At 37.6% G+C, this 254,855-nt stretch overlaps 7 protein-coding genes and 1 long non-coding RNA gene across 22 annotated transcripts; 3 read left to right on the forward strand and 5 right to left on the reverse strand.

Annotated features, from left to right (window-relative positions):
* Positions 1–11,646: 11,646 nt before the first annotated feature.
* LOC133520130 (uncharacterized) lies at positions 11,647–18,284 on the reverse strand. Of its 2 annotated transcripts, none has more exons than XR_009799705.1 (3): positions 18,036–18,284; positions 17,530–17,692; positions 11,647–14,450 (listed from the first exon to the last, which is right to left on the reverse strand). It is a non-coding gene; the product is annotated as an uncharacterized LOC133520130 (long non-coding RNA). The 2 variants fall into 2 exon arrangements; XR_009799706.1 differs by having other exon boundaries at positions 18,046–18,282.
* A 595-nt stretch (positions 18,285–18,879) lies between these two features.
* On the forward strand, positions 18,880–53,835 carry LOC133520129 (E3 ubiquitin-protein ligase MARCHF9-like). Its single transcript, XM_061854467.1, has 7 exons — positions 18,880–19,335; positions 22,461–22,582; positions 37,974–38,118; positions 41,644–41,764; positions 43,477–43,564; positions 46,018–46,253; positions 48,134–53,835. The coding sequence occupies exons 1-7, from the start codon at positions 19,134–19,136 to the stop codon at positions 48,324–48,326; spliced, it is 1,107 nt and encodes a 368-aa protein (XP_061710451.1). The 5' UTR covers positions 18,880–19,133; the 3' UTR covers positions 48,327–53,835.
* Positions 53,836–54,197: 362 nt separating this feature from the next.
* LOC133520126 (PDZ and LIM domain protein 3) lies at positions 54,198–93,119 on the reverse strand. Of its 9 annotated transcripts, none has more exons than XM_061854463.1 (13): positions 92,976–92,992; positions 92,769–92,881; positions 77,681–77,829; positions 76,036–76,134; positions 73,369–73,449; positions 71,758–71,959; positions 60,258–60,404; positions 58,217–58,264; positions 57,432–57,520; positions 56,375–56,413; positions 55,794–55,929; positions 55,291–55,365; positions 54,198–54,870 (listed from the first exon to the last, which is right to left on the reverse strand). In XM_061854463.1, the coding sequence occupies exons 2-13, from the start codon at positions 92,856–92,858 to the stop codon at positions 54,784–54,786; spliced, it is 1,242 nt and encodes a 413-aa protein (XP_061710447.1). In that variant the 5' UTR covers positions 92,859–92,881; positions 92,976–92,992; the 3' UTR covers positions 54,198–54,783. The 9 variants fall into 9 exon arrangements, 8 of the variants coding, with proteins under 8 accessions (XP_061710447.1, XP_061710440.1, XP_061710445.1 ...); XM_061854456.1 differs by lacking the exon at positions 92,976–92,992 and adding an exon at positions 87,482–87,712; XM_061854461.1 differs by lacking the exons at positions 76,036–76,134; positions 92,976–92,992 and adding an exon at positions 87,482–87,712.
* A 1,279-nt stretch (positions 93,120–94,398) lies between these two features.
* On the reverse strand, positions 94,399–120,836 carry LOC133520127 (calcium uptake protein 1 homolog, mitochondrial-like). Of its 2 annotated transcripts, none has more exons than XM_061854465.1 (10): positions 120,443–120,836; positions 119,350–119,473; positions 118,097–118,256; positions 116,506–116,543; positions 111,513–111,627; positions 101,767–101,927; positions 100,851–100,986; positions 100,112–100,217; positions 99,143–99,360; positions 94,399–98,431 (listed from the first exon to the last, which is right to left on the reverse strand). In XM_061854465.1, the coding sequence occupies exons 1-10, from the start codon at positions 120,679–120,681 to the stop codon at positions 98,277–98,279; spliced, it is 1,452 nt and encodes a 483-aa protein (XP_061710449.1). In that variant the 5' UTR covers positions 120,682–120,836; the 3' UTR covers positions 94,399–98,276. The 2 variants fall into 2 exon arrangements, with proteins under 2 accessions (XP_061710449.1, XP_061710448.1); XM_061854464.1 differs by lacking the exon at positions 118,097–118,256 and adding an exon at positions 118,823–118,982 and having other exon boundaries at positions 120,443–120,830.
* On the forward strand, positions 102,665–109,876 carry LOC133520128 (carbohydrate sulfotransferase 11). The gene is made up of 4 exons (XM_061854466.1): positions 102,665–103,435; positions 106,193–106,439; positions 108,272–108,591; positions 109,489–109,876. Exons 1-4 carry the CDS (start codon positions 103,241–103,243, stop codon positions 109,855–109,857), a joined length of 1,131 nt encoding a protein of 376 aa, XP_061710450.1. The 5' UTR covers positions 102,665–103,240; the 3' UTR covers positions 109,858–109,876.
* A 315-nt stretch (positions 120,837–121,151) lies between the features above and the next one.
* Positions 121,152–187,391, forward strand: LOC133520125 (2-oxoglutarate dehydrogenase complex component E1-like). The gene is given in 23 exon segments (XM_061854455.1): positions 121,152–121,301; positions 123,278–123,405; positions 134,617–134,751; positions 139,031–139,181; positions 139,517–139,584; positions 149,961–150,063; positions 156,978–157,056; positions 158,346–158,522; positions 159,143–159,291; positions 166,422–166,507; positions 167,114–167,293; positions 168,457–168,637; positions 168,915–169,133; positions 169,616–169,809; positions 169,882–170,135; positions 170,580–170,692; positions 171,360–171,547; positions 172,315–172,408; positions 172,655–172,847; positions 174,015–174,152; positions 175,474–175,638; positions 184,851–184,876; positions 184,879–187,391. Coding segments are annotated over 22 exon segments (3,051 nt in total). The 5' UTR covers positions 121,152–121,301; positions 123,278–123,318; the 3' UTR covers positions 184,950–187,391.
* Positions 187,392–219,621: 32,230 nt separating this feature from the next.
* Positions 219,622–220,973, reverse strand: LOC133519523 (uncharacterized). Its single transcript, XM_061853529.1, has 2 exons — positions 220,053–220,973; positions 219,622–219,702 (listed from the first exon to the last, which is right to left on the reverse strand). The coding sequence occupies exons 1-2, from the start codon at positions 220,971–220,973 to the stop codon at positions 219,622–219,624; spliced, it is 1,002 nt and encodes a 333-aa protein (XP_061709513.1).
* A 2,094-nt stretch (positions 220,974–223,067) lies between these two features.
* LOC133520131 (multiple epidermal growth factor-like domains protein 6) lies at positions 223,068–247,124 on the reverse strand. 5 transcript variants are annotated; one of them, XM_061854471.1, is made up of 19 exons: positions 247,000–247,124; positions 246,099–246,311; positions 245,708–245,779; positions 235,557–235,751; positions 233,710–233,898; positions 232,549–232,749; positions 232,029–232,226; positions 231,568–231,756; positions 230,968–231,165; positions 230,105–230,305; positions 229,876–229,994; positions 229,621–229,764; positions 228,976–229,179; positions 228,742–228,840; positions 228,516–228,659; positions 227,397–227,606; positions 227,002–227,146; positions 224,000–224,142; positions 223,068–223,157 (listed from the first exon to the last, which is right to left on the reverse strand). In XM_061854471.1, exons 1-18 carry the CDS (start codon positions 247,067–247,069, stop codon positions 224,009–224,011), a joined length of 2,925 nt encoding a protein of 974 aa, XP_061710455.1. In that variant the 5' UTR covers positions 247,070–247,124; the 3' UTR covers positions 223,068–223,157; positions 224,000–224,008. The 5 variants fall into 5 exon arrangements, with proteins under 5 accessions (XP_061710455.1, XP_061710454.1, XP_061710452.1 ...); XM_061854470.1 differs by lacking the exon at positions 224,000–224,142 and adding an exon at positions 226,205–226,362; XM_061854468.1 differs by lacking the exon at positions 224,000–224,142 and adding an exon at positions 225,032–225,185 and having other exon boundaries at positions 247,000–247,122.
* Between the last annotated feature and the right edge of the window lie 7,731 nt (positions 247,125–254,855).

Consider the following 254,855-nt stretch of genomic DNA (forward strand, 5'->3'; position numbering starts at 1 on the left):
AATTTTGTACGTATAGTGAATAAATATTTACTTACACATAACAAACATCTAAAAGTCGAAGTATAGGCGACACATTAAACAAAAACCCTTCACTTATGGATTTGGCAGCGTTCAATTAAAGGTATAGAAAATGGAGTGACCGAAACCGGTAAAACGTCCCACTTTGTCGCTTGCCATAAGGTCGACATTTGCTTGTATCTTTATACGAATAACCTGTCAAGGCGTCCTTATGGCAAGCGACAAAGTGGGACGTTTTGCCGGTTTCGATTAAATATTTTGACTTAATTTCTGTATTCCATACAAATACAGTTTTATTATATTCGTCACCTTCAGTAAGATAATATTTTTTTTTATTATTCCAAAAAGGTTGGTGATATCTGGTCCGTCATACTGACGTTGACAGATGTCATTGTGACAGTGACATTCCTTAGTAGATTTGATTGAATTTAATTATGAATTAGTGATTTTTAGGGTTCCGTAGCCAAATGGCAAAAAACGGAACCCTTATAGATTCGTCATGTCCGTCTGTCTGTCCGATTCTGTCACAGCCACTTTTTCCGAAACTATAAAAGCTATACTGTTCAAACTTGGTAAGTAGATGTATTCTATGAACCGCATTATGATGTTTACACAAAAATAGAAAAAAAACAATAAATTTTGGGGGTTCCCCATACTTAGAACTGAAACTCAAAAAATCTTTTTTCATCAAACCCATACGTGTGGGGTATCTATGGATAGGTCTTTAAAAATAATATTGAGGTTTCTAATATCATTTTTTTCTAAACTGAATAGTTTGCGCGAGAGACACTTCCAAAGTGGTAAAAAGTGTGTCCCCCCCCCGTAACTTCTAAAATAACAGAATGAAAAATCTAAAAAAAATATATGATACATTGCCATGCAAACTTCCACCGAAAATTGGTTCGAACGAGATCTAGTAAGTATTTTTTTTTTTTTACGTCATAAAAATTTAAAAAAAAAAATTTTTTCATCAAACCTATACGTGTGGGGTATCTAAGGATAGGTCTTCAAAAATGATATTTAGGTTTCTAATATCATTTTTTTCTAAACTGAATAGTTTGCGCGAGAGACACTTCCAAAGTGAAAAAAAGTGTGTCCCCCCTCCCTGTAACTTCTAAAATAACGGAATGAAAAATCTAAAAAAAATATATGATATACATTGCCATGCAAACTTCCACCGAAAATTGGTTCGAACGAGATCTAGTAAGTAGTTTTTTTTTAATACGTCATAAAAATTAAAAAAAAATTTTTTTTTCATCAAACCCATACGTGTGGGGTATCTAAGGATAGGTCTTCAAAAATGATATTTAGGTTTCTAATATCATTTTTTTCTAAACTGAATAGTTTGCGCGAGAGACACTTCCAAAGTGAAAAAAAGTGTGTCCCCCCCCTGTAACTTCTAAAATAACGGAATGAAAAATCTAAAAAAATATATGATATACATTACCATGCAAACTTCCAACGAAAATTGGTTTGAACCAGATCTAGTAAGTAGTTTTTTTAATACGTCATAAATGGTACGGAACCCTTCATGGGCGAGTCCGACTCGCACTTGGCCGCTTTTTTTTATGTGCGTTCACCGATTACTCACACACCCGTAGTCCGATTAGAGTACCTAATTCTTTTTGTTTGAAAGGAGTTACATGCAAGGTGGTTCCATTTTACTTTGGTCCCGATCTGATGATGGAATCCATGAGGAATTAAGGGAACTCCTCAATTTTTAACGGCACATATATGGTATATGGTGATTTAGGTGTTTTCGCAGCATTTTCTCTCGAAAATCACCAATTTGTAAGAGTGGACCTGATGAGTGATGATGATGATTGTTTTCATGATAATGATTTTTTAAATATATCTACATTACTCCAGCACCGGTGGTAAAAGTAACTCTTTTTCTGTTTGTAAGAAGTTACCTCCAAGTTGTTTCCGTAATATTTTTAGCTCTGATGGAAACCATGAGAAATTGAGGAAACTCCTCAATTTTTAAAGGCACGTGTATGGTGATTTCAGTGTTTTCTAAAGTACTTCAAGCATTTCCTCCCAAAAACCACCCATTTGTGCAACTGTAGCCTAACCACGAGTTTGACCTTACATATTCGCTAACGTCTTCGTAACCAAAGAGACTGAGAGGTGAGGGGTAGGTGTGAGAGATGAAGGTAGAGGGTTAGTGTTTTGGGGGTCTGAGATTCGGGGTTGAGGGGTTGGGGTTTGACGAGTCAGGGTTTGCGAGGTTAGGGGTTGAGGAGGCGGTGAGTTGATCGGTAGGGGACTGAGGGGTGGGAGTTGATGGATCGGGGGTTAGGTTAGGAATAACTAGAAATGTTTTTTTCTTTGTTGTTTGTTTCTTTGTTTTTGTTATATCAAGTAATATAATGTGTCTTGTTTGTGTTTACGAATAAAAATTATTTTGTTCTAAATGGAAAATAAAAAAATATAAATATCCTTTAAGCAGTTTTCGAAATATTAGTAAAGTTTTTTTACTTTATTAAGTACACTTAACCGATATCGTACAATATCATGGGAAACATGTATGCACATTATGGCTTAATGAAAACTTTTTACAATAAAAGAAAACCGACTTCAAAAGGATATAATCAAATATTCCGTACTGACCGCCACCGACCGACACCACTTCTAATCAAACATATCAGTTGGTATATTGCATGTTGTATATTATTTGCAGTTGGTTGCATTAGGATGCAAGATAATATTTTATTTTATCCTTTTTGAAGTCGGTTTTCTTGTTTTGTAAAAAGTTTTCATTAAGCCATAATGTGCATGCATGTTTCCCACAGCGTTTCCCATGATAGGTATTGTACGATATCCGTTTAGTGTACCTAATAAAGTAAAAAAAAAAACTTAACACACACATTTTACCACTTTGGAAGTGTCTCTCGCGCAAACTGTTCAGTTTAGAAAAAAATGATATTAGAAACCTCAATATCATTTTTGAAGACCTATCCATAAATACCCCACACGTATGGGTTCGATGAAAAAAAAAATTGAGTTTCAGTTCTAAATATGGGGAACCCCAAAAAAAATTTTTTTTTTATTTTTGTGTGAAAATCTTAATGCGGTTCACAAAATACATCTAATTACCAAGTTTCAACAGTATACTTTTTATAGTTTCGGAAGAAAGTCGCTGTGACACGGACGGACAGACAGACAGACATGACGAATCCATAAGGGTTCCGTTTTTTGCTTATTTTATGTCTTTCCCATCGCGGGATAATAGGGATCCAGACAATTGGGAGGCGTGCGTGGAGCTGAAGCCAACACGTAGAGTCCCTTTTGACACTTATGAAATGTAAGGGTTACACCGAGCGGGTGTTGCCCTTGCCCATGTCATCTTAAAATGCACGCAGAGGCAACACCAGCCAGGGTGTAAGGACTATTGAGAGTTCATGAGATCTAAAATGAGCTAGACTAATCGGCTAAATTCTGGGCTATGGGATATCCCATTCCCATTTTATATATGTGACAGTCAGACAGAAAAGGATTAAATATAAATGGAATTTCTCAGTAATCTCCGCTTTGCTGATGACATAATACTATTTTCTGAAACAGCATCGCAATTACAAAGAATGATTAATGACCTTAATGAGGCAAGCAGTAAGATCGGCTTAGAATTAAATATTAGCAAGACCAAAGTACTAACGAACCACCATAAAATACCAATAAGTGTTAACAACAACACACTAGAATACGTTCAAAGCTATGTTTACTTAGGCCAACAGGTGTCATTCTCTGCGACAAGAATCGAAGAGGAGGTCAAAAGAAGGGTTAACATAACATGGAATAAATTTTGGAGCAATAAAGAAACCCTAAAATCAAAGCTCCCTATGAAGCTCAAGAAAAAAGTTATCGATTCTTGTTTACTACCTTGTCTGACGTAACGGCTGCCAAAGGTGGATCTATAATAAAAAAATTAAAAATAAAATACAAGTAAGTCAGAGAGCAATGGAACGGAGTGTACTAAATATGATTAAAACACAGAAAAAGAAACACTGAAATAAGAAAAACCACTAAAATAATAGATGCTTTGGAACACTCTCAAAAACTAAAATGGAAATGGGCCGGTCATATAGCACGCATGGACAAAGAAAAATGGACAAAGCGAATAACTACTTGGCAAGGACCAGCAAATAAAAAGAAAAGAGGTAAACCGAGGGAAAAATGGATCGACGATATTATAAGAAAAGCCGGCAAAGACTGGATCACACAAGCACAGGATAGACAGGCGTGGAGCAAAATGGAGGAGGCCTTTACCCGTTGAGGGGTCCATATTGAAAAAAAAAAAAAAACAGTAAATAATTTTAATAATTCAATTTAGTAATTTCGAATTTTTGATCATATCTGCTTCGACATAATTATTATAGTGATAGAAAAAAAAATTTATATACATATATGTAGTTAATGAAACTTGATTTCTGCATGGAACTGATTTTTTTTAATTATTAATCATAATTAGACTATATTTTATTTAAATAATCAATGTTGAAATCTTAATAATTAATGCATGTTGAATATGTACTTAGATTAGTTATTCATTATGGAAATAAAAGGCTTATTATTATTATTATTTGTATCTCCGTTACAAACTCTCGGGTTTTTAAGCCCGGTCATTTATAAGGCGTGCGTGGGGATATAGATCCAACACGTAGAGGCCGTTTGGAGAGCTTTGATGTCATGTAGAACGCCTGCTGGAACCCATTCATGTGTACATAAATAGATACCCATAAACCGGTTTCACCAGGCATTGGAGGCTATTGCAGAAAAATAGAAAGAGTCCTGGTCTATGGTTTGAATTTGGGTGGAAAATAAGACTGGGCTATTGCTAGAGTTCCGGACACCTGCCATAACATTGTGATATACAGTGTTATCAAGGCAGGCGGTGACTCGCCACTCGCTAGATGGGCACCTGATGCGCCATCGTAAAGACGGCCAGGCGCAACACCGGCGTGAGCGGCAGTTACTCGCGGCGTTATGCCCTTTAACACTTCCACCCCTGGAGCGTATAGCTCTAACGTCTCCCCTCTGGACGGCCAATTAAGGCAAGCCAGAGCAGAGAGTCCTACGGGTCCCCTTGGGGTTCCACTCCGACCGACGAAGACACGCCGGAGACGGACTCTCTGGAGCACTCGGGTCCGTGGGGTCGTTACTCCCCAACAGCTCGCCACAAGCTGCCCTGCGGGCTTATTATTATTATGTCTGTCTTTACAAATTCTCGGGACCATGGGGTCCCGGGCATTTGAAGGCGTGCGTGGGGCCGAAGCCAACACGTAGAGGCCCTTGTAATAAGACAATTTACTCTAAAAGTAATGTGACACCAACCGACGATTATCCCTGTTCACACTATAGCAGTGCACCCAAGGACAAACCCCGGTTAGTGTAGGACTATTGTAAAAAAGGTACAAAAAAACCGGGCTATTGGGTTGAGTTGCTAGTGGACTGGTAACCAGACTATGGAGGTGACTATGGCACCTGCCCTGATCATATGTTAAAAAACGACAAAATGGGCAGGTGGTGACTCGCCAACTCACAATATGGGTCCCCGAAAACGGCCGCTCGCACGAGCGACAAGGGGACAACATTGCGTGAGCGGCTCAGGGTGTGGAGAGGTGTACGCCGCTTTCTACCCAGTGGCTGTCAGCAGCCACTGTGCCAACTCGCGTCTTATGCAATTTCACTTCCACCCTGCGAGCATATAGCTCTGACACCCCACTCTGGACGGCCGGTAAAGGCAAGCCAGAGGTGAGAGTCCTGCGGCCCCTGCTCAGTGTTCACTCCAGCCGGCCAATCAAGGCAAGCCGGAGAGAGGCCTGTCCGACTCTCGGGGGTATGGGACCCAAGGGACGTCACTTCCCATTCAGCTCGCCACAAGCTGCCCTGGGGGCTTATTATTATTATTATTATATGTGACAGTCCATATCAAAAGGGACCTTAAGGCGGTCGGCGCTTACGCCATTATTAGCGGCGCGCCAATACTAATGCAGAGGGCCTACCGCGAACCACGTTCGACGTGTTTCCTCTTTGTCGCTCTCGTAAATTCGTACGTAAGTGTGACAGGGAGGCAACACGTCGAACGTGGTTCGCGGTAGGCCCTCAGTACTATGCAGCAACGCGACGTAAGCGCCGACCGCGTTAAGGTGCCTTTTGATGTGGACCGTCACATATTTGAACAATTTTGATTTTGGGTGACAGCGTGACACCCACAATCTCCGCACCGGGTGCCACTCATGCTAGCTACGCCACTGGGTTCGACTGTGTGTTTTTATGTACCTACAGAAAATTATTATATTCATTGCCGCCGTGTAAGGCAATCCAACGTACGTACGTACTCGAACATTAAGTATATATATCACTACCAGGGATGTACATGTAAATACAAATACAAGATACTAATACTAGATAGTCAAGTATCTAAGATATCAGATATGGAAGGTGGAGGTAAAGAATGGAATCTCCATGTATCAAAAAGTGTCATAAAAAAACCTTAAATAGGTGGCGCGCTACAATACCTAGAATACTTGAAAAAAAAAAACAAATTATAGACAGCGCGCTTCACTGCGTCAATAACGCCTAGGTTCTTAGCTACTCTGGAGAGATTTGGAACAATTATTTATAGCTGACAGCTGGACACTTTTGCAACAGCTCTATATTCTGTTTTTTTATTCCGTAGACTAAAATGACATTTCATGTGGTACTGACTTTCATGTCATGTCTTACATATGAAACGTCATTTTAGTCTACGGAATAAAAAAACAGACCTTACCATAAGAGATTTCCCTCCTTTTAATTCCACACTCCATATACAAGACATTGACGTATTAAAAGAAGAGGACGCCCAATGGCCAATGCCAAAAAGAAATGTGTCAAAATATATAGAGCTGTTTGACATTATGCAATGCGCTCTGGTAGATGCTAATAACGCTTCTTTATAATTTTAGTCAAGAAAAGTATTTCATACAAAAGTAAACTTAATGAAATACAGTTTGTTCAAATTTCAAACGGACATTTTAAAACATTGAATACTTTATGGTTAAATGACGTTTTCGTAAGTTGATCATTGTATAAACGTCAAAATGAATAGCGAGTGAATGGGAATCGGGTTGTATGGAGCCGCCGCTACTGCAAAATACATTGTCTAAGTTATGATGACTGGATATATTTTCATGTTTCTAAATTAACTTCGGTGCTTTTAGTGTCCTTGTTGCTACCGAACTTTTATTAAGTACTGAGTTATTACATGGTCTTTTTAAATACCTGTTATTTAAAATTTCTTCATATTATTAAACGGCAAAATAACATGCTCAAAGATCTTTTGAAGGGCCGGCAGCCGCAGGTGTTCAGAAAAACCATAAAACATCAAAGTGTTTGCCAAAACACGGTGTCTTTATTTTGTTTACTTTAGGAGTTCCTTCGGGCTCCACCATCAGACCAGCTTCATAGCACCATAATATTGCACAGTCACCAAGTGCACCAGATACTACCAAATACCAGGCCAAATCGAACGTCGGAAGTGGTAGTAAATCGACTCGCAAGATTGACCTAACGACAACTTCAAACTTCATTCTAATTCTAAATAACATGTTATTCCACTAAAACCTTATTTAGAATAACTCCATTCATGGAATATTCCGTTCCGTCTTTTATTCTTCATTTAAAATAAAAATTGCATGATTTATTCCAGTTCATGTAATTTTAAAATAATAAGGAATGGATTTATTCTTATTCCATTGTGTTGGAATAAGAATAAAATTTCTGTTTTTATTCTTATTCTTATTCGAATTGATTTTTGCCCAACACTGCTCGCAACATGGTTTTTGCATCCGACTTAATGATTAAAGCTCGCCGTGACTTGAGGGACGATTGCCAAGAATTATGGGTTTCTTCTGGACGCCATGTTGGAAAACACTATGGAATCATATAACCAATTATACCTCATAAACCGTGGTTCTTCCGTTTTCATTCTGCTAGTAAATAGGCTACGTCTACACTCTGCCGTCTCCGATTGGGTCACGTCTGCACTCCTGTATTCCTCGCAAAAATTAGCTCTTTATGCGAGTGCTGTTTTGACGAAGGAACTTCGGATCACAATTTCTTTTTGCAACAGACTTAACCGCTAGTTATACGATGTATTACCGAATAATATCCAGCGGCCTATCAATTTTCAAACGCTTCTAGTTCTCATGGATCCTCCCATCACTGGAATTCTTCTTAAACAAGGTGAGGGGGTGAGTAAGGTTGCCAGAGCTTAACGAAGGAAGCATACGGGCCGCCTGATGGTAAGCAGTCTCTGTAGCCTATGTACGCCTGCAACTCCAGAGGAGTTACATGCGCGTTGCCGACCCTAACAACCCTCCCTCCCCTCTTTGAGCTCTGGCATGGCAACCTTACTCACCGGCAGGAACACAACACTATGAGTAGAGTCTAGTGTTATTTGGCTGCGGTTTTCTGTAAGGTGGAGGTACTTCCCCAGTTGGGCTCTGCTCTAGATCTGGAATGACATCCACTGTGCTGTGCCTTACCACACTAAGCGAGATGATATTCACAATACCCATACCTCTCTTGTGGATGTAGTTTAAGGACGTACCCGGGTCCATTGTCTTTTTGATCTACATTTATTTTTGGAGCTTTCTTTTTTCGCAGTGTAATGTAAACGTACAGTTAGTAACAGGTTAGACATCGACTTTATTACAACAATTCTGTGATTGTTGTTATGTTTTTTACGTGAATGAATGTTTTCAATACATTAGATGCTATTATAGAATTGTTATGGTTTATTCCCCTTCGCATGTTAATGTCTTTAAAAAGTTTCAGTTGTTTTGCAAATAGTAAATACATCTTCAGACGCATAAAAAAGCCCACCCATGTACAACAACAAAAAAACGTGTTAGCAACGCGTATGTGACACCCTGGTGTTTCAGGACCTCATTGGCTACGGTGAACGCTTGCCACCAGGTGAGCCGTATGCCTGTTTGCCACCAACATGGTATTAAAAAAAAATCTAATGTAGACTCCATAGATTTTTGTTCCGTGACAACCGTTAATTTGTATCAACAAAATGAATTATTAAATTTTTATTTCTGTTAAATTATCAATAGAACTCACTGAAAGAAATATATGCCATCCTTTTTTAGGGTTCCGTACCCAAAGGGTCAAACGGGACCCTATTACTGAGACTCCGCTGTCCGTCCGTCCGTCTGTCACCAGGCTGTATCTCATGAACCGTGATAGTTAGCGAGCTGAAATTCTACAGATTAAGTATGTATTTCTGTTGCCGCTATAACAACAAATATTAAAAACAGAATAAAATAAATATTTATTTCCAATCTCGAGGTTCTCATCCAATCACCGAAGTTAAGCACCGTCGGGCGTGGTCAGTACTTGGATGGGTGACCGTGTTTATAGATAATGGTACGGAACCCTTCCTGTGCGAGTCCGACTCGCACGTGGCCAGTTTTTTCTTGTTGTTTTGCTAATAAGCGCATTTTTAGGGTTCCGTAGTCAACTGGAACCCTTATAGTTTCGCCATGTCCGTCTGTCTGTCTGTCTGTCTGTCTGTCCGAGGCTTTGCTCCATGGTCGTTAGTGCTAGAAAGCTGAAATTCGGCATTGATATATAAATTAATAAAGCCTACAAAGTAGTACAATAAAATCTAAAAATTTAATTTTTTTGAGGGTACCTCCCCTACACGTAAAGTGGGGGTGATTTTTTTTTCTGCTTCAACCCTACAGTGTGGGGTATCGTTGGAAAGGGCTTCAAAACTAATAGGGGTCTTCAACAAACATTTTTTGATAAAGTGAATATATTCGGAGATAATCGCTCCGAAAAAAAAAAGTGTCCCCCCACCCCCTAACTTTTGAACCATAGGTCCAAAAAATATGAAAAAAATCGTGGAAGTAGAGCTTAAGAAAGACTTTAAATGAAAACTATAGCGGATATGATAAGTTTAGCTGTTTTTGAGTTATCGCAAAAAGTTTCCCCTTCATAGTAAAAAGACTTTAATTAGGTAGGTAATGATTATGCAAATTTGCCTATTTGTTTAACTCGCGTTTCATCCCTTGGTTAACAATTTACTATACTTTAAGCTCCAGTTAGCTTATTGTGACGGAAGAGTAACTACGGAACCTACACTGAGCATGGCCCGACATGCTCTTGGCCGGTTTTTTTTACAGAACATTTCGTCATGTTTGACAGTTGTCGTGTCGACCGCCGAAATGAGACTGGGAGCAAAACTCGTGCTCGAGCCGTTCGAGCATTACTTTTGTGGGGCCATTTTTTCCGGCTGATAGTGAATCCAGTTAATTATACTTACATCAATGATACAATTTAAGATACCTACCTCTGGAAATGGTATTTGAAATACTAGATAGGTATCTTCTAAATACTTTTTAAGATAAAATACTTTTTGAAACAAAACTCCGTTTTAAACCGACATATCACGCTTTACGCAGTCTATTATGGGTTAAAGCTGAGCAATGGCGTCCTACGTTGCGCTAGCCTAATCAGCACTGTCGCTGTCGCCACTGTCCATTCCATTCGTTACACATGCCCTAGCCACCGCAAGCGTTTTTGTTTGAGTAGCGTGGTCTCAGATCATAAGCGCGGTGATATTAGGAAGTTGAATGAGCTATCTCCAGTACACTTTCGGTGGTACCCAGTAACCCTGTCTTTCCACGTTATGTTTATGTTTAGTATACCATACGTACCTACTCACTACGTACCTAGGCAGCGCACGTGGCAGGTGTAAATTCCGTCTTTGTTCCTGGGGGCCTACCGCGAAAATCGAAATTCGCAAAATGCGGGGATCTTTCTCTTTTTATATAGCGTACGACGTCCAGTTTTCAGCCCCCTACAAGAGTATGCTCAAGACACAAGTTTGGTAGACAATCATTTTAGTCTTTTTCGTAAAGTGTTTGTTATTCCATACTCGTGCACATGGCTACGTCCAAGAGTATGGAAAGAGCAAGGGCTCTTCGACAGGCTTCTTATGATGATTTGATGAAGTATTCAGTATTCACCGCCATTATGGACAAAATTCAGCTGCGACCCAGTTACACTTGAGGGCCTACCGTGCGGGCGCTAGGGCGCGTTCGTGTTGCCTCCCTGTCACACTTAAGAAAGAACTAACAAGTGCGACAGAGTGGCAACACGTCGAACGTGGTTCGCGGTAGGCTCTCTGGTATACTAACTCTTAAGTTAGAAATAGGTCTTTTTTACCTTTTATTTTACATACGGTTTTTACGTAGTAGTCCCCTATTACGGTAGGTACGTGGAAGGTACCCTAAAAAGGGCAGCCAAATTAAGCCTACCAAAAATAAACGAAGTATTAACACGTTGGCTGCCCACCATACTTCACCGAAAGTGTTCCTCCCACGCCCCATACAATTTTCGTGTTCCCAGCATCGGACTATTACTGAGGTTAATAAAGATGTAAGTAACAAGCTTTCGATTCCACCGGTGATGGTCATAGCGACACAGCCAGAGAGCTGGCCAGAGAAGATTACGTGATCCCACCGGTGATGTTTATGGCAGCCAACGTGTTAAAGATTAGCCTTCCTGGCTTTGCAGTGGTAATCTACATTAGGCTATATTGGTGGGCATATAAGTGAAACATCGACATAGGTACAACGCCTTGTAATATATTTATAATAAATATGAAATACATAGTTATTAAGTAAATTTTATGTAATGACACATACCTTTATACAAATTTATAATAAAATCATTTCTCATTGGTTCCTCATTTTCTACATAATTAGGCGTAGGCCGCTGTCTTTTTAATTCCATTGTATGAAATCCAAAATCAACAATAATCTTTTCATCACACTTGCTCGAAAAAGATCTTATTTCATGCAGGTGTGCTGAAGGACAAAGGCCTACTTTGTTGCCGCGGGATTTATGGATTGTGAAAAAAAAGCTATAACTCCCTAGGGAGTTATAGCTTTTTCTTTAATTATGTCACTTATTCATACAAACCAAGTAGCATAAATGAGTTTTACTTTTAAAATACTGACGTTTATAATTTAATTTAATTTGATTATTTTAACATCCGATTAAATATTTTTACTTAATTTTCAATCGTGGCTGAATGCCGAATAGGTCTGTGCCTTCGATGCCTCACCTTCCAAGAAATCGAACGAATGTATGATATGTCACCGTATTTAAGAATTATTTCGCTTAAAATTTTGTTTTTTTTCTTCGCAAGTGTGATGAAAAACATTGTGTGTAACTCCGGGGGTAAGAATATTGCAAACTCGAAACATAAAAAAGACAGCGAACTACGCCTAATTATGTAGAAAAGGAGGTAAAATGATTTTTTTGTCACTGCACCGACCTTGACCCATTTCAGATTTGCCCTATGGTAGACTGGTAAGATGCCCGTAATTTGACTGTATTTATTATAAAATAAATTATTTCACACCATGCATGAATTAAAGCACCAGATAATTATTATAAAAACATAGGTAGCTTTCCGGTGCAGACAGACAGACGGACATGGCGATACTATAAGGGTTCCTAGTTGACTACGGAACCCTAAAAAGGTATATAACAGGTACAGATTGTAAAGTAAAATTTATATTTTTAAAAATCAGATAAAATTACATAAATTTTGTGGGTCACACTAGGCTAAGCCTGTCCCGTGACTCCACGTTTGCGTATTCTGTTAGAAGCGACTTTCACATATATTTCACCTAATGGACAACTTTACAGTAATACATTTAACACAAACTTAACATTAAGTACAATTAATTAACAAATTCGCTTATAAATGTGAAAATAAGATGTCAGACTTTCGTAGGTTCAAAATTAATTAGAGGTATAAATTTCTTATTGACAGAGTAAGAATGATTATGTTGCAAGTATCTCATACCTAGGTTAAAAGCACAAAAAATATGTTTTTAAGTATTTTTTTTTTCAGTTTTAAAGTTTTAGTAAATTAGTAACTCAAAAATTGGCAATTTTTGGACATGATTATTTTAATTTTTTCTGAGACGTTTTTGCTATTTTTTTTACCAAAATAAGAATGTAACTTAATGCCTTATATGTTCTAGAAACCTATAAAGCACTAAAAGTGTGTTTAAATGTTGATCTCTTTCTTAAATTTATTTTAAAATGTTGCATTTTTAGAAAATGATTATTTCTGGAGATGTTGATTAATATTTTTAGGCATCTCTTTTATTTGCCGGTGTAAAGTCGAACAGCGTAAAACCAGAATTATTAATCTTGGAATAATAATCATTCTAGGCCAAATCGAAAATCATACAATTTCCTTCCTACAAAAATCGCATTTGGCAGTTGACATAGAATAGAGTACGAGCTCCAAACGTCCTGCAGTGCCGTTCTATCAACTATTATTGGGCTCAAATCAAAAGTGTATTAAAAGAGAAGAATGAAACAGCCAAAAAACATTAACAATTCCAGCAGGTGACGGGGTGATGCAGGCAAATATGAAAAACGGGTCCGTAAAAAGCTGCCACTGAATGCGGTAGGAACAAGCTGCCTATCACTCCTACAGAACAAATAAAAAAAAGTGACAATTATCTAAATTAAAAGTCGCTTTTTATTGTAGTTATTCTAAAAACCTTAATTTGTTCTCAACTGCATCAGTTTTTTTTTTCATTTGAAGTTTACAGTTTTTTTTCGGTACACTCCTTATACGAGTATATCGTAATGTACTAATTTTGATATACGATTATATTATGACTTATACCAATTCCATTTGAGAACTATTGACATGCACAAAAGGTTTACATTTGCTATATGGGAAGCTGTTGGAGGAAAGAAAATTATGAAACTCATGAACGTTCCTTTTTCATATTTTACTGACAGGTGAATAGGTTTTAAAAATGTAGTGCAATTTCCTTTACCAACGTATTTTCACGAAAACGTACGAACGTGTCATGCTTTTTCGGTCATTCAGTACAATAAGTATTGAGGTTGACTGAAGTAGCATGACGAATAGCAACGTTTCCGAGAAAATACGAAAAATAAATAAACAAGTATTAAAGGGATATTCTTACACAAATTGAATAATTCCCACATAGAAAACTTCCATGACTCAGCTACAAATATCTGTACTCATCACTAAAATAAATTCCGTTACCGCGAGATTCGAACCCAGGATCATCGGCTTCATAAGCAGGATCGATCACTACCTTACCTACTAGGCCAGAGTGGTCGTCAAAATGGTAAAGGATTATGCACTACACCTGTAATCTACCCCGTGAACTTGAGGAATACCTCGGTCAACAAGATTAGTATTATATCTATCATTTTTTAGAGACGTCATGCACGCCTTTATAACTATTCGCATCTTCCCCTGCAACTGGCGAGAGACACGAAGACGTCAGACGCCCGAGGCGCGCGTCGCGCGTCCGGCGCCGGCGACCCAGCAGACTCATTCTGGCTGCCTGTATCAGCTCCTGAAATTTGAGATTTATTTTCATTAGAAACGTTGTTTAAAGTGATTTTATCTGTGCAACATGAACTTTAATTTACTTTCATAACTATACATTAAAATTGACTAATATGTATCACTATAGGTGAGCGTCAGGATGGCGGGTTGAGCTATGAAATCTTGTCATTGTACCTACCGCACTAAAAGTATGCAGTTATATTGCACATTCAGTGTACCTCTGTAAACCTTTAATAGAATAAATAAATATTATAGGGACATTCTTACACAAATTGACTAAGTCCCACGGTAAGCCAAGCAGGCTTGTGTTATGGGTACTCAGACAACGAAATCAGTACATCTATTCCTAAAACGACCTAGGCTTAAAAAAGGGTACGAAACCACATACAATGGATTTCGGATATAATATAACGACGATGAAGGGACCACCGAAATTTCGTCGTTATAATCGTAAGTAGTAATAGCCAAAGGTAAAGAGATACAAACATATATATATTATATATATATATATATATATATATATATATATATATATATATATATATATATATATATATATTTATATTTATATTTTCGTTCATGTCGTCTCAGATATGGGTGAATATGGTATCGATGCATTCAGTGTAATGCCCTGAACACATTGACATATATCTAAGGACGGGCCTTAATGGTAAGAATGGGGTCAGTAAAGCGGTGTCACGCACACGAATTCGAGCCCATCGTACAGTCTACCGCCAGAACGCCAATTGTTGATGAGTTCGCATCACATGCGCGATTGGTCGCGACTAGTTGCGTTAGACTGCAGGATTGGCTCGTGAGTGACACCACTAAACTAGCACCATTCTTAGTGCCCGTAAGGCCCGTCCTTAGATATATGTCAATGCCTGAACACAAATATACGAGATGACAAGCGCGAAGTGGTGGGGGTAGTTGCTGTGACGTCATAAAGTCGCCAGTACAAACTTTTATTTTATTTTCCTTTAAGCATACCATGTGAGGTACCAAATAACAGGGCTTTGTGATTAGATAACAAATACATAACATACTGTAACTTTTTCAATACTTGCTCTAACAAATTAGTTGAAAACTTTCAACAATTTTGGCCATTTGGCGTAGACATTAGCTGAGCCACTTTCCCTTTCAATTAGTTTGTAAGCATTATTGTGTACTTTTATTATGTACCTATGTTTAAACTTTTTGAATAAACGTCTTTATTATTTTTATTATTAGGGTGCCTTTCGACGAGAGATGTGCTATGCTATGTTTTCAATCATACATTTGAAACGTAGCTGCAGCTGGAGCTGCGTTTCAAATGTATGATAACATAGCATAGCAAGTATAGCACATCTCTGGTCGAAAGGCACCCTTAATCTCTTTATTTATTTTGGGTCTTAGGTTAGACATTTTATAATATGATTATACATAAAAGTAAAATACAAAAAACCATACAAAAAGAATACAAAAATACATATAAACACATTATAAAAAACTTAACCTAGGGTGCCGCCAGTAGCGGGGCAGGGCCCAAGCTGCCGGTGGTCATGGCCGCAGAGAGAGGAACCGCCGGACTATCCGCGCCGTGTCCAAGATCATCGCCTTCTGCATCTGACCCTTGATACAACCACCTAGCGAGAGTCTCTCAAGGTGTTGATCGAGACTCTTCGCTATGTGACTGTTAATATCCTCTTTATAATGATAAAAAATAATTAACCAGATTTATCAAAAAATATTAATATTAAACTGCAACACAAAAAACCCGACTGTTCACATATATTTTTGAAAGAACATTTCACTAGGTAACTTTCATTTGGTACCCATATTGCTATGGTAAGACCCCCCCCCCCCCCCGTTTTTTCATTAGCGGGCGCCATTTTGAAAATGTATATAGCCTGTCACTACCAAAATTCTGACGAATTCAACCAGAACTCATATGTCAAAAACCGTCCAGCCGTTTGAGCTGTAGGGCGTGCCAAATAAATAGACATAATTATAGACATAACCGCGCTCGAAAGACGTTACCCTCTTTCTGATGCAGTCGGGTAAAAATACTATTTTGTTACTGAAAACATATTTTTACCCAACTGTGTCAGGAGGAGGGTAATGTTTTACGAGCGTGGGTATGTATATAATAACCCCTACCACTTTCGCCGTTGTCATCTCATATATTTGTGTTCAGGGAATTACACGGAATGTATCAATACCATATTCACTCATATCCGAGACAACATGAGTGAAAATCGATTTCCAGAAGACTTTTTGTTTGCTGGCAGGCGTCCATAGGCTATGGTGACTGCTTACCATCAGGTGGGCCGTATGCTTGTTTGCCACCGATGTGGTATATAAAAAAAACCTGCATTTGTTTTGAGTCTATATCTCATTTCACGGAGAGGTACACAGGTTTCTATAAAATGTACACTGAAGTACAAAGAAGCTTTAACATGTTTATAAATATTTATAGTGGTAGGGGTTATTATATACATACCCACGCTCGTAAAACATTACCCTCCTCCTGACACAGTTGGGTAAAAATATGTTTAAATATTTATATATTATATATATCGTTGTCTAAGTACCCTCAACACAAGCCTTATTGAGCTTACTGTGGGACTTAGTCAATTTGTGTAATAATGTCCTATAATATTTATTTATTATTTATTTTATTGAAATTGCTGACATCTACCTGCCATTTGACACTCACCAGTGTTGACCTCAGCATTGTTTTTTAAGATTAGAATTTTTCGAACCTACAAATTATTTTAATTGAGGTAATCTAAAAAACCTCAAACTGAGGAAATCTGAAAAAAGCGGACTATAATTATTTAAATTAATTAAGGTACATGTGTGGAAGACTGCCTGTCAGGTAACAATGTTGTTACATGACCATTGTAAATTTATCATATCATGCATTATAATTAGAGAATATATATTTTCTGAAAGTGTTATGTTTCTTTGTATTAAGGGGATCCACCAACATATGCATCCTTTTGTAGTTTTGCTCTTAAGATTGAGTTTTTGATGGTGTATGACCCATTGACCAATGACCCAGTCCCTGTTTTTCAGATAAACAGCTGTCTTAATGGACTCACCCTAATATATTTTGCAGAAACCTGCACCTTGTAGCATACACCTTGCTTTCTCAGCCAATCTCCATATAACCAAGATATTCTATTGAACAAATGGCCCATGTCACTGCTGGATTCAATCTGTGCTCTTCATAATCTACATACTGCTGTATTTCCCTCATGTAGTCTGCAAAAAAATTAAGTGAGTGTGGGGTAAAACCAAAGCCTGCTAACTTTGACAGCAACAAGTCATTATCAACCAGATCTAGTGTCTTTAAAGTCAAAGTAACCATTATCAGTTTGACTCCTGCTACCCACTATACATATTATCTGCACTACGTGACTAAGAAGATTGCTGGCCGAACTTCTTGTCGTTCGAAAGTCGAAACCCTCTGCCTTATCTCCTGATCCACCTATCAGTACTGGTTATCACTCAAGTAATTTTATAAATTTCTAGGAATACTTTTAGCTTGAAACAAAGGTGCAATAGCGGCTCCGCCAGCACAATTCTACAGTCCTTAAATACGCACGAGGGAATACCATCCGGACCAGAAGATTTTTTTGGCTTGAAGTTGTTGAAGGGCTCGTCGCACGTCTTGTATATCTAGCCTGTCATAACCTGAACCCCTACAGCGCTCTTCTCGGTGCCCGCTGCGACTATTGCGGGCTGCGGCGCTTACCTCCAACTTTCCACACCTTCACACTGTATACAGAGTGAAAAAACCTAGCAAATTCACTACTTGTTTACCGGACAAAGGTTCCATTAAATAATATTTTTTCCGTACCTCTACTGTTTCTTTTAGAGTTCATATAGTTCCGAAACGATTTAGGTTCTCTTGCCATATGATTTGATGCATACATTACAAGTATTAGAGCTCTTGAAAACCATACATTAAAAATAAAAAGATGATAACAAAGCGTAATGTAAACCAACAAGTGTCAACACTGTCGATATCATTGAAAGATGTCACTAGAAAAAACCGATTATTTTTAAACTGTCAAGAGCTCATGTCAGAACGTCCCTACTAATTTTGACAGCTGTCTTAAAAAAAAAAATGTCTCTGGTTTTTGGCTTCCAATTATTGGGATGTACATTATTGGGTCGAGCATTCTCGACCCGTACCAATAATGCGCAGCCCGATAATTGAAAGCCAAGGGACTCAGATTAGTGGACGCGAATTATAGGGTCGTACATTATTGCCCTGTGAAAAGAGTGGCTTCGTATTATCGCCCCGGACCAAACTTGCACAGCCCGAGAATGCTCAACCCAGGAATGTACAGCCCAATAATTGGCGTCCATGATGGACGCCAATTATTGGGCTGTACATTCCTGGGTTGTGCATTATTTGGCTGTGCATTAGTGGCTCCCGGGTTTGACAGTAGACGAGTAACTAATAATTTTTATTGATATTTTCGTGTAGAGCAATGATAATTACATGAAATGTAATTCGTCTTTACTGTTAATATTTTAACTCTTCCCGAAAAGATTGATTTACTTAAAAGGGTAGTGTTATTAAAGCCAGCGTCATGTATCCGGATGGTTGCTTTGTCGATATCCGATGCGAGTGCGAGTTTAGTTTTTTGTAAATCTGTAATGTTATGAGTGCTCTTTTGAGCTGGTTAGCATAATGCCAGTACAGCAGATTAATGTTAAGAATTCGTCGGAAATCGAGAGTTGGGAATGGAACGGTGGTTGCGGGCGAGAGGTGATCCGGGGAGGGTCAGACAGCAGTCGAACCTCATGCAGCAACTCGAGCGGAGATATCTGTCGCATCTGCCACTGCGAGAGCGAGGTCCACAACCCGCTTCTGGCGCCCTGCTACTGCTCAGGTCAGTTTTCACCTATGTTCCTAATCACGGTGTCCTGGACAAAATAAAATCACGTCACCCGTTGGTATTCTCGTCGATTGCTCAATCGGTATATTTACATCCGAATGCACGTTTGTTTAAATTGTTGTTTAGGAACAATTCAATTCATGTGAGTAAGGGACATTCTATGAAATTCATTTGTTGTGTTATACATTGAGTGTACACTGTACATGATATACCTAGTGTTGGATGCATTGCATATGATGCATGAATTAATGGATTAGCATGTTTGATAAACAGATTACAACATCATGTGGAGTTGACATTGACTTGACTGGTGTTAGTGAAACAAGTACCTACAGTGTGCACACAATATCAGGGTCTTGCTCTAAGGTTTATCTTAACTTGACACATGTGTATAAAAAATAAATATTTTTTTAACTTGTTGCAAATAATATGAAAGGCCTTCTTTCCATTTTCGTTTGCTTGCATTATTTAAAGTCTTGGACTTCCCCCAACCCTTCAATAATCAGGGTTTTGGGTAAGATAAGATAGATTTACAGAATAGGACATTGGATTCATATATATATATATATATATATAATACTAATGCTTCTTTGCTAAATAAAATTTAACCTTTTATTACACTTCTAAAATATTTATAAGCATTTTTGATGCTATGGACACAACAATTCAGAACATCTTAAAAGGTTCATGGTATTCTATAAACCAGGAAACTCAGCTAGTATGAACCATCAAAACAATTTGTAACTACAAAGGAAGTATGGGAAACTAGGATAGTGATGTCACAATGAATCCAACTTGTTTTAACAAGTTTTGATGATTTCAAAACAAATGAAAGCATGAAAACAAATTGATCTGGAGGCCAATTCAAACTTACATTTTTACATCAAAATGATTTCGAAATGATGTCATTATGTTCTTATTTGCATGTGCATCTACAAGTACAAGAGAAATACATGCGAAAATCACAACTAAAAGACATCATTTAGATATAATTTTGTTGTCAAAGTGTTTGTTCAAATTGGCCTGCTTGTTTTATCTGCATATTTCCTTAAATTAGATTTCATAAACATTGTAATGCAATTATTCTAAAGGAAACAAACCCATTGAGCAATAAGTAGATGTATTCATCAGTTTTATCATTGTACTAAAGGGAAAATGAGTCAATATTATTTTCTTTAAATTATACATGACTGTTTGAACAACTGTATATGAATTTATTTATTCAAAATTATTCTAGGTATTTTTAATTAATACATTGTTATTAGAAGTTTAAAAGACATAACAGCCTTCTTCCAAATGTTTAGTTGCTCTATAATGTGGTCATTTGTAAATATTGTCATACAGAATGCAACAAACACTTATAGTACCCTAGCCCTTTATTCCTTGTATCTGGTGACCATTTATATAAGGCAAGGGTAGAGCAAATTCACCAAGGAGTACGCCAGGGATGCATTTTATTGCCCATTCTTTTCAATGCCTATGGAGAGCATATTATGAGACGTACCTATGAGAACTAGGAGGGAGGCATCACAGTTGGTGCTGTAATAAGCTGTTGGCAAAAATTTCATTTTTGGTACAAGCTTTTACCGTTGACTGTACTTTTTTTCCACAGGCAACTAATACTCATCAAGACAATTCTAAAAACCCCAAACACAGATGTGTTGTTTTATCACAGAGTTCCTATGGCTACCCCCTGTCTCCATCATCAGATCAGCTTGATGGTACCATAATATTGCATTGCAAATTTTCAGCTTCATTGGAAACCAGGAAGTGGGTCAAATTTAACATGCAAGATTTGTCTGTGATTTATTGTTGAACTTAAATGAAAGCTTGTAAAAATCATCAACTTGCGCTAGGTCGATGAAACTACTGTTCTAGCAGCAAATTAGTCTGAAATGGCTGCACCTCTAAACCAAATAGAGTGGCTTAGCAAGGAGATGGGACTTTTCGTAAATAGGTCCAAAACGAAGGTCATGGTGGTGGATAGAACTGAATCGTCTTTGGTCATATTGCAAGAAAAGACAGCACTCGAAAAGCTCATTGTGTGGCAAAGTAGACGGGATAAAGCCTGGACGCTCTAATGTATTATTATTAATGCTGTTTATTGCAGTTTCACTCCCAATGGCACCTGAGAATGTATTCCTGCTATGAAATATAAAAACGAATGTTTGTTTACAACATTATATTATTAACAATATGATATAAATATATACCCATGTTCGTAAAAAGTATAGTGCTCATTGGATCGTATGTGCATAGACATCCAATGAGTGATAAGAGGGCTATCCACCCTATCCGCAACCACCTTCAGGAGTGCCACCGCCCCACAGGGACGCCACCCTTTTTCGCAGCACTGCGTGGAAGCCATCAGGCGTAGGCGTACTGGGCACGACAGACCCCTTCATATGACTTGCATTGTCGCGCGACTTCAAGAATAGAGTCGCACGCGACAACGCAAGTCATGCTAAGCGGCCTGATAAATGAATACGCCGCGACTGCACACGCAGTTTAGCTGATTTCGCGCTTTATGGGAACCATGCATAAATAAGTTGCGCTAATTAAGCATGCAATCTGAAGCTAACATGCGTAAGCGTTCGCTACATGGACTATGGAGGCACCTTGCGTTCGTGGCGTCCAAGGTAAGAGCGTTTTCACAGTGTCCAATCCGATATCGGGTGTCAGCAAAAAGTAAAAAGTGTATTTTTATATATTATTAGACATTTAATTATTGTTTGTTTTTGAAAAGAAAGCGATTTATTTTAGATATATGTTAAAGAGTAGTCTAAAATAAGAAAAGCGCATTTTTAGCTGCCCAATCTCAACCTAATGGGAGAAAACCAGTAATTAACTAGCAATTTACTTGAACAAAACTACTTTAGTGGTTTAGTATTTAAGTTTTCAGTACTTTCGTGGACAATTTCTCTGAATAGGAAGAAATTGGGCAGCTAAAAAAACTACTCTCTAAAATTTATCAAATTAAATCAAAACAAATCCGGACAGTTGGGTATTGCCTTTCCTTGTTACTGCCTCAGGGCATTCTCTAGCAGCTGTTTCTCTCCACAGGTCATCCGATATGATATACCAAGAGCGCAGGTTTAATACTTGTCTTGTTGTTACAGGGAGCCTGAAGTACGTCCACCAGAGCTGCCTACAGCAGTGGCTGACGGCGTCCGAGACGCGCTCCTGCGAGCTGTGCAAGTTCAACTTCATAATGCACACCAAAATAAAGCCTTTCAATGAGGTATGTACTATCCTGTAGGGTTAAGATGGTCGGTTTTTTATCATTTGGCACCATGCCTGTCACGTTCTAACAAGTATGTAAGTGTGAAAGTGATGGGTATAGTGACAAGCGATAAAAATAGAACCATGCTGCTCTGCTGATATTAACATTATTGAAAATATTTTGACATTATTTAATGTATATGGGAGTTTCAGATAATAGTGTACCCAATTATCGTGAGTATATAAAAAGAGAATAAAGTTAATCGCTGTCAGCTTTGTGACGACAGTTAAGCATGAAATCTTTATGGAATCCAATTTTTGCATTATTTAAATTTTAAGTTTATTTTTTATTTCAAATTACAATTTGCACCTTACAGCTATTGGATATGGATGATGATGATGGATGGATGGATGGCATATTAAACAATTTCAAGACACAATTATGATATAGTACTTTCAGGCATCTCTCTTTCTAATACTCTCTTGCACTATATCATCAGTCGCCCCATCGCACTTACAAACAGATCACACGCCGGCTGTGCCTCGAGCACGGAGTAGAGCAACGCGTGCGCCCGCGTGCGCGCGGCGCCCTCCGCCAACAGGGGTGCCGCCGCGCGCGGGTGTACTGGTTAGGTACACAATCTTCTACGTGTTTTACGCTGTCGATTCTATTTCTCATAATCTCTGATCTCGTAAATTTGGCTAAAGAAAGCGACCTCCGCAACTACAGAGAGTCGTACCCGTTATATTGAAATACCGCTTATTGTTTATGAAATGAACACCAAACCCAAGTTTTTATTGAAATTGAATGCTTAATTATCGTCACCAAACTGACAACTCAATAATTGGGTACACTATTTTCTGAAAACTCCCGTATCAATCACAGCTTCCCTTCACTCTTCTTAGTTTTTCTTTTCTAATTCTTATAATACTTAATCAATATCGAGAGACAAAAATGGGGACTACATTTGTATGGAGAACTGGTCGTCCCATTTCCTCCTAACCCCTTACTGCATGTAATAAAAATATTTATTTAAAGGGTCTAGCAGGCTAAGCGAACAAGAAGTGCCCCCAACGACGGATTTTGTCGATATTTCTGGTAGTGTACTGTTAGGTCCTAAGGACCCTCCATGCTTAACATCAGACCTCGATTCTCTTTTGTTTGCGAGTTATTCAGGATAACGTAAAATAATTAGGGTATCATTGAAAGTGTCATATTTTATAAACGATTCAAGTTACGTGAACCAAACAAAATTATATTTGATAACAATAAAAAAACTACAAAATGCATATTTTTTACCAGCATCCTGTCCTTAAACTTCATTGCAAAAAATAAAAATATTTTTTCCTTCCAATTTTTTTTTTACTTTTCGCGGAGGTACACCTCCAAAAAAAATATGCATGAGCAGCCACTAATTCCCACTACATACACATATAAAAATATTTGCACAAATGTTCGTGCTTCATGTCAAAAAAAAAAACGATTCTCCAATAAGTAGTCACTGGCATTATATGTACAGATAGAAGTACATCAACGATGACGTGTCAGCTTTGATAACATCTGACACATAATATTATCTGCATTTGTTTTTTGCATTTTGTAGTGGAAAATGGAAAACATTAAGTGCAAGTCTTGTAAAAAAAACATTAAAAAATATCCGTGGGAAACAAAAATGCATAGAAACAGAGCAAGAGGCTGATTTATATAGCAAATGCACTAATATGTTAATTTGCATAAATGATTTATTGTGTGGTAAGTGTCGGCTTTTAGTGTATAAACATAAAGCAGTAGCATCAACTTCTGCGAGTACATGCACAACAATTGGCGATGCTGGCTCTGCGTCTGCAACCTACTGCTTTATGTTTATATACTAAAAGTCGACACTTACCACACAATAAATCATTTATGCAAATTAACATATTACTGCATTTGCTATATAAATCAGCCTCTTGCTCTGTTTCTATGCATTTTTGTTTCCCACGGATATTTTTTAATGTTTTTTTACAAGACTTGCATTTAATGTTTTCCATTTACCACTACAAAATGCAAAAAACAAATGCAGATAATATTATGTGTCAGATGTTATCAAAGCTGACACGTCATCGTTGATGTACTTCTATCTGTACATATAATGCCAGTGACTACTTATTGGAGAATCGTTTTTTTTTTTGACATGAAGCACGAACATTTGTGCAAATATTTTAATATGTGTATGTAGTGGGAATTAGTGGCTACTCATGCATATTTTTTTTGGAGGTGTACCTCCGCGAAAAGTAAAAAAAAAATTGGAAGGAAAAAAATATTTATATTTTTTGCAATGAAGTTTAAGGACAGGATGCTGGTAAAAAATATGCATTTTGTAGTTTTTTTTATTGTTATCAAATATAATTTTGTTTGGTTCACGTAACTTGAATCGTTTATAAAATATGACACTTTCAATGATACCCTAATTATTTTACGTTATCCTGAATAACTCGCAAACAAAAGAGAATCGAGGTCTGATGTTAATCATGGAGGGTCCTTAGGACCTAACAGTACACTACCAGAAATATGGACAAAATCCGTCGTTGGGGGCACTTCTTGTTCGCGTAGCCTGCTAGACCCTTTGAACTTTCATCGCTGTCAATAGTTGAATATCATAACCACCATGTATGGCTTCGGTATGCGTTAAAGGGTTAACTGATGATAACCGAGTATCCACAATTATTAATATGACTTTTGCCCTCCTACTCTACTTTTTTGTAACTCGATCCGAATGGAACCATTACTCAAATAAAAGTTTGTAAAAAAATCATCATTCATTCAAATGGGTCGTAAACGTAAAAGTTTTAGAATGAACTCAAGGAGACTGGCTGAACGAAGTGAACGTTTCAAATATATATGAGTGATCTTAACCATTAATGCTGCACAAAAGCTTATATATCTACTTACCTAGTTACCCACGCATGTGGAATCTTATATCGTATATATTTGGCGCTAAGCCATAGCGAGGCATTCAGCGAAGAGCAATTAAGACGCTAAAATAGAACGATATTTATCGTGTTTTATTTTATTTGTGAAGTCATAAATATCTAATCGGATATTATGGTCAATACTATGTGAAACCGTTAGGAGCGCTTAGATATTTTAATTTCTTTCCATTTCCTTTTGTTTGTTGAAAATGGTGACTGTATTAGATCTGAACGAAACGAACAATTCTCTTTTTTTCTTTTTCATCTTAGTGTTTCCGTTGGTTGCATCCTTAGCTGCTGCTTCTGAGCCCTCTCTCAGAGGTTCTCTCTCAGACTTTTACCCATTTCGCATGGTCTTACACACCCCCTTTTGTAAGTTTCAAGTCTCACGCAACTTCAAGCCAGTACCTCCAGGACTATTCCCCTTCTACCGGGCCCAGACATTGTTGCCCACGTAACTTGCCGGCTTTCGAAAGACTTGGCGAGGCCGATCCAGCGAAGGCACTCAGGCAGTTAATCTGCTGTCTCGAACATGATTGCTGTCACGAATGTGATCACTTCGCGTGGATCCAGCGCAGTACGTTCATTTGCGCGATCCTCAGAAGGCCTATCGCGAACATGGACAATCGAAATTTCGTTTTCTTTTTCTCTGTCACAGTTGAATTCTCGAACGTCGGAGAGTCCAAGGGCGGATCCAGTTTTATAGTCGGAAATGGGGGGGTCCACTTTTTGTCGCATGTTCAAATTCGAGGTGCATCCTAGGGCCCCCATGACGCAGAAAACGAAGTTTTGATTTTCGATGTTCCAAGTTAGAATATAACATCTATTCATAAGAAATATACTATATATTCATGGAACCACTGGGAATACCAATACCCAAATTAACCCACTGTATTTGTCTGATTGTAGCGCAGACGTTTAAATTACAATAGTTTTTGCAATAAATATAATTAGTCATTATTTACGTTACGCCATTTTCTTTACGAGTAAATTTAACGATTTCTACTAAAAATTTAATATCAGCCAAGCATTATACATATAGTGCGATAAATATGACTCATTGAAAGTATTATCGGCTAAGCTATATGTTTATTTTATATGCTTATGTTAACTTCACTTGTAAATAAATAACGCATAATGCAATACAATCTTGGAAGTCGGACCCGGGTATGTCCTTTTGGACTCGGGTATGTCCTTAAACTACGTCCACAAGAGAGGTATGGGCATTGTGAATGTCATCTCGCTCTGTGTTGTAGGGCACAGCACAGCGGATGTCATTCCAGATCTAGAGCAGAGCCCAACTGGGGAAGTACCTCCACCTTACAGAAAATCGCAGCCAAATAACACTAGACCCTACTCATAGTGTTGTGTTCCTGCCGGTGAGTAAGGTTGCCAGAGCTCAACGAGGGTGGGAGGGGGTTAGGGTCGGCAACGCGCATGTAACTCCTCTGGAGTTGCAGGCGTACAGTCAGCGTCAAATACTTCGTAGCAGTCAAAGTGGCCAAATAGTTCGGTACACCATACTAAATATATGGTGTACCGAACTATTTGGCTACTTTGACTGCTACGAAGTATTTGACGCTGACTGTACATAGGCTACGGATACTGCTTACCATCAGGCAGGCCGTATGCTTGTTTGCCACCGACGTAGTATAAAAAAAAAGTCGATTCTAAACCTCTGATCAATATGAAACTTTGCAAATATGCATATGGTATCCAAATCCATAAGTATGTCCATGTCGGTCGCCGATCGTAAGATCAGGCAGATCGTGAAATTCTTAGGCATATCGTGAAACGTGAATATCTTTGTATCGTTCCCTGAGACCTGGGAGGCTACCGCCAAAATCGAAATTCGCAAATTGCGGGGATCTTTCTCTTTCACTGTCACTAAGACGTAATTAGAGTGACAGAGAAAAATGCCCGCAATTGACGAACTTCGATTTTCGCGGTTATAGCAATGTTTCTGGACATTTTGCCCTTCGGGCATCTGAAGAAAGCTAATGTACCTATCCTGCCTATCCATTGGTTTAATGTGACTACCGTCAAAACATTACACAGGAACATTACGAGCTGCCTGATCTTACGATAGGCCGCCGACATCCATATGGCAATATATTAATTTGGTATCATCGATCTGAACTGATGGCAGTGATGATGGATTAGAATTAAGATAGATAATGGAACTCTTCGGTAGGTACTAGTAAACCCTCGGTTTGAGCTCGTCAGTTTCGTTTGTATGAGTTAAATATTTGAGGCAATAAATTACAATCGGCGACCCATTTCCTCCTGAGATCCCAGAAGTAGTAGTTTTGTTTTTGAATTTGAAACCCTTAGTTATTCCATGAAGGTTCAGAATAGATTGTTGAATATGTACAAAAATTTGTACGAGGGGTTTTAGGAGGTTGACAAAAATTTGTTAAAATGTATGCATGTTTAAATTCTGATTGTATCTATGATGTTTTTAGTGTTCCCTAGTCAACTAGGAACCCTTATAGTTTCGCCATGTCCGTCTGTCCGTCTGTCCGAGCTTTGTTCCGTTATTGTTAGTGCAAAAAATACATATATATATCATTTATGGCGATAGAACGGTAAAATGAAAAACTACAAAAAAAGTTTTTTTTATTGTACTTCCCATATAAAATGTTTATATTTGATAAAAAATCGTTATAACCCAAGTGTGGGGTATCGTTGGACAGGTCTTTCAAGACGAATAAGGGTCTACAGCATCCATTTTTTAATAAAGTGAATATATTCGGAAATAATCATTCCGAAAGAAAAATATATAGGTCCCGCGGTAACTTTTGAACCATGGATCCAAAAATATGAAAAAAAAACAAAAGCTCAATAAATACTTTCAATGAAAACTATAGCGAACATGGTCGCTCCGGCCGTTTGAGTTATTGCAAAAAGTCTTTTCTGCTTAGTAAAAAGACGTAGACTTAGTAAAAAGGTATCTACTCCCTTTTGTTATGTATGTACGGTACATGATACTTACTAAGTAATAGCCCACATTTAGCCTATTCTGACAGAATGGCAACTACGCTGAACATGGTCTGACATGCTATTGGCCGATTTTTTTAAAAATATGACATTTATTTTACTTGTTATAAAGTTGGAGTTTCCCGTAAAGGAAAACATCATGAGGAAACCGGACTAACCTACATAAGTGGGGGATCAATTATAAATGTGCTCTTTTAGTATGTAAATTATAGTATGTGAATTGTATCTTCTGTTGGTGATCCTAATAAACAAATAAATAAATAAATAAGGCCTAATTTCCTCTACGGGTTGGAAGGTCTGCCGGCAACGGCTTTTGTAAAACCTAGAGGCTAAGCCCATTCTGGGGATTAGGTTGCCAAAACGGACCCTGGGCTCTGTTAGGGTGCAAACGGGTAGAAACGTATTTCAATATAACTAATGGGTGTACCGAAAAGAAAAAAAACTGTAAACTTCAAATGAAAAAAAAACTGATGCGATTGAGAACAAACTAAGGTTTTTAGAATAACTGCAATAAAAAGCGACTTTTAATTTAGATGATTGTCAGTTTTTTTACTTATTATTTTTTCTGTACCAGTGATAGGCAGCTTCTTCCTAGCGCATTCAGTGGCAGCTTTTTACGGACCCGTTTTTCGGGTCTAGTTATTAAGGGTGCATTCGGATATAGTTATTAAGGGTGCATTCCTAAATTTTAACTCCATTTCGGAGATAATCAATGCTTTATTTTTATCTTACAAGGCCCCTACGAGCGTGTACCTTTGCTTTAGGGTCTGTTTACATATTGATTAGTGTTTAGTACGAGTTAATACATTTGCTACTAAACGTAAGTACTATCTCGGACGGTCGATGTTTGAAATGTCATTGATATGTTTTCAATTGTTTGGTTGAGTTAAATGTTACAACAACGCTATATGCAACATTTAATTACTTTTTATAAAAATATTTTTTTTTTCTTTTTACAAAATTACCTCTGCCATTTAGTTTCCATAAACAAACTTACTCATGCCCCGAAGTTTTTTTTATGGTAGAGAAGGCAAACGAGCAGACGGATCACCTGATGGTAAGCGATTACCGCCGCCCATGGACACCTGCAACACCGGAGTTGTAAGTGCGTTGCCGGCCTTTAAGATGGGAGTACGCTCTTTTCTTGAAAGTTTGAAGTTAACGGAATTCAATAAAAACACGGTGTATACCGCACACTACCAACATTTTGAGGTTTTCCCGAGGGTCTACAGTATAAAGTTCTTCAAAAAAGGAGTGTACAGGTTTTTAAAGGGTCGGCAACGCGCATGTAACACATACGGAGTTGCAGGCGTCCATAGGCTACGGTGACAGCTTACCATCAGACGGGCCGTATGTTGTTTGCCACCAACGTGGTATAAAAAAATTCAAATGTTTACTTCTACGGAGTTTTCTAATCCATATACAGAATAACTATTGCATGCGAGGTCATAATGAACAAGTACTAGGATATAGTTATTAAAATAATGCAAATTACTAGGAAAACCTTTTCTGTAAATTAAACCCTGGACTAGTGGACAATTACAACTGTAATTCTGTAATGCACTGTTGTTACAGGAAATCAACGGGTATTATATCGATTATATTATATTTGACGACCTGTCTGGTCTAGTGGGTTTAAAACTCGTAAGTTATTCGTACAAATTGATTATTATTTTTAATTAAAATTCTTCGTCATAGTGAGGTACGTCAAATTGACACACCAAAACAATATCACTACACTTTATAACTTTTTTGAAGTGAAGACTTCTTTAGCGGCGCTGTGCACTTTTTGTGATGGGGAAAAAATGTTAAACTCGCGACAGGTCACGTACCTAACCGACAGTTTCATCAGATAGAAAATTCGTAAGACGGACACGTGATCTGATCGAAAAATTGTTACAATGTCATGTCATTGAAGCCAGTAGACCGCCGGCGCGGCGTCGGAGAGGAAGTATACCTCTCTCTTTCTACCGCGCGGCGAAAACGTATGCATAAATGATAGTACTTTTATACTGATAATTAAAGCAATTCGTGCAAAATTATTCCCTAACCATTTCAAAATATCAAAAATACACAACGTTAATATTAAAGTTTTCACTTCTGCCGGCACTCCCGTAGTGCAACCCTTTGTTTTTTTTAAACAAACTATGTAGAGTTTATTGATAATCAAGTAACATAGTATATAACTTAAAAAACGAACAAAATAATCAATAAAATTAAAACTAAAGTGCATTATGGTACCCAGAAGGCTGGCAGCGTTACCTTTTTGGATGGCCAGGCGTATCCTCTGGCCGAGGTAACTGCCAGCCCTCCGGTCACCTGAGGTGTCTGTTAGGCGCTGGGAAGTTTCCTTGATAATTATTTTTGCGCTAGGCCCGCAACACAAAAACAACGGATTTTCTATGCGGTTGTCACCTATCAATAGAGTAATCAAGTTATACACCTAAACCTTCCTCAAGAATAGGAAGGTTAAGGTGTATAATTTGTTTCATTTGTTAAGGTTTTGTGTTACCCGTGCGAAGCCAGGGCTATAACCGCGAAAATCGAAGTTCGTCAATTGTCACTCTAATGACGCCTTAGTGAGAGTAAAAGAGAAAGATCCCCGCAAATTGCGAAGTTCGGTTTTCGCGGTAGGCCCCCAGGGCCGGTCGCTAGTGAAGTATAAATAAATTAATGATTTTGTCCTCCAATTTTGACCTGAAGGCGATATAGTTACGATGGGAAGATTATGTTGTAATTGACACAATAGACAATGCAATAATAGATACGAATTGTGTAGATAGAGGATAGATAATAGTAATTTACATCATAGCTAGATTATTAATTAGATGAGTTGCAATATCTACATTAATATACATTGATCACGAAGTCCTATAGTTTGTGTAATTTGTTTTAATAATATATATCTTTATGGCACACCTCAATAAATTATAATCGTTAACAATAAAACCGACTTTACAAAAAACATGTTATCTAAATTTTGTTTGATCTTTTTCTACTTCTATGCTCGCATTATTATCACCTGTCATGTCAGGCCTTACTTTCGCACTTGTATACTTGTTAGAGCGTGACAGGCATGGTGACAAATGATAAACAGCCGACCATATTAGCCCAGTAGCACTTTAATCTATCAATTAGATGACTGGCAGTGATCAATCAGCTTCATATTGGGAGCGTGCACGACTGTCACGCAACCTAGTGTCCGCAAGTCTAGGGGAAAACGTCAATTCACTACATCTTATAAAACTACTCCAAAACTAAAAACTACTGAACGGATTTTCATACGACTTTCATCTATCAATAGAGTGATTCTTGAGGAAGGCTTAAGTACACTCGGCGTCACGGAAATCGCACACCCACCGATTTTTGTTTCAAGCGAATATAGCTCTTATAATATGTATTATACTGTATCAATATTAATATCATTTAAAAGCACAATTAATAAGCTTTAAATCATGAATAAAGCATTTTCTGAAAAAAATATAATAATCACGAAATTATGGCGTTCTGAAAGAACACCTAGAATACGCGTTGTAAGGGTCGCTAGTTGGGTTACCTTGGGTAGGTATAAAAGGGGGGTAAAAGTGAAATATGGGTCATTCGGTATCCGAAGTTGACACAGGTCACACCGGAACAACTGGAGAAAGAAAACACCCCAAGAAATGGATACCACGGAAGCAGTAGCAGCTCAAACAGTAGCCCTGGTGGAATCAGGAATGACGAAGTCTGCGGTTGCTCGGCAGCTCAACATAAGCCGTTTCCGAGTTCTCCGAGCAGTTCATCGATTCCAGAGAACTGGAAACTTCACCAGGAAGCCCGGATCCGGAGGACAGCGCTGCACTTCCGAGAGAGACGACCGCTTTATTGTGTCGTCTTCTTTGCGGAACCGTTTCACCAACGCTGTTCAGCTGCAGCAGCAGCTACGAGCAGATCGGAGAACCGTTGTGAGCGTCTTCTACAGTAAGAAGAAGGTTGCGGGAGAAGAAGATCATGCCCCATAGAGCGGCTATGGGTCCCAAATTGACAGCAGAGCATCGGCGAATCAGACGTGAGTTTGCTCGCGAACACAAGGATTGGACGGTCGACCAGTGGAAGGCTGTCCTCTTCTCCGATGAGACCAGGGTGTGTCTTTTCTGCAACGATAGGTGCAGAAGAGTGTACAGGAGGCAAGGGGAACGTTATTCACGGGCATGTCTTGAAGAAACCGTCGGATACGGAGGAGGATCCTGCATGTTCTGGGGTGGCATTTCCCTCGCCGGCAAAACCGAGCTCGTCTGTGTCTCCCGCATCGGTACATCACGGAGATCCTGGAGGACCATGTGGTTCCATACGCCGAATTTGTCGGTCCCGGCTTCACATTCATGCAGGATAACGCCCGCTCCCACACAGCGTTGATTGTTCGGGACTACCTTGATCAGGTTGGGATCACCGTTATGCAGTGGCCAGCAAGGAGTCCGGACCTGAATCCCATCGAACACCTTTGGGATCAGCTAAAGCGGAAGGTGCGGTCACGTGATCCTGCACCGGCGACCCTGGAACAGCTTCGAGATGCCGTCATTGAGGAGTGGGAAGCTATTCCTCAAGAGCACATCGTAACGCTCGTGAAGTCCATGAGGGCTCGCATGGTGGCAGTAATTAAGGCCAAAGGAGGGAACACTAGGTTTTAAGTTTAGTTTTAGCCATTTGTGTTCCAATATTTGTTGATTTTATTGTGTTTTAATTTGTTGATTTTTTTGCATGATTATTGTTTCTGATTAAAAAGTTTTTTTTTTAACTCTTTAGTAACTTTTGATTTTTTTTTAAATGAAGGGTTAAATTATCTTTAAAATGAACCCACACACTCATACTTTACCTTCAACAACATAAGGTCTATAACGGCTTGAATCAAAAACCCGTGGGTGTGCGATTTCCGTGACGCCGAGTGTATATAACTTGTTAAGGTTTTGTGTAAATTGTTTGAAATATAACGATGTTGTCGGAAAAAATCACGCTGGCTAGGAGCTTTAATCGAAAACGCTGCCTAATCCGTTTGAGCTATAAAAACACAATGTATGGTGGGGTTGTTTCTCATTCATAGGTCTACAAAAAAGTCCGCGATGTTAAATGTCTATCTTTTAAGGATAACTTACTATATCTATTCTTAACTTCTAGAAAAAGATCACGTAATATGTGGCATTTGCAAAGCTATTTACATGGATACATTATTAACAATTATCAAAATAAATACGTTAGTTATATTAAGCATTTCATACAGATTACAATGGTCCCTTACACCATTCAATTTAAATGAATATTTCAGGAGTAATCGTAAATCAAAGTTTCATTTTGAGTCATATAATTGTACGAAATGTTAAAGACGCTATCCGCAGTTAGTTCAAATTTTTACCACCTTATGCGCTGGGATCGCTTTACTTACCCCCACCATGCACTTCGCACGGTCCCAATAGCCGCGGTGATTTTGAATAGATACACAATACGCTTGTCAAAAATTTAGCAATCTTGAGTTTCGCTTGATAGAAAAAAATATAGGTCTAAAACGCACCTTAAAAATCTGTAACACTTTTTGCACAAAAGCTAAAAATATGAAAATTGCTTCCAGAAATGTGTGATATAACTTTTGATCGCACGCATCGATTTTTTTTTTGTTAAACGTATTAGCAATAACAATTAACATGATATCCGCGATCCCGGGCACGCACAGCCGTCTCGCTCACGTTTACGTTTAGTGAGAGTGAGACAAGAACCTGAACCCACGGGCCGTAAAAGGCCGTCACAATAGATCACTGCTGACCGATGTGGCACTCCATACGGCCCATAATTCAATAATGACAATAAGGCTATGTCAAATATTTTTGCACGCTTCGTTGTGTGACATATTATTGTAGGTCATTGCACGTGATCACTTGATCAGTTTCACTTTACCTCAAGCACTTTTACGATCATAAGTTGCTGAATTTAAGGAAACGAATCGGCAAATGTACCTAATACGCGTCGTTGAGGAGTTCCGTTCTGTACCCCTAGTGTAACTTTGATCGACATCATAACGTGACGAACGCGTTTGCGTTAAGTGTCATTTTGTATAGGATTTTGAGTTTCCAAAACGTCCCGCTTGGCGCGCTCTTTCGAAATTCAATACAAAATGAGACTAAACGCAAACGCGTACGTCACGTTTGGAAATCGAATTTATTTACACTAGGGGTACTGGTTTTCACGAGCAGTCCCACTTCCCGGGTTTTTTGGATCCAAGCGCCTCATTTAAAATATTACAAGCTTTTATTTAGTTTCACCTGTCCCGTTGTCTGTCTGTAATCACTTGCTAGTTAAACTTGTCCCACTTCCCGGTTTCCGATGAAGCTGAAATTTGGTACCATCGAGTTGATCTGATGATGGAGCAGCAGGTGGCCACAGGAACTCTGACGTAAAACAACGCAACCTAATTGTGTGTGGGGCTGTTAGAATTGTGTCGATGAGTATTAGTTGCATGTGGAAAGAAAACTACAGTCAGCGATAAAAGCTTGTACCAAAAATGATTTATATAATATATTATTTATACAAAAAAAATTATTTCAAAATATGTACGGTCAAGGAATTTGTTTTCTTCGTAGCGTCGTATGTAAATAGTGACAATAATTATTAAATAGGTATCACATCACATTGATTGTCACTGTAAGAAGGCATGGAATTACGTTAATTATATATGGTTGTCTGGAAGAGATCGCGATAAGACCGCCTGTTGTTTACCTCTTGTTTATGTGTTGTATTATTTGTACTGTTTCTGTATTGAGGTGTGCAATAAAGAGTATTTGTATTGTATTGTATTATACTTAACCAATACATGGTGGACCCCGAACAACCCTGTCCATTTTACATACAAAAATTACGAGTAAAAATTGTTATATCCACATAGGTCCAATTTTTCCATTTTTAATCGTTATTTTCTGGAACAAAATAATCCAATTTAGTTCATTTGTTTTTTGTAAACAACTTTAGGTCGCGCTGCGGTATCATTCATTGAGATTAGTTTGAATTTGAACCGAGGCTAGTTAGATCTAGGAATTTATTTCAGTACCGCAAGGAAACCGGACTACATAATATCAATCAGGCATAATTTCCCTGACTTGGAAGGTCAGATGGCAACCGCTTTCGTAGAAAACCATACTGCGTTTCTTAGCATTACGAATAACTCTATAGAAGTAAGCGTGCAGTTTTAATTAGGCTCTTTAATTGTTTATAATAATGGTATTATCTAATACTTACTTCAAAATTTTACCGCATGAAGTGCCTGATTTCGAACCACAATCTTATTTCTGCGACAATGCCCGAGCCAATTATTAGAATTACTGAAGTTCCCGAATATATCCTAGACTACCCAAGTGAGCCGTGGCAAAATGCCGGGACACCGCTAGGAAGATGATGTTGAATACGTGGTATTAACTCGCGACGAAACCTATGATTAAAGTTAGTATTAGTATGGTTGAAGAAATATAATTTGTACCGGTCTCTCGAACAACTTTAATGTCGCATCGTTGCAAATTACTTCTTCAACTATAAGTACTGTATTTTAAAAGCGAAAGCGTACGCGAGGGTAACATTTTCCATTACTTACACAATGAAATTGTTCCACATTGTTGAGATAAATAGTTACCTATACCTACTCTTTATACCTAAGATGGACTACGTCCTTTAGACTTAAGAACTGCTGCAAAAAGCAATGAAATAAACGTAATAGTATTTTGTATTTTAAACGTTCCGCAGAAAATCTCGTTGAGTGAAATTCGCGTTTAGCGGGGTTTACGATATAAAACATACTAAGTAAGAAATGTAATACGTAATTTATACCTTCAGAACTAAATAAGAGATTAAGAGCTGCTAAAGGTTTTAATTAGATCGCGTGATCGTGTAATCGTCTAAATAGTCGATATTTCGTTATGGACGCACGTGACCAACTGCGCCTCAGTTAATTATATAAGTATGGAAACTATTACTAGCGATTATGATAATGCTCGATACGGGATGAACGTCACGTATTAATATTACTGTTCGATACTACTAGACTAGAGTACCTACCAGTGGCGGATCGGATCGTTCAAAGAACCCGATTCCCACCGGCTTGTCTAATTTCAGCCTGTTGAGTAATTTCACAATCGGTTCATGAAGAAAAGGATTTCAAAATTAGCTCCGGGTTCGCTACGATTATTTGTGACGCGTCGCCACTGGTACCTACTCTGTTTGAAACAGTTTCAAATTATTAAAGGGGCTGCATTTTGTTGTTATTCTGTACCGTACCCAGGGGACAATTAGCTGCACAGTTTTTTAGAAGATATTAGTGGCGTAATATGACTTAATCTAGCCGTGGGCGAAGTGGCATCAGCGAGGCCCTTTTCTTTAATAAAAAGGGCTGGCTTCCGCGGGGTCTTTAAGTGAGAGGCTTTGTGGGAGGAGCTGCTTCGCTCACGCATAGTTGTACCACTGGAAGAAATGATGTATTACGTTATTTTAACATGTTTGGGTCAAAATCCCTTTCGTTGTCTTGTTTTTAGTCCCCAAAAAATGTGACGAGCTTTTTGTATGAGTTGAAATATAGTTTTAAATTTGTCTCATGTAAAATATAATCAACAGCTAGAAAGTCATGCAATAAAACTCGACTTCATCATAAAATTGGGACTTTAAAAGCTGTCCATGTGAAATTCCGCCAGAACGATGTCATTTTCATGCACATAGTCAATGCGAATTGTAAATTCTGTTAAAGATATCGACAGAAATGAAGGTTTTCCAATACATATTATTCAAAAAAATAAAGAGTCCAAACGCGTTGTACGTGCCAGTATGCGAATCTGTATAGGTAATTATTTAGAAATGCTGACGTCCGAAAAATAGTTGACCTTGTAACACTAACGATGTCATAACGAAGATTTGTGTGCATGACGCATTAATAACTGTATGTTGTCCATGAGCTAAACACGGAAATAAAGGGATTTCTATGTTTTCTATGCGTTTACCTAGGTATTTATCTATTTTACATATATATTATCCGATTTAATTTTCTCTTCAACAAGTTATGTATGATTGGAATAGAATGAATATAATCGTAGAAAATAGATTTTTTTTTTCGTCGCGTGAATCCATTTAATTCTGTAACGGGTACCAGTGACTTAGATCAGGAGGTCTTAACATTTTTGACCTGGGCCACAACGATTTCCTTTACTTTTCTCAGGTCTAAATACGTAATTTAGATCTTCGTGCGCCGGATCCGGTCTATCATCATCATTTTTCTCACGTTGTCCCGGATTTTTGTCACGGCTCAAAGGAGCCTGGGTTCCGCTCGGTAACTAATCTAAAGCCGAATCCGGCCGTATACAGTTAACTAATTAATATGTTTTTGAATACCCTCGTCAATAATGATACTTTAAAGGTTAATGTGACAGACATTTTCATCTTATCGAATGTGTTTTTTACAGTGGCGGTTGCTGGAAATGTCAGGCGTGGAGCGTCGGCGTCTCTGCTGCGCTGTGTTATTCCACTGCGTTGCCGCGCTCTGCGTCATGTGGAGTCTATTCGTGCTCATAGAACGGGCTGTAGAAGAAGTGCACCGCGGGCTCATAGGTAACGTGCTCTTTGTAACAAAGACTGCTGGAAATGTCAGACGTGGGGTGCTGGCGCCTTTGCTGCGATGTCCTATTTCACTGCGTCCCCACTATCTGCGTCATGTGGAGTCTATTCGTGCTCATACAACGGGCTGTAGAAGAAATGCACCGCGGGCTCATAGGTAACATGCTCTTTGTAACAAAGATGGCTGCGTCATGTGGAGTCTATTCGTGCTCATAGAACGGGCTGTAGAAGAAATGCACCGCGGGCTCATAGGTAACATGCTCTTTGTAACAAAGTTTGCTGGAAATGTCAGGCGTGGGGCGTTGGCGTCTCTGCTGCGCTGTCCTATTCCACTGCGTTCCCGCTCTCTGCGTCATGTGGAGTCTATACGTGCTCATAGAACCAGCTGTAGAAGAGGTGCATCGTGGGCTCATACATACCCTTTTAATGATAGTGTAATTTACATGACAGTGTCTGAAAGGTCTCTGCGTCTTACGGAGTCTATCCGTGCTTATAGAACAAGCTATATACGTGCATCGCAGGCTCATAGGTAACATGGTACATTTAGTGCAGTAGTTAGAGTAGTGCCAGTGGCGGATATGCAGTCTTAGCCGCACTAGGCCCCAGGCCGTAAGTACTAGCCGTCCCTGCCTTTAGCACCCATCATATAGACTGCCGTCCGTAATATCTGCCCACCCCCTAAGCCCGGCTAAATGGGCCTTAGGGCAGATCTGCCACTGAGTAGTACAGGTTTTTTTTTATCTACCTCTCTAAACAAGCCTAAACGCGAGCTCCGAGAAATTTAAATGAATCGTAAAGTACTATTAAAACCTGAAGTCTTTTCAGACCTTTGTATCTTTAAAAATAGCCGATAAGTCGAAGTTTGAGTTCTTTAAGCTTCTTAACTTGACTTTTTTCAACAAAATTATAATACTACGTATTAGCTCTCTGTAACAGGGAAACAAGATGTTTCTCGATGATATTTATACCGTCCGGCAATTAATACGCAAATTAAATAAACAATAGTTAATGTAAACGATGTGCAATACTCGTAATGCGTTTACCCTGTGTCGTTAGCAATATTAAAATCATATTTACCTCTTATTAGAGGGGATTACCATCGTCCATACTACGCAAGTGTGTTCTGCTTAGCAAGTAAGATTTATAATAAATTACCTGTCCATTTAAGAATGTTGACCGTAAATCAATTTAAAAATAATCTCTTTAGATTTCCAATTGATATTTTTTTTCTTCATCATTTTAATAATTCCAGTATGACAAGTCCTTTTCGACGTCGTGTCAAACTCAAAAGCACTCAGATGCCACGTCACCGAAGTGCCAAAATTGAAATTGAACTTTATGCATATTCACGTAGGTCTATGTTGCTTTGTGTTCTGTGACGGATCCGTCTACGGCGTTGGACCTACGGTGCGGATATATCTGTCATTGGTGTCAAAAAGTTTAATGGTAGCGATCCTACGTACCCGAGTGCTCCGGGGCGTTTTGACACCCGACAGGTGGGTGGGTGGTACAGGATTCTGTCTCTGACAAGTGGACCCGCCATAGCTGCGTTCTCGAGGGTAGATGTTAAAACATTAGTGGTGATTTGGCTATATGCTTAAAGTCCAGTGACACCTTACCCTCAGCCCTCACATCGATATTGCCCTTGAATTAAATAAATAAATAAATATTATAGGACATTATTACACAAATTGACTAAGTCCCACAGTAAGCTCAATAAGGCTTGTGTTGAGGGTACTTAGACAACGATATATATAATTTATAAAAACTTAAATACATAGAAAACACCTATGACTCAGGAACAAATATCCATGCTCATCACACGAATAAATGCCCTTACCAGGATTTGAACCCGGGACCATCGGCTTCGTAGGCAGGGTCACTACCCACTAGGCCAGACCGGTCGTCAAATTGAATTATTTAAAGAGACCCATTGATTACCAGTTCGCCGGACGATATCGGCCTATTAGTTATTCGCGATTGACAGCTTCTGCGAATAACTGACAGACCGATGGGCCGACGGGCTTTCCAAATGTGCGATGGAAGATCAGACAGGGTTTTTACCTTTTATCTCAATTACTCTCAAGTCTCTTAAAGTGTCCTTCCGTTTAAAATTATGCTCGTCAGATCCCGTATATAGTGAAGTGAGTGATGTTCATTGTTAACTGTTCATTGTTTATAGTTCAGTGTGGAACACCACTGTGCCGAAGTGAACTCTTTATTCGCCGTTTATACAGCTGCTGTTCAGAAAAACTAAACCAAACAAACTAGTATCGGCAGACTAAGTATCGACGAACTTGTACAGAATAAAAAGAACGTTCTAGATGGCAAGTAAAATTTGAAAAAATATAGACCCAATTTTACTTTGGTATCTACCGTAAAGTTAGTTACCTACGTAACTTTGCCCACTCAAACTCTTTTAAAACAAAGTTGAAAAATATTTTAATGACACCCAGATGACCCGATTAACCAAAACAGTTTAGTCATTCATTTTGTTTTACAAAAACAGGAGTAACAAAACCGGTTCTTTTGTGCGGGCAAAGTTGACATTATTTGACATTTGTTTAAACATTAAAAAATACTTCAAAATTAAAAGTGTAGTTATATTGGTTCAGTGAAACGACATGACTATTTCTTCGAAATTTACCTTAACCTTTTTTAACCAACCCGACCTAGGTAGGTCACCTTCAAGTTTTTCATTACATTTTAAGAGCGACACTAAACTGGATGGGTAGACCTTATGTCTATGCATTAAGGTTGCTAATTGTCTTTGTGGCCGCGATGGTATTATAGGTACACACATGGTAGATCAGCGGTAGGTTAATGAACCTTGTGGTTTAGTTTATGCGCATGACTCCTATCTGCAGTATTACACATTATACTCGTATTATACATTTCAGTATTACTCACTTTTCATGTTCATAATGTTCGTTTTTATGGATTAGTGTATTGTAGACTGCATAAAATAATTATTTAAGCTTGCTATTGCCGATTTTTGCAAGTTTGTATTGTTTCATTTGTATTATTAATAAAAAAAAATCACATAGTATGTCATTATATTGTCATTTTGTTTTTGTTTCAAATGTATCGTTTATTATTTTTTAAGCGATTTTTATGATCTTACGGAAATGTCATATGAATCGAAACGACAGACTCGACCACAACACTGATTTTAAAAAAGGACGACGTAATAGCTAACTGTTCGCGTGGTAAATGATTCAATTCAAAATATTGTTCTTAAGTACTTGACAAACCAATTGTAAAAAAAAAATGTTTATTTTCCATTTAGTGTACAAGATTTTCTTAACCCATGACTGCCCCACTAGGTTATGCCTGTGTTGTGGAGTCATATTGAAAACAATATTAATTTGAATTACGTCCTACGCTGAAGTTTTAATTTTCTAATCGGTATCTAATACTAAATATTTTTTGTTCCTTTCTAATTTCCTGACTTTACGGGCCCTCTCAATAAGTTACTGTTTTGGATTGTTAATAAAACCCTATTTATTTGTGTTACAGCGTGGCCGTTCTGGACGAAGCTGGTGGTGGTCGCCGTGGGGTTCACGGGCGGAGCAGTGTTCATGTACATCCAGTGTCGCCAGTACCTGCACCTGTGTAATCGTTGGCGCGCTCACAATAGGTAATAATAATTTGGCGTATTCACAAACACCTGTTAAGCCTTACCAAGCTCTTGAAGGTGAAGTAGGAAAAGAATAGGATTGACCGGATCCGAAATACTACGTTGCGCACCAAAACAGGTATCGTCGACGTTGGGGTCAAAACCGCCAGGCTAAAGTGGGACTGGGCAGGCCATGTACGACGTATGCACCCACTGAGGTGGGCTAAACTAGCCACGGAGTGGGTGCCACAACATAAATGCCGGTATGGTGGGCCTAAGAGGAGATGGCGGGACGACCTGGACGCATTTCTCAGCAACTGGACGGATGCTGCAGTTAATCGGGAAGATTGGAAGGGGGGAGGATTTTGTCCAGCAGTGAGGTACTGTAGGCTCGTTAAAAAAAAAGAACATACATAACTTAACAAAGGTTTGCTAAATTTTATGAATTAAGGTGTTTAAATAAAAAAAAACACCTTTGAAACCCGGTGTCTACTGACCAACGATTCTTACATTTCGCACGGTGTTCGGTCATTGGTCAACCCCAAAAAGTTTGTTTATGTAGCACATTATTAAAAAAAATTGTATTAACCTTTTGAGCGCTTTGTGTCATAAACACAAACATCACTCAAACGCCAAGGTCCCGGGCGCAAGGCAACGAATGTAAATCTTACTGGAAAGTGTGAAGGTTACTTTGACATCGTCCGTCATAACACGTATAGGTATCCTTGGCGCTGTGGGCACGGCTAGTAACGACAACTTTAGGCGTTCTTGGCGTCCAAAAGGTTAATTAGTACTTAAAATACGCGTAAAAGATTCCAGAGTTCCTGACCAATTTCTTCCGCGTCTCTTTTTTAACTATTGTTTTTACTATGTAGGAGGCAAATGAGCATATGAATCGCCTGATGGTAAGCAATTACCGTTGCCAATGGACACCAGCAATACCAGAGGGGTTGTAAGTGCGTTGCCCGAATTTAAGATGGCAGTACGCTCTTTTTTTGAAGGTTTTAAAGTAGTAACGGTTCGGAAATACCGCAGGCGACAGTTTTACTAAGATTAGGAGGCTTGGTGTCTGATCCTGATTTTTTCATATAATCGACGTGGGCAAAGTTGACAATATTTTGAAATAACTTTGTCCGCCATCAACATTTTTCGAAACATTTTTTAAAATAAAATTTTCAATTCATTTCCAGATGAAAATTCGAAGCATGTTTTTGCGAAAACATAGTTTTCATGTGTATTTGAAGTACATATGTACTTTACTATAAGCGGGCAAAGTTGGCTAGTTCCATAGCAGTGTAATGTAAAAGTAAAACTAAGTGCGTTTGCAAGTAATAACACGTTTGAGTAAAGTAGAACGTCCGACCGCCGTATTATTACTAATTACTATTATTAACAAAACGTATTATTGTTATCCGAATCAGCTGTTACATGAATTTGAACCATATAAATAGGATGGTAAAATTGATTTTTAAAAGGGCTCGTTCTTTTCGCTCGGGACGGATCCGGTAGCTAACCGACCTGCATAAAAGAAACAATATCTCTTGTTTAACAGATTTAAGGTTTCAGTCGAAAAAATCAAGTCTATTTTTTTTTAACTATACGCACGTTTGCAAACTGCCACAGACGCTTAATAGTTATCGATGCTTGGGATCGGAAGCCGTTACGTTGTAATGTTAACTGTTTCGTCGTGATAATGGTGGTGATGAATAGTGGAGTGTCGTGATGTGTTGCAGGATACTGCTGATCCAGAACGCGCCGGAGAAGATGGCCGCCGCGCGCCCCTCGCCGCCGCGCGCGCGCCGCGCCGCCGCGCACGGACAGGTAGGCACTGCTCACTGGCCGATTGTATTCTAGTCGCTCGATTTGTAGCTGTCCGAACAGCTAATCCTTTGTCTATTGTAAAGTAAAACCGCATATAATTTTACATAAATATATGCAAATATAGTTACTATTCTTAATAATAATAATATAATAATAAATTCTTTATTTCAAGTTTAAAAACTCATACAATACAATTATATAAATAAAACAATAACATAAAATTAAACATAAATTGAAGCAGATGCTGTAGACAGATCCTTTGTTATATAAATTTATATATTATTTACCATTTTCGTCCAGGTGCACGGCTGTCCAGTGCTTTAGGATCTTATTGCTCGGGTTGACAGTAAACAGCGCCAGAATATCATTTTGCTGCGAATTTTGCCATACGTTTGCCCAGACCGAAGCTATGCGTGACCGCATGATTGCATAAAAATCAGGTACTCCCGCATCAGCAAACATGGTCTTAGCACTGCAGTAGCGAGGTTGTTTCATGAGTATTCTGAACGCATCGTTATACTGAACCCTGAGCGCGTTATATGAGCGTTTGGTGTAGTTACACCATAGTGAGCATGTATAAAAGCACTGGCAGAATGCCCTAAATAGAGTAGTTTTTACGTCCGTGGTGCACTTGGAGAATCTTCGCGACAGCATGTTACAGCGGACCGCGAGCGCACGGCGCTCTCGCTCCATGTCCATGTCGTCGCGAAGGTTCTCCGTTAGAAAATGGCCTAAGTACTTGAAAGATGTTACGACCCGAACCGGCGAACCATTCAAATAAACTGGCGGAACTACCTCCGGACCCTTGCCGTATCGGAAAACGAGCATTAATGTTTTTAAAATATTATATTTTAGATAATGCTGTTTCGAGAATGTTTCGCAAATAGTAAGCAATTGTTGGATACCCTGGCTTGAGGGGCTGAGAAGCACCATATCATCGGCATAGCTCAGGTTGTTAACGCATATATTAGCAACATGGCAACCCGTCCTGGTACCTCTCAGCTCCTCAATCAGACCATTGACGTAGAGGCAAAATAGGTCCGGAGAAGTTATGCCCCCTTGACGTACACCACACTCTAGCCTATAATCGTTAGAGAGGGTGTCGCCCCATTTCACGTTGTTTGTTTGGTTTTCGTACCAATACCTTAGGACATTGACCGTGTCTACCGGCACGTTTGATTCCAAGAGCTTAGTCCACAGTAGTTTGTAATTTACTAGGTCGAAGGCACGGCTCAAATCTAGAAAACATGCATACACAGATGTATGTTTACTGATATAATAGTTAACTATTGTTTTGAGACTAAGTATCGCGGACTCGGTCGATAGGCCGGTACGAAAACCAAACTGCGCGTCATTCAACCTTATGTTTTTCGTCAGTTCGGGCTGCAACAACCTCTCAAACACTTTACCAATAATTGTGCCCAGGGATATTGGCCTATAGTTTTTTAGGTCAGACAGATCACCGCTTTTATTTTTGACGATAGGGACAACTATAGTTTTCATTAATGCTTCAGGTAGGTAGCTAAACTGGATACATAGATTAAATAAAATAGCCAGTACTCTCGGCATCTCATCGCTAGCATATAGTATGTGCTCCACGCTTAACCCGTCGTGTCCCGGAGACTTGCCCCTCTTCATACGTTTTACAACATCCGCGACATCCTTTGGAGTAAACTGACTCATCTGGCTTGGAACAGGGGAGTTCCCCTGGACAGGGCGGGGGGGAGCGGGCGCATTGCCGACGTCGGCTGGCGGGTCTACTTTGAAATTATGCGCAAACTGGTTGGCTATTTCTTTAGGGTCAATGATTTTATTTATACTTAAAGGTAGTTTTGATCTATAATCTAAAGCTTTAGTATTTTTCCAAAATTTTGAAAAATTGTTACATTTTCTATTTAAAGCTAAAATATTCATTTTAATTGACTCTTCATTATCCTGGCACCATTTTAATTTATATTTGAAAACTTTCCTACTTTCTACCATGCTATTATAAACGCCACCCGAGCGCGGTTTCCCGCAATCTACCCATTGATTAAAATACATTCTAGCGATAAGATGGCTCTGTTTGACGTGGTAGTTCCAGCCAGCGACCTGTCTGCCCTTTTTTCGTGCACCTGGACTTAACTATAACTTAATATAGGTATTTTCCTTTTATATTCAAAATTTGCAAAGTTTTTTTTTTTTTTTAATGGTACTTGTAAATCTAGAATATATTATGCTGAAGCTATCTTCATCAAAATAGTGGAAAGCGTTTTCTCCCGAAATGGCATTTCATAGTTAGGATCGCAAAGCTACTCTTCCCTCTTAGTAATAGGTACTACAAGTTACTTACGCATACTTTAGTACCTCAAAATACAGGAATCAAAACGCCATGAAATTTGAAATTTCGATTCAATTTTTGACACGATATCGCGTCACTTAAGCGAAGCTAATATACGTTTTCCTATTTGAAGGTGGTAGCGAACATCGAGCCGGTCCCCGTGCCGGCCGCGTACCACGAGGAGGACGAGAGCGGGGGCTTCGAGTCGTACCGCGCCGACCCGCGTCGCAGGCTCGCCCCGCCCGGCGGGACCGCCCCGCCGCGCGGGACCGCCGCCGCCAGGGAGCCGGCCCCGCCCGCGAGGCGTTGCTCCGACACGCTAGTCAGTGTCGCGGTCGAAGCTCAAGCTCCCACAGTCTACCACATAAGGTATGTCAATTTTGAACTTTCTTCGTTTGCTATATGAACGTATATTTTGTTAGTCTTCAAACAATCCGCTGCGGGGTGAGGACATTCCATTTGGCGTGGGGTGAAACGTGGCCGTATGAAATACTAAGGTAGGTGAGGTGTATAAGGCCCGGCGGGTAGCAAGGCCCAGCATTCAAAACTAGCAGTTGCACTAGTATTATTTGTTCAACAAATCACGCACATATGGAAGTAGCAGATATAACGAGCTGGCAACAACGCTTGACTTCGCACGCGCCGCTATTTTGTCAGTAGCATCCATACAGTCAGAAGGGGAGGTTACAGCTGCGCTTGATTTTTATTACGAAATAAAGTTTGTTTTTGTCGAGTTCTTGATTTATTCGGTGTTTTAATGTATATGAGTGCAAACAAAAGTTGTCTAACTGTATGAGCAAGCTACAATTTATCTAACTCTATTATTCTTGAACTTGTACTAGGACTAAGAAGGCCCACTGTCAGTGCGAGTAACAAGGCTCGATCCCAGGCCTTATTGAACGTATGAAATTAAATAGAACATTTAAATATTTTATGATAATTATGACCTTCTTGATGTCTTAACAAGGCCGATTTGATAAATTATAAGTACCTACCGAGTTACATAAGTACAAGTGTAGTCAATGTTATAAGACGTTTTGATACTTAAAAAAAGTCTTAAATTAAATAAAGCCCGAAAAAATTACGTTCAGTAAAAAATAAATGTCTGGGAGACCGAGCGAGCTTTGCTCGGAAAACATAAAAACTCAAAAATGCGCGTTTTCCCGGCGATAAGACTTACCTAGGTCGATTTGTCGCCCCCGAAAACCTCCATATAGCAAATTTTATCGAAATCGTTAGAGCCGATGCCGAGACCCCGAAATATATAAATATAAATATATTGCTCGTTTAAAGGTATTAGATTAGCGTTTTATTTTTATTATTCGTTAAAAGTTTAATTTAACAAATTGAACACAATCAGTAAAAGGATCAAAGTCAAATGGCGTTCTAAATATTTAATCACGTGTCGAAAGATGGCAGTAAATTTACTGTCGCTACAAAGTTGTCTTTGACAATACACCTCTATTTAAAATTCTCTTTGTTTCTACTAATTTAAATATACCAAAGAAGTTGTGAAGATACCAAATATGGTTTTTTTATATAAGTTAAAAGTTAAAAACGATTAAAATCTGTTATCTACTGTTAATTACTGTCAAAATGTTTATTTTATGCGGGCCTTAATACCCTGCTAGTGTACAATTAGTCCAAAACAGTACTTTTGTAAAATTGTATTTTTAAAACTACTTTATTGTATATGAAGAAACTTTAACAAATAGGAAATATATATTGAGTGAGTTTTACATAATATATACATTTTTTTTAAATTTCATTTTAATGCAAGGTTATAATAATGCTTTATTTAACTTGTTACTTATTTTGGAAGGGTTTTCTGGTCAGGTATGTACCATATTAGGAATCTGCTATGATTTTCAAATATTACGATATAACGTTTATGAAGGAAGTTTTTATTTGAAAACCGTTTTATGCCTAGTAAACTGCGTAGAATGCCATTAAGTAGACAAAAATCGACCAACGGGTTTCAGAGATATCACAGTTTGAAGATTTCTGAATAGCTGGTTTTACACAGAGCGAGCATACGCGCGAGGCAATTTCCCTACGCACAAACATGCCAGTGTAGACGTGCCTCGGCCGAGGCGGCGCGTGCGTTTTCCTCGCCCGAGCGCGCCGCCGCGGCCGAGGCACCTCTACACTGGCCGGTTCGTGGTTGTTACGGTTCGATTTGTAATTGTTAATGGTCGTTCGGCCATCACTGGTAACAAGCGTAACGATGGGTGTATGTCGTGTTGCAGCGCGGACCCGCTGGAGGCGGACATCCGCTCGCTGCTGGCGCTGGACGCGCGCGCGGCGCGCTCGCTGCCCAACCTGCCCACCGTGCCCTCGCTGCCCTCGCTGTCCTCGCTGCCCTCCCCCCCCTCCCGCCCCTCCCACCCCTCGCTGCGCGCCTCGCGCGAGTCCCTGCTGCCCGCCGCGCCGCAGTCCTGAGGCGCGCTCACGCTCTACCCCGACCCCGCCGTGTACTAGCCCCAGAGGGGATGTACTACTTGTGTCAAGCCCGAGAACGCTTCCTGAAAACTACTGTCCGTGTGCTGACCCTCTTAATGGACCGTCAGATCTTGTCTTTGCTAACAATTGTCAGTTAATGTTGACGCTGGGTTGGCGAGGGACTGGAAACCTATGTGGTGACGAGGCGGGCGAAATACGAAGGGTGCCCGGTCACTGCGAAGCCATAAACGTAGACCCCCGTTGGGACGCATCCCACGAGAATGTCGCTTACAAATGTCATTTTTTCTAATACTTCGGACAATACGAGAAAGCGCTGTTCTTACACAATTCATTAAAGTTTCTGCCATATGAAAAAAAAATTGATAAACGACATACCCATGAAATGCCCCCATGAATTTGTCCCGAACCTCAATTAGTATACTACCACCACTAAATACACGCATACCAGGAACTTGCCTCCAAATAAATGTCACGAAAGTTTGATTCTCGCGCATTTGGGAGTTATTTTAGTTTTTGTATATACTTGCATTTCTGAATGCGTGAGTTTGCGCCGCTTACGAAGTTGAATCATTAGAGGTGGGTCATTTTCGGAGCATTATTGTGCGTCTAATTTCTTTAAATATTATTTTTTTAAATATTTTCATGGTGACTACCTGAAATGTCATCAAAATATAAAGACACTGTCGAAAATGTATCAAAAGAAATTAGACTTACAAAACACGGTATTTACTTGGATATAGTATGCATGCGTTCTCTGGTAAGTTCCTTTCAGTTTAGCGTCTGATTCGAGTGAAAGCAACTCGAAAATACAAATATCTAGATTAGATATCGCTAGTCGAGTATTTTACGATTTTACCTGCTGAATAAAAACCATGTATATAATAACTACGAGCGCGCCCGATCAATTATACGGCTAGACATAGAGAAATGCAATAATATGGTATGTCACGTGAAGTATAATTATATAACGTTAAAACTTTACAACTTTGCCCATTATTATATCTTTGCCCATTGAGATTAATTGAACTTTTTTACATAAATTCCCATATACAATAAATTAAATATATATATTTTTGTTTGGGCAAAATATAGAAGAAACGGCAAAGTTACAAAAGTTTAATGAAATCTCCACAATTTGTCCATTACAATAGTACCAATAAATCAATTTAGTTTGGTATTTTCGCCCTGAATCGGCTTGTTTTCGCATAACGTGCCTACTTTAGAAATATATAATGGTAAACTATTATAGACTTAACGTTTTCTGTTATGTAATCTTAACGCATCTATTCTAGTTATTTATACGACTGGTACAGACAGAGCAATATGTGTAATAAGAAAGAAGACTTGTAGCAGCTGGTGCGATGGACTAGGGTCATATTTATACGCCAATTTAGTGTTTACCAAAACTATACAAATACTATGAAGTCTATGAAGGTTTGTTGAACAAAATGAAATAAAACTGAAGTACTAAAGTAAAAAGAAATTGAACGAACATTGTAAGGTGTTAAGATTGAAATATCATTAATGGCATAATTCTATGGCCATTGGCTCAGTGTAAACATGACTTAGTCTTGCCGCATTCATTTTGAAAGAACCGTTAATAATCAAAATCTCTTCCAATATCCTAGTTTGGCCGTATTTTTTTAGTTTTAATTTTCATAATTGAATCAACGATAAAAATCACTGTACACATTAGTTACCATAGTATATTTTTGCTGTACTGTGTAACTTTGCCCACTAAAAACTTATCCGGAAAACCAGTTTTGAATGTTGTGCCTAAGGCTTCAATTATAATGGGTAATAGGACAAGAAATATGGCCGTTTCGCAATAAATCCATCGTGTAATGTAGCTTTACATTTACCTTGTACTTTCTGTAACCCTGAAAAGTTATTTGGGCCAAAGATATACCTATATCTTTATGTTAACAATTTGTCTACGCGTGGCTTAAATACGGAACATGTTAAAAACCTACACGTTGTAGATCCAAAGCTCCAGTAATATTTTCGCTGAACATCAATAACTTTTTAATATTTCATCCGTAAAACAATGTAAACATGATGTCGAGTTGTAAATAATGTGTTCTCTAATCAAGTACATTGTTACTTATCCAACACTACGAGAATTGTAAATAGGAATATAATATAATAATAAACGTACGATAGTGATCGGCATTTCATGAGCCAAATTTACTTTGTTTATAATTGGATAAAGTCAATCAGAGATTACCTATGATCGTTTTAATTACTTTGAATATTTGATTTAGTTGTCATTATTTTTACTTGACTACGCAAAGCCAAAAGGATGGGTAATTAATTATTTTAGCAGCCTCTATGCATACCCACATGCATGTGCAATGTGCATGCAATGCTTGTGTCGCATTTTTCACTAGATCCTCAAAAATTCAGAGGCGATTTTGATGAATCAATCGATTAGTTTTTAGCATCTGACCAAGCAAGATTGGCAGCGATTTGGATAGCCCAGACAGTGCAAGTGTTATTTTAAAATTATGACGTTTACTTAACACTTGCAACTTCTAGGCTATAAAAATCGCTGCCAATTTATCTTGGTCATACTCCATAAACCTTCCGAATGAATTTCCAGAATGGAAAAACCGTAGTTTGTCTTTTGGTTGTTCGAGTTCGGGTAATAGAATGTAAATTATGTTGATATGTTATAACTGGTTATCGATCGATATTTCTTACTTTCATTTATGCCATAATTGTCGACATCGATTAATATTGTGCGCCCGTTTATTGTCAGGTGTGTTATTCGAATTTGGTCTATTTCATTTTTGGGACGTCGTTACTTACAAGGATGAAAACCGAAATTATAATGGCACCTTGATAATAAATATGGTCACAATGTGTATGTTAGGTTATTTGAACGAACGTGTTTATTTTATTCATATTTTGTTACTAATTGCAGTTGTTAATAAATTTCTTAACATTGCTATAACATCGTGAATAATGTTGGTGAATCGATGCGAAACATTATGTCTTAGATTTTTCACTATTTTGATCTCTGTGCTACCACAAAAAAAATGATTGGTAGATAATCTTTGTCAATTCTATCACCGCCTAAAGCATGTTTGGAGATTTCATACTTAGATAAAATGTAGTTTAATATTTTAAATGTCGAATCTCCTTAACGTACCTACATCTCTTCTAGGGCTCTCTTTACTAACTAGAACTAAAATGAATCTAACAAACTGTCCGTTTATTTTTGTAATGGGAAATTATATTTATTTATTTCCATGTAAATTACGCCTGTAAAGAAATTTTATAAATATTAGGATTAAACAAACTGTATCTCTAGTTTTAGTGGTTTGACTGTTTCGATTAATGCAGTTTTCGTCTTTATTTACTGCCAGTACTTACAGCTTAAAATATGTTAAACTACTAAAACTAAAGACTAATTATTTCAGACAAAATAATTGGTGATAATCTCGATAGTCATGCATTTAGAAAGCATTTATACATTTGAGTCCATAATAGGCGCTTTACCTTTTAACCGTTTGACATAAGTACGTTTAAAATTAACTGTACATAATTGTGATGTTTTAAATATATTCTTAACTATGTTGTGTTAAGATCGTGAAACATTAATTGGTACTTATAGATAAGTGGTTTACCCAAGCGATTGTATAATGAAGTTTAACCAACCGATTCAATCAATATTTTTTTAAGTTGTGCCAAAATTTTATTGATTTTTTGTGTGGCAGCTATGGGCAAAGTCAAACGGTTAATCTCAGAAACTGTTTAAAAACAGTTTTTTTCCACGTTCGAATATGCTAAAAAATGTATTATCAATTTAGGGATACCATATCGCTTTTGTCATCGAAAAAAACTTTTAATGTTATGAGCCCGTTTATTTTTTTACTGCCATACTTATGCCAAAATCTTTACGATGTAAGGAAATTAAAGGTAATTAAGTTCGAACGGGTATCGAATTAGAAGTTTTCTGTAGGATATATGGTAGCCCTAATTCGCGTTTGGCCAGATATTCTTAAAAATTAAACAGTATAGATGTAAAAAGAATATTTCAATCACATTAGCTGTTCAAACTCTGAAATGATAACCTACATAACAATAACTAACTATTTTATTTCATAGATTTTCTTAATACCTTCACTGTCCCGTTATAAGTCCGTATCTACTTTATTTCACTTCTCATCAGCATCGTCATGAAGACTGTGAAGGTATTAAATAGCTATTCTATTTTACACGAATTCATTATATAAATATTGTACAAACTTGTCAATAACTCAATATTACCCTGCAAGTATGAAACATTCAAATGCGGCACTCATTTATGTTGAATGCACATCGCCACAACTTGTAAATGTATATATAATCCCTAAAAAAGCATGTTTAATATAAAGTCACAAATTATTCACGGCTCATATTATTATATTTGTAGTTAGGTAGTTAATTAATAGTTTGGACATTTGGTGCTAATGAATTAAACAAAAAAAAAACAGTCCAAAATTAGGTGTATTATGTACGGCTGTATTTTACTTATGAGTCGATTTGTTTGTAATCCTTAAATTAGTTCAAATTGTTTAACATATCTCTCTATAATCATGACGGTGTATCAGAATGCTATCTGTGGCCAGTTTACTAAACTAATTATATAATTATATGTGTTTATTTTAAAGGGCACTTAGTTATTTACATGTTTATTGTTTTAGCGAAGCAAACTGTATATTTTTGTAAAAAGATGGAGAGTTCGGGCGCTTGGCGGTATTTTGAGATACCATAAGTGCCGGCAAGGATCACTAACGATTGGTATAAGGTAAATGCAGTTATTTTAACACACTTAGATGTTGTCAGTTCTATAAATGTTTGACTGTTAACTTTCACTAACTCTTATCAAAGGCAATAATTTGATCTAGATGTAAATATTATATCACTCGGAATAAATTCTATTGTAATCAATGCATGCTGGAGTTTTAGAAAGTCACCAGTCGAATTGTACAAATATGGGACGTGGTTTTATGCATTATTACTAATCATTCATGATCCTTGAGGGCACTAGTAAACTGAGACACTCATCTGGTGTACCTTCTCGTATGCGTGTCACATATCACTCTATTATTGTGTATCTGTAAATGAAAGTTATGCGGCTGTGTGTAAATAATTATTTTCATGATATATTGATTAATGCGTTCATCCGATAGTTTCCTGGTTTTCGTCATGTTTCGAACGTAGTTAGTGCCTTATTTGAAAATACGTGAATAGCTTTGTATCACAATATTGTTACCTTAATCCATTTGCGATCCGAGGTCCCTACCGCGTGGGACATATTTGGCACACAAGGCACCTTGTCAGTATAATTGTGATATAGTTAAGTTTATTTTTGCTCAAAATTACTTTCTCTCTGACCTGTGTACTTATCATTCATGAAATTTGTAAGACTGTATTTTATTTTGTTGTGTAACATTGTTAGTTAGCTCCAGGTTATAAATATAGTTATTTTGAGATTGTAGTTGTTGTTTTCCTTACTACAACTAGGTACTCCTACAAAATTATCATTCATGAACCTTACTGTCATGACTATTTTGTTATGTTATGTCGGATTCTACTCAAAATGTCTCACCGTTTTCAATGGGCAAAGTTATCTCAATAATTGACGTAAAGGTCAGAGCACAACGGCTGCGTTAGCATAGACGTGCATGTGCGCTTTAAATTTGGAGCAGTACACGCACACATCACGCAAGCGATGTGCCGTATCTTATAAGGATATGTATGTTACAATTACAACGCGCACGTGCACTTGCTCGTCTGCGCACACGCATCCGGTGTGCACAGGCTTTAAAAGGGGTATATAAAATGAAATTAAACAAGTCATTAGATAAAAATAAATAATTTATTAAACCGGTCGAATTCGATACGCGCGCGTCGACCAGAGCTCGGGTCGGTGACTAGATTGTACACTCAACATCATTATGTATACATAAACAATTTAATTTCTGTTCAAACAGAAAATCAACACTTAGTAATACGTTACATCGCTACTTAATATAATCCATATCGCTAATACTCGAGTATTAGAAATTAAATCCACCGAAAAATATAACACACTGCTGAGTATTTATTACAATAGCATCCTAAAATAGTTTTGTTAGTCTTATCGTTACGTTACTAACTGAAGTCAGTTAGATCGGCGCCCTTCTAAATCAGTCAACTGGGACAATGCTTCGTAGATTCAACACATACTATGGCATGTGAGAAAGAAGCTGTATTTGTATTGGCTATGTGCACTGTTGCTACATTTCACGGCGATCAGATCTACATGCTGTGTTTGCATTTTTTGTTTTATCGATGTCGCTACAATGGCGAGATTTTGTTGCGATTCTTCAGAGATTTAGCTTGTATGATGTGCGTGTTTTTGCCATCGTCATTGCACATAGCCAAGGAAGTATTGGACGGTATTTTAAAACTCCGCGTCGCCGAGAACGTTGTACATGAGGCGCTTGAATGAGTTCGACTGCTGAATGTGCTCTTCGTGTAATGAGTTTACCTGAAGTTAAAAAAAAATCGTTAAAATGTTATACATAACTAGGTATTATATTTATCAATGTGCAGATACTTATAGATTGCAAGAAAGAAAATAAAGTTGAAGTGCACCTGTAGCTTTGCCCCTTTAATTTCAACTTTGCCCAGGATTTTTAAATACATTTTAAGTATCATGCGATTCATGTGGTAGAGGTCAGCTTTCCAGTTAATGATCGTGACATTCTACTATTGGTTGTTATTTAATTAACAGACAAACTTAGCACATACGGTTTTAAGTTTTGTAAAGCATGAACAAGCTCTAAACTGAGTAAAAATCACATCCCAGGGTTCTGAAGAAATATATCATAGGGAAAAGGTGCTGAACTTTTAAATACGACTGAGTAAACCCTACATTTTGTAAGAACTAGGTAAACGTGATACTTACGAAGGTCGTTTGTTTTCCGTGGCCGTTCACCTGCTGGCTTGGCTTTTTCGTTGGTTTCGGAGTGGGCGCGGGCCTCTGCCAATAAATATTATTTATTAATGCAGGTAGAATGTACCACTTTCATTTTAGAGTATTTAATGGTATATTGATGACATTTTTATTGTGTTCCGGATAAAGCGGCGTCAGTTGTCTGAGCGAGCATATATTATATATTATTAACCAGCGTCCTGGTGGCTTTGGAATAAATCAATGTATATCTTGAAAAAAGGGTGTGCCAGTTCCATTAAACTTTTAATGCCCTTGGTCGACATTCACTGAGGTCACCTTTATAGGGGTTTTGTTTGGCAAACACGGTCAATGGCTAATTTACCTCAGGGTTTGTTTTAGGGATGTGTCCACACATTCATGCTGCATATCTTTCCTTTGTGGCAAACGAAATTGACGTTACGTAAACCGAAACCATGAAATGAACTGCCGATACTAGATACAATTGAGTGTCTTACCTTATTGGGCGGCGCAGTGAAGACCTTGCACTCGACAGGCTGGGGCACCTCCTGCACGACGTCGCCGAGCCCGTCCTCCTGCAGCGCCTTGAAGGTCTCCGACTTGGCCGGGTCATACAGCAGCGTCGGCTTGTGGCTGCGGGCGGGCGGGGCGGCGGGCGGGGCGTTAGTGTTTAGTGGTTAGCGGGCGCAAAATAGACAGAAACATTAGAATTAGACCCGGGGACCGTTAGAAGGGCGCGGAAGCGGTTAGTGACGTACCGAGGTGTTTAGTCGTGTTTGTTTTTGAGGAAGGAGAGGTCGATAAAAATACTGACATCGATCATTTAGAAAACGACTGACAATGTTGACTTATAAGCTAAATAAATAATTATAGCTACACCCACACGATGGCACACAATGTTTGTCGCGTGAACGTGTGGATGAAAGGTCGCTAGGACCGGCGGTGGCGACAGGCGGTCGTCGCCAGAACGGAGATCGAAAAACGAGTTTCGCAAGACGAAAGATAGCAAAATAAAAATAAAATAAGCATTAATGCGTCATGAGAGATGGCGTCGAGCCGTGTCTAGTAAAACACTTGCCTCTTGACCATGTGTGGCCGTCCGTAATGGCCGTTAGCGCTATATAATCAGAGAAATAGCCCATTATTAAGCATAATAATTCAATATTTTTGAAGACAGCGACCTGTGGAGTTATTCATGAATTGAAACTTTTCCATTAGTTGAGGTTAAGAAGGGTTTCATGAACCGTTACAGTGCAGCCAATATTATATGAACTTTACATGAATTGAGTAGTTGTATTATATCTGTGGCCCTAGTGAAAAAGGGTACAAGTCTCTGGCAGCGCAGGTGTAAAGGGGTGTAAGTTCCACGTAACACTTATGCCCTTATACACCTAAACTGCCAGAGACTTGTACCCTTTTTCACTAGGGCCACAGATATTTTCTGTGTATAGCACACAAAGCGAGGGATCACTACTAGATTCACTAGTCTAATTTCGAAGTCTAATAAAAAGCCAATATACCTACAACATCACTAGTGATATCTAGCTAGTTAAAATATATATACAACATACAGACGGCACAGGTTAAACCCTCTAACAGGGAAAATAAAATATATCTCAAGAGAATGTCTTGTTTTGTGGCAAATTTTGGAATAATTGTATACAGACGGACGGTCAGGCATTCAATGTGTGAATATAACTAGCTTGGCATTCAGCCATGCTCCTGAAATTCAGTGCCAAGATATTCGTAGTCTCGAAATGATGACACTCAAAACATTTTCTACATATCTCTATACTCTAACATTGAAAGAGTAAACAAACTTATTAAAAATATAAATAACATGGAGGAGCTTACTCTTCGTCAGTTTTTATAAAAATAAATTTATAAAAATACCGATACTTATATAAACTCCATTGAGAATTTAAAGAAAAAACAAGTTATATAGATATATCTAGTGTCATATCTCAACGTATTACTATGAAACCATCCAACTTTGCCCACTATGGGAATTTGCCCATGATTTATCAATTGCAAAAATATACCCGAGCAAAAATGGATGGTTACAAATATTAAGCTCTAGACTATCGTTAAGTCGAGAGTTTATTTTTATTTTCTATAATGTTCTCTATACTCACGGCAAGGGCGAGGACTGTTGCCTAATGGAGTTAGCGATGTTTTGCTCTGAATATAGATTGATCGGCGAGTTGAATTGCTTGTGAACAACCTGAAAAGATAAAGTAACCTTATTAAGTACTAATAAACATGAAAAAAATACGACGATTATTTCAATAAGAAAATCACGTTGATTATTAAAACAGACTGTATATCTCCTGTCTAAAGTTGGTTTTCGATGGGAGTACGTTCGCCAATTTTCATAAAAAGTGACATAAATAAGAAGAAAAGCACTCAGGAGTGAAAAAATGCACGATGTTTTGTGAAAAAATAAACGATGAAAATGAGAAGCTTTAATGACGACAATCAAGATGGCGTATAGACAGATGAATAGATTAGCAGTCCATTGCAGCTATTTAAAAAATATATAAAATGAGAAAAGGACCGTGCTAAGCCGTGTATGTGTATAATTTAATGAATTATTTTTAATACTTCAGGGCAATAAATGTCGGCAACGACATAGCAAAACCTTAACTGAAAATAACAATAAACCTTGGAACCTTTATTGAATCTTTTTGACTAATTGTTTTTTTTTTTTGTCCGTTGTTGTACTATTTACTCATATAAAATTTAAAAAAATCTCTATACGAGAATTCGGTCAATACTCTTGATATCTTTACTGATAGAATGAAGAATGATATGTAAAACCTGTGTCTTGCTGTATAACGTTAAAATAGCTTGCAATGGAATGCCATAAGTTGCTGAAAATTTGCATGCTCGAAGCTCTAACACGCCACACTCTAACCACCTTATTGCCCTCTTCACCGATCACTCGCTGCACCACCGATTCAGCCACCTAAGTTATCAAAAATTCTAAATTTAGTACTCGCTAAGCCGTGCAAATTTTAAAAGTGTAGCATTTTTTGCCAAAATTATGACTAATAGAAATAAGTAAAATATATTTTGTTAGTAGTCATAATTTTGAGAAATCTACAACTAATGTGCAATTTAATTCAACTAAATACCTATTTAAAAGCTGCTCCTAATGCGTATTACAATATTTTTTCAGCATGTAAATAAAAATAAATGACCATGAGAGCTAAATATAACTGAGTTTTAAATAACTAGCATAAAAGTATGCCCACAGCAAAGGTCCTAATGCGACAAACGCTTCTAAAACACGTCATATAATGCGCATATCGCTTTAAGAGTTTCACTTTGAGCGACCATACAAAGCGTCCATTTGTTTAGTTGTGTGTATGTGCGTATTTGTGTGTGCATGCATAGTGCGTAGAAAAGTAAGTGCATATTGTATCTAGAGATTTTGATTGTCCCAGTACCTATACATAACTGTTTTACTTTAGACTGCATTTCGAAATTGGATCCTTCCAACTTTATTTCAGTCAGTTATGAAAGAAATTTAATTAGTTTTTTATAATAATTCTTGTTTTTTTATAAAATTTATTTTATATTCATCCGTATAACATGAGATTCTTTTTAATTCGGACAAAGTTATAATAAGGTGAGCAAAGTTGTACACTATGACTTATTCTCAGTAGTTACTACTATTACTTACTGAGAAAGTTTTGTCAGTGCATACCATCAACGAATTAGTTAAGGTGAGTTCAGGTAATTCAGCTACAGTATCAGACTCAACTGGCGGCAGTTTGAAAAAAAAAAAACGATTTCTGCCAAACTGAGATTAATGAAGTATTAGAATCATTAAATTCATATCCACAAACTTCAATTTACTCTTATTCTATGTAAATAACTCTTGTTACGTACAATAACTGTGTAACCAACTGCCTTCGCCTTGTTTACTATTTTGCCATGTGACTAATAAAATTTAAAATAGAACTCGTCCCTGGTTTTTAGTGCCCGCCTTGAATTAAACTTCCACTGGTGTTAGGTAATGCATAACTGGGCGCAATAAACTGAATGTGATTTGTATATTATTCAAACCAACTTCAATCTAATTTTCAGTTCTGAATCGTATCGTATTAGGATCTATCTACAGATGTGCAAGTTGCGGAAAGTTTCCAAAAAGTTGTAGAAGTTATCGAAAATTATAGGATAATTTCACAGGAACCAAAGGAAAATTAAATTTTATAAATGGAACATTTCGTTTCTATACAAAAACATGATAAGCTTCCGAAATTTTTCCAAGTGCAAATTTCGCAATATGGAAATATTATACCATATGGTTCCTTCTAAAAAATGATATCTATGGACAGGAAATTCGAAATACTTTTATCAAACAATCCGATAAGAACTTAGTCCGAGCCCGAGCCATATACATTCAGATCAGAATTCAGGTTTGTCTGCAGTGGCTCAAAGTCGTCACTCTTTTCTTCTGAGTGGGAACCAGTTCCGTGCTTTTTGTAGCTGTTACGTATTGTCAGTCATATTTATTACCACTCTTTCGTGTCTGTTTTATCCTCCGGTTGTCATAACTCACTTCACTTGCCTCATGAGTTTCTTCATTTTCACTTGAGTGTTTGCATATATATTGTTTTAACAACTGGATAAAATTTTCATCTTATTTTATTAACCTTTTGAACGCCACGCCTATCGTACGCGGCGCGTAATCGTGAACCTTGTCGGTACGCATGAAGGTTGATATTGGGCTGTAGCCGCGCGCGTCATATGACGTCTTTGGCGGTCAAAAGGTTAAACCTTGAGTTTACACCAATAGTGAGCCACTAACGATTATTGGTGGACGCGAAATGCAATCAGGTCGCACTTATTATTACGCGTGAGATGCTTTAAGAGTTCTTATCAAAACAAGATGAAAACCTTATCAAATTGTTCAAACAGATTCAGCCTCCTAGTATCTGCTCATAACATACCTTTTGCCTCATAAGCGTGTCGCGGTAATCGTGGCTCGGCGGCGCCCGCATGGCCGGGTTGGGGTGGTGGCGCAGGTAGGACTCCGTGGGGCCGGGCTCGCGGCGGACCTTGGCGCCGGGCAGGACTAGGGGTGTCGTGCGGTATGGCTGCAAGAGATAAATTTAATGAGAGAAGTTATATAGGGATAAAACACTCGAGTGAGGGAATGCCCATGTCGCCGTCAAGAATCTAGAGTGCACATTTCATGGCCCTCGGTAAACTATACGAAATCGGGCTGAATGAACATAAAAGGCGATCGACAGGTTCCTACACATCATCATCACGTCCTAGGACAAATTATGGCACACTCACACGTTCAACGGGCCGGTGTTCGAATGCTAAGTATGCGGTTACCAAGGCAAATGACCTTGCTTGCATGCGACGAATGACCCAGTGTCATTCAGTAATGATGCATCCCGAAGATTAAATTTCAAGGAATTAAAAAGTTCTGTGGTTCTTTCAATTAGCAGAACTAAACCAGGATGGGGCCAAATGCAACAGTGAAATAGTTTTTTTGCCTTTCAAGGTTAAGAAGTAGTATCTAAATATGACAAAACGCTTCGCAGAAGTTGATATTGTTTAATTGCATCGTTTCCCTTAAGAGTGCTTATTGTTCGACCCAGCTCCGTGATATATGTATATTTAAAAAATTCGCCAGGAATTTCGAAGACTTCAGATTCCGCTATTAATTAAAGGAATCGAGGTTATGCTAAACTCGCGTCGCGCTATATTTACCCCGAGGCTACTTCATGTGGGTTATGATTTCTCGAACACTATTTATATTAAATAATATTTAACACTTTAAGATCGCTCTAATCTCGGTCTTATATCAGTTGTTATAGAGTTGACAATTCTCCAAAACTAAACTAGCTGTTGAGACCTTTTTATTCCAACAAGATGCATAAGATGTGGGTCGTGGTCGGATATAAAATCAACCACTTCAAAGATTTAGGACGTAAAGAAAATATAGTAGGAGACAATTTTCAAAGCGATACGTTGTATAAAGTTTAAAGGCCATATTGGTTTCAAGAAGCAATGTCAATAAATATAACGCTAAATGTAAACCTTTTAAATATCATTACTGCGTCATACACAAATTTTGAAACAAACATTTTCACTCCTGCGGACAATAGGTTAACCGCTGTGCTTACAATTTTAACACACTGGTTAATAAAGGAATAGGTACCCCTCTATGTAGGTTTCCATCAGAGAATATCTTAGGCCTAATATCCCTGACACGTCCGCGGCAGAAACGTTTAGGTACCTAATAGTTGTACACTAACTTAATGTATTAAATAAATCTTATTAAAACGTCAACATGTTATCGTAAAACCTCGTGGGCAAAGTTGGATTTGTTCAGCGAAAAATAAAATAGCAAATAATGCAACTTTGCCCCGAAGTTTTAACGTCCTTGCTGTTGAATACCTAAAAAGAGAGAAGTTTATGTAGTCAAATTAACAAAGAGTCAATGAGAAAAGATCTATTTTGCGATTTCCTTTACGACTGAGCTATTAGTACCTACTAAGTCATCCCTTTATGTTATTCTGGTACCAAAAGAGAAGAGAAGTTAACCAGCACTTTTACATTTCATTAATTATTTTATTAGTTGAATTCTATCGTTAAAGAACTATGATCCAAAAAATACAAGTTACAAAGGCCTCTTTTATGTTCCGGGAAAAACTGTGTAATGTTTGTAAAATAAACTAGAAAGTATGCCACCAAATGGCTATCGCTAACAAAAGCGTCTATTTCCGAATGTTTACCTAGGCGCTGCGCTGACGCAACGCTTACTCAGAGCAAATATAAAGTGCGGAATCTTGCCATTTCGTGCTATTTATGGGTTTTGATATAATTTATTTAGCATTTCGGTATGTGCTGGCTTTTTTTATAACGGACATATTTTAAACTGCAAACCACAGTGAGGATCCCGAAGGAGGTTAGTACTGTTATAAGCTGTACTTTAGGTCCATGGTCCATATACGATAACGACTCTAAATATGCTATATGAATATCATCATATTGACTTAAGGGGACCACTGATTAATAGTTCGTCGGAAGATATCGGCCTGTCAGTTAGAACCAATACTTAAAGTTCCGAACAACTGACAGGCCGATACCCTCCAAACTTAACGAAGAAGGCATACTTATCTCCAAACGTGAAATGTCTCGTTGAGGTGTTCCCTTTTGGTCTTCATCTGCATTATCAGCAGTTCCACTTCATCAAATGTAACTTTTTTTAAAGATAAATGCTTGATTTGTTGATCAAAATATAAATATCACTATATGAATGCCTAAAAGATTTGAAGTGTTCCTTCGATTCCTCACGGATCCTACCATCAGAACTAGATTTTGACAAAAATGGGACCTATCTGTAAATAGATATACTCTTTAAAAAAAAAACTTATTTTCCAAATGGGTAGAATTTCTGACGTAACAAATATAAAATAATGAAAAAACATGTACAACCGAATTGATGTCCCAAACATTTGCCCTCTAGGACAATCATGGGCGATTTTAAGAGGAATTCCTAGTTGATATACCAACTATCTAAATATTACTTACATAGTATGATTCTGAATCAGGCGTTAGCATAATTGTTACAAATATTATATACCCATAAAAGTAATTAAATACGAGAATGTACTGATGTACAAGTTGCGGAAAGTTTAAAATGTTTAAGTTAATATGGAAAAGTTCTCAGAACTTTCAAGAAAATATCATAGGGAATTAGGAAACTTTCGTTTTGGAATCGGAGAATTTGGATAGATCAAAAATACATATGAGAAGTTTCCGGAAATTTTCAATGAGGAAATTTCGTAATTTCGGAAACTCTCTGACTAAACACTACTACGAGAATATGTTAGAAGCAAATTTTCCTCATATACTTAACAGCTACTTATATAATATAACGAACGAAAAAATGTTATCAATAAATTTAACATTAATCATTACCTAACTAAACCTCTACGAAGCAATATATTTCGCTACGTACCGAGAAAACCATGCTATAGGCCGCCGCCGTAACGTAGATATAGGAGTAATGGGTATGGGTACTTAAATGAATGAAGTGCAGATTCTATTTTTGTCTCCATCATTTTGATTGCATCGCGATTAATAAACTGCGATCTTGAATTCATTGAAAACCCGAGAACAAAACTCCTTTAAGAGCGGATATGGACCATCCTACAGGTCATCCTAACTATAGGGTTTTCCAACGAAAGTTCTTCTTTCGAGGAGGATTGCTAGTTGCTACAAAAGTATGCTCGAAGCGCACACTATCACTATCATCCTTCTCAGGTAAGATCAAGATCAAGAAGATTTTCTTTTTCACCACCCCAACAGTGGCGCGGCGTATAGTAAAGGAATATGATTCCGTACCACATTAATATTGTCCCTGTGATAAGGTTCGAAATGGTACAGATATTAAATTCCTTGGCCGAGGACACAGCTCGAATCCAGCCGGCTTGTCTAATTTGAATCGATTGTGCACGATATCATACAGGTTTTAAAGAAACAGCACGTCAATTTAGCACCCGTTTACCCAACAGGCATGTTTAATGCTCCGATACCGGTATTTGGGTACATTTTCTTTTCTCACATGCCATAATGTATGCTGTCGTAACAAGCAGTTCAAGCCAAAACATGTTTTTTATCCGTCATTAATACTCGTTTAAAGCCTGCCAGGAAATTCTCGTGGGCGTCCAGTTTCGTGACATTGCGACTGAAATAGCCCACAGCTGACGACTCATATCAAATACGATGATAGTGAAATGGAAGGTGATTCAGAAGAATTATTACTTTCGATCTCGTATTCATATTTTTAAACTATTTTCAACGCAAGAGTTCTCTCAAACTATTCTATTTTCAACTGTTTCAGAGTGAATTTAAAAGAGGGTTTTCATCATCGAAGCCGGGCAGATAAATAGTTTGGTTAGAAAAGAATATGCGAGTCTGCAAAATCATAGTAGCAATATTATCTAAATTTAATTCCTAAAACTCACATATATTTCAATAGACCGGTCTGGCCTAGTGGGTAGTCACCCTGCCTATGAAGCCGATGGTCCCGGGTTCGAATCTCAGTAAGGGCATTTATTCGTGTGATGAACACAGACATTGTTCCTGAGTCATGGGTATTTTCTTTGACAACCGGTTTGGCCTAGTGGGTAGTGACCCTGCCTACAAAGCTGATGGTCCCGAGTCCAAATCCTGGCAAGGGCATTTATTCGTGTGATGAGCATGGAGCATTAAGTATTTATAAATATTTATATATTATATATATCGTTGTCGAAGTACCCTCAACACAAGCCTTATTGAGCTTACTGTGGGACTTAGTCAATTTGTGTAATAATGTCCTGTAATATTTATTATTTATTATTATTTATTCTATGTATATAAATGTGTATTTATCTATATACGTATGTATATCGTCGCCTAGTACCCATAGTACAAGCTTTGCTTAGTTTGGGGCTAGGTCGATCTGTGTAAGATTTTCCCCAAATATTTATTTAATATGTGTACAATTTTCTGTGATAAAGCTGGTAAGCATTTCACTGATTATGATAAGGTTGCTGAACAAAATGATGAAGAATAAAACAAATTAAAAAAGAGTAAAAATAACAAAATAAGCTGAAAATAAGAAGCTGAGCATTAGAATTTAAGAGGACAGGTGGAATGATACCACGGGATGATATAACAAACGATGAGAATGTTATTCCCAATGTTTTAGAAGAAAGAGAGATTGAGATGAAGGATACTGTAATTAAGAAGGTTAAAGATATAACAGGCTGTATCACAAATAAAATTTAAAGCATAGGTTCCTACTGTAAGTTCCTACTGTGAGTACCTACTGTTGAAATACAGGGGTAATAAAAGCCGTTATTATGGCGTCAGCCGTCAAAGCTAAAAAACACTGGTTCATTTTGAGCCCCCGGAACTAGAGGCTCTGGTCACTTCTTTCGAATATGATATAATTTTAGTAAGTAATAAGTAAGTCAACAAAATTTGCTAAAACCCTACGACGAATCACTCACTGCGGAAAATTACGCCGTAAAGCCCACGAGTTATTACATCACATATTTTGTAACACTACGCTTTCAAGTGCTCCCAAATTAGACGCGTTTAGAACATGCTAGAAATCCACGATTTCAAATCGTTTAATTCATCAGACATCTGGCTTTCAGAGTTATGTTAAACTAAATCACTGCGCGACACCAAGTTGAGGATTAATGCGTTAGTACCTAACAGAACTTTAGGTTTAAGTAACGCACCCAGTTGGTGACGACTTCATCCTCAGGATGCATGGGATCCTGGTATCCATTCGGGAAGAAGTTAGGGTTGACGGCCATCTTTGAAGCACTAAGAAGCACGGTTTGTCAAGCAAGTAGCGAGCACGGACGTTGGTCGAGCGAGGATCGAGCGCGGACTGCCGCTCCAGCGGCTTTGCGTAAACAACATGATGCATTCTATTTCGGAAAATAGCGGGAAAATAGGTGTGACGTGGGAGTCGCCGTTAACCTGTCATTATTTATTGTCCGATACTTGATCATTCCCGAGCTGGAGGTTAGTTTAGCAACGGTGTGTCTTATCGATAGTCGGTTCCATCAACTTCTATATTTCTCCAGATCTAACATATAAGTATTTAATTGAAAATCTCACCACTACACGTGCAATACATGAGACGTGTTCTAATTGTAATAACAGGTTATGATTTTGATCTAAACGCCGCCGGCGTCACGTCGCCGACCTCTATTCGTCTGTGCCCATCACTACTCCAAATAAACGCCTATCTGGGGGCACGGCAGTGCCCCCACCAAGTCGAGAAAAAAAGCATCACGGCCGTACCATCCTTTTCTCGAAGCAATTCAGACCATTTTCGACCCCCTGTAACTTCGTTGTGGATAAAACTAGAAGACTGAAATTTTCAATAACCATGCAACGTGTAAAGACACGGTATATTTCAAATTTCATTCAATTTGAACCAGTATTTTAAGAATTATAACGGGTCAAATTTCTTAATTTTGTCACTCACTGACTCACCGATCATCAAAATTCTAAGGCACTTCTAGCAGACCTAGAAGCTTCAAATTTGGAATATAAGTAGTGTTTGGTGTATGAATCAAGGAAAAACTAAAAAATCTAGAAAAGACCGCAAAGAAAATTAAGCCCATACAGCCAAGTCTTCAGTTAAATTTTTCAATATTGGCTTTATTCATAACGATGTTTTATTTATGTTTTACGGCAGTTATTATTATTGCGTGCGAAGCCGCGGGTTTAAGCTAGTCCCATATAAATATAGGCGCATGGTAGTGCCCCTGCCAAATCGAGCAAAAAATGGGTATTCCCGTCATGAAAAAAAGTTCATAAGTCAGAGAGAGGGCTTTAAGAAAATTCGTTGCTGGTAGATATACATATATACAATAAGTAGAAGGTACCGAAAAGGAAAAAAGTAGAACTGTCTACAAAATACAAAAAGAAATGAGATCCCATCAAAAACAATACTTGTCAAAAAAACCAAGTCTCGCAACTCAGTTTTTCTGCGGTAAAAAGTTGTGAGATCCATGTAATACCAAGTCGGTTATTAATTTATTCAGTCTCTACTTAAGCGACTTTCTGTCTTAATACGTCCAGTCTCTAAGACCACGATCGTGGTCCATAACAATTGAAAATCAATTGTGTCTGGAATCTCCGTACTCGAAGCATTAAGTTGTTACGTAATAATTAACAGCATCTTATAGTGACGCATATCAATATTAAAATTCTTTAATGTTTTATATAAATATATTGAGACTTGGCCATCGCCTGAAAACACGTGTAAATTCAATCGCCTGAAAACACATGTAAATTCAATTATTTAGTGCGATGGCCAAGTCTCAATATATTTATATAAAACATTAAAGAATTTTAATATTGATATGCGTCACTATAAGATGCTGTTAATTATTACGTAACAACTTAATGCTTCGAGTACGGAGATTCCAGACACAATTGATTTTCAATTGTTATGGACCACGATCGTGGTCTTAGAGACTGGACGTATTAAGACAGAAAGTCGCTTAAGTAGAGACTGAATAAATTAATAACCGACTTGGTATTACATGGATCTCACAACTTTTTACCACAGAACAACTGAGTTGCGAGACTTGGTTTTTTTGACAAGTATTGTTTTTGATGGGATTAATTGTACGCCTAAGGTAAGATACAAATCTGTTAACTTCAATACCTAATTGTCTCAAGACCAATTTACTTCTTAGACTATTTGTGTCGAAAATTATGGTCAAAGGTCTCAATTACCATAAGGACGAGATTTGCTTGTACCTTTATACGAACAATCTGTCAAAGCGTCTTTATGCCCCTTATGGCAAGCGACAAAGTGGGACTTATTACTACTACATATTGTATTTGTGTATTACATTTCATATATTCTAAAACAGTTGAACATTATCTTCTAGAACTTCTGTCGTTAAGATATAATACAATTGAAACGGATTATCTACAATGAATTTAAGATAATACCTACATTCTGACCCGTCCGACGTGTCTACCCGTGGACCACGAATACTGTACAAGGGTTCGAAACGTCCAGACGCATTTTTAATTCATTATACGCGATATAGCGCTAAATAACTGTTTTTATTCCATTAATTACTATAGTGATAACCGTAGAGTTAATCGATTCATTAAATTGTGTTAATGCAGAGTCTTATCTATCTTAAAGTAGCAGGCTACTGGGTTTGTGAGTAAAGTACCATAAATACTACATGTAATCCTATTCATACGAGTCTAAATCGGTTTTCTGATTCATGGAGCGCAATTAGATTTGCGTACTAGCATTCGATGTCGGCGATGAATTGCCGCGAATATGGCAGGAGTTCAAGTTTCAGTTGGTGCGTGGAAAATCGCGGGTTTTCGCGATACAGTGTAAAGTAACGTACTAGGTACATTTTTGTGGTTTATTATGTAAAGCGTGTTTTATTTTATATTCAACAGTAGACCTTAGAAAACACTTGTGCATGACTCCTCAAGCTCACGTTCAACTAAGAATCCAAACAAGTGAAACATGGTTACAATACTTACAATTTATCCATTAATAGGTACCTACGCGATTTATCTAGGCATCTATTGTACAAATAAATAGGCAGTCCGACACAATCTAATAACAGATGAGGGTACATAACATTTGTCAAATAGTTGGCTCTCAATGTCCTCTATCATGACATGAGCCTAGGTTTAGTATATTCCCATTTGTCCCATTTGTTATGAACATTTAGGTGCTATTGTTTTAACAAAACGTTACTAATTGTGCACTAGTTACATTTATTTACTTTTTTTATGGAGGATAGACAGGAGTTTGACCACGATCACACCTGATGGTAAGTGATGATGCGGTCTACGGTGGACCACGCTTACTTACTTGCCATTTCCTAACTTTATGACTCTTCTTCGTATTGTAAAAGCTTTTATTTAACTTTCCCTGTATGTATGGGTCAAATCTTGGAAGCAAAGTTGAGACACTTCCCGATATCCGATTGAGCTGAAAATTTGCATACATAAGTCGGGTGACAATGCCATCGGTATGGTACCTTCGAGCTGATCTGATGATGGAGGAGGTGGCCATAGGAACTCTGTCATAAAACAACTCAACCTTTGTGTTTGGGGTTTTTAAAATAGATTCGATGAGTTAATTGCGTGTGCGAAGAAACGTACAGTCAGCGATAAAAGCTTGTACCGAAAATATTTTTTTGACTGTACTGACAAGTATAGTGGACAATAATTTGAAACAACGGAGGTTCAGCTGAATTTGAGTACTGGCAGTACTGCATCTATACACGCCACGGCGTCATAATACTTAATCCCATACTTTTATCCTAAAGCGACGACCATTCTAGTCTTCCAACTCAGAGTGAAAACTATATTACGCTTTTCTCATAAGCCCAATAAATGTCAAAAACAAAAGAATTTGAAAATGTAATCTTAAGATAAATAATTTAATTACTTTGCATTCAAAATGCCGCTAATTGGCTTATTAGCATACTGCGGTGAACATAAAAATAATCTAAATTTCGTTATTTGCGTCTCATTTGCCTTTCTCTTGCATATTTGTAATTCGGATATTTTCGATATTCGCGGTAGACACTCCATTAGGATTAGGCCTCACGATGTTTTCTTTCATTAAAAAACTAAAACCCTTCACTACTAAAAGTTTCTAGAAATTTTCTAAAAATTTGAAATTAAGTACTTTATAAGTAGGTATAATTGATTTTAGATCAGCTTTACACGATCAAATAGTCTGTGATCATAAGTTAGTGTCGTCAGAGTGGGCCGGTTTAATTAATAACGTATCTTTAGATATAATGGAGCGCTGGCGCGGTTCCAGGGCGACGTATGTGTTAACCTATATCACGTAAACGCCAAGGACATGATTATACAAAATGGTGGATAGGAGAATCTAGACTTAGGCTTATGGATGACTCACGCTAAAATAGTTCGGGTCCACCCGTGGTGTACCTACGACGCTTTGTTTTCTTTTCAAGCAACAAGTGATGACTTGTCATACAATTTATTCGAATTTTTATAAAGACTTGTGACGATGTGACCCGTATTGTGAAAAACCGACAAACTATACAAAATGGAAAATAACACCCAAAGTTTGTGACATGACCGCATGCAGGTTATTGCCAAAATTCGGTACAGTAAAATACTCAGAGATATAACTGGGTCTAACGCGATATAATTTCATTTATTTATTTATATCCGATGTTTTTGCACTAAATAAGTGTGTGTACAAAACGCGAGAGTATAAAATTTTATAGTGAAACACCGTACCTTTCTGTTCCTTTAACATTGGGAATAAGTTTTTGGCAAACATTTCCTTTTTAGTACAATCTTTAGAGTCACATCAAGCTAAGTTGGCAGCCATTTTGATAGCCCAGCCTGTGCTAGTGTTAAGTAAACGTCATAATTTCGTAGAAGTTTGACGTTTGCAACAACACTTGCACTGTCTGGGCTGTAAAATCGCTGCCAACTTATCTTGGTCTGACTTACTATACTTTTCTTACCACAGAAAACGAATACTCATCGAAACACTTTTAAAAACCCCAAACGCAATTTGATTGCGTTAATTCTTCACGGGGTGCCTATGGTCATCTCCTGTCTCCATTATCAGATTAGCTCGATGGAAGATAAATCTTGGAAGCTAAATTTGAACTACTTCTCGGTTTCCGATTGAGCTAAAATTTTGCATACATATGTAAATCGGATGACAATGCAATATTATGATGACGTGGAGCAGATTTAATGATGGAGACAGGAGGTGGCCATGGGAACTCTGTGATAAAACAACACAAACGAATTGTGTCAGGGGTTGTTAGAATTGTCTGTATGAGTATTAGTTGTCTGTGGAAAGAACCAAAAAGGTTTTTTTTGTCAAAAACTTATCTGTGTTTGAGAGCAGTCCTTTTGGATCTAGTGCGAAAAGGAAAGTATATTTGGTGCCACCTTAAATATCATCAAAAATGATGGCAAGATTATCTAGGTAATGCAACGGTTGATAGCACGACTACTCTGATATGAATTTCCATAAATGGATAGATATGATACGAATTGGATCCATTTGCCATACAAAACGATTGTCCCCTTCGGTGACATGGACATTTACACGAGATTTATCGGAATTTATGTTATGATAGCTGTAATGTAACTAAGGCCGCGTTCCTACACAGAGAGTCGTGCCTCGTGGCCTGTGGAGGCGTTCACATATAGGACGGTACGATTACTGGTGTTACGACATAGTGGGAACGCGGCCTAAGACGAGTAGAATTCGTCTCCCGGTCATATAACATAATATTATTTTAATAGCTTCAGACAGTGCAACAGTAATGACACAGCCGCTGCTTTGGCAGGGCCTCAAATCAAATATGACGAATATTGTACATGCGACTGTGCAGAGTACTAACAACTTTTGACATGACTTACTATTGGTGGACCGTATGTCTTTGCAATAAGGTTGAGGACATGTCAGTTAATAATATGGACGATGGTACGAGCGGAGTTACAAGTACTAGCATAATTGATATTGGATTGTGATATAGACGAAAGATGAACAGCTGAATCTCAGATGATGGAGGAAAACTGGGAGTTACGCCACAAGAACAAGACACAATATTACCTACGTCAACAAGTGCTTTTGCCAAATAGCATTTTTTTTCACTGGACCTATCCAGGCGCTTTAGAAACCTATTTCTTAAACGGTACATGATAAAATGATAAAATCCTTAGGTTTTTTTTACCAAAATGTTCACTATTGTATTGTTTACAGGAAAGATACTCATTTCCAGAACGTTTGTGACCCGAACAGGTTTTCACTCAACATAGTTTTCACTTTTACACTCGATGCTGCAAGCGTCAGCGGCAAGATTTACTTGAAGCTTTCGGGTTAAAGTGATTTTACACTAAGTTACTAACCTGGCTGTTCAAAGATTCATCCAGCGTATCGTCTGTCCGTGACGAGTATGTAGGCGACAGCATCATCGTGCGGTACTCGCCCTCGAACTGCGGCGGGTAGGTCTGCTGGCCATGGCCTTGGGGCCCGTAGCCCTGCTGAGGTACAGGGGTGCGCGGAAGCGATTCTGGTCGGAACGCCGTCGGTGGCATCGGGCTTGGAGTTCTGTGAAAAGGTACGTTTTAGTTTCTACATAGTAAATAAAGCATGTCTAAAAGATCGACCATACTGATTAGAATACGGTATTAGGTAAACGCAACGTTGCTGATAGGCGGAAGCGGCGTGGTAGCAAAACGTAACGCGCAATTGTATGTTCTACTTTAAGGGTCTCCAAAATGACCCGGAACCACAATGCATAAAAATGGAAAAAAGTAGCTTTTATTCTGCCTTCGCTGTCGTGGGTTAGGTTAGGTTAGATCGACCACCATCGAAGATCCTAATTCCAGAGATCCTAATACACAATTTAAAATAGTTTTCCCGAGATTCAACCTCGCAAATCCTGACAAAAGGCGTCCGCTAGCTGGCTGGCGCGGCTGCACAGAGCGGAGCGCACGCAAGCGGGTGACATTGTGGGTAAAAACCATCGCACGCATCCGCGCCAGTCATCGTTGCTCATACTATTTTTCGTTAACCCGCTCAACCGCTCAGTGCAACCGCGCCAGCTAGCGGACGCCTAAGATAAATTGAATTTTGTATGTTCAGTTTTTGAATTTAGAAATGATCTTGACCGTTGTTTTCAATATGATGACTTATATAATGACAATGACATCACACACAAGGGCATTGGTTTTAAAGGAATCCGACATTGAAATGTGAGAGATCTAAATGTGTGCCAACAAATGTTTGTGTGTGAACAATTGTTTTGTTTAATTGTTAATTAAAATATACATTTTTCACAAATGTCACATTCGATACTGATGAGACATAGGCTGTACAATGAGGTGGTATACATTATAACGACAACACGAATGTACTTCTTAATCTACCTCATAGATCTAAAACAACGCTTACGCTTAAAGATAATTGAATTGCAGTGCTGCGTAATACTTATGTCATAAATCTCCAAATATTTCAAAATACTAGTCTAAAAAGGAACTAATAGCATTTCAATCTAGAACACACAGAACCAAAGTCACAGGCCACAAAGAACAGAAGTCGCTTTAACAACTTGTAATCTTTGACATTTGGAAGTTTCAGGGGGCCTAACCAAGAATGAGAATCGTTTGCGAAACGACTGCGAAACGCTATCTGTCTCACTAATATCACGCTAAATACCTATGGAAAAGTGACAGAGAGACAGAAAGCGTTTGTTGTCGCGCAAACGATTGTTATCTTTGTTAGGCCCCCGAAGGCTTCCTCATCTTGATAAACGCGTCGCGAATGCGCTTATTTGCGAAAATTGCAAAAGGCTCGATAACTATGCTAGCGATGAAATCGCCTACAAAGCAACTCTGTCTGTGTGTGTCTACACACGTCTGTGTCTGTGAAAGCCTCAGTAAAATATATCCAAATTGTAAAGAAACAGCTAAAATATTGTGTGAGGCCGTTGCTATGCTGTGGAAAAATGAACATACCTGTATGGCGAGTTAACAATGTAGGCGGGCGACCGCGGCGCTAGAGAGGACGCGCTGCGCGGCTGTTCGCGGTCCACGTCCCTACACATGGTGTGAGTGACATGAACATGGTAACAGAAAATGGCAAACAAACTGATACTGTGTGAAGTGCCGGGGCCCCAAAAACAAAGTTTGAGAAATCACAACGTAATCGCAAGTTTTAGAGTTAAAGTGGGTCAAATTTTGTGTCAAGATCATCATACCTCAACAAAATATTCGATCAGACACGGCCTCCTAGTTAACATTTTGATTGTCGCCAATCAACAACACAAATAGGTCTGAGCGGTTCATTTTTGGTCCCCTTGTTCACTCTTTCAGTGCGATTGAGTGCTACGCCGTAGGCCGTCGTATTGATTTCCCACTACGTAGCGTAGCGTCAAAGAGTTGAGGTGTAAAGTCTAAGAAATATCGTGCCTAGAATATGGCAGCTGATTCAGATGGCACTGTACAGCAAATTATGTGGTAGGTAACTGGTCAGGTGGTTTAAAATTGACGTTTGAAAATTCAGTTACCATAAAACACATGGCGTCGAACAATGCCATCTAGTACAGTTTCAAAAACTCGAGGGAACGATTTTTATTAAACTTTTTCTTCTACAGTCAAATAACTCTTTGGCCATGCACATTGCGCAATGAAAGGGCAAATCAACAACACTATAAATAATGTTGACATTGAAATGAACGACAATAAGTAAATACAAATACAGAAGAATCTTTTTGAAGTAAGTATATAAGTACAGGTTGGGCAAATAAGAGTGATATGCGTTGTTGTTAAATTTTTATTATATTAAGTGCAAAACTTATTATTTTTTCATAAATATATTATTCAGAAAGCATTTGTTTCCCAAATGCTTGTTTCACATTGTTTGTTCGGTTAATTTCGAGAAAAAGTGACAGTGGTTGACACCAAAATTCCTCAAATTTTGCAGCTCCTGGCTTATTTCTGTGGGGCTATCTAAAATAACGTGTCTATGCTAATAAGATAATTAAATTTAAACACTATCCGACACAAATTTACTAAGATAAGATAATAAATAAGATAAGATAATAAATGCTGAAAATTGCGATGATAAGGGCCTGCTATTGGACACGGTTTGGATTGGACTGCTGGTGGACATATTTCCGACATTATGTTCCGCACGTATTTGCCAACCCTGAATAATATATTTTTAAACAATACTTAATAATCTTTGAACTAAATATACTTAAAAATTTAAAACAAAATGTATACATCTTATTTGCCCATCTTGTATAAAGAAACAAATCGCAATTGATCCAAGAATAAATACTCTTGTAAACAATTCTAAGACATAGGTATAACTAATACGAATAGCATTCTCATAGCATAATGGATCTCTGAAAAGTAAACAAAAATGCATTGAGGAGGCGTGTGATTTCATGCAAACGTGCGTTGTTAGGGCCACATGGTAACATGTAAACATTAAATGTCCTACTTCTGAAACGTAGAAATATATTTAAGCAATGTTTGTAGTTTATTTTAAAGCATAATAGCATTTGAAGGAAACGTACTACTTTGAATAGTTGGAATGTATAAATAAATTATGTTTTAAAAAAAGCGCTGGTGGCCTAACGGTAAGCGTGCGACTTGTAATCCGGAGGTCGCGAGTTCAAACCCCGGCTCGTACCATTGAGTTTTTCGGAACTTATGTACGAAATATCATTTGATATTTACCAGACACTTTTCGGTGAAGGAAAACATCGTGAGGAAAGAGGACTAAACCCAACAAGGCCTAGTTTGCCTTCTGGGTTTGGATGGCAGTCGCTTTCGTAAAGACTAGTGCCTACGCCAAATCTTGGGATAAGGTGTCAAGCGGACCCCAGGCTCTCATGAGCCGTGGCAAAATGCCGGGACAACGCGAGGAAGAAGAGAGTTTAAATAAATTATATTTTAGTTCAATAATAATCTCCCTACTAAGGAAAACTGAATATTTGTAAATATGTCGCCATTTGGCATCATTCATTACACCCAAAAAAATTGCTATTAGTTTTGTGTCGCATAATTGTCTTCGCAATTTGTACTGTTTACAAGCAGAAACATTTTAAAAGAAGCATGCCATTTATATTCGCAGGTGACGCATCTGTTTACATTTGAGCATGTTTCAGACATAACGCGAAATGCAATTAACATGACATCATGTTTTTATTCCACCTGTAACACTTATGTAAATATCTGCGAAATTTGAATTAGTCTCACGAAGTAATTTTACAGGTCTAGATTGAAGGAAAATCATGCGGTTGAGAAGCACGGATATGCTTACCATGGCTACGTTCAAAATACATTTGAATAAGGAGATCTACTATGGGGAAGCAAATATTTTAGTATTACGTTTACTTTATAGATCCTAACCTAGGTTTGTAACGCTTATTTAAATATCTAAAATATCATATTTAACTAAAGAATTTCAATTTAGCAGGTTCAGGTTGAAAAAGAATCATGCGCGGATTTAAATTGGAAAATGCTTACCACGGCTATGTTCAAAATAGATTCGAATAAGGACTTATAGTATGGGGCAAATATCAGCAAATACTTTCAATAGTACGTCTGGTTTATAGAACTTATCCTAGGTTTCCCGGAAGGTACAAACGACACCTAGGATGCATGGCTTACTCAGCGAGCTCGTGATAGAAGGTGGGCGTAGGAACTCTGCCTACATAGCCGCCGGTAGCCCGCGGCGGCAGTGAGTAAAGATGCGAACTGGATCCACCCCTGCGGTTACATCTTGTTTATGAACATACTTTCTTGAATAATACTATGGAAACGTTATCCTTCTTGATAGAAACATTTAGAATTATACAGCTAAATTGAAACGTATTCACTTGAAGACAGTGCCCAACTGACAGTGACTGTGCCAACGTCTTAAACGGCCTTATAAGCACAATTTAAGGCTTGACATAATTTCAACTAAGTGTAAGTCACTCAAAACAGGAATTAATTTATTAGTTTTATTTTTAAGCATTAGAAAGAACTTCTCAGAAATAAGCATGTGGATGTTTTACCAGAAATTAGAAACATTAAGTGGCGAAATAATGATAATTCTAATCGAATAGTCACATTATACGTTTCCATCATTTACTTCAAAATTTTACTGCTTTTCATGCCTGTTTTACTTTACTTAATGCGTAATACCCAATTTCTTCCGCGAAGTTCTTTCTGCACCTACAAAAAAAAACGAATAATATGATTCTATTTTCCCGTTCCGTTCTTTATTATAGTGAACACGTTTCTGTTTGCTTTAGCCTCTATATCTTAATCTTAATTTTCAGGTAAACCAGTGTCACCTTCACACATCAGCCATCTGGCAAATTGACCTGTCCTCAGTTATTTTCAATATCGCCGGAATTTGCGATCAAGGTGACACATTCCTTGGCTTCCAATTCGTCACGTTTTGATGGAAATTGTGCGATGTTTGAAGCGTTGCAAACAGCCAGGGTCAAAGCTTGTAGTTATTGCTGTCAACTCTGATTATGATCAAGCTTTATAATTGCTTCAAAACTCAAAATATAGCAGCCTCGTTATCTTCATTCGTCATATTTTACTTATATTTAGAGACCCATTGCTAATGTAATAGGGCTCTAAATCTCAGCCGCAGACAAAAGAATACTAAGACGAAAAAAATATAACAAGAAGTGTTTGTGATAGATAATATAGAGAAAATATTATAGCAACAAACTTTTGTTTGCTATTATTACTAGGTAAATAAATTCTACTTATCCAACACAAGTGTGTGAGCAAATACACGTCTTAGTCAGGGAACGCGATCAGGATAACCGAAAAACCAAATAGCATTCGTATATTTCTTTGATATTTTAAAATAGTGTTTATGTAAGGTCGAAGGACTATCAAATTAGTTAAATAAAACGCATTATAGTAACAACTGAGAACTAAGTTACAAAAAATATCTGTTAAATTAGTACCTGGGTCATACAAATTTTATTGTATTCGTATGGTTAACTCGTTAGCGTCGTTATCACGCCTGTAATAGAGTACAGGGTAAAAATTAGCTTTAGAGTAAAGACTCTAAAGCTAATTTTTACCCTGTACTCTATTACAGGCGTGATACAATTTTCAGTACTTGAGACTCAAATAAGAAATCCCTGATATTTATGCACCCGGATTTTTAACTCTTACTGTACCTACTGTCCACAAAAAAGACCTTTCTGTAAAATGTGTTAAAATATAAATAAAACCGGTATTAGATCCCTTATCTTAGTATTCCTTTATCTACGCTCTCTCCCGCTTTAGAAAGTCTCACCTCTGCACTACAAGCTTAATGTGGTTCTGCGCATTCTTGAACAGGTTCTGTGCATCCTCATGACGGAGGTCGCGGGCGTCGTAGTCATCGATCTTCGCGATGATATCGCCGCGCAGGAGATCCTTGCCGGCCGGCGTGCCTGGGGTCACCTGGAAAGGGATATTGGTTTATTCGTTTTTAGAAAAAAATCGGAACGTTGAAACACCACTATTTAAATTCCTAGCTATAGAGGTAAATTGTTGCCAAATACAAAAGTAAGTAAAATCAGAATCAATGCGATCAGAGTTGACGCTATAATGTAAGTGACTTATACGTGTATATCAGATATGTTTATTACAATCAGTCAAATTAAAATTCTCTGTTTATTACAATCAGTCAGTTAAATTCTATTTCAAATCAGTCAAGTAAATAATAAATATTTGGCATATATTTAAGGAGTATTCCACCAGAGATTTGCATATGAACGCTAATATATAAATCTGAAGATCGTAATAATCTTTGACGTTCATAAGTGCATTGTAATATGCCTACTTGAATAATAAACTATCTTTATCTTTAATGATGTCGATGATTCCTTAAATATTTCTGAAATCTAGAATTGTAACAGTAATAAGTGCCAATTAGGTACATCCACACATCATCAGGCCTGATATCAGACCCAATTTCGGGCCCGAGATATAATATTTTTCCGTTTCACCAAATATCACCACATCGTTAACAAATTTGAAATGTAAAAAAATAGTTCATAAGAAGAAATATCAAACATTGAATATTTTTGGCAATTAGAGACAAAATATTTTTTACATTTCAAATATTGTTAACGATGTGGTGATATTCCGTGAAACGAAAAACAATTATCAGGCCCGAAATCGAGACTGATTTCGGGCTCGTTATCGGGAAGTGTATATGTAATTGGCGCTATAGGATCACTTTTCAGACATGCTTCTCTTTGATGTTTGTTAGGGTTGAGTACACACATTAGGTACGTACGTAGTTAAATACATAGATGTCTATCGGGCGCCCCAGCTACTTATCTATTCCAGATTCTATAAATACAGATGTGTTTCTCAGCGAGATTAAGATTTTCGACGTTCTCAATTAGCTCTAACAGTCCAGACATAAACAAGGAATCACGTTAGTGAACACCAAAATAATAAATACAACTCAAGCGATATCCGTGAGTGAAGTTCTTAAATTAGGAAAATACCGATCATATATCAATGGTTTAGCGTCATTTCGAGTAAAGTTCATGGTCTTGACGACATGTCTCGCCTAGTGGGTATATTGTGACCTTGACTATGAAGCCGATAGTCCCGGGTTCAAATCCTGGTAAGGGCATTTGTTTGTGTGATGAGCACAGATATTTTTTCCAGAGTCATAGTTGTTTCCTATGTATGTAAGTATTTATAAATATTTATATATTATATTACATATGTTATCTAAGTAAGTACCCACAACACAAGCCTTATTGAGGTTACTGTGGGGTTTCGTCAATTTGGGTGATAATGTCCTATAATATTCTAGTCTCTATCCATCCCTCTTCACCGCACTGGGTTCATGTCGAATTCGTTTTCCGTGCAGGTGGCCCGTCTTTGGAACGGAACATTTAAAAAATCCTTACGTACTTTCTTTGCTAGCAAAATGAAAAATTAATAATGTATGTGTAAGCTCTATATGTTTTGTCGTTATTTATGTATATATTACAAGAAATATAAGTATGTATATTTATGTATGTATGTATGGTATGTTATTGTATTATATTTGGTTGTTGTTGTTAAAGTAGCACCGCCCACAATCTCTCTGCTTTGCCTAAAGGTTGACTGGTAGAGAATGCCCCATGGCATTAAGTCCGCCTTTTGTACTATACGGTTTTCTTTTGTGCAATAAAGATTAAATAAATAAATAAATATTTATTTATTAATCTATTCATCATCGTTATGACTTCGTTGCTGCTCATCTGCTGCTAACTGGAATTTAATAATGGATAAAGCCCATCCTCAAAGACCTTTATAACGGTAACGTATCCAACGACTACAAAATGTTATTTCTGATAACAAATAAAAAACGAACAACGTTTTTCGTAAGCGTAATTTTAGCAACCAAAACTGTGCCATTTTTTCGCTGTAAGCTCCAACGAAATTACGCATAATATTTTCTGTAAAATGACATACAGACACCCGAAATAAATTAGCAAATACCAAGCAAGAAAATAGCTCATTATATTATTATGTCACACTTGAAGGTTGAGAGAGTTGGGCCATGACATTCTGGTTTCGTTCGCTCACCTCAGAGATATAAACAGAAAGCCAGGTGTTAGATGGACGGATTGAATCAGATACTTTCAATAAATTTTTACTCATAAAATCACTGTTACCATGACAAAACCAACGAAAATAGGACTCCAGCACACTTTGCGCTTTCATAATGGTTTCCTTCGCGAAATACCACTAGGACCAGACCTTTAAATCAAGCTTTGTGGACAACCTTTCAGTAACGTTTATAAACACGTACTTATTATCAAAATGTTGGCGATAAATTGTAACTAGCGCATGCAGAACTCAAAAGGCATTATTACGCATTCAACATACCATCAGCTAGAATAAAATCCATCTTTTTTACTGTGCTTTTGAGATCTGAAGCGCTTTCTCGAATCGAAACCGAAGTTATGCTCTATCAAAAAAAATAATCACATTTGTGTTAGTCTTCTTCTTTGTGCTGCAGATCTCCGACAACCGAGAAACGATTCTGTACGAGATTATCTGACTGCTTTCATAGCTGGCTGGCATAGGCTGATCAGTTTAAAATTGGATGACTGTATGAATCAAAGCGGTGCAAACATTTGCGAGACTCCTATGTAGGCAATACCAGCTATTATATTGTAAGAGCCTCAAAGGGCTAGAAGTGCATGCGACGACCTTGGAGCTAGGCGACATGAGAGCGACGTATGCACCGACTTTGGACTGCGGCCAGGCTAAAAGCGTACCGGCGTCGCTCCAACCGGCGACATTTTTATTGAAAACAACCACCGGATCACCACTATAATTCCCATCGCTATAAGATAGAAAACCAGTATAAAATGTATCAAAATTTAAGTTCCGTAACTACAAGAGATCTCAGTTACTGGCTTCCGAAGTTGTCGTCCCAAAGCGATGAACAGTCGGAGGCCGAACACCGAGCTGCGCAGATCCATCACACTTCCTCAAGTCAATGGCGAGGACATGATAAAAATACTCGTGTCCATCAACGCTTGTTCGACGGCGATTCTCAGCTAATTCGTTGTGACTTGCGTAGCTGTGAAGGCTTCACGCTTATCATACTTATTTAAAATGTTTCGATTTTGTACCTTGTTGTCTCGGAATAAGATACACAATCGATCTGTTTTCAAATGCACATACGGTGCACGGCAGAGGGTCTTTGATGATCTAACATAACCCAGCTGGCGGATACGCATGTCACTTGCGCTCATGACGCATTGCATTTACGTCAAATGAAGCTTTAGCATGACCTAGTCTAGAGACGTGCTGAGGGGCAAGCTTGACGCAAGATTTCTGGCTGCTTCTCGTAAAGTTTAAAAGGATTTTATTAAATCCCGACTATTTAGTCAAATTTTCCGGTTAGGTAATTTCTAAACAAAACTTAGGAAATGCTCAAGAGCTTGTTCTGCGGGGGATAGTGTGTAGAGTATTACTCTGTTCGAAAATGCTGAGTTTACCTGGTCATTAAGGTGCATGCTCATATTGCTCATTCTCATCGAAGCGTGAAGAGTTAGAGCCACCCCACACTAGCGTTTTTCGAGCTTCGACGTCTAGTCAAGTAGTTAGCGCTATGGAAAATGGCATCACTGCGCAGTTGCGTCAACGTTGCGTCGAGCAGCAGCCATAGAGTTGACTAGACTAGATGCCGACGGTCGAAAGAGGCTAGTGTGGGGTGGCTCGAACTCGTCACGCTTCGATGAGAATGAGCAATATGAGCATGCACGTAATAACCAGGTAAACTCGTCACCTGCGGTCATAAACTACAATTTTGTCGGAGAGGTGCCGACCTGCAGTGAATGTGGCCTTACGTTTGGTGCTAAAATAGGTTATGTCAACCACCTGAGAGCTCACGAACGTTGCTCTCATTAATCAGCACAGTTGGTCGATAGGTCGATACCAGCCAGGACAGTATAATGATGATGATTACTCATTCCCATACCTTTTCTGATATGTCGTCATTTATAGAGGCATTATATTTACGAAAATGTACATAAGTACGTCGGAAAAATCCCGTTAATGATTAAGGTGTGTTAGGGTAAGTTGAAAACAGGGGTAAGTATGATGAACTCCTCCGTAATTCAGAATTGCGTGTAATACCCACGTTTTGGATTAGAAAGAACTCCGCCGAAGCATAGGATTTTTGATCATGATGGCCTCATGAAAACGGTTATTAGATTATTACTCATACTCGTATCGCGATTATTACCTACTCATTTCTAATAACCGTGCAAGTTAAATTGTCACATTTAGATTTAGTTTACAGTTCTTTCTAATGCTAACTAAGCGAATAATAGCTATAACATAGAGCATGCATATTGCACATCTGTTAGTAATATGTATGTAATTTACTAGGTATGTCTAAATCTTCTGTATCATATTAGTTTGGCACGTTCGGTTGTAGTTTGACGGATTTAAATACTTACGTGTAATTAGATTAGTCTAAATTGTGGGGGTGACACAATTATGGCACCTACAAATCTTATCTGGGTAGGTCATTTGGTGATAGTCGAAGGTGCAGAAAGCATAAAAATGTCAAATAGGATATAATTATCATAATAGTTTTTCCGTGGCTGGATTCGTCAATCTAGGCGTCGAAAGTTAAAACAGCCGTTTTTGTTTAGAGTTCATAAATCGACGAGTCAAGCAACATAAAAACTAGTTTGATGTATTCAAAAGGTACTTAAAGACAAAATAAAGTACGTAGCAGCCCTATTTTTTGAATATCTATCGTTAAATATAAAAAATCACAAGTACTTTCCAGTTGGGCTAGTGAGCACGTTGATGGGCTCTTAAGTCAAGTTTAGTATAAATTTCAACTAAATCAAAGATGTAGACGTAGATTTAATTTGAATTGGTTGAGCAGTCATTGATTCCCCATACAAACCTACACCTCCCTTTACAGTTTTAAGGGATTTTTTTTGGGATAAAAATATGTCTGTTTCAAACATCTTGGCTGTCTGACCATGACATTTTCTATGATACAGTAATTTTTTTTTTTCGCTATTTAGGGGTTGCTCCCATATGTACTAAAAGTTGCTGAGTATGACCTATATATTCGGCCCGTAAATTGTTGCAGGTGACTAAATAAACAACCTATATCTGTGTGCAACATGAGTGAAAATTATAATATGGGTGGTATGAAAATTTAGAACAAAAACGTTATATGTATATACATTATTGAGCCAAACATGACTACGAAATTATGCTACCTATACCTACTACTTTAATACAGAAGATAATCCTAACTTCTAAAACGTGCCCTACTAAACTAAAATAAAAATTTAGATTATAGAAACTTTTCGTGCAAAAGTCATGTAGATGTATGATTCAAGACTATGGGAATCCTACCTATCAAACCATAGAACTCAACTGTCATAAATTGTTACCTAATAATGATAAGTTAATTACCTATTACAATGACCGCATCAAAATGAGAGATATTTTAAAATAAATAGAATTGGCAACCGCACACGGCACTTTTCGCAATTGCCTGGCTACATAACAAAAATAAAAAAAAATTAAAATAGTTCTAATTCAACATAGCTCTATCACTAGGAAATACGGGTACTTATACCGGTATTATGTTATTGAGAATATACCTTTCTTTCATTATGCCCGCTTAGTCACTCAAAATTCAGGCATAAGGCAAAAGCTTCATCCATAACTAAGTTAGAGTGGTTCATCAATACCTAAGGTTCGAAAATGCCGTGAATGCCTTCGGGGAAAGAAGTCGACTTAGCGGTGCCTCAGATAAATCATAAAGTCGCAGGCAGACACAAAACACTATATTCACTATGGCTACAAATACATAATAACTAAGAACAAATTTATTATCATCGAATAATTACTTAAAAAAGCAAAATAAAACAAAAACCTAACCCTGTGACTAATTTGGGGATCCTGGTCACGGCACCACGTCATTTTTTACATATTTTATGATGTATTGTCGGTTCAGTCGTTGCTACTATATTGCATACTGTAATCATTTGTACCTACTTGTAGAATTTTAGATACCAAATAATATAATTTTGCGATTTGAACATATCATAATATAGGTATAAGGGACACGCAACTACCTACATCGTGTACGAGTACACCGTGTTTTTATTGGATTCCATTAACTCCGGGGCATGGGTAACTCTAAATTGCAAAACCTACATACTTACCTATATGTACGTCAAATTTTAATGCGATTTTCAATTTATATTATGGTATTTGGTTGCAAAAAACGCACCCGTAAAAATAAACCTGTTTATTTTTGTTCAATTTTCCAATATCACTCAGCTGTCCGTCTCGATATTGCAATGACTCACTAACCAGATGGGGAGGAAGCAATGAATATTTTAATAGAAGCACGAGAAAGGGATCAAGGTTATCGAAGATTTATTGCATTGAAGGTCGCCAGATAACGTTAATGGATTTAATGTAATGTTATCAGGAAGTGTGCTAATAAATATCATCGTCATCAATGAAGTGGGACTGGTGCGTTGCGTCGCGTCGCGTTGTTTTGTCGCAAGCGTCGTCGTAGCGTTGTTTTACATATATTTTATGAGTGTGGCCACACTGGTGCGTTGCGTTTGCGTCGCGTCGTCGCAACGTGTTAATGTGGCATGTCCAAAAAAATCTATGTAAAACGATGCAGCGTTAACGACGCTTGCAACGAAACAACACGACGCGACGCAACGAAACGCACCAGTGTGGCCTCACTCTCACTCTAATGCATTGCGAACGACGCGACGCAAACGCAATGCAACGCACCAGTGAGGCCTCACTCTAAGACAAAGTGTAAAAATGTCATCATAAATGTCAAATTTCCACTTTGTTTTGTTCTGTCAAAGTAGGTGCTGAGTTAGCTCAGACGGACTCTAGCAGCTTAATTCCCACCAAGATACCTAATGAGATAAGGACTTAACACACATTTGAAGTTATGCAGATAAATAAATAATAATAATAAAATATTATAGGACAATTTTACAAAGATAGACTTAGTTCCACAGTAAGCTCAATAAGGTTTGTGTTGTGGGTACCTGGGTACCTTCTAGACAGCAATGTATAGATAGATAGAATAATATATATTATATAGGTATAATATATACATATGTACTTATTACGCCGAAAACACTTATATAAGTAGGTATGTACAAACAGCAACACTCTTAACTGTCCACCGGTGGACCTTATGCCTTTTGTTATAAGGTCCACCGATGCGCAGTTAACAGTGTGGGCCATCGTACGGTAGAAAATATCGATAACTCAAGAACAAATATTTGTGATAAACACAAAAATAAATGTCCTTTCCAGGATTTGAACCCGGCACTAAAACTGTTGTGTAAAGGGTCCAACAGGGACTTTTTTGCAAAAAAGGGAAATTGTACCAATAGGATTAGCGAAAGAGAAGATATAGGTACTGGTTTGTGCCTGACCCAATGCATGTGTGATAAAAAATACGTTTTTCTCTCAGAGAAGCACCATCTAGTGAACCAAATACTGCTGACAAGCTATAAGTAATGATACTAATGATAGGTCTTCATCAGCAGTATAATGAGATAAATAGTCATATGCAAGTTATTGTCAATTATTTTGTAACCCACTTTTATTTCTTACTGTACTTTTCTCATTTGCGTGTCTATCAAGTACTTATCGAGACCTTTTTGATGAGCCTAAACTCGATGTGTTTGTGATTTTCCATCGAGGATTTCCTTTGCTTACCTTCAAACTGCATCATAAAATCAGCACCATTTTAGCATTTTATTACATCGTTATCGGAATTACAGAATACTGGAGTAGTTTAAACTTGGAAATCTCAACTGAAGACAATAGGGCCAACTAAGTACTCATTCAAACAAAAAAAATCGATCCGACCGTCTTCGTAAAATCGGGGAAAAAAAAATGCTACAAATTGAGAACTACCCCTTCCGAAATTTTTAAGTCTGTTAATAAGTGTGGTGATAAGCTAAAACTACTAATAATGAGAACTTTGGACCCGGGTACGTCCTTAAACTACGTCCAAAAGAGAGGTATGGGCATTGTGAATGTCATCTCGCTTTCTGTGGTAGGGCACATCACAGCGGATATCATTCCAGATCTAGAGCGGAGCCCAAATGGGGAAGTATCTCCACCTTACAGAAAATCGCAGCCAAATAACACTAGATCCTACTCATAGTGTTGTGTTCCTGCCGGTGAGTGCCGGGGAATACTAGGGTCGGCAACGCGCATGTGACTCCTCTGGAGTTGTAGGCGTACATAGGCTACGGAGACTGCTTACTATCAGGCGGGCCGTATGCTTGTTTGCCACCGACGTAGTATTAAAAAAAAAACTAAAATCAGTACTCCAATCATTGTGGTACCGTAGGGTGATATGGTTGTGATGGTACATCTGGTTCAGTACCTATATCCTCCCATCAAGGCAACGACATCAACAAAAGATAACATTAAACATGTCACACATGTCTGGCAACAACAATCAAACCATGTGACCCTCTTTTGTTAATAGCTCGTAAAAATATAACCAAACTATGTCGGTGAGAAATTATTACTGTGCCGCTGTGAAGGCGAAATTGGATTAATAAATTATACTTGGTTTAATAGTCCCAGACTACCTCGTGGAAAACCATGTGTAACGATTCTATTAACGGTTAAAGCAAGTTATAGTTCTGGAGATTTACAAGCAGATTCATAATCTATTGATCATTACCTCAGTACTTTGTCCTCATAGACGACTTTAAAAACCAACTTCCGTGAGATTAAGAGCCAGGGCATCAAAATGGGGTCAAGCTTCACAATTCTAAGGCGGCTGTCGAACGCGTCGCCCATCTAAGAATAAATCGGTTATAAAGAGACATCGCTCTGGATTTGTTGATGGTCTAGTCGGACAACTCGTTTGAAACGTTTTAATATTTTATACTGAAAACGAGTCAATTTAAAAACATGGCTGTATATTCAACTTTCAGATAAAATAGTTTATAAACGAATCGCTTGATTCCAAATTATAATATGAATCTCGGTGATACGCGCGAAACTTTTTCTATAGGTACCATTTTCGGTTTTACGAACTTAATAGACACCTCAATCATTAAACCTTATCAGCTGTCTTGAAGATTCCATGAATTAAAAAACAGAAATCACTAAGACACATACGCGTCAAAAACAACCCTGTTTACCTACTCTGTAGGCTTACGAAAAAAAATGAAACACCACTATTTCTAACAGCAAAACTATCTATTTGGTGAATGCATGACAACACAGACTAATTGGAATATGAAAAATAATAACTTTTATTTACATTACCGGTCCGTAAATATCACCTCTATGTCTAAAAGATCATGAAAACATTGAAAAATTTCGTATATTACCACCATTATATTTTGAAACGGCTAGAGTTTTTGGCGAGCAAATAAAACATCAAGGATCATTACAACATACAAAACATTCGAGCAACTATAAAAAAAAAAAGTTCTTCAAAAACAACACACAGGTGACACATAGGCCGGTATCAAAACACTCCAGCCCACGCGTAAACAACTCCAGCTTTGTTTACACCGCTTACCCTTGTCACAATGAGCGGCGTCGCCAGGTCCGCCCCGCCGACCAGCCGGAGCCCCCAGTTGGTGTCCCTGTGCTCCCTCCGTAAGGTCACCACGAACGTATGCAGCCGCCCCATGGCTTGCACGCTTGCACGCGGTGCGCTCTCGACGGCTAAGCGCGGTGTTGTGGCAAAATTAGCGCGCCCCGCCCGCTGCAACCCTGCCTCGATCGACCTAGTTCGATTTACGGGAACCTAGGGCAATATTGATTGCCAATTTCAGTTTCGATTTTGAAAGCGAGAGCATGAATTTTGTTACGAATATTTACCGTTCTAGAGACATTGATGAGGATTTAGGTGTACCCAACCAGAATAATTTTCAATAATTAGGGGTCATCCATTAATTACGTCACAAGTTTAGGGGGATGGGAGGGGGTCAAGAAAATGTGACATGTTGTGACAAGAGGGAGGGGGGAATCACAAGCTTTGTGAAGTCACTTTGACTTCAACTGTAACCGAAAATTGGTCTGATTTTTTTGTATTTTCTGTACTATTTTTTATAATAATAGGTTTTTACAATGACATCTTTTTTATTCGTGTTTTTTTTATTCCAAATCGGTTTTGTGTCATTAAATTTTTAATATTGTTTTTATTAAACAAATTTCTTATTCAAATAATAATACTTTCGAATTTGCTGATTTCGTTGAAAACAAAATTGCCAAATATCTGACGTCAAACCAGGGGGAGGGGGTTGGCAAAACGTGACCAGGTGTGACAAGGAGGGGTCCAAAAATCAAAAAAATCGTGTGATGTAATTTATGGATGACCCCTCAGTTTAAATATTTTAGTTGTGCAAGTACACTCCACATGATTTGGGAGACTATATTACAGTAGGATAATGATTAGGTACCAAATTTCTATTTTGAGATTATTAAAAAAACATTAATGGTAGTAGACGAACAAATACTGAGGCGTACCCATAACATAAGTCATGCGTCCCATTTTGGCCATTTTACGACACAAAAATAAAGAAAATTCTCAATTTTTGGCTCGAAGGCGATGACAATGTAAGATTATTTTATATTTAAAGCAAAAATACACAAAAAAGACGAGCTTAATCATCGCTGACACAGGTGTGCGATTATTTTACATTTAAAGCAAAAATACATACAAAAATAAAAATAGACGAACACACACATCGCTGACACAGGATTTGTAAACAAATCATGAAAAATAGCACGTTTTGCTGGCAGCTACGATTTGTCTTCAAAACTTGTGATTCATGGAAACCGGGAGCCAGCGTGCATTTGTTTTGATTTTCGGCCATTTTGCAGGAGGCCGATTTTTGATTTTCAAGCACTCGAGAACGGCGAAATCGGCTCCTGATTCCTGCCTGCTTTAAAACTCCGTCAAACTAGGCATTGGTACAAATAATAAGACTTTAGAATTTTTTCTCGTATTTAGCTCCAGTTTTTGAATATAGAGTTACATTGGAATTTCCAAAATGGTATGAATACTTCATTTAACCGACATCAGAAATAGGATGCTTTGGTTGGTTTGATTGATAATTTTGTTGTTTCAATTCGCAACTCAGCTGTTTATGTGATGCTGTATCCCTGTCTCCATAATTCAATTTAATCATATTCTCTGCAGTAGATCAAAGGACACAGCAACTCGCGAGGTAACGATGTAGCTGACATCTTGGCGAGAGGAGGCTCGGATCTGAAGGTGGCAGGACCTGAGCCAATTCTAATACCTATCTCTACCATAATTATGCCTGGTTCAGGAACACGCTCCAACAACAGTACGGTAAAACAATAGTACGGTCAAACCTATGCACATGCAGGCAAGCGAAGGAGGCCCTCCCGACTATCAATCCCGGATTGTCACGGGGGCTGAGACAGCTGAAGAGGCCACAGCTGCGTCTTCTAACCGGATCAATGACTGGCCACGACCTACTTAACAAGCACCTGTTAACCCTACGCGCTACAGATAGCCCCTCTGCATGGAGGCAGAAGAGACAGTCGCCCACGTCATTCTCGAATGCCCAAGGGAGACAAAAAACCGGGCACTGCACCTGGGTTCACCGAGGTCTTTCCCAGAAGCCATCGGCAGACTTCTTGGTCGAATTGGATTGACAAGAGGAGTGCCGACAACTGCGATAAACGCAATATATGACGTCGACTTGTTGAAACCAAGCCTGCGATAACCTATAACCTAACCTACGATTTTTGAAGTATCGAATCTTTCATTCGAGAATCGAGCCCCGGGACTCGACACCTACAAATTGTTTGTTCACCGAATAAACAAGTAAGTAAAATCAAGATAAAAACTTTAAATTTCCAGAAAAAGCTTCGATATTGCTAACACGCCTATATATATTTTAAAAAATCCCTCTTGGTACAGTCAGTAATAATATCTTGCACAACGAAGCACTGAAAATGAAAAGACTTTAGTGACAGAGTCATGAGAGCGCGTCTTTTATATTGCCTGCTTTGTCGTTTAAAATATTACTGTGGATGACTGTACAGTGTTATAAATATAATATCAATCATCAATATTACAAGATATTATCATGACCTAAAACGAAACGTAATGCAATGATTTGGCAGCTGCCGATCTAAATGCGTCTGGCGTTTCCTTACAGAATCGACCGAGATTATTGCCTATGTACCTACCACGATATAGTAAACCAAGATGGTAAACGAAGCGGGCATACCTAATAGCTAAAACTATAGTTTAAGAGGCTGTCAACACCCAATGTCCTTGAAATTGATGTTACTTAAACAGTTTTTTAAGAAAGACTATTTGTTTTAGTCAAGTAAGAAAAATATAATATGTTCATATTAATTATATGTATTTCAAAGACTGGTTGTACTCGATACAGGATTGAACGAAATCGGCTCGATAGAAAATAATTGCAAAGATTGGTCTTAAAATCACAATTAAGGTTTTATGTCTTTATTGTTTTGACTTATGGGTCTGCAATTAAAATCACAATTTCAAAACATTTATATCTAAACCGCTATTGAGTAAAATATTACACTAATAATCCACTTTTATTTTATTTAAATATTAAGTAAAATGACAGTCAAAACAAAAGTTGACACCGACACCGAACACCGATGTTTGGATTTTCGTAGAAATAAAATAATTTTGAACCACGAAAGTGGCGAGAGAGAGAGCTGAAAAGTGAACTACTCAGATTTAAGTAGGTAGTGGTAGTTCTTGTGTGACCTATATCTATATAACCTCGGCAAGCAAAAAATTGGAGTAGAAATTAGGCAAGAAAATAATTTAATCATATTTAAGATTCTTTTGACGACCGGGTTGGCCTATTGTGAAGCAGATGGTCCCGGGTTCGAATCCCAGTAAGGGCATTTATTTGTGTGATGAACACAAATATTTGTTCCTGAGTAATGGGTGTTTTCTATGTATATAAGTATGTGTGTATCTATATATGTATGTAGAACGTTGCCTAGAAACTAGTTGCTAGGCCGATTTGTGTAAGATTGTCCCCAAATATTCATTTATTTATTTATAAAGTGCTTTTTAGTAATTTGACGACATGCGTGAAACAACGTCACTTCACTGTTTTCTAGCTGCAAAAGGTATGTATCATATACTTAAAATAAATTATTTCACACCATGCACAACATAAAGCACCAGATAATTTATTATAAAAACATAGATGGCAGTTATTTTTTTACACAATTTATATTTGATAAATAAAAAAGTAGGAGAGTTCACCGTGACGTCACTATATCAGTTTTCATATAAAATTCATCAAATGCAAATCGTTTAGACAGTTCTAAAAAGAAACTGATTTATCTAGTAGGATAGGGTGACCAGATCTGATTTCCAGTTTTACGGGACAACTGCATTAAAAATACGGGATTCGAGGTTAAAATACGGGACTGGTGTTTTTTTTTTTTTTATTATTTGGAGATCCAACAGCTGTGACATTAACATAGAAAAATATAGTAGATACAGGAAGCCAATTATAGGAACTCACAGGTAGTGACATAATACTAAACTAAGATTACGCACTATTGCAACCATAATAAACATTATTTTTTGGTGACTAAAATTTAGCATTATCAATTAAATTACCTATACAGTTTGTATAATCTGTAAAGCCTTTTCTGTCAGTATAAAAAAGCGGAAAATTAAAAGAAACTGGACAAGTGCGAGTCGGACTCGCCCACCGAGGGTTCCGTACTTTTTAATATTTGTTATAGCGGCAACAGAAATACATTATCTGTGAAAATATCAACTGTCTAACTATCACGGTTCATGAGATACTGGTGACAGATGGACAGACAGCGGAGTAATAGGGTCACGTTTTACCCTTTGAGTACGGAACCCTAAAAATGTAGGCGCGAAAGTTAAGCGTCCCATACAAAATTTGAATTTCGCGCCTTTTCTACTGACAAAGTAGTTTGACCGGCTATAATTTTCTTAATGAAAGACTTTAAAAAACAATAATAAATATTATAAAACACATCAATTCTTATATTATGTGGAAAGGAAAATGTGAAATAATCCACTGAATAACCTAAACATACCTACAAACATTGATTTTCTTTATGAATTACCCTTAAAACAATCATAAATCAATCATTTGTTAATTATTTGAATAAGAAAATGTGGATTAATCTAATACAAACAAATTCTGACTTACCCAATGAAATACCCTTAATACAATAATAAATATTAATAAACACCAAAATTTGTAAATTATTTGGAAAATGTGGAATAATCAATTAAATAACCGCTGTGTGCGAGAAAATCTATATTGTTCAAATAGGTATTTTTATCATTAAATGCCATTTAATTATAAAATTACGGGACAATGTACTGTCCCGTATTGGTTTCGCCAAATTACGGGGCAATGTATAATTCGTGACTGAAATACGGGACAACATGTAAAATACGTCTACTACATCTGGTCACCCGAAATAGGAAAGTACCCTATTACTATTCGAGCTAAATTGCCTAAATGCCTTTTGGCATTATGATCCGATTTTATACTTATTTGATATCTATGTGCAATAAAGTTTTAAATAAATAATCTTAATTGTCACATACGAGTAGCATTCTTTCGCATTAAGTAGATATATGTCGAGGTCAAATGTAACACTAAATAAATAATGTAAAACTAATGTCTGACACTACCAACATGGCTCATTAGGACACCGTGTATTAACTTGATACTCTAACACAAATACGAGTATTAACACCATAGACAGATAAATTCAGAAACATTACAGTTTAGACACTAATGGTTACCACAAATAAAAAGACTTACCCGTCTCCGTTGTCCAAAATCCCTGCAGTCGTCAGGTTCCGGTCGCTGATGGGGAACCCGCCAGAACGGAGGTCTCTGGTACATCGGCATTCTGCAGTACTCCCCTTCAAGCCCTGCGCGAAAGTGAACTATAAATATTGGCATAAACCGTGGGCGGTTGGCAAGAATTTACTAGTGTAAATCAAATTTGATTATGATAATACTTACTAGGTTGTTCTGTGCGCAGCGTCGCACGACCAGTGGTTTTTATCGGATAATTCGACAATATACTCGTCTATTTTGTGCGTCGAGCGCGGCTGGTGTGAGCTGTGATTTACGTTTTCGGGCGGTCTGATATTCGCAAAATGGTTCAGATTGGGTTCAACGCTCGCCGGTCTATTGTCTTTTATTGGAAAAGATGCTCTAGTTTTAGGCAATAAAGCTTGGTTTTCGGGATGGCGTTTAATGTGAGATTTTAAAAGTTAAAGAAAAGACGTTTCTAGGATGACACGTTCGATTTCGGATGAGCTAAAATGGAAATAACTATGTTTAACTCTTCAAATTAAGGTTTACTGGAAAATAAACTTTAGGTTAAAAACAATTCATTTGATTTTGCGTATGTCTTTGCGAACACTATGTAGGTGTTGAGTTTTTTCATGTAGACATTTCTATTCGCTAACATGCAAAAAATGTTGGACGTCGATGCTTTGAATTGAAACCAAAAAAGATATGGTACAAAGAATGTTAAAGCTTATTTTATAATTTGAGCGTTTTTAAAGCTCAATGAATCTGTTTTCAAATGCCACGCCTAATTTCAAATCGCAATGTGCAGAACAAGAACCATTGACATAGTTAACAATCAATTTTAAACTTTATTACAACAAGATAAGGTCTAATATTGGCCAGTTTACAATACTTTTTTCATGGTTCTTTAATAAATGTACCTACCTACCTAATGGTTACTCCCAAACAAAATATCTTCCCGAAATGATTTATGCATATGACGCTATGAATCCTTGCTTTAAGAGAAAAATGGGTTAAATATTTTTTATAACCGGAAGGAGCAAATATACAAAGACAGATAATCTTCATCGTAAAACGTAGGCGATCGCGATTATTTAGCGAAATTGAACTTTATGGAGTCCCGCGTAAGTCCCTATTGCATTGGCGAAGCTGTCGGCTGCAGCCGTCGTTGGCGTCCTTGGCAACTCCGATGACGGTCCCAGCCGACTGTGGCGGCAAAAGGTTAATCATTGTTGTAGATGGCGCTTTTTCGGATAGAATTTTAGCGTTATACGTATGAAAGTTATCGTTCTACTACGAAAATATCGTCATGTAACAATCAAAACTCACTAATTGCAAAAAAAATATTAAACTAACCTTATTTTGGTAATAGTACTGTTCACTATAGACAGATAGAAACTCAGGAATTACTACCACAAATTCAGAGCCTTAGTGAACCATACCATCAACAGAATCAAGTTCATTTTTTTAAATTATTCAATGCAGTTAGTGAATATTGGTTGCCATCGGACGACATGAGTATGCCGAGTTCGTAAGAATATAGAAGGCTTACTACTTCAGTCGCGGTATGACTATAGTTATGGGATATTAATCCATTTATTTATTAAAATAAATACAAAACATAAAATTGAGAATTAATAGGTATATTTGTAAAAAATTAACATTAAGCATATAATTATGTACAGTATTATTTATTTATAATTGTTGATTAAATGTATCATGTATATCAATCGTAATAGTAAATTACGATACAAGTGCGAAAAGTAGGTTGTATAAAGTTTTACAGTACATATGGCTCTTTACACTTGCGACATAGGCACGTAAAGTGCTAATTATCGGACTAGGGCGGTAAAGTAGCATCATATGTACTATAAAGTCTGTTATAATGCAAAACCTTGTATGCAGCATTTTAAAAACAAAAACATTAACGATAAATGTAACATTTAATATATTTATTCCTAAAACAGCGCAAAAGAAAATAAAATTAAATGATTTAATTTTTATTACATTTTTTTTTATTGTATTCACTGTGATAAAAGGCAGTGATTTATTTATTTACATTGACCAGAGAGCATTTTATACATAAAAATAAACACTTAAAATTAACTAAGATAAAATGTTTTAAACATATCTATCAATAACATAATAAAATCGTCATAAAAATAACTATACAATATTGAAAACAAAGTTATCGTTTCAATTTCCACATTATTCTTAATATTGTATACAAAAGCATAGACAAACGAGATACATTAGACACACCGGAAATACAGGATGTTCAGCGGCAGATTTCCGATTTCAAATTTGAATACAAAAAACTAAAATATGGTAACCAAAGTTATTTATTTATATGAAAATATCGTCCAACGCTGTGTACATGTTCCTCCAACGTTTTGCGCATATTACGAAATCCATGCACAACTTCGCTTCAATAAGTTTTTGGCAAAAAAATCATTTATAGTACAAGTTTTTATCGCTGACTGTACTCTTTTCACAGGAAAAGTTAACTAGTTTCGGTGTTAATACCAATAAAAAAAAACATTTTATTATTGTGTTTCAGTGCACAACGTCTTTTTGATGGCGATGTCACCACTATGGGACCTAGCCTAGACGTCCTTATTGATATCATAGTGACAATGCACTTTGAATAGACTAGTTTTTACGAAAAAATATGTACCATAATTTTTCCAAAAACATATTTTTGTTATGCATATAAAAAGTAAATAAAAAACAAAAAATAAAATTGGCGGAATTGTCTTAAATTTGCATAAGATATTTTCCTTCTTATGACTTTAGGAATACGTGGTTAATTTTTTTCCGTTTCCTCGCGGACACCTTGTATATTATAAAAATAAAACACACATGACATACAAATGCGTTCTTGGTCTCCCACGGTACAGGCCTAGCCAGGAACCCTGGAAATTCTGTATTATGTAACCATGCTATGCACCCACCCGATGTCACACGAATTCTGTATCAATTCATGTCCTGTTTTGTGTGGAATAAACTTTTTTTTTTAACTTATATACTCACGTATTTTAAGTTGTACGTTTTCGACTTAAAATACCCGACTTAAGTGACCCGTTTTAGTATATTTAATCCCAAAAAAAAAAAAAAACTATAAAAAGTTGGTAACTTGACCATGACGTCATTGGTCTGTTTTTCATATAGATTCCATAGTGGCTAATCGATTTGACTAGTCCTTCAACTACCCTACTGTGGACCAACACTGCAACAGTAAATAACTAGGTAAGTTACCTAATGTTAATGTGTTGCTCCACAAATGTTAATTGCGGTGTAGATACACCTTTATAATTAATTTGTCTACGACTACGATACAAGCAATGGTTAGACCGCAGGGTAAACTACACCAATGATTGCCCCGTTCAGACTTATTTCAACGCAGCAGTGATGAATTTCCAGTAAAATCAGGAACCAATACTTTAAAGGGCCAATCATTTCGTAGTTTACCCTATACATAACAAAACTTCCGTGAGACAGATACATATTAAATATATTAAAACGGGTCACTCACGTAATTTAAGTCATAAATCGCTCGACATGTTTCACTTCGTACCGGGTACCATCAACGGGAGCACGCGTTGGCAGATCTGCGGCGATTATCGACTTAAAATTTCTGAGTCACCCGTTTTAATATATTTCATATACCCTATACAATACACATGTTACAATAATTTATATATTTCTATTTGAGCAGCCAAAATTAGTAAAAGACGTAAGTTTTAAAGACGAAGGGTATAGTTGGAAATGAACATTTACTATTCCGAAGACGCCTTTTCTGTAATTTTCTGTACAAAATTGCCGATTTTTGCTAAATAAGCTCTTCAAGGCGACTCCCGTTGGTTAAATTTTCTAAGGTCCAAAGGCCCATTCTTACGTCAAATGCAAAACCGTTTTACCTTTTTGACAACAATGACGGATATATCCGCACCGTAGGTCCAATGGCGAAGACGGATTAATCCGTCACAGACCACAGATCAACATAGATCTATGTGCATATGCATAAAGTTCAATTTCTGTTTTGACGATTCCGTCCCCTTTTGTGTTTAACACCGCGTCGAAAAGGTAAAATATATTTAAAAAAAATAGTTATCTAAAGAATTCTATTCCAATCCCATTTACTATGAACAAAACATAGTTTTTCTGTGTTATCTGTGGTAATGTTATCTATGGTAACATTAAATATTTATGGTGTTACTTTTAAATTGTGATGGGATAGCAATAGTGAAAGAATTGGAAGAAAAAAAAATAGAAAATAGCTTTCATGAACTACTTACATGTAAGTTTCCATATGAAAACACCTGATGGCAACTGCATAGTCAATGCATAAGGTACATTTTGACAAAGAGAATTTGAAATAGAGGTGGATTGCCAAAGAACATTTTGTAGTCACAGTAAATATACTGCCATCTTTCGACACATGATTAAAACTTTTAGAACGCCATTTGATTTTGATCCTTATTCTTTCCCTGATATGTTTTACATTTGTTAAATATCAAAAAGTGTCGCCATCTAATAGATCAAAGGCCAAAGGTATGGCAGCATCGTTTCGAGCGAAGGCGCCACAACCTTTAGCCGATGCCCGATTGGATGGCGCCACTTTTTGATATTTAACAAATTTAACACATATCAGTAAAAGAATAAGCATCGAAGTCAAAGGGCGTTCTAAAAGTTTTAATCGTGTGTTGAAAGATGACAGTAAATTTACTGTGGCTACATAATTTTCTTTGACAATCCACCTCTATCTCAAATTCTCTTTGCTTTTGATAAACACAACCCAAACTTCGTGGCATTTCTTATTTGCTTTCTATCGTTGCCAATAAACAATGAGTTTCTTTATTATTTAATATTTGATAGATTCTTTGCAGATCATAGTTTAATTAACTAATAAAATTGATACAGCTGTTTTAGGCTTTTCCAACTCTAACACATTTATATACATACTTTAATAAAAGTTCTGACGACTAATGTAAAAATTTGAGAAGAGCAATAGTCAATAAGATTTTCTATAATATATCGGATTACCTGCATACGAAGGAACAATAGGGGTTATTACATGTATTCTGTCGCCGGACACTTCTTGGTAAGAGACGGAGAAAGGTATATGTTATTTCTTTGTCGTTCTTAGCAATAAGCTAGCAAAAAGTGTCTGAAAATATAGATGTAGTAACCCCTTATGATTTATTTTGGCCGGCCAATCTACATTTGTTTTTTTTTTTACATTTGGCTCTAGTCACACGTAGTATTACGTAGTTGTTAATTAATAATAACGGTATTAATATAGTTGTTATAATACCTCAGGTCGGCAAAGTAAGGGATCGCCTGAAGAGGAGCTTAGGCGGCCGAAGCTTGTCGAGGCCCAAAAAATAACGAGTCGGTCCGATAAAGAAAATTTCCTGCCTAAGTTGTCAATTAATAATAAAAAGTATGTCGATAGTGAGAGGCCGAGGTTCGTCAAGCCTAGAAAAAGTCGAAATAACAACCTTAAAAATCCAATATGGCGGGTTTAGTGTCCCTAGCGCACTTGATGAGGGAGTGCATCAGTTTGACGAAGCCGGTGTCCTTGGGCTTCTCTAGGCCTCGGAGGAGGCGGTTTTTCATCACCGCCACGAACTCGCGGTTGGAGAGTTGACCGTCCACTGGAAAAATATTATTACACTGTTAAAGCCCTCATAACTTTATATCTCGCGTCGAATGATGGTCCATATGATAGTCCCTTCAACTTAAAAACTTAACTCAACTTAAAAAATAATTGAAGACATATGTTTTACCATATTTTTAGTACTTAACAAATGTACCATTTACTAAATAAATTTGTGTTCAGCTGAAAAAAATGTTAACAGACAAAAAAAACCGGAAAAGTGCGAGTCTGACTCGCCCACCGAAGGTTCCGTATTTTTTAGTATTTGTGGTTATAGCGGCAACAGAAATACATCTGTGAAAATTTCAACTGTCTAGCTGTTCATGAGATACAGCCTGGTGGTAGACGGACAGACAGACAGACAGATGGTCGGACAGCGGAGTTTTAGTAATAGGGTCCTGTTTTACCCTTTGGGTACGGAACCCTAATGAACTGTTAAATAGATCATCATTCGACGTGAGGTGTAATGCACGTTCAAATCTAAAGGTTCCAATACAGAATTCGAGGTTCTATAATATTAATCATTATGTATTCAAATTCAATTCCTAATTTTTCTTGTATGGAGGATAATTTTATTCTAGTCGTGGCGGTCAAAATTACGCACAAATGTCGCTAAATATTCAGTGAATATCGAGCACAGTGGTGTGCTATGGGAGACCCCTATCCAGCAGTGGACTGATAAAATAGGCGTTTAAAATTATCTACTCACTATTTTCATCAAAAATAGTGAAGACCACGTTTATGACATGCGCATCTAAGTCCACGTGGGCGACCGTGCGCGCCACGTGCCTGAGCGTGGGCTGGTCGATGGACGCGCCCGCGATGTGGTAGAACGTCAGCGCCGTGTCCACGTCGTTGATGTTGTTGAGGAGGTGGAAGAACGACAGGTAGTCTTCTTTGGTGATGCCCACGCCGTGGTCGCGGAAACTGGGAAATTATAGGGTATTTTCAGCCTTAAGGCAGAGGGAATATATTTCCCACATGATTATGAATTTTCTTACAAAGAAATAGAGTTTAATTTTGCATAATTTCTGAGACCCTTATGCTTGTTAAAGGGTTAAACTTGTGAGGCTCAAATTACCGTAAAATGGGGTTTTTGTTTGTTTCCCCGCGTTTCGAAGTTTACCGGTACTGATTATTAATGTTGTACAGTCAAGGTATTAAATATCGACACGGACAAAGTGCCAAAAATATGTATACACGACCTTATTGCCTATACATTAAAGTAGTGTGTACATATTTTTGGCACTTTGTTTGTGTCGATATTTAATACCTTGACTGTATTATAATGGGTAAATTGTTAAGGCAATTTAGGCAATCAAACCCGATGTCCAATCGGTCGAGGGTTTTCATATCTCGCGTATACTATTTTAATAACCCCGTGGCACAGACAATGGTTTTCATCGCAATTACGAAGGAACAAAAATTTTAAGCTAAATAAATGTTAAATACGGTAAAATTACAGATTTAAGAAACACATTAAAGGCATAAGTACACTGATTGAAAAGAGCATTAAACACATTTTAAATTATAATTAAATCATTCAGGTTTAACTCTAAACAATTAACAAAATAATAAACAAAAGAAATTAAATAAAATACATCAGCATTTGTAACATACAATACTGGACGTTTTTTTTTTCAAGTACTTAAATATAAGAAAACAGATATATACGTACGCTTTTTTAACGCGTTTGAGCATTCTGGCCTTCTTCTTAGCGGGGTAGCCGGCGTACGCCAGCAGTAACTCGGCGAAATCCGCTTCGGTGATGCGTCCATTTTCATCTAAATACAAGGTTACTTTTCTAAACAATACATTTTATTCTTTCAAACTGTAAGACAGAGGTAGGAAGGGACACATTTATAGGTTAAGTTGGGTAGATCTTAACTACCCAACTTAACCTATAAATATATATTTACACAGTATATATAGTTTCGGATACAAATTAGAGATAGCGCGCGCATTAAGTTCGCTTTTGTACATTCAGTTTTTCTTTTCTGCAATAAAGTTTAAATAAATAAATAAATAGCGCTTCGAAATTAGTTTCCTTAAAATGCTTCAAGAGGGCTCTTTTTTTCTATGTACTTACTTTACTCTTTAGTTGCCATTTTGTTTCGCCTTTAGAAACATTTTATTATATTTCTACGATTTTATGTACTCTATACCGATATAAAGCGAATTCAACTTTTGACCTGTAGTATTTATTATTACATTCACAGAGCGCTGGCAATTCTATCTAGCTAGTTCACACGATGCCATATATGGCAGTTATAAAATGCAACTCCATTGACAGATATTAAAGTTCACATCTAAACAAAAAATTTTATATGAAATGCACTAGAGGGCTAAGGACAAACAAAAATAAAAATTATATATTGATGAGTGTAACTGTGCTGTTAATTTTACGCAACACTTACCTGGCTGTTTTCTCTGGAATTCAAGGGATAATATCTCTTTTTGGAGTTGATGTTGGAAGTCGAGGAATTTCTCGATGGTCAGTTTCTCGTTTAGCTTCGGTCCAAAGAAGTATGTCGTGAGGGCAGAGTTGATACCCTGGAAAAATATTGCCTAAATGAGAAAAAAAAAAGTTTTGCACACAATATCGTGTAGATTATAAAATTAAAGGGCTTAGAACACGAGTCCGACTAGCACTTGGTCGGGTTTTAGTTATATAGCGACCGCGTGGTTGGGCATACCTTGAAGGTGTTACCACTTTATCAGGCTGACAGTTCAAAAATGAAAATCGAATGTCAGTCTTAACCATCGAAAATAGAACACAAGTTTGAAGTGCCGTATGTGGGAAATATATCTCCCTTAGCCTGGTAAAGGGTTAACGTGATCACTGTTTAAATCCAACAGTACTCTGTTGTCGAATCAAAGCGGCTACTGTCTCGGAAAGAATCAATCATCCTTTCGCAAGACAGATGGAAGCGGTTACTCTCTCGAATATAATGGACATGCGTGGGAATCTTAATGACATCGCGCCTATAATAAGAGATAATGCATTTTAAGCGCGACAAGCGATAAAGTAGGTCGCTTACAATATAATGACCTATATTCAATGCTCTTGAGCGTCACATGGCGACCCCGCCATACCTTGAAAGTGTTGCCAGTGTTAGCGTGATCCCTGAGTCTAGATACAATTCTGCTCTGTTGTCGAATCAAAGCGACTTTCTTTATGAAATCTCACCTTACTAAGAGAGAAATGTTTCACTTTTAATGTAGATTTCTTACCAAAATAACATAAATAACATCATTTTTCTCTAAATTAAGTCTTGAGTTACATGGCGACTCTGCTATACTTTCAAAGACATAGTCCACCAAGGAATATACCTTGAAAGTGTTGCCAGTGTTGGCGTGATCCCTGTGTCTGGATCCAATGCTGCTCTGTTGTCGAATCAAAGCAGCGACTTTCTCGAACTCCTCGCAATCCACGTCACCGTCCCCGTTGAGGTCGAACATGCGGAACGCGATCTCGAAGTGGCGGCGGGATGCTGGAACAGATATTTTGATTATGAGCTGAAATAAGTGTCATATAATACAATGTTATTATAACAAAAAAAAAACTTAAGGCGTATCAAAATTGAAGCGGTTTAAATTGAACAAATTGTACAGTTGCTCTTTAGGCGCGCCTAGGCAAGCTACAATTTTGGGCTTGCTAACGAGCTCCCGTACACCGAAAGAGAAAGAAACAAGCTTATGTTCAACAACGAGTGTAACAAAGATGAATGGTATGCAAAAAAAATATCAACAAAACAGATTCATTCGTTGGTAATGATAATGAAATAAATATGGAAATATTATTTGAGTTCTTTTTGTATGAATATAACTCCTGCCCGACTTTTTACAAGCAACAGTAATGAAAACGAGTAATTTTGTAGTGAATATCCATGAATAGTGACACTTTTTCATTGCGTTTGAATGTGTTAAGTCGGGACTCAGGAGCAACATGGTTTTGATGAGTTTGCCCGAATCATCAATACTTATTGTTCAAATTAATTTATAATTTAAGTAACTTATTTAAAGAAAATAAATGAATCAGTATTAAAACATTTTCAAAAACTAAATTAAATGCAAACGATATTTTTTCGAATTGACATTGGATAGACAAAACTACAATAATGTGTTTTACGTATTTAATCAATTTTTTTAAATATTTCCGTACTGTATTCCATTATCAAATTTCTATATAGTTTTTTAATTTGACGGTATTTTGAAATACCTTTTCAAATTATCAATTGTTATTTTTTCATAGTTTGTATTTTTTATTATCATTTTTTTGAAGTGAAGACAGGGCCTAAGATGGAGCTCACCGATTCAGTAGTAGCCTATTCATTCTTGCTTAAAGAGACCGAGGTCATATTTATCAGGGAATATTGTTGAGATTAGAGGTTTGCATGTTGGCATGCCAAATGATTTCAGAATCATTGACGATCATAATATAAATTCATGTTGATTATACTATAATTTATTAGTACGTCACGTCTGAAAATATCGATACGAAAAAAGTGCCAAAAATATGTATACTTACACGACTTTATTGCCCATATAGTAAGATAGTGTATACATATTTTCAGACGTGACTGCACGACTGTATGAATAAAATAAACTGAACTAAGTAACATAAAGCATAAATACTATCCCTAAGGACAAACGGCCATCTAAAAACAGCCGGATAACAAAATCGATAAGCGCGCTCATGCTCAGTACCGGGATGCTGCGCTCACCAAAACAAATGTTTTAGCGCCTCCAACACAACCTTAACAAAATTAATATTTAAAATAGCTAATACACATGTCGCGGCACAATGTTCTCAGTGAAACGTATAAGAGCGAGAATCAAAACGAAAACGACGCACTACTTAAGATGCGGGGCGAAAACGGCTACGTTTCTCTTCTGGGCTTCGCTGTACATGGTTGTCATGAGGATGACTATCTTCAAGGGGAGCTCGGAGCCGCCTGTGAAGGAATGGGCTATTCCTGACAACTACACGAAGTGGCTGGTATGTTTGGTGAAAGTGATATTTCTGTTTTGTTACTCTGTGCCTGTTGCTTTGCCGGGGTCCTCAGATACAGATGTGCAAGTTGCGGAAAGTTTCCAAAAAAAATGGAAAAGAACACGGAAATTTCTTAAAAATTTCACAGAAATATAAGATATTTCCATTTTATGTTCCGGAAACTTTTAATCCCCATACAAGAATATAAGAAGCTTCCGAAACTTTCCAATGTGGAAATTTTCGCAATTTTGGAAAGTTTCCCGGCACATCAGTATGCTTAGGTACAGCAAAATCACAATAAAGTTTTTATCCACGACGGAACGGAGACGGTAAAGTCAGACCAAGCTGACTTGGCAGCGATTTACATAGCACAGACTGTAGGTACGGGTGTTATTTTAAACAACAAACTTATATTAAATTATGCCGTTATAATAACACTTGCACAGTATGTGCTATCAAAACCGCTGTCGAGTTAGCTTCTGTACGGAATATCATTTGATATTCACCACTAGCTTTTCGGTGAAGGAAAACATCGTGAGATAACCTGCATACATCCGCGAAGAAATTCAAAGGCGTACTCGTGTAAAATAAAAATGCATATTCGCATAATAAACATTTTAGCCCGTATACCTAGGCTGTTATAACTAGTACAAAATGGTGTAAAATTCGACTCAGTTGTGCTGGTCGAATAGTATAATTTACAAGTAAAATTGCACCTATATGTGTGGTGACCTCATGTTCTTTGTAAACTTTTCATAATGCGGTGTCTGTGTAGTCTGCGACTGTGTAACTGATGTAACTCGGGGCAAATACCCTCAAAAGGAAACTTGTACTAGCCTACGTAAAAGGGCTTCTAACCCTTTATTTACGGTTGTCATTAGGATATACGGTTGTCATTAGGATATGCAGTTGCCCCTATGTGCACATTTGTTTCCAGTAGGGCATGAAATTCAGAAATCCCGAAATAACGGAATATCGGACCGATACCGGAATTGAACAGGACCAATTTCGAAATAACGGTATTGGATTTTTTTGTTTCGTTATATAAACAGAAATTACAACTAAAACTGCGATTGTTGCGAATTGTTCGACCTAAAACCATTTTTAAATGTAGGTAACTATTTATTAGAAAAAAATGTGTATTTTATGAAACGAAAATTAAAACAAACAAAAATATTTCCTACGTAAACAGAAAAAGAGACTTAAATGGGTAATATCAATATTCTGGTATTGAGGCCCAATTTATTTATTCATTTAATTCGAGTAACTTTTAAACTCATAGATATGTTAGTATGCACTTATAAATAGCTATGTTAATATGTACAAACTCATCACTAAGCTACTGGATTTAAATAACGGTAGTCTCGAGTGACCCACTACATTATAAATGTACCTGTACTGACCATAGTCGACGTCAAAGATTATGTTTACATTATTCGCCTAGTTACAAAGGAGTAAGGTGCAAAAGAATAAACATATGTTTGACGTCAACTGAAATTACTTAGCGACTTAAACACAGAATAATGGTCGAAGTATCTTAATTGAGAAGGCCGAAGGTCGAGCAACGCGTAAGGCCGAAGGCCATGAGAGTCCGAGTGGGGCGCACCTTTAGGCTCAAGCATGAATAAGAAAAAAACCCGACCCTACTCATAGTGTTGTGTTCCTGCCGGTGAGTAAGGTTTTTTTAAGAGGTTTTAAGTGTCAGTTGTAGACACAGGGCCCTCGCTAAGGATACGGGCGACCCTGTGCCCGAGGTGACATTTGCGATGGGGTTTTTATGTTTTATGCGATGCCGGGTCCGGCATCACCATCAGTCGAAAACAATGGTGATGCTCAGTTTAGAGACCCGGCGTTATTTTTGTGATTGTACTTTGTTGAACCCATGGTCCCCGCATTGAGTACGGGCGACCATGGGCCCTGGTTGAGTTTTGTTGAGTTGGATTGTGTTGCGAGATATTTAAACTTGTAGATAATAATTGGTTTTGAGATTTGCGATTATTTGTTGGTTGTTGAGTTGTTAAGATGATGGGGGTTTGATTTTAGTTGGGGGTTTAGTTTGAAAGGTTAGGTTTTTTTTTTTTTTGTGAGTTGTTGTGATTTTTAGGTTATAATTGGTTTTGGTTGGAGGGACCGCAGTAGAGATTAATAGATGCACACAACGGACGCTGCTGCCCGTCCGTCGGTATTCCCTTAGTCGCCTTTTACGACACCCACGGGACGAGATGGGGTGGTGCTATTCTAACGCCGGCACCACACGGCGGGTTGAAGATGATAGAGATGTTGGGGGTTTGATTTAAATGGGGGTTTGTTTTTGGAGTTTTGAGTTGATTGAACGAGTTGGGACCGCAGTAGGTGTTGATGACGACACTCGACGGACGCTGCTGCCCATCCGTCGGTTTTCCCTTAGTCGCCTTTTACGACACCCACGGGACGAGATGGGGTGGTGCTATTCTAACGCCGGCACCACACGGCGGGTGAGTAAGGTTGTCAGAGTTCAACAAGGGGCGTGAGCGGGTTAGGGTCAGGATCGCGCATTTAACACCTCTGGAGTTGCAGGCGTACATAGGCTACGGATACTGCTTACCATCAGGCGGGCCGTATGCTTGTTTGCCACCAACGTTCTATAAAAAAAAAAAATGGCACTCAGCCGCAATGGTACACTTGCACTGTTGCTTATTTAGGTACTTTTACTTTTGTCCCGTACGCCCTTGGACACACTGGGCTCATAATTGAATAAGACAACACAGAAGATTTTGTTTTCAGTTACAGGGCCCAGTTTTAGGCGAGGACGAAACCGACTCGGAGACCATAGACTGGTCCGAGCCAGACAACACCACCATAACCGAGCTGGAGAAGCGATCAGCGCGCGCGCAGACCGTGTGTAAACAGAGACATATACAACAGACCGTCAACAGTAGGGAGTTCTTTGTGGATCATGCGCATAATCTGGTGTGGTGCAACATATTTAAAGCGGCCAGCTCGAGTTGGCTGTACAAGTTTAATATTTTAGGTGGGTAATGAAAATTGATACGATGTTAATAGTAGACTTATTTAACATATAAAGTTTCAATTCCACAGCTCTTGTAATTTAGATTTATAAGATATTATAAATAAATAATAAATAAATAAATATTATAGGACATTATTACACAAATTGACTAAGTCCCACGGTAAGCTGAATAAGGCTTGTGTTGCGGGTACTTAGACAACGATATATATAATATATACATATTTATAAATACTTAAATACATAGAAAACATCCATGACTCAGGAACAAATATCCATGCTCATCACACGAATAAATGCCCTTACCAGGATTTGAACCCGGGACCATCGGCTTCATAGGCAGGGTCACTACCCACTAGGCTAGACCGGTCGTCATTATGTACCTTGGTTCTTCAAAGGAGTGTACAGGTTTTTAAAGGGTCGGCAAATCGCATGTAACACCACTGGAGTTGCAGGCGTCCATAGGCTACGGTGACTGCTTACCATCAGGCGGGCCGTATGCTTGTTTGCCACCGACGTGGTATAAAAAATAAAAACCTATCCCACAAACACAAAATCATAACTAGTTATTCCCCACTATATAGATAGGATGTGTGGCAAAGCACTTTACACTATTCGTAAAGATAATAAGATGATAAGTTTTATGACCAATCGGTGCAAATATTTTTTCTTCAACTATACCCGTATTTTTCTGCCTGTATCCATTAGTAAGGGACGGGTAGTCTGTTCAGCGCGAAAGATACTGTCGGGGCGCAGTCGTGCTAAGCGTATAGTTATATTTGCTCATTGCCACCGGACGGCGAGCTGTCTTGCGCTGTGAATACCAATGTAATTGTGCAACAATAAAAACGACATTAGGTATGTACAATGTACATATTGCTTCGGATATTTACTTAGCTGCATTAATACACACTAAAGGGGAAAGCCAGGAATGTTTTGTATGTAAAACGTATACTATTTTGTTTGTATCACAATACCTAGCACGAAGACTAGTACAGTCGCTATCAGATATATCAGAGCGGTCATGGCGTTCACATATTTTGGAGCACCTCGGCCGCTCCGATATGTCTGATAGCTACTGTACTAATAGACATAGATACGAGAATCTATGTTACTTGAATGTCCATGCCAATTTTCATGTGATTTTAGCCAGTCGTTTTAAAATGAAAGCGTAACTTTCATAATATGGCGGTGGCTTGGTTCGTGTGTGTCTCTTAATTGCGTATGAATTGAATATGTATTGTATGCATTATGTACATTCATATGCATACAATGACCTAGTACTAACAAGTCAAAATCGTCAAGCCAAAGGATAATAGTTATTTGTTTTAGAGGGGGGCAAAGATGTTCAGTTGTTGTTTAACCGCTCGTGGCAATATTGATACCTGAGCAAGCGAAAGATTCCAAAATTGAACAACGAGTATAGCGAGTGGTTCGAAAAGTGGAATCTTGAGCGTTGCGAGCCAGCCAAAGTTGAATGGCTCTGACGGCTCTGTATATCATGAGGTAACTTTGGTTATCAAAATTTGAAGTTCAACAATTCAGTTATCACAAAACAATGCAGCCTATTCCACCCACCCACCATTTTCAGCTGTCAATCTCCGAGCCATGATTTTTTCTTATACTTTACATATCTTAGACTATCAATGACATTTCGATGGTTTAAGAATTTGCATACAATATTCAATATTCATTATTGCTAATTACAGAATAATGAACTCAGACGATCGCCCAAATATAACAATGTAACGACAATCGCATGCAAGTTGCAAGTTGAACCGTCTAAACCAGGCTTAAGTTTTAGCGAATATTGACAACAATAATATTTCTTTCAGGCGGCTACGACAAGAAGTTTCTAGCGCGAAGCCGACACACACCACTCACATTAGCCCGTCGAAAATTCCCACGACCAAGCATAGAAGAACTCAAAGACGCCATCAACACTCCAGGAGTAATCTCCATGCTCATAGTCCGAGAGCCCTTCGTGCGTCTACTCTCGGCCTATAGAGACAAGCTAGAGAATGTAACACCGCCGTATTATAGGAAGCTGGCGAGGGCTATAGTGGCTGAGCATAGAGAGAGCGCGGCGAAAGTTTTAGGACCAATAAAAAGCTTGGGACCGACGTTTTATGAGTTCGTCGCGTATTTAATACAGGTTTGTTAGCATTTTTAACATCTATGCACTGGTTTGGCAAGTGACACAAGTGTGGCGGTGTCACTACAAAATTAATATTCCTACGAAATTTACATTTATAAGCGATGACAAACCATGTCGCTGCCAAGTCAGAGCAGAGGGCCTATCGCGAAACACGAAAATCTAAATTTTACTATCTACCGCTTTATCACTCTTGCATATTCGAGCGTGAGTAGGACCTCTGAGCTAGCGTTCACATGGGTAGCTGACAGTTATAATCCGGTTTTTCGGGGGCAAGGTTAAATATCGACTTAAATGTTATCGATAGCAAGAAAAAGTAATAAAATGTGACTCATCCTTGGAGTAAGCAATATTAATTAAGACTTAGTTCCTTTATTATCGAATTGCAAACCTCTTTGATTTATTCTTATTGCAATTGTAAATATCTGACATATGACATTGTCTGTTGACATTCTGTCAATAATTAAAATCACATCACGTCACTATCTTACGTCATAATTTTATCGACATGGACTTATAGTAAGTTTCACTTGTCTTCGCACTTTTTAAACGTCAAACCAAATTGCACCCGTCACACCAGGGTATGCTGATAATAGTGATAATTCTTATTTTAAGGTCTAAGTTTCATCAATGTTCTGTTATCTAACTTTTTTATACGTAGTAATATTTTTTATCGCTGGCTAAGTGGCTATAATATGACTAAAAAAAGTAACATTTATTCAGCAAATACAATACAGATTATAACAGTAGAAATTAAATAAATAAATATCGGATGCAACAAAATTAACTATGATGATAAAGTTCAGAAGTCAGTCTGTCAGTCAGAGTGTGGAAGGGCGGCATAATCTAACAGTAGGTATATGCTGTTGTAAATAAACGTATTTTCCTTTATTTCAGAAACATAAGGATCTCGACCAGAGATTCCCTTTCGATGAACATTGGGCTCCGTATTATCACTTCTGCTCTCCGTGCGCTGTCAATTTCACAGTAATTGCAAAAGTAGAAACCCTTTCTAGGGATTCAGGGTATGTCATATACGAGTTAGGGTTGGCGCATGTTTTAGGAAGACGGGTTAGGGACCGCAGAACGAGACTAAGGACTGTTATGAACAAATCCAGAGATGGAAAGAATACGACAGCCCTGTTGAAATACTATTTTAGTCAGTTGGATGAAAGTATGCTGAATGACTTGCTGAGAATATATGGTATAGATTTTGAGATGTTTGGATATGATCCTAAAATTTATAGAAGTTATGTGAGGAAATAAAGTTTATGGCATGTGTTGATGGTGTGGTTTCATTTTGAAGTTTTTTTTTATATACCATGTCGGTGGCAAACAAGCATACGGCCTGCCTGATGGTAAGCAGTCTCCGTAGCCTCGATGCCGACCCTAAACCCACCCCCCTCCCTCGTTGTTGTCGTTTGTTGGGAACAATTTTATTAGTAGATGCAAATGTTACAATAAATCCAACGCCACGGATTGCCACAGCATTATGCTGAGTGGGGATCTTATTTTAGCGTCCAAATGTTTTTTACGAGGCTTTTCGGGGGCGCAAAATCGATCTAGCTAGGTGTTATCTCTGGGAAAACGCGCATTTTTGAATTTTTTGACGTTTTCCGAGCAAAGCTCGGTCGCCCAAATATTAGGACATTATGATACAAGTGTGGCGATATTGTGCGCGAAAGCTGGAAGCGAGCTCGCAAGAAAAAAGCCGATGTGTGTAATGATCAAAGCACACGTGATTCATACGATGTTTTTCAACACTTGCGAGGAAAAAAACAAAACTAATACACCCATTAATCAAATTTTAATTGTTGGCCATGCTCAGAGTAGTGTTCCGTAGTTACTCTTCCGTCACAATAAGCTAAACTGAAGCTTAAAGTATAGTAGATTGTTAACCAAGGGATGAACTGTGGACAGTACGTCTTTTTACTATGAAGGGGAAACTTTTTGTGTTAACTCAAAAACAGCTAAACTGATCATGACCGCTATAGTTTTCATTTAATGTCTTTCTTAAGTTCTACTTCTACGATTTTTTTTCATATTTTTTTGACGATGGTTCAAAAGTTAGAGGGGGGGGGGAGACACATTTTTTTTCTTTCGGAACGATCATCTCCGAATATATTCACTTTATCAAAAAATGTTTGTTTAAGACCCCTATTAGTTTTGAAAGACCTTTCAAACGAGATCCCACACTGTAGGGTTAAAGCTAAAAAAAAAAAAAAACCGCCCACTATACGTGTAGGGGAGGTACCCTAAAAAAAATCATTAGATTTTATTCTACGACTATGTCGGCTTTATTGATTTATATATCCATGCCAAATTTCAGCTTTCTAGCACTAACGACCACGGAGCAAAGCCAGACAGACAGACAGACAGACGGACATGGCGAAACTATAAGGGTTCCTAGTTGACTACGGAACCCTAAAAAGGGTCAACATCGAACTGGTTCTATAATTATAACATTACCGCACGAGTTCGATAATTATAATGAAAAAAAGAACGTGGGTTTAATATCCAGGATTAAAAGCCGTTCAAGAAGTTTCACATTACGAGCAAGTGTGTTGAAAAAACTTTTAGTATAGTTTGATTGATAATATTAGAAGTCGCCACGTACCTATGGCATTAGAGATTGGTAATTTTGCACGTCGTCGTATGTGGCTTTGAGGCACGATTTCGTCTGACGTAAATAGACGTCATTAGTACTTAAATTGATATTGTGATTAAATACTAGCTTCTGCCCGCGAGTTCGTCTGCGTGGGATGATAATGATGATGATTGATAAAAACTATCCTATGTCCATCTTCGAACCTCAACCTATCTCTATATTAAATTTAAAATAAATCGGTTCAGCGTTTTTAGCGTGCAGAGGTAACAGGTAGACACACTTTTACATTTATAATAGAATTAGGTGCACTTACTTGACAGTACAGTCAGCAAAAAGATGTAGTCACTGAAGGTGATGAGACCCGACGACCCCAGCTTGTAGAAGATCGAATCCTCGTCGAGATCCAAGTTCAAGCGTTGGCTGATGCTCTGTATAGAATAATCACGTGAACAAAATATACTTGTAAAGCACTATAAGTTAATCTTTTTACTCTTGTGTTTGTATTTCTACAAGTATACGGCCCACCGGATAAAATAAAAACATCAACACACTGCATCGGCACAGTTTTAGATAGTTACAAACATAAGAATAAAACGATTAACGTATCTACGAGCCTTTAGAAAAATACTACTTAGGTAAACTCTATTTAGCAAATTGTTTGCATCTCTTTATTTCATTGCATATTTTACATGACACAAGGTTATTTGATAACAATATCATTCGACCAAACGAGAACAGGCGATGTTACCTTTTGAACGCCAGATGGCGAAGGAATATGCCCTGCCCCGGACGCCAGGCGATCGCGATTATTTAAGCAAAATTGAACTTAACGGAGTCCCGCGTAAGTCCCTATTGCATTGGCAAAGCTGTCGGCTGTAGCCATCGTTGGCGTCCTTGGCAAGACTTTCCGATGACGGCCGAATGTGGCGATCAAAAAGTTAAGATCATATTCAAATTTAGACGCTTCTTAGTTTTAGTCTTTGTTCAAAGTTTGGTCAAATCAGACCTAAGTAGACTAAATTTTGCTGAAAACGTTCTAATTGTAAACAAAACACAAAAACATTTGGATGGACTAATTGGAAAGCAGTGGTATTGAGCGTCCTAATTGTGCATGAAGACTGAAGTGCTATCGTGAGAAGTAAGGCCAATAAGATCTGTCCATATGATCATGCCTTGTATTAAATTAGCTTGAATTTGAAGTCTGTTCATCCCCCATTCGTTTTATTATTCGGGACACTTTATTTATTGATTATGAATGTAAAAGCTAGTGCTTAGAATAATAATAAGTAAGTCATATAATTTGTCAAAAAGATTTTTTTTTAATTAAAATTATTTTAAAAATGAGTGTTCAAAAAAACCTTGAACTATTTATATAATATTTTTATATATTTACAGGAATATCAACAAAATATGTACAGGAACATACAAAGAAAATATATATTTAAAAAATAATATAATCGAAAATATTACTCTTCCTTCTCCGCCATAGGCCAATCAAATTAGATCCATAAAAAGCGTTTTGAGGAATTAATTTCCAGCAAGCTGGAAATCGTTTTAATATCTTCATTTGGTCCTAAATACATATAATCTAAGTTTGCGCAATCCCAGGTGTGCATAAGTTTTGGGAGCCTTGGGATATACATTTTTCCGGGGTTGCCAAACCACTAGATATAGAAGGAACTGACCATCAATTACAATATCACTGCCAGCCAGGTTTGGTGGATCAGACACTGGTGAAAATGTGTTTTTATTAATAAAACATAAGTTTACAATTAAATGAGAAATTTTCGCGCTTTCTAACTTTGATTTCGTCTATAGCACCTAACCGAATTTGAAGTTTTAGCCCATTCGACGTAGAATTTAACTCTCTTTGATATTGAACGGAATACCGTTTTACGGGCGTATCGTTATCGAGATACAAGCAAAAAACTAAAAAAAAGAGCAAACATTTATGCATACCTTGGGATTGCGCAAACTCGGATTATACGCATTAAGCAACAAATGAAGGTATTAAAACGATTTCCAGGTTGCTGGAAATTAATTCTTCAAAAAAACCTAATTTGCTTGGCCTAACCAGTCAAGTAAAGAGTTATACTCGTATTCGAAGACGAAATAGTAAAATAAGTAAGTACTAAAGTTAATAGTAATAGATACAAATTTGACCAAAAACGGACAAGGAAGGATGAACTGACTTTAATGGCACTACACAATCGCCTCACCAGTCAAAATAAAACGTAAATAGAGAAAGATATAAACTAAGTGGACACTATTTCCTGGGTAAGTAAAAAGTGGTTAAAAACGCAACTGGTCGTACTCGGCATCCCTTGCAAACTATTCTAAAAAGAAAGGTAACAAGTTGTCGCGTAGGACCCGTTGTGCTGTATACCCACCTATACAGTGTTATGTTTTAGGGATTCCATTCTAAGCACAAACCTATACTATAAAAAACACAAGCAAAGGACTAATCTACTTCTATAACTACAGGAAGTCATATCATAAATATATTATTAGATATGGAAATGATCGATACAGTAGGGAAAGAAACAAAAAAAATTGCTTGCACTGACAGAACAACCAATTTAGTGCAAACTGATTTAACAGTGGTCAAGAAGAAAACAGTACCTCTTCGAAATTCTGAAAAGACAAGAAAGTGGTGTGAGTGGGGAAGTGCCGGTGCAGAAAAGTATGAAGGGTAGGCGTTAAAATATAGCCAGATCATAGGTCATTACTAAACACATTTGTTTCCTTGATAGTCTACATTGAGCATTGACGATATGCATACGTCCCTGAAGGTTATTCCACCAAGTTGTTACCAGTGATAACTACTGGGATTTTTTTAACCACTGGTAACAACTTGGTGGTAACTAATGGGAATAACCCGCCTGAACAATAAAATTCCGTCTGAATGCGCAAATGTTTTTTGAGCATTCAGAGACACTGTCATACAAATATTATTCAAAAATCAAAATTTAAATGATTGTCTTTAGAAAAACGTTAACTAGTACACCACCATTCAAGTCACTCTTCGCACCTTATTGAAAATGTACTACCTTTTTCCACATAACGAAGATAATGCTTATTTGCGATTTACGTCTCTTTTGTTTATTTTTAACATTTTAATTAACTTTTTCAAAAAATCAATTTGGCCTCATTAACGTTTTGAGTGCTAAGCGTCGAATTTTTTTTCATCTGATGCGACGGAATATGAAACAAGTTGTATTTTTTTTCTGTTGCCAATAATAATCGATTCATAATCAAAGACAGATAAGAAGTAGTACAATAACAAAAGCATAAAAATGAACAATCAATTCTTTCTTTGTATAACAGTAAGTAGTTAATATACTGTGGACGTCAAAAAACAACATGGAGTTTAGACAGGCGTGAACGTCTTTGGCGCTTTGAAGTTTTATAAATGCGAAGTTGGTCATAGAGAGGTATAACTAAAATAAGAAGGTAATAATAATAATACTAATCGCAACATTCTGACTCATAGACCGTAGGCCGCAGACTGGACGCAAACGGCACGCGGCACGGGGAACGGAAGACAAGGCTGTTCATACATTTGGTCAAGCGCGATGTGTGAATAGCCTTGATTTGCCGCTCGCCGCGCCGCTTGCGTCCAGTCCGCCTCCTCATATCCTCAGTAAACAGATTAAGTCGAACCACGTTCGACGTGTTGCTTCCCTGTCACACTTACATACGAATTTACAAATACGACAGAGAGGCAACACGTCGAACGTGGTTTGCGGTAGGCCCTCAGGGTGAACGACGATACAATCGTTGACCCAGTTAACTGACCTATTGTGTAAAGTCCACAATAGATATAGGCATAGACAATAGCAATTAGATAACGCCGCTTAATGATCAGTTAGTGTGTTGCTGTTAGTACCATTATGCCGGCCGTACACATTCGAGAGCCTCTCGCCGAATCTCGGCAAAAATCCGTTCCGATCGGAGAATGACGAGTCAAGACGAATAAGAGAGAGATGAAAAGGGAGCAGTAAGTACACATTCATTCTCGGCCTATCTCGGGGTCTCCACGTGTGTACAGCCGGCATTACACGATACACGTAAGACATCAAAACAGATAGCACGGGAATAAAAGTCAAAGTCAGATATCAAATAATATTGAAAAACTAAACAACGTGTATAGACATTATTTATGTTAACACTTAACAGTTAAGATAGTAATTAATCTAATTAGGTACCTCATTAAATAAAACCATTAAGTTTCGAGATCGTTATTAAAGAATCGTGACACGAGTCACATCATCATTACTAACAGCGACACTCGTAACTGACCTATTGTGGACCTTATGGGTTTACAATAAGGTTTACAAATTGACAGTTAAGTGTAGACGACGGTACGAGACGTAGTGAGCGTCACGTAACCATTTATATTTGAGAAAGAAGATTATTTAATGAGGCATATAATTTTTACAGTTAGCAGCAGAGGACCTAACGCGAATACCGTAGTGGCAAATTTCGGGCATCTTTCTCTTTTACTCCAATTAAGGCGTAATTAGAGTGACCGAGATAGTTACTTGAAATTTTCAAACTGTTTCGCGGTTATAGCCCAGTAACTTTCAAAATATTAGTTACTAGCTTATATAACTACGTCTACTGCTGAATATGCAACGTGTAACTAGAATTATAGAGAATTTACAACGAACCATTTTTTTTTTTTCGATTCAAAATTAGTGATTTTTTCCTTTTTTTTTTGCAAATCAGTTCGGTAATTTAGCTGCCTCACTGCCTTTATCCCAACGGCACAGAAATAAAATTTGTCATTACATATTTACTTCATAGCGCGAAAATAATGAGTTTTTCCAATGCCGGATTTAGAGGTCTGGAAGCCTCGGGCAATAAACGAGTGGAGGCCCCCTGGCCCCAAATTATTTCCCAAATAAAATGGTAAATTTTCCGATGTCTCTATTGTGGGGGCCCCTCTTTTGTGGAGGCCCTGGGGCTGTAGCCCCGGTTGCCCTCCCCTAAATCCGGCCCTGAGTTTTTCAATGTAACATACTGTTGTTTTGCACAGTGAGGCATAGTATATTTTCTCTCCCTATTTGTGTCTATCAGTTCAGCATCAACCATGACATATATTGCAAATCCACTTTTGATAATACATCTTAAAAGGGGATTTGTTTTATCATTAGTAACCACTTAGCTCAGTTCTGTGTAACAAATAAAAAGGTAGTCATTTGATTGTATGATACATTCAAGTTTATCCATCGTCTCATTGGAAAAGCGCAAGTATATATTTATATACTGTCATATAAACCAACATATTTTTATTGACTCACCTTAGGATCGTATCTCCGATATTGATCAAGTCCCAACCCTGCGAATAAAAAGTAAAAGGTATATTCTAGTGAATTTTATGAATATCTACTCGTATAAATAAATGACATCATTTGAGCGACAGTCGTTGATCACGAGATTTTTGTTTTCTAATTGGCTGAACAAGTGAGTAGCTTTTTGTTTACCTTTATACTCCTAACTTTATACGCCACGCCTATTATATTTAATGCGCCATCGTACAGTCAGCGTCAAATACTTTGTAGCAGTCAAAGTGGCCAAATAGTTCGGTACACCATACTAAATATATGGTGTACCGAACTATTTGGCTACTTTGGTTGCTACAAAGTATTTGACGCTGACTGTACGATTATTGGAATGCACGAAGGATCACCGCGCGCGTCTGTGGCAGTCAAAGGGTAAAACACCTAAAATAATAGACTATTAGGGCTCGACGTGATTTACCACTGGCGCTCTAATGTTAACATCAAAACTTTTGACCTGTTGAACGCCACGCCTATAGTAAAAACCCCTGGAACAGGTACCAGTAATGGGATGGTATAGACAAATCTTGTAAAACAAGTATTTACCATCAGTTTTTAATCGCTGGCAACATTTTACCATAAACAAGAGTCAAAGAGCTGCTTAAGTTAAATTTTTCATTGATATTTGTTCATTTGAAAGTTAATGGCACCATACATCCCATGACTGGAGCAAAAAACTATAGTTTTAATTGGTTAATAATATGGAAACCAATTGTAGTAGCTTTTACTAAATACATACATAGAAAACATAAAGGACAAATTGGACATTCAACTTTTAAAGCATAAAGCGGTAGAAATTTTACAGATGCCGGTGAAATATCAAAGCACTCCAAATTTTCTCTTAAATGTCCCATGATTGGTGCAGTTAATATATTGTGTGCGAACCTTGTCAGAATGCACGAAGGCATTGGGCTGTAGCACGTCAGTTAACGTCTTTGGTGGTCAAAGGGCTAACAGACTATAATAGTAGACCTTATGTTAATGCAATATTTATGACTTATTATTATCTATCAAATTACCGTGTGGGTGAGACGGCAAACCCCGCTTAAGAAGATTCTGAAGGGACCGAGGCAAAACCCGCCTAAAGCGGAAAAGTATTACGACTATTTTAAATAACACGCAATAGTAAACTTCATTCGAATATTTTTAGGTTAATTTTATACTGTACTGTTCTTGGTCAGCTATGGCCATTAGTGGCGATCAAAAGTTAAAACAATTTGGAATCTAAAATGGTATTACGCGGGAAATAGTATTAGGGTGCCTTTCCGCCAAAGATGACGCAGCTTCAGCTACAGCTACGTTTCAAATGTATGCAAAACATAGCATAGCAAGCATAAGCATAGCACATCTTTGGTGGAAAGGCACCCTTAACCCTATCTGCCACACTTAGATATTATACGGCAAAGATGACCACCCTCACATCATCTTCTTGTATTTTTAAGACTTTAAAGACGCGATGAGGCTTGAATAGGTCGTAATTTTTTTAATCTGGTCCGTTAAAGGGTTAAACGTGGTCGTTTTAAGCGGGTTCTTTTGTACTTAGTTCTCTTACCATCAGGCTGTTTCACACCAGGCGTCATGGACCTCAGGAAATCATCCGGAGTCATAAACACTTCATGTTGATCGTGGTGTGTCGCCTGAACGGTGGCAAAGTAACGGAATACCTTGTCCGGGGTGGAATACTGGCGCATGCGGTTTTCGTATTCTATTATCTGGGGTGGCAGCGTCCGGGGCAGAAAAGAATGTGGTGTCTTAAAGACTTGAGGAAATTAGCTTTCTTAACCCTAGAGTGATCGCGCTATAAGCATATTGCCGCCCGTGGCGAAAAACTTACTCGAAATCGGTATATTTGTCATGTTTTTTAATACTTGATACTATGATAAAATTGTACTTTTCCTAATACTTTTTGATTTAATTAATCTTATAAAATTATAACAACTGATTTATCCATTATTTTTAACAAAAAATCATGTTAAGTATGGACTTAAAAATGTTTCATGGAAGGGCGCGATTACTCTAGGGTTAATACTACAGGGTTGGTTTAGAATTAAAACCTTGTACAGAGAACAAAGTACCTGTTATTGCTTTTGCACGTACTTAAGCTAAACTTAATCTTATATCACTGCATTCAGTGCTCCATATAAATCTATACTAAGCTTTTTCTAATAAAAGTATTATTTTGTATAAAAAAGGCTTCCAATAACCCACACACAAAACTGCTGTTCTGTTATAGTAAAAATGGATGCCACAAACCAAAAATAAATGCAAAAAAAAATACCGTCGGGTTGTTTCATGCCAGGCGTGATAGCTCGTAAAAAGTCATCAGGGGTCATGTAAACCTCCGTGTTGTCACCAACAGTTAATTTGACAGTGGCAAAGTATCGGAAAATTTTGTCAGGTGTAGAGTATGACCTCATTCGGTTCTCATATTCAATAATCTGTAGCAAACACAAAATAAATATTCAAACATAAAGAAAATACATAAAATGCGGTTGTACAGTCAGCATCAAAAGTAGCGGATCAAATAATGTTTCATAAGTATCTACCATTCTGTAACAGCTTAACAAAAAGTGATGTCTTTAATATAGAACAACTAAGACTGTAAAAGATATACTTTTGAGCGCGAATTTTATAAATTTATCTATATTTGGAAAAATTATCCGAAATATCAGATACTTTTGGCGCGTTGTTTCATCCGCTACTTTTGATGCTGACTGTACAAAAATTAAAAATTATACAATAAACCTTATTTAAAATAAATAAATCAAATATATATCAGATAAATGTGTTGCGATTAGTACATACCTTTCTATCTCTGAAACCAATTTTTTCCTTCCTATACCTTTTCTTTTTGGTATCCGCATCTTCAGAGTCGGTTTCAACTAGCTGCTCGGCGGCAGTTATTGAGGGAAATACTTGAAAGCGTATCCTGAAACAATACATTGTGATGAAAACTTTGAAAACACCACTCATTTTTCTTTCATTATAAGCTTTTATTACTTGCAATACTTGTTTGTTTGCAATAGAGAAAGGCCTAATATTCATAAATTCGGCATATTTGACAAGTTTACCAATGTTCATATTCGGCTGAATTATTTGGTCATAGTGCCAAATATTCAAATACCATTTTTATTACTTGTTTGTCTTGTTGCAACACTGTAAAATGTAAGCTCCTCCAGAACTTTTCAAGTACCTTCCCTCAGGTATGTTTTCCCATTATCTTGTTTCTGGGAAATAGCCTAGGTAGGGATTCATTTTTATTGCTAATGTAGATAGATAGAATACTCTTTAGTGGCACACCTCAGTAAAATTATATAAAAGAAAAGAAACAAATTGATTAAATGGAGAGGCAGACAATAGGCAGTAGATTTAATTGATAAGGTTTATAATGCTTTATTAGTCATGTCGATGAACCAAATAATTCGGCCATATATTTGGTGCAGTAAGATCTGAAGTGAACATTCGGCTGAATATTTGTATTTGGCAAACTTCATAATCAACCCATCTCTAGTTAACATATCTTTTGGAGTGGTAGGTCATCGACTCCTGACCGATTATGTCATTTAAATTTCAAATTTAATTAATTGAAATAATATTGAAATTCCAATAACTCAAAAACGACATAAGCCACTTAAAGAGATATTACAATATGCTCAGATCAAATCTTGCAAGCTTAATTAGATCCACTTCCTGTTATTTAATTGAGCGAAACTTCCATACATAAGTAAGTTGGGTGAAAATGGGTGGGTGGCCATAGGAACTCTTTCTCTTTCAATATAAGAAATGATAATAAAACAGTAGTAATTGAGCATAATACGAAGGCCAGTTTTATAAGCTTCTCAGTTTCTCATTAATAAAAACATTAGCAGCTTTATATCTAAATACTATTGTCACTTACCAGAGTTTATAGGATGTGTATGTAGCGGCACCAAACAACAAAGAATAACATAAATATCTATATGACTTTTGACGCAGATTTTCTTTATTATAATTTTTCTTGTAGTCGTGATAGTTACGAACCAAATTATACGAATTCGAAGCAAGCAAAGGTTTGGATGCCTCGGTAATCAATGTGATTCGACGCAATGTAGCCAAATCCTTTGGCAATTTCAGAAGGTAAGACGATATACTGTACATGGTGGACAAAATAGATAGTCAGGTGAAATTTATTGTCTTCTTTTTCTATAAATTTATGTAGAAAAATGATCTTAAATTGTATAAGGCCATTAGGCCATAGATACTTATTTTATTTTGAACTGTCAGTGTCACTGTCAATAGAATTGTCAGCTGTTTTGCAACAGACAGAGAAAGAAATGATCAGTATAAAATGTTTCACTATTGACCAACATCAAAGGTGTAATGAATAATATTGTTTCGCATTCATTTCTGGCCGACTTCTGAGTAATACTTAACGTATATATCGGTAAATTTATGTTAATCGGCTAGTCGTTAATTGTGTATTGATTGTGTAGCTCATTCATCTCTAAATTGTGTGTTCATGTTTGAGAAATAAATTCACGAAAATATCTTTTTGGAAGTGTGTTGAAATGTAGTATTTAAAACGTCTATTATTTATACATTATAGTTAATTTAAAAATTAGATCTTATTTTGAACACGTGTAAAGCAGAAATTAAAAAACAAAACGAAAAATCGCAAGAAGTTGATTGAACGTAGTAATCTTATCTGTGGTTGTTCTTTAAAATCAAAAAATTGACTACGCTTGCTTTGCAAGATCTACTTTCGAATAGTGTCAAAGGTAAATATCGATAAAGATAAAAAATAAGTAAAAAAAACAAAACCACGTTTCAACAGTGCCATGCGGAGAAATATATTTTTTGTGTTAATTTGTGTGCCATAATTTCGTCGCAGACGAGCAGATTACATAACCTTGAATCACGGGACTTCAGTATTGATCACATTAATTTTATTTAAAATTTCATACAATTATAAACGGTTTACGGTTCATACCACATCAGGTACGTATTTTTAAAACATATTTCATAGTTACAGTATGTAATACATTTTATTTAAATTATCACGTATTCATTTCGGGTAAGTTTGAATCGGTTTTACGTATTTTGGCCAGATTTGTCAATAAAATGTTATCTGATAATAAATAATTCAACCCTTTACATTGTAATTAAGAGGAAAAGTAATTAAAGAGACTTATTTTAATATATGTAACTATCAAGGTTACTTTCTAAACTAAACAATATGTTATACATTCAAATGCAAATTTTGCCTTAAATATAAGATGTTAACAATCCAATGGAGCTCTGTATACTGTACTTGATAGTACTGTTGTAAGGCTGTTTCAATTTGAATATAATAAATGTGCAGATCTTATATCATGGGGGTTTCCCATGACCTCATGAGTCAACTAATGACCTAAAATAATGATACTTCTGTTATTTTATCCATATATCCTCTAGTTCTTTTCAAAATGTTGTCTATGGTCTTTACAATCAACAAAAACATATTTTTAATGTATTATTTGTAATTACTTAATTTAAACATTTAATTCTGGGGCACTTGTTTATCAATATTGTTATATCTATAGGCACTAAAATAATACATTCAACTTTCTTAATTTCAATGAGATCCTTGTAGGAATACAACTTTTTGTATATATTAAATGGTATTTATGTTTTATAAATCTGTTGTTATTAATTTTATACAAAACTTTTTGTTGATATATTTTTACATTTTTTATGAACACTCATGATAACAACATTATTTGAGAGCAAAGTAGCACTAAATTCCAATTTACTAATTAAAATAATAGCTCATTATTTATTTACCATCAAACTTTACTCTAATCATTTTCCCCTGCCCTTGAACTATATTTAGACTAAATTCACATAGACAACAGAAATAGTGGCTGCATATTTTGAGTCTGTGCCAAAATGAAATGTATAAAAATCAATGTCCATGCCCAATCTCAAATCCATCATTAATTAGTTTATTTAATATTGTTAATGTAATTAGAAACCTGATAGATATTTAGTTAGTGGTTATTACATAAACTTTAGACAGTTGCCAGTTTGGCATTGTAATCAAGGTGCCCTAAATACAGGTTTTATTATTACTTTTTCGTCTCACACTCTTTATTGATTTACCTTGACATTATTATGAGTAGGTACTTTTGTATCTTTATTGTTTAGTTCACACAGTAAAATGCATGTACAATCATATGTAATACACATTGTATGTTATTTTAATTCTTATGTGTGAGGGATAGAGTTGAAAATTGTATACTTATTTATGACTGGGATGTTTGATTTATTAGATTATTATTCAAGAAGAAAAATATTCAACACTTAGTGATATAGCAAGGAATTATGTTTTTCATGTATGCTGCATGTAAAGTGTTTTCTGCATAATTTTGCTTGTTTTTGCCAAAACAATCTTGTGAATAACTTTTAATAATGCATATTTGTAAAGCAATACTGTTTTTCAAGCCGGACCAAGTATGACATGGTAGCTAATTTGAACATGTTTGTGGTACAAATATGAATACCAATAAAGTTCTGACCTTAGGAAAATAAAGGCCCCCAGCACATGAAGCGGCAGTGTAAGCGTATCGTAAAGACGTTGCGAGTACGAGACGTGTAGAATTCTGGGCACTCTGTATTATCCTACACCTGTCGGAATGACGACAATAATCTCATACGCTATGCTACGACGAATTTTTTTTCACTGTTTTTAAATGTCCTATTCTTTTGTCTGCAGACCTGACACTTCACCAGTAAGGAGCCAGGCATAGCACAGCCATGCATCGAGCAAGGGTAGTTTTTAACATCTCCAACAAAGTTGGCAACACAGAGAGATTTGCATCATGGCTCCTCAACAAACCACAGGTAAGATTTTATTTAAATACTGTCTTTGCCCAGTTAACTGATTATTGTAAACATATGAGTTAGTATGAGAGACCTGACCAACTCACTTAAAGAGTTGATGTTACAGTAGGACTTTGTAACCCAGACGGGCAAAAAACCGGTTGTTGACGGAATACAGAGGTTTCCGGGTTATCTTCTGCAAAGGGTCTAGCCGCAATCCTATAGTGAAACTGCCCCTGGCTGAAATGTATACCTTTCTTATTAGAAGAGTTAATTGGTCTTATTATAAGATATCATTTTACAATATTTCAAGCCTGGAATCCCCTTGGTTTGGATAAAAAAACAAAAATATATAAAATCTTTTTTAATTTTTCTAAGCTAAACTAATGGTTAGATTTTTTGAATTTCGGATTATACATGGCACTAATAGCAATACATTTTCAAAAAAAAAAATCGAGGTTCTAACTTATTTACAAAGGCCTAAAAAAATATTTTTTTTTTATTAAATTTTTTTTTTTATTATTTACAAGAGGGTGACAACCTCAATTTTTAGGTATTTAATGCACAATACAATATTGTATGAAATATATTTTTTTCATAAAAATCCATTTGTGGCAACAAGGTAAAAATGCCCCTCTTTTCGCCATCATACTTTATGAAGCATCTATATACCTTCTTAGACATATGTCGAGAATGTATCTATATTTTATGATTAATGGTCGTAAGACGAATGGCCTGCATTAGTAAGACATTTTTATCTTGTTGCCACAGATGGATTTTTATGAAAAAAATATATTTCATACAATATTGTATTGTGCATTAAATACCTAAAAATTGGGGTTGTCACCCTCTTGTAAATAATTAAAAAAAAAATTTAAACAAAAAAAAAATATTTTTTTTAGGCCTTTGTAAATAAGTTAAATAAGTTAGATTGTTAACATGAAATGATGATCAAATCAAGGCCCTTGTTTTTACAAAATGTACAGGATGCCTCATCTCATGAGGTACTGTTTGGAATCACATCAGTGTTTGAAAATAAAACTACCACCAAGCCAACAGTAGTTTACCCAGCTAATGATCATCCAAGAGTGCCCTCTGTTGTTTAGCCCCTTAACGCATGTCATAAGAAATATTTTGTTTAAATTTGAACTTTAATAGCTGTCAATAGAGTTGAATATTATAACTGTCATGTATGGTTGCATATCCGGTAAAGGGGTAACCCTTTATTTTTGGCGGAGCACCTTGACTACTCAGTATCCGATGGCAATTATTGATGAAAGCCTCACTCGACTTTGCCCACTTCTGCTCAATATTGTAGTAGGCATAGGATGATCATGTGGGGTTTTCCAGTATGTTTGTTGAGATTTTTGTGAGAACCTTTACTGCTCTGCTTATGGCAACGCACATTATCCATGAAAACCTCACTCGACCATGCAAATTTCCGTTCAATATTGTAGTGTGGGATATTCAATAATCATGTGATGTGAGGTTCTCCAGTCCGCTATTATCTGGACTGTCTATTTACACAAATCATTATACGCCATTATTATAGCCCACACTTTACATAAACCTTATTGCAAAGGTATAAAGTCAAAAAATGGTCATTTAAGAGTATTAGTATTACTAGTAATACATCGTTATGTCAGCTCGTTCACATGATTCACGTTTTGAGATGGCTGTTTAATGACGTGGTTAATCCTACTGCTACATATACGTCAATTACGGAAAAAATGGTGGTTAGGTAAGTATTAGTTCATGGCTCTAAAATAGGTTTTATTTGGAGTATCCAAACTAAGATGTAAAATTATTGTTCACCTTACCCCCGGACCCGAACCCGGGTACGTCCTTAAACTACGTCCAAAAGAGAGGTATGGGCATTGTGAATTTCATCTCGCTTTGTGTGGTAGGGCACAGCCAGTGGATGTCATTCCAGATCTAGAGCAGAGCCCAACTGGGGAAGTACCTCCACCTTACAGAAAACAGCAGCCAAATAACACTATAGACCCTACTCATAGTGTTGTGTTCCTGTCGGTGAGTAAGGTTGCCAGAGCTCAACGAGGGGTGGCGAGGTTACGGTCGGCAACGCGCATGTAACTCCTCTGGAGTTGCAGGCGTACATAGGCTACGGAGACTGCTTACCATCAGGCGGGCCGTATGCTTGTTTGCTACCGACATAGTATAAAAAAAAAACCTTTACATTTTTATATGTGAAATATAGTTATTTCCGCTTCACCGCTTCAATGCCAATGTATACTTACAAGCATTTATGGATGTGCCAAAAATATGTATACACAACCTTAATAGATGGGCTATAAGGTCAAGAATACATATTTTTGGCACTTTGTTCGTATCTATTTATTTAGACTTGACTGTACCTGGCTACATAGGCAGGGTCACTACCCACTAGGCCTGATAATTCATAACATAAATCTTATTGCAAATGCATAAGATTCACCTATGGTCAGTTAAGGAAGTTGTTGTCAGTACTGTACAATACATCGTATTATTCGTATTTTACCGCGTCGTATATTTCAACTCGCATGTCCAATATATGTCGAGTTTCAACATGAGTGAATTCAGTGGTACAAAATGTTTCGTGACTATTTCAATTACATATTTACAATTTATCTGTCTGCAAAGATGTAGTTAAAAAAACGATTCCCGTCAGAAGGAAAAAACGATTACCCTTTGCGCCAAAATTTTATAAATTTGTAAAATATTGAGGCGCCAAGGGTAATAATCAGGGGTCGGACAAAAAGTGCCGATGACGTCAAACCACTTATGATGATTTCAAATAGTATTTTTGATTTTCATAAACAATTATCACTAATCATTTATCAACCTCTTTATTAAACGATATCGCCACTTGAAATGAGTAAGTACGTTTTTGACTGACACATTGTCAATCAGATGAACAATAAATTGACTTCGTTATTGTTTAGCTATTGTATCTTCACGATTATATTTAGCTAAAATTTATATTTACTAATGTATAAGAAAACGCTCTAAAATGTCACCTTTACTTGAATATTGTGGCAATCCCACAGACTTGTTCTAACTAATTTCAAATAATTATACCTTATGGTAACAAGTTTCGTGAAATTTATTTTATTCACTGCATCACCCTACCACCTGTATTATTAATTCCATGGATTTATTTACGATTATTTTGTTACTTCATTAATACTACTTTGCTACTACATGTCACACGGAAGTTTAAATACAAACTCAAACATCATCCTGTGTGCAAGATTACGTCATTTTTACGTCATCCGCACTTTTTGTCCGACCCCTGGTAATAATCGTCTAATAGGAAATTTGAATTTCGCGCCTTTTTCTACTGACAAAGTTGTTTGACCGGATATACATACATACAATCTTGTAGTTGAGAAACACAGACGACGGTGATTGATTAGATAAGATTTTCATTCGGTAATCAATTTGAATGATAAAAAGGTTATACATAGGTATGTCCTGAACGACATTGAAATCATGATGAACAATAGCGAAAGCAACATGATAATCCACTTTATTACACCATTTATCTACAGATTTGCTATTTTAGAGGTTAAGACAGTTAAAAGTAAAGTAACAAGAGATAAAAACAACTGGTTACCACGCCAACAACTCAGAATCCGGCAGTTAGCGTCTTAGATGGCCCGCTCTAAAGTTCAATAGAAATTGAACCTTCATTATTTGAACAGTCCTCGATTTATCTAGCATCCCATTATCAGACTGACATGATGTCCGTGGAACTTTTTGAAGCAAAAATAGCCATTTTGACAATAAATAACGTATATAAACAACAAATAATTTTTCTAATGGATTTCTGTGAGAAATCGGGTAACATACATAACGAAAAAAGATCCGGGTGAAATGATAACCTCATGGTTCTACTTGAAAAATAAACAAATGAAGCCAAGCAACAGTCTTATCAAGACTCCAGAGGTTTGTCTTCCCATAATCACCCTCTTATCTTGTCTGCCATGGTTTTGTTTTGAAGTCTATGTTATGATCGTGGCCTGTATCCGGACGAGCCTCCAGCGCGATAGCGACATGATAACGTTTAGCACTTATCTGACAGCCGGCAAAGTCCGCGACATATCAATCTTGGCTTTATCTATTTTGCCACTCCTTAATAACATATGAGCTGTATGCATGATAATGATGACTGGTTTAAATTTTTAATGATGCCATAGCTTGTGTTTTTGATGGAGTGAAATCAGTCGAACTGATAAAGGAGACCATGGAATGATGTGTTAAGTCTCATTTCTGGATCAAGAATTTGCATGAGATCAACTAAGATCTCATGCAAATATCGCAAAAAAAACCGCCCGCGTGACGGATATATAAAGTATGCCAAAAAATCACAAATAATCCGTAGTATAACCTGCGAGGATATTACCGTATTTGTTGCGGTTCTTGAGATATTTTGATATTTTGTTCCGGCTCCACACATTTTTTTGAAAAAAAAAAAATCATTACTGTACTATTTCCAACTCAAATCGGCTGACACTTATAACTTAGCATAAACGTACTGGGCAAAACCCATTTCCATCATAAAAATCTTATAACTCTACTATTTTCAACTCAAATCGTCTTAAACTTATAACTTAGCATAACCACACTGAGCAAAACCAATTTCAAGCAAAAAAAATCTTAAATTGTTGACATTGGTTTTTGTGCTTTTTCCATAGAAACAATTAATGATTTAAAAAAAATACCGCACCCGAGTCGGATATATGTAGTATGCCAAAAAATCACAAATAATTCGTAGTAAAACCACCTGCCAGGATATTACGGTTTGTTTAGCAGTTCTTGAGTAATAATCAGGGGTCGGACAAAAAGTGCGGATGACGTAAAAATTACGTAATCTTGCACACAGGATGATGTTTGAGTTTGTATTTAAACTTCCGTGTGACATGTAGTAACTAGTAACAAAGTAGTATTAATGAAGTAACAAAATAATCGTAAATAAATCCATGGAATTAATAATACATTTATGCATTTTTTTATGAAATTACGGAAGTTTTCATTTTGTAGTTGCACCCAGGGTATGTTTGCTGCTGTTATAAAATTTGTAAGGTTCATATTAAATTCACTTTGCCCTTTTTTTTCTACGTTTCCGACATGTTTGGTTGTCTCCAAATGTCTTTTAATATTGCTTACCTTCGTTGGTATATCTTGATTACAGCAAGAGCAGTAAACGTGTTTCTCACGTACCTCCAAAAACGGAAAATTGCCACAATATTCGAGTAAAGATGACATTTTAGAGCGTTTTCTTATACATTAGGAAATATAAATTTTAGCTAAATATAATCGTGAAGATACAATAGCTAAACAATAACGAAGTCAATTTATTGTTCATCTAATTGACAATGTGTCAGTCAAAAACGTACTTACTCATTTCAAGTGGCGATATCGTTTAATAAAGAGGTTGATAAATGATAAGTGATAATTGTTTATGAAAATCAAAAATACTATTTGAAATCATCCTATGAGTGGTTTGACGTCATCCGCACTTTTTGTCCGACCCCTGGTAATAATGATTTCTTGTTCCTGCTCCATACATTTTTGAAAAAAATTCGTAACTTGACAAGTTTTATTCCAAATCGTCTAAAATTCATAGGTTACCATAACAATGCTGGGCAAAACCTATTTCAATCAATAAAACATAAAAATAACAACTTCGGTTTCTATGTCAATGAGAACCGAATTTCAGTGCGCCGTGTAATAGCGGCTTTATAAGTTATTTTTAACAAACTTCAATATTTCATGTAATGTTTGTTCTTTTATTTGATAAATAATGTTAATAAATAAATAAAATAATAAATGTCGAGTTCGACATTGGCATTGAGCTGTTTATGCGTTGAAAATGCCCAATAGAAACCGTAACGTGAAGAACCACTGAAGTGTAAAGCCAATTTATAGTGAAGTGAATATAAACGTCAAGTAAATATCCCTATTATACAATTGAATACATTTGTGGTTAGGCCATTTCGTTCAGACCTTCTACTAACGTCCCATTATAAGAACTAACGCTTTGCGTTGTAAGCTATAAAAAAATGCGGAACCTTATCTTCTAATAGCGAGCGCATTGAAGTGACTGCCGCCTTGTGGCCTACATCGGAAACTTGAACTTGACATTGTTAATTCAAGCCAATAACTAGTGCAGCCTTCTTAGAGCACGCTCTCTTTCGCGTTGGAGGGGCTGCCATCTTGTGGCCTAAATCGGAAACTTAAACTTCAAATTGTCATTTTATGGGAATAGGCAGTGCCATGTGCATCCTCCTACAATTCTCGCTCACTAGTGCGTGAAAGGGGATGCTACCTTGTGGCCTAAATTGGAAATTTAAAGTGACATTGACACCACACCAATAAATATAGGGTTGCCATACGTCCCGTATATACAGGACTGTCACCGTATTGAAGGAGCCCGTCCCGTATCTGAACCTGTCCCGTTTTGTCCCGTATATCGATACCGCTGTAGAATCCCTAGAGAAATGGTCACAATCATATCTGTATTATGGCAACTCTACTAATAAACAGGAGGCTCTTGTGCTGTATATAGGGGACATACAGTTCATCCACGCTCCTTGTTTGAAATATATCGTACATATCGGTTCATACCGATGAATAAAGAAATAATTATACCCATGATGCGAAGCGGTGGTGGCCGAGTGGATATGACGTCCGACTTTCAATCCGGAGGTCGCGGGTTCAAATCCTGGCTCGTACCAATGAGTTTTTCGGAACTTATGTACGAAATATCATTTGATATTTACCACTAGCTATTTGGTGAAGGAAAACATCGTGAGGAAACCTGCATGCATCTGCAAAGAAATTCAAAGGTGTATGTGAAGTCCCCAATCCGCATTGGGCTAGCGTGGGGACTATAGCCCGAGCCCTCTCGCGCATGAGAGGAGGCCTGTGCCCAGCAGTGGGACGTATATAGGCTGAATTATTATTATATTACTATCTATTTTATAGGCACTTAGTGGTGGCAATACCACCTTGTGATCTAAATTGGAAACTTAAACTTTACATTGACACCTTCCAATAAACAGGGGTCTCTTTGAGTGCCCCATACAGTTTGTGCACGCCCCCTATTTAATTAACATTTAAATAGGTGTGCCGTATAACTATATAAACGGTATAATTATCACTACACGATAGGTATTTATAATAATTACTGTGAGGAATATTCAAGATGGCGGCTTTAGAAATGCTTTGCCATACGTTACCATTATTATGCTAATACTAGTCTACTATGTAAAAATGTAAAACAGTTATATATGATAATCATAAGTCACATTCAGCAATTATGCGGAAATATGACTAGGTACTAACAGCAACACTTAAGACAGGGCGTAAAGCCAGGGAATTAAAAGGAAACAAAATATATGCGCAAAACTTAGACGGAAGATATATTATGGCTGCCGCGAAGGTTTTGTCTTTTATCTCAATAACTCTGAAACTTCTGTTTAAAATATTGCTTGTCAAATCACTCGACTTTAACGCTAGCTAGCTATTTTATACTAAATTATACTGCTACGGTGTGCAGGGTAATGATATAAAATTGAAAATTATTGAAAATTAGATATGTTTTGGTGATTTTTTTTCTATTGAGCCAACCTTTTAAGGCTTTGGTTGGAGTCTGCCCTTGAAAATATAGTCTAGTTTCCGATAGTATTTATACCCAACCTATTATTATACTAACCTATATAGATAGTATTTATACTAACCTGTAACGGAAACCTCCGCTAACGCTCGGTCATTTAAACTTTGCCCTTAAGTACGGTCACCATCAGATTTATGGAAGCGGCTAAGGTGATCAAAAATATCTGAACGTGAACTGACGTCTTGACAATAGAGGCTTTGTTCAGTTATTGTGAACACCTTTGCCGCTCAAATATGTCAGTGGCGACTATATCCGATGTTGCTTATGTCCATGGGCGGCGATGACTGCTTCCCATCAAGCGGCTCGTCTGCTTGTTTGCTGCCTATTACACAAAAAAAAACATCTTACGTAAGAAAACTCCTAAGACTGTTTTGGAAGTGTTTAACCGAAATACTTTCACTGCAGATCACAGGCTTCCTCTAAGGTTCTCCTCCGTAAGGACGGAGGAATGACTGAAACGGGGCTAGAGACCCTTAAAGTTATGTGTACAACACACTTCCCAGGCTCGATAATACATCAGGGCGTAACGGACGATGTAGCAATCAGTGCAATGGAACAATCCAGTAGCACAACCAGGTACAACTGGGACACGTCTAAAAAAGTAGTAGATCACAATAAGATACAATGGGCACTATCAACATTTCAGCCATACAAAGCCCCGGGGCCAGATGGAATCTACCCCATACTACTACAAGAGGGTGCCAATGTACTAATACCACACTTAGGTAGACTGTACAGAGCGTGCATAGCCTTTGGACACGTGCCACGTGTCTGGAGGATGGTAAAAGTGACATACTTGCCTAAACCAGGCAAGGCAGATTACACAGAAGCCAAATCGTACAGGCCGATAAGTCTGTCATCATTTTTCCTTAAAACACTGGAGAAACTGGTAGACAGACACATAAGGGATGGTCCTCTTAAGAGACATCCACTACACCAATTGCAGTGTGCGTATCAGCCAGGTAAATCAACTGAAACAGCACTACACCTGGTGACAGCCAAAGCGGAACAGGCAATAGAAAATAAGGAACTATGCTTGGCCAGTTTTTCTAGACGTGGAGGGGGCTTTTGACCGCACCACGTATCAGGCAATCAATACCGCAGCATCTAAACACGGCATAGAACCGACAATCTGCAGATGGATCGGTACCATGCTAAATAGCCGACTAATGAAATCTTCCCTTATGGGAGACGAAATATTAGCAACGGCCACGAAGGGCTGCCCACAAGGTGGAGTTCTGTCACCGACTCTCTGGAGTCTGGTAGTGAACTCACTGGTGGAAGAACTTAACAAAGGCCCAACATACACGGTAGGGTATGCAGATGATTTAGTGATTCTTGTAAACGGGAAATTCCCGGGAACAGTATCAGGAATCATGAATACAGCACTGAAGCAAGTGGAGAGATGGTGCAACAGCCATCAACTCTCTATCAACCCAGGCAAAACAGTGGTAATACCGTTTACCAGGAAAAAGACCCTCAATGGCATGGAGCAACTGAAGCTTTATGGAAGGGTACTGGAAATGTCCGATGAAGTGAAATATCTAGGTGTAACACTAGATAAAGAACTGAACTGGAGGAAGCATGTCGAACTTACCACAACCAAGGCGCTGAGAGTGTTTGGAATGTGTAGAACGGCATATGGGAAAACATGGGGTTTAAACCCAAAGGTACTAAGATGGATCTATACCATGATGGTAAGACCTATCATTTTGTACGGATGTCTGGCATGGTGGACAAGGACACTAAAGAGCACATGCAGGGAGAACCTTATGAAAATACAGAGAACAGCATGCATGGCTATTACCGGGGCGTTTAGAACAACGCCAACAGCGGCGATGGAGGTACTGCTAGACCTCCCGCCGCTACATCTGGTGATACAATCTGAGGCGCGGAAATCGCTACACAGGCTGGCACTAACAGGCCTATGGAGCGATAGCAAGCCAAAGACTAAACACACAAACATGGAATGTGACAATTTCATGGAAAGGATAACGAATATGGGCTGCGATAAGATGCAACCCAAGTTTGTGTTCCGTAAGAATTTTGAAGTTAAAGTTCCAACAAGGGCTGAATGGACCGAAGGTCTTCAAGCACCAAATTCGGATGAAAACGACATCATATGGTACACAGACGGGTCCAAGACAGTATCTGGTACGGGGGCAGGCATTTATGCAAATGACTTTAGTTGTAGCATAAGCATGGGTAATTACGCTACTGTCTTCCAAGCCGAGACGTACGCTATAATTGCCTGTGTGCATGAGAATATAGTTAGGCAAACCCAAGGGAAGAATATCTATATACTCAGTGACAGTCAGGCTGCACTCAAGGCGCTCAGGGCGCCCAGAGTGGACTCTAGACTGGTGTACAATGGTGTCCAAGCTCTGAACGAGCTTGGAAGACAAAATAGAGTGCAACTGGTATGGATTCCAGGGCACGAGGGATTCATAGGCAATGAAAATGCAGATGAACTCGCCAGAGCCGGATCCGCAAATAACCACATAGGTCCGGAACCATTCGTGGGGCTCTCACAGGGAACCATTATAACGGCTATTAAAGACCACACTAGGACGAGACACCAAAAAGAATGGGACAGTCTGACGGGTCTAAAGCACTCAAAGCTCTTCATACAAGAAGTAGACTCCGGTTGGAGCAAAAAGCTATGGAAACTTAGCAGGAGACAACTCCAAATTATAACAGGGGTGTTTACGGGCCATTATGGGGTCAAAGGGGTTTTGGCCAGGATGGGACACTCTGACAATACCGATTGTCGAATGTGTGGTGAAGAGGAAGAGACAATAACACACCTAATGTGTGAATGTCACGCCCTCGCCAGACAAAGAATGAAAGACTTTGGATCAGGCTATCTGGAACCAAAGGAATTCAAAAGGCTACCCATAAGCACCATCATCCGACACATGGAAATGGTCAAAAAGGCTCTTGAGTAGCTAATGGGTCTTTCCTTAGGGGGCAACTACACAAAAGATCCCTATGGGTCGAAGTGTATCCGCAAGGGCCCCCGGTAATTAGAAGATAAGATAAGGTTCTCCTCAATGTTCGGTCTTGCGCTGCTCTCATCCGACATTTCGATTTGAACTAGGGCTATACCTAAGCACGAACCTCAAATATCGTAGTTATGTCTAATGTATATTCTCGTCTCTATCACTTTAATATGTCAGAGCAACAGAGAGGCAAATCCACGAAACTTCGTTTTTTTATATACTATGTCGGTGGCAAACAAGCATACGTCCCGCATCCGTAGCCTATGTACGCCTGCAACTCCGAAGGAGTTACATGCGCTTTGCCGACCCTAACACTCCGCACCCTCGTTGAGCTCTGGACTCTGGCACTACTCACCGGCAGGAACACACCACCTCCTTATTTCCTTGTTTTCGATGGATATTTATACACTTCGGTGGCTACTAGTAGACCCCTCAAGATTGTGTTCATATGATTCGTATTGACGAATCCAATGCTTCTGGGGCGTAAAGTGTAGTCTGCAATTGATGTTTTTAAAAGTAAACTTATTTAACATATCCTTTTGCCTCCAGACCGCCGCTGTGACAGTAAACGCCAACAGGCTGAAAAGTTCTACAGCGGCAGAGCCCTTCCTCAACGGGTCCAGCTCGGCGTACGTCGAGACCATGTACAACTCGTGGTTGTCTGACCCTAACTCCGTACATGCCGTAAGTATAGTATATTGGTACAGTACAATAATACAACACAGTAAACGCCAATAGACTGAAGAGTTCCACAGCAGCAGAGCCCTTTCTCAACGGATGCAGCTCGGCGTACGTCGAGATCATTTAGAACTCCTGGCTGTCTGACTCTAACTCTGTACACGCCGTAAGTACAGTATAGTAAACGCCAACAGACTGAAAAGTTCCACAGCGGCAGACCCCTTCCTCAACGGGTCCAGCTCGGCATACGTTGAGACCATGTACAACTCGTGGTTGTCTGACCCTAACTCCGTACATGCCGTAAGTATAGTATATTGGTACAGTACAATAATACAACACAGTAAACGCCAATAGACTGAAGAGTTCCACAGCAGCAGAGCCCTTTCTCAACGGATGCAGCTCGGCGTACGTCGAGATCATTTAGAACTCCTGGCTGTCTGACTCCAACTCTGTACACGCCGTAAGTACAGTATAGTAAAAGCCAACAGGCTGAAAAGTTCCACAGCGGCAGACCCCTTCCTCAACGGGTCCAGCTCGGCATACGTTGAGACCATGTACAACTCGTGGTTGTCTGACCCCAACTCCGTATATGCTGTAAGTCTGTACTTAGTACAGTACATTAGTACCGTACAAGTAGAGCCCTTCAACGGAGCCAGCTCGTCTCAGCGTACGTCGAGACGTGCCTTAAATATAAGCTCTTATTATCTTAACAATAAAGTTGGTTTTAGATAATATTAGCATTTTTAACCGACCTCCAAAAAGGAAGTTAAAAAGTATTTTTAGTTTAGCATTTCAAACGTTTTACTTTTTATCTAATACGCTTCGTAATTTCTCAGAATGTGGTCAACAGGAAAACCGTTCGTTTTTCCTTAATTGTAAAAGTCGCACAGCGCATCTACAAAACACATTAAATAAGAATAACTTAAATCAGTTCAATAATATTCCGAATGTAATCTAATCAGCATTCTATAGTAATGAAAACTAGCTAAACATTATCACAACAAGCATAGATTAACATCGGTTAGAACAAATCTGAATAATTTCACGCAATTTTCTCGGTAATTGATAATTAGCGCTCTCTGCGCTCTTTATTGGAATTTGGAAGTAGAAGCAAAACTCGAATATATTTTTCTTGCTCTTTGAACGATAGGTATTTCAATAAGATGTAGTAAATAATCCTTTTCATTTCTCATACTTTGAAAGGTCATTGTTGTTCTAAAAAGTCTGCAGAAAGTGAATACACTTCTGCACTAGAACATTTTAATTTCCAAGTTAAGAAATTGAAATTTGGTTTTAAATAGATTTGTTATACAATTTCTATTAACTAATTTAATAACGATACTTTTAACTAAATGGTTAATTGAAAGTACCTTCAAGAAATGCAATAAAAAAAATATACTTAGTCATGTGTTTTTTACTAACGTTTCCGAGAAAATACGATAGAAAAGGATCACTACATTTGTACATGCATAGGTCTATAATTGACCACTTAAGTATGTCTCAACACGTTATCATACATATTACGGTTTACGATTAAACGCGTCGCATACGACATTTTACTAATCAATCGGTTAAGTTGATAGAATACATGCTAACATGGACTTTATATCATTGTAGTAAGATTCATTATGGGCAGTTTGATATCTCATTGGCCACCGCTGACCTAGACGGACGCCAGACTATGATCTTATAGACTGTAACCTTGCATATTGATGACGGTCAAAAGTAAGCCTTATCGATTCATGATTTAGGGTTGATTATGTAATTGCATAGATAATTCGTAATTATTTATCGAATTCAAAACCGTAATTTAATAGCGAGAGGAAATTATACTTAAGTAATCAAAATATTATATAATTTGTTGCAACGCAATGTTGGAGAGTAAAATCTGCATTTGCACAACGTTATTTGTAATAGGTAGTTGTAATGTTTAACTGAAACATGATTTTTAATTAATTTATTACCATAATGGCGACTAAGGTTTTTTTTTTATATTTATTCATAAAACATAGTATTTTACATGTCAAAATTAGGTTGGTACATAAAACAATTTCTTTACAGAAAATTATGTGCCATAAGTTAAATAGGCGTTTAACAGGTATTATTTTCTAAGTATTAGGTACAAAAAAAAAACAGATTTAGTTTAACAAGGTTAAACAGGTTTAGTTACAAGTTCGAATTACATTCATTTAAATCAGCTCAGTGGTTTTGACTAATTCACTTTACAGACATACCCACAATGTGCGTTCCACATAGTCAGGTCATAAGTTCTGTCACAAAGGTTTTAACTGATAAAATGTAGCTTTTTATTTAAAAAAGTTAGCTACGATTTGAAACCTTGTTTTATACTGAACAAAACGTATTTTAAAATTTAGGCCGCGACTTTATTTACTACTTGTTTACTTTGGGATTGTCGTTAGACGCAAATACGTGGCTGGATTGTGGAAATTTATACTTCACAAAAGGGAGTAAAAATCAGGGGCACTTTAATAAAATACGATTACGATTGTTTATTTGTACTGTTAAACTAAATACACCAATAATCATCACATAAAGGATTTAATACAATAAATGCAGACATAACTTGGGAAACTTCACTACGGCCGCCATTGCCGAGATGCTCATCTGTCAGTCCTTGCCGCGATGCTCATCTGTCAGTCCTTGCTGCGATGCTCATCTGTCAGTCCTTGCCGCGATGCTCATCTGTCAGTCCTTGCCGCGATGCTCATCTGTCAGTCCTTGCCGCGCTATAGTGATGTGACCATATCCAATACCGATTTTAGGCTGCAATCGAGAAAGCCTCATCATCGGTTATCAGTATTAACCTACTTTATTAGAGGATAAGTTCGTCACCTGCATTTAGTACGCTGACAAGTCTGTACTTCAGCTAACACTCTTCAAATTTATGTTACTTTTCAGGTACACGCTTAGATTTGATTGCCATACAACAAGTACTTTTGGTATAACATGCATAGTAGCATTCTTGTCAGTCCAATTCACAGTATTCACACGAACTTTATTTGTATAAAAATAAAAGACCGAGAAGAAGAAGAAAGAAGAAGATAAAAAAGAAAAATAAATACCTAAATAGGGATCAATATACCTTGAACAATGAGCGTATTTTTCGACATGTTTTTTATAACTTTTTTCGATTATTACATAGAATAATGCAAAACGGAGTCAGCAAATTAAGATAAATGATATTGTAAGTAATACAGCGTTAAATATGCTTGTAAACTATGTATATGAATAATAAGGGATCTGTACCTATAGCTTTTTTATCAGTAAGAAGTTGTGACGGAATGACCTAACTAATCGTGAAAAAAGCAGACCCAACCTTGTAATCATGTCAATGTTAAATGTCATTTGATCCGCTCGGAAGCGTGCGCCGGCAATTCTCGAGTCACCACTAACTCGATCCAGTTTACACCAGCTTTTCAACTCAAACATTCTGGCCGGCATAACTTGACATTACATCCAATATATCTGCGGCTAGTCTGGGATCTGAGTTAGATTGGACGAGTTGAGACGTGCGGTATTGCAAAGAATAAAGTAGTTGCTTCTATAAGTAAATCCTGCGCAAGCCAAATTGTTGCAATATGTTACATTTTCTGAATGCCAGTGGGAACAAAGTCCATTTGATTTTACATACGATTACTTGATCTTATATTAGATTAGGTATGATTCGAAACTGCTTGTTGCTAGGCCTACTTGAGAATAATTTTAATTGTTCAACATTCTCGTTGCAAAAGCCACTTCTATTCTAGTAAATTGTAGACGCTCACGAGTATTCTTAAGCTTTCCTTTGGACAAATTTCGCAATAAAAATTTTTGGTTCTTCATGTTATGTTACTCGAAAAGTGTGTAAACATGCAGTATTTTACATTAAAAACTGTAACTTGAAAACGGTTGCAAATATTACTTTATGCTGTTATTTATAAACGTTTGTCAAAATTATCAAATCCAACATAGGTACCGTTAATAACAATTTGTCCCTTTCCGTCATTTTGACATGTCTGTTTCCTAAACGGGCGTTTGTCTAATGCCATAAACGCGATGCGTTTTCCGCGCACCCATTTTACATCAGATAATCTAACACTACATTGTATTACGCGGTATGCGCATTGTCATTTTTCCTACATTCCATTGATCGCATACGTGCATAAAAACAACCGCGCGCTTTATAAAGAAACAAAATTTAACGGAGGCTTGAAAGACGTTGTCAAGTTTTATGAATAAAGGGGTTAGTTAAGATAGATGATCTAACTATTAACCTTTTCCACAGTCCTGGGACGCGTTTTTCCGCAACGCGACCGCGGGCGCAGCCCCGGGCGCCGCCTACACTTCACCACCTAACCTGGCGCCCTACAACAAAAACGAGATGCCCCTCAGTGCCCTAGTGCCTGCGTCCGGCGGCATGCCTTCCATATCTGCTGGTAAGTTGTGTTGTAGTAATTTATGTAACTGCTATATAATAAAAGACATTAAAATACGAGTGTGGATTTATGAAACAAACGTAATGAGTTTCATAAAAGCTCACACGAGTGTTTTTATGCCTAATTATGTACTGTTAAATACATTGCTTTATTACACACACATTTTAAACTCTCTTTGATGTGTTCAGGAACCGCATGTTCAAGAAACGGTCACAGGAAGAATAGATTTAGATTTAGAAGTGATCTGATCTATATGATCTATTTGAACTTTCTGTACGGTTTAAAGTCTATGTAAAAATAGCTTGTTGAATTTTTACCTTTCTCGTTTCTCACAGGTTCCCCAATCAACGAAAAGATCATCGACGACCATCTGGCTGTCCAGGCAATCATCAGGAGTTACCAGGTGAAATATGTTCCATATACAACCTTATTACTATTATGGTTTATTTATTACTCATAAGTGTTATTATGGTTTGCACATTTTGTTTACACCTTTAGATCCACCCCTGTGGTTATCCATGCTAATGCCCCTAAATGTGGAAATACTCACTGATACACACTCATAGTAAAGAAAAAAAAAATATTTTTAAGTCTCAAACTTTAAACAGTAGGGATATAGGGCCGGTGTATAATCATAGTTATCTACATTATGATTCGATAATGCATGTTCTTATTGTCAAAGTTCGTTTCTTTCGAATACTCCTAAACATCACGAGTTTCATAGGAATTGGGTACGATCATAGTCAAAGAAATACAAAAAAACGAATTATTCTTTATTATATGCAATCAAGGCAATCAATCAATAATATAAAATATAGGCAAACAGGGGCCCATAGGCATATATTAAAACTAGTATACAGACTTGAACAGATTACAGATTATCTAAAACTAAAACACATGGCTACGCCCACGGTGTCAGGCCAAAGAGCGTTTGAAAACTTAAACTTTCTTATATACCAAATACTAAAATGACAGTTATATTCATTGATACGTCGATCTGTCTGGATATGGCAGATCGGGTAGTAGATTGACCAATCACACGCATAGGCCGTTAAAAACAAGAAAGAAAAATAAAGACAGGCGTAATGCAAGGTCAAGGTCAAGATGGATTCGGCCTGATAAGAAGTTTTTTAATGTTTTCCCTATGTTGCATATTTTTTCTGCGTACATTTATTTAATCTTCAGTTCACTGTATTGTAAATTTATTTCTGTCTGTTCTATTATTTTTTGTTTCACAATTTTTTTACCTGCCGTGATTGTTTCACCGAATGCTCTTATTGGATGACCAACGCTGGATGTCGCCAGCATCATGCTGAGAAGACACCATTTCGTGGCAATTTCTCCTTCGTATGGTTTTCTGTTTCATATAATTTTCTCTTCTGTGTTTATGCGTAGAAATTAATTATTTGTATTGTCTATTACGAACATAGTTAGATCAAAATTTACTTTGACAATACGCATCTATACTAAATTCTCTTTGGTTAGATGAGCGGGGCCATAGAGCATCATCTACTAGAGTTTTTAAGTTTACTGGCTATAATATTTTGCATTACATTACGTGTTTTTGTATTTCTTGACTATGGGACAACTAATATGGTGACATGCATTTTCCATCTGGATTCATCAAAAAATGGCAGTTCCCTAAAATACGATTCTCAGAGTATTTTTAGAAAATGTGGTATTTAATAGGAATGGGGAGCTAGTTTTGGGATATTTTAGATAAACAATACATTAAGTAAGATTGAATCTAAAGTTAGATCTTATATTCAACTATTTATATGAAGTGTTCGATTTAGGAGTTTCGAAATTCAAATGGAAAAAAAACATTTTAGAAATAGGTGACTTCATTAAATTTAAAATAAAAAAATGACAAATATAGACTCCACCTTTCCAAATTACCATTCTCAGGTAGTTAAGATATGTATGGTTGTATTCAAATTAGACAATATGTATGTTAAGATATCTATACCATACATATAGGTTAGGTTTTCGCGAGCTGGTTTTCCGAAACTTGACGCGATAATTTGCGGCTATTTTACGTGCAGTACTTATAGCATAGATAGTACTTAAATGAGTCGCGTGGAAAGCGTAAATTGCGAAGCAATAATAGTAACCGCCCCCTATAATGGACGGGTCACCAATAATGAGACTGTAAATAAGTATCAGTTTTTAAAGACTGGCAATATTTTACCATAAACGAGAGTCATAGAGCTCCTAAAGTTTAACGTTACGTTAATTTTTGTATGTTTTAAAATGAATGGCGCCAGACTGCCCATGACTAGAGAAAAAAAACATAGTTTTCAACATTTTTGTTAATTATGTTAAAACCAATTGCAGTACGTTTTATTAAACATATCGATAATTTAAAAGATGAATAGGAAATTCAGCTTTTAGCGTGCAAAGCGGTAGAAATTTTACAGGTATCGCTCAAAAATCAAAAATACAGAAAATTTTCTCTTAAATGCCTCATGATTGGTGCCGTTACTATATGTCTGAAACTCGTGTCTGGGCATAATCAGGCGCGCGGGCACCTGGCAGCTGACATGGACCCGCTCGGGATCACCACGGGCAACCTGCCCGCGCTGGGCACGCGCGCGCTGCGCTCCGAGCTCATCATGCGGAAATATTTCAACTTCGGTACGAATTCACATCCGTGAGCCCTTCTGACTTGTTGCGGAATCGAAGTACTAATAACACATTTAACTGAACATTTTTGGACCTTATTGCATTGCGATAAGGTGCATGAATGGACAATCAAATGTGATGGTGCGCAGAATTGCTTCGTGATTGGCGCGAGGGCGGGGTAACCTGCAGCCGCGCCGATCAAATAGCAGTACTGATGTTGCTCCGATTCTTTGATGTCAAGTCAGGAAGGGCCTTAAGGTGCGATTCCGATGTTAACTGCAGTTTTAACCTTTTGACGTCAGAATTTTACTCATAAATAGTACGATCTAGTCAAATGACTATACATTGCAAAAACTTTTGATTGCATTTACCGTGGGGCTGACTTTTTTCATTACGTTCCTTTTCTCTAAAATAGTGAATTAAACTGAATATTCTGTACAATGATACAAACACTAAAGAATTTACTTATTCAGGAAAACTTTAGGTTAAACTAAGTTGGACTAAACATTCTATTTGACCGATAGTTTTTCCGCAAAACGAGACATGACAATGAGAAAATGGGGTTCGTTTGGTTTGCTGTTTGATCATGGCGTCAGATGGTTAATCCGTTGCAGTAGACGACGATATCATACCTTTCTCTGTGTGAATCTCAAGGTCAACATCGTTTGTATGTATTGGTAAATGCGTTCCGCTTAGGCAAAGCAACTGAAGTAGCTACGTAAGATAGAAAGCTCAATGACTTGTTCATGCGTTGCCTTATGTTTAAAGAGTTATTCCGCGTGTTTCTTTTATTGATGATACAAACTTAAGTGTTATATCTAGGGATAAATAGTGACACTTATCTAGTCTAGAGATACATTTAAAAAAAAAATCGTGTGGTTTGAATAAAAGGAACACGCAATGAAAAGGAATCGCGCAACTGGGCTGGACGCAAACACCGATCCGCGCGCCGCTTGCATCTAGTACGCGGCCTAACTCCTATGTGCATACGCGTGCTAACTCGGGCCACGAATACTAATATAGCAAAGTATTTTAGGACACAATATTATATCGATTTTAATGTCAACATTTAGAAGTTATTCAACAATATCTGGGAAACCGAGCTTTGAGTTTGAAATTATATCTGTGCTTTCAATGAGCACGTATATAATTTTATTATGTATCAACATCTTATGTACCCATATCAAATCACCAGAACTTGCCCTGAGGTTGCACACGTATGCTTTCATGGAACCCAAAATCATGTGCAATTATTTAGAGCATATCGCGTAGCTTCTTCAAGATCTGATTGAAGCTTCAAAATTGGTGCAAAGAGCGATGTTTACTTTAAAAGATCACACAGCTGGAAGCGACCACTCGGTTCTACGAATGGACTCCGACTTTTAGTGTTGAAATAGCGATTTGCGCGATTTGAGTAGTGTTGAAAGCTTGTATGAGACGATAGTTAAATTAAAAACCTTATTTCTAAATCGCAGATACAAAACTGATAGATCGATTGTGATTTGTCCGACTGATCTGTTTTTTAAGCACAAAATTGATACAAAATCAGGATGATTGTGTAGTAATTTGGCTAATTGGACTGTCATTTTAGTATCTACGACTAGTACTAGCTGCCTTTCCACTGTGGCGGAGATGAGATGAGAGTTACGGGAATCAAAAATAACATAGGTTGTAATCCACATCTCAACTCCGCTGGATTATCTACGACCAATGGTATGGGTTGATTCCCGCAGGTCTACTTTCATCTCCGCCACAGTAGAAATTCAGCCTAAAAAACAGCTTAGTGTATCGATGTTTATGGAAGTCGGAGCCGGTTTGTACATTTCATTGGCATTTTTATGTTGCTGCATTGGGCCTGCGCTGAACTCAAAATTCATCAAAATTTTACCGAGTGTTTGCTACCATTACGTGGATGTAGAGTTGCGATCTCGGTAGACATGAAACGTTTTTTTAACCTTCTTGCCTAACTAAACCGTCTACCGAAATCAATTAAATTTCATGGCAAATTTAATTTGAACCGTCATTTAGAGTGGTCATTAACGTATTCTTCATTCGAATAAGTAATTAACATTTCATTTATAAAACTAAAGATTTTTCTTTTCAACTAACGTTGCTACCGTTGAACAATTGCTAGTCTCAAATAGTTTTTATAGATGTCGTGATGTGTAAATGTAGGAATTCCTTAGTTTGTACAGTGTAGGTCAGGAATCAAGTATCACGATCTATTTCTGTAGACGAATATGAATGAATTTGAAGGCCGGGCGCGAACCGACGCGTTCCTGACAGTAATAATTTTACATACTATATTTATCCTAGTGCAAATCAATTTCCATTGTTTGGGCGACATTGTGAAGACAAATTAATAGAGCTTAGGTAATCGCACACGACTAGATGCTGCGTTTTTTAATGATTTTTGCAACTTAAAGTCATTAATATACGACTCGTATATAATATATACGGATAAGATACTCCTTTTTTGGCAATACTTTTCTTTTAATTTTGGAATTATATAAATTTAGTTCTTTTTTGACAACAAAAACTATTAAATGGCTACTGTTTAAATGATCAACTCTGTCAAAGTTGTTTATATATCCCTTTTTTCTCCATATTTTTCGTGTACAGTCACGTCTGAAAATATCGATACGAAAAAAGTGCCAAAAACATGTATACACTACCTAATCTTCACCTTTGGTATGCTTAGGAGCAGATCTGCTCCATATATGTTCAACCAAATTCAACTTAAACATGAAGATGTCATAGTTGCTAAATAAAATGGCAAATTTTTGACAGGCGCATACGAAAGGTTAATATACAGGCAATAAAGTCGTGTATACATATTTTTACCACTTTTTTCGTATCGATATTTTTAGACGTGACCGTACCTTATTGCAAATCTACCGATTGTCCATTAGCCGTTTTTACCAGGACATTAGCCTATTGCATCTCCAAACGCCAAATTTAAAACATCTTTGTCTGGTTAGTCCCGAGGCCATCTGGTGGCGCACCTAGACCCACTGGGCATATCCACGGGGGACCCCGTAGAGAGCACGGAGTGGCACGGAGGCCTACGCGGCTTCGCGAGCGAGGCCGTGGTTAGGCAACACGTTCGATTCGGTATGATATGTCTTGTGATCGCCGTTGGCAGTTAGTGGGATGTCGGCCTTTCGTCAATGTAAATTTAGGGGTGTCATTCCAATTACGAACGCTTGTACAGCCGCCATCGGATATATCGGAGCAGTCAAGGTACTGAAAAATATCTGAACATGCGCTTTTATGTCATACTAGCTTTAGCCCGCGGCTTCGCCCGTGTAAAGCAAAAAAAAGGTTCTTAGTTTGACCTGTATGTTTGTATGAACTCATGTAATCATGTAGGTATACATATATGTTTGTCCGCGATTATTAGATTTAGAATCATGTTCTGAAAAATGCATAAAGTATTCCACAACTTTATACTTGTTAAAGTACTTACTTAGGCTTTGTTTAGATATTTATGAACACCTTGGCCACTTCGATATGTCTGATGGCGACTAGCGGTACGCACCGTCGCAATCTAAATTGAACCGTAAAGGTATAAGTAAAATGCTTAATTTTAAGTGACGTCACTTCGAATTAGGGGTCAATTTATGGTACGGCGGAGCGTACAGCTGTCGCTTGCGGTTGGAATTGGAATTAAACCTTAAGGTGTTGTTCCGTGTTCGACTGCAGTTATTGTCAAGTGTCAGAAAAAGAATCTGTAATTTTCTTTACGAAAAATGTGTAGTTAAAAATAGTTTTTAACTCATGTAATAAACATAAACAGTACGTACCCCTAGTGTAATTTTAGTCGATAGCGAAACGTGACGTACGCGTTTGCGTTAAGTCTCATTTTGTATGGGTTTTTGAACAGCGCGCCAAGCGGGACGTTTTGGAAAGTCAAAAATCTCATACAAAATGACACTTAACGCAAACGCGTACGTCACGTTTCGCTGTCGAAAATATTTACACTAGGGGTACTGAAGTCAATTTCTGTTTTCAACTTTTGGGAGTTGTTTGCGAAATGTACAGGCAAAAAATTTATCTATGGTCTGCAGTCGAACAATAATGATATCTACCTTTATTGGTTGTGGGTTCATTCTATCGGTGCCGGAACGTCATATATATTGATGCATTCAGTTCGCATGAGACTTAGCCCTTTGATCGAAGCAGTTGTATTGTACAGGCACGTCTGAAAATATCGATACGGACAAAGTGGCAAAAATATGTATACACGACCTTATTGCCCATATATTAAGGTATTGAATACATATTTTTGGCACTTTGTCCGTATCGATATTTTTAGACGTGACTGTAACTAAGTTAAGCCTTAAGGCAGAGAGAATATATTTCCCACAATAATTTTGAACTTTATTTCAAAGTGATAGGGTTAAATTTCGCGTAACTTCTGACACCCTTATGCCCGAGGGTTAAAATCGATGTTTCAGTTGACGGCAGTCAAAGGGTTACAACGCTAAATAATTATTTATTAACATGAATAACTATTTTTAAAGTTCGTGCCATACCGCCGAGAACCAACACATCCAAAGAGAATTTGAAATATAGGTGTATTGTCAAAGAAAACTTTGTAGCCACAGTAAATTTACTGACATCTTTTGACACATGATTAAAACTTTTAGAGGACCATTTGACTTTGATCCTTATTCTTTCACTGATATGTGTTAAATTTGTCAAATATCACAAAGTGACCCCATCTAATAGATTTAAGGCCAAAGGTATGGCGTCATCGTTTCGAGCGATGGCACCATAACTTCTAGGTAGTGCCCGGTAAGATGGCGCCACTTTTTGATATTTAACAAATTTAACACATATCTGTAAAATAATAAGGATCAAAGTCAAATGGCCTTCTAAAAGTTTTAATCATGTGTCAAAAGATGGCAATAAATTTACTGTGGCTACAGAATTTTCTTTGACAATCCTCCTCTATTTCAAATTCTCTTTGAACATATCTAAAAGCGGTCTGCATATTGACGTCATTGTGATAATACTGATAATCGCGTAAAAAGTAATATTTTAGACGTAACGCACACAAATACGGCAACAGATACACGGACAGTCGCCATCAGATACATCGGAGCGGGCAAGGTGTTCACAAATATCTGAACATAGCCTCTATTATCATGATGTCAAAGTGCTCGAGCAGATATTTTTGAGTAACTTGGCTGCTCCGATATATCTGATGGCAACTGTAACGAATTTTGGTTGTCTTGTGTGCGTGCGTCTATAAAATTACTTTAGATGTGTTATAGGAGGGCACAGATATTAAAAAGTAGTGTATATTTATTTTATCGGCATATATTATTTAATGATATTTTTGAGTTATATAATATTATACGTATTAAAAGCCATTGCAAACACTTTCGGTCGAAACATCCCTCTAACTTTCAATAGGCGATTCGTAACATGGTGTAGGGTCTCGCTTCGGCACTTGCATTTTTGAACACAAAGCGTAGTGAGGGTTCTTGCGGATCTAATACATTGTTAACTATATTATCACGTGTTTTATCGGTTTGTCGTTATTCATTTATATTGTGAATTTTATTTATAATGTTACATCACGGTTAACACACGCTATTTTGCAATAAAATGTATAATAGTGAATTTAAAAATCTGAGATTATCACTGCTGATTTGGTTATTAACAATTCGCTAGGAGGAGGTCTATAATTATACTTTGATTTACATTACACACAGTTTTTCTAAAATAAATCATATGATTTGGTTTAATACATTAATTCTCATTTTAAAGATAAAGATAAAGACCCGAACCCGACCGACCGACCGACCGAAACCGGGATTCATCCATTTCATTACATTTTGGGACCATTCTAAAAACGGCCGAATACTTTAGGGCGATTACTCAATCGCATTACATTTACGTACTCACGTAAAACACGAAAATTATAGTTAATTATGTTATTAGAAAATGTAAAGGGCTCATTTATATGATGGGCATTCTATTAAGTAGCGGGAGTAGTTTTATAAAAATGCTTTATTTTCATATGCTTTTTATGCAAATCGTTATCTACGTATCGTCAACTATTATACTTATTTTATTACCTACAATATATAATATGTTTTTATATACGGTGCTTGGTTATTAGCCATTTTATTAGCTTTAACAAACTATTTATATTGACGAAATGTTAAATATGCGTTATTTTGAAATATTTTTGACACGTATGAGACTAGCTTATTGAAATATTCGGTCAATCTATTACTAATACACGGCTGAGGCTTTAACTAAAATTAAAATTAAGATATTAAGTAAACTTAGGTTTTGGCGTATTCTCGCTACTAACCCCACCCGCACGCAGTCATATTCCTTTACTAGAAATAAAACTAGAAATACACATATATGATTAAGCAAAATATGTTTAATTGCTTAATAATATATATAGGTAGCAATAACATGGTTTTAAAGTTACTGGGTTTACGACGAAAGGGGATGTACACTTTTCCATACAAACGTAGTATATTGAAGTTATGGTTATTTTTACATAACTTGATGTAGGTATATTACCCATAGCTATGCCCCTTCGTGTGACTTTTTCGATATTTTTTTATTATGAGAATTAGAAGCGAAAATCATATTACATGCAAATGTTAAAATGATTCTAACTCTTATAATAATTAAATATCCGAAAAAAATCAACCAATCTGACAGCTGTCGTTGATATGTATTTCAGTAATGTTAATATCTAAAACTACTGCCTACGCCAAATCTTGGGATTAGTTGTCAGGCGGACCCCAGGCTCCCATGAGCCGTGGCAAAATGCCGGGACAACGTAAGGAAGAAGAGTAATGTTAATATGCAGAGAGGAAAACGACGACTACGTTTGTACGAAAAAGCGATTTCACGCGATCATACACTTTCGAATCATTGCCGACCAGTAGTTCTGAAAATCATTCGAATCACATTCGTCAAAAGAGTCTATTTTCCGAATTACCCGGCTTTCGAAAGTGATTCGGAATTACTCGAATACACCTTTTAGGATAAGTAGTGCGTATTCCGTATCCCTACGTGTCTTTTTTCGTTAGGACAATAAATAACATAATATACATAACTCACTATCTAAGATGTCACTAACTTTTTAACATATGAGTGTGTTCAATAATTAAGTATATTTTCCTGTACATGTGAAACTTTAATTCCTCAGTGATACAAGCCTGTATTTACGTGCATGTTGTTGTTAGTGTCAAGTAATTGTATGACTTACTTAATTAACAGTCATTAATTACCGTTTGATTATGTAATAACATGTTTTATTTTTATATGTTTATGATTGTTCGAGAGTCAGTTTTGCATTGCCTTAATAAGTTTACTATTAATTTTGTTATAGATTGATATTTTTGTCGTGGTCAGAATTGATAACACATCGTTTAAAATATGATCATAATAAATATATTGATAACAGGCGTCATAATAATTGTGTTGTCAATATTTTTTTATGATTGAATTCCAAATAAAAAGTAACTTATTTGCTTGGAATATGTGCATATTATACTTTATATGAGCTATTACTATTCAAAATGTGTTTGATTTCATTTATTGTCGAAATCTCTGCTACTGAACTACTTTCTTTTTTTTAGCATAATAATGAAGTTAAACGATCTTGAAGTCTTCCTTATAAAATAAAACACTTGAAAGATGCAATAATTATAAATCATATACCTGTGGCCCTAGTGAAAAAGGGTACAAGTCTCTGGCAGCGCAGGTGTAAAGGGGTGTAAGTTCCACGTAATACTTATGCCCTTATACACCTAAACTGCCAGAGACTTATACCCTTTTTCACTAGGGCCACAGTTACGATTATTTACATTCTTTTGTTTTCATAATTAATGTAAACTAATTTTTAGAAAGCGTATTTCAAAATTTAAATAAACCGTCATCAATATTGTTTACCTTTTTTGTAATACAAAAAAATGAACTAATAAGTGATTCCTATCAGGGTTCAATGGCACCCCTATATTTTAATTTTATTTACCAACAATGTTAAACTGACTATTTTCAGCTGTAAAATCATCTATATATGTTAACTTTCTTTAAGCTTTTTCTTCTTATTTACTTAACGCACAAGCAGTTGTACTTTCGCATACTAAAAGCAGAACTAAACAACAGATCCGAGGACATCATATAGCGAATCTCGACCCGTTGGAAATTTCGAACGCCGACCTGGGCGGTAAAAACCCGAGGGAGGTCATACACAACAGTTACCGGTTCGGTAAGAACCCTCAGACCGATTCTCATTTTAAAATCTCATATGGGGCATTCGAGAAGCGTCGGTTACGTGATGCTTTTTTATTAACGCTTCTGATAAAGCTAAGGAGCCGATATGCGGCATGATATCGTTTGATAACTTCAACGGTATTTAAAGCTAAATTCAACGGTATATAATAGATTACCGCAGGTTATTAAGGTAGCCTATGCGTCACGTCCCCGATAAAGTAGACCTTTTTTTGCCCCGGTTTGTTATTGTTATGATACTTTGGAACAACTCGCAGATCTTGCACCAAGCGAGCTATAGTATCATACCCGTATCAAAAAAACAGATTTTAAAATATGAATACCAATCCCTGATTGTGGTAGCATGGAGTTATGGCTGGATGGGGGTCGGACGGAGATTACTTATGTCAAATTTGGTCAGATGCATTCTCCCCCAAAGTTTTTAAAAGTAATTATCCATAATCATTTCAATGTGATGTTTGCAAATCAGACTAAATCTAATACTTTTTATGACTTTAAAGTTACTTTCATTTTCATAACTACATCTTCTTATTTATATTTTCACTAAAAGTGCCTGAATCTCAAATTATTTTTCCAAACTCTTATTTGGGGCATCACTCGTATCAGTTCCTTTTAAATGCCAAAAAAAAAGTTCATAGAGCGTATTTGGCTTTATTTTTCTCTGAATAACTATAATATTCCCTAGAAACTTCAAGTGCCTATAACTCTATTAAAATTCTTATCTTGTATTATAAACTATGTTAGATCCAAATTTGTTATATCCCGTCTTCGCCCGATCCCCAGTAATAACTTATGAACAGAAGGGAATCAACTGCGGTGCAAACATTTCAATTTAATTGCATTAGCTTTTTGTTATGATTTTATTTCTGTTCGTAATTTATTTTCGGGCGCCATAACTGTGACAGCACCGGTCCTCGGCTCGCACGCTATGTGTCATGTCACGCACGTATATCGGTAGTATAGTGCGCTTCTTAGACGAAGAGCTGCGGCTGTAGCACGGTCGCATTTTTATAGTCTGTCACCATGCCCGTCACGTTCTAACAAGTGAGTAAGTGCGAAAGTGACAGACATAGTGACTCGCGATAAAAATGCAGCCATTCTGGCCCTGGAGAATGGTTAACGATTTCTAGAGAAACGTACCTTGTCTAGTTAGTATGCTGAATTATTACTTCTGGCAGCTGTCATCGGCGGAGGTCACGGAACGTAAGTCTTTTGAAGGAAGCCAGTTTCAGAGTTATCGATTTGGTTTAGTATTCACTTACTTGACTTAAATCAAATTAAATTAAATATCATTTCTTTTCAGGCCAGTTTGTAAGCTATATTACAAACTAACATACAAACAATAGTAAAAATCTAAAAATCATTTTGGCGACGCAGTTTTCTTTTGCGCCACCTTTTCCGGTGCGGGATTCGGCAGTTTCCCACGAAACCGCCGAAATATCACACCCTTCGGCCAGAAGTCCGCGCTCGCGATGGTTTCCAGCGGCTTAAAGTCCTACGTCCCCTAGGTGGGGCAGAGGGCGTCCACACGCAGTGCGCCGCCATTCAAGTGCGCCAATTCTGTCTTAGGCTGCGTGCTTCGCTTCGGGACATGATTTAGTATTAGGGGTGATTATGTATTTAATTCAAATATAATATTTCCAGGCGTTTTGTTGGGGCAGAGCAAATGCCTTACCAAACCAAACCAAACCTACCTTAACCAAATGCGTCGCCTGCGGTTTTTGTTAATGTATAGGCAATGTGGTTTAATGATAAAATAGACAAGGTCGCCACTTTTCACGTATTTTGGCATTTCTTACTGAACAGTTTTGCTTATCATTCTGAACTTCAATGATGAACAGCTGCCCGGATCTAGTAATAAGGATAATATAGCTAACTAAACAGGTTTCGTTTCTCTAAATATTGTTGACCATTTTTGTTGACTCTTAAGTCTATCATTGTAACTCCACCTATTTTTAATGCATATCATAATTTGGTGCATGCTGAATGTAGGGTTACTTCACAACATTTGTGTTGCAATTATATCGTTAACTTGAAAAACGAGAAATAGCAAGTAAAGGCATGTGAAATGTCACCATTAATATAATCATACGCATGTTTGTAATAAAATTGTTACTTTTAGTCATCTTCATCATTGCAGTTTTTAGAGTATACTTTGCTAAACCACCAAGATTTTTTTCATATTTTCTTACACAAAATAACAAATATTACATTTTCTGTCATGAAAAGTCTAAAGCAGTTTTTACTTTGATCTGGTTTCAGTATTAACTGAAAAGGTTATTTTTTATTGTTTCCAAGAAAAATACTATGTAATCGTTTCACTATAATTTGACACGACGAAAACAAGTAAACATGATAATGTCGCGTATAATTTAATGATAAACAGTTATTAATTGTAGAGGAGAAGTAGAGTCTAAGAAAAAAAAATTGTCGGATTAAATATTTGGCTTTTTGTAGCTCAATGTTCGGAGACGTCATCTACATCAGTTGACAAATTCAAAGCACGAATTTGTTTTAGACATCTAATAATATAAATTGATTATTATTAAAGCAGTAACTTTGAAGACTAGTCGAAATTATATTTTCTATAATTATTCTTCAATGAAAATGTACTTATAGACATGACAGAAACGGGAGGCCACTGATATTTTGACATTAAAATTATATCTATGATGTCATTTAAGTACGATTCCCACGGAGTCGGCGTGCATTTCACATTTGTACGGCCGCAGGCCAGTAGGCTCCTCGCGGACGCAACCGGCTCCGGACGGACTCCATTGCTTCCGCCATACATGATGTATAGGCACATTGAAAATGCGCTCCGGTGCGGCCCGGCTCCAGCCGTTCGATGGGAATCTTACATTAGATACCATTTGCACATGCATTTCTCTCGAACTTGTCTGCACATGTATTAGCGGGAGCGAGATGCAATACTATAATTTTGATGTCAACATTTTTTGAATTGGTCTCCAGGTAGACATGAAAAATTCTTCAGTCCGTCACAGATAAGAAAGTACTGCGTATAAAGGTCACGTGGGCTCGTCTTGGACTCTGATCAAATAAACAATGCGTAATCTTTCACTCTGCTATTCGGTACTAATTATATAAGACTTGTGAAAATTGGCCGCGACTCAACTATTACTCTGGCTAAATTTATCACTCCATTCACTGTCAATGGTACGGAGATCGGAGTGAGCATGATGCTCAGAAATATCTATACATGATTGGTCTAGCCTTTTCCAGATGTTTATAAAGTTTTAAGCACCATACAGGGTGTTATCGTTAGCCATATTGTGCTAGGTGATTATGTAGGTCATACTAAACACCTTTTACTATGGGAGGAACTCGGAAATCTCGAAATTTTGTCTGATGAGATGACAATGTTTTAACAGTTTTAAGTGTTGTGACAATTTTTTTTTATGAGGCAGGCAACATTTTTGCGTGATTTACTAGGACCATAGTGGAAGTACATCATTTCAGTACCATTTTGTATCTTGGTAGAGTGACAATAGTAGGTTCCTATCGACTTTCAAATTAATTGTCATTTTGATAAGGTTCGAAATGGTACGGAAATTTAATTCTTTGACTGTATGACCTTCGCTTTCACCATGGCACAGTGTGTGATTTTGGCTTAGTTGCGGCCATCCCTATATTTCGCGCTTTTTGGATAGATGATAACCAAAAAAAGCTTGCTTTTAAACTCCAAAGACTTTAAGTACCATAGTTTTTGAGATATTTAAAAAATCGAGAAAAGACCATAAAAACCAGAGAAACGCATTCTATGCTCTGTCGAAGCAGATTAATCAATAAATGCTCCCTGGTATGCTAGACATGATTTAATAGCATCATTATACGCATATAAATATAAATATATACTCTCACGTAGTCGTCAATTAATTAATTTCTATGATATGACAACTTTTTTTTTTCGGCAATTCCCTTCACGGTCGCATTTTTTTTCACTGCATAAATGTTAAGCAAGTTTATAACTATTACCATAAAAAATATCAAACGCAACCAATGCAGGAATAGGGAGATACAATTTTTTCAAATTTTAGGTTAGGGTTGTCACATCTCTAGTCTAAGTACTACAACCTAATTATTTTGTTTTTAGGAAAAATGGTAGAGCGACAGTTTTCTTTCTCATCATCACATCTTCAATAGTTTTCATCAACAATCTTCGATGAAAGATATTATGTGGAATTGGGAAGGGGTCCGCCCTCGTTAGACACTAGTCGAAACCCAATTCCTATACATAATATCTGGAGAAGCGGGGGTGAGGTGTCATGGAGCCGTTAAAGACCCATGGCACTGCTTTGCCTCAGCAGGCACTGACCCGTCCTGCCACCAGCGGTTATGAAGTGGCGAGTAAACAAAAACACCCCGGAAGGAAAGATAGTCGAAGAACGAAAAAAGTCAATACAGGCGGAAATTAGAGCAAAAATGTCACTTTTAGTTGATGTGGTTCGCCCGAATGCAGGGACGACAAATGATGGGAATACTGCACGCACAGCATTATCGGACGAACATCGAAAAACGTTTGCTGAAATCTTAGGTCTACAGATGTGGCTAGTAGAAGACTTACATACAATATTGGTAGCTCTATCGAGTGGGTTACATATTGATACAGAAAAAATTGAAGAATTTTGTAACTTGTTTTGTTGTTTTTTGTAAAGAAATACGTAAAAAAATATAAGTGGTTTTACATGTCAGTATCGTTACATAAGATATTGATACATGGTCGAAGCATTATAGAGGCTAGTACCCTGCCGATAGGTATGTTGTCTGAGCAAGCTGGCGAGTCAAGAAATAAATACTGGCGTTATGATCGGGAGCACCATACTAGAAAATTAAATCGTACGACGACTATTTTAGACTTGTTCCACAGAGGCTTAGAATTGTCCGACCCCTACTTGTCTTCCATCAGTTTACGAAATAAAGAACAAAAACGTTTGCCTATACCAAACAAAGTACTTCGCCTACTGAAAGTAACGTCTGATAATATTCATTATCATGCACTGAACAGTGAAACGGATAACATAACTTTAACAAGAACAGATGAAATCATAACATAGATCCCGATAAACAATTAATTTAAACTTACAGTACAAATCAACCACTAATGGAATCAATTTTACATAAATTTTGTGACAACCCTATTTCCATAGAAATCGGAAAAAAACTTAGAAACGCAATATCTCCGAGTTCCTGCAAGATAATTTAACAGAATTTTCAAAGTTGAAAGGTACATTTATTAAGTTAATTTTACGAGTAAAAAAAAATGCGACCCGTTTGTAGTAAATTATTTATTAACACTTTTTTATGATTTTAAAATTTATTAATATACCGTTATCCTTTGCCATCAGAGTCCTGAAACTGACACAACTAATGTGTTTTAAACTGACAAACATTATGTATTTAACTTTAAACGGTAGTTGGATTTTTTTAGGAGATTTCGATCGAAACATTTTTTATGAAGGTCGTTGACCTCTCAGAAAAAAAAAATATAATTACGAAACTAAGTAAAATATTGCAACGGGAGTTTCTTTCTAGGCTTACTTACAACCAAACACGTCATAATATAAAATAAATTAATGATGTCCGGAACTAAGCCAAAATCACACACTGTGCATGGCTAAGGATTAAAATTACGTATCGTATACTTATTATGGATATTTTATTGCGAATACACTATTACATCAAATGTTGCCACTAAATGTAAATCATCATTTATTTATTTTATATTGCAAATAAATCTTCTGTTATTTATTTATTTCTTACATAGCTGCATTAACCTTAATGTAAAGTGCATTTCAATTCATCGTTGTGGGTCCTTGTTCTGAATTTCCATGAATCCAATTTCAAATGGGTTTTTCCATTAACATGTATGCGTTTTGGAAAGTTTGAAATTCGTCTTTAAGATGAGTTTTTATTTGATAACGTTATCAAAAGTCACCCTGTATACATATTGGTACCTCTCATCCATGCACGAAATGCCGATCCATGGCCGACCAATACGGGGTCTTCTACCATATTGTGATGTCTGATGTTATACCATTAGGGTACGCTAGTAAAGGGATATGAGATTTAATGTCACTATTTGCTTGTCTTGCTGTGCTTTCTTTTGTATGTTGTATATTCGATGCTAAAAGTAGTTTTAATACCTTTTAACGCGAAGTAAGTTTACTAAACTACTTGTTAATCGCAACAAATCGCTTATTAGAAAATTTCATCAGTAATCTTACTGAGGTGCGAGACTACTTTTAACTTCGATTGCTTTAGATACTCTAGACTCTGGTGTATGTAATGTATTCATTCTTGATAGAAAGTACTTAAAATTATAAGATCAGATGGGGTTAAAATAGCATAATTACCTGAATAATTTTTACCTGTGTCTTACTTCAAGTTGAATGTTTACGTACCTAATGTTTCTTTCACTCTATCTGATCTGTATGTATAATATGACTCATAGAGATAACCCATGGGTTATACATAACTTCATGAGATTGTGTACTTTGGCATGCAGACACAGTAATATACATGAATACACTTTAAGCCGATCCACTAGAAATCGACGAGGTAGCGAAAGTGTGCGAGAAGTTTCATTAATAAAGTAAGGATGCAAAGCACGACGTTAATTTCGTAAATTGACCTGCCATATCCTATGTCTATCGCACGCGCATAATTATATTGTTGTCCTGCTCGCACAGTGCCACTGGCCGCCGGCATCGGCCAAACAGCAATATAATTATGCGCGCTACTTCGCTCACTTCTGTCAGACTTAGCATTAACGCCTTATAAACTGGGGTAAAGCAAACCCGTGTATACATGTTTATGAGTGTCTGGCAGCGAAACAGATGTTCCTTCTCTTATTAGCACATATTTTTTTAGATGAAGCTGACATGGACAGGGTGTTCAAACTGCCCTCTACCACTTTTATCGGAGAGAAGGAGAAGGCACTTCCCCTCAGGTATTGTGAAATGATTATTATTTACGAGCCCACAGTGTCTCACTGCTGGGCAAAGTTTCTTTTTCTTCCAAGTATCCCTATTTTGCGAGGTTTCCCAAAAGTATTTATCAAATATTGTGAAATATATGTGTTAATCTAGCAGCATCTATGCAGCAGCAGCTGTGTGTAGCATTTTTAAACTGTATGTATATTACATAGTACATACTATATTTTTAACAATATACAGGTGATCAGTAAGTGTGTAAAACAATAAAAGGTATGCCAGTATCGTAATAAATGTCCGAGCTCTCTGCTTGCCTCTGCGAATAATACGCCTGATTTTGAGCATTTATGTATATATGTAGGTATTGTATGTAGTATGTAGTGGTATGCATTTTTCAAATACTTGTACCGTATTTATACAGTTTAAATTATTTACTGGCAAAAGCATTAAAACATTGCATAGAATGAAAACCATCGACTTGTTGATTTATGTCTTTGGCATTGAAATTGAAGCAAACTACGACAAACGTCACCCTTCTAAGAATACTTGTGTTGACGACGGATTATGAAGAATAACTTCCAGCTTCCAATTTGTTTGACCGCCGAGTAAGGTCATACCGTATGTTGCGCATATACTATCGTCCACATAAACCTTATTGCACAGACATACGATCTACCAATGGTCAGTGAGTGTTGCTGTTAGTATGTAATTTGCATTTGTCAATGAGGGGGTATTGCAGTTCTAGCCGCTGTTTTCAGCAATCTTAACTGGCTGTACAACTGATTCAATACAGATTACTGGCGTCAAAATTTCGGCTCAAGATGCACATATAGTTAACATAAAAAGTACAATATTTGTATTGCGTTGCCATCTTAACTACAATAATAATCTACGCAACATTTTGTGGTTACAAGTAATCTTAGATATCATCAAAAAACCCTTTCCTTCGTTTTCCATTTTTTTTTATACCACGATGGTGGCAAACAAGCATACGGCCCGCCTGATGGTAAGTAGTCACCGTGCCTAAGTGTCCACAGAAAAATGGTTAAGGTTAATGTGCAGCGAATGGCATATAATTTTTCTCTGGGAGACCAAGGGCAAGTAATCTCGTATATAATATGTAATTCGCTCAGACCCAGTCAGAAAGAAAGAGTTTCCCTCCTATACCTGTACCGACGTTCTGTAAGTGGAGTATTTGTACACACACAAGAATTAGAAGCATTGAAAGGGCTTGTAGACATTCTTACCTGATAGAGTTGATTAGACGGTCTTATATTGACTGTAAAAAATAAATTTTGTGTCATAGGGAAATCCTGTACCGCCTCGAGCAAGCGTACTGCAACAACATCGGAATCGAGTTCATGTTCATCAACTCCCTGGAGCAATGCAACTGGATCCGGCAGCGCATGGAGCCCCCGGATGTCACCAAAATGAGCAACGACCAGAAGAGACTCATCCTCGCACGTCTCACTCGATCCGCCGGGTAACTATATACATTAAATAAATCAATAAATATTTGGGGATGATCTTACAGATCGACCTAGCTCCAAACTAAGTAAAACTTGTACTGTGGGCACCCAACCCAAACCCAATGATGGACCTTTTAACTTTTTGAACGTTTTATGTCATAAACCCAAACATCACTCATACGCCAAGCTCCCGGGCGCAAGGGAGCTAATGTAAACTTTATTTGAGAGTGTGAAGGTTACTTTGACAGCGTCCGTCATAACACCTATAGTTGTCCTTGGCGCTGTGTGCACGACAAGTAACGACGACTTTAGGTGTTCTTGGCGTTCAAAAGGTTAAAGTACTGTCATGGGCATAGCCCGTTTTCTCGGAGGCAAGAACGGACCAGTGCTAATAATTAAAAATTAAGTCTTAATTTTATCAAAATAGACTTGTCCTTGCAATTTTTGAACGTCAAACCAAATTGCACCCGTCCAACGTATTTATGGTCATTGGCCCCTATGTTGTAGGAAATTTACCATTTATGTCATAAAATAAGTTTGAAAGGGCCAATTATTGAGGAAGCGGTCGATTTCTTAGCTCTATAATAAATTAGTTTTCAATGGAAAAAAATACTAACGCAAAATCTGTTTACAGATTCGAGAACTTCCTCGCGAAGAAGTGGTCTTCAGAGAAGCGCTTCGGTCTCGAGGGCTGCGAGATCCTCATTCCTGCTATGAAGCAGGTCATCGATGTGTCCACGAAGCTTGGTGTGGAATCTATCATCATGGGCATGCCCCACAGAGGTGAGTTATACATGAACTTGAAGTGGTTTTAGATATCGAGGGCTGCGTGTCATTCCTGCTTTGAAGCAGGTCATCAACGTCTCCACGACGCTTGGTGTGGAATCCATCATAATAGGCATGCCCCACAGAGGTGAGTTATGAATTTTGTAGAGAAATTGAAGATAATGGTCCTCGGAGATGTGTTCCTGGGGGTCTAGCCAAGATTATAATCGTACACCGATAAACGCCAAACGATTAGAACAAATGTACCGCAATGATACATTCTACGAAAAGTCACGTGACATACATTATGGTAAGTTTTGATCAACGATTGCCACTGTTAGGCCCACGGGTTTTCCATTATCCATAATTAATACAAAGCAATTTTCAATTAATTGTAGCCATATCGTAGCATATGCTGGGGGGTATTTCCCTATTTCTATGATTAATATAATGTTAGTGCAGGTTGCAACAATCTCTAGACAAATGACACTAACATTTGAGTGATTCCGCCATTACTACGTATTCTCTACGTACCAACAGCGACAAGAACTGATCGTCGATCGTTAAACTTTATTTCTTTGTAATAAAGTTTACGTACTCCCTTAAATTGTAAACGATTGTATAACACATTTCCATTGTTTGCGCTGCGCTTGTAATGTGCCGGCTTTATCTTATTTATTGTTAATATAAATTATCGATAAGTGTAGGTAGACGCGTCACAACAATACAAGCAGGCGATAAAGAAATATTTATCGATTTACGTTTGTATAACGGTGTTACCGGGGTAGTCCCTGCCCGTAAAAACCGCTAACTAGGTAGTTAATGTAGCGGAGTGACGTTTGTGAACGCACTCCTTAAAATATGTTATCTATGACTGTCACTTTGACAGCTCTCTCGGAATCACCCCTTGCATATATGGACGGATATGCTGTACATCAATTTAATTATAATTAATATTAAGAAGCCACTTACAACTAAAATAAATACAACAAGAAGTGAATCAAGTGTTTTATTGAAGATACTACATGGCGCAGCCGCAACGAAGACGAACTTGCGAAGATTAAAGTAGATTAATAAGGTACACGTTTTACCGGTTCCCCATTTACTGGTACATCGGACATCATGGGAGAAAAAGATAAGGTTGTAGAAGAAGAACTTATACAATTAAAAGTGGACAACATGTGTGCGGTAGAGTATAAAATGCCACCGAGTTTAAATCTTGACAATATCGAAAATTGTTGGTCTCAATGGCAAAGATTCAAATTATCGTTCAGGAACTTTGTGCTAGCAGCGGGCTTTGACAAGTTGTCGGAGGCCAGGAAAGCAGCTATTTTAATAAATTGCATAGGACAACAAGCTCAGGAGCTGTATTTTAACGTGTTAAAAAAAGAAGATAAGGACAAGTTGGAAGACGTCATTACAATCTTCGATGATTACTTTAGGCCAAAGCAGAATGAAGTCATTAACACATACAATTTGAATAAACGGAACCAAGAAGAGGGCGAATCTTTCGACGCGTACTATACGGCAATAAGAAAATTAGCAGAGAACTGCAACTTTGAAGACAAGAAGGACAGGATGCTAAGGGACAAGATTGTCATCGGAGTGCGGGACCAAAGGGTACAACAGAAGCTGTTGGAAGTTAAGGACCTCACACTGGACAAGGCGGTGGATATCTGTCGGTCTACAGAGCTGTCTAGGGAGTTTGTCAAGACTCTCAACAACCCGGAGGTGAATGCGGTCCAGTCTAGCAGGCCTGTGTTCCACGAGCAACAACACAATAAAGCTAAGTATTTTAATAATAACAATAGCACTTGGTCTCAATCAGCAAATGTTAAACATAATAGTAACACTAACTATAACAAGTTTTTCTATAAATGTAGAAAGTGCAATACTGAACATGGGCCACGGCAGTGCCCAGCTTTTGGCAAAATTTGCTCTAAATGTAACAGACTAAATCACTTTAGTGTTGGTTGTACCTATATTAAACGAAAGGTTCATTATGTAACTCAGGATGGAGGCGATGTTGCCTGCAATGATGTTCAGAATTTGTGACTAGTATATAAAGTATACTCAATCAATCTTGACGATAATATTGAGTGGTCAGAATCTTTTAGAGTAGAAAATAAGAGAGTTTCCTTTAAATGTGACACAGGTGCCCAAATTAATGTGATGAGCTTAAACACACTTAAGAAAATTGTCAATGATGATACTAATATTAAAATGTCTGAGACAAGAGCTTTACTTGAGGTGTACGGAGGTGGCAAGTTAGTACCATTAGGCAAAGTCACACTGAAATTATATTCTAAAAATGAAGAAAATTATTTTGAAACTAAATTTATAATTATTAACAAAAACGTACGCCCTATTTTGGGTTTACCCTCCATGGTCCAACTTGAATTAATAAATATTGAGGCGATTAATAGTAAAAAAGTAAATGATTTAAGTGTCAGTGCTAAAACTAATATTAATAATAAAGAACATGTAATTAATAAACATATCGAACTTTTCCAGGGTGTTGGAGAGTTTAAAAAAGAGCTGCAGCTACGCATTCGACCGGGAGTGGAGCCTGTGGTGAGACCCCCGCGCAGAGTGCCTAAAGCGCTCCTATCACGTCTTGCGGAGAAGCTGGCGGCGCTGGTGAGGCACAAAGTCATTGCTAAGGTGGATCATCCGAAAAGTTTTGTTAGTAATTTAGTTGTAATTGAGAAAAAGAACGGCTCACTCAGAATTTGTCTTGACCCAAAAGACTTAAATCAAGTACTTATAAGAGATCACCATCTAATACCAACTTTGGAGGATATTGTTTCAAGATTAAGTAATAAAAAAATATTTTCTGTATTAGACTTATCGGATGGCTTCTACAATATTAAATTAACAGAGAGTTCGAGTGATTTATGTACATTTAACAGTCCATTTGGTTGTTACAAGTTTCTAAGGTGCCCTTTTGGCATTTCAGTAGCCCCGGAAGTCTTCCAAAGATACAGCGAGACTGCATTTGGTGACATTCCTGGTGTTATTGTTTATTGCGATGACCTCTTAATATGTGCGGACACAGAGCAGGAACATGATGCAATATTAGACAAGGTATTTAGCAGAGCTAGAGAACATAATGTTCGTTTTAACAAGGAGAAATTCCAGTATAAACTGAAACAAGTCAAATATTTTGGCCATATTTTCTCAGATAAAGGCATGCAAATTGATCCGGATAGAGTCACTGCCATAATTAATATGAAAAGTCCTAATAATAAAAAAGAATTACAAGTATTTCTTGGCATGGTTAATTACTTAAGAAAATTCATACCACACTTGGCTGATATTGCATCTCCACTGCAGTTGTTATTAAAAAAAGATGTGGAATGGATCTGGACGGAGGTTCATGAAAATGTATATGCTAACATTAAAAGAAAAATTAGTAAAGCCCCAGTATTACAAAATTTTGATGATAAGCTCCCAATTACTATCCAATGTGATTCATCAAAAGATGGCCTTGGATGCTGCTTATTGCAGCAAGGCAAACCTGTTTGCTTTGCTTCAAGAAGCTTGACACCAGCCGAACGTAATTTTTCACAAATAGAAAAGGAATTACTGAGCGTGGTATGGAGCACACATAAGTATCATTACTTTATCTATGGTCGTAAAGTCACAGTCTTAAATGATCACAAACCTCTTGAAAGCCTATTAAAAAAACATATTCATGAAGTCCCTTCACCCAGACTGCAAAGGTTAAAACTTAAACTCTTAAAATATGACTTGGATTTCAAATATTTGCAAGGAAAATTAATGTTTATAGCTGATCTTTTATCACGCTCGTATTTGACTTCCAATGACGACACAGATGAATCTTACATGTATGAGGTTATTCATAGTGTCGGCCTAGCACAAAATTTAGAATGTACTGAAGAACAAAAAACAATGTTAATTAATGAAAGCTCTGCTGATAGTGAATTAGATATGTTAAGGAACTTTATAAAAAATGGTTGGCCTACTAATAATAAAAATATCCCTAATGGGTTGCATGACTATCATAAATTAAGAGGTGAACTTTCAGCAGATAACAGTTTAGTATTCTTTAATGACAGATTAATTGTTCCAAAGAATTTAAGATTATCATTTATTAAAACATTACATGATGGCCACATTGGTATGACAAAAATGAAACAACTTGCTAGGAAATTGTATTACTGGCCACATATCGATTCACACATTGAGGAGTTTGTGAAACGATGTTTCCCTTGTCAGACACATCAGAATAATAATATAAAGGAGCCTTTACTCCCACATAAAATACCTTCATTGCCTTTTGCAAAGATAGCCACAGACATTATGGATTATAAAACCAAAAGTTACCTCGTAGTTTATGATTATTACTCTAAATGGCTGGACATTAAATACATACGTAGTAAAAGCGCGAACAACATTATTGAGGCCTTAACAGACATATTTTCCAACTTTGGTTTTCCTAAGGAAATAGTTTCCGATCATGTACCTTTTGACTCCAAAGAATGTAGAGATTTCGCTCGTGATAATGGATTTGTTTTCACGTATGCCAGCCCCAGGTATCCCCAATCGAACGGTATGGCGGAAAAAGGGGTACAAATAGCAAAAAAGATTTTAACTAAGTGTCATGAAGATAACACGGATTATAGATTAGCACTACTTAATTACCGGGCCTCACCTGTATCTGGTACAAACTTGTCCCCATCGGAGCTAATGTTAAATAGAAATTTAAAGACAAAGTTAATAGTAAATACCCAATATTTACAGCCAAAAATGAATACTGATGTACAGCAAGAGTTTGACAGGAGTAGGATTAGGAATATTAATAATTATAATAAAACAAGTAGGTTTAAAAGCCCATTTGTAGTTGGCCAATCCATTTGGTTTAAGAAAGATCCTAATAAGAATGTTTGGCTTGAAGGAAAAATTGTTTCCTGTAATGGTAATAGAGCATATAGTGTAGCTGATAAGAACAATGTAATCTATCACCGAACCTCATTTCATATTAGACCACCTTAGCTGGGCTGGGTGCCTCACCGGACTCTAACAGTTGGGACCACCATCGGTCGAATGTGGAGTTTGTGCATTCATTCTATGAATACTTTGTGATAATTTTGTATTATGTGGAGATGCATTCCTTTAAAAAGGGGATGAAGAGAGTTTAGTAATGTAAGTAAAATAAGTGCAAATATATAATGTGGATCTCAGTGCCTTGGGCCTTGTTATAAATATTTAGTTTAGGAAATTGTACTTCTGTGTTAAGCTAAGATGATCTTGTAGTTCTGTATAACTTTTAACTTTCTTTGAAAAAGGGGATGATGTAGCGGAGTGACGTTTGTGAACGCACTCCTTAAAATATGTTATCTATGACTGTCACTTTGACAGCTCTCTCGGAATCACCCCTTGCATATATGGACGGATATGCTGTACATCAATTTAATTATAATTAATATTAAGAAGCCACTTACAACTAAAATAAATACAACAAGAAGTGAATCAAGTGTTTTATTGAAGATACTACAGTTAATTTTGAGATATATCAGTTCAATATATTTTGAGACCGTGACAGATATGTAAAGCTGATTAAGTCCTACGATCAAGAGTGACGGAAAGATTATAGCATCTCGTTTAGATAACGGTATAACCGTCGTCAATTGTCAGTAATGCTAATGATACAAACAGCAATATGTATGTAAATATACGGTGACTTTTTTAACGTCCGTTAATTTCAAGGGTGCATTCCTGAGCTTAAATTAAGTAACTTTATCAAAGACACCGGTATTCTAATTAACTGCATTTTGGAGTTAATCAATGATTTATTTGTATCTGATAAGCCCCTTACGAGTGTGTACACTTGGCTGAGGCCCTGTTTACATATTGATTAGTGTTTAGTATGAGTTTATATACATATTTGCTACTAAACGCAAGTACTATCTCGGATGATCGATATTCGAAATGTCATTGATATGGCATATTTTTCAATTGTTTGGTGGATTTGAATATAATGTCAGTGTAACAACAACGCTATTCATTACTTTTACGAAAAAAGTTTTACTATTTAGTACTTTTTTGTATTTTTTTTATTATAGCGGCAACAGAAATACATCATCTTCATCAACTGTCTCGCTATCACGGTTCATGAGATACAGTCTGGTGACAGACGAACAGACGGACGGACAGCAGAGTCTTAGTAATAGGGTCCCGTTTTTACCCTTTGGATATGGAACCCTAAAAAGTAACAGTACTATCCGGGTCATATATAAATGTGTGATTCTGACACGTGTTACTTGATATAATAGGTCACACGCAGTCACACGGGTCACTTGGGTAACAATACTAAATTCAAGGTCCAGTTGCTTAATCGACTATTAATGTTTGTTTGTTTGTATCAGCATTTGTTTGAATATGAGTATTTTAATTTTAATTTACTAAAAGTGGTGTAAAATATACATAAAAAATATAAACAAATCAACCAATCAACCTTGAATACTGCCTAATACGCACTTATATGAATAATTTATACTAAACCTTGTACTTACATTCAATCTTAGAATGTCTGTTAAATATGTATATTCCAGCGAAAACAAGAAACTTTGAAATATTAGGTTTAGTGTATTTTCTATGAAACTCCGTCTTACATTATTTTTTTCGACACACTTGCTCGTAACGTGGAACTTACGGTTTACTAAACCGCTTTTAGGCTCATTATCCTAGATATAAAACCCGCTTACTTTTTTCATTACAATTATCGAACTTGAGCGGTAATATATGATAATCCGATTGACACAATTTTTTTTGGAATTGTACTTTTATTTATTTAAACTTTTAATGAAAAGTCAAGCATGGATTAAAGCGAAAGATTGAGTGAAAAATATAAACATATAAAAGTTACTATTTAACAATTAAATATTGATTCATAATTATATAATTTTTTACCTCGCAACTGTGTTAAAAAATGTCATTGCACACATCGGCTTTCTTATTACGCGCTCGCTTTTAGCTCGCGCGTACAATATCGTCTCGAGTGAAATAACCAACGTAGGACACTTGTATCATAATGCCATTTGGTGTCATACAGGTTGTCTTATGGCTACGTCACTTCAGTGTGTAGTTTATCCTAACTATGACGTGTACTTTCTTTTACGCAGGTCGCCTCAACGTATTGGCGAACGTGTGCCGCAAGCCTCTGCATCAGCTGTTCACCCAGTTCGCCGGTCTCGAAGCTGAAGATGACGTAAGTATTGCTTTAGTAAATTATGACGTTTACTTAACACTTGTACCGTCTGGGCTATCCAAATCGCTGCCAACTTAGCGTGATCTGACTATATATTTACGTTTTATGATGATAAAGAAGGACTCACCAGCTGGACTCCTTTTATGTCTTCGTCATAATAGAAACGGCGGGTAAAGTAATCTTGACACAGCTACAAGATAATTAAATTGTTAGCTCCTTGCGCTTATGGTATATAATTGTAAGCTGCATTCTCGGAGCGGGGCTCACTTCACGAAAGCTTGTAACTTATATTGAAAGTATATGTCATAACACAAAAAAAATTACTCGGCCCTTGCTGTGGGAATGTAATGTAACTCGTAAGTAATACAATCTGAAGTCTCTTTCTACTCCTTCTATTAGAAAGCAATTTCCGTAAGTAGTTATAAACCTCTCGCTCGAGGATATATTGTGTTATCTGTGGTGATGGTGAGGGACTAGTTTTTATGAATTCGTCAGAATTTTGTTGTTAATAAAATAAGCTTAGCTGTAGCCTGTACAGTGGTATCTTAGGTGTCTGACAGTTAAACGGTCTGATTTTCCAACTTATCATTTACATCTCTTCCACAGGGCTCCGGTGACGTCAAATACCACTTGGGCACCTACATCGAGCGCCTGAACCGCGTCACCAACAAGAACATCCGCCTCGCCGTCTGCGCCAACCCGTCGCATCTCGAGGCCGTCGACCCCGTCGTGCAGGGCAAGACTCGCGCCGAGCAGTTCTACCGCGGCGATAACGAGGGCAAAAAGGTAAAAATAATATTTTTATCTCATTTGCAATACGGTTGAGTTTAAGCATAGTCTTTAGAAACTCCAAAAGGCGTGCGTTTGAAACCATAGGGTCCACAGATGGTGATCAAATCTGTTTTCGGTTTCTCCCCTAACTTTCTAGTCCAGCTTTTTCATATATGAACAAGAACATCCGCTTCGCTGTCTGTGCCCGTCCCATCTCGAGGCCGTCAACACCGTCCTGCAGGGCGGGACTCGCGTTGAGCAGTTCTATCGTGGCGATAACGAGGGCAAGAAGGTGAAATGAGATCTTATCTCCATGGCAATATGGTTCAGTTTAGGAACTGCCAACCAGTCCCATCTCGTAGCCGTCGACACCGTCGTGCAGGGCAAGACTCGCGCTGAGCAGTTCTACCGCGGCGATAATGAGGACAAGAAGGTATGATGGTTGAGTTTAGTTATTCCCTATAGGAACTAATCTCAATAGTCTGCAATGTAACTAAAATCGCGATGTCGCGTGCCGTCGAAATTACTCTAAGGCTGCGAATCTTTAATTATCACGATGTCAGAAACACAACTCGAGCCAACTATTGAAAATATTGAAATCCTTTCAAAATTAAATTGTAATGGGGGCTTTTTTTAACCCAAAAGGCATTTGGTTGGAAGCGTATTTTTTAACCATACTTGATAACGCTGTCATTAACTCGTCTTCCTTCCCATTCTAAGCTGTTATATCACTACGAATATTACTTTGCGATGAGTTACTTGAGGTACCATTGAAAACCACTTAAAATTTCATTGTTACTTTTAATCACTTGTCTAGACATCTTCAAATCTAATCATAAGTGGACGCTTATCGTTAGAGTTTCTTAAAGCACATGATGTATTTTATAATAATAAAGTTGAGATCATTTGAGAATAGAGTTCTTTCTGGCTAGGGCCCCAAATTTATAAAAGAACCAGTTTGAATTTACAGGCGTAAACTGGCAACATTGAATGCAATTGACAAATACTTCACTAATGATGAGCTGCCTTGTGATCGGCGTTGTCGATCTATACTTTTTAAATTGTAACTTGTAGTTTAATAAATTCTAGTCCGGATATTTATTTAGTTAAATATACACTTTTATTATAAACCAAATACAAAAGTCGATACGTAATTACATATATTTGTGTTTGCATAGGTGATGTCCATCCTGCTCCACGGTGACGCGGCGTTCGCCGGACAGGGCGTGGTGTTCGAGACCATGCACTTGTCGGACCTGCCCGCCTACACCACGCACGGCACCGTCCACATCGTCGCCAACAACCAGATCGGCTTCACCACCGACCCTCGCCACTCGCGCTCCTCCGCCTACTGCACAGGTATGTGCATCCTATGGTACAGCGGGCAGGGCGTGGTTCTAGGCCATTTACATTGTCGCCAGCAACGAGATCGGCTTCACCACCGACCCTCGCCTCGGCTCGCGCTCACCGCAGGGGTGACTGAATGATAATTTTTGTCAAAATTCTGTCAAAAGGTTGTACATGGTTGGTTGTAAAAAGGAGCGTTTCATCCGACCAGTGAAAAATATTATATTTATTTTCCATTATGTCATTTCCTATCGTAAAGACTGCGTGACTAAACATAACATGTTTTCAGACGTGGCCCGCGTAGTGAACGCGCCGATCTTCCACGTGAACGGCGACAACCCCGAGGCCGTCATGCACGTGTGCAACGTGGCGGCCGAGTGGCGCGCCACCTTCCACAAGGACGTCGTCATCGACATCGTCAGCTACCGCCGCAACGGCCACAACGAGGTCGACGAGCCCATGTTCACACAACCCCTCATGTACCAGAAGATCAGGAACACTAAGCCTGGTAACGAATCAAATAAAAATCATATCTGACGAAACGACAAAAAATGCTCCTGGGGCGCTTTGCAGTCCAAATGGCATCGGTCCGAAATCATAGTGTCTGGAAGGAGTATAAATGCCGTCTTCCATAAATAGTTTAATTTGTCTGATGTCCCGGAAGATCAGGAACACCAAGCCTGGTAAAAAAACACCCCTGTATGTATGACCATTCACTAACTTTTATAACTTGCGCCGAAAATTACTAGATTAAACGACAAAAAATGCTATATGATGCCCCCTCATATAGCATTGAGTCCAAACGGATCCCTTTTGAAATCATATGTTCCGCGGGGAAGCAATAGAGGTAGTCTTCTCTAGATTATATTTCCGCACCTCTAATCCCCATTCGGGAATGCTTCGCAGCCCAAACGACATCTGTTTGAAATCATAGGTTCCGCACGGATTTGTTAATATTACAGAAATTTTAAAGTTTTTTTCTATTCTCAGTGCTGGACAAATACGCCGCCCAGCTCATCGCTGAAGGCGTCGTGACCGCCGAAGAAGTGAAGGACGTGCGCGACAAGTACGAGAAGATCTGCGAGGACGCCTACAACCAGGCCAAACAGGAGACTCACATCAAGTACAAGGACTGGCTCGACTCGCCCTGGTCCGGATTCTTCGAGGGCAAGGACCCGCTGAAGGTAATTATCGTCCTGACAAGTTTATGAGCAAGTATTCTATTCTATGCTATATTCTAATAAAATTCTTCGCAGATGTCCCCGACCGGCGTTGTAGAGGAAACCCTCGTCCACATCGGCAAGCGTTTCTCTGCGCCTCCCCCGAACGCGGCCGAGTTCGAGATCCACAAGGGCCTGCTCCGTATCCTCAAGTCGCGTATGGAGATGGTCGAGAACCGAACCGTCGACTGGGCTCTAGCTGAGGCCATGGCGTTTGGTTCCCTCTTGAAGGAGGGCATCCACGTCAGACTGTCCGGAGAGGACGTAGAGCGTGGCACCTTCTCGCATAGGTGAGTTCCAGATCCACAAGGGTCACGTATCAAGTCAAAAATGTTCGACCCATGGAGTCGGCCAGTTTTACCAAACGACTAGGATTTATCGCGGCAATTTTCAAATATTGTGCGGGGAAGTCTTACCGCTCTGTCACCGGATAGGATAACAATAAGAGGTTGCCGACCCTAACACTCCGCACCCTCGTTGAGCTCTAGCAACCTTATTCATCGACAGGAAGTAGGTTGTAGGGTCTAGTATTATTTGGCTGCGGTTTGCTGTAAGGTGGAGGTACTTCCCCAGTTGGGCTCTGCTCTAGATCTGGAATGACATCCGCTGTGCTGTGCCCTACCACACAAAACGAGATGATATTCACAATGCGTATCTCTTTTGAATGTAGTTTAAGGACGTACCCGGGTCCAAAATGGGGATTATAGTATTATATAACCGTGTTCTGTCTGCAGGCATCACGTGCTGCACCACCAGAAGGTGGACAAGGCGACGTACTGCCCGCTGGCGCACCTGTACCCCGACCAGGCGCCCTACACCGTGTGCAACAGCTCGCTGTCTGAATACGGTCAGTTGTAATTCATTATGAAAGAAGAAATTTCTATTACTCATGGTTAGGTGCAGCTTTCTCAGCTCCTTGCAGCCGATGCCAATTGATGATTCGACTGTGTGTCTCCAGCCAGGGGATTCGAGGGCGAATTGTCTTTCTTTTTCCAAGCGTTTGTCACGTCAGCCTTTCTCCGGAGTGGGTTTAAAAAAAAAATGAAAACCAAACTTCGGTTCATAGGGATTTTAGTTTCTCGTGATATTGTTGTATATGTGTTGTCAACCTAGTTATGCACCAACTCCTAAAAACAACTGCTGTATACTTTTTCTGTGTCCTTTTTTGTGCAATAAACATATTTTTATCTTTATCTTTTTTTATATGTCATCCAATTTATTACACAGCGGGACCAATTATTAATTTCTTTTCTGTTTGAAAGGTGTTGGTCCCGTTGCCACCTGGTCAGGATCTGATGATAAAATCCTGGAGAAATCGAAAGATTTTAGGGTGATTGGTGGAACTGCTGACGAAAATCATGAAATGATAGCATGTCAGACTAGTTTTATGAATTTGGTACTTTTTTAGTTAAAAAAAAATCGGAAAACACCATTGGTGAAGTGTAAAGCGCCTGTTCCTGTTAGAGCGTTTTTCGTAAACAATTTTTTTGCTGAAAGTTATCTCTTTCTTGCAGGCGTGCTCGGCTTCGAAGTAGGCTACTCCGTGACCAACCCCAACGCCCTGGTTCTATGGGAGGCGCAGTTCGGCGACTTCAACAACGTGGCCCAGTGCATCATCGACCAGTTCATCTCGTCCGGGCAGGCCAAGTGGGTCCGCCAGTCCGGCATTGTGCTGTTACAGCCACACGGCATGGAGGGCATGGTGAGTGACAGAGACAACAACGGCCCCGGAGCCGATCAGGGCTGTCCCGATGTGTCTAACCTGTGTCAAATTCCATAGGTTTGAACTGACACGGGAGTCCGTTAAGGATCACCCCATTGTTACACCATTGGATATATCCTGGATTCAACGGGTATTAGTAATGAACTTTAAAGGGCCGTCACAATAGATCACTGCTTAGTCGACGTGATAATTCAAAAGCCAAGAAGGACAAGTCCAGTATGTACCTAGACTTGGCTCACGAGATAACCGCCAAGTGGGATGTTAACTCGATGATCATTGCCCCGATAGTCGTGGCAGCGAACAGTCTCATAGCGTCTGGGCCAACACCTTGAGAGACTCACTAGGTGGTTGGATCAAGGGTCAGATGCAGAAGGCGGTGATCTCGGACACGGCGCGGATAGTCCGCCGGTTCCTCTCTCTGCGGCCCTGACCACCGGCAGCTTGGGCCCTGCCCCGCTGCTGGCGGCACCCTAGGTTAGGTTTTTTATAATGTGTTTATATGTATTTTGTATTATTTTGTGTTTTTATATTTAACTTATATATTCATATTATAAATAATCTAACCTAAGATTTGAAACGAATAAAGGAGATAATAATAATTCATATATGTACATCGTTTTAGCATTAAGAAGAACTTCCTCATAAGCACGAGGATTTTTATAGGGCACAAAATATGTAGCATAAAAACTCATTTTAAAATTGAAAAAAAAAAAACCATCGTTAAAATAGTTTTGTGCTCTGTGCAGGGCCCCGAGCACTCGTCGGCGCGCCTGGAGCGCTTCCTGCAGATGAGCTCCGACGACCCCGACTACATGCCGCCCGAGAGCAACGACTACGAGGGTACGACACATGCTATATTGTAACTACACTCGCATATCTGTGACGTTCCACTACGCTAAAGATTAACTCGTATTATTTGAAGGCCTCCACTGATGTCGGGCCTAAATCAAACTCGTCCATCGTTGAGCGGTTTTCCGGCTTCTCCTACAATGTACTATTGTTTTTTAGTGGTAGATTTTACATTAAGCGGGTGCCCCGTAGAAAATAACTTCGACGAAATAAGGACTAAATCTGTTTTTTATCCAGTGCGCCAACTGCACGACTGCAACTGGATCGTCGCCAACTGCTCGACGCCAGCGTCCCTGTTCCACATCCTGCGGCGGCAGATCGCGCTGCCGTTCCGCAAGCCGCTCATCATCATGACGCCCAAGTCCCTGCTGCGCCACCCCGAGTGCAAGAGCTCCTTCGATGACATGAAGGAGGGCACCAGCTTCAGGAGGTACTCGCTCATCCACGATACAGATCACTCTCTTCTTCAAACTCATCATCATATAAGTCAAAGAAGGCGACCAGCTTCAGAACGTAAAACTGACCGAAAAAATATTGCTGTGATGAAATTTTACCTTTCCTGTGTTTAGTCCTGAGCTCTTACTGTGTATTGACAGGTCTGAATTTGTTAGGGTTCCGTACTCAAAGGGTAAAATGGGATCCTTTTACTAAGACTCCGCTGTCCGTCCGTCCGTCCGTCTGTCACCAGGCTGTATCTCATGAACCGTGATAGCTAGACAGTTGAAATTTTCACAGATGATGTATTTCTGTTGCCGTTGTTATAGACAACAAATACTAAAAAGTACGGAACCCTCGGTGGGCGAGTCCGACTCGCACTTGTCCGGTTTTTTTTTTTAATAACACGACGGTGGCAAACAAGCATACGGCCCGCCTGATGGTAAACAGTCACCGCAACTTGTGTCAGGTGCTGCGACTACAGTGTCAGTTGCCTGTTACCCCATTGTTACAGGCGGCCGTAGGCTACGGTGATCACTTACCATCCGGCAGACTTGCTTGCCACAGACAGCACAAAAAAAAAAACTTTTTATTTTGCCAAGGGCCAAAGGCCGTAACCAAAATGACAATTTTTTATTGACAACCGCCAGTCGAAAAGTAAAAAGTGGCTGTGACATAAACGGACAGGACAGACAGACGGACATGACGAATTATCGTTTTTTGCCATTTGGCTATGGAACCCTAAAAAAAATGTTACTATAGTTATATAGTGAAGATGCGAATGAAATGTCATATTATCATTTCCATCCATTATTTAAGATTCGTTTTCTTGTAACTTTAATTTGAACCACTTCTTGGTGTCTGTTTGAGCTGAAATTTAGTATACGTATTTCCGATGATAATGCAATAGTATGCTAACATGGAGCTGATCTGATGATGCAATCAGAAGGTAGCCAACGGAACTCTTCGATGGGATAACGTAAACACATTGATTTTAGGCTCATTTGAAAGGTTTCCAGAGGTACTTGATAGACATACAAAAAAGAGAAAGTGCAGTCGGCAATAAGAGTGTGTGACAAAAATATTTGTGACGGTTACTTTTTATTAACGAGTTTTCCCCAGGTGTGTATTCCATTCTCCTAAATATTTTCTTTTTCTACAGGGTGATCCCAGAAGAAGGCCCCGCTTCAAAGAACCCCAGCGGCGTGAAGAAGCTGGCCTTCTGCACCGGCCGCGTTTATTACGACCTCATTAAGGAGCGCCGCGAGAAGGGACTCGAAAATGATATTGCCATTTGCAGGTAATTATATTTGCACCACAAACTAAACAGATGCTCAGTTATAAAGTGTTTATGAAGACTGAGATCACCACACAAGCATAAGAACGCCTAAAAACCTAAGGGAAGCGGCGCGTCGCCATTGTGACCGTTATATACGAAACATGTAGCGGGAATTACTAAAAATGAGTTAAACCGTAAATTTTGCTTAAGCGTAAGCATAGTCTATTTATTACTTTACTAGGCGAAAACCCGGCTTTGCTCGGGTAAAATAATAACTCTGGCACACTCGGTCAGTAGAAAAACTATAAAACTACGACTATAACATGTAGGCGTGAAGGGTTGTCCTCCCATAGAAATTTTATTTACCGCGCCTTACTTTATACATCATTTACAAACAGTGACATACATAGTCATTCTTTAAAAAAAGTTTGTGCATCTACACACTGGCTGCCAACCAATATGCCGTCGCACTCGTATTTACAATTTCCGAACGCACCCGTCGCTGTCCTTTTCCAAATTTATAATATGGCCTACATTTCGTCATGTGTTTGTCATTAAATTAACACTTTTAAATGCAAAATACGCGATAATCCGAATTTTGCCAATATATGTAGTCGTTTCAAAACTATTATTTTTTAACGCTCTTTCAGTTGAGTATAATTTCATTCGGGTCTACCGTAAACCTCAACGGAATTATTAATATAGATAGTTGTAGATGTAGTGTAGGGAGGCCCGGACGGAAACAGGCGGGCTGTCGATCGTGTTGCGTTCATTCAGCCCAATGGGGTTGGCCGGTCGAAGTATTAAACAGATGGCGCCATCATAGCTTGCCCTGTCAATCCCTAGAATTGTGTCAAATTCTTGTTTTTTATTGTGGAATTTTGTGACCTGGATTCCAGTACTTTAAGCCAAATCTCATAGAACAAAACTAGAGACAGGGGCAAGCTATGATGGCGCCATCTATGCAAACCTTTGACAGTTGCCAACCCCATTCCCTGAGGTTGGAGCTGCAGGTTACTGTCCCGGCGGCATTCCCATGCTATTCTCCTCAAATTTTCTTGTTTTCCTGCAGAAAGGAAGGACATCTTTAAGTTCGACGTCCTTTAGTTCGTTTTCTTTTAGGATGTCTCTACCGAATGTTATTATATATACTTTATAGTTAAATTAGGCTCAATCTGCGGCAAGAATAATGCGATTCGCCATTTTATTGCATATTTCTTTTATTGAAAAAACACGCTTTGAAATAGGGATTCGCTTTATATTCTCATAGAATGACCTACTAATTTAATAGAGCCGACACTCTAAAGTATGAACGTTATTTAAATGTGTGATCTTTTCGCAGGCTGGAGCAAATCTCGCCGTTCCCATACGACCTGATCAAGGCGGAGGCCGCCAAGTACAGCAGCGCGCAGCTGGTGTGGTCGCAGGAGGAGCACAAGAACATGGGCTCCTGGAGCTACATCGAGCCGCGCTTCCGCACGCTGCTGCAGAACCAGCGCTCCATCAGGTAACACACACACATATACAAATACCATGGTGCTGGCGACTTCCAACTCTGACCTTCCAATGACACCAATCAGGTAAAAACAATACACATTAACAATAAATCATCAGATGGCATAACTGGTCTTAAAATTCTCGAATCGGTTATTACAAAACTCACCTATGTCCGTTTTGTAAATTCGCCTCTTGAATGTATGTGGTTGTTGCATAACATTAGTTATTATACTCCCGCATCAGTTAAATGGCTGTCATGCGTACACCTTTACGGCGCAATTGTTTTTTTTTTAACGGTCTTGGTTTCTTTTGGTACCTCAGTTAGGGCGTGTGTCACAATTGTGGCATTTATGAGGAATCCAAGGAACTCCTCAAATCTTATAGGCATACACATCGATTTTAGTATTTTCATCAACAAACTAAACATTTTCATCCAAAATAGTGCCATTTGATGAAGTGGAACTGCTGATGATGATCCGAACGAGTCGTATTTAACAACGCATATTTCATTTTTGTCGATTTATCCTCTTCTTTATGTTTGTTAAGAAATTGAAGGACCATTTGTGTTAAGGTCTAGTTCTGATGATGGGTTCCATGAGGTCCAACTCCTCAAATCTTGATGGCTTCAGATCCAAACTTTGAAACTTGACACCTACCCGAAGCGCAAAAATGTTTAGTGACATGATATATTGGCCAGACAGGAACGAGTTCTGTAGACTGTAAAATCATAAAAAAAATTTGAAACTAAAAATGGAAAAATAGAATTAGTCTTAAAAACAAAGTAAAACCTGTTCTGACTTCAATCGTATCAGATGCTAGCGCATATAAACGGGATAATATTTTATTCTATCCTTTTTGAAGTCGGTTTAACTTTTTTTTAATATTTTTATTTTTATTACTCAATTAAGTTTATGTCCCTTCTTTTATCGGCACATGTATCTGAATTACCGTTTTTTAACCTTTCGTAGGCAAGGCTCGGAAACCGGTTAAATTTCCAAACCGTTATCATGTTCTTGGCGCAAAACCTTTCAATTTCGGTTTCGTTCGTAAAACCGGTTTTGAGGAGAACATTTCCATAAAGTTCTTGTCAGATTAACCGGTTTAGAACAATAAAAACCGGTTTCTTATGTCGGTGTCTTTGTTTACGCGGCACACCACCAGGCCGGCCGGTCGTCTCGTCACTCGTCGAATAAACCGGTTTATGTAACGTTCGCGTTCTTGTGAAAGTTCGAGAGTAAAACCAAAATAAACCGGTATTTAACGATATTTTTAAAACCGGTTCCGAGCCGTGTTCGTAGGTGTGCGTGCGGTGGTCAAAAACAGTCAACAGAACAGAAAAAAAATATTCTTAAATAAAATGAAATAAGTTGGTGAAAAATTCGTTAGGGTCCTTATCATACACAGGCGAGAGGTTAAGTCATTCAAATAATAATTGGGATTGAGCAATAAACGAACAATTAAATCTTATATACATAAACCACATTAACATGCGGTTCGTTTTTATATAAGTACATAATAAACGTGACGTAATGAAACCGCTTAATTTGATATTGGAATACCCGTAGCCACCGCAATAATAATTGAATTACATTTGGCCATTTTAATGTGTTGCAATACAAGTTTAAACATATTTCCGTGACCGCATACTTGTTGATTATAATGATTATGGTGTGGTTGTTTTACTGAATTGTATTAAATCTATCAGTCACACAAAAGGTAACTTAGTACGGTATACGGCATGATTCGAACAACGAGATACGATAACGATAAGTTCTGGTTTAGATAAGTTCTCATTTAGATATCGTTTGTATGTCGTATAATTGACAGAAGCAACCAATGTCACTGACGTTAGAAATATCGTAGATAGATCTTATTGGGATCACAGCGGAATCTAAATAAACATCAATTTTGACATGTCGTTTAGCTATCGATCTGTCCAGGATCTTAATCGTGTCTTAATCATTTTTCGAATCGGGCCAATAGTTCGTGTCATTCACGATGACGCGCAGATTTGTCAAAACCTTTAATAACAAGTTAATATACGAGTGAAGGCAGGCGTCTTCGTGAATGACACGATTTATAAAGTTTGCGGGGAATAACTTGGTTTTGTCTTACTGCATCTAATAAACAATATTTTGTTGAAATTTGAACTTTAATAGCTATCAATAGAGTTGAATATCATATCCGCCATGTATGGCTTCGCATGCGATAAAGGGTTTAATGGCTTGACGAAGAATTGAGAACGACACAATTACAAAGTGTTACTGTGTGATGCCGTGCTTAAATAAATACGAGTAATAATAACGTTTATTTATTCAGACAAGTTCAACAAATTTGTTAGTACTATTAAAGCTACCTAAAAACTTTTTTAATATTCGTAACTCACTAATGACAACGTATTTTTAATTGCATTATTGAGCACTCATTCCTTACAGCTAATATCTTCCAAAGGCTGTTCGGTCTGTCACGTATTCTGTTCAGAAGCGATGCCATCTTTTTACGCAGCACAGCACTGCAACTGTCTACGCTTGCTTCCGCGAACATGGTTGATGCACTGCAGAACCGTGATAGCAGCAGCGCCCTGAAAGCATTATTGTACTGTACTGTGCTTAGTATATCCACAGATTGCTTAGTTCAAAGATATTTTGAACTCGAACTTTACAGCATGGAAAAATGAATACAGTTGATCAAATTGGTAAATAATAGTTATTTGTTTTACAAGGGGGCAAAGTTGTTGTTTAACCGCTCGTTTCTAACCACGAGCGTAGCGAGTGGTTCGAGAAGTGGAATCTTGAGCGTTGCGAGGGTTCAATGCACGAGGGTTAAACAAACTTTGCCTCCGAGTGAAACACAAAATTTTTCACCACACCAACACGAGGAAACTACTAACTATGAAATACCAAAAAAATCTAATGAAATCAAATCCGAATGAACATAATAAAAAAATAATCATTCAAAATCATCATTTAAAAGTAAATTCTATTAACTAACATAAGGAAACAACTCAAAATTTGCATCTGATTACTTTGCCCCACATGTGGATAAAATGCAACTTTCTCATTCGTTTTTGAACAATCAAGAGGGCCTTTCTCTCCATAGTCTCCATTTTCCTCTCTGGATATTGGCATTATGGAAAATATTTTTTCATAATTTGATGTATATTAACCATAGCTTGGACTTTTTAAGATTTTTTGTTTATTGTAAAAATTAGGAGCGAAAAACAGGTTTCATAAAAATTTTAAATGCTCCTAACTTTTAAAATAATAAAAATAAGAAAAAAAAATCTAACGTGGGAGATGTAGTTGATATACAACAAATTGTGTCAAAATATTTTCATTAATGATAATATCCAGAGAGGAAAATGAGGCTTACATGTCTATTAAAAGATGATTTTGCGTGGGTCCTCCACTTTCGTATTAAGCATGCCGTTTTAAAATGAGAGCGTAACTGTATGGGAGCGGTTTTTTTGTGGTTAGATCAGTCGCCATCAGATATATCTGACCGGCCAAGGTGCTCACAAATATCTGAACACGCCTCTATTGTCAAGGCGTTAGAGTGCGTGTTCAGATATTTTTGAGCACCTCGGCCGCTCCGTCATATTTGATGGCTTTTTAAAGTGAGATAAATATACACAAATTATTGACCTTGACTGTACAGACTAAAATAATTTCAATAATTTGCATGTTGGGCATGATTATACTGGTTTTTTTTTTCATTGCTTGGTCGCGCTTCTTAGGAAACGCTCTTGACATTATTATTATCATACCTACCTATGAAGGCATATGAACAATGAACACATTTTGAAATACAGAAATTGAACGTAAAATAATTTTAAGTATTATTACAGAATTTTTTCTGAAAGAATATAGTATTTGCCGTAATGAGAGAAAGTCAACTTGCATTTCTGTGTTGCAATGCATTTCTTTGTTGCAATGCATTTCTGTGTTGCAATGCATTTCTGTGTTGATTTGGGTTTTTAAATATAAATAAAAATGAATTATTTTTATTTTTTATTTGTCCTAAAATGGATTGTGTCTTAAATATAAATTCCGTGCATGCCACATTGAGACATTGTCTTAAGACGAAAGGGGGACGAAGTCACGTAAGCGCTTCTCCATACAAACGTAGTCCTCATTTTCCTCTCTGGTAATTATGGTTCATATTTTTATACAATTGTATGCATGTATACAGTCTTCCCCCTTCACTCGATTTTTGAATTATTATAAGAATTAGGAGCTTTGAAAATTGGAATGAAATTTGTTTATCACTGCTAACTGTTAGAATAATCAAAAATTCTAAAAAAGTCAAACGATGGGGCTATTTTTAATATACAATGAATTGTGTTAAAATATTTTCCTTACTGTAAATATCCTGGGAGGAAAATGGAGGCTACGTTTATATAGAGAACCGTCGTCTACTAACCTCTTACCCCATTATTCATAAACATGTACTAAAGTTACGATGCCGCTGATCATCGTTTGCCCCTTTCCATCATACCAATACGTCGGAAAGGGACAAACGATGATCAGCGGCATCGTAACTTTATTACACGTTTATGAAAAAGGGGGTAAAGTGTGTGGTCTGCAGTTTTTAAGTTAAGCATCTGTAACTCGTACATGCTTGACATGTCTTAGTATTTACTTTAGTACATACCTAAATATTCATAGTGTTCTCTGTTCATAGCCACCCATGACTCATGTGGGAGCTACTAACCTCATGCCTAACTCGGTTGGTTGCAGACGAAAGTCAGGGGGTAGCTGGCTAGGGCAACTTTTCGGCCGCGCTCCGCCTACAGGCGATGACACAGAGACTGTGCCGCGCACCATTAGGTGAGCCAGACTAACCGGGCTTAACCGACATGCTTGTCATCTCCGCATGCTTCTCACACTGTCACGACATCACATCTGGGTGCTGCCAACCTTGGTCGTAGACGAATGTCAGGGGGTAGCTGGCTAGAGCAACTTTTCAGCCGCGCTCTGCCTACAGGCGATGACACAGAGACTGTGCCGCGCACCATTAGGTGAGCCAGACTAACCGGGCTTATCCAACACGCTTGTCATCTCCGCATGCTTCTCACACTGTCACGACATCACATCTGGGTGCTGCCAACTTTGGGACATCTAAATTATATTGTAATGATGTCATTTTGTTCTCATTCTCCCGTGCATCTCGCTCGCGCCAATACATGTACGGACAAGATCGAGCGAATTGCATGCGCGAATGATGTTAGATATTCTTTTGATATCAAGTGTACAGTCGCCATCACATACATCGGAGCAGTCAAGTTGTTCACAAATACCTGAACAAAGCCTCTATTTTTATTTATACTTTATTGCACATAAAATATTAAGTTCAAATGGTGGACTTAATGCCTTAAGGCATTCTCTACCAGTCAACCACTGGGTCAAAAAGAGACTTTTGTTAGGCGCAGGCTTTGTAGTTGAGAATAAGATATCACTGCCTACTATTTACAAATGAAATACCTACTAATTAATATAATATAATGAAATCATAAACTTAAACATATACTTTGTATAATATACTTACATAAATATCTACATATTTACATTTTAAGTCGTTAAAGTACATGTTCACATATTTTCGAGCACACTGGCCTTTCCGATATATCTGATGGTGACTGTACATTCTAATTGGCCTTCAGAACGTTATTCATCTCTGCATGGTTTAGGCTATTTACACACTAACACCACAGTATATGGATTATGGAAGGTCTTTTTAGACCTTATTAGTCCAACTTCGAACATTATAATCTTCGTTCGAAATTCAAAATCTCGGACGCGTTTGCTCGCCGGCGACGGTCCGCCCGGGCGTGCTTCTTAGCAAACATGCTCAAATCTGTCGCGTCGTCACTTGTTTTTACCCGAGATCCACTTTTTTTTTGTTCGAAGTTGTACAGTCAGCATCAAAAGTAGCGGATCAAATAACGCTTCATAAGTATCTACCATTCTATAACAGCTTAACAAAAAGTGATGTCTTTAATATAGAACAACTAAGACTGTAAAAGATATATTTTTGAACGCGAATTTTAGAAATTTATCTACAAAAGTTATACGGAATATCAGATACTTTTGGCGCGTTGTTTCGTCCGCTTCTTTTGATGCTGACTGTACAGTCAGCGTCAAATACTTTGTAGCAGTCAAAGTGGCCAAATAGTTCGGTACACCATACTAAATATATGGTGTACCGAACTATTTGGCCACTTTGGTTGCTACAAAGTATTTGACGCTGACTGTACTACACGGTATAAATCGTATACTACGATCAGCCTCCGAGATAGTGCATGAGTGTGTTAACAAAACACGCGCGATATAAACGTTACTGTTCTATACTTCTCGCGTCGAATGATGGCTCCTATGACAGTTCCTTCAAGTCACTGGGCTTAAAAAAATGCATAAATATATTTTTACCGTATTTTTGTTACTTAAATTTAACGTTTCTCAATGAAATAATATGCTGTCCAAAACGTCCAAAGAATATCTACAAACGTACGTGACAGCTACTCCATATAAAATGAACTGCCATTGGGACCATCATTTGACGAGAGAAATACAAAAGCAATACTCTTGAACCGTAGACCATATGTCTTTGTAATAAGGTTTATAATTGACATTGTCATGTCCTTGCTTTAGTATGCATGTTTGTGTTGTTTGTTGCCAAGCTATTGGCGATAGCTATGACAATACTAAGTGTGCGAAATGTCTACTTTATTATTATTATAAGCTTTTATTTACTTTCACCTGTCACGTTGTCTGTCTGTGCGTCTGTGATCAAATCTTGCTAGTTAAATTTGACCCAATTCCCGGTTTTCGATTGAGCTCAAATGTAAATCGGGTGACAATGCAATATTACGGTATCATCGTGCTGATCTGATGATGGAGATAGGAGGTGGCCATAGGAATTCTTTGATAAAACAACGAAACCTAATTGTGTTTGGGATTTTTAAAATTGTCTCGATGAGTAGTAGTTGTCTGTAGAGAGAAAAGTACAGTCAGCGATAAAAAGCTTGTGCCTTTTGCTTTGCTTGTATTTTTTATGTTAGAAATATGCTTGATTAACTACATATTTTTATAATAATTATAGCATTTTGTAAACCTTCATTATACATTAATTTGTTGTAAAAAGTCCGTTTTTGCGATTTTGTAGTTCAAAAATACAAAAATATTTAATTTGACATCAATGCGTCAGTGATCTATTTAACACCGAGGTCTTGTTACAGCCAGTGTTGGCCGAAACGTTAATGCAATTAAAAATTATTGGCTATTAACCATTATAAATTGAACCGTAACCGTAACGGACGGTTACAGTTTACGGTTCTATTTATAATGGTTATTGCAATTAACGTTCGGCCAACACTGGTTACAGCAACCTATATTTTTGAACTTTAGGTATAGTTAAGTTAGGTACAGTCGGTCGATTTGTGGCTGGCACCGAACGGCTAATCTTCCGTCTATTGTTAAGTAAATCCGCACGTGCGACTACCTGCAAAAAAAGAAGCGTCGTATAATTCTAATTAGCACCTGAGCGCGGGCTAGTCCAACACTCAAAAAACCAGTGTAGGTGCGCTCTCCGATAACGCGCCTTTGTTACGCATCTCGATGACAGGTATTAGATTGATTCTGTAGAGTTCGACTCGCCGGCACTCAGTAACCGTAGAGGGATTTGTTCATTTTGAACCTTATTGTAATTTCCATAGGAGTTGTAATTCAATAACCGGTTAAAGTGCCAACGATTTTTATGCAGGTAGTAGCAAGTGCGGTTTGACTTAACAATAGACAGAAGATTAGCCGTTCGACAAATCGAACGACTATACACTTAAGTAACCGTTGTAAAAAAAAAAAAACTCCACCAGTCTACCTAAATTTATCCCACCTACGTTTCTTATACCTAATAGACATTTTATTTCAAGACTTCTTAGTACATTTGCGTCTCTTTTGACACACATCTGTTTATTATATTTCTAGATGGATTGACTGTTAGCTTTTAATGTCTCTTGTTGACTCAAAAACATATTTCGCATTTATTTGCTTTGCCTTTAAGCGAATCTTTGATCATTGATGTGATAATGTATGTTGGTGTAGGTATTTAGTTTTAAGTATAATCCTTACTTAACGTTTAAATATATTTAAGTTGTTTTTTGTGAACATAAATTAAGACAATTAACGCTTGAAATCAGCGTGGCGAGTACAGATAACAATATTATCCGTCTAGTTTTTGTACATTTCAAACGTCTTATTTTTTATTAGGAGGAAGGATGTATACAAACCTCCTCCCGCGACTTTGTTCGTCGAAAACTTTCAACCCTATTTTCATCCTCTTAGGGTTTGAATTTCAAAAATTCCATCAAATCAGCGCGTTCGATAAGTTCAGACGCCCGCGTAGCGGGTTATTACCTCTATCTACTTATCTTTTACGGTACACTTTCTGCTGAACGGCACAGAAAGGTAACACACACCTTTCTGTGCCTTTTATCCCTCTTAGTACAAAGGTATCAGAAAGTGTCCAGCGAAAGGATAAATGAATCAGAGGCCGGAATTCTCGTGGCAGTGTGAATTGTCATTAGGGACTTCTCAGTTATCGACTTTTGATGTACCTACATATATCGATACAATGTAGAATACAACATATTAAAAAATATTGAATATAAAGGTAAATAACAAGCGATTCCTTACAGATGTGTCGTTTTCAAGAAAAAGGTACTACATTGTCGCTTGCTTAAGGACGCTCTGACAGGGTATTCGTATAAGGTCACAAGCAAATTCCGTCCTTATAATAAGCGACAAAGTGGTACCTTTTGAATGAAAACGTCACAGATAACTTTTGAATAGTTAAAAAAACAGAATAGATATGTGCAGTGAAAACAATGAAAACTTAATAAATACATACTTTCGCGTCTAATTATTTCAGTTCCGTGTTTTTAATAAAATAATAAAAGAAATAAGTAGTCATCTTTTTTCTATAATAATAAATGATTACTTACATACTTACTTCTATATTATCTCCTTAAATTATTTCTTTTGTAGTCAAATATACATTAATTATTGTAACTTTTTAGTATTTTGTGTTCTACATTCTATCGATATATTTATGTGTACCGGAAGTCGATAAATGAGAACTCACTATGACAGTTCAAAAATGCCACAATAATTCCGGTATAACCCCTTACCATAACATGCGTTTTTAACTTTAACATGTTTGTTACAGTTACAACGGGCGCCCGACCGCCGCGTCCCCGCCACGGGCTCCAAGGCGGCCCACAACAAGGAGCTCAAGAGCCTGCTCAACGAGTTCTGCGAGTTATAAATACCAACTTGATACCATATTGCCAACTTTGAATCTATACGACGGTAGGTGCGCCACTTTCAAACATAACCGTTCTTTACCTTTGACTGCCAAATACGTGGACTGACGCGCGCTGCAGCCCAGTATCAACCTTCGTGCATTAAGACAAGGTTCACAATTACTATATCATTATTTTAGCTATCTAGTTTTCGTAGTCTTATATAATCATGGTACGACTCGAACTGATCGAACTGACTGATCGAAGTGCAATTCACACGCCAATAAGAACGAGCATATCGCTTTAAAACACGACTTGTAGTGAATTTGTACAATTTTAAACATCAGAATAGCGAGCGAAAATGAACCTTAATTACTCGCGCCGAGAGCAGAAATTACCTTACTCACCGCGAGAAAAAACATAAAAATCGTGTCAACTAAATCCGCGTGGTAACAATTCGGGTGATGTGTGTTTGAAAGTGGTAAATATACCGTAATCGAGGGAAAAACTTGAGCCGAAAGCGACCGCGAACTGTTATTTCACCGAATCTTATTGTCTAAATTGTATTAATTCATAGGCATTATTTTTAAAACGAAATTATCGACTGGGTTGTTTTTCTGTCATTCTGTTACTCGTCAGTATTTTGGTGTAATTCTCCACGATTAGGTAGGATAGTTAGATAAATTCTAATTTATTTATTTAATGTAGCTTAACGAGACATGTAGGTTTTACTATTTATTTTTATAATAAAAGCAATAATGCTTATCGTCTCCACTGTGTTAATTTAAATTTAAATTTACATTATTCAATGTAGCCATTTGACAGTATGTACATAAATCTATTAAAATTTTATTTTTTGTATGATTTTACAAATATCAGTTCTAACGGGTTAACCATAATACGTTCCTTATGCTAGTCCGAAACGTCATCTGTTTATGTAATATTAGGACGCACTTACGATATTATATACAAGATATTACCTATATATTAGCTAGTATTACTAATTAATGAAACCCCGCACTATTACCGAAAAATGCACAGTAGGATAATAATGGATAATTTAGACTCACCGACATGGTTTGGCATTCTACTCCACTCAACGAGTGTGATTCTTATAATAAAGACGGCGGCTTACTTTGACGCGCGAGCACGCTACTCATATCATTTTAATGCTCTTTGCACTAAAAGCATATTAATTATAAATTGTACTATTAGCCTCACTTATTTTTAGTGCTCCCTACAAAACTTTGTTCACGAAGCACTTATGGGAACACTTCGGTCTTTCAAATCGGTTAAATGCGTTTTTTTAAATGATGATCATATGAAACTAATGCGTTTGTCATTGATCGTCCGTTTTACGGTTACTAACTATAATGAGTACAATTTTAAATGAAAACGCTGTTTAGAACGAAGATACCATCCATCACGTTCTAACTATCAATTTTTCGTGGCTCGCACGTATCGTGTGTTGCAGTAGGCCGCCGCTTTTAAATACGGATGAATTTTAACAGCATATTTATCCCTCGTTGATCGGTCTATCGCGCTGTATATACGCTAGTAGTTACCACTGTCGGCTTGTAAGGAAAAACACCAATCCTATCTTGTACAAAACCTACTATATCTCGTATTTCGAGTTTAATGTATCTATTACCTAATCTCTACGTAGAATTAACGTATTTCACTGATAGAGGAATGTTCTCGCCTCAAGCAAAGAGTTATTCATTTTAATATCCCCCTATGTCCAGTAATACAAGAGAAAAATTTAAAATTTGCCAGTGAAATTTGAACCTATAGCGTAGGAAATAGAGTTGATTTTTTTTGTTTGAAAGTTATACTAAACAAAAGAAATGCAATTCTTTTCCATTTGAAAATGATTCAAATTTCATAATAAGTACTGTACGTAGGATCTTGAGCCTTGGAAGGGTAGAGAAAAGTCTAAGAATTAAACATAGCTGCCACACAGCAAAAAGAGATGGCGCTGTACTATGCATGTTTTGTGGTCATTGAATTGACAAACGTCAACTTTTGACAACAAATAATTTACGGAACCGGTCAGCGCCATCTTGTTTTAGCTGTCAAATCCGAAGCACGGAATCGCCTTGGACTTGGATGACCTCCCAGAGTGGTTGCAATTTTGAATTTGAAACCTTTTATTCCTAGTTCAAAATTCGATTTCGTCTTTTTACAAAGACGTTGGGACTTACACAATGAATGAATCTTTGCCTCAAGTATTATGGCTACGTCAGTGAAATTGTAGTCATATTTTGATTGGCTTTATATTATTAGCGTTTTAGATGCACCGTTATTGTTTAATTTTGATGTTCTGTATTTGAAATGCTCAGAGAATGGAGAGTGGCAGGTATTTTGTGAAGGTATGGGTGCAAGGTCTGTGGAAGGAAACTGAGCCTCTTTATTGCTATGTTAGTTTGAACAAGTTAATTTACAAATAAATATATATTAAATAAGGCGTGTTTTATTTTATTGAATCTTAAGCCGCACGAAGCTAGCCGTTGACTTCACTGCACCTTATAAAACAAAGTCCCCCGCCGCGTCTGTCTTTGTGTATGTACGCGATAAACTCAAAAACTACTGAACGGATTTTCATGCAGGAAGGTTTAACCCCCTTATTCATAAACGTCTACTAAAGTTAACAAGCCGCTAATAATCGTTTGTCCTTTTCCGACGTATCGGTATGATGGAACACGATCTATATACACTTACTCGTATATAGATTGTGTCAGTCACGAAGACTCGTGCCTTGACTCGTAATGTCACGTTATTAAAGGTTAGATTTAATAAATCTGCAGGTCATCATGGATGACGTTAACATTAATTTGTTAACCCGTAGGTACCACAGAATAAGTAATAGTACTACCGTACAGAAAATAAACTTCCTACAAAACCGAAGTTTGAAGGCAATTCAGGGACGAATCGTGTTGTCCCTTTCTAACGCATGCCACTATCCCTTTCGGCTATTTAGGGTTGTCAAAATTCAATTCATTATCTTATGCAAAGGGACGTCCAGTTGTGCCAACCCTAATAATTACTCGAAGCAAAACTGAGCCGAACGGAGCCGAGAATGCCCGAAAGGATCAGGCCGCGTAGCGAACATGGAAATCGCTTACGCTCCGTGGCGATCGAAACGCAAATTTCAGTGAAAGCGTTTCGTTGTCGTTATGGAAGGTAGAGGCAAGGAACAGAAACTCTTTAGGCAGAATTGTTGCAAGTGTCCAGCAGTCAGCTATAAAGAATAGTTCCAAATCTCTCCAGAGTAGCGCTAGAACCTAGGCGTTATTAACGGAGTGAAGTGTGCTGTCTGCTGATTTGATTTTTTCTAAAGTATTCTAGATATTGTAACGCCACCTATTTATGGTTTTTTGTCGGATACTTTTTGGTATATGGATAAAGATAAAGAAAGTTTATTATTCAAGCATTACAATGCGCTTATGAACGTCAAATAAAGCTACAGATTTTTTACAGCTGGAGATTTTTGGTTTCGCTCCCCTGCACCTGGTAAGCCGGGTCGGGTCTCATTTTAAAACAACATGCTTAAATTATAGTTGGAATTTTTTTGAGCTCAAACCACTAATCGCTGTAACAAAAGGTATTGTTTCCTTTTCTATTTTCTGTACAAAACAGTCTTGCCGACTTTTGCGGGGGAGGGGCACGTCAAATTTTGGCTGTTTGTACGTAAATAAAAATAGTCATGTCAGATAAACGTCAGTCTATACATTACATATGACCATTGGCCGAGGTTTTCGACAGAGGGGTAAGCTCTTAAAGGCGACTCCAGTTGTCAAATCCTCCAAGATTCTGCCACGTACCACGCATAAAAACTGCTAGTGACATTCGAAATTCAAAATCAGATTTAAAATTCCAAATTTGAACTCATCAAATTCTTCACTAGAAAAAAACCGCGCACAATACATTCAACAAACAAGTAAGCGTCTATAAAGTGACAAGACATGGAAAACGTTTAAAAAACGCACTCCGGCCGATACGATCTTTAATCTTCGCACCTTTTCGTGCGGTCGTTAACCGAGCGTTTTGTAAATAGGTGCACCTGACTCGTCGCTTTGTAGGGCGGAATGAGAACAGGGATAAGGTTCTTAACAGTTTGGCCGCTAAAGACGCCCACAGATGCAGTTACAGTTTAACACTATTACCAGACTTAGAAGTTTTTGTGGCACAAACGAGTGTTTGAGAAACTGAAACATCGATAAATCGGTTATCGATGAGTCAGTTATAGATTAATAATTAAAAGATCTAACTTCTACTTGCTGTAAATTATCAAGAAATTTCAAGACTGCAAATCAATTACAAATCAGTACTTACATACTTTTTCTATGATATATAGTTAGTACTTAATAACTAACGTAAACTATAGTATACCTACAATACCAAAAATAATAGAAAACTACCAATATATCAAAGAAGATATCGAACGTGTTTTGCATTCCGCGGTAGCTATCTTCTTATACAATGTTTAAAAAATATCTATAACGTCAAGGTAACATCGATAATAGACATGTCGATTGCCGATATTTCATTTTGTCAATCAGTTTATTTTGCCACGAACACTTCTATGTCTGACTATTACATTCACTGCCAGCGACCCGCTAAGAGCTGTAGGCCTAGCACATGATTGGCGCGACAGTATCTCGCGGCGAGATAAATTACACGTCCCACTTTAATTAACATAGAAAAAGACGGGTAGTCCATCTCGCCGCGAGATATTGTCTGTCGCGCCAATCATGTGCTAGCCCGGCTGGGAATGAGCATGAGTTGATGTTTCTAACTGACGATTTGGAAATGCTTGTTACTAGGTCAATTTGAATAAATAATATTTTGAATTGTCGTATGCTTGTTTATAATTTTCACTATCGTGGTATTAAAGTAGAAGTTCACCTTGAAAAGTTACATTTAGAATAAGTATATACGTTTGATCGCTATCATTCTTTAACCTCCAGCCACCCTGAAATAAATTCCTGCCATTGGATAAAGAATTCTCAAGACACCGTCTAATAAACACGGCCGATTCTAAATTAACAATTTGTTAAGGTGTTTGTCTTGTTTTGACACGAAAGTCGTTCATTGCACTTAGCGGACAGTAATCAGTGTGAGCTGGGGGCCTAGCCAAGGTGATAATTAGCCTCGTGACTTTTCGAAGCATCTGTGATGCCGATACATTTTTCTACTTGTCTGGCGTTTGTCGATGGACGATTGTCATATTGACTAGGGCTCCAGCTTGCCTGAAATTAGAATTGGCGACATACGAACATGAATAGTAGAAAAATAAGTACCTACCCTTATTACCACAAGTATGACACAGCAATATTCGCTAGCGACTGCGTAAACTAACTCATAATGCATCTCCCTCGTACTGACATTGGCGCAAGCGACGCGTTCGCTAGCGTTTACGGCCGCTCATGTTAAGCGTAAGGATAAGGCCTGAGTGGACGCTCGAGTTGGGCGTGCAGCGGGGCGGGGCGTGCGGCGTGCATATTAAACAAATGCAAACGTATAGAAGCGGCCTTAGTGCACGCTGCTCAAATCACTTGTGAGCCGGACGCCACGCTGCATGCCCCGCCGTACGCTCCACTCAAGCGTCCACTCAGACCTTACACTAAAGGTCTAAAGGGTCATTGATGATGATGCTAAGACATCATTACAAATTTAACAGTTTTATTTCAGCAAATGAAATTAGTAATACGAGTAAGCGGGTAACGTATTTATTGGGTAATAAAGTAGCCTGCGTATAATTTATTTACCGCCCGAATTGAGCAACGCTATTAGCGCGAGTTTTCAGCGTACCGATTAAATTTTTATGTTTCAAATATTGAGGCTGATAAATATTTCCATTATTCGATTCGATTCGTGGCATCGCCTCAATGTATCCTATTTATTAAACTTTATTTATTTGGGGAACAAATACAATTTTAGTAAATATTGAGCACTTATTTTATACATGTGGTTTTTAGGAGCTTACGCACGCGTTACTTTTGGATTATTTTTGGATTGGTAGTTTTCTAGAGGAAATGCTCGAGTTACTTAAGAATACAGTCCCCTCCATAGATCCTATCTTCAGATCAGAAACAAATTAATATAGGATCATCTTGGAGTTAACTCGTTTCAAACAAAAAAATAATTAATCAAATCGGACCACGGGTGTCGGAGTAATCCGTGAACGTGCATAAAGAAATAGCCAGAACCGACTACAGAATCCGCCTTTCTATCAAACTGAAGTCAGTTAAAAAGTCCTATGGCATAAATCTTTTATACGTTTTATATAAAAGATTTATGCCATAGGACATTTTCTCCAAAGGTCATCCGATATCGGTTTGGACAATGTGAAAACGCTCTTAAAATCACTACAAAACACACGTATCCAATAAAATATAACATATCACTTTATAGTTAACCCTTGTGGCGCGCGGCGGGCCCGTGCCGCTGACATTTATCCCGTAGTTTGGTAACAAAGGAGTCAGTGCCGTAACCCGTAATGTCCCGTGACGTACATCGTACAAAGGACACCTTTGTTGGCTGGAGATGTGACACATTTGTGGCGCTTTGAACTTTATATACTTAGATATTGAACTAAGTAATAACAAAATTTACACTTTTTCTCTTAGATTCTTCTAATGTCCCACCCACGTCCTGTGGGCAAAGGCTAGACCAAGCTAACTCGGCAGCGATTTTGATAGCACAGACTGATGTGCAAGTGTTATTTAAACGTCATAATTTCATAGAAATTAGATCTCAAAGACTCCGTAGATTTTTTCTAGGATCCAAGATGAAAATCGTTTGTGAACCAAACCTATTCGAAAAGTAAAAATGTATCAAACGAAAAGGCACGTCAACATTTCCATACATGATTAAAGTTTCCTCCCCAGTTATTTAGGAAGGTACTCCAATTCTGCATGGGCTTGCCCCATCCATGCCTAACTATTGTAATACTTAAGCTAATTAGTGCGTCAAAATGGAGACCTAGCCTTTCTGAAACATGTCGCGCGACTGACTAAGAGTACGTTAGTATGACTCATGATACTTTAAATGCGATTATTGTAATAATTGTCTTTTTTTTTTCAAAGTGCGCATTTTGTTTAAACCAGTATGCAGTAGGCCGCGGACTGGACGCAAGCGATCATCCGATCTCTTATAATAATAATCTAAGTAAGTAACCGCCTACATATTTTCCGTAAAGCTACGCAATAATATTTAGTAGATAAACTATAAAATACTACATAATATTAAGGATGTTAAGCAGAATTTTCATAAGGTTTATAGGAATATACCTACTCATACCTACAATGATTCCTGAAAAGATCTCTAATTTCGGATGCTAAAATTGAACCATACCGAGACTCCACGTGTATTAATATTTCTCTCTGTGTCAGAAATATAATATAAATAAAAATAACTTAGTATATTTAACCCTCGCATTTTTACTCATGTATGCAAGAAACATGTTGATGTAACGTTCCCCTCTTTAATGAAGAGCTTGAATAAAATACGAGATAAAATGTCGCTTTAATAATTTTGCTTCTTTACTGAATGAAAATCATATTTGTTTTAAAGAAAGCCCGCGACACGGCTAGAATACTTTTCATTCATACGTGAAAGTTGGTACAAACAACAGAAAATTGGTCACTAAGAAATTCTAGAGGACGATAGGTATTATGGATCTAACTAATATTATGCTGTAGCATTAAGTTGAACTCGTTATTTTATATGCCTAATAAGAGTGATGATGTCCATATGTAGTCTAAGTAACGCAAACCCATTTTTGCGTTTAACGTCCATAACATCGTCTTGATGAATAGTAGATGTCTTGGCCGGTAGTATGGAATGTATGGATATCGCTGGCCTCCGCCAACAGCACGCCGTCAGCGCCAGATGACCCGCGCCCGGAGACGATTACGGACTATACAGCTCCGCCTTCTTCCAGCACAACTGCCCGGACCCGATGACCAACCACGAACGAATATAATTAAATATTTGCGTAATACAAGTTCGGTTAGTATTGACGCTATTTCTACTCATATTTTAAAGTCAGTTGTAAATGAAGTAAAGTTTATATTAACTCGTCTCATTAACCTGTCTTTTGTGCAAGGTCTTTTTCCGGAAGAACTAATAAAATCTGTGGTTAAACCGTGATTAATAAAAACATATAACCAACTCCTAGATAACTATCGGCCTATAACTTTAATCCCTATTCTTTCAAAGGTATTTGAGAGAGTAATGCGAAATAGGATTGTAGAGTTTATAGAGAAACATAATATAAGGAACAAAACGGACTCGTAAAGGCAAAATCGACAACACATGCTGCTTATTCTTTAGTTAAGTTAGTAACGTTACGCGAAATATTGACAGGAAAAGTGTGTGGTGGCTGTATTTTTTGATATGTCTAAGGCATTCGACCTTGTTGACCACTGCCTTTTATTAAAAAATGCGAACATTATGTAATTCGTGGAAATGATTCCAACTGGATCCAATCATATTTAACCAATCGTAGCCAATGTGTTGAAATTAGCAGACTTAATAGTAACAATATAGATCGTCATTTCAAACTACTTTGAGAGGAGTACCCCAAGGTAGCGTTCTAAGACCGCTACTATTTGTACTTTATGTCAATGATATCCCTTACGCAACACGACATCAAATAATTATGTACGCCGATGACATATCGATTATCATACCTCATGATGATACGACGATGACATTTGAATCCTTAATAAATAATGCTGTTAATGATATTGATAATTGGTTAATTCATAATAAACTAATGATCAATGAAAATAAGACTAATTGGGTACAGTTGGACTGTAAAGGACAAACCATAAATTATTGTGACCAGGTGAATTTTCTGGGCATTACAATCCATAGATTTTTTAATTGGAAACAGCAAGTAACAAATATTTGTAGCAAGCTAAGTAGATTTGTCTTTGCGTTAAGAAGACTGAGAAGGGTAGCAGATGAATCAACTGCTCTGACAGCTTACCACGGTTACGTCACATCTGTTCTTCGTTATGGAATCATTATTTGGGGAAACTACAGCTGTTAATCAGATATTTTTCACGCAAAAAAGTTGTATACGTGCTGTGGGTGGAGTAGGGTCATTATATTCGTGCAGACCTCTTTTCACAAAATTCAAAGCCTTGACCTTTATATATATAACAAGCTAAATTTGTGCGGAACGACCCTGAGCTTTTTTTAAAACCAACTCGAAACCCAAGGTTAAGGTATAGAGATATTAATAGGATAAATCAGCCACTATTTAATTCAGCCCGGTATAATAACAACTGCTACATGATATCAGGAAAAGTTTATAATAATATTCATCTAGATTTAAGACTGCTACCAGATAATTTATTTCAACGGAAACTCCGATATTGGCTCATTGATCAATGTTTTTATAAATTAAATAATTTTTTAAATAATTGATATACCTAGGCTAGAAGTTGGCATTGTAAATTTGTATGTTCTTTATGACTGTGATTTAATTTTATTTTAGTAGTAATGATATTAATTTTATTTTAATTGAATTAATTTATTTATTTCAAATTGTATATTTTAATTTGCATGCCACTAAAAATGGTGAATTGTGTTAATCCATGTTATTTTAAGTCCTTCACATTGTACCTGACCATGATTCAAGCAAATAAAAACTTTGAACTTTGAATACAGAAATTCGCAAACGGGCATCTTTCTCTTTTACTCGTGGATGCCGCAGGATGGTCGACGATCTGGTGCTGCAGATGAGTATGTACATTGACAGGGTGAGAGACTACTGCCATGACACGTATGCACGTAACAAGGCTCTAAAACTTGAACCAGGGCTATAACCGAGAAAATAGAAGTTCGTCAATTGCGGGTATTTTTCTCTGTCTCTCTGATTAGGTCTCAGTGAGAGTAAAAGAGAAAGATCCCCGCAATTTGAAATTTTTGGTTTTCGCGGTAAGCTCTCTGTTCCCGATAGCCAGTATTGCCAGGAACTAAAGTAGAAGTCATAAATCTGTATAAATTCTATATTGGAACAGATAACTGTAACTTGTAACAAGTTTGCAATAGCTTCCATAAATCCAGATTGTTTTGTAAAAGCTGTATAGAAATTTGTTGGAACTAAAGTAGAAGTCATAAATCTGTTAAATTCTATATTGCAACAGAAATAAGATAAGACCACCCCTGCATAGAAATTTGTTACTTACTGTGCATTGAGCATCGGATTTTTTAGTTTATCTGATCCTCTGTTGATCATGGAAAATCCTAATGACAATTCAAAATGGCATAAATAAATAGTCCCGGAATACGTAAAATAGGCGTAGCCTAATGAGGTGCGACCTAATTCAAAACATTTTAACCTGATTACACGGAGCATTCGCCAAATCCTCTGTCTATGAACGAACTTAATAAAACGGAAAAGGATCAGATAAAATCCGAGCACGTTTAAATGCTAAGGAATCTTCATCCCTAATAACTTTCAGAAAGTGCAATATTAGGATTTACGTGTGCTCAAATTAGAAAGCTCCTTGGTGGCTCGCATTTTATTTGGAACGCTTGCATCCACGTTGCTCTAGCAAATTAAATTAGAACTAAATCTCATTCCGAGAATTACTCCAGCGTAAAGTGCACTTTGAACTATTCATTAAAGTATATTGGAAATAGAAAATCAGTTAGTAGATCGATGGAGGTGTGGGAGTTCCTATTTTACAATAGGTACAATTTATGTTCGGGTTTGTTTACTTTACACTTAGCATTTCATAACGTAAGTATTGAATAATTAAATTAGCTGATCGCTTAATAACATGTCCTTTAAAGTCCTTGACCACACTAAGATTAAGGCTCGCCTTATACAGTCTGAATCTGAATCTGAATTTCGGCGCTTTTCCCCTCACACGAACGGTTGTCTCACTCTCTTTCACGAATGTCAACTGACAAATTCATTATCTGATTCCGCTGTATTTATGTTGTGTGTACTTGTCCATAGATGATGCATGGAAAGAGGTGCGTTCGGAATTAATAACCCTAAGGCCAGCCCAGACGGTAGTGTTGGCCGAATGTTAATTAGAATTGACCATTAAAAATTGAACCGTAAACCATAACGGATGGTTACAGTTTACTAATAGGTAAAATCGATTATAATCGGCGGTCGAAATATGCGCACGGCTTGATTTGATCAGACAATGCTTTGTTTTTGTTAATAAATGTACTTTACATTGAATTTAGATCTAAGATAAGTACCTTACCAAATATTGTGCGCCTTTGTAAGGCAGGATATGGAGAACATGACTCATTTACCTAAGACCTTTGTAGAACCCATAACCATACAATAAAATATTTTTGATTTGGACAATTTAATCAGATTGAAAAAAAAAAAACCCGTCTCGACTGGCCTTTAATTGTAATATTACGAATTCATAGCGCTTGTTAGAATTTGGTTAGAATCATATTGTAAGATCAATATGAGAAATTCTTACCTAAGCTGTTTATGAGATTATGAATTCATATCATGAACATAGATTGTAAAGCCCACCTGATCTAGAAGTTTTAAAGCTAGCTGTTAAAGTTCCTAATTACGACTTTTTAATTAGTGCCCATTATTTCTGCATTTCCCACGGTCTGTCGCGCTCGCTTACTAAGTACGTGAATAAAACGGCATAAAGCTAAAACAACCTGGGATTTATTTCCAGTTTCCTAGTGCTCTTTGATGCAAGAGAACATTTTAAATTCATAGTTGAAGTTACGTACTTTTCTTTGCAGTTTCAGTGGAATTCATGTTGGAGCACACACGGAATCATAAAAAGCAATTTAAATTTTATTACGGCGTTGGCTGCCGCATAAAAAAAAAGAAGGGCTCGGTTTGTATATTGTGAACTGATAATTACCTACCTATTAGTAGTAGTAGTAAAACACTTTATTGTACAAAAATTCAAACAAACCAGGGAAAAACACTCATCATTTATCCAAAGGCGAACGTATCCCTTTAAGGGATCTCTTCCAGTTAACCTATGAGCAGTTGAGGGAGAATTGGAGACGGTAAATATCCGAAAAGAAATAGTCCTTGGTACGCTGTGGATATTGTCGTAAATGCGCTACACAGGGCTCCGTCGACTCAGGGAACGAGATAAAGATTTTCACGTTTCACGATATGCCTGATCTCACGATCAGCCGTCATATGTAAGGGTTTGGGATTATTTGTATTTAACTTTATTTGTGACTGGTTTTGTTTCATAGTTCGTTCTTCATTTGTAAAGACCGCCCTTTTTGAGCGAGTTAGGGGTACATACATCCCGCCTCTAACCTACCTATCTGCAATGGCACAAAATGTAAGTAGGTAGGTACCTAAACATTAAAATAATTCTACGGATGGCACTCACGTATTTTTTAGTCACTCGCGCGACATGTTTCGGAGAGCTTAGGTCTCCTTTCTGAAGCACTAACAGTGCGAGCAGCGTTCACGATGTCCGTGCTTCGCGTACTGCTCCGCGCCGCGTCGCACGCTGCGCGCGCGCTGAGAGAACCGGTTGGGGGAGATCTTGCGCTGTCGTAGTAGGCGGGCATAGTGGTGTGGTATGGAGGTACCTAAACCTTTTCAACAAATACTTTTTAAGCTCTTATCAAAATGCCGATTAGTTAGGCTTAGGGTGGTGCGGTAATGGAAAATAGCCGTGGGCATCATGTCAAACAATTCCTCAGAGCACAGCCCATTGTACAAGCGGTAGAACACACATAAGGAGGCAAAGTCTCTTCTTAGACTTATTTAAAGGTTCAATACAATATAGACAATAAGGTTTTAATAATACTTACTGTTAGTACAAATAGTTCTTACAGTTTAATTGACAAAATCAATATTTCTTAACCCCTTGCCGCATGTAATAAAAAACATTTGTTGACATTTAAACTTTAATAGTTTTCAATAGAGTTGAATATCATTTCCGCCATATATGGCTTCGTATGCAGTAAGGCGTTAAGTTATTGAGCATGACAGTAAGGTTTCTACCGCTTTGCTTCATTGAGGTATAAGTAGTACTAGTAGTAGTAGTCGGCATCTCCAACAAAATGATTCCACATCTCTTGAAGTGCCGGCACTTCTTTGCGTTTAGTATGTCTCCGACTACTGGCGAGACACATGTAACGAAATTTTTTAAAAATAATAAAAATTGAAAATGCCTTTATGCGTTATGAAAATGTATTCTAATAATATCTAGAAACATAATAAAAGCAATATAATAACAATGCACTATGAAAAATGTTTTGTTATAAGCTTATTTCGATTATTTTGAAACGTCACTTTAAACGCTCACGGTGGTACGCCATTTACTTTGGCGCATAGATTACATTTAGCAGATGTAACAGTAACACGGAGGTAGGTACTAAGGATAATCTACCTTATTGTTTGTAGAATATATACACAAAAATGATAATATAATTGTTATCTTGTAATTTTTCGAAGTGTTTTTATTATATTTAAAGAATATATTATGTTCTTAGCGCGATTTGATCAAAATTGCTACGAGTACGAGAGTCAAACACAATTTTTTTTATTTTTTTTAACATATTATGGCCTGGATGCGACCCTCAAACACAAAAGGTTTTAAGACTATTTTTATAAATGTTAATATCGGCAGTGCACAAAAGAAACAAAAATAGTATAGCAAAAATAGTGTAGTGTAGTGTAGTGTAGTAGTAGTATAGTTTAATGGAAATAAATAAATTGTATCTAGATTATTTACAGTACGTATTTAGGCGGAAAATGAACAGTTGTCATAACAGATTCGCATCTGACTAGCTATTATTCTTAAGCCTATCTAGTGACAGCATAGTGACAGACGTCAAACGTCGAAAATGACGGACACAAGTTGTTCTCGTTAGTACATTTATGTTAATGTTTTGCCTAATGACTAACGGCCCGATTCGAAGAATGATTAAGACACGTTTAAACGTGTCGTTCTTAAGAACGGCATGTCAAAATTAACGTTTATTTCGATGCCGCTGTGATCCCAATAAGATCAATCAACGATATTTCTAACGTCAAAGTGACTTTGGTTGCCCGAATCGAGCTGCTTCTGTCAATTATACGACATACAAACGATATCTAAATGAGAACTTATCCAAACCAGAACTTATCGTTATCGTATCTCATTCTTCACATCGGGCCGTAAGTTTAGGATAATTTCCAAACGTAAATCGTTCGAAAAACTTAATTCTTACTTCATAAACTTAGACAGGCGGATAAAAAAAGAATAATGGTTATGTTACTTAAGTACTTGCAATAAAATGTCATAAGCAGCAAAGCAATTGTTTCACTGGGTTTTGTTATTTTTTAATTTTTGCGAGCCCGAGGCACAGGTATGTAAATATTGGTGGTCGGCGGCAAACTTTCATCTCTTTTTCAAGTCGCTATAACATCTCGTTAAGGCGTCTCGCTACAGCAGAGAAAATTAAATTACTGTAAAAAGTATGTGGATCACTGGAAAGAATTAATTGCTATTTAAAAGTGGGCTTTAGAGCCCTATTATATTATAGTAAATAAAGAAGACTGTCAGGTAGCCCCCATAGGTACAACGCCGCAAGTATCGTCAATGAAATATTAAAAAAAAATATATATATTTACGTTTTGGTTTTACTTCGCGTATGAAAAGTGCCATCATATTTCTATTTATAATTTCAAAACGTAAAATTGGACTGAGCTGGCCACAATTCTAGTCACAAAAAGAAAAACATGTTATCACCGCTGACGAAAGCAGTGGTACCTACATCGTCAGTAATTTTCTCATGAAATTGGGCCCCTATTTTATCATTCTACATAGTTCATTCTGTTGTGGTTTCGAGTCGGGTTTAATTATGAGATCGGTTGCGAAGATTTGATTTATTCAGCAAGCTTAATAATTACTTTCTTTGATTCGCTTTATTATATAACATTCATTATTTCAGTGGTTTTATATTGCTAGGATTATGATAAATTTGATTACATTTTTAAATTACTAGAACAAACCATAATAATATACATTTTAAGTTAGTGTTAAATATCAATATAGTTACCAGTGCCCCTATTATTATTATTTGTCTGTCTTACCATATCTCGGGACCATGGGGTCCCGGACCTTTGGGAGGCATGCGTGGGGCCGAAGCCAACAGCGCAGAGGCCCTTTAAGACAAATTAATCTAAAAGCAATAGGGATACACGTGGCGGATACCATCCCCGAGCGCACAACATGATTGATACATCCGGAGATGGTCCCCGCCAGGTGCAAAGACTATTGCAGTGCAGCACTTTTGTGCTGCGATGGGATCTAAGGTCATAAGGCTATTGATTTGAAAGTTGGATGGACTGGATAATAGACTATGGGAGAAGACTAACGGACACCAGCCGTGATAATCAGTCTCGGAATTGTTTAAGACAGGTGGTGACTCGCCAACTCATTGAGTGGGCCCCACAACGGCCGCACGCACAGTGCGACAATAGGGCAACACTTTGGAGCGGCTGTGAGGTTGTCGAGAGGTGAGTCTGCGGCAGCCAGATCCCGGTAATCCGTTCAGCAGGCCGCCGGCGTTATGACATTTTACACTTCCAACCTGGAGCATAGGTCCCGCTCTTGCGTCTCCACTCTGGCCGGCCGGTGAAGGCAAGCGCAGAGGCGAGGGCCAAATAAAAGGACCCTCTGGAATAGGGGTCCGCGGTGTCGCCACTCACCGTCAGCTCGCCACAACCTGCCCCCGCGGGTTATTATTATTATTTCCTTTATTTATTTTTGGTCTTAGGCTAGGTTATTTATAATATGAATATAAAAGTAAAATATAAAAACACTTACAAAACAATACAAAATATATATAAACACATTATAAAAAACCTAACCTAGGGTGCCGCCAGCAGCGGGGCAGGGCCCAAGCTGCCGGTGGTCAGGGCTGCAGAGAGAGGAACCGGCGGACTATCCGCGCCGTGTCCAAGATCACCGCCTTCTGCATCTGACCCTTGATCCAACCACCTAGCGAGAGTCTCTCAAGGTGTTGGTCGAGACTCTTCGCTATGAGACCATTCGCTGAAACGACTATCGGGACAATGATCGTCGAATCAACATCCCACATGGCGTTTATCTCGTGAGCCAAGTCTAGGTACTTACTGGACTTGTCCTTCTCGGCTTTATTGCACAAGTACAAGTATAACGTACAATAGGCGGACTTAATGCCTTGAGGCATTCTCTACCAGTCAACCACTGGGCCAAACAGAAATTTGCTAAGGTGGGTGCAGTGTGAAAAAAAATATTCCAAAATTAAATACTAAGTCTAATACTACTAAGCCAGTATACAAACTAATAGGTAATATATATAATACTTTTATAAACTACACAAATTATCATTATAAATACATATATAAATTAATTACATAATATACTATAAAATATACATAAATATACTTCTGCATGTGTGCGGTGCAGGGGGGGGGAAGAGGGGGGGGTCCCACTAGACAGTATCTAGCAGGTGCTTGTGGAGAATTCGTTTGAAATTCAGCTTGTTTGGGGCTTGTCTAATCGTTAGAGGAAGCGCATTCCAAAGACGGATTGCTTGAACAGCGAAAGAAGACTTTAGGAAACCAGTATGGTGAGGGAGAACAGAGAGTTTAAGAGAACGGGCAGAGCGCAGCTCGCAGCCTGGGCGGGGGGTCATAAAGTTGAAGTTACATTTGAGATATTCTGGAGTGGAGGGCTCGAATAGGATAGAGAAAAGTGAGGAGAGTATTCGAAAGCAACGGCGCTGACGTATGGGAAGCCACTTGAGCTGGCGACGGTAGCTGGATATATGATCAAACTTTCGAATTCCAAAAATGAAGCGTATTCCATTGTTTACGAGTCGATCGAGTTTGTTGTGAGCCCCTAGTCTAAATTTAGTCGATAGCGAAACGTGACGTACGCGTTTGCGTTAAGTCTCATTTTGTATGGGTTTTTGAACAGCGCGCCAAGCGGGACGTTTTGGAAAGTCAAAAATCTCATACAAAATGACACTTAACGCAAACGCGTACGTAACGTTTCGCTGTCGAAAATATTTACACTAGGGGTACAGAACAGTCTAGCCCCTTAAGTATCGATCAAATCACAGATTAGATATATATCAAACGAAATCTTCGAATAAATATAAACTGTAGGCGTCTTAGAATCCATTTACCAAATCAGGCACCATTTTTAATATAAATAAAATAGGAAGACATACCTAAGTCAAAATTTGATAAAAGTATTAAATACTTATTATCTGATTTAACGTCGTCCGAGATCATTACTTTTCACAGTGTTCATCGGGACCCGCCTAATGAAGTCGTGAAAGAAAATCGAGTTTAGTTAAAGGGGCGAATTTAATTCGATTTCAAACTTTTTAAATGAATGTCTCGGTTTACGTGCCGCCATCAAGAAACCGCAAATTAGATGGAAGCGAAAAATGGCACTGTCGTTGGTGGTTAATTAAAATAAATTATTCACGGAGCTCTTTAATAAATCGCTCGATGTCGCGGGCAAATCGGCTTCGCCTGAATTGTAATTCCTAAATAATGATGCCGCTATATTTCTTTTGTATCTTTCAAGGCACGTTTAGAAGCGACAAATACGATACAAATTTGATATTCTACCAGTATTTGTAATATGAAACTGGCTTAATGGATTCGGATAACAATTGATTTGACACATATTCAAGAGCCTAGTTCAACGAGCTAGAATAATTATAGAATTCTGACTATAGTTCGTGTCATCCACGTTGACGCGCAGATTTATCAAATCTAATCTTTAACAACATGACGATACGAGTCAAGGCATGCGTCATCGTGAATGACACGATATACAAACATATACCCCGTTATTCATAAACGTCTACTAAAGTTGACAAGCCGCTAATAATCATTTGTCCCTTTCCATCATACCAATACGACGGAAATGACAAACGATTATTAGCGGCTTGTCAACTTTAGTAGATGTTTATGAATTAGGGGGATAGAGTTTAAAAATGACGCCACGGGAATAGTGATGCCGCGAGCGACTGAACTGTACTGCGCGAATGTTGAGAACATCAAAATGTAGCAATACCGTGCTGAAGGTTTGACATACCTGTAGTTTTTTAGCCAATCAAAAATCTTATTAAGTAACAAATCACATTTTTTTAAATAGAGGGAATTTGTGTATCGGGTAATATTCAAAGCTACAGACGGGGTGTATTTATGAAAAAGGGATAACTGTCACATGGAGCGTTTTTTGAAGCCAAAAAATGTACCGAGTGTATATCAATAAGTCATCATATTCATCATTACCAGTATGTACAAATACGTATTATATTACGTACCATTTCTAGGCATAAGCTTCCCATTCTAGCTAAAAGTGGCTTGTGGGCTACAAACAGAGATTTAACTTTCATCACATTATTATGTTATGCTGGTATCGTCACGATTGTTACAGTAAACGTCAAACGCGGGTGCGTATAAAGATGCAGTGAATATTCCTTTCCCATCGTGTTTTCTCGGAAACGTTCCTTCGTATTTGTCATATTCCTTCAGTCAGCCGCAGTACAAAAAGTATTGAAGGAATGTGTCCAAGAAAATACGATGGCAAAGGATTATTTACTACATCTGTAGATGATCGGCCACGCGCAATGGATAATCGCGTCAATAATTGCTCAGCTTAATTCTCTCGCATTCGTTGGTATTGATATATATATATTTGTCTTTATTAGAAAGCTTTATCGCTTAGCGATTATGTCGCTCCATATAATCAATATACAATTACACTCATTAACGCTTACTAAGGCCTATATTTACTAGTCTGAACAGTGCTCTGGCCTCGTCCGACAATGGAAAAGCCAAGGCACTATTACAGCCACCGACATTGTGAAAAGTATTATGGGCTATTTTCAGTTGGTTCCTAAAGGACTTGTTCCGCACACATTCCACTAATATGTGGTACACGTCCTCAATCATATTGCACTCTGAACATAATGGTGTGGCAACTTTACGCATCATGAAACCAAACTTATTTAGTGAAATGTGCCCCGAACGTATTCTTAGAGCCGTTACAATTTCTTGCCGACTGAGCGAGCAATCTATCCATGGTGTATTTATAAGTTCAGGTTGGATCGTTCTGTACCAAATACCTTTTTCTTTTGACCTTTCATCAAAGTACTCTTTCCATAATTGGCGACATTGTTTTTTAACTAATTTAATACACTCGGAAAAGAAAGGTAAAATGTTACATAATTATGGTATCACTATGACAGGCTTTGGTATTGATATAGAATCGGTATACTGTTATCTTCGATTCTGAATAGGTACACCTCTCTTTTATTGAGGATATTTGGTTTTATTTTGCTGATATTTGATATTTCATATTCCGCGGTGGTTCATTTATTATTTATACGCGTAAATGCGTCACGTTTTGTGGAGCGGAATCCATTTTTAGGGTTCCGTAGCCAAATGGCATAAAACGGAACCCTTATAGTTTCGCCATGTCCGTCTGTCTGTCTGTCTGTCTGTCTGTCTGTCTGTCTGTCTGTCTGTCTGTCTGTCTGTCTGTCCGAGGCTTTGCTCCGTGGTCGTTAGTGCTAGAAAGCTGAAATTTGGCATGGATATATAAATCAATAAAGCCGACAAAGTCGTACAATAAAATCTAAAAATTTAATTTTTTTTAGGGTACCTCCCCTACACGTAAAGTGGGGGTGAATTTTTTTTTTCGCTTCAACCCTAGAGTGTGGGGTATCGTTGGAAAGGTCTTTTAAAAGTAATAGGGGTTTTCAAGAAACATTTTTTGATAAAGTGAATATATTCAAAGATAATCGCTCCGAAAGAAAAAAAAATTGTGTCCCCCCCCTCTAACTTTTGAACCATAGGTCCAAAAAATATGAAAAAAATCGTGGAAGTAGAGCTTAAGAAAGACATTAAATGAAAACTATAGCGGACATGATCAGTTTAGCTGTTTTTGAGTTATCGCAAAAAGTTTTCCCTTCATAGTAAAAAGACTTACTTTAATTAGGTACTGATTATGCAAATTTGCCTATTTGTTTAACTCGGGTGAAAGGTACCGTTTCATCCCTTGGTTAACAATTTACTATACTTTAAGCTCCAGTTTAGCTTATTGTGACGGAAGAGTAACTACGGAACCCTACACTGAGCGTGGCCCGACATGCTCTTGGCCGGTTTTTATAGATACTACGTCGGTGGAAAACAAGCATACGGCCCGCCTGATGGTAAGCAGTCACCGTAGTCTATGAACGTCTGCAAATCCAGAGGTGTTACATTCGCGTTTCTGAACCTTTAAAAATCTGTAGACTCCTTTTTGAAGAATCCCATTAGTCCCTCAAGAAAACCTCGTGCTTTAGGCTCAGTTTTTTTTTCGTTATTTAAAAGCATATTAGAACTATTAGGATACTTATATACCAATTTATTCTTAGTGTACGAGGTACTAGATACCAAGTATACCAACCCATTCACAGTAGCTAAATCTAAAGCAATATTTTAATTTAACATGTACGATCATGCTGTAAAGTTCCGATTATCCTAAGAATGTCTGTTTGGCTGGTAAAGAACTCTGGTTTTAAGTCCGGCATTTGGTCTTATTTTGTGTGAAATAAAGTAAAAAAAATAAACAAATTCGTGGTTTGGTTACGTAGTTTAGCTGTAGGTATATACGATTTAAACTCCTTAAATAAATCCTTATTAACAAGCAAATATGGAGTGTATAAGAAGGAGGAAAATCTCTTGTATATGTTTATTGTTCCAATGTAGCCCACAAGATGGCAGAACCTACTATGCACAAGAAAACACGTGACGTGTAAATTTACATGTTTATTGTTCCGATTCAGGCCAAAAGATGGCAGACCCTCCAACGCGCACGGTCCCTATAGTTGGCGCCACAATACACCGAAATAAAATGTCAAAGACATGAGGGACAGAACATACGCAATGCGACAAAAATTAAAAACACATTTTAATATTCCTAACATCATACCACAAATAACCTACGTAATTTGGTCGGGTTATTTGTTACCTCTCCCCCATTACATCTCTATATTATACCTCTATGGTTCATGTAATCCATGAGTAGTGTTAGTAGCAGCTCGAGTCTTTTGAGTCAAAATTGAAGAACTCGTCGTAAAAACAGCTTAGAGGCTCAAGAGCTTAAAAAACTTCTGAGTCTTTTAAGTCCCGAGTCGAGTCCTTTATTGAGTCTTTTTTAAGCGCAACTCAAAGAACTCGAGTCTCCGGATATATTTATCAACAATTTCAACAACAACAACAATCAGTCAACTATTTTATAGGTTTTACCTAAACAACAGTATAGTAAATAGGCGTTATTGTATGATTTATGTTATGTACAGTCAGCATCAAAAGTAGCGGATCAAATAACGTTTCATAAGTAACTACCATTCTGTAACAGCTTAACAAAAAGTGATGACTTTAATATAGAACAACTAAGACTTTAAAAGATATACTTATGAACGCGAATTTAAGAAATGTATCTATATTTGGAAAAGTTACCCGGAATATCAGATACTTTTGGCGCGTTGTTTCATCCGCTACTTTTGATGCTGACTGTACATCCATTAATTTTACATAAAGACAATCCATTTCGAAGTTATTTGATAAAAAATACAAGTTCTCCGAAAAGGACTTAAGTCTCTACTAAAGACGCAAGTATCTAATAAATTGAAAAAAACTAGAGTTTCATCTTAATTATGAGAGTCTGAAAAACTGAGTCGTGTCTTAAAGCAGAGGACTCAAAGGACTTAAGTCTTAACCCACACTATCCATGAGCCTACCTAGCACCACCGGAGAGATTAGGAACTATTATTTAAAGCTGAAAGCTGGTCACTTTTGTAACAGTTCTGGCAATAAGTGATCGTCGTCCTTACTCTACCGTTAATACAAGCAACTTTTGCTGACTTGTCAACCAACTGTCAAATGAGAGGTGTTTTTTCTTATTTTAAATTTTTAGCTTTGAAAACAGTGATTCGCGCGGAATGATGGGCGCTAGGTATGTTAGATTAGTCTGTTTTATATACTACAAAGTACTACACTATACTACACTATATATTTTCTGTGCAAGAAACAAATGAGCGTTCCATAAAATTTCATAATTTAAAAAACAGACTAGCGACATTTACCCTTCCCGGTGCAAAGTTAGATGGTTTCACAGCACGTAAAAACCGATGAAATTATACCGTGTTCACACTTTCACACGTTAAAAGCAAACTTGTCAGGCACAAAGAGGCAATTTCCAAACAAAAAGCATACTTAAGTCGGCGATGTAGATAGGACTAGCGAGCGCTATGTCATAGATTACATAATACTACATGAAAAGCAGATACTTCACTCTCATTTCATTTCATCCTTAACATTTTTAATTATAGCGAAAATAGCATTCAGATGCCATCTTATTGGTATAAGCTATTTAATATGTTCCTTACTTGAAAGGGTGAAGCCATAAATATTATTTTGACAACGGATATGGAAACATCCCTATCTACAAAAGGGTAATTTTATAATAATGTTATCTTACTTTTACAGTACTGGGACAATCTTACACAAATAGTTCCACAAAAAGTTCAAAAATGCTTGTGTAGGCATGTCATGTATCTACCACGACTATTGGGTGAATCAACTTTTTGTTGTCACTCGTTGTCATAGTAACATTCTCTTTGGTCCTCTTGAAATGATGGTTTTACAGTTTTAAAATTAACTAAAAATACTTTTTTGTGATTTAAGTTTAGTAATAATTATAAATCCTTTTCATAATATATCATTTTATTTTATTTTATTATTCAAATTAGTTACACAGCATTACAGTATTACTACTAAGGCACTGCGAACTACAAAACATATAAAAAAAATACAGAGATACGAGATAAAACAAATACATAATAACAAATACAATTTAAACATTGGATTTGGGCGAGTTGGGCGACGACGTAACTGCGTGGCTCCGTAGCGTCGTCTGACTTAGCGTAAGATTCGCCAGGTTGCCCCGGAACCGCCGAAACACACACCCTTCGGCCAGAAGTCCGCGCTTGTAATAGTGTCCAGCGTGTGTGTGTAGCTTGTAGTTGTGTAGTGTGCAGCGGCCGCGGCATGGCCTATATCATACCAGTGAATATGTACTTATGAATAGTATTCAGTGTATATACCAGTTTTTCTCAGAAACTATTTTCTACTATTCTCCCCTAACTGATGGGACAAAATAACACCAACACCATTATTGGATAAAACAGACTGCATATAATACAAATTAATAAAATGTAAATATAGGTACAATACAAACTGAAACTAATTAAAAACTAAAAATCTATATCTAAAGGGCATAGTGCCAAAATACTGGGAGCATTTCCTCGCTGAATCGCGACGCTTCTTTAAATTGACTGTAATCGTTTGAAAATAACCATTTTCCGCAGTGGCGTATCTGCTAAGCGCCAAGTTTTTATTGAATCTATGGTTGCACTAGCACCTGCGATCAAGAGTGCAGCACGCAAACTTCCGACATTCTAACTAGCACAAAGTTGTTAAGGCTGCATTGATTTTATACCTGCAATGTCGAACTCTGCTTAAGACTCTTCATAGACCTACCCCCTTATTCATAAACATCTACTAATGTTAACAAGCCGCTAATAATCGTTTTTCCCTTTCCGACGTATTGTAAAACAAATAACTATTTCATTTCAACACACTTGTTCACTTGGGCGTTATCTCCCAATGGTAAGTGAAGGTATTTTATTCCATGTGTTCAAAGATTTAGTTCTAGAGTTTTGAGCATTACCATTAGTCATTCGAACCAAGTCGATTGTATTTTTTTAATTAATACATAAAACACAGTTGAAATGATAGGGTACAATCGCCATCTGATATATCGGAGCGGCCCAAAGTGCTCACAAATATCTGAACACGCGTCTATTGTCAAGGTATACCTTGGCTGCACCGATATATCTGATGGCGACTGTACATTAACAATACTTATAAACTTTAAATATTAAAATTAACTTGAAACTAAATAAATTAAAACTAAAAATAATTAATAATAAAGCTTGACTGCAATAGTACATTACGATACAAGTGCGAAAAATAGGAAATTCGAAACGAGTGGCGATAAATTAAAACACGACCGAAGGGAGTGTTTTAAATCGACACGAGTTGCGAATTACCTATTCGCACATGTATCGTACAACGTTTTACAGTACATATGGCCCTTTAAATGTTCGACACAGTAACATAATATGCTACTTCTCGCACTAGTGCTATAAAGTAGCCCCATATGTACTGTAAAATAATATTTAACTTAAAATCAATTTAGCCATTCAGCGTGGGAATGTAGCTAACCTTATGGGCACCCTTCGGCAGGGACGGCAGGAGACAGACCTAGGGGGCTTAAGATCTTAAAATACCTATCCTATAAGTCCCCTGTTGCTGTATAACTAATGATGGATGGATAACGCATAGATTTATGTTTTTCCGTTAGTTAATATGGTTAAAAGCAAAATTCATCATGAAAGTTATTGTAACACAGTATAACGAGCCTTCATTATAAAGGATCTAAATCAGCAATTCAACTCAAAGCTTTGAAATATACACTGCATTTTACGCTGGACTTACAAAATTGCTCTAGTTTTGCATTTGAGTAAAAACTGAAATAGTCCGCCAAAACCGTTAGAGTTCGATGTATGAATGCAGAGATAATTTATTCATCGAATGGTCAGGCCAATTCGAATGTACACTCACATCAGAATTATATTGGAATCATGGTTATTTAGTTATCGTCCATATCGCCCGCGTCGATACATGTACGGACAAGTGCGAGCGCAATGCACGATGACTGAATGACATCAATAGATCGTGTCATTCACGACAACGCGGCCTTGACTCATATTGCCATGTTATTAAAGGTTAGATTTGACAAATCTGCGCGTCATCGTGGATGACACGAACTATAGTCATTCTGATATCTGTGCGTTCGAATTCTGGGTATCTCGGTCTGTGAATTTACTGCAAGGATCGCTTTTAAATTTTCAAGAATAGCCGCGGAACGGTGGAACAAAGGCAGCTTTATCGGACGGTAAAGAGAGTAAAATGTGTCCAGTGCACGAAACTGTGTATAGCGTCACCGTGGCCGCAGCCATCTGGAGACCTTTATGCAGTAATGGAAGTATTTAAGCGGGAAGAAAACACTAAACACTAAAAAAATATGATCTATCGAGCACATATTAAAGTGATTTTCATTAAGATTAACTGCTTTATACAATATCAATAAATGTTTGAGAAAAGAGTAAAATACAAAACAGTAACGTTAACTGGTTGAAAATTTCTAAGGATTGAAAAAACGATGAAAATAAACGAACAGTCACTGCATTTTAGCTACTTAAAACAGTACAATTTACTGTCTTTTCGGAATAGTAAAGTTTACTGTTTTGTTCGATAGGCCCATATGTTTAAAGCATTCAACGTTAATGCAAATCCAATTATTTTAAATGACCGGTTTGGCCTAGTGGGTAGTGACTCTGTCTACGAAGCTGATGGTCCCGGGTTCAAATGGCATGGGCATGTATTTGTGTGATGAGCATGGATATTTGTTCCTGAGTCATGGGTGTTTTCTATGTATTTAAATATTTATAAATATTTATATATTATATATATATCGTTGTCTAAGTACCCTCAACACAAGCCTTATCGAGCTTACTGTGGGACTTAGTCAATTTGTGTAATAATGTCCTATAATATTTATTTATTTATTTAAATATTTTTATTCAGTGTTCTTTTTCCAAATGAAAATTCAATTTCGGGAGAAAACGTTTTCTACTAACAAAATCTTAACAAATCACTTTGATTTTGTTGTCGATCGCTTTAGCATAATATTATTGTAGGTTTATAGGTTTCGCTTAATTTTTAACCTATAAATCTAGTTTTTCACTTTGTCAATAACATACCAGAAATCATGGAGAATGAAAATATTTTCTGTTTTTGTAAGGACGAGTATATCGTATAGTTCCCTCTTAAGAGGGGGCGTACAGCCAGAAATTAGAAAGAAACAAGACATATGGCCACATGAAACTTGCGACGAAACATAAGGCCTTCGTGCAGGTTTATAGCAATACTTTTGTTTAAAATTTTGTCAAATCCCCCGGCTATATCACAAGCTATTTAATATTAAGGGCCCGTTTTACAATGTCCAAATAAATTAACTGCCAGATATAATTTCCTACAAAACTTAGCACTTTATCTACCAGGTAAGCGTAACTGAAGATTGTGAAACGGAAACGATGACTTTATTCGTCAGATAAATGGCAAGTAGCTTATTCAGGACTTTACTTCGACATTCTAAAACAGGCCCTAAGTAAAATTATACTGATATGGTATCCAGTTTAACGATATACGTATAACTGAAAATGAATAAAAATTAAACATGTAGACGACCGGTCTGGCCTAGTGGGTAGTGAGCGCTTGAAGCCGATGGGCTTCGATCCCCGGTAAGTGCATTTATTTGTGTGATGAACACAGATATTTGTTCCTGAGTAATGGGTGTTTTCTATGTCTATAAGTATGTATTTATCTATACAAGTATGTATATCGACGTCTAATACCCATAAGTTAGCTTTGCTTCCTACAATATTGGCGCCATGTTTATCGGATGCTTCAATTTGCCGGCAATATTTTAAACGGCCCGAAACGATCTAAGCAGCGAGCAGCTGCAGTGTTGCAATTTTAATCCCTCGTACAAGAAAGATGGCTCGAGACGGCAGGGAGCGAGAGTGTGTTTAGTAAATTAGTACACATGTGCAACTTGCAAAAGGATTCCACAAAGTTAAGAACATTTTTGGAATCTTTTGGAATTTCGCACTACCACTATAATATTTTGTAAAGTTCACCTCGCCATAGAAGAAATATGAAAACTATCAAACATCTTTCCATGTGTAAAGTTTAAAATTTTGGGATTTTTTACATCTACAAGTTTATTTTTAACCGACTTCAAGATTTCAAAAGGAGGAGGTTATCATTATCAATTCGGTATGTTTTTTTTTTTTTTTGTAAATGTTTGTTACTTCATAACTCCGTCATTTCTGAACCGATTTTGAAAATTATTTTTTTGTTTGAATCTATCTATATATATATATTAGTCCCGTTTTTCTCAAAACTCAGTTCTGACGATGGGGTCCATGAGGCATCGAGGGAACTCCTCAAATGTTAAAGGCATATATATAGTGATCTTAGTATTTTCATCATCAAATCAAGCCATTACATTTGTAGAAGTGACATTTGATGAAACGGAACTGCTGATGATGAACAGAATAGAACTCTTCAACACCGCATAGTTCACGTTTGGCAATTTGCAATTTGTTCTCTTCGCATGTTTGTGAAGCTGTCTCTGTCTGTGTCTGTTTGTCAGTTGTCGGGTGTCAGACCGTCAACATCTCCAGCATCTCCTGAGGATGCCTTGTAGAGAGGCGAAACACGTGTCGAGTTTTGTACTTTTGGTGGTGGGTTGTTATATTTATTTGCGTATTTATTTTTGCGGTGGGAGGGTGGGAACATTAATTGCATGTAAAAATACGCAAGTAAGTATAACGGGTTAGCACTGATTGACTAACACGTTATTTTCTCGCGGATTAGCAAAGTAATATTTCTTGTTTTAATCACTTTGTTGTCCGTCCGTCCGTCTGTCTGTCTGTCAAGACCCTTTTTCTCAGGAACGCGTGGAGGTATCAAGCTGAAATTTCTATCAAATACCTACTCAGGTCTACTGTCCCTTGGAGCTGTGAAAAATCAAACTTCTAAGCCAACGCAATCAAAAGATACAGCCATTTATGCCGCAAATTTCTGCAAGTTTTCGACACTCGTAAGGGATTCAAAACCTACAGGGTAGGTACATCCCGTGAACTCAGAATCTTGAAATTTGGTACGAAGCAACGTCTTATAGCACAAAATAAAGGAAAAATTGCGAAAACTGTAAATTTTTAGTTACATCATATAATAAAAATATTTTTAATAATTGATATGTCTCGATTGTCGTGATGGGTGAATTTTTACTTATATACCTACAGGTTTGTACGGAACCCGTGGAATGCACTACTAGTCGTATAATAAGCCGTCTCACCCGCACTTATCATTACAATACCAAATTGTAAAATCAGAATACCACTTCGGTTCTAGATCAGCTGCACGGGGTTGCTATTAACCTAGAGAGCTATAAATAACTCCGGCGTCTGCAAGCGACCGCGACTTTGTAAATCTTGGGGAAACGGCAGGTACTTTTAGTATTGGTTACATAAGTTTTTATATTTATTTCTCTTTAAACACAGGACAGCCTTAGGCTAGATTCACACAGCATTACTTTTTCCCGTATACCGTATACCTACGGGATTTTATCGAATACCGTAGTGACAGCAGAATTTTTATGGCGACGTACAAAATCGTTCACACGGCTAGGCGGCTTTCCCGCATAGTCGCCTTACACAAACCATCAAAGCCACTAGCTTTGCACAAATTCACCAAGAAGGCTTGTGTTGTGGATACTCAGACAACGATATACGTATATACCTAGGTCAAATAGTTAAATACATAGACAATACCCATGACACAGGAACAAATATCTGTTCGATCTGATTCGAACCCAGGACCATCGGTTTCATAGGCACTACCGACTAGGCCAGACCGGTAGTTAAAACGGGTTTTTGAATCCTTATCATGATAAACAAGCACATTACCTGACAGCGGACACCGTCTAAGCTATAGATATAGGAAGAAAAGGCAGATCCACGCTGGAAGTAGGTACTAAGTATTTATTTTTATATTAGAATCTTTGTTGACCTATAGAATATAAAATTTTCAAGTATTTTAAAGGTAGATTAGTCCACCTCCTTTTACCTAGTTACGTAAATTAACTAACTTATTAGTTACTCAGCGACTCAAAGAGAGTCTTGGCCTCCGAAACAGGAGCTTGCCACATTTCTCGATCCTGCGCCGCTTCCTGCCAATTATCGGCTTGGAGCTGCCACAGGTCCGCTTCAACGCTGTCTCCCCAGCAGTATCGGGGTCAACCCACCGGGCGGCCCCTAGTAGGGCTTCCCAAGTACGCCAAGAGGCCAGCCCGATCCTCTTCCATTCTAAGTAGGTGGCCGAACCGGCGAAGTCTGTGGTATTTGGTTTAAGATAGGTAGGTAGGTAGTAGACTAGGTAGGTAGGTAAGGTAGTAGACCAGGTAGGTAGGTAGTCAGGTAGTCTTTCCTTAATTGCTAGACTTAACAATGTTTGTCGCTTGCCAAGAACGAAGCGTGACAGTAACTTTATAAATCTATTTGAACAGTCTCTAACGAATCCTAGTTTCAATTAAAACTTTGTGTCATTAATTAGCAGTCATAATAGTTACATAAGCGTACCTGGAGTATTAATCATCCGGCTACGTTAATTAACCTTCTTAAGGAGACTTTAACTTTAAAACGATTTAATTTTGAGACGGATGACAAAGAAATTGTGAACGTTTAAAAACTAGCGCGATTACTGGACCATGCGGCCGGGGAGATTAAATTGTCTCCTTTGAGACATGTCTCCGTTTAGTTAGGGTTGCTAACGTACAGGAATTGTGCTGATGTAACTAGAGGGCTAGTCAGGATGATAACGCCAAATTAAAAGAAAAATGTATCGTAATGATAGATGCTTCGAAAAGTCACGTGACTTAAATTTCCATACATCATTCAATTTTCGATTAGAGTTTTCTATCAATGGTTGTCATTTTGGCTAGGCCATTTTATTTATTTCATGAAAGACAATTACATAATAAATTTGCATTGATGTCAAAAATATAAGAATTTCTGTCATGATCGCCAAAATAAAATAAAAATGAAAATAATAACAATACTAATGAAATAAAATTATAGCTCCAATAAGGATTTTCAATACAATTAAAATAACAGTAAGTAGGTAAATACTTACAAAATCCAAAATATAAATGTACAATGTCAAAACTTACGAAAATACGAGAACAATAAAAATAAAAACGATGAATTAATAAAAGAACACAAATAATATCTCTCAATAAGAATCGTTAACATACAACAATATAAACAACAATGAAATAGTATCTCCCAATAAGGATCATCTGTATGATAAAGAAAACAATGTCAATAAAAAACAATAAGAATAAAACAATTTCTGAATCAAAATGTCAATTCCATGAACTCATTTATTGAGTACTTGGCAGTCAATAAAAAGGTAAACACAGTCACAGATAATAAAATATGACATTGATGCATCAAAGCGGTTTATTTACAAAGGGCCTACCGGGAAACGCGAAAATCGAAATTGAGTTATCTGCCTTTTCATCGCTCGAATATGCAAGAGTGATAGAGAGGTTAGATAACGAAATTTCGATTTTCTTGTTTCGCGGTAGACGCTCAGATTGTGATTGATTGTGGTAGTGGCGCCCCCTACGTAGAGATTCGCGTAATATTCCCTATTTAAATTGTCGTGAGACATACTAACATCAAACTATTTCTCCGGATTACACTCACGTCACGTGTTTTCGCGCGACATGTTTCGGAGAGCCTAGGTCTCCTTTCTCAACCACTAACAGTGCGAGCAGCGTTCACGACGGCACGTGAGTGGAATCCGTAGAATTAGTTTAATTTTAATAAAAGGAAGTCACAAAAAATTAAAGGCAGCATGTGACAACCCTACATCAGCTGTCTCAGTCCACTTTAAACTTGCCATAAGGAAGTTCGGCGCGATCCTTAGAGCATTTAACAACTGGAGACGCCTTGTCTGTAATTTCCTGTACAAAATAGTCTGCCGATTTTGCGGGGGAAGGGGCACGTCAAATGCATGGCTATTTGTACGTAATGTATTTAATAGCCATGACAGATAAACGTCAGTCCATACAATAAAAATGACCAACCAAAATGCGATTTCTGATTTCATTCGGCGAGGTTTTCGACAGAGGTAAGCTCTTTAAGGCGACTCTGGTTGTTAAATGCTCTAAGGTGCGATCATCTCGTTATCTTCGTAGTTTATTTCCGAGACAACTTACTCTGTGTTTCTTTACTATTTAAACTCGTCACAGGTACTGGAGAAAATAAAGTTACTATTAAGTAAACCCATTTGTGTAAGTATCTATAAGTCGCCTGTTTTTAACTTTTCTTAAGCGTTTTTTTATAGAGTTGAATCGTCTTGTAGATGTTTTTTACTTTTTAATCTGTTGATAGTTAACAAGATGAACGCGAAAAAGTTTAAAAGTTCATTATCATCGACATCATTTTTTTTATGTTAGCAGGGGGCGTGAGGAACACAGGGGCAAAAGGGACACTTGTAGATAATGATACATAAATATACCCCTTTGGCCCGGGTATCCTTGACCGAGAAACTAACATACCAACAATATTATTAACCATAACGGTTTGTTATTACTTGGCCTGTACGTATAAAAGTTTAGCTAAAGCCCCTCTTGCGTGTGTGTATTGTGTGAGCAGTTTACAAAGACGCATAGGTAATAAATAACTTGACATTTACAACAATTAATGTTATGATCTTCATGAAAATTATAATAATGATTATCATAATATAAATTCATGAAGATTGATATAACATAATTTATTTTGTAATTTATCAGGTATGAATGGCTTCATGAATGAAAAATATTTTTGTATATTTGTTTAATAAAAACGTTAAATAATACGAAATTAAGTAGGTAATCCAAAAATGTGAAATCCACATATTGTATTTCTTAAAAAAAATTTTTTACATAATTTTTAAGTCCCTAATGTAGGTACTTATGTTAAATACTTTTATTAGATTCCTTGTTATAACGAGAAAAAAAGGCAACTGTATAAATATACGCAATTATTTTTACAGCGTAAATAACGGAAACTTATTTTCAGGATTTTTTGCATACATTGTGGCCCAGCTTTGTGTGTTGTGACGTCATAGGCGGCGCGCTTTTTTATGTGGAGTTTTACTTGCGGTGCGCGAGTCACATTTATTTTGGCAATTTGGAAGTTTCTGGGGTGCAATAGACAGCAGGTTTGAGTATTAGAAACATTTGAATTTCACGGGAAGTAGAATCGATTGACCTCCTCCTCCTCGCGTCGGTATCCTCATTGCTGAGGGTCGTGAAGTCCCAGTGGAATCAACTTTCTTCTGACGTTATCTCGCCATTTGTTTCGGCTCTTGGCCTCGTGTAGTGCAACGTGCAGTTGGGTGTCTAGGGTGGAACGGCTCTGATCTGCCCATCTTGTTGGACTGCGACCTCTTGGTCGTTTGCCATCAACCTTGCCAGTAACGTGTAAAGTGTAGGTATATTTTATGAATAAAATATTGAAATTGAAATAACGATGGTTCACGGTTGTGGTCTACTTTCCTGGCTATGTGGCCAGAAACTCCATAATTCTGCGTAAACAGATGGTTTACAATCTGGTCTTGATGTTCAGTTCGCGCAAGATAGTTCGCGTTTGTATGGAAATAATCGATTGACATTTTCGAAAAAATTCATGCATATAGCTAATTGGAATTCATAAAATAAAACACGCAATCTAAAAAAAAAAAGAAAGGTATGGGCATTGTGAATGTCATCTCGCTTTGTGTGGTAGGGCACAGCCAGTGGATGTCATTCCAGATCTAGAGCAGAGCCCAACTGGGGAAGTACCTCCACCTTACAGGAAACAGCAGCCAAATAACACTAGACCCTACTCATAGTGTTGTGTTCCTGCCGGTGAGTAAGGTTGCCAGAGCTCAACGAGGGGGGCGGGTTTAGGGTCGGCAACGCGCATGTAACTCCTCTGGAGTTGCAGGTGTACATAGGCTACGGAGACTGCTTACCATCAGGCAGGCCGTATGCTTGTTTGCCACCGACGTAGTATAAAAATAAACACCTTATCCTAACATATCCTCCCTGCATCGTACTCGGTTCAAAGGTCGCAGCTTTCCCCCGCTGAACTAAATTAAATTATAGTGCACACTTGAACAAAAACTTCTAAGCAAAGTAAATAATGACTTTGCAAACTTTACGTTATATTACAAATATCGAATATGAAACGACTATTCGAACGCTGAATGAGAGGGGCTTTAGATAAATTTTTAGGGTTCCGTACCAAAAAGGTATAAAAGGGACCCTTATGGTGCGACTCTGTCCGTCCGTCTGTCTGTCTGTCTCTGTCACATCGCTAAATATCTCGAGAGCTCTTTTTCTTCAGCTATCGATTTGAAATTTGGAATCCTTTTGAACAACGCTAACCCGGACACATTTAAAGTATTATTTTTATATTTTATTTTTATTAACTATGGAAAATTCCCAATATGAAGAGCGGGAAAAAATTCAAAGTCTAGTGACTAGGTCGAGTGGGGTATCATTTGAAAGAGCTTAAATTGTAACTTCCAAAACATTTATTTATTTCTTTACTTTTAGTTAAAAAAATAATGATTTATGAAAAAAATACCATACCCTTGAAATAATATGACATTTTACACATAATATTAACATTACTATAAATTTTACAGGAAAAATATAATCAGACCTCTATCTTGGTAACATTTTTTATAATAAGAAAAAACATTTCCGAATTCGGTATGTAACATAACCAACTTCACGTGTGTTTACTAATCTTGAAATTTTTAAGAGATTACATTAGTGACACCTTTTCCAAATAAAAGATCAATTTTAGAAATCGGTTTACATGAGAGTGAATTATCCTCGAATAACCAACATACGTGCATTACATCGAGCAAATTAGTTAGATAATTTTCCGCTAGATGGCGCTGTACATAATTATACTTAGTATACGTACTTCTGATCAAGTCTTTCGCCTTTATAGTTACACGAGATAATTTGTACGGAACCCTCGGTGCGCGAGTAAAACGAACTCGCGCTTGACCGGTTTTTTACCTACATATAGTCACCTAGATCGCGTTTCCTTGTTCGAGAAATTTGCAGATCACTAGCTGTACATACATTAAACATTCCTTATAGCTTTGCCACAGTCGTGAATAAAACTGGGAACCACGAGATGAATCAAGTAGCGAACGAGCTAAAATTTCGTAGGTAAAATCAAAATTCACGGATTTTCATCAGCATTGGCGAAATGGAAAAATTGGTCAGCCTCCATTTTGATTTGATTCCACTTTGATATGAATGCCAAATTTTGTTCATGGCTATATTTCCGTACGTCTCTACGTACGGAAATAACTCTTTACTAACTCTTTAGTATAGCTGGTTGTATAGCTTATAAAAAAAATGTTTTTTGCTTGACGACCGGTCTGGCCTCGTGGGTAGTGACCCTGCCTATGAAGCCGATGGTCCCGGGTTCAAATCCTGGTAAGGGCATTTATTCGTGTGATGAGGATGGATATTTGTTCCTGAGTCATGGGTGTTTTCTATGTATTTAAGTATTTATAATTATTTATTATATTATATATATCGTTGTCTAAGTACCCTCAACACAAGCCTTATTGAGCTTACTGTGGGACTTAGTCAATTTGTGTAATAATGTCCTATAATATTTTATTTATTTTACCACGGACAAAAAATGGTCACAACACAATACACACACTTTATTAACTTTTGTAAAAGTAAAATATAAAGGTGTTCTAACTAAATACTCTTACGTTTAATCCACAATTTTTATTTACGTTAAGCTGCAAAGTTGTTGAATAACGTGAGTGTTTATATTATTTATAACCATAAAGCTATTTAAGCAAGTAGTTCGCATTTAGCGAAGTTCGCTGGCTAATCGGCAGTTTGTAATATTCTGGTCGTATATCATCCGGAAGACAACTCGGCGGCTAACTTTCTGGATTAAGGTTTAAAAATAGCTGAGTAGTCAAGGTAAAGTAAAATTAAATTAAATTAATTAATTAAATATCATTTATTTTCAGGCAACTATGGCCCATATATACATACCTTACAGACTAACATACATACAATAATAAAAATCTTAAAATATAAATATCATTTTGACGACGCAGTTTTCGGTTGCGCCGCCTGTTCTGGTGCGGGATTCGGCAGATTCCCACGAAACCGCCGAAATATCACACCTTTCGGCCAGAAGTCTGCGCTCGCGATGGTTTCCAGCAGCGGCCGCGGGACGCGCACCACAAACGAGCTGAAGTGCACGTAATGCCGCGATCGCAGCTGGAATACTTTCAGCTCGTAACGAATCTTCTTGCGGACATATTCCACCACATCTTCTGCCGTGGCGGAAACATGCAGGCGCGAAACATATAGCGCCGTGTTCGGTGTGGCAACCCTCAGGCCAGAAGCAATATCCGGCTCTGCCGTGCCACACTGGCTCTTGCGAGGCGCCTTGCGCGGCCTCCTCTCCTTCGACGCCTGTGTGAATCCTTTCTCGGCGCGGGGTGGCTTCTCATCACGAGAAACATGTTCAGGCACCCTTGAAGGTGCTTTTCTCAGTTTTGCAGCAGCAGCGTAATCGCGATGTGGAGTCGCTGATACACCAACTGGAGCAGTTGACGGCAAGACACGACGCGGCGTGCGGGGTGCGGGGGGCGGGCCGGCGGGGACAGGCGTCATATCGCTCGTTGCTGACCCAGCATTGCACATAATTGCACGCGCATCACTACCCGAGCCCAAGTCAGTGGCCTCGTGTGACCTACATTCCGAAACAGTGTCACGAAGCGTCGCCACCTCGACACGAAGTTCACAAATGGTTTTATTTGCCACCTCTAACTTGGACTGCATCTCAGTCAGACTTGTCTTCAGGAATGTTATGTCCTTCAGCAGCCTGGTGACGTCGACGTGATCGAAGGTAACCGGCGGTAACCGGTCCAACCGCTTCGCAACGAAGGCAGGCACGTCGTCTGGATCGGTCTCCTTCAACACTTTAATTATGTCCTGGAGACTCTTCACACCCCCATCCCTCCGACGGGATGGCATCTGGTCAGTTTTGCCGAGCGTCTGGAAGAGTAGCGCCTTGCCACTGCAAATATCGTCTTCACTGAAACTTGATTTGCAGATCTGCCTGATGCTGACTTCATCCATGGTGTCTATGGCATTCTGTACGAACGCCAGTAACTCATTCGCTATGAGTTGTTTCGAACCCATTGCGAAAAATACGGGGCAGCGACCTAAGTCGCGCCGATCGCGAATAAATATAAATTATTCGATAATATGCTGCTGCATATTTTATGCGCGTCCGATTCTAAGCGCGCACAAATCAGCACTGCAAATCAGTAAAGCAATACATACTTTAAAATGTGTACTAAACATTTTATATATACCTATGGTAGGTACCTAATTTGTACAAATGTCTAAAAACGGTTATTTATATGTGGTACAGTCAAGTGCAAAAATATGTATCGAATAAATCGTCTCATAAATATGGTACTACGCTCTTATTACACTGGAATAAGATGCTAGGGGACATATTTTTGAGTAAGATGTGTGCACCCATATTTTTACACTTGACTGTACCTACCTATGATATGTCGCTATAGAAGGAATATCTCTTATGTTTTCAAATTTTTAATGGTTTATATTTGGAAGCATATTGGTACCAATGATATTGGCCTATTGTCATACCAATTTTCACAATATTGAACATTTTCCAAAAAACGAAACGACAGAAAAATTCTATCTAACTACCTATTGAAATTGCTCACAAAATCTCTCGAGAATCGGTTAAGAGGCAACAGGAGTGGTCATTTCTCCATACAAACGTACTCGACTGTTTCCTCCGTGGTTTTTGAAGCTAGAGCAATGATTTTTTCAACACATTATTATTATTAATATCTGTATCGTACTGTTTTGCTTTTTTGATATTTTTGTTCCTTGAGGCGCTAGTGCACTTCAAATAATAATTGCAAAAATGACATAATTTACTAGGCTGCAAAGAGAAGCATGGTATTCAAAACTGACATCAATTAGCCTAAAAAGCAAAACAGTACGACACCGATAATTTCAAAACTATTTAGAGTTTTAAGAGCCGCTTCCGATAGCGAAACGGATATATTCACCTAAAATATTTAAATCACAGCTCCTGTATCCTCTTAAGAATTGCGACCTGTAGAGAAAATCTGGAAATACGAAAGTAGATTGTCCGAGTCAAAACAGAGACATTTGTTAACGCTCCCGTCAGTAAATAATTAAATATCTACATAGAAAACGACCATAACTCAGGAACAAATATCTGTCGTCATCACACAAATACATGCCCTTACCGGGATTCGAACCCAGAACCATCGGTTTCATAGGCAGGGTCACTACCGACTAGGCCAGATCTGTCGTCATGATTTTTTGTACCATCTTTTAAACACAATTGAAAATTAGTCTTAGTATTAGTCACTTTATTAGTCTTGTGATACAGCGAGGAAATGCTGCTAGCATCTACGGCACCATGCCGCAGGGGGATAGTTTTATTATATTTTAAGTCTATTTTTATTTATTTTTAGATCTAGGTTTTATGTTTTGTAGTTTATTTTTTAGTATATTTACCAAATTTAATAGCTGTTAAATTAATCAAATTAAATTTTAGTTTTAATTTTTTAATATTTTTTAAGTTATATCATATAGGTTGTTTATATTACTTAAATGTTGCATTGAAAATTAACATTTATTTCCGACGTTTTGACGCAAGGTCAAATGTCGCGCGCAGATTTGTCAAATCTAACCTTTAATAACATGACAATACGAGTCAAGGCACGCGTCTTCGTGAATGACACGATCTATAGAACCGCCAAAAATTATGATTTAATATGTGTTCAAAAAAAGCGCTGGTAGCATAGTGGTAAGGGCGTGCGACTTGCAATCCGGAGGTCGCGGGTACCAATGAGTTTTTCGGAACTTATGTACGAAATATCATTTGATATTTACCAGTTGCTTTTCGGTGAAGGAAAACATCGGGAAGAAACCGGACTAATCCCAATAAGGCCTAGTTTATAAGGTTAGGTTTAGTTTAGTTTTAGTTTTAGGGTTGGAAGGTCAGATGGCAGTCGCTTTCGTAAAAACTAGTGCCTACGCCAATTCTCGGGATTAGTTGCCAAGCGGACCTCAGGCTCCCATGAGCCGTGGCAAAATGCCGGGACAACGTGAGGAGGAAAAAAAAAAAGTGTTCAAAACGCGCAAGTTTAAAATTTATTTTCTTTTAATTTAAATAACGGTATTTAAACAGAGGGTGAAGCAATAACACAAGATTAAAAATATATTTAGACGACAACACTTTATTATCAGCATAAATAATTTTAAAAGTGAAATATTCTAGACCCAAAGATTTTTCTTCTCTCCAAGGACCTGTAAAAAATAATTTTTATTTTTATTTTGCAGTAGCCAAATTATAAATGTAATCAGAATTAGTATTGCAAAGCGTAAAAATAAATAAAATGCGTTTAGTTAGCCAAAGACACAAAAAGCTGAATATTTTAAACATTTAAAAGTAGGTAGCTTTGGAAAAGTGGTAACAATACAACAAATATTCAATGTTTCCTTTGACTGTGACAATGTGGTTGCATAAGTTGCATCAGAGTTATACATTTCATTTAAATAATACATTTATGTTTAAAGAAACATTGTCAAAAAATTATGTTACACAGGAAATTCGTTTTTTGAAGTAGGTAAGTATATCCGAAATTACATTTATTTAATCTACATCATACCTAAGTAGTACTTCATTTAAGCTAACACTACACCAACTTCCAACTTGGCAAGCGACAGAGTGTGAAAGCGCTGGTAAACACGTCAAATTCGTATAAAAAATGTTATTGGCGCAGGTTCTTGACAAATAATATAGCCAACACAACTTGGAGTTTTAACTATGTTTAATTATAGGGAGCGAATAAATTATAAGATTTTGAAATGAGAATATGTATAGAAGTCGTGTCGGCGAACGGAACGGATCGGGCCCCACACCGTGTAAATGGAGCGTCTATGTGTGCGCGCACGCACACATGGATGAAGCGTTAAAAATGTCGCTTATATTGGTGTTGCCATGTGGGTGAAAAATTACCTTACATGATCTTTAAATATGTATAAACCTGCAAGGTTTCATAAATGATTCACAATGACGGTATTATATACTATATTAATGAATAATGTTATATTTAGTTTACGACGTAAGAGACGAAAGTGATATTCACCTCTCGTATTTAAGGAGCAGTACACACCGCACCAGAGAACATTATTTGATCTTTCATAAGGATATGGTAAAGGAAACCGTGATCAGCGCGGAATATTAATTTTCTGGGTTGAATTGATGCAGACATCCTAGTAATAACGACAGCTGAAAGAGAAAAAAAATTAACAGGATTTGCAACAATGAAGGCGCCATAAGTAAAAGGCAAGGAAGTAAAGAGGAATAGTATATTATTTTCAACAGGAGTCGGTAAAATAATATTTTTCACCACACCAACTCATAAAGATCTGTCGATTGTTCAAAAATTAATGAGAAAGATGCATTTTATCCAAAAGAGCGGCAAACTAATTTGATGCAATTTTTGAGTTGACATGTTTATCAAATTGGCTGGTAGAATTGATTTTGAATGAATAAAAATTTTGTTTGATGTTTACAGTTAGTGTTTCCGTGCTTTGTTGTGGTGAAAAATTTGTGTTTCACTCAGTGGCGAAATTTGTTTAACCCACTCGCCTTGAAACCTTCGCTACGCTCAATTTTCTAGTTTTCGAGCCACTCGCTACGCTCGTGTATTAATTTTGGATTTTTTCGGGTATCAATATTAGTACGAGCGGCCAAACAACAACTTTGCTTCCTTGTAAAACAAATAACTATTGGAACTAGCATTTAATGCCGACTATACCTATTTTTTATTACTTTAATTAACAGATAATTAAAATAATAACACACTATAATAAATAACTGAATTACCTTCTTCTTTTGTTTCAAAGGGATTTTTGTATTTACAATCATCATATTTTTTTTCTAACCTAGCGATCATATAAAATATGCTTTATGTAAACTTTATCATCGATCCCGAAATAATACTTACAAAATAATAAACCTACAATTACAAGCACAACTGGGGGCGATCACTAATTAGGGAAAAGTAACAATAAACTTATCGATATAGGAACAGCCTGTCATAAAAATTTCCTAAAATCCGAGGTCTATTTATGAGTTTTACCAATAACCAGATTTAGACACGATTTGAACGAACCATTAATCGGTTGGCTGGGCCGATTCCGCGATGCGACCTTGGAACATTATTGTATTCTTCACCAAAACGTAGAAAAGGAAACTGTGATCTGCTCTGAAAATTTTTGGCGGTGGAGGAGGTGGCCTGACTGCTGTAGTAGTTTCGCCCACAAATACTGAAATGATGATAAATATACGGGTATGTTATCCCACGAAAAACATTTTCATGTATATGAGCAGAGCCAAGCTTCTAACCCCCTTATTCATAAACGTCTACTAAAGTTAACAAGCCGCTAATAATAGTTTGTCCCTTTCCATCATACCAATACGTCGGAAAGGGACAAACGATTATTAGCGGCTTGTCAACTTTAGTAGACGTTTATGAATAAGGGGGTAACTCTATAATCCCTAACTTCGGTTCTCTAAATCATTGCCGAAAATTATTTTGCCGAATGTCATTTCCCAACCAATTTTCAACTTATTCAACATAATCATTCGTATTATTTCGTAACCTAACAGTTAGGAACTGTATATTTAGAAAACAACTTAAAAATACACTTTTTAAACCGCAATGTTTTGGTAGCAGAATGACTTTGTACGTATAAAACGAAATATAAAAAGTTTATTTTTGTAACTGCCATCGTTCGATGCATAAAAGTAGGTTCTGTTAGGGCGCAGTTCACCTAACACGCTCCTCCTCGCTACGCTCGTCGTCGCACCTATCTTGTCTCTGTTAAATGACCAGACGTTATCGTATAATTTTTTTAGCCAAATAAATGATTTGGCGAAAAAATTTTATTCCAAATATCATAATAATAATCTACATAACAATAATTCTACCAAGTAAAACGTCGTCATAATGAAAGTTTGCCGAATGTCGGTTGTCAAAGTAAATCATCATGTCTTTGTAATATTCCTGTAGAAATAAAAAAACTCGAGACAAAAACCTAGATTTTTTGGGCTTTGATTTTTAAAGAATCGAATAGGTTTGACATGAATATATATTTATGAAAAAGAAACCGAAGTAACATGGATAGTTATAATACTGATTATGAGCGAGTGCTCCCACATTGGCTGTTACAAAATGTTATATAACATCGTGCGACAGGTACTACCTATTTATGAAAAATTAATTTCTGAACAGTATTTGTCAACCACATTATCACAGCTCATAATTTATTTAGTATTGATTTACCGTAATGTTAAATTCTGATACTTAGTTTGGATTTCCGTATTTTCCACAGAAAATGGGCAATTCGCTTGCACTCTTTAGTAGAATATAGAAGAGGAAGCTACGGTTAGCTTTAAATACCACTGGGGGCATTGGCATGGCGCCACCTACGCCTACTACAACTGAAAAAAAAAGAATTTGAAACCATGGATAAATTGTTTCGAATGAACTGCTTACAAGTTAAATAATAAAGATTTCTCAATAAAAAAGTACAATCCACTCAACTTAATTTTGAAGTCGGTTTAAAAATAGTATTTTATGCAACTTTTAACAACAGTTAACTGTTGTATAAAAAGGGTCAAAGAAGGCGAGTGGCGTGGATTAATTGTAAATGAATTCGTCACAAGCATTTTTGACCTACTTATACAATATTGCATACAATACTTTTTCTACGACTACTGACTTATAAATTAAATTCGAAATGAATTAAAAAAACCTTATTTATGAAAATGTAAATATGTACCTATATGTCAAAATGAAAAACATTGTCTATGGTGAACTTTGTTTTTAATTGTCGTTCTCAAGAAAGATAATTAAAAAAATAGTTTTTGTAAACGACGTTCGACGAATTTTATATCTCGCCGTGTACCGAATTATAGTTTTACAATGTTGCTACGGCCTAATAGGATCCATGTCTGTATTGACTAAGTATGAACATCTTGTAATACCATGGTTGCAACCCTTGCAACGAATAAAATGATTACGATTATTATCATTGTTTTCAGGTAGCCCTTGTATAATAAATGTGTCCGTATAATTACCATTAGCTGCAGTAGCCTCTGTTCCTATTTCATTGAATTCACACCACGCTTTTTGAATGGCCTCTGTTATGCAGATATCTTCTGGCTTGGCTAAAAGCCCGGATAAACCAGAATTGCCGCAGTTAAACCAATTAGTTATATTAGCCTGAAAAATATATACATTATGAAAGAATAATAAAATAATTTAACTTCTACAGTACCCTATTTATGACGAAAGCAGGGAGATCAAGTTTAAAATTGACGTAATATTTGCTTCTTTGTTTAGATTTAGATTTATATTAGAATAAACATAAGTGTTTTTAAAAATTAAAGACTTGAAACTAATGGCTAATGGCGTTCTGATTTTGTTGAGACTTTAGCAGTGGGTAGTTATCATCTATTAATTTGCTTGTTACCTTCTTTAATAAGTCCTTCAAGTCTGTAGTAGTGCTAATTTCAAATTTCGGTAAATATAGTTGCACTTTTTGAGGGGAGAGGCTATCTAAGAGTTTCTTCCAATTTGCTGGAAATTGTAGATTTTGGGCCAAATGCATTGTGCCGTTAATGCTGTTTGGCAAAACAATTATCGCGGAGCTCTCTTCGCCTGTGTAAGGAATTCGAACGACCTAAAAGAAAAATACATAAATAAATAAAATGATAATTATTTGTTTTAGGGCTAAGAGAAAACAGATAACGACTAAATTAATTATGAATGCTACTGATTAGTACTGATACTGACAACGAAGTAGCAAATAAAAAACTAATTCAAAGTAGAAAGTAAAATATAACAGTACAGTCGGTTCGGTATTAACAACCGCAGCAAGGTAAAACTGTTTTAGAATCTGGGCAACTTTGCTGTAGAAATGAAAAAAGTTGTCATTTAATGTCTTTTAACTAAGCTTTTATCATACAGACGGTAAAAGTGAACATGTATACAGGGTGATTCAGGAGACGTGAGCAAGATCAAGCTTGAGCATTCAGTAAGTTATAAGCAACTGTTTCGTACCAGTATTTGTGAGATTAACGTTCTTTTATTTTTTACTGTTCAAAAAAAATGTTTTAATTTATTTACGCCATGTATGGTCACCCTCTTTGTTTTATCCATAACAAGTGACAAATTGAATGTCATCGGAGTCTGGTTACTTTTGAAAAATCGTATCTCACTCAAGTGTGACATTTTGTTTTCTTCATAATCAAACTGCTGTCATAACGGTTAAAGAGGTTTTATCTTTCTTAATTAAGTGTTGTAGGGTGTCCATGATTGTAGATTATCAAATTTGTCCTTCCCAAAAAGTTAAATAACAGAAATAAAGCAAGATTGTTTTACTTAAATATGATGATGAACGGTTCATTAACATTTACTGATTGTGTAGGCTTAGTCCTGCTCACGTCTCATGAATCACCCTGTATAATAGTCCAGGAAAAAAAATAGCCAATATGGTACATTTACTTTGAGAGGTCTACGGGACTCAATAACCTTAACTAATAAGTACTAAAAAAGTATTTGATCCAGTAGGTGTGGCATTTTGTGTTACCTTGCAATCTAAAGATGCATCTTCTCCGTACTCTAGGTCCATGATTTCTTGATACATCAACTTGGTTTTTGTAGTTGAACCATCGCTTAAATAGAAATCTTCTTCTTTCGTATCATTTTCATTAAATTGTTTCAACCATTTACCCTAAAAATTATAAAAAAAGACAAACCTATTGTCAGAGATTATATTGTATTTTTGATAACGTTAAGTATTATATTATAGTTACCTTGAAGTAAATGGCATTGATAAGTACAATCCTTGTCGATTCACTTAGCATCTCAGGTGAAACTAGATCTTTAATGCGATTGTTGGTTTTACTCTCAACCTAAAAATACGATTTTGTTAAATATTGAAATTATATATTTAAAAAATACGATAATAATGCCCTATGTATTATGTTCTTGCATTCTCTCTTTTCTTTTTTAAGTTACTATTGATATGTATTGATTTGTTATATTACCCAGGCGTTCATTATAGCTGCAGCTTGAATTTTTTTAATGAAATCGATCTCTTGTGCTGCGGCGTGGAAGACGTCGATGGCATCTTTTTTGAAACCATCGCTCAGCTGGTACTTATCACTGGAATAGACTTTGGCAGCAGTGGAAAAGTTAACACTGGTAACGCCTTCGTATAAGGAGGAGAAATTTTCAAATGTATCTCGGATCTGAAATCAATTATAGGTAGTTTAATAAGAATAAGTTTTTGTATAACATTAGGATAAATACTTTTTAGGAGCATTCCTCGAAATTGTGTAGACACCTTGTTCTGTGACTTAAGGTCCACAGGATCGCATTGCATGCATCGGACGCATCGCACGCAACGGATCAGTGGACGCACTTGTATGAGTTTCTATACGAAGAATACTAAAATCCGTTGCGTGCAATGCGTGCGATGCGGCCCTGTAGACGTCTACCTTAATGGTCAAAAAATATGCACAGAAAAATATATCACAGCTAGCCAATGAAGTGTCGTTACCGACTAGCTGTTAGCCGTGCAGAGACGGGGTGAGTTGGCTTTCGATTGATTCACTTTCACTGCCATTAGATTGCTAAAGTTCTCTCCAAAAACAATCTTGTCTACTCGAGGGCGATTGTACAATACTTACGTCTTGTTTATCTTTAAGATTCAGTGTTTTGATGCACTGATCAAAGGCGGGTCCGTTCGAGTAGAGACAAAGCTGAGCTATCGGAGTGAACACCGACATGGCGGACATTATTATGTTCTCGTTAGGTGCAGATTGCATGCGTTCCTGAAATCAAAATTCATTATTCAGTTAACTTTAATATGAAGCAGCATTATATTCTAAACAATCATAGTACTTAGAGGAAATATTCTAATCTCAATCTAGTGAACAACTTACATAAAGACATTTTCCAGTGAATGCTGTGATGCCATCAAGTACTCCTGCTAATCCAGAGCCTCTGTCACCGGTGCTGATAGTAGGCGGTTTTACTGTAGTTATAGGTGTTGCCTCAAGGCCTGTAATAAGTGTTTTATTTCCAATCATGTATTATTTTTCCTTTTAACAGAATTTATCATGGATAAATTCTGTGAAAAGAAGAGAATTGTGTGAAGAGTAGGTTACTTACAGTTTTTACTTGGTATGCACGTTCCATTATCGTTTCTGGAATATCCTTTGAAACACCTGCACTGTGGAGTGCAGATAGTCACGGGCTCGTTCGGCGGACAGTGCCCACCCGGCGGCCCGGTAATGTGCTCAGAACACGTCTCTCCGGGGCATGGTGGTGGACAAACTTTATACTCTTCATTGCGGGGGCATGGGAATGGTGCTGAAAAATGTTTCAAGGTGTCTTTAACTGTCCGAAAATGGTTATTTTATTTAAATGCCTCATCACCTACTAAATTATTACCTTTTTAATAACAAAACTTCCGTGAGACACAGACATATTCAATATGTTAAAACCGGTCACTCACGTATTTTAAGTCGAAAACCCTCCTGCTTCTGAGCTCCTGACGACACTCCTCGGTACGGAGTGAAACATGTCGAGCGTTTTCGACTTAAAATACGTGAGTGACCCGTTTTAACATATTTAATAAATTATCACCTACTTAAAGTTAATAAACAATTTTCTTAAATATGATTTTCACTATCTGAATTATTATAATTTCTTGTGACATTTAAAGAAGATACTTGTTTTTTTTGGACAGGATTTTTAAACAAGTACACGCTATTCTAGGAGCGAATTCAAACGTTGCATTAAGGGAGTACAAATATTTGAATTTACTTTTTGATAGATTGGCTATCCTTACTTTTTCTGCTTTCAATTCAGGAAATGGATATCCATTTCCTGAAATTTAATGATCTATTTGGATGTATGATATAATAAAAAACATCCTTTTTATTTAAAATTACTTGTCCTCTCACTGCCTATGATTTTTATTTACTTTAATAATTACAGTTAACCTGTTTATAAACCAAAAAAATACTTACGACAGTCAACCACTGGGATACATTTGCCATTTTTCCTGTCTCTTTTTTTATTGTTTTCGCATGTACATCTTGGCGGGTCACATACTATCCCAATCGGGCACCATTTTGGTGAATCTTTATTTTTTCCGCAGTAATCCGCATCGCATTTGATCGCAGGACACGTGTTCCAATTCTCACCAGGCGGACACTTTCCTTTGGCTGTAAAATTTACAAACTAAATATCAATGAAAGAAAAAAAAAATTAAGAAGTCTAGGGAACAGAGAAGATATGGAAGTTACGTCCAAACCAAAGAAACAAGTGACAATGTGGCAACCTGGAAGGTGAAAATGATATACATTGGGTAGCTGATACTTGCACATTTAAATCAGACCTTATAGTTTCTACAGAATAAGGTACCATATCTGCATTGAAATATAGCTTGAAAGTGTATGCTTGTCTACATAGTTTGCAGAAATTATTGATCATATTGTATTAGTGAGGCGCATCTGCCGTCACGACAGTGAGCATGTGGTTCATATTGCATGTTACATCTTTGAAGACACTTTCCAAATTTCAGTGTCTGTACGTTGTTTTTAAATAGTGATCAATAAAATACGTACTGCACTGTTCCTCTGTGAGACTGCAAGGTGATCCAACATCTTTCCTGTAGAATCCGGGCTTGCATCTGCAGCCACTCTTGCAGCCTTTCTGTAACGGGCAGTAGTATTTCTGACCGATGCTTCCGCAGGTTTGGTTGGAGCAGCCTTGAATGCAGGGTTCCCAGTATTCGTTCTGGCCAGTACATTTTGCTGTAAATTTTGAACAGTTCAAATGACTTAATTGGAATGAGTGATGACGTATCCATAACTACTTTAGTACCATTACTTAGAGTAATTCTAGCGTAGTTCGTTAAAGCTGTTGAATACTTTGAAAGTACGTATAATGCGATGAGAGCTGCTGCCACCATATTGGACTTTGAACAAATTAGACAAATAGTGTTTACGGAAGTTTTCTACATTAGTAGCCTAGCAGACTCTCGGCATTTGTATTGCATTTTAAGCAGCTATGAATGAGTTCTTACGGCATTTATCCTTCGGGACACATTGTCCGGCATCGTTTCGTACTTCTAAGTTCTTGCAGATGCAGCCTGGTTTACAGTTAGGATTGCCATACTCTGGATTAGGAAGGCACAGGATCAGAGCTGGGTTGACACCACATTTTTGAGGCGGACAGATCATCGGGCAGGGATCATACTGTTCGTTTACTGGGCATTTTAATGCTAAAAAAGGGAAAAGAGTACATTTAATGAATCGATCTGGTTTTGTACTTATTAACTAAGTATGAAATAAGGTACTAAACAAAAATAAACATAAACAGACTCACTCAAATATAAAATATTGATAACCATTTTAGCTAGTCTTTTTTCAGTCAGTCTCCTTTCATTTTCATCTGGCAATTATAGCGTAGGTATTTTTTATATGAAATTAAATTTACTGTTATTATGTGTATCAATTGTGTACCATTACTACAAATTGAGCATCTTGGTTAATAAAATGTGTGAACATTCTTAGATTCCATATGTAGTATAATAAAAACATTACGTTTTTCGCAGTTCTCCTTCAGCACACACGATCCTGTCGCATTTCTGTAATAGTTTTTAGCGCACGTGCACCCAGGCTTGCATTCAGGATCCCCTGGCTTGGGTGGTGCCTTGCATTTGAACACTGCATTTTTGAGGTTGCACTTCCTGGGCGGACAGGGGTTGGGACAGTCGCTGAACACTTCGTTTAGTCCGCATTTTGCTGAAAATTAAAAATTATAAAAAGGCAACTGAATTCCAAAACATCCAAGATAGAAAATAATAATATTTAATAACCGTATAAAGCAACTGTAAATTAATACATTATGTATATGTGTGAAGAATGTACACACAAGTATGGTGAATGCTCCTGAGTATAATTAATATAATTATTTAAAAAACTTATGGTATTTAAGTTTAAAAGAGAAAGAAATAATTCGGTGATAATGTGGTAAATATATTAAAATACTAAGATCATGATTTAAAGCATACAATTCATTAACAAACTAATAAACATGATGATAACTGCTGAATAAACAATAATAACTGGCACTTGTTCCAACATACCAGTTTGATAACACTTATTACCTACTGTAACACCGTTAATGCCGTTTATCTACTAATAATTATTTGTTTAGATGACGTTTTATTCGAAATGAAATATCATGTACAAACAGTGTAATCATAGGCATGCTTAGATATCTCATCTCAAAAGAGCGCTTTCAGATCGTTTCATAAACCCACACACTTTAATGCCTACATTATGTAGCTGTAACATAAACTACTATAATTATGAAAAGAATTACTTTAATATAAACTATTCCTAATTGAAATGCCACTATTAGTCATATTTTCGTCGCTGCAGAGTTAGCTTGGTTTGACTTAGGTACTCTTTAAAAAAGACTTGACAAGTATAGATCATTTCATAAGAGGGCGAGAGATTTGTACTGAACTGATAAAATCCGCGCCAGCTTTCGTGATTCGACCTAATAAAACATTTAAAAATGAAAAACTAAACCTAGTTCATAATCTCCTTTTAAAGTTTGAACTTACTCGTAGTTACAAAAGGAGCACTTAGAAACTATTAACTGTGTATAAGGCGCTGAATAAGAGAGGCATTAAGTCTGCCGTTTTTACTCATTGTTATTCTGCAAAAAATAATTAAAATCATAACTTCACTCACTTCTGCATTGGTCCTTAGGTACGCAGGTTCCATTTCCGGCCCTCAACCAGCCCTGCTTACAGACGCATCCCTCAATGCACTTGACAGGATCCACACAGGTCCTCGACTTGTCGATCTGACTGCAGTTTCTGGGTCCACATCCACCGTTGATGCAGGAGGAGTATTCTTCGTTGACCGGGCAGGGTTTTGCTGAAAGAAAGTAACTATTCGTTGAGCTCTGGCAGCCTTACTCACCAGCAGGAACACAACACTATGAGAAAGTACGGTGTAACTAATTTTATTTGGCTAAGGTTTTCTATAAGGTGGAGATAATTCCTGAGTTGGGCTCTGCTCTAGATCTGGAATGATATCACCTGTGCTATGGCCCTACCACACTAAGCTGATGACATTCACACTGCCCATATACCTGACAACGCCATTTGAATTACTTTTTACAATCTTTGAATCAGGATTTGCCAGTCTTGGGGTCAATTTTTCAACTAACTATAGTACATAGTAAAAAAAAAGACATCAATTACCCCATCTATCCCCTGTTGACGGTAGTTGTGAATACACCTTTGTGTATTTTGTTAAATGGGTGAATGATAGCAGCTACAAGATCCTGAGGCCAGTTTTAAGTTTAACATTTCAACTTACTGTTACGATACGATCTTTACATAATTTCGCGCGTATCTGTAAACGCGAACGATCATAATTTTATCATATCAATGTCAAAACCATGATAGATTAAAATTTGGATAGATCACTCAATAAAAGGATATGTCAAACATTTCTTTCTAATTTGTATTAGTAATTTACGAGTATATAATCGTGATATAATAGAGAGCTTTTCAGTCGAGTACCGTATTCAGCAAGCTTCGTTGCCTAAGTCAGGTACGAGATTGAAAAGCTTGATTATATCACTATTATAGACAATCAGTAGACAATACTTTTTAAACGAGTCATCTAAAATAATACTCTTTTTATATAAAACCTAAATAAAGAATGATAATTGGTATCTCAGTAGAACAAATTGTAGTAAAAAAGACATAAATGCGCGACTACCACCCCGCGCCCGTTCTTTTCATATGTCGTTACATCACGCCAAAACAGCAGCAATCGTAATGTTTGGAATAAACAAGACATCTCTTATTTTAACTGTGAAATATTGCGTTGCAACTAAACGATATGAAATACAAAATTTCATTTCGTCAATTTTTTAAACACAAGCGCATGACACACATCCAATTCGCACGTCGCTCCGAGGTTTGAGCGAGACAGCGCTATGTGGGTATTATAGCGACATCCCGCACGCCCGTCAGAGCAACGTGCGAATCGGATGCAGTATCAGTCGGGCGACACTCCTCCTTTCGGGCTTTCTCGGCTTCATCCGGCTCAACAATCAATCAATATAGCATTGCTCCGAGCAATTAAGTATTAGAGTTGGTACAGTCAACTTGACGTCCCCATGCGTGCACGACCATAGATAAGATAATGACTTGAGTATTCCCTAGATAGCCCTAACAAATCCCTACAACCCTAAATAGCCGAAAGGGAAAGTGTCATACATTAGAAAGGGAGAGCATGATACGTCCCTAAATCGCTGTTAAACTTCGGTTTTGTAGGAAGTGTCATTTCTGTACCAGTACTATTATTTATTCTGTGGCAGTATGCCATGCGTCTTACTGCAATCCTCTGACATCACGCATTTGAAAGAACTTACTAACCTCATACAAATCTCTGTACAAGAGATTGCTAAGTTTTAAACATATGTATATATAACATAGCGTTTATGACAATAATATAAAGGAGACAGAAGAATTGATGTGCTAACCCATTCATAGCGTAAATGTAAAAAAAAGAATTACTGTTGCATTGGTCTTCAGGCACACAAATTCCTTTTGCGTTCCTCAAGTAGCCCTTCTTACAGACGCACCCCTCAATACAATACTTCGGATCTATCCTTATACAAGGCACCGGCTTCCCGAGTTGGCTACAGTTCTTGGCAGTACAGCCGCTTTGGACGCAAGGGGAATACTCCTCGTTTGCTGGGCAGGTATGTGCTGGAATAGGGAGGGAAATTATCATCACACCTACTTTTATGGACGAGAAGAAACTAGGGGCTAATAGTGTTCCCTGTAGAAGCCTGGGGTACACAGGGTTGCCATTGCCATTACACTGTTTAGTGTTTAATATACCTTAGGTACAGTGACCAGCGAATCTCAAATCGCTAAATAGGTTGAGATTACAGCTTTCACCGTACCAAGTTAACTGAATAATATTATTTTTTGATGGTTGAATGCCATGAAGTTGTGTCACAATGTGACGCTTAAAAACAAAAGAAGGTTGTTTTTCAGGTCTAGGTGTGTAAGTGTTCACGTATGAACCCTTCGATAGCTCAGCTGGTCCTAGGTTCCCTAGCATATTAAAACTTTTGGACAGGCATTGCACTCATTCAATATGGGATATAGTCACTAACCTTGAGCACACTCCGATGACTCTGAAGATCCTGGGCCTTCTTCAGCTAGCTAGCACTTCCAGGTCCTTGAGAGGTCAATACAAAGCACCACAAAACTGATTGTTCGCCGAAAACACCGAAATACCGAATATTGGGAAAAAATAGCGCACAGACGACATGCGTTGCAGGCCGCGCCCGAGCCGAGAGAGAACGTCAGTGGTTTCTTGTTTACCCCCGAATTTGCTCCGGAACGACTTACCCTCATATTAAAAGATTACAATGCCCGAACATCCCCCCGCCTAACCAAGGCCTCCTTGGTTCCTAATCTTCTATAGGTAGCCTACAGAGTTTGGAAACGGGTCTTAATAAGACACCGTTTTGTGTTTTAACTTCAACAACGCGAACGATTCCATCCTTAGCTGGCAGCAGCCTAACTATACGTCCGCGCCTCCAATTAAGCGCGACTAAATTATCTTCTTTTATCAATACTAAATCGTTTAATTTAGGTGGTTCCGTATGAGAGGTCCATTTATAGCGTTGCTGAAGCGTATGAAGATACTCATTTTTAAACCGTATCCAGAAATGTTGGGTCATCTTTTGTATCCGTTGGAACTGAGATAAACGGGATTCCTTAACTTCCGTATACGGGTATTCCGGGAGCGCTACTAAAGGTTCCCCTATCAAAAAACTACCTGGAGTCAATACACTTAGATCAGCCGGATCCGAACTTAGAGGGCATAATGGTCGTGAATTCATCACCGCCTCAACCCTGGAGAAAAAGGTCGCCAGTTGTTCAAATGTGAGACGAGCTTCACCAAGCACACGCCTACAATGAGTCTTTGCAGACTTAATTGCCGCCTCGAATAAGCCGCCGTGATTTGGACTTGACGGTGCATTAAAGAGCCACTTAATCTCGCGCTTAACACATTCCCGGTCAATCTCAGGTTGTTTTTGCCGCAGGAATGAGTACAGTTCCTTTAAGTATTTGTTAGTGCCCGTATAATTTGTACCACAATCTGACCGCAATAAATTTGGTAGTCCACGCCGAGATACGAAACGCGTAAGCGCCGCAACGAAGGCCTCAACCGACAATTGACTAACTACTTCCAAGTGGACAGCCTTAGTACTTAGGCAAACAAATATGCAAAGGAAACACTTCTCTATTTTTGCATTACGAAGGCTACTAGATTTTATGTAAAATGGACCGCCGAAATCTGTTGCCGTGCCGAGAAATGCTCGTGTGCATTTTACCCGATCGGGGGGTAAGTCCGCCATGAAAGGTTGCACCGATCGCGGCCGGGCTTTATAACACGCTATACATTTGAAGGTTACACTCCTCGTTACCCGCCGCGCGGCGACTATCCAGTATGTCCAGGATAAAATAGATTCAAGTGAGTTTGCCCCGATGTGGCAATATACCTTGTGATAATGAGTAACTAATAGTTCCGTAAACCGATTTTTGCCCGGTAACAAAATTGGATGCCGCGCGTTATATGGCAGTCCGGACGCATCAATTCTACCGCCGACCCGAATTAAATTGGTTTTATCTAAAAACAATTTGCATTGGTTATCTGTTTATTTTCCCGTAGGGTAAAGGCACCTATTACCGTGGTAGTTAAGGAACTTTTCAAAAGAGATCCAAAAATTAAGGGTATCAATGCTGTCTAATAGCCAGGAATATTTTTTTTTCATCAGAGCATTTAATGAACTTTCCGTTTCACACGTTTTTGGATTCATTTTGGGTTATTATATGTAATAAAATATTTTTTGAAGCCAAAATGACCAAATCTTCTATTACCGTGGCAAGGGACAGGCTGTGATTCTATTATCGCGAATTGAGCTTTCATTACCGAGGGTACAATTGGCATGATTTTTCTGCACTCGTTAACAGAAACCAAACTCAAAATTCGAAACCTAATACCGAGGGTTAAAACAATAATAACGACGTGGGTTCTGTATATTATTTTTGTGTCATTAAGTTTAATAATGACACAAAAATAAAAAATAAAAGTACAGGAGTATGTTTAAAAATAAGAGATATATTCGAAGAGATTATAATTACACTTTGGCACAATCAAATACTATTAAATAGTTAACTTACCAAGTACCCACGAGTACCTGTATAACGAGTTATAAGTTGAATGTTTTACATGTAAAACAACAAAAATTATTGTTAGTAAAGTTTTACTAAGGACGTATATGACAAATAGGCCTGCCTGTTATTAAATAAAGTAATTTTTAAATGCTATAAAGATTGATAAGAGTTTATCTTACTGACATAATTAGCTGCACAAAAAAAACAAGTAAGTAACATTTTCTCATAAGGCACAGCGTAAATTATAGTCGAAATTTTATAAGCTGGAAGTTTACCACCTGAGTGAAAGTTTACCACAGTGAAATGGTAAACGTCCACCTAATAAAATTTCGACTATATATAAAAACATGAAAATTTTTAATTCTAATATTTTTGATAAGGTAATTAAGTTAAATAAAGTCTCTCACATATTATGTGTTATAATTTACCCGTTTATAACTAACAAATCACAGTACTTTTCTTATTGCTGATTCTTATAGCTAAAAAAAATCATGTCTGAGATTTTGGACTACTGTATAAATAAAATTATATAAAAAAAATCTAATCGGAATTGTCCGGCAGTTAGGTACCCTTCCTTGTCTGTCAGAGTAATAACTGAATCAGAAAACAGAAGAATTTAAATCTGATAATGATAACTGAAGTCTAAATTTTATCAACGAAATCTGTACTTGCGGTACCCTAAATGCGATATTTCAATACAATACCAAATAGTCACTCGGTAATAGATAACTCTTTAAGGGCCTATTACCGACCCATTCGATATTTCTCTGGGTCGGTAATAGATTTCTATACATTCTATTACCGAGGGTAATATGATCATACCATCGGTAATAGGCTTAATTTGGAGTTTAATTAAACCTAATTCCGACCCATAAAAAGAATAAAACACAGATGTTTTTTCAAATCAAATCAAACACGTATATTACAAGCTTCTTGTAAAGACAAAATCACATAACTGGCAAGTAAATTTTAGGTTTTAACTCAAAATAAAAAAAAGTTGACAGATTAAGGGTTCCCATAGAAACAAGGAAATCGGTGCTGAAGTTTTTGTTAAAAATTAAGGGTTAGTTGAATACTTTCCATACGACGGAAATAGCTCTTTAATAGCGTGAATAGATCAAGATTGGAATAAATAAAAGAAATTATAAAATTGATAATTTGTACCAAAACTACAGAGTAAATAACAAAACTACCACTTTTTCTATTACCGTGGCATACCACGGAATTACTTACTACAGATGTAATTGGCGCCTATCACCGCTGTATTTTATTTTCAATTTTAAACGTATTTCCCGGTCAAAAACTAAGTTAAAAGTAATTCAAAATCGTGTAGAAAACAATACACAACCTCTTAAAAGGCATTGCACTAGTTTATTTGCCATAACTATTACGTAAAACACTAAGTAAGATTGGAGTGCACTTACCTGTGGTGTCACGCGTCTGTATGGAACAACCGGTTCTTGCGCCGCCGTCGCACAAACTGACGAATTGCGAGTTTTTTGTTACACTCACACAAATGCACACTAATGGGCACGATAGACCAATGAATGAGCTTGTTTTGTGTATGCTTTATTTCTTAGAGAATAGATCTGTTTGCTTGCAAAATGCGTATTTGTAAACACCGCGGTGTTAGACGTCGATTTTGATACCCGCGTTAATAGCCGCCGTTACCCTAATAAGGCCGTCTCTGACTTATAATGCCGATCTTGTACTAACCGTATTAAACATGTAGTAGCGTCCCTGCGCTCCGAAACTGATATATGAATATTACCGCATTTATTATCCTTATTTTTGCAATGCCGAATAAACCGTAGTAAATAAGCCGTGACGTTTATTAGCTTTTCAAATGAACTAAACCGATCCATTAAGTCAAAATCCGAAACCGATAAAGTGCAAACGTTAACCGAAGTGGTCCGTATACCGGGTAGCATATCCGCCGGGAAATCCGAGCACTGACCAGGCCAATGGTCAGGGGTGTCTCGCAGCCAACACGGCTCCCACCATAGCGGGTGCTGCAGCAATTCTTTCGCCGTGGATCCGCGCGACGCGACATCCGCGCAATTTAATTCACTTGGGACATGTCGCCAAATGATAGCTGATTTGGAGGTTATTATTTGTGAAACTCGATTTCCTTCATATACTTGTAATTTGTGTGGCGGGGTTTTTAACCACGCTAAAACAATGGTACTGTCACACCAAGCGATTACTTCACTTAACCTTATATCACGCTCTAACGAGGAGGTGAGATGGTTAATAAGAGTAGCCAATAAAACCGCTCCATTTAATTCCTTCTTCGGAATTGTGTGCTTAGTCCTCAATGGAGCTAATCGAGATTTCGCCATGAGTAGCCGCACGAGGACCGTCCCGTCTGTGTTAACCGATCGTAAGTAAACCGCCGCTGAGAAACCGAGTGATGAGCCGTCCGAAAACCCGTGAATTGAATATGTAGCATTGTTATCAAACTTGAGACACCTAGGTATTGATACTCTTCGCAGATTAGGTAAGTCCGATAATATCTCTTGCCATTTTTGTTTTACCTCTTCTGGTACCGGAGCGTCCCATTCGACCTTGCGTGAATTGTCAAAGGTACCAAGAAGAGTTTGCAATAGTAATTTAATTCGAAATACAACCGGACATACCCACCCCAAAGGGTCATAAAGCCGCGCCGATAAAGATAAGATAGATCGCCGAGTAATTACTCCTGGATCCGGTAGACTAAGTCGATAGGTAAATACGTCATATTTTGGATCCCATTGGATCCCTAAAACCTTGATGAAACTAGAACCGTCCATGTCAGGGTCAAACGAACGAGGAGTTTCGAGGTGATCTACCGGTAACCCATCTAATAGTCTGACATCATTAGATGCCCATTTCCTAAGGCCGTAGCCGGCCGTATTCATAAGAGATACCAGCTCATTCCGTAAGGACATCGCCTCCTCCAACGTGTCGGCTCCGCCGTTGAGATCGTCTACATAGCTATTATTACGTAGCAATGCCGATGCGCGAGGATATCTATTTTCCTCATCGTTAGCCAACTGATGTAAACACCGGATAGCGACAAAAGGACTAGATTTTAAACCGTAAGTGTTTGTCGTTAATTCATAAATAAGCAGCGGCTCGTCAGGTGACGCACGCCAGAATATAAGTTGATATTTCCGATCGTCCGCATGTACCCATGTTTGTCGAAACATCATCTTTACATCCGTGGTAAAAACAAACCGTGGCAAACGAAAGTTATTTATGATCACCGTAATGTCACTTTGTAATCGTGGCCCCGAATATAAACAATCATTTAGTGATACGCCTGTCGTAGTTTGAACGCTACCACTAAAAACAACACGAATCCGTTCATCCCCAGAATTTTTGAACACCCCATGGTGGCATAAAAAATAATGTTCTTGTTTCGACTCAGTATCAAAAGCCGAAACCGCCATATGGCCGAGTTGTAAATATTCCGACATAAATTCTACATATTTAGTTCGATATTCCGGTTGCCGTTTCATTCGACGTTCTATGGCCAAGAAACGTCGTAACGCAACTTCCTTAGAATCACCTAGCTGCTGATGACCCAATATTAATGGTAATCGAACAGTATATTTACCATCCAAACCCCGCGACGTAGTAGTCGTAAACAAGTTTTCACATTCTAAATCCGCCGGATTCATTATGGTCGCCGACGGTGGTTCCTCTGACCGCCAGAACCTTTCAACAGTTTCGATAAGCGTGATACCGACATAATTATTATTATCACAAGTAGACTCCGAATCATAAAAATCCGCCGACCGCGCCGGACCGAAAACCGCAAAATCAAAAATCGTACCTAAAGCGTACGGGCCGCCCGAACCTAGATCGATTATTTCACCGGTCAAAATTTTACCTAAAACGTCACATCCGAAAATGACGTAGATATGTTTCATGTTATGATCACCGCCCGAAAGTTTAATTGTTGCCGATAACGTCCGTAACCTACGAACCAAATACGAGGTAAGCCCTTTTAATATAACCGCCGTGGCTGATAGTAAACATTTCTTATTATCCGATTTAAAATGAAACTCAACAATGTGGGTTCCGTCATTATAAGGTAATTCTCCGACACCTGATAGAGGTGTTTTACAGTAATGTCGCTTCAATCCCAAGCATGCTACCAAATCACTTTTTATTAATGTACTTTGACTTCCCAAATCCAAAAGAGCCAAACACTGAACAAAGTTACCAGTAGCCGATTTGACTTCGATAACAACCGTAGGTAGAATAACATTATTTACTAATTGTGGTACCGAAGCGACATTACAACACTGTAATTGCTATTGCTGAAAACCATTCTGAGAGCGCAAGTTACGGTGATTACCCGAATTTTGCGCACTCCTAGAAATTGAACGGTCCGACTCCCGATTTCCCGATTCCGAACTTCGCCGATCGTTACGTTCCGTTGTGTTACCAGCCGCATTGTCACATTCGTAACTACTCATTAATTTACGCATACGACTATCAACTCCATTATCCGAAGAACTGGAGGGTCGGTGCATTCGATCATCGCGATAATGTCCATTCGGTGAACGCCGACCGCCCCCGTAATCATTGCGTTGCGAACTAACCAACGCGTGTCTCAAACGCTGCTCATTATCCACCGGCGGGTCTGAGCGCGCAATGGACATTGTACAAAGTAACTTATCGTGACCTGCGTTACCACATCGATTACATGGTACTTGCCGAGTACACACGGCCGCCGTATGATTCCCAAAACATCGAAAACATAACCCATTATTTTTTACCCAATCCTTGCGATTGTAGGTAGATATCTGCGAACTTATAACAATTATTTATATTGTGGCCCGATAATTGACAGTACGCACAGTTAGCAGCCTTATGTGAATTGTTGTTACGCGTATTCGACCATTCCGACTTATGATGATTATTATTATTGTTATTGCGCTCTGTCACATGCACCGAACGACCGGGTTTACGTGCGTGGTCGTTGCAAGTCAATACTGGTTCCGCCGAAGCCGTGTCTATTAATCTGCACTCGTTCTGTAGAAATTCCATTAACTGATCGAAAGTAGGTAACTCCAAGTTATTACCGCCGTATTTTTGTTCAAACCGTGTCTTAATATCTAAAGGTAACTTCGTCAGACTTATATGCAACAACATATAGCTCCATTGCTCTGCCGGAAGGCCGAGATTTTTTAAAGCCCGCGTCGATTCTAACAATGGATTTAAGATTTTTGCCCTAAGGCCCAAACTTTTGTTAAGGATAGGTAAATGCAAGACCCGAGAAATGTATGAATCCGCCTGCAACCGTTTATTTTCATAACGAGCCTTGAGAATATCCATTGCCGTATCTAATGAACTATCTATCATAGGCAGATGCCTTATCAGCGTTTGTGGTTCTTTTTCTAAATTAGAAAATAGGTAATGAAATTTCTCTGTTTTAGAAATATCTTTGCGCGACAAAACTAGTGAGGTAAACAGGCTAATAAAGCTCGTCCATGAAAATACGTCGCCGTCAAAGGATGTTAAATTAATCCGAGGTAGCCGTGATGAAGCAACGCTCTCCGTTGGCAAGTGGGTACCGTCCAAGTTAGGATAGGCCGCCGCCACCGCATCTATCTGATTGTAGGCATCTGTGGCCTCCTTATATTTTTCATCATAGCTAGCAACAATATCCTCGCTCAGTTCCGCACATAATATATTTTCATACGCTTCCGTTAACGCATTAAAATATTCCTCTAATTTACGTAACCGTGCCGAAATTACGGTAGAACTATAACTTTTGCTGCTAATTATTTGCAAAGTATTTTTAAACCAATCGTATTTCTGTAATCTTTAAATTTACTGGCGAAAATCTTAGCCATCTTAACCGATATTACTTTTAAGAATTTATTTAGTTAAACCGAAATGAATGAATGACAAAACAAAATGTGCCTTCTTGGACAAGGATTTTACCGTTACAAGATGGCTGCCCTAAGCTAAACGCCTTTTTATGAAAACCTATCCGTTTCGATGGACCAAAATTTTATGTTCACGTATGAACCCTTCGATAGCTCAGCTGGTCCTAGGTTCCCTAGCATATTAAAACTTTTGGACAGGCATTGCACTAATTCAATATGGGATATAGTCACTAACCTTGAGCACACTCCGATGACTCTGAAGATCCTGGGCCTTCTTCAGCTAGCTAGCACTTCCAGGTCCTTGAGAGGTCAATACAAAGCACCACAAAACTGATTGTTCGCCGAAAACACCGAAATACCGAATATTGGGAAAAAATAGCGCACAGACGACATGCGTTGCAGGCCGCGCCCGAGCCGAGAGAGAACGTCAGTGGTTTCTTGTTTACCCCCGAATTTGCTCCGGAACGACTTACCCTCATATTAAAAGATTACAATGCCCGAACAGTAAGACTGTATGAAATTCCTTTACATACCATCATCACTCATCGCACCGGATACGTAGCTTGCGTCAATACTTGGACGTACAAGTACGAGTGAAAATAACTCTTGGCTGGCTTAAACGATGCCTCACGGTACGACGGTCAACATGAGGTCGGTTAGAACGGTCCGAGTCAGATCCGAGGCGTTCGACACTACGTTTTCTATGACGAGTGATAGATAGAGATACTTTTTATTGGCACACCTCAGTAAAAGATACAGCTTAAAGAAAAACAATTGATTATTGATTGAGTGATCGGTGATCACGTGATGTTTCTATAGAAAACGAAGAGAACGGACCTGGACCGTCCTAGCATGAGTCATCTTTTATTCTTAAGGTTTCATACAATATCTTGCCTAAAATAAGCGGTTTTAAGACAAATAAGTAACTAAAAATTAGTTAAGTCATACATCATCAGTCCTTGTACATCTTTACAGATGATTTAAGCAGCATCTTTGATCTAGGGACAGCGCCGCTCGTGGCTATATAAACCGAATTTTGAACAGCATAATCGCCCACATTATGGCAAGTAAACTGAGGGTCCGACATTTCTTGACTCTTCTTGGGTGTTTGGGGGTAAGTACTTGAGTTAAGTAATACAGATAAGACAATAAAGGGTATTTACCTACTTTGCTGTAATGATAATAAAGCAAATGAATATAGGTGCTTACGTCTGGAATTAAATAAAATGTACCAAACAAAAAATAATTTACTCATACTTGTATTTACTTTGATAAAAATTAATGTTATAAATTATTCACAAATACCAGAGACGGCACATAGAGTCTGACTAACGAAAAGTGATACTTGAAATAACAAACATAAGTGTTTCGTGGAGAAAGTTTTGTACGGAGTACAAAAATGTGTACTTAGACACGGTATAGCTATAACGCAGTGCATGTCAACAAATTTTTACACATTTATTTAGTTTTAGAGAAAGGCTTATGATATTTCTCAGTCGTTCTTGGCTGCATAATAACAGAATGTCTCTTTCTCTCATTCTTCGAGTCGGGCCGTAAGTATGTGTTATCGATACTTACCCCCGCAGCTACCACAGGGCTCGTCCGTGGTCGCGTCCGTCGTCAACGAGGTTGCCGCCGACGTTGGTGGCTCTGATCGTGCAACAATAAGTACATTTATTAAGCTGATCTTTATTTAAACGTGTGTATTAACTTTGACGCCCCTTAAGGGTTAGTAACCCTGTCAACGAAACTAGGTCCTGGGTTCAGATCCCAGTAAAAGGATAAATACGAAAGTTAAATACCAAAAACTAAAAATGAAAAAAAAAACACCGCCTCCTGCAAGAATCGCGATCTTTCGGAACACCGTTCCACCGTTCGTACCAACTGAACTACAGAGGCTTACCATTTATTCATTTCCACAATTTTTCCATTAAAAAAAATTGTAAGTAGTAAACATTAAATTACTTACTGCATTTTTTCGCTTGAATGCAAGTACCATTGGCATTAGCACTTGTATCGTCTCGCAAGTAACCATCGACGCAGATACATCTCGGTTCGCCGGGACATCTGCCGTCGGGGCCCAATACTGGGCAGGCTACCTTTAAGCCTCGCTCGGAACACTTTTGTGGGATGCACATAGTGTCCGGGCATGCTATGCATCGCTCATTGGGGCCACATTCAGCTGTAAATGGAATTAATATGTATAAATTGGTAATACAATAGAATACAATGCAACAGCAACAATATAGCAGTACAATAACAGCCTCCTAGTCTAGTAAAACTAGGTCCCGGGCTCGAATCCCGATAAGAGCATTTATGTGTGTGTTTGTCATGGTCATGAGTCATGGTGTTTTCTATGTATCTACGTATGTATTTATCTATATAAGAATTTTTATCGTCGCTTAGATTCTATAATAGTCCAAGCTTTGCTTAGTATGGGGCTAGGTCGATCTGTGTATACTGTCCCCTAGTATTTATTGACTTATTCATTTACAATACACTAAATTCAAGCCCGGTCAGTTGTTTATGACATAAACAATCACTCAATTTCGTTGCTATTTTGGACTTGGACTCAGACACAGACGGACTTGGATACTTACTTGGACAAGTAAACTGACAAGGACAACTTTGACTTGGTATTGGACACGCACATTACAATACTAAGAGATTAAAAAAAAGATTTTTTTGTTCGTTGTCCTATAATTACAGTCACAAGTGAAGTCAATAAAGTATTTTAAATTTTGAATCCAACTACGCTAAGGTATATAATTATATCACTGCCGAGCCGATGCAATCTTAGCGTGGTTAATCACTCTAAATTGGGAGACCACAGTTTAACTCAAGGAAAAATATCGCGAGAATAAACTCACCATCATCGTCACACGAGAGTGCCACATGTAAAGTAACCAAGCAGGCCGCTAAAAACAGTGCTTTCCACATTATCGCACCGCAGTAACTGCATCAAGTCGCTTCACCCTTTTATAACTTTTCCACATCGTAATATATGCACTTGTGTACACAATCATTCTGTTTTTCGATCAATTAAAATTATAATATTATAAAAAAATATATCTATATTACCTGCGAAACTCGATGTTTGAAGACGACGTTATTGTAGGTATAGGTACGCATTCAAAATGCATACTCTTCAACTGTTTTTAATAGGTATATTTTAATTAATTCAAATTTATGAAGGGCTCGGCATACGTAGTTATTAAATATAATATAAATATCCAGAGAGGAAACTGAGGACTACGTTTGTATGAAGAAGCGGCCGTGGCCTATCCTCTTAATTTCATATTTTATAAATCCGAACGCTCCTCCAACTAACGACTGCAGTCTGATGACTTTGATGAATGCAATGCAGTGACCGCAATTTTAGCGTTTATAAGTAAAGTCAATCATTAATTTCCTGCTTTGTTTAACGGTGATCGATTGGGGCTGCAGTTTGATGGATCATTCTGTACATCGGGTTAGATGGGTAATTACTGACCATTTTGAAACTAGGTTGATGAATGTTTCTAATAAAGTAATGCGGTTGAATACATAGGGCTAGTTAACAGAAACGGTGGGGTTAGTTGTGGATTTGAATCTTGGTTCGGTTGAATGTTTGGCTCACTCTGGCGACTTGCAAGCACTAATTAAGCTGTAACAGTCAGTGGCCAAAACATTGAATTCTGTATTCTCGGACAACAAATTCAAAATTAAAACTAGTTTTCCAATAGCTACAACGGCTAAATATTATGGGGCAGATTGGCTGTCTAGCCTAGTTTAGAATAGGTATTTTTTTTATAAGTTAACCAAACTATTGGCACTAGTTGGATTCTAATTAACCAAATTAAAGCAATTCTGGTTTAAAGATACCTCACGCTAGAACCGTGTCCAGGTCCGGCCCAAGACGACACTTCGTTTTCTATGATGGTGATCGGTGATGCTCGGATCCGACTCGTTCTAGCGCTAGTTACCCTTTAATCAGTCGGCTAGTTACCCTTTAATCAATTGGCTAGTTACCCTTTAATCAGTCGGCTATTTACTCTTTAATCAGTCGGCTATTTACCCTTTAATCAGTCGTCTATTTACCCTTTAATCAGTCGGTTAGTTACCCTTTAATCAGTCGGCTATTTACTCTCTAATCAGTCGGCTATTTACCCTTTAATCAGTCGTCTATTTACCCTTTAATCAGTCGGTTAGTTACCCTTTAATCAGTCGGCTATTTACCCTTTAATCGGTCGGCTAGTTACCCTTTAATCAGTCGGCTAATTACCCTTTAATCAGTCAGATTAATCCACCAAAGCTACAGTTTTGTGCAGGTTTTAAAATTAAGAATAAAACACTCTGAAAGCCATATCCACTGTCATAATAGTTAATTGTGAGCCCCGATAAGACCACGCGCACAAATTACGTCCATAAATTCCACCGCATTTGCATGTGAACTGAGTGCACGTCTACTCCGGTCTTAATGGTTCAACTATTTAAATGTCTTCGTATCTTTATTCAATTTCATAACACACAGAGCACAAGAGTTATGATTTAAAGTTCCTACGTTATGGCGCTCACGTATTTTTGGAGCGGAATTTCGATAATGCTCAGAGTAGTTCTGCCATAAGTACGAAGAAGTTTGGGAATTGGAATTGAATATGTCGAGACTTAGACAGTTGTTGTAAATTCGTCTTAGGCGAGATCTTGGCAGCGTTGTGTAGTTACTGCGTTTGAGAGAGGCACGTTGCAGAATCGTCTTCGAAAAGTTTGTGAGAACATTCGTTATCAGTACTTAGTTTCATGAACGGAAAACAAAAACATTATTATAATCAAGCAGTTCCTCGCATCTTAATGTGAAAATTGAGTGACAGGCTAATTCGAACATACGCTGACATCAGAATTATATTTTAATCATGTTATTTAGTTATCATTCGTCTCTCCCGCGCCAATATATGAACGGACAAGTACGAGCGAAATGCACGATGACTGAATGACATCAGTGTACGTTCGAATTGGCCTGTGAGGCTCGAGCCGCAACGACCGGCGAAGCGTCCGGCGCGATGTCATGGTAGGACAGGTATCTAAGGTGCACACCGTCATTCCTTCGTTCATTCATTCCTTCACTCATTATAGCAAGGAAATTGACAGATAAATAAATAATTATTATAAGACATTTTTTTAAACAAATTGAGTAAGTCCCACGGTAAGCTCAATAAGGCTTACCATACCATACACCACACACAGATACCATAAGATACCTGTAGCAGCGTCAACAATGACGTCCTCGCAACAGTAATGCACCTGCAGTTGACATCTAAACGTCGCCTTTACACGCAGGGTGCCCCACCGAACGCGCTGCTGGTAGCTCGCCACTGAACTTGTACACGTAATATGATCGCCAGTTTAGCTGATGACTGTATTTAAAGAGTAGGTTACATACACTCACTCAAATATTCGACACTCCGAAGCGCGGACACCAGGAATTTTCAATTTTGGATGGCGTTAGGCTGTCTAGATAGCTGGCATTATACTAGTATTTTTCAAACTTTGAGAATTTGGAATGAGATATATATTGGGATATTTTTTTTTCTTTTTCCTTTATACTTTAGAAAAATGCTACATTTTATCAACTGTTACATCAGTACATAATGTAATAATAAAGGAAAACAAGTGGAAACCGCGACCATCGATCAGTCTCAACATAACAAGCTCTTGTGTATCCGTTCAATCAGTACCAGCTACTCGAATGATTGATTTTTAAAATTCGTGCCCGTGCAGGCTGGTACCATTTATCCGGCCGGTTTTGGCTGTCCTATAAATAAGTATATACCTTAAAAAATAAGTTTTATAAGGGTGCAAAAGACTAACAGACAGATTTACTTTCGCATTTATATTGCTAATATGGAACAAAGAGAATTTGAAAAAAAAAAAGGTGGATTGTCAAAGAAAACTTTGTAGTCACAGTAATTTTACTGCCATCTTTCGACACATTATTAAAACTTAGAACGTCATTTGACTTTGATCCTTATTCTTTCACTGATATGTGTTAAATTTGTTCTATATCAAAAAGTGGCGCCATCTTACCGGGCATAACCCAAAAGTTATAGGCCATACATTGGCCTATGATCTATTAGATGGGGCCACTACATTACAAAGCGCTTACATGTCGATGCGTCGCATTTATGTTGTAACATGTGTCATTACAACGTAAAAGCCAAATAATTAATACTATTTCTAGACTGGAATAAAATATAAATTCACTTAATAATTATTTTGTATGTATCGATACCATGATTCAAAAGCTAAAATCCCTGATTTGTACCAGGGGCAAATAATAATTCTTCTTTTAGTAACCCTCTCAAAAATCCGGTAAACGACATACTTCATACTGACTGTGCATCATTTATATCCTCGACATAAGTCTTAGTCTTAGTAATAAATGAATAAATATTTGGGGAAAATCTTACACAAACTGACCTAGTCCCAAACTAAGCAATGCTTGTATTGTGGGTAGTTGGGTACTAGGTGACGATATACATACGTATATAGATAAATATATACTTATATATGTACATAGAAAATACCCATGACTCAGGAAAAAATATCTATGTTCATCACACAAATAAATGCCCTTACCGGGATTCGAACCCGGGACCAACGGCTTCACAGGCAGGGTCACTACCTCACTACCCACTTCTAGGCCAAAGCCGTTCTCCATCGAAACCAACCGTATAAAGTTAAATCTAGTGAATCTACTTCCTTACGCCGCTAAAGCCGGGTATAGACATGCGAATTCACAGCGAACGCATACGAATGCAAACAATAAAGAATAAATACTTTTTTTTTTAGTTTATTTCACAAATCACAATATACAATGTACTTATAATTAAAGTTTCGCCAAACTGTAAAACACATGATTGATATTTACCAGTCGCTTTTCGGTGAAGGAAAACATCGTGAGGAAACCGGACTAATCCCAACAAGGCCTAGTTTTACCCTCTGGGTTGGAAGGTCAGATGGCAGTCGCTTTCGTAAAAATTAGTGCCTACGCCAAATCTTGGGATTAGTTGTCAAGCGGACCCCAGGCTCCCATGAGCCGTGGCAATGTGCCGGGACAACGCTAGGAAGAAGAAGATAACGATATTTTTACCTGAAATAAATAAAAATCGAAATCACTACGAAAACTTGGATATATTACCAAAAATATACGACGCGTCATGACGCGTGTGATACATCATGTTTTAAGTAATTTGCTAGAAATAAATATTAATAAGTAATACTTTTCTTAAATGCGTATTAAACGGTCTAGAACAAAAATTGTTTTTTTATAAAATCCTACAGAAACAATATTTTTAATGGGTGCATATTACATACTGGTACCGAAAACCATAATAACGATGTTTTGTTGGATTTTAGTTTGTAATATTACTAGAATCATTATATATCCGTTAAACTAAAAACATTAGCTATGTAACATGACGGGATTATAAGCCCGTACCACAGGGCAGTGTGCACTCCGTTTTAGGAGAAACTTCAAAGCTATAACTCCCATGTTCTGATACGATATCTCCAGGCACAGTGGAACAAATTACATCACAGTCAGTGGCGGATTAACCGAACAGCAGAAAAAGCATATGCTAAGGGCCCCGCGCCTAGGGGGGCCCCGCGCTCCGACTCTGACCATGCGAGTTCGGCACGCGGAACCGGCCAAGTTCAAGTAGAACTCGCACTCCGCGGATCCTGTACTACCACATTTTATTTACAATGTATTTTTTTTCGCAAGTCAGTAACAATATTGATCAATTATTATTATTTTATTATCCTGTCTATTTTTCTTTATGACGATACCAAATTTAAAGAATTTTTAGGCTTACGCAAAGACCAAGAGCAGAGTTTAGCAGAAAACCGAAGGTGCAGTTTCTCAAAACTTTTGTGCATGGCTAAGCTGCAGGAAATAGAGCTCGGAAACGAACAAAAGAAGATACTGTGTTTAAAAACATATTAGTGAAAAGCAATGAAGGATGATTTATTTATTAATTATTATTTCAAATAACAAATTGCACCTTACAGCTAATGCCTAATTACGATCAGCTTTGAGCCCGTAGTAGGCCAAAGGACGCGCTCCTTTACGGCTGGCCGGGCGCTCAAAATATGCCGAGTTGCTGCAAAGCCGTGATACATATGATCTAATTGTCAAAATGTTATAAAAATAAAACAGCGGGGCCCCTATGCAGGGCTTTGCATTCGCATATGCCGGATGTAAAGCCCTACATAGGGCCCGATACCCAAAGGATCCCAGCAAGTCGCACCTTCGAGCAAGAACTAAGGCGGCCGAGCAGCAGGCGAGCCGAGATCACATTGGTTCAATTCCAAACTCTGTTCTCCTACAGTTCAGCCTTTGCATGGTGGCACGCCGCGATAGAACGCTCCGGGCCTCCGCCCTTATACAGAGCTCGGCCTACGGCCTCGTTCATACTATGGCATTGGTTTCATTCTAGGCTCTGCTTTCCTGCAGCTTGGCCTTCAGCTTCGCACGGGAACGCTACAAAATCGGGTGGTCCGGATATTCAGCTCGTGGAGCTCAGCCTTTGGCTTTGTTTTTTGGCTCACTTAGCCATTAGGTCCCACTTTTTAGGTCCGACTCACTTTTCACCTATTTTTACAAGCTTTTGTTAAACTTAATAATTAACGCTCGGTTAATTTTACTTTTTATTTTATATTTATTATTGTTACCATTCAGTCAAAAAAAGCCATACGGTGGCTATTTGTAAGTATCATTTACATTACATTACAAGCATAAGGGAGTTACCTTTGCAGCGCTATGTACGTCTTTTTAGTAAGAAGAGAAGATTTTTTGCAATAACCTAAAAGCGACTAAACCGATCATTTTCGCTATAGTTCTCATTGAAAGTATTTATTAAGCTTTTGTTTCAAGGTTTTTTTTTTTATATTTTTGGGGCCCATGGTTCACATTGTTTTTTCTTTCGGAGCGATTATTTCCGAAAATAATAACTTAAAAAAAGGGTTTTTGGAGACCGTTATTCGTTTTGAAAGACCTTATCCATCCATACGCCTGAGTGATACGCCACACTATCATCAAAGCAAAAATTTTTTTTTTTTTTTTTACCCGTTCTGTCGCAATGCATGATTTATGTATCCATGGCAAATTACAGCTATCTAGCACTAAAAATAACGGAGCAAACCCTCGGACAAAGGGACAGACGGACATGGCGAAACTACTTATATAAGAGTTTCTAGGTGACTACGAAACCCTAAAAAATACAGTGCATAACATGTTAAAAACTAATAGAGAACGAGTCGAAAAAAATTAAGACATCGTAAAAACTTAGTGATGGTACTGAATCCTCGGGGTGCGAGTCCCACTCGCACTTAATTTTTTTTTTTCAAACCAGGGGGCCCCGCGATCTATTGTGCTAAGGGCCCCGCGCCTTCTTAATCCGCCCCTGATCACAGTCTGTCGGTTTAAGGAGCGAACGATAAAAGTTTGAGAACCGTTTGAGTCGGTTGGTACCCTCCAACCAACTGGAACTGGAAGGTTGGGACGAATCGTAACGTAAATCACAATTCAAAGATCCGATGGTGGAAAATTTCAATAAAAAACTGCAATTTTGCATAAGCTCTCTCTTAAGCAAGAAGCGTTCTTGCTAAATGCGTGACATTGACTATAAAATTTTAGTCAGAAGCTACTGAATAAAATAAATCAAGTATAAAGATATTAAAATGGCTTCCGATTCGAGCGCTATTTTGATAGTCACGCCTCGTGATTAATTTCTTTCAGTTTTGCTTATTAATATTGTTTAAAGTGTAATATCGATAGCTTATTATAGGTACACAGTAAACTAATGTGGCAGTTTGCAGTGAATGGAGAATTAATCTTGAAACGCGTCTTGTACTAACCGTACAATTTTAGTCGTATTTAAAACTCCTACTACATTGACACAGGCTAAATTGTCCCACTGGACTGAAGCCATTTAATTTTGAAAGAATGAATGAATGAATATTAAAATCTCATCGTGCCGTTTGGCAGAGCTAGCAAATTATCTGCAATGCAGGTTAACTGGGCTAATTGGTGGCTCCATTCAACCATTAGATAAAATCATGTAGTTGACTCCTTTATAATAGTCTAAGCCTGCGACTTCGCCCGCGTAAAAATCGTGGAAAACATTCAACCCTATTTTACCCTTTTTTACCCTTGGGGTCCAGTTAAAAAACACCTTTTGTAATAGTGTTCTAAGGGAGATCCCGCACTATTAGCGTTTCCCGAGCGTCAGCGTCTGGTCGACTCTATGACTGCTGCTCGACATAACGTTGGCGCAACTGCGCAGCGACGCCATTTTCCATGGCGCTGACTAGACGCCGACGCTCAAAAGACGCTAGTGTGGGGTCTCTCTTAAACATGTGAAAAATATAAAATTTAAATTTTATAAATAAATACGTATCTACATAATATAATAAGGTATTCCATGTAACGTACAAAAAATCACTTGTTAAGAGACAGCAGTGACTAATTGTACGATAGATGGCGCTGTACCGTATACGCCAAATTCGTGAATCACGCTTTCAAGATCTTCCTTCAAAACATGGCCTTAATGTTTACGAAATTTATCCGCTAGAAAGTAAATAAGCAAGTACGAGTAAAATCCCGATAAATCAACTTCAGAGTAATTACAGGTAAGGGCATTTATTTGTGTGTTTATCACGAATATTTTTTCCTGAGTATGTTATG

Source organism: Cydia pomonella, chromosome 7 (genome assembly GCF_033807575.1).
Source record: "Cydia pomonella isolate Wapato2018A chromosome 7, ilCydPomo1, whole genome shotgun sequence".
Classification (NCBI taxonomy): domain Eukaryota; kingdom Metazoa; phylum Arthropoda; class Insecta; order Lepidoptera; family Tortricidae; genus Cydia; species Cydia pomonella.

Excerpts from the sequence above, each read along its gene's own strand:
- LOC133520128 (XM_061854466.1), top strand. The coding sequence starts at position 103,241 with ATGTTCTCAGTGAAACGTATAAGAGCGAGAATCAAAACGAAAACGACG. Across the intron at positions 103,436-106,192 it reads ACAACTACACGAAGTGGCTG|TTACAGGGCCCAGTTTTAGG; the intron begins GTATGTTTGGTG and ends TTTTGTTTTCAG. Across the intron at positions 108,592-109,488 it reads TCGTCGCGTATTTAATACAG|AAACATAAGGATCTCGACCA; the intron begins GTTTGTTAGCAT and ends CCTTTATTTCAG.
- LOC133520126 (XM_061854456.1), bottom strand. The coding sequence starts at position 92,858 with ATGCCGATGTACCAGAGACCTCCGTTCTGGCGGGTTCCCCATCAGCGA. Across the intron at positions 87,713-92,768 it reads ATTTTGGACAACGGAGACGG|GTTCCCGTAAATCGAACTAG; the intron begins GTAAGTCTTTTT and ends ATATTGCCCTAG. Across the intron at positions 73,450-76,035 it reads TTCTATCACGAGCTCGCTGA|GGACGTGGACCGCGAACAGC; the intron begins GTAAGCCATGCA and ends CACCATGTGTAG.
- LOC133520129 (XM_061854467.1), top strand. The coding sequence starts at position 19,134 with ATGCCAGTACAGCAGATTAATGTTAAGAATTCGTCGGAAATCGAGAGT. Across the intron at positions 19,336-22,460 it reads GGCGCCCTGCTACTGCTCAG|GGAGCCTGAAGTACGTCCAC; the intron begins GTCAGTTTTCAC and ends TTGTTGTTACAG. Across the intron at positions 46,254-48,133 it reads CCCACAGTCTACCACATAAG|CGCGGACCCGCTGGAGGCGG; the intron begins GTATGTCAATTT and ends GTCGTGTTGCAG.
- LOC133519523 (XM_061853529.1), bottom strand. The coding sequence starts at position 220,973 with ATGGGTTCGAAACAACTCATAGCGAATGAGTTACTGGCGTTCGTACAG. Across the intron at positions 219,703-220,052 it reads AGATTCGTTACGAGCTGAAA|AAAGTTAGCCGCCGAGTTGT; the intron begins GTATTCCAGCTG and ends ACCTTAATCCAG.
- LOC133520127 (XM_061854465.1), bottom strand. The coding sequence starts at position 120,681 with ATGTACAGTATATCGTCTTACCTTCTGAAATTGCCAAAGGATTTGGCT. Across the intron at positions 118,257-119,349 it reads TTGGTTTCAGAGATAGAAAG|ATAATAGAATACGAAAACCG; the intron begins GTATGTACTAAT and ends CTGCCACCCCAG. Across the intron at positions 101,928-111,512 it reads TTTGCTGACTGTACTGTCAA|CATCCCGCCGCCACTTCGAG; the intron begins GTAAGTGCACCT and ends TATCTGTTCCAG.
- LOC133520131 (XM_061854468.1), bottom strand. The coding sequence starts at position 247,069 with ATGTGGAAAGCACTGTTTTTAGCGGCCTGCTTGGTTACTTTACATGTG. Across the intron at positions 245,780-246,098 it reads CATTCAAGCGAAAAAATGCA|AGCCACCAACGTCGGCGGCA; the intron begins GTAAGTAATTTA and ends TTGCACGATCAG. Across the intron at positions 228,660-228,741 it reads TCAATGCCATTTACTTCAAG|GGTAAATGGTTGAAACAATT; the intron begins GTAACTATAATA and ends TATAATTTTTAG.